The sequence below is a fragment of the Pipra filicauda genome, unplaced genomic scaffold, assembly GCF_003945595.2.
Source record: "Pipra filicauda isolate LSUMZ 115617 unplaced genomic scaffold, ASM394559v2 scaffold151_size3305965_pilon, whole genome shotgun sequence".
In the NCBI taxonomy this organism is placed as follows: Eukaryota; Metazoa; Chordata; class Aves; order Passeriformes; family Pipridae; genus Pipra; species Pipra filicauda.
This window is the reverse complement of record NW_024104007.1, coordinates 1864716-2153073: the sequence shown is the minus strand read 5'-3', so window position 1 is coordinate 2153073 and position 288358 is coordinate 1864716. Positions and strand designations below refer to the sequence as shown.

Below are 288358 nucleotides of genomic sequence, written 5' to 3'. Positions count from 1 at the left end.
TGTAAATCAACTGACGAAAAGTGCCAGAAAAGCTGTTACCAGTGAATACCTGCTTTTGTGAATAATTTCCATGTAGCATTTCAGACACAGGAACCTTGGCACTCATGTAGAAAAATATTATTACATTGAATCCACCGTGTTACATTGTTTCCTTACCGTGAAGAATTAAAATATGAGGTATAAACTGCCAGCACAGTCCTTGATAAAACAAAATTGATACTTTGCAGAAGCTGTTTTCACACTATTCCTTCTGTGGTTCTTCACCACACTCAAAACAATTGAGAATACTGGATTATAACAACATTTGTTTGTTGTCCTGGAAAATGGATGTCAAAGTCCTATGCATGTCTAAGTATAGCAAAACAGTAAAAGCAGCACAGCACAGCATCCAAGTGTCCCATGATTGGCACAGAGCTATTTCACAAAGGCATAAAACCAAAGAAGATGATCCCAAAGATAACAAGAGAAAAGCTTTCCAGAGGAATACCTAACAGAAATACCAACCCTATGGAAAGCATATCACATCTTCCCATGACCAAGAGTTTTTGTTGTGGGAATCTCCAAGGGCTGGGAGAAGGGCAGGGCCCTTGTGGGCAGGAGGTGGCCCTGGCCCTGGGGGCTAGGCAAGGCTGGGAGAGGTGTCCATCTGCCTCCCACAGCAGCCCCAGGCTGTCACTTTGATCACCATCTGGGTGATTCCTCATCTGCCAGGGCTTGTTTTCACTGAGAACCATCCTACCAAAATCCCTTTGAGCATCCAGACCTGTGGCAGGCCAGGGAACAGCCCTGGCACAGAGACTTCACCTCTGCCCTCGTGCCCCAGCTGTCTGCTTCAGCTTGTGGGCACAGTGAGATAGGAAGAGATGATAGAAATTCGTGGAGGGGAGTGCTTAAAAACCACTCAAGGCTGGGATCGGAACTTGCTTCCACAAGGACTTTTCAGGCACATGAATAATCTCCATGAGGTGAAGAGGGAGAAAGAGAGCATTTCACCTGAAAGAAGTTCTGCATAAAGAGAAGAGCTGACAGAGGAGTACAAAGTTTGATAAAAAAAATATAAAATCACAGGAAAAAATTTACAGACTGTTGGCATGAGGGACGGGGAGGCTGCAAAATGCTTAGCTGAAAGAAGCCAGGGAAAAGACATGGAACTGTTTTTTAATTACTCTGTCTGCGAGAAGATTATATAGAGATTAAGGGAAGTGCGTGTTTGCAGTGATAATACAGCTTGAGGGACAGCCAAGAGATCAGAGGTTGTTCTGAGCGTTACCAGTCCTCCAGTGCCTTTCAGTTGATGAAGCCACATAAGCAGCACTTACTGAGAGGGAAAAACTGCTGGCACTGCCTGGCAGAGCTTACCCTCATGGTGTCCTGGTGATTTAAACTGTGCCAGGCCAAAGCAGATGGACTTGAGCATGAAAAATGAAAACTTGGTTTTGGTTAGGATTGTTGTAATTTAAAGATCAGCCTAGACATGCACCTACATATTGTACTGCAGGTAGGTCTAGGATATCACTGAGGTACCACAGGCCTGTGCTCCATCCCATCAAAACCCACGTGCCTGCATCTCTGTACAGCCAAGCACCAGCAGAAAAGCCTCCTAGGAGCAGAGTATATTGACTTTGAATCAGCACCAGGTTAATGTGATAACACAGCTTTTAGTTGGATTATACCATGGACGCTTACGCCGTATAAAGGCAGCTTGAAAGGCACTTGTATAATAAAAAAAACCCATCATGTATTCCTAATTGCTTTATTTATTCAGCTGTATCACTACAGAATCACAGAATGACCTTCAAGATCATCGAGTCCAACCTATGGCCAAACATCACCTCGTTGATTGGACCATGGCACTGAGTGCCACATCCAGTCTTTCCTTAAAAACCTCCTGGGATGGCAACTCCACCACCTCCCTGGGCAGCCCATTCCAATGCTTAACAACCCTTTCCATGAACAAATTCTTCCTGATGTCCAACTTGAACCTCCCCTGCTGCAGCTTTTACTGAGTGCCAGTTTGCTCCAGTAGATTTAACTGTGATCCTCCTCTTCCCTCTAGAATCTTCTGTTGATCCAGGGCCTCTGGGAAAACCGCATATTGAAAACCAGTTGGGTGTAAAAAGCTGCTGCAGTCAGGGCAGAGATTCGGATCAAAGTGGTGCCACCTGGGACATGGCAACCAAGAGCAAGTACTGCTGCATCAACACAGAGCAGCTCCAAGTGTGTTTTTCACAGACTCTTGCCAGCCTGTGTCCGTCTTTGCTGAATATTTGGAGACAGAAAGCAGCTTTACACAGGTAATGCAGTCCAAACTCATCTCTCTGATGTTTTCTAAAGCAGGAGCCTTCTCCATCAGCTGTCTCTCCTCACTGAAATCTTACCTGATGTGTGCAAAATTAGTTTCAGCATTAACCCCCCTAAATTTGCCTGTGAATCCTGTGTGTGTGACTGTGCTCTACCTGAAAGAGCTGTTGATGCAACTTTTCAGGCCACTGAAGGGCACTTGTCAGGACACAGCTCCATGTGTTTCTCTCCAGTGAATATATGACCACTTCTGTAGTAGAAAACAATAGTTAAATATTAAAGGAAAGGGGAAAAAAATCTGAAATTAGTGAAAACCACAAATCTTGAGTTCATCTGCCAAACTTTTAATATGTCTTAGGTCTGTCTCTGCCCAGTTCAGCTGTGTTGTGCTTCCAATAATATACTTGCTACTCAACATGGCAAAACTTATTGAAAAACTAGGAGGGGGTGGTATTTATTTTTTTTAACACAACAGGATTTGTGACCCTTATCTTTCCCCTCACGCTGGTCCGTACTCCAGTCAATGACCCTCTTGGGGGTTTTCTGTTTGGAGGGAGTTTGAGACACTGAGTGCTACTTGAAAAAGATACTATAGTCAGATATTTGCAGTGTTTAGGTGTGGGTAAAGATCTGTAGATAAAAAGTTAAGTTAAAAAAAAAGAGTAAAATATCTGAGAAGGCAAACGTGGATTTATTCTTCCTGAGACAATGCATTACATTAACTAGTACACATCCTGTTTCTGTGTTATGCTAATGAATTACAAAAATGTCTGTTATAAAATTAGACATACACACTATTTTGCAAAGTTCCATAGCTGTACAGGAATATATCTGAGCAGACACCTTATGCTGTTCAAAATCCAGAAGTTAGCCAGCCAGCCAGCTGTAACTAACTCGAAACAAAGCATTAGAAGGACAGACAAGGGATTGGTAAAGATTTCAGTGTAAATGTATGGGAATTTAAGAATTCATCTGCTGAAGGATGTCTTAGCTTTATTCTCTACTTTCCACTGGTTTGATGGTTGCACTTAGGACCAGATTCATTGTACTTGTAGTATAAGTATTTGTACTTGTAGTGACTTTGAAGAAAGAGATACAAACTACTGGGTGGAAAAGCCACCTAGTGGTACAGGGAAATGGTGCCAGGCAGGAACGGTACCTCTAATTCCAAGGAAAGATTTGTTCTCATGCTGGGCCATTGTGCAGTGGCATGCTTTAAAGGCTATTTGTTATTACTCATGGGACTTTGGAATGTGTATTGTAGGTGCATGAAACCCACAAACAAATTAAATAAATTTTCCAAAAGACAGCACCACAAAACTTTGTTGGATCATTGCCTGTTTAATATATGCTGTGTAGATGATAAAATCTCATTTAGAGCTATTTCAGAGAATCAAAAGAATATGATTCAGTTTGCCCCATTTTTCTTTCCACCTGTCCAAATAAATGTAGGAATTGCTCCAAGTCCAGCTGTCCAGAGCCCAGAAAGAGAAGAAAGCCCATAAAGAAAATGCCCATCTGTACTATTTATTTTAATCTTCATTGTGTTATGGCTTTAAGGCATGAGAAGTCAGTGCCTTTGCAGAGCTAAGAAGGAGCACTGGTCAGCCTTATCTCTGTTCTGGGTCCCATTGGTTACTTTTTTGAGGATAATTTCTATGTCTGTTGAGAAGAATCGGGAAAGCCATCCAATTTGGGAAAACAAAAATTCGCCCTCCAGCAAAAAGCTGCTGGGTGAGGCTGCCCAGGGCAGTGCATGAACAACACAGGAAATTCTGCCCCTTCAGAAAGGCTGAGAGGAGCTGGCAAATGGTCACAACAGCTCTATTCCTTCAGGACTCTTCCTCTCAACACAAGCAGCACAGAGTTATTGCAAGAATGAAGGCATATCTCCCTTCAGCACATCAATGATTAAACCTGAGCCTGTGTAAAGAGTAGTAGAATAGGCAGCATGTTCTTATCTAAATAGACAAAATACAAAGCTACAACCTGCGGGCTGAAGGCTTGGTTTTTATAATGTCAAGGTCTTTGCAGCTTTGTGCTCAAAACAGAGTGTTCTCTCATTTGCAAATTCATCTGCGAACACAGGGATGAGGGAGCTCTGCAGACACGGAGGGATTAGCTCAGCATTGCATAGCCAGACCTCACAGGATTCTTCAGCCTGTGCTGGTTGTTGAATGGGGATGTAGAGAGGGAGAAGGGTATCCCATGCCAAGCCACATCTGGGTTAGATGTCTGCTGGAAATCATGGGGCTGTGCAAGCAAACACACCTGAGCATACCTGACTGCAGACCACCTGTAACATGTGCATCCAGCTCTGAGGATCCAGCAGCCCCTGTCACTGCCTACATCTAATGTAAGGAGTCACAGTGTGGGAAAGGGCATATGGCAAAGCCCTCAGCTGTGTAAGAGACAGTATGAATGAAGGGAAAGGGGATATGGCAAAGCCCTCAGCTGTGTAAGGGGCAGATATGAATGAAGGGAAAGGGGATATGGCAAAGCCCTCAGCTGTGTAAGGGGCAGATATGAATGAAAGGGACTATGAAGATGAAGCCTCTTTAGGTAAATGAATTTCATCCTCAGAATGGGAGGCTTAGCAAGTCAAGCTAGGCAATTAGAGTAATTACCCCTAAATGTTTAATTACATAAATGCATCTGCAAATACACACCAGGCCTGAGGTTTACTACATGTAATAAATGCATAAATGTGCCAATCTGTGCATCAAATAAATCGCAGCATTTAGAAATGTGAGCTGACAGAACTGCATCCACTAAGCTAAAGGAGGAGCAAAGACATGTAAGAAAATATCTGCCAGTACCAGCATTCCCCAGTGGACATGGAGTTTGGTAGCCAGGGAGGTCAGAATGCTGGAGTGGGGAGCAAGGACAAGTAATTCAACAATTGCCTTGTGAGACCTGCTCCATGGGGTATTGCTCTGAAGACACTAATTTCTTTCTTCTTTTTGCAGCACTTGGCCATCATAAGCCTTTCAGGCATCCTTGAGGCAGGTGGGGTGTAGGCAAAAAGGAACCTAAACCAGGGGGATACAGATCTGTGGCAAAAAGTAAAAGGGACCTGGGAAGGGAATTTCTGAAATGTTCCCCATTTGTAGGGTTGTGAGGAGCAGCATTCCCAGCTTGTGTGCACAAACATTACACACAGCTCAGAGTAAATTAGTCAGCTTTCCAGATGAAGGTGAAGAGAAACCTGTGGGAGTGTGAGGAGGCACATGGAAGCCTCCCAGGACACTCACATTTGGCTCTCCATGCTCATTAAAGCTAACTAGGAGGCTAATTTGGGTGATTGGGTGTGGTGGTTGTGCCAGAGTGCCTGAAAACGCTGGCATTTATGGGTGGACTCAAGGCTCCCACATGTCCACTGCTTTATTCAGGTTAAGTGCTTTCTGTTTGCTAAAGATTTCCAGATGTGTCGCAGCCAAAATCTCAGTGGACTGTCTCCGTGAGCACTTCCCATGGGTTGAGACATCCTACATGACTGTAGAACCTGCAAGCTGTCCTGTCACACGTGTGCTGAGGGTCCTCTGCTCTCCAGAAAGCCTCAGCCACTGGGGGCACGTTCAGTGCAACTGCTTGATGTGCTTCCCAAAACTGTGGGATTTGTAAGCAAGTCTCACCCACAGTCATGCAGGAAGTCTCACACGATGCTGGTACCCTTAAGAAAGACTGTTTACAGGCAGAACAGCCTCACCTGTCCTGCATTTCCAAGGTTTAATAAAGACTGGAATGACTTTGTGAAGTCCCTCTGCTTTGGGCTTCATTCACTTTGGTGACGGTAAAGAGAAACACAGAAATCTCAGGAGCAAATGGTCTCTGATAAAATTTCTGCAGTATCTTTTCCTGGTATGCCCAAATTCCCAAATCTCCCCCGGTGCAGATCTCTCCTTTAAATGCATTTCCTGCATCTATCACCAAAAAATGTAATCAGTAGAAATCTAGCAGCCTCCTATGTACTTCAAGGCAACCTGTGTATTTCAACCCAAAACCTCTTACATCAAGCTATTACAACCTCACTGTCTGGGTTTTCGGGGAAGTTTCTTTGCTGCCCTTCCACAATTCAAGTTCTCTGACCATTGTTTAATGAATCAGTTAGTTTTAATTTTTTTAAAAGTTTAAGTTCTGTGTGTCAGCAAATTTCACCTGGTACTTCTGCATCACATCCTTCATATTTGTGGGGAGTTTTAAAAGGTCACAAATGAGCCTGTTCAAATCAATTAAATCACAAGTGGTGGAGCCACCATCCCTGGAAGTGTTCAAAAAACATGTGGATATGGCACTCGAGGATGTGGTGGTGGTGCTGGGTTGACAGCTGAACTCACTGAGCTTACAGGTCTTTTCCAACCTTAACCATTCTATGATTCTAATCTTGTAGTAAAGTGCTGCTTGACCAGGATAACAAGAAAACAGGCATAACCTGTATTTCCCTGCTTGAGCAGAGAGACTGGACCTAGTGACCCACTGTAGTCCCTTCCAACCTCACCCATTCTGTGATTCTGTGAACCTGTAAGTTACTGATCTGTAAAAAACTACTGCAAACCTTGAGCAAGGGTAGATTAAAGGGGGCCTCGTATTTTGGGAGCTGTATGTCAGCCCTTCTCTGTACAGCCCTGAACACACATCTGGGAAATGAACTCTTCTGCTTCCATTGCCTTATGCTTCTTGAACACTGACTTTTGCTTTATAGGCACACAGTGGGGATGAAAATAAGTCACTGCTAGTAAATAAGTAAAAAAGGAGCACTGCTGCTTAGTCACCTTGAGTGGAGATCAGAGATTTCCTGAGTCTTGGCAGTGAGTTCAGATGTCTGTGTGGGTGGTAACGCTAATGGGAAAGAGTTAATGGGACTGGGAGATGTTTGATCAGTAACATTCAAGGTTGCCTTCCAGCTAGAGGGAGCTGTGACGTGAGCTGGCACACGTAAAGTGACAGCAGCTTTACCACCTCCGTATTCATGTTAGGCAGAGCACAGTGTTGTTGTCCATAAGTCCTAAGGTGGGTGCTGGTGTGCCTTGTCTGGGTGTCTGAAAAGAGAAAATAAATGTGTAAGCGTGTACGGCGAGTCTGTAATACTGGTACTGTTCTGGCCAAAGAGGCAATGCTGAGAATCGGTTTTCAGCCTCTAGATCTGGCGCTGGGGACTGGAAGGGAACACTACCAGGCAGCCAAATGCAGATGTGATTGCCTGTTCAATGCACATCGCTGTTTCCACATAGTCCACTTAACTGAGCAAACACAGCTCGGTGCTGGCAGGGATCGCTGTTTGTCCTCTTCCAGCAGCTGCAGCTTTGCTTTGTCTGTGAGTAGCTTTGCCAAGTTTCAATTTAGGGTCCCAATAAAGCTTTAACAAAGCTCCAAACTGCAAAGGCAAACAAAAGAGAGAAAAGAAAAGATAATGAAATGTAATGAGGAAAATACTGTTGTATGACTGCAATAACTTGGGATACTGGGAACTGCTCGTGAAGACAGTTTGCTTTAACAGAAGCTACCACAGTGGAAACCACAGTGGAAATCACTTCAGAAAAGCAGTCCTGCTTTCCATGGTTTCCATGGGCATCTACAGTGTGTTCATGAGAGGATTCAGCATCCCTCTTGCCATTCTTGCCAAGTCAGGCAGGTAGCCTTGCAGGGTCTGCAAGCTTTCTGCAGCAGCCGAAAGGGATACTGTGAGACACAGGACCTTTTATTTGGGGAGAAGCTTTGTTGTCTATTTAATACACTCCCAGAGCAGAAAACATGAGTCAAGTATTTACCTTGAGGTTTAGGCTGAGCACTGCAGCAATCCTGAACAATAGAGAGTTCTCTGTTGGAGCTAGGTTTTAATGAACAAGCCTAAACTGAGGAATGCTTTAGCTCTCTCTGTAACCAAGCTCATTGTTTAAGGTCTTGATTAAATTTTTTCTTTGTCAAAAGACAGAGTGTGTTTTGTAAATTTTGTTTGCAGCCATAGAAATCCCTTCATTTTAAGTCAAAGTCAGTGAAAAGTAAGCATTCTTTTCTACATATTCCCCGAGAATATGCCTTGTGTTATTACATGCTTTATAATTCAAGCCTGGAAAAGCAGATTTTTTATGTGTTTCTCATCCATGCTCAAAACTAGTTTGTGGGCCCAGGAAGGCCTGCCTTGCTGTCCTTCTCCTGGGGAAGCCCCTGCCTCCATGGTTCCTGTAGGAAAGTTAGCTCTTGAAGGAATTTAACATTTACAGTCTAAAGGCTTTGTCCTGACGTGCAATAGCATTTTCCAAACAGGATGCTTATGGGTAGACCTCATCCACTTTGAGTTGAGAAAGCAAAATAAACCTTAAATGCACAGCTCTCTCCTGGTTTTTCAGCCTCTCCTTGCTGGCTCTGGTGGTAGCAGGTTTTCCTGGTGGGCTCTCTCACCTTGGTCTCGCAGTCGTTTCTAAGCCATGGGAGGCTTATCATTCCCTTCCATATCTTTCTTCTTATCAATCAGAACTATAAAACTGGCTATTGCCTTTTCAGGTTTCTAGGGAAACATCTCCTCCTTTAACTTCTCTTCTAATCCAACTTCTTGGCAAATTGTCCTTTAAAAGCACAGAGAGGCATGGGCTACAGGCATAAAAATTCTAATTTCTCAGGCTTTCACAGCTGTTGTCAGACATGATTGCAGGGGAGCAATATCCAGCATGTGCCTCTGTTCAGTGTTTATGTAAGCATTGAACATTAATCTCTGTAGTACAAAATGGGTAAAACATACAGTTGAGCTCAACAGTGAGATAGATCCCTTCCTTCTGCTGTTTTAACCCTTTGGTTTTAAGGCTGGAATGGGAAGATTTGATTCCGTGATGCTTAAAACGGAGTGAAAAACAGCAGGGCTGGCCTCAGTGCCGGGCAGCAGCTCTCCCCCAGAAACTCGGGATCACACAAGTCATCGATACAGACTTTCAAAATGTTCATTATTGATGCCTTTCCAACCGTTACCAACAGCGGTGGTAATTCCTCCTTGGAAAAATCCCTTCCCAGTCTTCGCTCGTTGCCTGCTGCCCGAGTAACGCTCTTCCCCACTAGATGTCAGCGTTGCTTCTGCGAATCACCGGGCGTTGATGAAAAGCCTTTAATGAAGGTCCCTCATTTTTCCAGGCCTTTATCAGGCTGGTGGGAGACACTCTCCCCCCCCGCCAGCCGGGACTGGACCAAACGCTTTTTGGAGGAGATTTGCACCAAAATTTGCTTTTGGCTTCATTAGGAGGATCTGTCCTGCCGATGAGAACCCAGCTTCTAACCCAGCGCTGGGTGCCGCCCTCCAAACACCCACTGAGATGTTTGGAGATGTTTAATTGCGTTTACTCCGTTGGAAATAAGGCTATTTATAATGAAACATGACCCACAGCAGTTTAACGTGGTTTAACGTGGCTGTGAATTCACTGGAGGTTGTGATCCAATCTCCCCACACGGTGCTCTGTTGGGTCAGAGGGTCCAGCAGCCAGAACTGGCACGAGGCTTCAATAAGAGTATGATCTGCAGGGGCAGAAAGAGTATTTCTTATTTCCAGTTTATTCAGCTACCTGGCTAAGGACAGCTCAAGAAATTAATTGACAACAGAAAAAGCAGGAAAACTTGTTTTCTTCCTTTTACCTAAGAAAGGGAGACAGCTGAGGATGAGAGCTAGCACTTCTGACATCTTGAAATTCAGAAAAAATCCTTTTAATCCAGTTACAGAAAATACTTGTTTATTTAATGAATCAGTTAACTCTAATTTTTTTTTTTAAAAGAAACCTCCATCCAGTTTGACGTAAGTGAAAAATAATAAATTTAAAAAAGCATAATTCACCATTTCTAATAGTTTTATTAAGATATAATTAGAAATCTGCATATAAGATACAGACTCACCTGAATAAGTGAAAGCCACAGGTGCCCTCCTGGTTAGTCACATCTAATTCCAACAGTCACTAAACTTAATCTTTCTTTAAAAATTGAAATAACTGTGGAGAACCATAGTAAAATGGAATTTAAAATACCACGTGGGGTTTTTTAAATTAAGACTTCCTGATTGTTGAACTTTGTCATTGTTAAAATTTATCATTTCAATCCGTCCCTGGAACGTACAGTGAATCTAAATACAAAAGCACAGGAGGCGATTACCCTTCTGCAGCTGGATCTCTGGATTCAGCTTTTTCATTACATTATAATTAAAATGGATCTTTCAAGTTGTCATGAAAATAAAGGATTAGTGGCACTGAAAATGAAAGTGTAACAGAAGGAACTAAACATAAGCTATGAGCAACTTCAGCTCTGGCCTCTTACCCGATTCCCATTTCATTTTTGGACTTGTCTGAAGTGAATAAAGAGCACGGAGCCAAATTACACAGTGAACTTTGTTATTAAAACAGCATGGAGTAATACTTTGAACTTCAGAGAGATGTACATTTTGTTTTGGTCCATGGTGGCAGTGGAATAACAGCATCTCTGTGTCATGCACGGCCTTCTTGGGGGCCTATCTGGCACTTGGAGATGAGCCATTTCATTGCTGCAGCAAGCACGTGCTCTCCCACACCCAGCTTACCTTTCCTTGCACTAGCAAGAGTTGAGTTTTGTCCTAAACGTTGTGTTCTTTTATAGAAATGCAGTCTGCTCATGCACATCTGCCTGCAGTTTGTTTTGCATTGCCGGAGTGACCTTGACCTGGCTCTTTGTTGCAGGTTGGTGAAACATCTGGAGCCCTGTGCTGCATCTTGCTGCAGAAAGGTGTGCTGGGACAGTTCACTGAACATCTGCCCGGGAGCCGTTTCTGCCTTCTGCTGGCACTGCAGCTCTTGCTCTGCTCTGACTCTGCTGCAAGGTCACACTGGGGGGGTGGCTCTGGGGTACAGCTCTGCGCATCAAACCGACAGCACATCCACCTCCTCTGACCCCTGGCTTCGGCGCTACCTCGCACAGCGTGCCAGGTGCTCAACCAGCCCAGCCTGAAGCTATTTTTATTCCTTGCAATGAGTTTTTGGTTGCTTCAGGTCCCTGAGGGGTGAGGTGGCTGCGTGGTCAGTGAGTACCAGTGCTAGTGCCACAGTCCTGCCCAGCCACAAGTGCCATGGGGAGGGCACAGGGACAGACCATGCCCCTCAGGGGCTGGGGGCAGGTGCACAGGCTCAGCCACATCACGAAACCACACATTTAAGACTACTCCCCTTGCATTGCATCTAGTGGTGACATGTCTGTGGGACAAATTTGTTCAGTAAGCTGACCTGATCGGCCAGAAGCATCCCAGAAAGCACCTCTATAAGGGAGTAGAATAGAATAGAATCTTTCAGTTGGAAGGGACCCACAACAAACATCTCATCCAACTGCCTGGCCATTTCAGGGCTGACCAAAAGTTACAGCATATTATTAAAGACATTGTCCAAATGCCTCTTAAACACTGACAGGCTTGGGGCATCAACCACCCCTCTAGGAAGTCTATTCCAGTATTTGACCACACTTGCTGTTAAAGGCTTCCTAGTTTTCTGTTGGATCTGATAGTTGAGCTGACTCATTCTAGTAACCTTTCATCACTAAACCTGGTGCAGGACAGAAGGAGAGGGCACAGCTGGGGCAGCTCAGGATGGGATCACCCTACTGTGACTGCTCCACTTAGATCAGCTCAGACAAAATGCTGGTTCATGCTCACCCACATGGGCAGAGCTGCCAGAAGCTGCAGGCTGTGCCCTTCCTGCTCTCCCTTTCTCTGATCCATCAACCATGGCTACCTGCACTGGCTCCAGCCAGACAACTGAAAAACAACTGCATGCCTTTTTCCAGACCGTTCTGCAGCTGCACCAGCTCATTTAAGCTGGGATTTATGGCTCCCACAAGTGCCAGTCCGATAGGAAGGAGATGTGAAGGCCACCTGGCTAGAGGTGGCGGGGAAGGACAAAAATGCCTTCTGGACCAGCATCACCCTCCACCTAAGCCAGGACTTTGTCGCTCTTCATACCCATGTTTTCCCCCTTTTTGGCCTTGTCCTCTTCTGCATAAATATCTGCTCTGCTGGGGGCTCTTGCTCCAGTCTTCCTCCAGATGCTCACTGAGACAATTTTTCTCTCTGCCTGAAAAAAACTGAGGAGGCTCAAGCACCACTTTGGCCAACTTAGGCTTGAACAGGTCCAATCTCTGCCTGCCTTTGTCAGGAACAAGTTCTGCCAAGGTACCCATAATGACTCCATTACCTCTGACACCTCCAGGGCTCTGCACAGGCTCTCCTTATCCTTTTTTCTGCTGGTGGCAGCGATATGTCCCTTTGCCACAGGAGAGTCCTGGATTTTATGCACTGCAAACCTTAATAATAACAACTACTGGAAGAACTGCAACCACCACAAAATTCCTGCTGTGTCTGCAAGGTGTACTCATTTGACCTTGCTTTTTTCAAGACAAGCAGTGTATGATACATGATAATGTATTGCACTAGCCTATGTATCAGTGGATATTCTCCAGAAATTAAAATTTGGGAAAAGCTTTTAGTTTATTTCTGCAGAACAAGGGCCAGGGACTCACTGTAGGGCAACCAGGAGATGTCCAGCAGCTTCCTGTGGTGCTCAAAGCTGGAGGGAACAGCTCAACTCCACATTGCACCCAAAAACCCTTGTCTATGTGAGTAAGAGGTCTGGGACTTGCACAGGACAGGCCCGTGTCAGGAGCCATTTATAAGTGATAATGAGAGGAGTAGCCCTGATCAGCAGAGGGGACAAGGGGTTATCGTTGCCCTCCAAGGCTGAGGAAGCTCAAATCCAGCTTAGGAGCTGTGATTGGCTGCCTCTGAGCCAGGCTTGTCTCCAGGGCTGGGGTGGTGGGTGAACTCACCCTGACGGGTCGGCCATGGGGTGTGACATTCCCAGGGTGGGGATGGAAGGTTGCAAAGTTGTGGAGAAATGTGGGGAGACTGGGGGTCTTGGGGTCCCACCTGTGGGGCCCTGCAGGGGCTGGGGGGAGGTGACAGCAGCATTGCCTTGGTCCTCATGATTTAAACCCATCTTTGTGCTGGTACAGGCTCTTTCTGTTGTCATTTTCCTTCCCTTTCTTTGGACGTGAGGGTGACTGCTGATGTTTGGGCTAAACACAAAATAACATGTTTGGTTTTCCCACTGCAAATTGCAAACAAAGTATTGCTCTGTGGTCAGCCCCAGGCAGCAGATGAGCCAGCAAACCTGTGACTGGCACTAATGCTTGGCTGGTGGCTCCCTGCACGGAATGGGATTGTTGGTCCATGTGCTCCTGCAGAGAAGGTCCCCCAGCACCTGACACCAGGGCCTCGATGGCCAAAAATAGCTGGGCCTGTCACAGGAAGGATGATACCTCTGGAAGGCTGAGGCCACACTTCAAGGGACAGTCTGTCACACGGTCAGAAACACAGCAGTGTCTCATTTCGCATGCATTTCCCTTGGTTTCAGGAACACTGTTTACAAATAAATATCAAATTGTTTGCTCAGGAGAAGAGGACTTGGCTAAAAACCTGCACAAGCATTTGGGAGCTGAAGATCCTCATGGTGGGTTTAAAGGAGAGGATGTGTCCACTAACACTGCTTTTAAAATAGACCAGTGTGTAAATGACAGAGCAATTTAGGGACTCTGGGTAATGCAGGACAGCAAACGTCTCTCAAAATATGGGAGCTGTCCCCACACGAATTATAACAGATGACAGTTCACTAAATATATCCCCAATGCCAAACCAAACAGCACTACATACCAAAACAAGAGGTCACTGCAGTTTGCCTTCATGCCCCGCTTTTCTTTCTGATCTGCAAGAGACTCCCACCAGGAGGACTGAGAGCTGAAGCAGAGGCTGAGCGTGTGAATGTGAGTGTCTGCCAGGGAGGTGGATTCCCATTTTGGCAAACGCTATCAATTGTACCTTCAAGGGTCAGTGTAGTATCTCATTACAGTTCCTACCTATCCCCTGTGACCAAAAAAGTCTCAGTCACTCAGAAAATCTTACACTGAAGGCAACAGCAACTTTACACGGCTAAGGACTGAGTGAATGAGACTTTCAAGCTGGAGACTGGGATAAGTAATAAAGGTAATGAAAAATTAATTGTATCTCCTGCCCTGAAGTACATTTTAAATATCATCTGCTTTTCAGGCTTGTGCATAAATATGCATAATTCTGCATCTCTAATTGAAATATGTATTCAGCTTGGCTGTTTTTCTGCTGACAGCTCAATGGAGTTACACTCTTAATAATCATTACAATTATTTAGTGGTATTCAGATCCTGCTAAGAGGTCTGAACCATGCTATAAGATTATAGAAACCTGGAACGAAAATATATTCCCAGCCCAAGAGCTGAAATCCAATAATAAATTTTATAGTAAAAAATCCCTTTCTAAAAAAAACCCCTTTTGTATGAAATATCAACCTAAGGGGGTCAGGAATCCACACCAAACTGAAATTTTTAGAAACCATAAATATAAGTCCCTCAGTCCTCCTTGAAAATCTCAGCCAACTGAGTTATCAGTGAAGGAATAATCATTTTAGTGGGATTCCTACATAACCCCCTGCTTAGGTCTCACCCCAAGTAAGAGCTCTACATGGAGCAGGGCAGTATCCAGGCAGGCTCATGTTTGCCTCAGCTTTAATCCCCTTGCAGGCAAAATCCCGAACTTGAATGCATGGAAAATTGCTGTTGATAATCTTATTTTGAGGGAAAAAATTATGTACCCCGACCAGCATCTGGCAAGGTAAAGGCTTTTAGATTCCTCCCTGGAAGAAACCTCGTACGCATATGTGCTTCTCTGGCTGGTAAAGTTTCTGAAATTTTGGTTTTTTTCCTTTAAAATTCTGAAGACACAATAGCAGCCTGAATTCTCCTTTTCTGTGTTATGTATCACTGCACAGTGGCAGCAGGGCAGGAGACATTTCATAGGCCATAAAACCAGAATGGGCTTAATCCTCTTCTCACAGTAGATTTACATTTGTGTGACTGTTAGTAAAGTTGGCAGTAAAGATGTTGACAGAGCTGAGGGCTGGCTGGGGCCCAAGGGCACTGATTTTTAAAGGTGGCAATCGGGATTACTAAATCCTGCTTCCAAAGAAGCCTTAGCCCCACTTCCTACCCTCGAGAGCTTTTTTGTTCTCCACTGAATCATGGTTGAAAATGGGCTGTAGCCACCCAAGACATGTCAGGATTGCAGGGGAAGCAGAGGCAAAGCAAAGTGCTGCTGCCTGAGAGCTGCTCAAGGGAGCCCTACCCTGACAAAGGAGGGGTGAGAAGAGTGCCTGGTACGTGCTGACATGATTCCTGCTGTCCTCAGCCCAGGTGTGTCCTAGAACCATCAATACCTACAACACAGAGGTTGCTGGTTTTTCTCTTGGTTTCCTTTTCATTGTTGGAGATGGCAAGGAAGGGAAATGCTATCAAGAGATTAAAACAGTCACTGCTCAAAGTGAAACTATTGCAGGTCTCGTCTGAGGCTCAGTGAAAGGGCTTCAGGGGTGAGAGGAGGCCAGCAAAAGAAAAATGCATAAGCCCTTGGGTACCTTCTGCTGCCCAGTTTTGCTTTACAAGCACCTGGGCTTACAGGTGGCCTGTTGGAGCTATTTTACAAAGAAGCTGCTTGCCCAGCTGCTGCTATTCCCTTGTAAATCCTGCAGGTTCCTGAATCCAGACCCAGCATTTGACCTCTACGCTGTGTTTCTCCAGCTTCTGCTATGGCCAGCTGAATACAGTGTTTCTTGGCAGGTTCCTCTCACACAACTTCTGAGAAATAGAGCCAAAACTGAGATGCCAAACTGCTGGTGTGATACAGTGTGCTTGGGAGGCACCAGCCAGCCTTGGAGCATGAGGGTCAAGCTGACAGGACCAGTGGGGTCTTGATTGCAGGCTCGTGACCGTGCCCTTACAGCACAAGAGCTGCAGCAGTGACAGTCCAAGGATAAAAGAGGTAATATTTTTTATTAGACTGACTAATACAATTGAAAAAAGTGGATAAACATTTGGGTTTAAGATAAGGGGATTCTGAGCCCAAAACCTTGCCTGAGTTTACTGGTAAGATCAGGTCAAGGTCTTACGGGCCCCCAAAGATCTGTAAAATCTTGACCAGATCTTATCAGGAGCCTAACAAACTCCTAAACCACAGTCTGCTAAGCCCAGTAAGCCCATCAGTAATGCAAGGTTTCAAGTGGGATCCAAAAAGGCACTTTAGTACCTGAAGCAGGACTTGGACAGGTCAGAGGTACCTCAGTAAAAACCTGTGATCCAAGAGACTCTACTCAGCTGGTATTGAGGACTGGGGGTGCTCACCTTTGAATTTTAATTTTCACTGAGGAACTTGAAGTTACGTTTCCTTGTGTAGCAAACCTTCTGACCCTGCAACAGAGAAGCTGGTGCACTTTGGGAGGTGGGAAGATGTAGAGTGGAAACCTTTAGAGCCTGCATTATAAATGGAGCAAAATGAACCCTGCTTGGTTCAGATGGCAGGTGCCTCTCCTCAGGACACTAACCTGGGATGTGCCTCTGCTCTGAAAAAACAGGGAGTTTGCACCAACCTGTGTGTTCAGCGTTGGTTACCATGAGACAGCCACCTCCTTGAAACAATGCAATGGTGTACAGGAAGATGTAAGTGCCAGCTCCTGGATGCTGCTATAAGGTTCAGGTGCTACTTTCTAAGTGTGGAAGTCTTCAGTTTGTCCTGTTTTTAGCCAGGAACCACAATCCACAGGCAAAATCAGGGAGAAAAGAGAACTGAAAAAAAAGCTGAGTGTATCCTCTTTCAGAAGCATTTTACTAATTATGGACCTATTCCAGGAGATTTCCTACAGATTTGCTGCGACTTCAGTGTTATTAACCTATTTTTCTCCTTTGGAGCTGTGCTCCTCCATCCTTAAATTAGCTTGTGACCTAACAAAGTGTTTAAGCATGTGCAACTTTATCCATGGAAGGGTTTCCACTGACTTCAGCAGAACCACTCGGGTGTTGGAGGCAGCGTTGGTGCCTCAGTGATCTGCTGGAGCCGCCTTACACGCCGGGGACAGTGTCATACATAATACTTAGATTGAATGGGAGGGGAAGAGGGAGCATTTCTAACATGATTACAGTCAGATTTCCTTTTATGTTCTGCAGAGGAAAATAGTATGCAAATACTCCACGTGCCTACACGGATTCAAAATTCCTTTCCTCTTTTTTTTTGATCTCCCTAATTCTGACAAACAAGTTGCCCACGGTTTCTGAAGAGAAACTCTCCCCGAGGCATTGGTCCATGGGCATTTTTTGAGGGGCACAGTGGATCTAGGCAGACCCCTGTTTGCCTGCTTCTGGCTACACTTTCCCACTCCAGCACTCTTCCTCCAGTTGCACCTCAGTGGAGATGAGGTGAATTGTGTCTGGGAACTAAGCCAGGATAAAAATAACTGAGGTGGGGAGGGTGCTATTTTTTTAAGCAGTTTCCTGGTCTGTTTGTCAACACAACGGCACAAAGAGCTGCACCAGCACAGCAGAGGAAGAATAACCTCACTGGTCCATCAAAGTGCTGCCACCAAAAAGGGTGTCTGCAAAATGCAGCCGTATCTCCTCGGCGTTGCTGCACCAGCAGGGTGGAAAGTCCTTTGGGAAGTCCATAGGTGAGTTTCTACTCTCACTCCTTCCTCCCCTTTCCCAATTCTTCTCTCTCCTGCAAGGGATGGGGTGAGCAGAGAGCAGCTGGGCACAGAGACGTGTTTCTGGCACGGTGCTGATTCCTTGTTTTCTTGCTGTAGTGTCCTGTTCCCAGCTCCAGCTTGTGCTGTGCGTTCCTGTCTCTGTGCTGGATCCTGCTGCCCCCTCTGCCGTGCTGACATACCTCTTTGTGTGCCCACATCTCAATCAAAGCCTGGGAGCAATCCAGATTGAGCCAAAGTATTCTTCTTCTGGGCTAACTTTCATCTGGTTCCCAGCTCCAGCTCCAGCACACACACCGTGCCAGCCTGGCACAGGGGATTGCACACAAGGGAAAGAGGAGGGTCACCAGGCCAAACTTGTTTGATCAGATTACAGAGCAGACATAACTTGGAGTATCCAAACAAAATTAGTTTATACAGCCCTCACTACCCATCAGAGTTAACACTTTATCCAGCTTGGGTGTTACCAAACAAGTTATGTTTCTTTAAAAAGGAGCCTGTGCAGCAGTGGGGTAAAATGTTAGGACTTAATCCACAAGAGAGGAGATTTAATCCATGAAATAGATAGCAGCTAACAAGCAAGCTCTAAGCTCTAAGCTTTCTAACACATGTCCATGTGTTAGAAAAAAAACAAATTAAAGTTTAGGGCTCTCAGACCTGGGGGAGGAAGTATGGCTTGGGATGTACCATCGATAATGAACACAAAAGAATGCAGAATTTATGGCCAACCAGGACATTTGGCAGGACTCCCAAGACAAGGAAGAAACTAATAAAACCAACTCAGTAATTGTGCTGAAATCAGCTTCAAGTGGGTAAAAGGTAATTTTGGTAAGGGGATCCACGACTCAAGAAACCCCCCTGACCCAAAAGAAGAGAGAAACTGAGCATGTGGACTAATTAGCACGAGAAGCAAGAGAATCATTAACCAATAGAAGACTAATTAATAAGAGAGCTATGTAACTTGTAACCAATGAACACTAATTCCTTTGTTTACCAAAATGTATTAATAGTCAAAAGTTTTGATAACTGATGTACATATTTTGTGGAGTGATCCTCCTGTACCTCAGTGTTGAATAAAGTAATGCCAACTTTCTAATCTAACAAACTGGTTAGAGAGTTTATTTCCTGCTTTTTGCTGACAGGGGGGTAAGACTTGGGACATTTGATCTCCCTCCAATGCTGGAATCTAGACATGCAAACTCTGAATTATAGAAGGGATGCCCTACCATGAAGCTCATGCTGTTCATACATGTGGGACCTATGAGTGCCAGATCACAGAATCATAGAATCACTAAGGTTGGAAAAGAAGACCTCTGCGACCATGGAGTCCAACTGTTCAACCAGCATCACCACATTCACCACTAAACCATGTCCCCAAGTGCCACATCCACATGCCTTTTGATCACTTCCAGAGATGGTGATTCCACCACATCCCTAGGCAGTCTGTTCCAATGCCTGACAACCCTTTCAGTGAAGAAATTTTCCCCAATATCCAATCTAAATCTCCCCTGGTACAACTAAAGGCCATTTCCTCTTGTCCTGTCGCTGGTTGCCTGGGAGCAGAGACCGACCTCCCCTGGGCTACAACCTCCTTTCAGGGAGTTGTAGAGAGCAAGAAGGTTCCTCCAAGCCTTCTCTTCCCCAGGCTAAACACCCCCAGCTCCCTCAGCTGCTCCTCATCAGACTTATATTCCAGCCATTTCCCCAGCTCCGTTGCCCTTCTCTGGACATGATCCAGCATCTCAATGTCTTTCTTGTATTGAGGGGCCAAAACTGAACAGAGGATTCGAGGTGTGGCCTCACCAGTGCTCAGTACAGGGGGATGGTCACTGCTCTGGTCCTGCTGGCCACACTATTCCTGATACAAGCCAGGATGCCATCGACCTCCTTGGTAACCTGGGCACACTCTGGCTCATGTACAGCAGCTGTCAACCAGCACCCCCACGTCCTTTTCTGCCGGGCAGCTTCCCAGCCACTCTTCCCCAAGCCAGCATTGCATGAGATACCTGGATGCCTTGTACAAAAGACATCCAGCTCTCTGAGGGCTTCTCGTCCCCACTGCAGTTACCTACACCACTGCCAGCTGTAGCCTGCAGTGCTGCCCTGCAGGTCTTTTCCCCAGTGCCCCATGGATCTCTCCATCATTTTGGACACCCAAAGGCAGCAGGAGAGAGCTGTGCTCACATAGCTTCCATCTCTTCACCTTCCACAAAGGCTGATCCATGGCAGCCACTTGCCCACCTCACTGGCAGCACCCTTATACCTGTCAAAGCAGGTACAGTCTGAGCACAGGGCATTAGCAGTTCCTGGCTGGAAGGCTGTGTGGAAAAAGAGATGAAAGCTTATTTTCAGAGTAGCAGTCTGTACTAAGTAATCAACAGCCTGAAGATTTGTATACAAAGGAGGCATGTATGACTTCATTCTACCTTTGTGTCTTGGATTTTTTACGGTATTACTATTTAATTACTTGCAGTAAGCCTGTCCAACAATACCATTTAGTGTTAGTAACAGTGTCATGTCTTCAAAGTGCTTTACAAGCTAATTATGAAATGTGTAATTTAAGTGAAAAGAAGCACCTTGGGCTGGGACCTGTGCTGTGTTTGACACAGCCTGGCAGGTGCCTGCAGTGCTGTGCACACTGGGATGAGGAGCCATGTGATTCATGGCAGGGTAAAATCAGTGAGAAGAACATGGAGAGAATAATGTGGGATGGTGTTCTCTGAGGTACAAAAGATCAAGGCTTGATGACTTCTGCTGAATTTGCTGGGATGTGGAAGAGCCTCAAGTGATCAAGAGGGAGTTGAAATAATTCTTCAAGTAGCAGTGTGGTTTTGATATTGCATCTTCTTCTCTCCTTGCTTTAATGCAAGACTGAAAACTGACAGTCAAAAGTCATAAATCAGTCAGAAATGCTTGTTTCATTTTGAGGATATGCATTACAGTAGCCATAACACAGGAATTAGGAAACTACAGCACAGCCCCAAGGCAGCCCTTTGCCTTCAGCTGTGTCCGTGGAGTACCAAACAACTGTGTGACTATACAAACACTAATTAATCCTCAATAAAACAAGTAAAAAAAGTACACAAAGAGCATTCACGGGTTGATTTGTTGCCAGGATGGGATGAATTGGAGCAGGTGTTTGCCAAGGCAGGGCAGTCAAGTTGCAACCAGCTTTGACTGATGCTTCTGCAAGTCTCAGGCTGTGTTCTCAGGCTCCAGCTGAAATCACACTCTAAAAGATGTAGGGTTCACTTTTGCCTGGAAAAGAAAAAATTTCCTTACAGACAATCAGGGCTCCAAATCTGCAGGGTTTCTCGACACACCTGTTGGTATAAAGAAAAGCTTGAGTAAGTAGGTACATTTAGATTTTTTAGCCTTCAAATATAGGACTTCACTTCCTTCCCTGTTTTAAGTTGGTTGATGTTTTATCAGCACAGACTGAAGAGAAACCCAATGTATTGGCACTGGCAGGAAGTGGCTTTTGGAAAGTTACATTTCTCTTTGGATAGCTGACTGACCTCTGGGTGTGTAAAGCAAAGCTCAGTCTCAATATTTATATCTTCTCACTTTGTGAACTCTACAGCCAAAAGCTATCCAGTATCCAAGGGAAAAAAATCCAAGGAATTCCTTCCTCTCTCCCCTTCCAAAAACCCTATTCTGAACTTTTAAGAGACCCCCAACTTGCCCCGTGTTCACATAACTGACCCCCATCTGCGCTTCCAGAGTTCTGGCTGAGCAAGGACAGGTGATGCTGATTCTAAAGCTGAGGACGGTCTGCATCCGGAAGAGAGGGGGAAGATGGTTCAAGCCTGGGATCTGTGCCTGAGGTGAGGGGAGCTTAGCTGGAGGAGGGCTATGGAGGCTGTGCAGAAACTGGAGAGGTCTCCGATGATCTTCTAAATTTGATTTGGGGGTGGTGCAGATCTGCGACAACACTGAAGTATTTTATTTTTTTGTATCACGTGTGGCCCCAAATCCTCCCAGACCAGAAAACGCTTCTTACAACACACAGGTTCTCTTACTTCCAGCACAATTCCTTACTCAAAGCACATGGACACACAGCGCCTGGTGGCCCTGCCTGGCTGTCCGCGAGGGGCGGGACGAACAGCGCCGTCCCGGTAAGCGCTGGGAGGGAAAACACCGGGAAATCCCACGCGCGGCTGGTGAGGACGGGCGCGCGCGGGGAGCCGGGGACCGTCCCCTTCCTCTCTCCGGGGCATCCCACCAAGCGCGGTTGTGCCGGGGGGTGTCCCGGCGGGGCGGGAGCCGCACTGAAGACAGAGAAGGCAGCGAGCAGCTGCCGGCGCGGGGGGCGGAGGCTGCCCCTGGAGCGCTCCCGGCGCGGCGGGGGAGGCGGGGCCGGGCCGGGCCGGGCTGCGGGGGCCGCACCGCCCTCCGGCCCCGGGCGGGGAGCGCGCTCGCTCGCTGGCAGCGGCCGGGGCGGGGAGCGCCCGGTCCCTCCTCCTCATCCTCCTCCTCCTCCTTCTCCCGCCCTCGCCGTCGCCACCCGCGCCCGCCGCCGATGCCGGGACTGCGCCCGCGGTGAGTCTGCCCCGCCGGGACCCGCCCGCGGGAAGTTGCGGCGCGGCCCGGCTGCGCCTTTGTGCGGGGAGCGGCGGCGCTGCCGCCCCGGCCCGGCCCCATCCCATCCCCATCCCCGGCCCCTGCCCCGGCCCGCCGGTGCCGCCGCCCCGCCCGGCCCCGCTCCGGTACCTGCCGCTCTTTGTTCCCCGCCGCCGCCGCCTTTGTTCCCTCGGTGCCGGCGGCACCTTCAGCACCGCCCGCGCCCCCCGCGGGATGCCGGGGAGTGCGGGTGGGGACACCCCGCTCCCGGAGCGGGTCCCTACTCTCCCAGCCCGGCACAAGCCGGGAAAGGGGGGAAAACACCGCGGCGGGAGTTCGCCGGGCTGCGCGGGGGGGAACGTGGCGGGCTCGGCCGGCGGCGGGAGCGGGTTTGGAGCTCGCTTGGAGCTCTCTTGGAGCTCTCTTGGAGCTCGCTCCCGCCCCCGCGGTCCTGCCCTGCCCTCCCGAGGGGCCGCGCTGCCGGCGGAGCTCCGGCCGGGGCCGGCTCGTCCCGGGTCGGGGGAGCGCGCAGGGGGCGCGGGCAGGTGACCGACGCTTCCCGCGGGAGCCGTGGGTACCACTTGGAACGGCGTTATCGCTCTGGTTGTGTGTTTGGGAACTGATGGTGGATACTTAGGCAAAGTTCCCGGGTAAAGGAGCAACTACTTTTCTGGGAGGGACGCGGGAGGCACCGGCATGCTCCCGCCGCTGTGTTTTATTGCCCGGACGCTGCTGCTGCCCTGGATGAAGCGCTGCCCGCTGAGGGCTCCCGCTCTCTGTGCTTCCCGCTGCACATGGGCTGCTTTCTCTTCCCCGCCTTACTACCAGCCTCCCTCCTGCCTTCCCTCCCTCCCTCCCATCTTTCCAGGGCTCCTGGCAGCCGCCTGTTTCCTCTCGGAGCAGTTGTTACGGATTTGTGTTACTGCAGCCCAAGGGATGCCGCACGTGGAGCTCCCGGTCTGTAACTTGACTTTGTGTCAGGTGCTGCGTGTGCGTGGATTTAAGGGAAGGCTCCTTGTCCTCCTTTCACCTCCACAACTAAAGTTGGGCTCAGTCTTGTCCCTGTCCCCCCAAAACAGAATAGTGCTTATTCTCTATTTTTCCTCAGATTTGCTGGAGGCATCGGGAAGTAGAGCAGGTGCAGCCTTCTCAAGTTACTCGGAATCTACAGAAAGAAAACTATGAGCGAGTTTTTTTGAGTTTCTCACAGCCTTTGTCAGATCTGTGACTGTGTGTGCCTCATGCCTCTGCTTCCCCCTTTCAGGATGCCTCGTGTCCTGCCTGTCCTCTCCCCCTCTTTGCATCATTCCCGCGTTTTCCCCCCTCTCAGCTTGCAGGGCGATCTCCTGTCTCGGGACAGACAGACAAAGACGTAAGTGCCACGTGCAGGGTCTTGGCTCATTGCTGTCACTGTTGGCCAAGTGAACGCAGCCGTAGCTTGGCGGGCACGTCTGTTTATGTCTCTGTGTGAAATGCAATAGCTGCAGGAGGGACACACACGGCTGCTGGCGCCTGCTGAGCTGTGTCATGGGCTTCAGCCACTTCTGGGGTGGCTTTACAGCTCCGAGAAGGAGCACGGTGGTGGCTGTTGGCGCTGCCCACAATAACAGCATCCGCACACGCGCTGCCACCTCTCGCTGAAATCAGGGCAGCCTAAATAATTGATTTCCAAGGCAGAAGGCAGCGTGTCATAGCCAGAGAAGATGGGGTGGTGCGCAGTGAACAGGAGGTGGCTGGGGAGAGGAAGCCCTGGCATCTGCAAGCGGTGGCAGTGGGGATGAGTTGAGACAGAGAGGGATGGGTAGGGACAATGGAGTTTGGAGGGGTGGTGAAAAACTAGCAGTGACCACAATAATGTATTGCCCTGTACTGATGTGTACAGTGGCAATGTTTGAGCCTCCCTTGTGTGAGATGCTGTACAAACACATATTCAGACGTGTATAAGTTATGTTTGTTCTTTCCTTCTTTATAATGAATGGTAATGAATGATAATTGCTCTTTTACCCTACTTATCTATAGAAACATTTATTTAAGTTCCTTTATTTAAAAAATTCTTTACAAATAACCTCAGGAAACTATTTGGAAGTGCTGCTGCTATCATACAGTATTAAGATTTAAGCATGGTGGTTTAAAGAGGGGCAAAGGAGCTGGACTTTTGATGATGCTTGTGGGTTCCTTCCAACTCAGGATGTTCTATGATTCAGGATATTCTAAGAAAAGAACTGATTTTTCTTCTATTAAATATGACTAAAAGTTCTTTAAAGTAACTGAGAACTTTGTTGGTGTCAGTAGCACTCAGCCAGTCCTGTAGTGTACCAGTTATGTTTTATTTATTTGTCAGGCAAAAATTTTAAGCATAGACACAATGAAGTAATTCAAGGAGCGGCATGCACTGCTGGCTAATGATCTAATAGCTTGAAAATGCTTTATCTCCCTAGCTGTTAATTTTAAATTTTATGGTATAAGGGGAAGTAACAAAAGTAAAAAAAATGTTACTGTTTGTTCCTTTGAAGTTTTTGTTCATGGGTCTTATTTCTTCTGATATGTTTTTGGGAAAAGTTGTTTCATGTTTCAGGAAAATATTGCTTTGTTTCAGGGGAAAAATGGGCCACAGTTTAGCCCCTTTACTGGGTTCATTATACACACTGTAAAACCCCTTTACTGGTAATTATTCCATAAACAGTGAGCTCAGCTCCACTTGGTTTCCTCGACATCTGAATATAGAAAGGAAGTAAAGAAAAAGTCCCAAAGAGGGTATGAAGCAGCACAGCTTGGGAGATCAGGTATAAAGAGCCTCATTCATTTTGGTTTATCTGTAGTACAGGGATATGCCCTTACTCCATGAATCATCTCCTGACATCTGTTTGCAGCGCTGTTTTCTTAGCAACTGCAGCTCTGTTTTAGATCTGGACTCTCAATGGTCGGGTTTGTGCCGAAAGATGCAAAGAGACAATCCTAACTCTTCCTAGCAAAGCTGTGCCTTTCAGCCCATTTACCCAATTTATTTTCTTCCCTGAGGCACAATAAATACAGGTTTTAAAAGTCTACCAGCTGAGATGCTTTTTCTGTGTGTGCATGCAGAGATGCTTATCTGTTGCTTACCACAACTGAAGTGTTTCCCCAGCACGATCTGGCAGTGTGGGAGAGGATGGCAATGGGCTGTGTCCTTGCTCCTGTTGAAGGGATGAGCTGTGTGTGCACTATGTTTGCTCTGCCTTTCCCGCAGTTTATTTTGGAGTATCGTGGCACTTCTAGATGTGGGAGAGGACGTGGTCTTGGAGGAACGCTGAAAATGTAGCCAGTGATGGCAAGGACCCACTCCTAGCAACGTGCCTGTTTGAACAAGTAGTTGGATTAGACAGTGGGATTATACATGTGGAGTGTGGAGCACTGTATGAGTAACACTTCAGGACCGGATCCATAAGCTGTGATTAAAGGGAAGGTGACATTTCATACACCTCTCACCTAATCTTTCCTTGCCGGAACTTTGTCCCTGACCAGTGTGGGTGGGGGGCTCCTGTTGCTGAGACAGAGGTGGCCATGTAGCCACTGGGAGATCAGGTTGATCTGATTTTTGCCATCTGTGCTCCCTGGACTTGGGTCAGGGGAAGGTTTTTACTTCAGCTGATATGGATGAATTGGTTGGGAGTGTAAATATATGTCAGGGAGTGCAAGTGGTATGTCCATACTAAGGGACGGGTGATGTTCACCCCACTCCCTCCTATGCTGACATGCAGTTTCTGCAGAAGGAGCAGGAGATTATACCTGCAGTAGAACCTACAACTACTGGACTATGAATCAAAAAATATAGTCTATGTGAGTGCACAGGACATGGATCTGACTGCTTTACCCTTCCTGGGCTGACTTGCATTCTGTGGAGCATGAAGGGTGGCAGTAACAAATAGTCAATTGTGAAGGATGACTGTATTTTGGCTTGGGATAATGCTGAGAGGGAAGAGACCCCTGGTGTTTGGAGCATTTTGATTGCGAAAAGATTAGAGAGTGGAGATGGGAAGAATAAATAGTGTTGCTGAATACAGGCCAGCTTCCTGTGACCTTCATGGATTGCACAAATCCTGGTGTTAGTGAGGGTACAAAGAGACAACCTCTGTAGATCACTTAAATCACAGTGTTTGCAGCAGGAGGTGAAGCAGGCTGCTTCTGTGGAGATGCACAGGGGCCGTGACAGGGACAGAAGAAGGAGTGGGGATAACACTTCTGTTTAGCCAGCTACATGCACAGGAAGGGCTCAGAAAGCTGTGTGGGGGAAAGGACTGGAGCTGAACAGGCTGTTATCTCCCCACAGGAGGGGAAATGGGGCAGGGCTTTGACTCTGGGCACAACTTTGGTCTCTCATAGGGAGGCATGTTTGCTTTCTAACCTTCCTGCAGCCTGCTGATAACTCCCTACACAATGCAGCTGCACAGATTGGCTCGAGAGGTTTTTAAGGAGTTGCTGACCCTGATACAAGCAGTAACGTTTGTGTCCATGGATGAGGAAGAAGAGAAAAGAATAGTGCTTAATTATCTGAGCTTTAAGACTCAGGCTGCAAGTTCTATCAAAGGAAATGACAATTAAGATGCAAAACAAAACACATGTAATTACTTTCATGGAAGTGTAGGGAGGAGACAGAAATGTTGGGGTTTGCAGGAAAAAGTTTTGCTTTCTGGATTTTTTGGCCTTTTGGTTGCCAGGAGAAAGACCAGAAGTTGGTGAATGGTGGAGTGAAAGGGTGAGGCAGAGAGGGGATTGAATACATTGGATGTGCCTCGATCTGTGGGATATAGACTGTGTGTACAACTGACCATGAAGTGGTTGCAAAGGCACTTCAGAAATGAGTTCAATTCAGTCTGCATTAGAGACACCTCTTTTTTATGTTGGGTTGGTTTGTGCTGTTAATAACCACCTAAATGATGCAGGGAGAGAAATGAAAGCTGCCCCAAAAGCAGCATGCCCAGCTTTTTGGAGGCTCTTCTGTCGTGAGCAACGTGCAGCTTTGCTTGCAGGGAGTATTTGGTGAAATATTCAAGTTCAATGTCTGAATGAAACTCTTCTAGCGAAGCCAAGCCCAAGGGTGAAGGTGGTTGTGTATCATCTGGTTGAAAGGTGTTTCTGGGGGATGGAAGCACAGAGCCCTTGCACAGTGTGTCTCTGCTGGAGACGCTCTTTCTCACTTCAGTGTAACCTGAGGGGATGCTGCTTTGTTTACTTCCTTTCCCCCATCTTAAAAGCACGAGATTCATCTTGCCAGACCGTATAACATAGCTATCTGCATGAGAGACAGTTCTCCAGACTCCTTTCATAGTCACTAGAGAGGAGCACACACTTCTGAGCCATGATTCATCCACACTGAGCTGGACGTCTAAAAATACATCGGACAAACTGCCCTAAAAGTGCCTGTTTCTCTCCATTGTTTCTGCAGAGTTCAAACAATGAGCACACATGGAGGCATCGCTCCTGTAGCTGCTTAGTGTCAGGAGAGCTGAATCTCGGCCAAAGTGCCTCATATCCCGGCAGAGCACCTAGGAGGGCTCCCAGTGTCCTCATTTCCACCAGACTCAGTGTGGGTTGAGCAGTGTAAGGCGTTGTGGCTGTACCTGAGACTGGGGGGCAGACAGCAATGTCCAGTTTAAATCCATCTTCCTCCCCTGGTCGGTCACTGGACTCAGACAAGCCTCGGGCTGGACCCGCAGCCCCAGACAATCTGCTGTAAATAAGAGGCCGAAGGGGATTTGCAGAGTGGCTTTTTCAAGGTCGCACATCAGGTCAGTGGCAGAGGTGGAAGCAATGAGGGCACTGCGGGCTCCCAGGAGTGTGCTCCTTCCCCTGCCCGAGCTCCTTGCAGCTGCCTTGCAATCTGCTGCACTCCTGGGGGCGAGACTGGCTGCCTGGCTCTTGGTGGTGGACAGCACCTGGTAGGTACTCACTTCCTTTGGGTGAAAACCTTCTGCAAAATTAGGTAGGCTCATCCTCTTTTCCCTGTCCTCTCTCTTGCAAAAATCCATACAGCTGAATTATTGTGCATCCACGAGGCTGGCATGGGTGACTGTGTGTGTGCTCCCAGTCACATGCAGCTAAACTTTGGAGTGAATGGGTGACAGTTCAGGCTTGTGGTGACCCAGAACAGCACGTGTGGTTATTCCATGGTGGTCAAATGGTGTGTGGAAACTCTTTAAACAGACGTGTCCAAACCATGCCATGCTATCTGTCTATCTATCTATCAATCTATCACTAAATGCAAAGCTTAGGGAGTTAGAGTCACATAGGAAACTGTGCCCAGGTCTCCTCTGAAGTGTGGCTGCCACTGCTGTGTTATTTAGCAACCTGGAAAAGAAATTACCAGTTCTTCTGGAAGAAACCTAACTTTTATCTGTACATGTAACCCAGGTAGGCTAAGGATAAAATTCCTCCTCCTCTGCAGAGAACTAGTTTACAGCAGAAAGACTTCTTTTGCTAAATGTGCTGAGTGTCTAGGGAGAGACTTTCCTGAAGGAATTTGCTTGTGTAGCAGAGATATGAAGCACAGGCAGGTACCAAGTGTTAAACGGATCCTGTGCAAGTCTGATTTCAGACAAATACCAGAACGTTCTCCTATCTTTCTTGATACATGAGGAAGAATATGATAGCCATGAAATAGAAAGAACGTGTTGTCTGAGCCAGGATATGATTCCTAAAGTACTTCTTAGGGGGTCTGTGGGTGAACTCCAGGAGGTGAAACAGATTGCAATTTGATCCCAGAGAGAACAACTGGGGAGAGGAGGGAAAGAGCTAACTGTTAAACAAGAGCTGGGAGAAAAGCCAGTCTCCAAAAATAAACGTTAAAGATCAATTCCAGGTATTTCCTGGCATTGTCATTCTGCTTCATCCACCACTTGGACTGTAACAAACAGTTTCACAGTTAGCAGGCTGACAGGTTTAGAGTTGTTTGGTGGGTTTTTTAAAAGGAAAAAAGTGTCTGATAGACTGTTTGCAGCATTGTTTCTTACGCAGAACTGGGTGGGAAGTTGGTGATGAAATACTCCTGGGATGGAGAAAGCAGAGCTTGTTATTGTAAAAGGCAATCAAGAGCAGAGCTGGCTTCATTTTGGAAAAGTGAAAAATCTGGATTTTCTTCCCAGTTACATGACCAGGGCACCTTGGGAGTTCCTAAGTGGGAGGAAGTGGTTATCTGTGCAATGTAGTGTGAGCAAACACAGTTCCTGCAGAGTAGTTGTGCCTTAATAGTGCTGTAGGTAGCCTTGGAATGGCTCTACAGATAACGTTGGTGAGTGAAGGCATCACCTTTGCAAAGCTTAGAGGTGACTCTGAACATGTTTCTTCTTGCAAAAATTCTGCAAAAAGCCAGTCCAGGAGTTTACTGTAACGGGGTTGTGAGGAAGTTGAAGCATATCCTGTTCCAAGGGCTTGTGCTGGTGATCACACACCATCTCCCTGCTGGGGTTTTGTTCGGGACAGTGGCTCCAGGAGGTGCGTCCCTGCAAACTGTACAGGAACACCCCTCAGTGGGCTGGAGTTGGCTTGGGCAGGAGCTGTGGCTCGTGTCTTACCTCGCCTGCTTGGCCCTGGCCCGGGAGAGGATGGTAGGGCAGCTCTGCTTACGCAACTTGTGCTCAGTTGCTTGACTGAACTTGCCTATAAGTAGCTTTTGTGTTAGTAATGCTGGTGCCTTTCAGCGAGGGAGATGCACGGGGCTCACGGGCATTCGTCCTGGTTTGTCTCCGTTGTAAGAAATCCCGATTCTCAAAGAAAGCAGCCCGGACATTCCATGATTCAGACTCGGATGAGGAGACTCTATAATCCTGCCTCTGCAGAAGGGGAATGAATGCGTGATACGAGTAAGGCATCCTTTAGTTTGGGCTCTTTCTGATTTGGAGTACTTGGCTTTGCAATTGCAACTGATTTTACTTTTTTAGATTTTGTATAGCAAGAACAGTTTATTGTAGCAGGTTACTGCGTAGCACCAAGTTCTTTCTCTTGGGCTATGTGCTGTTTGGCTATTTGGTCCTTTCTGGCATCAGCACTGGTAAGAATAACAGTGTTTGGCCTGGTTGTCACCACACACAAAAAGTTACTCTACAGGCTTGAAACTATGCTATAAATCAGATTTCGTTTTGTGGCTTGTTTTTTTTTTTTCTTTCCCCTATAGCAACTAATTCTTTAAAAGCAAAGAGAAAGACATTTTATTTGTCTGAAGCAGTAAAGAAAGTGTTTTGCTTAGTGGGGAGGGTCCTGCTCTGTCAGCGTGGGAGATGCCACTATCAGGGGCCCCTTTCATGTGTGCGAAACCAGCACAGGCACACGAACGTGCAGGCTGTGCTTGTAGAAAGGCTGCTCTGCCCACAGACCTTGAACTACGTGGGACAGAAGGCATAAAACAAACAAACAAGACCCTGACTAGCACTTTGAGGGGAATTTTCAGCTGGAAGAATTATGGGGACTCACTCTTGGGAGAGGCGGCCCCTCCAAGTCAGAGCAGAGGTGTGCTGGGGGAAGAGCAGTAGTTTGCATTGCTCTAGCCTCGATTGGACATGCTTGAGAGAGAAGCTGATGAATTCACAGCTGCCAGGATAGGACCTATCATTTAAATTTTAATTTGCCCTTCAAATTTGGCAAGCTTCATTTGCCGTTTGCTTGACAAATCTCTCTTTTGTGTTCTCTTCTGCCCGCGCAGAACAGCAAGCGCTGCCGGAGAGAGCTACTTGCAGTGGATTCCTTTTCTCTGCTATATTTAGTGATCAAAACATGTTCGTGATCTTTGCAGGAATACTGCCAAAGCAGATAGGTTTAGCATGAGACATGCCCTTTCTCTTTTGGCTCCCAGATCCACATTGCATTTCACTTTCCTCCCCGACACCGTCAGTGGCTCTGTCTGCTGGTCTGTTGTGCAAACATTGCGCTGCTGCTTCCAGGGATTTTGCTCAATTAGAACAAGTCACTGCTTTAGTGAAAACTCCTGTGTTGAGATTGCCACTATCCCTAGCTTTTCCTTTTTCTAAATTTCCTGAAAGCAGATTACTGCTCTTTAGGAAGATCTTTCTGAGCAGCCTTATGATTTAATTGAGAAACTCCAGGCTTTTTATTGCTTAGGTGAGCTTCACTCAACAGGATAATGTTTGTTAACCATCTGACTATTTCATTTATTTGGGGAAAAAGGGAAATGGGAAGGCAATGGAAAGGAAACATTTGTATCCCTTCAAAGGGAGAATATTACTAGGAACCTGATTCTTACTAATATAATATCATTAATGCAAAGCAGGTGTAATTATTATATATTGCTGTTTTAAATACCTTTTAAATACCTTTACCATGTAAAGTGGCTCCAGTGTTAATGGGAATCTGGCTGTGAGTCTCTTTTAAAACACTAACCAAAGAATTTCAGTTGCAATCCAGGGGAAGGAAAGAAACACTTGCAAATAAAAAGAATTTCTTGCAGTGCCTTTTGCTTGGTTAAAGCAGGCAGTGTTGTGCAGTTCATTCTGATCAGGCACGAGAGCTAAACTTGCTCTGATTGCAGGCATTTCCCACCCCCTTCCCTTCCCTTCCCAACTGTAAAATCTGACTCAGGGCCAAGAAGGCTGAGGAAGGGCAGTGACGAGCTGTGTGTGGCTTTTGCAATGGGAACTGCCCGGCTAAAGGTCAGAGGTCTGTCTGCGGCGCCGGCACTGCCATGGCCACGCTGCTCCCTTTCCCCCTGCCGAAAGGAGACCAGGCAGAGCGTGGCTACTCGGAGCTGTGCATGGCTACAGGCCTTGCCTGAGCCCAGTAGCCAGGGCAGGGGGTCAGGTAGGGGCATCTGTCATGTGAACATGGAGAAAGGCTTCTAGGAGTGAAATGGCAGCAATGACCATCTTGTTGCCTGCGCTCCTGGTTAACTGAGTGTGTAGGAAGAGGTCATGTTTATGCACTGGATGTGCTTCCCAGGTAGGGCACGGATCTGGAGCCAGGCTGTGTTTCTCATGTTGTTTTTACGATAACCCTTCCCCACAGCCCCGTTATCTGCGGGAAGCGGCCTTGGGGCTGCGGTGGCCGGCGCGGGGCAGCAGGGAAGTGTGGGACTGACCCCTGCTCTGGAAAAGCTTTTCCATTCTGGCCTCACGGCAACACATGTGGCTTTTTGCACATAATTGGAGGCTTCTGGGCATTGCACAGGTGGATTTGGGCTGGGATGTGCTCATGGGCTTTGTGTTTTGGAGGTTGAATCGCTGCCCAAACCCTCGGTTTTGATGGAGTCATGAAGTCACCATGGTATTTTATCCTGCACACAGTGGACCCAGGGGTGATAGAGGGGCATGGCATCGGTTTCCCAAGCTCCAGGCATTCATCACTCGCCCCTTTTACATTCACTGTAATTTTGAGTCCTGAGCAGTTCTTGGTTTTATTAACAATGTGGAAAGTCTTGGAAGCCAGCTGAAAAGTGAATGTTTTCTGCAACTTTAGTAAGTATGCTTTGGCACTGCCTTTCCACTTGGGAACAGATAAATGTGAGATAGACTCTTATTCTGAGGGCAAATAATTGCATCGTGCACCTCCACGGGCCAACCTTTGTGGCTGTGTGAGCAAGGCTTAGCTCTGTTAATAAAAGCATTTCTGTGTGTGTGTTAACAGCAGCATGGAGTTAGTGCAGTTTTCAAACTGTGTAATTGTACTAGGATGACTGATATATTATCACCCCCCCCCCCAAAAAAAAAAAGAAAATGTCAAGAAAGACGCTTTCCTAACTGTGTTTTTAAATTGATTAATGCAATGAGAAGATCCATTGTGCTTCTGTAACAGGAAACATTACTGATGTGTAAATCAAAGACAAACCAGAAACTTCTGCTGGCCTTAAAAAGTGGCGTGGCTTTTGTATACTCATATGCTTGTCCTGGCAAGTTTTCAAAAACTATAAATAGATCACTGGGAAGTCCCTGCATAACAAAAATGTACTGCTTCGGATTGTAATAAATAAACTAATGAGAGATGTCTTGGTCTTGCAGCTCTTAGTCTTTGGAGGAGTCCTTACTTGTGCATATGGTTCAGGAGCATCAGTTCCCATGAGACAAGACTATTTCTGTGGCAGTGGGGTGCAGCTTTGTGTCCGACCCTGAATCTCCTGAAGATCTCATGCTCTCTGGGCTTGGTCTCTTGCAGGTCTGTCTGATGCTCTCTTGGCTTGGTTCTATCTCAGCAGAGTTGGTTCAGTCTTTTCCAAGCTTTTCTCTTTTCGATTCCTTCATCTCTACTTCATCAGCTACTGAGAGCATAGGAATACCCAAGGCCAGACCTGTTTCAACATCATCCCAGGCAGTGCAGAGGCTCTCTGATGCCACGTGCACTAATATGACTTACTAGAAGACTGGCTGATATCCATCTGACTGCTGTGGGGTATTATGTAGGATCAGAAGGCTATAGCCTCTTTTCTGTATCACCTTCAAAGGGATGGAAACCTAATGGAAGCACTTTTCTTCCTCCAGGGAAGCAAAGAGAGTATGTCATTATTGCTTACTGGATGATGGCAAATAATTTTTTTTTCTGCCAGGCAGAGAGAAGTTGTCAGTTCTTCCAGTGGGGAAGTCAAGGTGGATCTGTCAGTGAATCTGTCTGATTTTTACTTCCTGAGAATCTGGCTCTGAAGGGAAGGGGATCATTGTGTTTGCTGTGTGATCCTGTTCCAGCTGTGGACATGATACAGTCTGAGTTGGCCCATAAGAACAATGTTGGCAAGCATTTTAAATGTGGAAGGGATGAGCTTCAGTCTGGAGTAGGGCCTTAAGAAAAAAGAGTATTTAAATGCAAAGATCTTGGAAAATGCGTGCTTTAAGCAGACCTTTCTCCCCACCCCTGACACTGGGTGAAAAAATGGTGAAACTCTTGTAAATTAAGTGTTGAGGAGAAAGCAGGACCATCAAACTGAAGTGCTGTGTGAACTTGTCAGGCTTAACAGAGGTGTGAGTATGTTGGAAGTGAGAGGAAAAGAAAATGTTATAAAAAAACGAAACCCAAGCCAACTTGATGTAAGGGGTTTTCTGTGATATTTTTTTAGGTCATACTGTCATGATTTGGATGCCAGAAATTTGCCTTTAGGGAGGCTGTGACAGACTTACAGAAAGATAGTTTACCAAAAGAAGTGGCTCAGCAGCACTTTGCAAGGCTCAAGACTTGCACCTCTGAATGTTACTGCTTCCTTCTGAATGTAAAATAAATGGAGATCTTTGTTAATAGCCAAAAAGGAAAGGGTCTTCAGTCCATCAGCATTGTGGAGCTCCACTTCCTTTGGACTGGTTCACCAGAGATAAAAATCTGCCGTTTCTGTTCATGACATTGGCTTGGCTGAGCACATGAGTAATAATAATCTGTTGCTAGGAACAGACTTCAGTTTACATGGAGAGGCCTCTCTGGAGGGAAAGTCTTTGAGTCCCCTAGTGGGTCATAAATAATCAGTGGCACTTCAAAGGAGGAAAAGTAAAAACAAGCAGTTGGAGATGCCATGCAAAGATGTCTGCAATCCCTATTGCAACACCAGTGGAAAGCATGTAGCCAACATAATTGGGAAAATATGGGGCATGTGTCTGCAAAGACAAAACCAATGAAGCCAGGATTTACTAACAGTGAGTTATAATATTCACCTACCTCTAGCTGGGCTTGTTTGCAAGGTATCTGCTGCTTTCAGCTTTAAGGAGTTCATAACTGAGCTAATTTCATGCCGTATGATTTTTCAGGATTGGCTCACGGGGAGGGCCGTGAGGGTACATCTGTGCAGGGACATGCAAGAGTTACCTGTAAACTATAGGGCTAAAAATGCTCTTACAGTATGGGACAGTATGGAAATCACATCAGCTGGTTTACCTTGCTTCCTAAATACTGTGCACACCTGTTTTGTACAAGTAACTTTAAATAATTAATAAAATACATTTTTTCTATTTTAACTGTAGTTACGTACATTTTAACTGTAGTTACATTGTTTTGGAAATGGCAGTGGTCTCACTGTAAGGAGTGTACTGTGTAACTGCTGGTTTTTTCATAGGGAAATCTTACCATCTGCGGTACTTGGAACAGCTGAAAGCCAAGGCTTGCAAACCACCCTGATCTGAACTAATGTTAAGGCTATGAAATCCTTTCTAATGAATCCTCTAAATCCATCTGAAACTTTTTGCCCCCTTTCTTCTGAGACAAGAATATCCGTATAGAGACCATGCTTAAGAAGAGCATCTCTTAGGTCTCATTAGGGCTTAAGCCTCACTGGAGACAAGGTATTTAAATCAGTGTTGTTTCTTCTTATGATAATGGAATGTAAAGCCTGGTTATGATTATTCTCAGGTTAGTTCCTTGAGATTTCCAGTCCACTACCTGCTCTTAGGTTTCTCTCTTATCAATGTGCCTGTTTGTATGTTAATACTTGGGATTTTTGGCACTCTGCCAGCTAATTTCAGCTGAATTTGGGAAAGGAAGATAAATTCCACTTCAACTGATGTGATGCAACTGTGCTGATGTAATTTCCACCGATGTTTTTAGGTGCCCATTGTGGAAATAGCTGGGGAGGTAAGGGAAGAAGGGGTTGAGTCTTATGAGTGCCCATATCATAGGGAAAAGCTTTTGTTGATGGTTGAACCATTGGAACTGCAGGTCGAGCCCAGGCGGTCAAGAATTTGCTCCTTTGAATAACACAATGGAAAGCTTTCCTCTTGAGGAGGACATTACTAATGCACCTTTCTTGTGTGATTTCTCCTGTGTTGAGGAAAAAGATGAGTTTGCACAAGAGCTCTGGTGCAATTCATATAAGTTAATCCACAGGAAATGAATCCATTGGAAATAAGGTCCCAGTATTCCTGCAACTGTCTTTGACCCTGTGATACTTCACAGGTTATCCCAAGGTGTCAGTAGTTAATGCTTTCCTGTGTTAATGCTAGACTCTCCAGAGAGAGAAAGACAAGGTCATTCTCTTCACCTTCCCTTTTATCCCCACTGAAAAGATGTCATTTGAAAGCCCTTGGTTTATTTTCAACACCATGTGTATATGTTTCCTCGTTGTCCAGCATTTCATGGAAGTGAAGGATTTGGTTTAGCTCTGCAGCCCATTGAGTTGTTATGAAACAAAGCAATTGACTTAAATATGAAGTAAAGAAGATGATCATTCCTACTGCCTGTGAAAAGCATTGCTGAGTTGTCTTACCCACAGCTTGATGCTTTTAGACTCTTCAGAGGCTGCAGAGATATAGTTATACTTCATATGCTTTATTTGAATGAAATTTGGGGCAGGGAGGAGGACAAAGTGACTACCATATTGTCCCTGTATAATCCCTTCTCAGACAATCTGTACTTTTAAAGACTACTAATCCTTGCAGGTGTGTCCTCCAAGAGTGTGTGTGTGTCTCCCTTTGAAAGCAGCTGTGGAGTCTTCTGTTGGGGCAGAGCAAAGTGTATGTGCTGTGTTGGATGGTGAATTGAGGGTTTCAGGGACGTGAAAGCTTTAGCATAAAATTTACCTGGTATTTACCTGTGTGTTTTCATAACCTGCACTGTGGATTTGTTGAGGGGATGTCTGTGTTTAAAGAAAAAAGTTTTAAGATTCCCATCCTTTTGGGAAGGAGGCCATAAATTGACTTTAAAAGAAAATGGGAGCGTATGCATTTCTTCATTTATATGTGTTCCATGATCGTGTGCTGTAATTTAAGTTAATTAATTAATAAATTAAACAACTTAATTAAAGTTAATTCATGCTTTAGAGCTCAACATACTTTCTGCTTTGAAATGCTGGAAGTTTATTAGCTTCATCTACTTTAATGCTTAAAGATCTGAACTGAGATTGGGGTCCCATCACATGAAGTGCAGTACAAGCACATAAAAGGACACACTGTGCTCTGTGGTTGCTGTAGCTGGCACGGGATGGAGACAAAGGAAGAACAGTCACAGAAAGGTTAAAAATACATTTTGAGTTGTTCATGAAACATCCATCAATGTTGTTCATGGCTCTTGCATATTTTTTAAAAGTGGAATTTTAGTGCCAAATCCTGCTCCTTTTCTCTGAGCTGTGGTCCCAGTGACTTTAGCATCATGCAAGTTAGGTGAACGTGACTTGGCTCTGCCTGTGCCATCATCCCAAATTTGGACGCTTTGAAGTTGAACAGATATGTATTTTTCTACTGTTTGGGAGTTCTGTGCTGCATTTGTGCCTTTAAAAGAAAATCCTTAAAATAGTGCTTAGTTTAAAATAAAATGAAAAAAATTAGAATAAACACATTAAAGAGGAAAAGAGCAAGCATTGCCACTGGTATTGAGTGTATACACATGTACATAGTTTTGGAGATGTCTTGCTTGTGGATTTTGCCAGTGTGGGTGCTTCTAGTCCTGTCACTCTTCCTTTACATGGATACCCAATTTGAGTTATAACCTTGGGTCCAAATTCAGGCAGGCCCATTTATTTCACCAGCAGATTCACTGTTGCCCAGGATTTACTATTTCTTCAGTATCTCTGAGGGTCTACAGTTGACCACTGGAAAATTCAAGGTGGAGGGAATGCGGCTACTATCCCTGTGACCTGGGAGAAAAAAGCAACAGACCTAATGAGGTGGTTTCGAATTTGCTTACATACTTCCCATTTGGGTTATTTGTCATTGCCTTCAAGGTGGTGATCAAAAAATAAAATTCAAGACTTAGTGATACCCAAAAGATATTAAAGCCACCTGACATGTTGCATTTTCAGACTTTGGGTTTGTATTGCTTTATCTTGAGAAAAAAAAAAAGTTTCCCAGGAAAGATTGCATCACTTTGGGCATAGGCAGCACTGCTGGGTTCTTGCTCAGCCCTTGCCCTTGCTCAGTTCCTGTAAGAGCCCAGTGTTTATCATAGAATCACAGAAGGCCAGGTTGGAAGGGACCTCAAGGATCATCTGGTCCAATGTTTTGTGATAAAAGCACGGTCCAGACAAGATGGCACAGCACCTTGTCCACCCAAATCGTAACAGTGCCAGTGTTGGGGAACCCACCACTTCACTGGGGAGATTAATCCAGTGGCTGATTGTTCTCACTGTGGAAAATTTTCCTCTTGTGTCTAATCAAAATCTCTGCAGCAATAACTTGTACCCATTACCCCTCATCTTTTCATTATGACTCCTTCTAAAAAGGGAGTCTCCATCCTCTGTGGGCACCCTTTAAGTACTGGAACATGGTAATAAGGTCTCCTCTCAGCTTTCTTTCCTCAAGGCTGAACAAACCCAGTTTTCTCAGCCTTTTATTACACGAGGCCTCCCTGTCCTGGTCATCTTTGTGGCTCTTCTCTCTCCAGCCTGTCCACATAATTTTTTGTACATTGGGGTCCCAAACTGAACCCAGTCTTCCAGGTGTGGTTTGACAAGTGCTGAGCAGAGAGGGATAAGGACTTCTTTATCTCTGCTGGTGATGCCCTTGTTGATGCTGCCCAGCATCTTGTTGGCTTTCTTGGCTTTTTAGAAATCTTACTATTTCCATCCTAACCTCAGGGCTTGGCTTGTTTCTCCATCATGTTCTCGTGCCTGCCAAAGATCAAATTAGTCCTTTTCCTCCTATTTTTGCTAGGCTAAGCAAGGCAAACTCTTATAAAATATGTTTTTCTTTTTCTCTGATCATCTAGACAGGTCTCACCTTTACCTGTCTCAACTAGAACTCTCTTGAATCTGGTGCCTTGAGCTGTAGTTGGAAGTTGGTGGTGACTTACAGAAGCACTGCATACCCCAGCAGCTGGAATCAGTGCTTCAGTCATGTGAGCTAATATGTATTTCTCTGGAAAACCAGGAACTTTTTTCCCCCCCCTTTATTCTCTCTGTGCCTTTGCTTGTCATCAGTAAAGTGATGCCCCATGGTGGAGGGTTGGACTAGATGGGGCCTTCCATCCCAGACTGCTCTGTGATTCTAAATGTAGGCAATAACCCCTGGTCTCATGTAGGTGCTGCAAATGTGAATTGATTGATGTTTGTGAAGTGTTCAGATGCCAGGGTGGTGAGCACTATAGAAAAATCTTGTGAGGAACTCGTTAATCCTGTCATCACAGCAGCTCTTGGATAAAGCACAGGGACACACATTGTTCAGGGTGAGGAAAACAAAATATTATTTTACTCCTCAAGAAATGCATGTTGTCCTTTCTGTGCAGTGAAGGAGACAGGGAGTGAGGAAAAATAGTATAGAGTGGAGTAAACAAAGGCTGCCTCGTGATTCATGTGCACAAGGGAATGAATGTAAGAATTTCTCTGGCATTCTTTAATGTTGTATTTCCTGACTCATCTATTCACGCCCTTTATTTTGACATATACTTGGTGGATGAGTTATTAATATATGGTGTGGAAATCCCTGTACTTCTGGTGAAAAGGTAACAAAGCTTGTTTAAGGGTGAGCCCTTATTTAATTTTCAGCTTAATTTCTTTTCGAATTTGTTTGACTTTTAGATTCTTGATAAAATTGAGTCTGTATCTTAAACATCCAGTTTTTCCTACAGTGGCAAATTGAACAGTATAGCTACTACACTGCCAGGAACATTGTTAGGTTTTTAAGAAAGGTAAAGCATGTAATTTTCTAAAGTTACATTAGTGATTGGGGAGGTATCCATGGAGGGGAAGATGGAGGAGTTGGGAAAAGAAATTCCTTCATGGGTGTTGAGAAGTAGCAAAGGCATCAGACAGAGACAGCAGTCGTGTTGATTCTCATATAATTGCTGCTTTTTCATTTCACCTCAGTCTTTCCGGATTCTGCCTAAATTGTCTCCACTCTGCAACAATTATGCAGGCAGGAAGGGAGATCTGAAAAGTTCAGAGATTAAAAAGATGAGATTTGGCAGTTACAAATCTGCAGAAGGTACTGTGAGCCTTTGTCACCTTGGCTTTCTGAAAGAAAGCAACTGTGTTTGAATTTTCCTAATCCTAGTGCTTTTGTTTTCATGGCAAGACCCACTGGGATCCATGGTTTGTATTGGCTGCTATTAAAAGAGTCAAAGGAGCAATAGGAACTTTTCCTGCAGTAGGAAAAGTTGCTTTTCTGTATAAACTGAGGAGACAGCTGACCAAGGGAAGAAAACCCAAAACAAAACACGTGTTTTGGTGCCACATCATCATTGAGCATCATCAATTTTTACGTAACACTGTACTGATTTTCGTTTTTTTTTTTTTTAATATCATTTCAGCTTAGGAATCGATTAAAGAATCTGCATAGAATTCAATATGGCATCAACACAGTCATCTGCCTCAACAGAGGAGCCGGCTTCCTCTGAAATAGATGATCTCCATCTATCGCTGCAGGGTAAGTGACCGTAGTTTTCTGTGCCTTTTTAATTTAGATTTTTGTCAGAAATCTGTGACTGTGTATACAAGTTGAAGGAAATTCTGAGAGACCTGTATAAACTGGTGTTATGATGGGTATAGTTAGCTCGTGTCGGCGCTTCTTTGCAGACATTTCTGTGTTTCATGAGAGATGCTTCAGCAGTGAAATGAAAGATAACAGCTCTCACAGTATTCCTCGTGATATTTTCAGATCTGTTGCCTTTTTTTGATACAGATGTGCTCACTGGCTCTTATGTTTTGTTACTTGGAATACACGTTGCTGTAAACTTTTTTTCAAAGGAACCACCAGCATGGAAACAGTTAAGCCATTTCATTAGTTTCTTTGTTTTCAATTTGCTGACAATTGGCTGGTTGCATTAAACTGTTTTAATGAAGCCATTAACTACAGTACTATTTTATTTGTTTTTCTGTTTTTACTGCTATATCCCCTGCAAGTGAAGATAATTTTTGTGGCTTCTAAACAAATTTCTTATGGGTCAGAGTCTTTCATCCTTGTCTTGCCATGAGTTATAAATCATTAAGGAAGTTCTCACTGGCTGATTTTTCACTTGTTCCAGTTTAATGGCTTCTACCTGGACAGTTAAGTGATGATGAGTGTATCCAAGCTGGCCTCTCAGATAGGCTTTTTGGGTTTTCCTTAATCACATGTTGAATTTCCTTCTATAAGAGTTTTCTGGGAAGGTTGACTTTTCATCTGAACATATTTATGGAGACTGTCAAGAAGGCTAGTCCAGGCAGCAGAGACTATCCCTGCTGGAAAGGAGGTTTTTAATGTGCTTAGAGCCTGCTTATTCTACAGTGGACGGGCTAACTCATGTTTCCACAAGAGATATTTCCTCTTAACTCCCTTGCAGTGAAATTTCTATGGTGCTTAGTTGAGAGAAAATATGTTTAAAACAGATGGTGCAAAAGAATATTCTACCAAGTCACTTCTATGATCTGTATTTGCACTGATGTTGTCATTGGAGCCATGTGTTGTGATGAGTGGGTGTTAATAGTGGTCTAAAGCCAAAGCGTCTTTAATGGTGAATTTTCTTCCATTTTGCTTCAGTGTTACATTGTCAGGAGAACGAGCAAAAACTTGTAGCAGACAGGAGCCAGTCTGACTGTTGCACCAAGCACATCTTGTCAGACACACATTTGTTGTGCCAGTCAAACTCAGCCTTTGGTAGGAAGACTGAGGCGGCTGTTGTCGGGAAACAGATTTGAAAAACACTCCGTAGCTCTAAGGCAGAATTAAAGTTACCTGCAATTTTAGGATAGGGTTTTACTTTGAAATTATGTGTTTTTCTGAAAAGTCAAATTGGTGTTTGTGTTGAATAACAGTTGATTTTTTTTTTTTTTTTTGTCAATATCTCATTGAAGGAGCCCTGCTTAGTAAAACTGACATGACTATTTCTTTGCTGTGATAATTTGAGCTCCTAGATTACGCTGAAATGAACACACTGCAAATCTGGGGCCAAGATGTCTGTGCCTGGCTGTTGTAAAACATCCGGAGACATCCCTTAGAAGTGACATAAGCAGTTTTTGTGATGATTAAAGATACAGCAAATGGTACCGACACGTTTTGTCGGTGGAGCTGTGGCTCTGCAGCATCTGCTCAGGGTCAAACAAGCAAATGGCAATACAGCCGTGAGGAAGCACCAAATACACGCTCCCTGACATGACATGTAGGAAGCATTAGTAGCTCTACTCGCAGCTCTATGGTGGCAAAGGTCAACTAAGAATAATAGGGTCACTGAAGGAAACAGGTTTTTCCATTAATAGCAATCTTGGGATGAGATTTGCAAAGCAGCCAGAGACTTTGATTGATTTAAATCTTCAGGTTCACCTGGAGAAGTTGTAGAAATATCTCAGATTCAAGGAATAGCTGCTTATAATTGTCAGAAAAGCAGCTTATATTTTGTGTGACTGAAAATGGATGTAAAACTTATGCTTTTCACATTGCTAGGATATAGCTTCAAAGAATATGTCCAGCCTTGTATAGTAGTGTAATGGGAGACATACATAAATAGGGAAAAGCAGGAGTGAGATCTAGTCTGGATGTAGTCTAGATCTCACTCATATTTTGATCTACTTTTTAATTCTTTGTGATCCAATCTTCCATTATTCCTGAAAGGCATCTAGTGGGGATAGAGCGCTTGTCTAGTCTGGTTAATTAGGACAAGATCAACTTAATGTGTCAATTTGTTTGGTTATATAACTCTGTGAAGTTTATGCCTAAAAAATGTAATAAAATGCTTAGCTTTCTTTTGTTTTTCTTCTCAACCATGTGTAGGTCTGTTATTTTAAGTATGTTTGACTTTAATTTTAGTTACAGTCTTCTGTGAGGAGGACAGCACTTTTGGGAAGAAAAAGAAGGAAGGGAAAAACAACCTCCTTTACGTAATTAATGAAGAGGTTACTACTTAGTAGCTCTAATTATTATAGAATTCCTATTAAATTATTGGTAGTGGCTTAATAGTATAAAAACTTCATTTAGTGGAATTTATGTTAGTGTATTTTTAGGTAGAAGAGTATTCTAGGGTGAACATTCATTTTCCTTAGTAGTGTTTGTCCTAGAAGATACCATGAAGAAGTTCACTAGAAAATAGATAAAAATATAACTTTGTTCTCAGTGCATCTTTCTTGTCAGCTTATTATTTTAAGGAGATTTAATGAAGCTTGGAAAACATGAAGAAAATCGGTAAAATTGGTAAAGAAATGAAAGCAGTGGGTTTTCTAATGCTCCCATCACCAGACATTTTCTAACAATGAAGCTAGTCACAAAATCATCAGGCTGAAGTAGAAAGCTATAAGAATATAAACGCCTATATATGTATCTTTCCAAATTTTTGTATTGCTCTTTAACCTTTACCAGTTTTCAAGCTGATCTTCAGATCAAAGATTAATAGTTACCCCCTCCCTCCCTGCCAAGAAAATGGAAATCGCTATGAAAATGCATGATGTCAGGACTTGAGAGGTTTCTTTTATTTTCTTTTTTTGTTTCCTCTGTCCTAGATGTTATAATAAAATTAAATGAGATTAAGATCAGCATTATCTCTGCCCTTTCCTTCAGCACCTCTCTGCTTTCTCCTGTTTTTCTGACGCAGCACAACTTAGGAGCGGCCGCAAAGCTGCTTGTGTCCTTGCACAGCCATGTAAAAGTGCAGGTGAAAAGCCTGGAGCTGGACTGGTTACAGATATATCCAATGAGGGAATACTAAAGAGAAGGGTTTCTCTTGCCAGACAGGCTGCAAACATTTTGGTGAAGAGAGGATGCTTGCCAGGGAGATGTTCCATTGTGCCACAGACCGTCTCTGAAACCTAAAGTCACTTCTGCTGCTTGAAGGGGCAGGCAGGAGCTCAGGGCTTGGCTGGCATTGAGCATGGGAGGAATAAAGCAGGATCCCTGTCCTATGTCTCCTCCTCCTGTATTTCCCTCCCAGCACTGCATTATAGGCTGGCCCCAGAGAGGGATCCAGCCTGGTGCTCAGTCTTTTGAAAATTGAAGAGGCACAGTCGACATCCAAAGTTGGTTTTGGCTACTTGAGATTGAGAAGGCAGATCATCTCCTTGGTAAGAGAAGGGCTTCATGGCAGTGCTTTAAGAGCTGTTGGAGATAGAAGTACTCTTTGCTGATGAGCAGGAGTGCGGGAGAGGGGAATGTGCAGCTGCTCGTGGATGGATGGCTACAGCAGGAACTGAACAGGGTTTGTGGCACTGTGGAGCAGGATCATTTTTTCCTTCAGAATGTAAATCTCTTTACCTGTGGGAGGATCCAACTTTCATTTTCCCTTCCGTGCACAATTCTTTCCTCTGTCTTCCCTAGAATAGCAAACAGACCCTACGTGTGGCACTTCCCACCAAGCCTGTGCAGAACTCTGTTTTCGCTTTTCTTTTCATGCTTGCTGAGCTAATTCAAACAAAAGAGAGTGTGTTTTAGCTCTTGGAGTTTGGGGCATGTACTTACTCTTTCACTGTTTAATTAACTGCAGGGGTCCTAATTTTTGGCTCCACTTATTAATCCGTGTTTGTGTTACTGTTTATTATTTTAACCCAAAGGATGATCCTATAGGAATGTGGCTGCTAAAATGGAAGAGAGTTTTTGAAGAAAACTGTTTTTGAAGAGAGTTTAATGATATAAATGAGTGATGCTATTTTCATGCAGATATGTCTAATCCTTTATGAATGATTTCTCCTCAAGTGAAATTGAAAATATGGAGATATGTATGGATAGGTTTTGTTGTGCAGCTTGTAGTAGATTGTACTCATCTCTGAGCAAAGGGAGATTTATTTTTGAGACCCTCTTAATTCATTTGGAGATCAGGTAGACTACTAATTCTTACCCAGCTTTTTTTTTTTTGTTCTAACTGTGCATCTCATCTGTTGGGACCACTCGCTTATTACAACTACGCTTTTTTTTTCCTTTAACCAGAATGATCAAAAAAAGTCCATTAAATGTTTATGATGACTTTTCAAGGGTGACTTTTACAAATTGAAAAGCTCCCACAGCAGCTGCACAGAAATCTGTGCCTGGTTTATGCTGCCCAGGAGAGAGGCTGGTCTGCAGTTCCCGTAACTGCTCAGCTTCATGGCATGTGATGGGGCTGATGGCACTGGGGAGGCAACAGACACGTGCCACTGCCTTAAAAAAAAAAATCAGTCATCGTTATTTTTGTCTGTTTCACATGCCAAATGTAAAAAATAGATCGTAGAGTTGCATAAATGTGTTCCCTGCTAGATAACTTTCAATTTGTTAAAGGCATAATCGGGTGCATAACTGGCTAAAAACTGGCATTAAAATGCCTAAGGAGTGGACAACTTCTGAGGCACCTGTAAAGGGCACTGAAGGACCCTACATTCAGATCTCTGATCACTGTGGATTTTATTTAAAATGTTACAAAAGCCACTTAGCCCTTATCTTTAAAAGTATGTTGATACCTAAATGATGTGACTTAGTACCTTTAAGAATCTGACTTGCAATCTCTGTCTATGCCCCCAGTATTGCAGTGCTTCACTTCATGGGCTGCTGTGGAGTCAAGACAGAGGTGATTCACAGAGCAGAGCTTTTCCAGCATCCTGGCAATAAGAAAAGCAAAAGGGTTGAAGAAAACCAGGGGGTTGAAACTTGGTGTGAATATGCAGGACTTTTGGTAAATTGGACAATTTGCTTTCAAAAGGAAAAGGAGGTTGAAAGGAATAGTGTAGAAAGGGAAGTTCCCATTTGCTGCACAGATGTGGTAATAGTGATTTAGTTAATATTTATACAATATTTGGATTTGAAAAGACCTATTCCTGTAGAAATATTTTCATCACCTTCATTGAGCTTTGGATAAACTTCTCAATCTCTGCAAAAAATACTTTGTTTTTTAATTGCTTAACACGATGTTGCTGGACATAAATGCTGGAAATAACTCTTTTCCCTGCTTTCCTGTCTGCAGAAAATGAAACTCAGTGGCTGAGTGGAAGGGAAGGGACTACACAAAGGGCTCGGGGGTGAATTGCTCACTCTTCCCCTGGGTTGGCAAGTAGTTAAGGTTTCTTCTGATAGTTCTGATCATTTAGATAATGTACCTGCTTGGTGTGTTAGCTCATATCAACAGTTCTGTCTTGAAGGAGCTCTCTCAGTTATCCCTGCTGACCATGATTCAGTTCATTTTTCTGAGCTGTCAAGGAGTGTAGAAAAGGTTATTTTGGATGAAACTTAAATAAATGCCCCAAGAAGGTGCTGCAGCTGTCTGTGGGCATTGAAGCTAGAGTTAGTCCAACACAGCCTTTCTTCCCTGCACACATGGTGGATACACTGCATGGTGAGCACCAGCTCTTTTGATCTGTTGATCTGTTCCTGATGAGCTCCCCTGCTTGCTACTGAAGACATAGCCTCAGCTGACCCCAGTGGTGAAAGGAAGATATAAAAATATCGTACACAAGAGGTAATTCCTTCTGGTGAAACAAAGATGGGAAGATGACAGAAAGGATTGTGCTCATTAATTTCAAATAATTGGTTAAATTTTTCTTTATTTTTTTTTCTAAGAAAAAAAGCCATACAGTTGTAAATTGTTCACTGGCAATGATGCACCAGTCCTTGTGATAGAAGAAAACCTCTTTGCTCTTTGGTGACAGTGTTTGATGAGCGTGGACAGACGGCTACATCTGTTCTGTCATGATTTGCTTGCCTCAGCTTATTGCCAAGGGAGGAGGCGGTGCTTTCCTTGGAGCTGCCGTTCTCCTACCTCAGGAAGGGAGGCACAAAATGCAGCAGAGGAGAGGAGACTAATTTTAAGTCTGTTTTTTCTGTATCACCGCTGAAGGAAGGCTGAGAGTAAAACAGTGGCTGGCAGTGCTTCTGCTCTCCTCTTCCTTCTGGGAGAGTTCAGCACTGGTGTGGTCCCTGCCATTCCCTGTGCTCTTAATGATCAGTCTGGTTTGTAGCACTTGTTGATAGCTCATTACTGAATAAAACAGTCATTGTCCAGCAGTGTGTATTGATTTTTGAATAGCCTACGTGACAGTTTCTTGTATGTGTTATTCCTCCCTAAAGAGTTGTTAACACACAGTGAAATATGATAGATTTTGGTTGCTTTCAGATTAGCGGGTTCTTATTTTGTTCTTTCAGATCCACTTTTTTGGGTTGGCGAGTTTTGACCTGAAGTGAAGGAATGATCAGGGGTTTTTTTGATAGCTTTCCTATTCTGGATCAGTGACGTTTTGAAAACTAGGGCAAGAGAAAAACCAAGGTCACTTAGAGTCCTACGAAAAGGCCTAACAAAGAATCCATTCACCCTCATAAAAATAAAAATCCGTATTAATTAACCACGTGGTAGAGATAAGAATTGGAGAGCTTGATTAAATCATTAGCGCCTCTGAGCAGTAGCGTCGTCGGAGGGGAGCTGGGAGGGAAAACACACTCAGCCTGAAAATTGCAATGCGACTGCCTGCCACGGTGCCAGAAGCACATCTGTATCGAGCTGTGTGTGGTGTGGCCTGCCTGGAAACAGTGACTGCTGCACTACAATCTGGGGAAATATTGGCGGGCATGGAGTTTTGTTATTAATTCAGGGGGAAAGGCTATTATTGTTATTATTTATTTGAGTAGGAAAATAAGGCAGCTGAGGTGGCAGCTGCTTGGAAGGCAGCCTGGTGGATTGCATTAGGCAGTGGCTACAGTGGAGGGTTTAAAGTGTTCTTAGGTGTGTGCAGTGAACTAACCACCTTGTACTTTCACCTGGTGAGACATTTGCCTGAGAGCTGCTCATGTGAATCAACACTTGCAGTATCTGGCCCATATTGCATAATGAAGCATGTTAATATGGATGTCAACCAAAACAAGACCAAGTGTCTCCTAACCATCTTTCTGTGACTGATCCCAAATGCAAGTTCTCCAAAGCAATAGCAGTACTGTATGTTTGGCAAGAGCTGTAGCTGCAAAAGTCACTGGCGTCAGGCACAGTAGTCAATATTTGCTTTCTGTCCCTTTTTAAGTGCTAGAGCAATGCCAGCCTTGACTGTCTGATAAAATTGAGCGCAGCTACCCAATAATTGCTTGTTGAGTAATTGGAATGGCTCCCACATGGTGTTCAACCAAAGGGTGTGGTTGGGTGCTGTGCTAACATGAAGCCAGTATCTCCATGCTATTTTTGTCCTCCTCGTGAGCATGTTTGCACTTACTTTCTGTTTCCCGAACAAAACATGATTTTGTCATTGCATTTTTGTCTGCATCTTTAAGATTGCCCTTATCTTACTGTTCTGTATGATCTCTGATGATTATAAAGAATTGTAAAACAATGCAGTAAGCAGGGCAAATTGACTGCTTCATGCTCCTACAGGATCATAGTGTTGCACATTAGAGGAGGGCTGTTGAAAGGCGCCTTAGTTACAGGATGCAAAACAGTCCTCGCCGCACATGATGCATGAATGTTTTTGTTGCCACTCACCCTCCCAGTGAAGCAGGAGGAGGCCTGTGGTGTTGGGAGCAGGAAGCTGGGTTATCCTCAAGAGAATTGCTGTGCTTCATGAGCTGATGAAGCTCCTTCAGGCCGTCTTGGATGATGAAAAGACAGCTACGACTGCGGTTTGTGTTTGCAAATTCCCAGAGTGTAGTAAAGTGTGAGACGTTTTCCTCTGAGTGGCATTTTCATTTTCATGGGTAGAGGAGTCAACATTATTATTTTTTTTCCCCCAAGGACTTGATATTTTTAGTATCTTTCATCCTGCCCAGCCTACCAAAACATACATATCTATTGCTGAGTAGTCTTTCACTTGCCTTATGATGTCAAACTTGCATTTAATTAATCTTTGGTGCAAGAGCTTGCTTTCAGAGGCAGAAGGGTTGGTCTGTTCCCACCTAGATTTGTTTCTTCATGCAAGCCGATGGCCTGGTCAGTGTCCAGATGCCTCTCCCATGCAGTGGGAGGATTTATCCCAGCTGGGAAGTGGGCAGCGAGTACCCCCCAGCTGCCTTGCCCACTGTGTTCCTCCATGGGCCATTCACCCTGCTGGAGCACCCACAGCCCCTTAGGGAGCTGCTTTGAGGCTATGGAGCAGGACATGCACCGGCCTCTCCTGTGCTCCCACCAGGGCCCTGGATGGGCATTCCCTGGTCCATCTGCCTCTCATGAGAGCTCTGAGCCTCTCTGTCTCCATGACCCTCTGCTCCAGCTGCCTGACTCGGCCCCTCCGGCCGCCCAGCACAGCGGGGAGAGGAGCTTGTTCTTTCTCTCCACTTTGCACCTCTCCTGCCCCTCAGGCTTTGCTTCCCTGCTGCCTGCCATGAGCGTTGCAGGATACCCCTGGCACACTGCCCGTCGCCACGTGCCCACCTCAGCCCTCAGAGGGAAGGGTGGGAAGAGCCCTGCAGCTGGCACAGGCCAAAGGTGATGGTTTGGGCGACCAACATGTCAGCTCTCCCAACTGTGTAGTCTTACCCTCCTCAGCTAATAGTCCATTTGACCTGCTTTGTAATGTCTGGGCTATTCACAACCAGTGCAGTCTTTTGGGTGTTTATTCCAGTGGGGAAGAAGGCAGGGATGACCACCTTCCCACAGCTCCAGGCAGGCCCCTTTCGGGCATGCTGTTACTTTTTAATCTGTTTTTGGGAAGCTGGTCCAAGCACTCCAAGGCTGCTGTGGAAAGGGAGAGAAGAAGGAGTTTGTGTTCAGACTCGTTCCCACGAGCCTTTGGAATGGCTGCTGGTGGAATGGGAGTCTGTAATCTCAGGGGCCAGCACCTCCAGCCGTCACCTCAGACCTGTGTACAGACATCCAGCCCCTAGGGATGTGTGGTTGGGTTTCGTGGTGTTTCTTGGGAATGGGCTGTTTTTTTGGGAGGGAGCATGAGCTGGAGAGTGACATAATGCACTGGCCATGATCAGGGCCAGAGAGCTGGTTTGGTCTGACTCTGCTGCTCACTGTCTGCTTCACCTTTTGGGGGAACTTGTCTTTTTTTCGTCTCTACTGCCCACAGGCCATGGAGAAAGGCCTTCCCCTCTCTTGAGCTCTACTCTGGTACGAGAAACAGCTTAAATACTCTAATTTTTGAAACATGGGCTTAACTAACTCTCTGTCTCCCTTCACAGCTGGTGGTAGTTGCTCACCCTGTACCACCGTGAGGGACCTGGGGGCTGAGCTGGATCTCTGTGTGTCACTGGGTCACGCTTTGAGTTCTGCGTCACTGTTTTTTTGCAGTGATACAAGTTCAAACACTTCCTTCTTCCTTCCGCCTATTTTAAAACCCTATGAGCTCCTTTTTGGCTGGATTAATAATCTGTATACCCTAGGGAGGGCCCAGCACTGAAGAGGTTGCTGTTAGAGGTTGTATTCCCCCCATGACATCCAAATAACTCTCCAGGTCTTCAGTTGGCAGCCAAGACATCTCATCGTGTGGCTTCACCTGCAGATGTGCATTTATCACAGTCTGCATCCTGGTCCCATCACCCAATGTAATGCATGGCTTTTCCTGAATTTCAAGATGCATCTTGTACTGATGATGGCCTAGAGTCTTTCAAGGAACATTAGGAATGAACAGAGTTATTGTAGACATATTTCTTTATAGAGTTATGTGTTCGCACCACTGTTTGTATTTGCTGAGCTTCTGAGAAAACCTTCATTAGTTGCTTCTTGCTGCATCCTGTAGAGTATGCTTGATGGTTGTAGAGGTCTCTGCAGAATCAACCCTGCAAGCAAGAAAATACCATCTCTAAAATATGACTCAAGAAAAACTGATGTTAAATAATAGTTAATAGTAACATAATATCTGGAAGAATGGACCTTAGGTTTGAGATGAACGCCGTGTAAGTTTTTAAGAAAGAGAAATAAAACCAGATAACTTTTTCCATTAACAGTTTTTTTCCTTTTTTTTTTTTTTTATTTCCCAGTGCAGCGAGAGTTCACACAGAAGAAAACCTTCACTAGTTGGATAAATTCAATATTGGCAAAGGTAGGAACGGGATTCTTTAGCAAAGACGTGCCTTTTGCCTTTTCAGTTTGGATGTGCTGTATGGAGATTGATTTTTAGGAATAAACAAAATTAGTACGAGTTTTTTTTATCACTGGATGGAAAAAGTAGCCCCTGGAAAGCATTTGTTTAATAAGTGCAACAGCACTGTATTGGTGAATGTCCAAGAACATTTGTAAGAGACGGTTTTTAAGTAGATGACACTCTTCCTCGCTCATGTGGTAAAACCTGTGGTGAATTGTGGGACATGTCTCGGGGTTTTATGGGTTTCTGTGTTTACAATTAGTTTTACTGTGATTAGGTAAGTGTTATTCTATTATGCAATCCAAGAACATGAGTGTAATGAGCTGAACTGAGTGACTGGTAAGTATTAAGACAAACCTTATAGTAGTGTAGGCACTCTTTAAGCTTTCACAAAACAGCTCCTGCAGCTGTGCTGAGGAGCTCAGGTGAGAAAAAATAATCCTATTTTGGTCCCTCCTTGAGCAGAAGCTGATGAGCTCATGATAAATTTGTGTTATGTTCACCACAAGTGGGTAAAAAGAGGTTTAGTTATGCAACTTTATACTCAAATTTGTACTTGGGGTATATTGATTAAGGTCTCAAAATATGAATTAACTGCTTTGTTTAGCTTTCCCTTTCTCAAAATTTTGAGGTCTTTTGCAACATGCTTCCTTGAGAAATGTAAATACTTGAAAGTGAGGCCTAAAATAACCCTTATAAAACACAGAGGGTTTTATTATTTAACTCTTTATTATTTTATTATTTAACTCTTTATTATGTTTGTGTCTTATTCCCCTTTGCAAAGGGGAATAAGACACAAACATAATAAAGAGTTAGAAGAAGAAGGATATGGCTGATTAGATGCAGAATTTTTATTCCAGCTTAATGAAAAAATAAAGGATGCTAAACATTTTTTAACAGAGTAATCAGAGTGTGATGTTTTGTAGTGTGATGAATTCAAAATGACAAAAGATAAAAATTTATTTTGCAGCATACGCCTCCTTCTGTTATCTCAGACCTGTATACAGACATACAGCAAGGACATTTGCTTCTTGATCTGTTGGAAGTGCTTTCAGGTCAACATCTGGTAAGACAGAGTAATAAAAATATTACCTCAATCCTTTTTCAAATCCAGCAAAGATTTCTGGATATGCTTCATTATAACCATATGAATGATCCTTCTGGAGTCATAGAGCTAGTTGCAAGTTTACACCACTGACTCTGAAACACACTGAAACAAGTTGATCCAAAGCAGTTTATGAATCTTTACAGGACTTCCCTTATCAAAATGTAGAATAAAATTAATTTTTACAGTTGAGGATGTAACATGTTCTTTTTGCTTCGCAGCCACGGGAAAAAGGATTTAATACCTTCCAGTGTAGAAGTAATATAGAAAATGCTTTGACATTTTTAAAGAGCAGATCAGTGAGTATTAACTTCAAAATTCCCAACTAAAGCCAGTTTAGCTGGTGGAACATTTTCTTTGTTAACAATGATCCCTTTTTTTTCCTTCTTAGCTGAAGCTCATAAATATTCATGTTGCTGACATTATCGAAGGAAAACCTTCCATTGTGCTTGGACTAATCTGGACCATTATATTTCATTTTCATGTAAGTATTTCAGCGATGTAAGAGAGTTTTAGTAGGGGGAAAAAGCACAAAAATGTGTTATATGATTGCCAAATGAGATGAATTAGAACAAAGCAAAAGATTATCTTCTGACATCTGGAAGTGATGGCTCAAGGAGGAGATGCACCAGTGCTGCTTCACCAGTGCAGTGCTGGCAGTGATGGAACAGTATGTAGCTGCAAATGGTAGGAAGGATTGAGATTTTTCTTGAAGTAACAAATTAAAAAACAGGCTAAACTTTGCCTGTCTAAGACCTGTATCGATTGAGCTCCAAATGGAGCAAATAGTGTGAAGTGGCTCATCCATCTCCCTCAGAGGCAGCCCTGCTCTTCGCTGTTGACTGTGCTTACAATGTACCGTTCTTGCTGTTATTTTTTTCAGTACCAGGTGCCTGAAATAACACAAAGGCTGTCGTAGTAATGTTTCTTATACAATAAGAAGCTCAGAAGCAAAGTTTTTTAACAGTATTTGGCCCATATTTTTCATGGTAGAGGCACTTTGATGCTGAAGATTCTTGTGCTGCCTGTAGCCTATGCAGTACCTTCTTACCTAAACCAAGCTTCTCTAACCAAATGTAGATCTCTGAGGCCTGCACCCTGAGTGAGCAGGCTAACTCTGAGCATGTCTAATACATGTCACTGTTGACAGCAGAAAACACAGCTACTGCAGAAAACACAGACTGCTGTCACTGGTAGAAGTAGAAATTGAGTGAGAAGGACCCTTGACGTCATTGCTGGTACCCACAGGATAACATGGAAGTCTTTGGAGCAGTATATCCTGCCAAAAAATTGCCTAAAGATGGGAATTCAGCGTGAAATAGTTCAGATTGTACAGATTAAGAAGCCTGATCTGATTTTGGGTGGGAGGGAAACTGCTGTTACAGCTGTGATTTGAGTCCTGTCTAATTCTCTGTGGTGTTCTGCCACTGATGTCTTGGTAATTTTTCACTGAAACCTGATTAAGTCTCCCATCATCTCTGATAGATTGAAGAACTTGCCAGGACACTTGCTTGTACTTACAATCAGCCTTCACTTGATTGTTCAAGTGCTGTTGACTCCTCTCCAAAGGCAAGCAGATCAGCTAAAAAAAGTGCTAAAATTAAGGAACGATGGAAGATGTCTGCTACAAAGGCTCTATTGTTGTGGGCTAAAGAACAGTGTTCACTGTAAGTTCCATCCAAGCCTTATAAATAGTATGCTACATTTTGTATTACTGCTTTCCTCTAAATGTGGTGATATTTCTCCCTGTTTTTTAATATTGCTTAGTGACAGCTTAGCAGAAATCCCTTTAAGTTTCAGATGTGCTTACCTGTACTTTTAGCATCAATCAGGCCCTAAATGTTTTGAGATGAGTGAAGCTCATCTTATTAATAAAATACAACGATGTAATTTGAGTTGCTTTGCTGTTCTTTTTTGGGGCTTCTGTGTGAGAGGTCTAGTGGAATGTTTACATGATTTGCTAGTTTTAATCCTCATGTTTGGCACTGGTTCAAAAAATTTCAATAATTAATTTTTTTTAAAATGGAAAATGTAGGATTTCTACGATTCCCACATCTTGTTTCTTTCTGTCAAAACAGTGTATGATCCCCAAGAATAATCCTCATCCTGGAGGTCCCAGTCCCTAATTCTAAATAGATGTTTCCTTATGCTTGATGTACAGATAGCACTGTTGCTTTCAGTGGGAGTATTCACAGCACACAGTCTACAGCAGATACAGATATTTCTTGCAAGGAGCAGACTTTCTGCCACTTACACTTTTTTTTCAAGGGCTGCTGCTTTGCTCCAGGATCTTTCAAATATGTTTTACAGTGATGTCACTCCTTTCTCTCCAGCTCTTTGGTTGCTTTATGTTCTAATAACATCCTGCTAATATTCCATGTTATTAGTTGGAGATAAAGGCCTTCATCAGCACATCAGACACTTTCTTCTGGGAGAATAGCACTGAAGTTTGCCTTTTAGCTGTGTTTTGTCAGAACAAGATTAATTGGCATGTAAAAACCATTTCTTTGTCTATTTAATCTTCCTCTTTCTTTTGCCTGTTTTTCAGCGATACTACTGTCTGGTTTGTAGTATCTTTTCTGAACTGTCATTACGCTGAATGATTTTGTTATCAGTGAATCAGTAGTTTTTGATAAAGGAAAAAATCTTGTAAGTCTTGGCCAGTTGTTTTGTAACTAAGTTTGATCACCCGAAATCCCACATCTTTTCCATGCTGTAACATACTCATAATATACAGGCTGTTTTTGGAAAGTTGTCCCTGAATTCACTGTGGCCTGCAGTGCTGGGCATCTCACAGTCCTGTCCAGGCACTGCTTAATAGAAGATGTTTTGAAGACACTAAACTAAGAGAAAAAGAAATATTTTCCTGCAGTAGTACATCACTTTTAAGTTCTGGGTTGTGTAAAATGCCAGAGTTGATTCCAGTTCTCAGTGCCCTTACAGACAAATACTTCATGTTCTGCAGTGCTTTGCTTGTTGTTTTTCCATCCCATAGAAAGCAAAAATACTGAGCACAAAGGTGGTGTTCAGAAGGGATATTGGATCAGCAAGGCTTCATTTTCAGAATGCAACATAAGACAAAAAAAAAATAGTCATTTTTCAAGAATAATATAAAAATATGTACTTGTAGAAAAATTGGGTGGTATTGGCTGTACTGTTGTCTGACTTAGCTTCTGCAGAAGTTCAGTGGCAGGGTTCTCTTGGATTTGGTTCGTCCTCCATTTTATTAAACTTATATTCTATTTCTAAATTTGTACTTTTAGCCTGTTTACTCAGAAAGCCTAATATTTTGTCTCTAATAATTTTTGGGGTAGGCACGGCTCTATCAACGTGACTGATTTCAAGTCCAGCTGGCGGAGTGGACTGGCTTTTTTAGCCATCATCCAAACCTTACGACCAGGTCTAGTTGATTTGGAGAAGGCAAAAGCCAGAAGCAGTAAAGAAAACCTGAAAGAGGCTTTCAGAATTGCAGAACTGGAGCTGAATATCCCACGACTCCTTGAGCCTGAAGGTAAATGATCAGCTTTTTTTAAATCTTCGTTATCAGGAGTCAGATTAATATAATCCTGTGTGCCTTGAATTGTAACACAGGAAAAAGTAAGACTGTGCTGAAGTCTGAAATGGAACATTGATCTTTACTGTAATTCTCAAACCTCAAGTTCTTTATAGAGTCAGCTGTACTTAGGAATTATATGATTTTTGAATTGGCAACAACTGCAGGAACAATATGCATAAGAAATTATATGAAACATTCCTGTTCATGGGAGAAACTTCTTCATTAGTTAATCATGTTATATTAAAATATTCCCAAGGAAAAAAATGTTCATTACATATTAATTTCTGTCAATGGTATGTTAAGTGAGCTGTTGCAAAATAAACATGTTTATGGTAATGTGTTTTAATAACTGCAGTATAGTGTGTAATTATGTGATCAGGCCTAGAAGGCTGCATAATTATGTAAATGCTGTATTGGCTCTTGTAGATGTTGACATTATGAATCCAGATGAAAAATCAATCATGACTTATGTGGCTCAGTTTTTGCAATACTCCAAGAATTTGCCTGAGTCTGAAGAAGACATGCAGGTATGTCATGTGGTTTGTCACTGGGACATTTTTAGATGAACGTGCATCATGAATGCCAAGACTATCAGTGCTTTCTTTGCACAGTTTATAATCTCAGTCAGTAACAGTTAGATTGTAGAGCCTCTGATTCTGCTACTGACAGGACTCAATTGGTTTGAAGCTTATGATGCTCCTGTGTGGTAGAAAAGACTCCATGTTACAGATTTTTAGTGTAATTGCTGTGGAGGTTATCTTTTTTTTTTCATTTAAGTGTTACGGAGGGCATTTTCGAGCTTGGTTGTCTTCCTCTGTGCTCTGAAGTCTATGTAAATGTTGGGGTAGAGACAAACAGATTTGCAAATACACGGAACAACCAGCTTTAAATTTAATAGCTGACACGTAAAATGGACAGAAGTTGTCACTCACAGATGACACTGGCTGGAAAACCACATTTTCTATTCTCTGTATTCTTCTATGAAAGTTTATGTATTAATAGGTTATTCACATAGCTCCATACCAATAATCTCCTTTTAGGAGGACTGCAGTCAGGCACTTCTTTTGGTTCATTCACATATGCAGTGCCAGGTTTAAAACTTTGGCCTTGCTCTGTAATAGTGCCTAACCCAAAAGTCATCAGAGTCACCAGGAATTTGTTTTTCCGTAGCTTTGAACGGACTTTATCATATGCTCGATGAGTGTTGTTTTATGGCACAATGTAAATTGAAAACAAGGCTTGCAAAATGGAAAAATGAAATTTTCTGCTCTAATTACCAGGAAAAAGTAAGAGAGGCCATGGGCTGGTTGGCTGCACAGGAGGAGAAGTTAGCAAAGCTGCTGATTGACACAGAGAATGAAACATATTACCAGAAGTGCAAAGTAAGTTGCATTTCATGTCTAACTGCTTCTGTGAAACGAAGCTGTTTCTAGGAATATTTTTAATGTTTTTCATCCTCATTGCCTAAACTGAAGTGTTAAATAAACTTTTAAACAAAAGTTAGAAATCTGACGATGAATTTGGTGTGATTGAAGGAAAGGTAGGATAAAATCCCTTCTATTATGAAAAAGATATATATTGTTTGGTTTCTTAGCAGAGCACGTTTCTTTTGGAGAGAGTAAAGTAGTATCTTAGTTGATGTAGTTGAAGGCTTGGACGAGATTCAAGCACATAGGCCCTTTGCAGGGCCTTCACTATTCTGTTTTAATTACAACAGTAGGTTTTGCCCAACTAATGTTGTAGAGGAGTAGCTGAAATGTTGGCTATAGGTTGTGCTGAAGTAAAATTTCCTTTAGTTTATGTTGTTGCCAGAGTTTGTAATAAAATGGCCCGTGGGGAACTGTGAGGAGAGGAATTTTCCCTTTCTCTTGCTGGGAGGGGAGAACCGTGTTCTGACTGCACTGACATCGTATTAAATACAGACTTAGGGAATGGCACCTATAATTTCAGACCCAAACACTGCCTGGAGACAAGTATGCCTCTTGCTATCTTGCCTTTGCATGCATCACACCCTTTGAAGTTAATGGAAGTCATACCAGTGTGTTCAAAGGCAGTACTTGGCTTCATGAGCTTCCATCTGAAGATTTCTGTGAATTACTCTTCTATTTTATCCCTAGGAAATGATATCATTTATGGAAACATTTAACCAAGAAAAGAACGCCTTTCTGCCTGTGTTGTCATCAAAAAGAAGTGAAGCTGAGCTGAGTGAAGAGCAGAAGCAGATGAGGGAAGAGTGGGATAAAGTGATCTCTCAGGTCAGAGGCATTTCTTGCTCACCTCGTTACCAGTGTGATGGAGAAGCCTGAGTCTGCCCAAGAATTCACTCTGGGAAAAGTGGGGAGGTGATACTTTATTTGGAATGATAAAAGAGCTATTGACCATGAACCTGAAGTCCAGACAGTCTGAGTGGTGTTCAGTGCCCAAGAGGAGGCAGAAGGTGACTGTGTGTTACCCTTCTGCCTCCTGAGCCTCAGGACTGTGAGATGTCTGCAGAAAATGCCCTGCATTTGGTTATCTTTGAGCACTCTTCTGATGAAAGTTTTTGGCCTATTTATGCTTAAAAGGTTATTTTGGGACATAGTCACGGCTCAGACAGTGATACAGCTGGGAAAAGTGTGTTAATATATTCTTTCCCATGACACAGATCCTGATATAGTGAGACCTGGTTGGTCAGTGCTTTGCAGTGAGGTTGGCTGTGTTAGATCCCTCTGCCACAAATAGGGACGTGTTGGGCCATGCTGGTAATTGCTCTTTTTGGAAGAGCTTTTTTGTCAGCCTCATGACAGAAAGCTGTTCATTTCTGTTTCCCCTCTATTTTTGCAACTAGTTTACTATAAATTTTCCAGTTGTTGGGCCTTGAGATGGTCACCAGCGAAGGATGAGTTACACCAAATTCTCTGTGGTGTTACAGAGGTTACAGGCTGGGAGGAAACCTGAGCTTCAGATAAACATAACTTATTTGCAGCTGACTTCACTGGAAGCTCCTTTCCTGAAGGGTGACAGGTGTGGGGAGTGGGTTTCTGGGATGTCTGGAGTGTCAGTTTATGCAGCTTTTATGAGTATCTTGGGGATGGAGAAGAAAATAATAGTGAGAAATTTAATCACTTGTTTTCCTTTTAAAGATTAACGAGTGGAAAGCGAAGCTGGACCAGATGTTGCCCTCCCCTCTGGGTAGCATTGAGGCTTGGCTTCAGGAGGTAGAACATCTGCAGGCAGAAGATTTGCCTGATTTGCAGGACCCATTTAAAGCAATGTCTCTCTTCAGAGAAAAAATTGTAATACTTAAGGTATGCTGATCACAAAGGAACATTCTGCTTCAGTTTGACCCAGCAAAGCACTTGTTGTGGAATTGCTGTTTGACGTTTTGGGAAGTGGGGTGTGTATGTTTATCTTCTGAAGATGAAAAGCTCTTCTGAACATACCTTTGAAGAATGATGAGTTTAATTAAATAACTGCATGGGTCTATAAGGAAGGTTTCTGACTTCACTAGGGTGAGATTAAATTTGAATACTACCTGAATGAGTAAATTATGGTATTCTTTTTTATGTGGTTCCTGCAACTTATTTGTTAAGTAATAACACAGGGTAATTGCATCCTTATCTTTAAATCTGTGCTCAATGCATACCTATTCAGAAAAGCACTTGAGCTCAAGGTTACATTCCAGTGAGTTCAGCAAATTTGTTTAAAGTTAAATATTTGCTGAATCACTCAGTATTTCTGTTCAAGGCAGTAGGAGATACTTTGATACCTCGATACCGTGCAAGTTATTTATTCCGATCTTGAAATTTTTCACTGATAATAATTTAAACATCTTTTTGAGTTTGAAAACTCTGAAAGAGCAGATATGTTGATGCCTGTTGATCATCATAATGCCATACTTTGTTTTTTTATGAACAAGTCTGCTTTTTTTTTTTTTTTGGCAAGTCCTTAAAGAGAATTGAAATAATGGGCAGTGGAGGTTCTTGCAAGTGGCTTGATAACACCACTTTTTTGTGCTGTTGCTAGTCACTTCCTGATGAGAGAGGGCTTTTTAACTCCTTTGCCAGCCTTTAGCCATTTGATCCAAAATTTCTGTTGTGCAGCCTAAGTAGTTAAAGTGTTTTTAAGAATGAGACAAAGATGGAGATGTAATTTGTTAAGGAGTTTTGTTTTTGCCATTGAATATGTAGATAAAAATCATTACATTCCTTGAGAAGAAGAAACCTATAATACTTCATTTCTGTCAAATTCACTTTTCTTGATGGGAAGTCATTCTGCTGAGAATTTTTTTCTCCTTCCTTCCTCTAGTCAGTCCTCTAGTCAGGGATCATATTGCCAAGGTGGTGCCTTATAATGGAAATTTTACTTTTTCTTAAGGTCTAGAGAATTACCCACCAATGCTCCTGCGTGACTTGTATAGCGTTAAGGTTGCAAAATCAAATGTTTAAAATCTGTGCACTATTTTTGTGGTTGAGGGCTGTCCCTGGATTTAGCCATTTCCATTAACATGCTTCCTAGCAAGTTTTATTACATAAAAATGGACTTTCATCGTATTTCTTGATGTGCCTCTTACAAATATGCTTATATTCTGTGCAATGCATTTTATGTTTTATTTCTACATAGGGAATTTGGTGCTGAGACACATGCCTGTAGAATATTCCCCTGTCGTGTGATACTGGCCATCAGGTGGTTAATTTGATGTGCTGTCATCATGGTGTTAGACAGAAATTTATTGAGCAGTCAGATGAGCTATTAAGCAAGTGACATGACCGGTTTGTTCAACAGGTTTTGCTGTCAGTCTTTGCTGACACATAGCTAAGAACAACTTAATATCCTGAAACTGTTACAATGACACTTTTATGTCCTAAAGGTGATGGTGAAAGTGCAGAAAAAACTGATAGTAGGAGTAGTGTAGGCTCATGTTCCTTATATTTAACTAGATGCACAGTGATAAGAGAAATGTGGTAGTCCTGCACTAAATATGCCTTTTAGAAGGTGATGAGGTAAATACTTTTATTGCACTTTAATGAGTAAAGGCACTGGAAGATTGTCTTTTGCTGGCTAGTTCTTAATAGCTCTCACCCTAATGGCAGGTGACTTGCAGGTTCCCAGATGAAATGCTCTAGATGAAATGAATGCCTTACTATGTCTTTTTTTCCCCAGGGTTTGATGGATTGTTTTGATTCTCACTTGGACACCCTTCAGTCATTTAAGAACGAAGATGAGAATAATATGCCACTGGTCTTGCCTGAAAAATTAGAGGAAATGAAAAGAAGGTTGTGATGCTTATATTTCCTCTACTTTGACTATGTTGTATTCTAGCTCTGCTATTGACTTGTTCTGCTGTTCTGAAAAAAGCACATAATTTATCCATGCCTTCCAGAAAAAGAGCATTTTCCACTTAAGCACAGACTATCAAGTGGAGCAGGCAGGGATCTCTCATTGGTCCAATGAGTGGTAATTATGTGTACAGAGTGGAGCTCATTAACAGGACCTTTTTAGATGCCCTTTGGTAGTGGGGATAGGAAACACCTACTAGGGATAGGAAACCTGAATATTTTGAATGTAAACATTTCCCTGGTGGTGGGGATTTCCACCTTTTAAAATCACTGAGATCTACAGCTTGTACAGTCCCAAATATCTGTTGGGAGGATTTTCAAATATGGCCAGTAAATCTGTATCTATAACCTGAGATACTTTGACATAGAGATGGCAGATGCCCCTTTTCTGGGCATTTAAGGTTTTCCATACATTGAACAGACAATATTGACTAAAATTGTTGCTGCTTAAAAAAATGAGTTGTTCTTATCTTAAAATGTTATTCTTTCATAACAAAATAATATTTACATATGTGTAATTCTGAGTTTTTAGGGTAAAAACCTTGTATGTTAATGCCTTGTGTATCCGATGGTTATGAAAAAACTTTTGGAATGTTTTTCTGTTTGTAGATTCAGCAATATTCGTTTCACAAACTCCAGCACTTTTCTTGAGTACCACTATGGACTGTGCTCAGCTATTGCCAATGAGGTGACGTTAAAGCTAAATATCTGGGACATGAAATATGGATCAAAAGAGTCTGTGGAATCACTGCTGAAAAATTGGAATGTAAGTTTAAGATACATGTATCACACCCTGACAGTAATTCTTCTTTCCCAGCTCTCTTTGATTCAGGCTTATCTCTTTCTCATCAGAAGATACTATGGTAGTTGTTAGAAGCATGGTGGACTGGTGAGATCTGGGATTTATGCAAAGAAGGGCAGGTAGACTTCCACAGAAACTTACTTCACCCCTTACATCTTCCCATTTTGCTCTGAACGGGAGTTCTTTCTTCAGTTTGGAGAAGTAATGCAAGCCACAACTGTAATTTTTCTCTCTGCCTTTTTTTTATTTTTATTGTGAAGATTTATTTTTTTCTAGACAATTTTTAACCCAGCAGTAGCAGCTCTTCCCTGTCTCCAATCCACAGAAACCTCTCCTGGGTAGTTTCAGGAGTTGCTGTCTTCAAAACCAACCGTTATTCACTTTGCTGCCTAACACTGCCTTTTGCTGTTGCCTCTTCCTTTTCCCTGCTTCTTTACCTCCTTATGCTTAATGGTGAATATGAATTGTCCTGTTTTGTTAAATTTTGTGCTTAGTTCAGCTTCAGGAGTCAAATTACTAAAATGATGCCACATGTAGTCTTGTGACAAATACTGACAAACAGTATTGCATCAGGAATAAAGGCAGAGATAAAAACTGAAGGCATCAGTTTTGTCCCATCTCCAGTTAATGGGAATATGAATTCCATCTTAGTGGAGTTTCTAAAGAGTTTCTCAGAAGCTTTTCAGTGGCAAATCCCTTGTTAAATTAGTGGGAATTTCACCAGCCTGAGAACTGTAAAAGAAGGCAACAAGTTGTATAAAACAGTAGTTTTCCTGAGCAGTATCAACCTTACCCTGTGGTGACATGGGAGTACAGAGTTAATCTGAGCAGAGGTTGTTGATTCAGTTGGTTTCATAAATACTCATTATCTTGTTATTTCTACAGTTGTGGTTCATGGTCTTGCTCAAGCTGATAGAATATAGAGCTTTCCCGGGGAGTTTAAGGCTTGTTGCTGGTTTCTCTTGCTGCTCCCATGATATGAAGTCCTGACTGAGTGGTGATGTGGTGGAGGGAGGCCGCAGGGGAGGCTGTTGTGTAGCCTGCTGGGTAGGACTTTTGTACGAGTGGGGAACTCTGGGGGTGAGATGCAGCTCAGACAGAGAGAGGCTGAGGATCAACCCTCGTTCCCCGGGTGGATGTGCGAAGCAGAAGTCTCCTCCTCTGTTCCCATTTTTCTTCTCTCCCCCTTTTCTTGCCCAGTTTGGATCTTACTTCATCTGTGGCAGGAACTAGGCACATTGATATTTCTGTGCAGAGAAACCCACTTTTCACTTTTAGCACTTCTTGGACTTACATGACTAAGTTCTGCCTGACTTGATCATCTGACTGATGTTATTTCTCAGTATTGCCCTCGGGCTGTAACTTTTTGAAACAAGCAGTCCTGACTCATGCAGGGCTGTGGCTCAGGCAATGGCATTCAGGAATTAACATTCCCATTAACCTTACTCTCTGCACAAGGAAAACAGAAGAACAGGTCTGTTTCAGACTGAAGGGTGCAGCTGAGTTGCTGGATGGGCTTTGCTCGGTTTGTTTTTAACTTGCAGGTTGTAGGCTCATATTTGAAAAGTGTCCCAAGCTATATTTCTTACCCAGTTTTATGTGCTTCAGTGTTAGTTATATCAATTGCTTTTCACTTTGGGCAGAATTTCATTGAAGAAAAGAATCTTGAAGCACAACTAGAAACTGCTACTCGAATCTGTGAAGATCTGAAAAACAAAAACATATGTGGTCCTGATTTAGGTAAGTTTGTGCACATAAGTTGATATGAAGACCTCTGTTTTGAACTGATGTGCTGTCACCAGTTTTAATTCCATCTACTGTTCTATGTAAATAGTGTTTCTATTTAATTAACCTCTCTGTTTCCAAATGTATAACGATGATCCCTGTTTGATGTCCTAGGCGGAGACCCTCAAGAAATCAGCAAACTTTTTAAGACAGTGGAGTCAAAGATTTCCACGTGCAAAGACTATATTTCCAATGTAAATACCACCTTACAGAAAGTCCTGTCCTCCTGGAGTAATTATACAGAAAACAATCACTTGTTAAAGACGTGGCTGGAAGAAAACAGAAATGAGCATCCGAAAGAGGTATGTGGTTGGATTTCTCTCTGTGATGGCAGACAGAGGTACTTGGAAGCCTCCAGGAAGGAAAGCATTATATGGGACAGTGGCTGTTTTTGTTGCTTTTCTGTTACTCATTTTGGAAATAAACTTTTGACAGGATTCTGTTTTAAATTATTTCACTGCCTCTGTCTAGATCCCTGCCGAGGTCCTGGCAAAGAGGAATTCAATTCATGGTTCCTTAAATGAAGCTGGAAATTATCTCATCGAAGTCAGCAAAGAGCAAGTTGGATCAAATATTTCCAAAGAGCTGAAGAAACTGAACAGGAGATGGGCAAAGTTCATCAAGAGGACACGCTTTGTGAGTTACTAGTTTCATATGACTCTTTTGCCATGCAGCCTTCAAAGTAATTTTCTAGACTTATCAGCTTGCTAATCAGAGATTCATCAGTCTTTCAGTCAACTGAATATTCCTAGTTTTAAAACAGGAGGAACAGAGAATACACAGAGGCATCCCAAGTCTTTGTGACTCATTTATTAAGTGCTCTTTATAATATGATGGAAAATGTTCATTTTTAAACTGAAATTTTAAAACCACTTACGAAAGGAAATCCTATTGCAGAATTTGATTCTCCTGTGAGCCTTTGCTAAATTTTATAATCTCTGTCTCAGATAGTAGACAGTAATTATTGCTGCATAGATATTTCTGAGGTTGTACAACTTTTCACCAGCTCGCTTGATAGGTTTTTAGGCTGCTGTAAATTCCTATACTACCTGCCTAATGTTACATATATTACATTTCCTAGAATGCTTTCACAAGAATGACATTTTCACTCTGCCTAGGAATACTAGAGCTCTTAATTTACTAAGTTGAACCTTTCATTGACATTTATTTAGATACCGCTGTGACAGTAAACTACATTTTTATATGAGATGAGCTTAGTGAGAATGCAATAAAATAAGAGGAAGCATATTCCCAAGGGTGAGGGAAATCCAGAGTTTGCTAAAGAAACCCTTAATAAGAGATGCTTTTAGGAAATACATTGAGGAATGAGTGAGAGAGAGCCTTCTTGCACCTTAGAAGGTCTTAAGGACTTGAGAAGTTAATTTTCTGGCATTGCTTTGGACATTATGCCTATCATATATATTACTTTTTTTTTTTTTTTTTGAATATCAAAAGGCAAGGCCAAATGCTTGCGCTCTGGCTTGTGACTGCCAGTACCATAAAACTGTTAGCACAGTTCCTGATCTTTATTTGGCCAACATCAGGTATTGTTCTCTTGGACAATGCCCTGGCATGATCTGGTTGATGCTGCAGCCCAGGAGTTTATTCTCCTTAGTAATGTGGTTGTGGCTGCTTATAGGGGAGGAGAAATATGGGGTCAAGTTGTACTGTCCCACCTGCCCTCAAGTTTGAGGAACTGAGCCTCACATTGTTAATTTACCAATAAGTTTGGCATTTATTTCTCCTTTGATCCCTGTCGGGTGCTGAAGCTGGAAAATAACCGAAGTGGTGACTGTGTTGGAGGAGGGTAGTGGAGGGACCCATGAATTGATGATGGGAATGAACATCTTATCCTGCTCTTTGTTTATAGCTTGGAGAAGGCAGTACAAACGCTGCTGAGATAAACAAGGAACTTCCAGGGAGCCTGGAGAAAATTGAAGAGCTCCTTGGAGAGGTGGAGAGGTGGGCAGCAGAGACTGGATGTCTGCTTGGCAAGATCAGTCACGAGGGGCCTGTGGAACCTGAGACAGAGGAACGTTTGCAGGTGCAAATACTGCTTAAAATACTCATTAATCAGATTCTCATATTTCAGCACAGATTTGTGGCTGGGATAGAATGGGCCATCATCAGTGAAGCAGAAATTTATGTGGATTTTGTGCTGTAACGCCGGTAAAAAGTTGAGATAGTGCCAGTGCTTTGATATTATTTCTCAGGACTGCTCCTAGATGAGCTGTAAATGAATCTTCCAACATCAGTGTGTCCAGATGACAAGCAGGTGCCAATGAAGTGCTGTTGGTGCCACTGATCAGCAGCTTGTTCTTGAGTGATATTAATTACTCCTGTCCAGCACAGCACTTGGAGCAGTTGACAATTTGAGAATTTCTCCTGGTCATACAGTGCTTTTATCATCTACCCTCCAGTGCAGGGAGAAGGTCTGGGACAACTTGGCTTTATTCAAGGCTTACTTGTCAAAAACTGGGATACTTGAAGTATTTTCAGCAGCATGTGCGGTAATTTGGGAATATCAGCTTATAGGCAGTTACTCTAAATATCCACAGCAAGCACAAATTAATTTCTAACAAGAAATTCCACTAGTCTCTATTTCCCATATCTCTCTGCCAGGGATTACTGTCCCCAGCAGATGGCAGGTGAAAATACGTGTACAGAACTCAGCAACTTCAATACAAAGTCTGATTTATTTTCTTCACCTGCCAACGAAGATGACACTGAACAAAGATGCCAAGCTTTGCACTGGAGAAACTGAAGCACTATCTTATGTTGCTTTTACTATTTCTGCCACAAGGCCTGTATAACCTAATAGTGTGAAGGTGACCACCAGAAGGATGCTTCATTGAAGCTCCTTTGTCTAACTGCTGTAATTAAACAGAAATACTCTTCAGTTCATTAAATCTACCTACAATAACTGTGAAGCAGAATCAGTGTTAGTTTACTGTTGGTTTGTGCCTTCTCGCATTGTGTTTATTTTACAGATTTAGGAGTGTTAGATGGTGAAAAGAATCTACTCATCTTTGTGTAATCATGGGCATATGTTTATAAAATAAGCCTCGTTTTGCACTGTGACACTAGTTTGTTAAAAACCATGAAGCAACAAAAGACACCATGAAATACAGCCTCCAAAAATGTGACTGGCATTGTATCTCCACGTCTGGGAGCAAGAGAGATCAGGTTGCTTGTTACCTGCAGTGCCAATAGGTCAGGAACCAGAATAAAGCACTGATTATCATTAGAAGAATGCTAATTGACAACTTCAAACAGGAAAATGTGTTGAATATTCATAGATCAGAACAGCTCTAATAAGGACATTTCATGATAAATATTCAAACATGACACACTGCTCCTGCATGCAAAATACCCAGCTGCTTCCTGCCTTTTAGTACTGAATAGCACAAGAAAATCCGAGCCTTGGTATGTACTTACTTTTGGATGACTTCATGGCCAGACAATGCATATCCAAATGTGTGATTTGTACATTCATTTGGAAAGCTGTTTGGATGGGAGAATGTTGGCTCTGAGGCAAAGACATGGGAGGTATCACATTGACAGAAAGAAATTGTTTCAGCAAACAGAATCCCCTGTGGATGGCAGCAAATTTCTTTCTCTCCTCACAGAGATTTTGCAGTGCAATACACTGACCATAATTGGAATATAAGGTTTTTCCTTGACCAAATATTTACCATCCATGATCAAGACTGGCTTTGTCATTCAGTGCATTTAAACAAAAAGACATAAACACTGTAAAGGCTTCTGATGGTTTCTTTTCAACCAGAGTTTGGCTGCAAGAGGAACCTTATGCCAAGAACAAGTTGTGGCAGCAGAAGAGAGATTGCAATCCCTGATGCAAAATGTTCCAAGTCAGGTGTTTCAACAGCATTCTCACACCACTGGGCTGGAGGCACGAATTAAAGAAGCCAGAGACAAAATCGAGGTACTCCTTTTTTGTTGTTACTGCACCTTGTACACACAGAGATATCTCTAATTTTAGCATTATGTGATAGGGAAGACTCCTTATCAGTCATGTAAAATAGAAAAGGTTTTATACTGTTGGAATGAGTCTCCCAGACTTTTGCCAGGGCAAAATCTAGAACATTTCAAAGATCATATCTCAACTTGAAAAACTTGAGTGATGTGATGAAGCAATAACTTTATGTAATTACTGACACTCAAGCATGCTCTGAAAAGAGTCTCTTTCTTCCAAGGCTGTCATGGGTGACATGAACAACGTGCTGTCCAAATCTGAGAAGAGACCATCAGAAAAGGAGGCTTTGCTTAATTTTGAAGAATCCCAGAAAGAGCTCGAGGTCTCTATTTCAAAGGCTGTGCAACTTGTTAGTCAAAAATTAAGCCCAGAAGAATGTATTTCAAGATACGAGGTGGGTTTGTATTCTGAACCAGCTGAATTTAAGTATTTCTTAGTGCTGTGTGGGTTCTAGAAGTCTTAAGGTTCCACAGTGAGAAAAAGATCAGATTTTTTTTTTGGTAGCTATTAATGCTTTTCTCAGCTTAATTTAGCTGAGAAAATGTAGTGATTTAGCACTGTCAGCGTATATTAACTTGGCAGACAACTTGAATGAAGAAACATAAATCTGTGTGGCAGTTTATTCAGTGCCTTGTCTTAAATTACTCCATTATTCTATCAGAACTCATCGTGTTCTGAACTACAACCAATTTTTTTTCTTGATCAATAATTAAGATTCCCATCAAGAATCACATGCCTGAATTCTTGGACAGGTCTTTAAAGCATGATAATAAATACTGAATCTCCTCTTTTTTTTCCAGAGGGTAGCTGGTAAATGAAGTGTTCAGTCTCAAAATGTGTATCTCTAAAAGGGATATAAAAAACGGAAGTGCCCAAAATCTGTGTTGCCTCATCTTGCAGAGCAAGACCTGGGTGTCCATGTGCCAGGAGGGGCTCAGAGCTTCACTCCAGGCCATCTTGCAGGGTCCCATCATGCTGATGGAGACCTTTCACCCTCTTGCTGATGTGGGACATGGCCACGTAGATTCCCTAGAAAAGAGTCTCAGTTCAGGGACTTTAATCTTTCTTCTTTTATGTCAAATTTGCCCCTAAAAGAGAAGTTGCAAGATCAACACCTGCTTTTCTCCATAAAGCACACACTTGAAAGTGTCTGCAACCTTTTGCAGATGTGCAGGGGTGGAAAATGCTCTTGCAGTCACCCACACAAGGGCCACCACAGCCCATACATGCAATGTATACATTCATTATGCACAACTTTTGTATGCTACTGATGTAATTTTATTAGGTAAATAAGTTACATTCAGTTCTGTTTATTTTTCATTATGATGCCTTTTTTGCAGGAAGCTTTTAATGCTCTGGACAACAAAGTTCTTGAGAAATTTTTGAAAGCAGCTGAACAGCTGAAAAATATTTCATCTGATCATGAAAAGCTGGTTGTGGAAGAAGATGTTCGCAGGAGATGGGAGGTGAGATAATACAGGAAGAAGAATCCACTGTCTGTTCTCATTAGGCCTGGTATCTTAGAAAAACACTTTTTTTGTCACATTATGTTCTGAGGTTTTTATTTGCTGTGTAACACTGTCTCACCATCTCACAGGAACAATGTGTTTTGAATTTTGCAGGCTGTTCGTCAGGAAATTATATCCTATGTCCAGCTCATGGTAGAAAGGGAAAAAAAGAAATTTAATGCAACTTTAAAAAAAATCAATAAGCAATTAGGCAAAGAGAAGAAACTCCTAAGTATGGATAAAACCAAAGGGCTCATCAAGGAACATGAGGTACCTGAGACATTCTTTTTCTGCTCACTTACCTCTCTTTGTGGATGCTTTGCTGTCCTTCTTCCTCCTTTTTAGGTACATTATGGCAGCCTGTTCTTGTGAAACAGGGCTCTTGTGCTCTATGTTATATAAACACAGAACAAAGAGATCACTCAAATTATATCTTTACCTTTTTTGACTGCAGATATTAGAGTTCTTGCATAGTTTTAGAATTAACTCCTCGTTAAGTAGATGGTATCTTTTTCCCTTTTTTTTTTCAGATTTTGATATATCCGGATTTTACCCTAATAAGTATAATAATTGATGAGAAATATTTTTTAAAAATTCTATTTTTTTTTCTGCAGTCAATGGGACATGCCTGTCTGATGTCAGGGTGAAGAAGGCTTTGGGACCAAAGTAGTGAAAATTGTAGTAACATAATGAATTTCAAAATCAAGCAAGACTCAGTGTAGTCTTGTGAATACAGCTGGGGAACATGTTGCCAGAAACCCTGATTTCTGTCCTGACTCTGTTTGAGAAAGAATTGAGAGAAAATAGGTGTTTCTTTCTTGGTTTGACAGCTTACACTTTTAAGTGCGCTCATCCGAGAAGATAGTGGAAGTAGAAAAAAATGTATGTGAATAATTGCATATCCTCATGAATTAACATGAGTTTATTATATCATTTTTCTTTGTTTAGGCCTCTTTTTCACATGAAGGCAGCCTGAGGGAACTTCAGAAGTCATTAGAAGACCTTAAAATACTGGGAAGACTGTCAGAAGAAACTGTCCCAGGAATACAGGCACTCACTGCAGACTGTGAACAAAAGCTAGAAAAGGTTCAGCAAATGGTGGCAGATACTTCCACGGCGCTGCTGGCTCGTGCTGGGATAGGACAGGCACCTCAGAAAGGGTGGGTGACTGAGGGCACGATGTGTTGTAGCTTCATGGAAATCATTTATACAGCTAGATTTTGTGGTAGTGTAAATGTGCTACCGAGGACATTACTGTGGACAAACTGTACATTTAAACACTTAGTATTAAGTTTCATGAACTAGCAAGTACGGTGTTTGATTACCCTTCATCACAGCTGCAATGTTTTTAATCTTTGGCTAGGGTTTCTTTTTTCCCTTTGTATTTCATAATTCGTTCTTTTAAACTGTAGGAGCTCCATTATTGCTTCTGAGAATGGAGAAGAGCCTGGTTCTTCTCAAGAAATCGATAACCTTTCGGTACAGGAGGTAAGAAATCCAGACTTACTGTTAAAGAACAGTGCTCTGTCAAAGGGAGATCATTGCCAAAAGGAAAAAGTGATTATTTCTCTTACTATTTTCATTGTGGTTGGACCTCAAGCCTATCACAGAAATCAAAACCCCCCTATACTTGTGAATGTAGATTAAGTAAATATTAAAAGTTAACATGCAAGGAACAGGACTTGGCATCCCAAGGAGATGTGAGTCTCCAGCCTTGCATGATATTTTGCTAAAAATGGTTTTCAGATGAGAGTCATGTGAGAAGGTGGGTTCATATTGAAATCCCCTATAGTGTCCCAGTAATTTGAACAAGTTTCAGAGGACAGAGGGAGGGAAAAATAATGAAGACTTGGAGGTGTTTGTCTGTATCTGTGGAAAGAATGAATGAGCTGGCTGCAAGTATTCAGAAATTTGCTCTTTAGGGTCATGATTGAGTTTAAACACATCTTGTATTCATGAATGGTATCTCTCATCTCCTTTGGGACACATCAAGCAATTCCTTCCTTCAGAAGTTCACAGATGTCTGTTAGGCTTCACTGTGTTATTACACAGCATAATGTGGAGGTCACTGTTAACCTTTTTATTTTTACTTAGACCTCAAGACCCGCTGCAGATATAGTTTTGGAACCGGATGTGAAACATCACAATGGAGAAAGCTGTGCAGAGAAATTTGAGGAAGACAGTGATTTGGCCATACCAGCTTTGTTAGAGAGGTAATTTTTAGAAAATAAAATACATGTGTATCAGGAGATGATACTATGCTAGACATTCACAGATTAATTGAATATATCAAACATAGGGTGCACTTTTGCTGTGCAGAATTCTGTTCTCTTTCTACTACAGTTTACTTAATATTTCTCTGTAATTGATAAGGAAGCACTGCAGCTGCTAAATGCTTCAAACATTAGGATTTTATAACAAGAACACTTATTGCTGTAGAAGTTTTACTTCTGCTCTTTACTTGGGCCAGAAAGGTCTGTACCCCCCTTACTAATAACTTCAAATATTGTAAGGTAAAAAAATTGTGACAAGTTTTTAGAGAACCAACATTTTTACATTCATAAAATTGAATTTAGAGAATGCAGGCAGACATTCATACTTTAAAATTAGCCAGGTGAGCAATATCTCATCTCTTTAATATGTCCTCATTTGTGCCCATTCATTTGAGACTTCATCAAAATATGTATTTGCAATAGACTGTGCTTATTTTGCATGGTAATCTATTGGTCAGCAAATCCTATAGCCTGCCACGTTCCATTAAATTAGAAGTAATATTCTCTCTGAAAGTGATTGCCTCTTTCTTTAGCTATAACATACAAAGAAGTAACCTGGAGGAACTGTTACAAATCAGCAGAGATAAAGTAGCATCTGGCTTTACTGATGAAATAAAGGGCACTTCATGCCTTCAGAATAAGCTGCTTGAACTACAGGTAAGTATTTGTCTTCTAAAAACGTAGTTGGTGCCTAAATTGTTACTTTCTCATGTAGAGCCCTCACCTCTCTGTGTTTACATATATTGCCAAGGGAAAAAGAGCATCCTTGTCACCAGGTTTATTAGAAGTGTAAGGGAGATCAAGGGTTTGGGTTTCAGCAGAACTGCATTCCTGCTTAGCCAGTGGAGTTTTTCAAGTGTTGCTGAAAGAAGAAATTGGTGGCTCTTGGTTTGTTACCTGCAGGCTAAAATAGGGAAAAAAACCTATGGGGAGAGCAGCTTTTTCTGTTGGCAGGAGTGGTAAGTGATAGAGATGGTCAGGGCCGGAGGAGTCAGCAGAGTTGAACCACCAAGTGGCAGTGGTGTATGTACGGAATGGAACTTTTCCCGGACTTGATTAGATTTGTGAGATCCTTAAGGGGATGACAAAGGGCACAGTATTGATGCTGGAGGGTTTATTACTGCAATTTTTCAAGGCCTTGCTTGAAAGGAGTACAAAGCTTAACTAGCATCTCAGAACTTTGTTTAGTTCTGTATTTGGTTGTTTTGTTTTTTTTTCTTTTGAACATAACTAAGTGGAGATATTTTCATTCTTGAAGTAAGAATAGCTGACTCATATTTATTGAATCCTTTATAAAATGTAGCCAAGGCATACATCTGACATGGAAATTTTCATCATGAAAAGTTGCTAGAGATTTGCATGCAGCTGAAAATGGAATCTTAAAGGGAAAAAAAGACAATAGAAACTCCTACTTTCAGACGATATTTTCACTGTTTTTGTAAGAGCCTCTTGTGACTGTAGTTTTATGAACTGTCCAGTCCTCTGAGAAAAACAAGATCATGTTAATGCAATTAGCGCTGCTTATCTCTTAGGTGATAGAGAGTGAAATCAGTTCTGGTTGGACACAGTTGGAAAACATCTCATCTACCTTAGAAAATCTTGGGGTTGAAGTGCAGCAGGCTGTGCTCTCTGAGACAAGAAACAAGCTACAAGGAGAGTGGAAGGAGCTTCAGAATATTATTAGTACCAGGTATAAAATAACACTTTATGATATTAGCTAAGGAATAGTTCATTGTAACTAATGTGTGTGTTTTGAAGGGAATAGTGCGTGTTACAGAAAATACTTGCAAACTTTTAACCTTTTTTAATGGCGTAAAATTAAGTTTTTCTTAATTTTTCTTGGTTCCTATGCACATGGCAGATAGTGTGAATCTCCCCAAGAAGCAGAGAGCCAGATCTTTCTAACATCACTGTGCAATATTCCCATATATTGCTGTTATTTCCTTTCATCTTCTGGTTAAATTCACAGCGATTCACACTGCTTTTCTCATTAATGAAAGAAAAACTCCTTTGACCTCAGGAGGAGGAGGAGGATTAGATCTGTTAGACAGTCAATTACATTATTTTTGTGGCTTTTTGTGCTGTAAAATGGAGAGTGACTTTTCTTGCTTGCCTTCCCAGTTCATGCTTTGTTACCTTTCTTGCAGAATGAACTCTTTAAGGACTGCTTTGGAAATTGTTTTGCCAATAGAAAATGAATCCATTCTTCTCTGTGAATTGGATCAGCAGCTAAAGAAAAGGGACATCCAGCAGTTTAATCTGATGAATAGTGATCTTGCTTATAGGGAACTGAAGGTAAGCGAGGATGCAGAGACCACACCCTAGCCAGAACAGGTTTTAATGTCTAGGAAGTAGAGAGTTTCATGGAATTTTCATTCAGGAGGTTGGGACTGCTGACAAGACTTCCTAAACCTTCAAAAATCTGTAACAGCATTTTACTACCCTTGCTTTAAATGTCATTGCTCCTGTAGAGGCAGCCAGGGACCCTCAGTAGGTTCTACTGTAAAAAACATTATCATGAACATTTTGTCTTGTGTTAGGACTTTCCTTTGATGCAGATTTACAGTGTTCCCACCTGCCTTATATAATTTTGTGGAGCCATTTGCATAGTATGGTGTTAATTTGTGAGCTGATCTGAACTGCCTGTGTCACATCTGCTGAAGTATCTGAGCACACCTTTGGATTGATTTGAAAGTTCTGCATGGATGCAGTAATTGTTCATTTGCTATCAGTGTCTAAAGCCTAGGCCCTGGTCCATTAGGCAGGGTGAATATTGTTTTGTTCTTGGCTGAGCACACTGACAGCTACACAGGACTGAAAGTTTGTGTTTGTCTACCGTTGGCTCTCCAGTGAAGTAGGGTTTAGGTCTCTCAAGCTGTAGGGCAGAGAGCATGTGCACTCTCTGCCTGACCATTTTAGGCTGGAAGGACTCAGACTTCTTGCCCAGCTCACTGCACAGCTGGAGTTTCACAACACTGACACACTGCTCTTTGAGGGCTGTAACCAGAGAGCATACAGACTGCACCAAGAGATTTTCAAATACATGTAAGTCTCCTGCAAAAGTATAACATGAAGAACTTAAAAGATGGCAGAGTAATAAATATCACCGTGCTTGCCTGTGCTCTGACTGATGTCCTGCTGTGAGAGCCTGCTGCTTTCAGTGCCAGGACTCTCATCATCTTTCTCTCCTTCTTGTCTGATTGCTGCAAAAATTGCTGGGCTTTCAGTAGTGCTGATCAAATTCCCTGTGTGTGGAATACCATTTTATTTGATTTTTTTTTTTGTTCTTTTATCTTCCCTCCCCTGAAGTCCAGAATAGGTTTTCTTTCTTAACTACCCTGTTTGTCATACTTGTTTTGCTGCTAGTATAATTTGGATTTCAGTCATAGGTTCACTTGAGTGCCAGATATAAGTTTTCTTTCACTTGCTAACGCTGTTGGTCATTCTCTCAATTTCAGGAGCTACAGAGATCCATATTAAATCAGATTGAAGTGTGCAAACAGTTGGAACACCTAGATAGTTCAGCAAGGGATGAATTTAATCCAATAGACCTGCAAGCTGCAAGTAAAATTATGATTTACTATCAAAACCAGCTTGAAGAAATGAGCAATAAAATGCAGATCCGCGAGACAGTACTTAAAGATCTGGAAGCTTTTATGGCCTCATTGAGAAAGATTCAGTCTTCCATCAAATGTCTCACAGATCCCCCAGGTCAACCTGAAATACAGGGAAAAGCTTTGAGAGAGGCTGCACAAGAAGTTTCTCACATGTCAGAAGAGGCCAAACATTTGGATGAACGCCTGAAAACTGTTGATATCTGTTTGGAAGATGCTGAATGTGGGAGAAAGACTTGCTGTGAAAACCTTGTTTTGACTTTATCTGAAAAGCTAAATACGATTTATGATCCCCCAAGTGAACAGGTGCTTACAGAAGAAAGAGACTTGTATGAGATTTTTTCCAGAAAAAATGCTGAACTCCTTAAAAACATTCAGGATCTACGTGACAGAATTAACAAAATAGGCTTGAAGGATCCAACAATTCCAGCTATTCAGAAAAGGTGATTTCTTTTTTAAAGCTCTTTTAATTTCATAATTTCAGTCAAGTCAGCCTGTGGCCCCTTCGAGGGCCCCTTCAGAGCACTGAAGTTTGAAGTGTCTGTGGAGCATTGACAGAAGCTGTGGATGTAGTTTTATTTGTTCCATCGCAGCCTAAGTAAGGAAGCCTTCTTCATTTTTTCTTTTCTTTTGAGTTGCTCTCTATGTGTATGTTTGAAGCACTGAGGAAGAAAAAATAGGAGGAGGTTGATTGTTGTGATCTTAGTTTTCAGCAAGAAAACTGTCAAAGAGGGAAATGGGTCCCCTTGCTGTGCACTGATGCACCTGATCTGAAACTCTGCAGTGTAAGATAGACAGCATGCACTTAGCTTTTAATACAAACTGATTCACTATGTTCATACAGACCCAGTTGCCTTTTAAGATTTTTGGATTACCTTCTCAAAGAACTAAGGTCAGCATAACTCATCTGAAGGCCTGTGTCAAATTATGTGAACCAAAGATCAAATTAGACTTTTTATGATTTCATTTAATATCGCACGTGGAGCTCACGATGAATTTCTAGGGAACTTAATAATTACATTGTGAACCATATCAAAGAATTACTCTAATATAAGGCTGTATTTCATTTTTTTCTAATAAAGGATAAAATCATTAACAGAATTGGAAAAGGAATTGGACTGTGCTGCTGTTGAAATGAAACCTATGCAAGAAATTGCTAATAAGCTCCCACAGATCAATGAAAAAAAGGCAGAGGAAGCAAATGAGCAGTGCAGAGCTACAGAGAGGTTATGGGAGGATACAAAGCTCTTGCTTGCTGAATGGTAAGGAGAAAAACTACATTTTAAAGTAGTATTGTACAAGTAAGAAGTTTGCTTTTAAAATCAACCAACAAAAAAACCTTAGACCTTTCTTTAAAGTAAATGAAATATTGATACAGTAGAAACTGTTACCATTATGATGGTGTAAACTATCACTAAACCAAGAATTGCACGTCAAAGTTTGTAGGCAAAGCTCTTGAATTTTGTATATTTTTAAGACATCTCAGTCTCATAATTTAGCAGTGAAGTGTTGGACTTAATTGGTATCCCAAAGAAAAACCTGGCTGCTGCTGAGAATGATGTGTCTTCTGTATTTGCTATGAGTTTCATGCTAGCACATTCAAAAAGAAAAGTCAAACTGAAACAAATGGAAGAGGACAGCTGGGAAAACAGTCTCTTATGCAGGAAAAGACTAATGGAATTTGGTTTGATAACTCTGTGCAAGTGGGGACTGGGGAAAGCTATGATTGATCAGCCAGGGCATCTGCCCTTCCATTATGTTGTTTGAAGATGCCTAGAGGCTTTGCATGGACTGACACAGTTCTGGTTAATTCTCATGGCATGCACAGTGTCAGTGGGAATAATCTGTTTTCATATCCCACTGAAGGCTCTTCTGAAGTGGCATCTCCCACTGTCCACCACCCAAGCTTTTGTGATATCTCCTCCAAACTGTATTTCAGTGTACTGGTGTCTGAGCTCACCTTTCAGGTGGAGAGTATCATATTAACAGAACTGCTCAGATCTCATCACAGTTAGATGTTGAATCAGAAGCATGTGATGTTGAATGGCATTTCTGATTCCAAAAACTGCCTGAATACCAGGTCTCACACAGTATTGCAGACTTTATGACTGGTACAGTTCATCACCCCTTTTCTCACATGTTTGAATATAGGAGAAGGAAGCAGACAAGAGGTTCAGGCTGCAGTTTTATGCTTAGGACATAAATAATAAGTCTCTTTTTAATAGCCAGGAGCAGTGTGCAAGGGTTCTGGAGCTCCTGAAGCAATACCAGAGCTGCAAAACGAATCTGACCAGCATCATCCAGAAACAGGAGATTGTGCTTTCACAGCAGACTTCTTACATGGGGAAGGAGAATTTGAACAGACTAATAACAAAGGTGAGTAACAAGAACTTAGTGAAAAGAAAAGCATTTCTTGGGAGCATTCACAGGTAGGGTTGTCCTTGTACCCTCAGTCTTTAGGGCAGATGTTAAGACCTTGCTTTCACTTTGGCTCCAAAATACATTTAGAGACCCTATACCCTTATTTTGTTTTAAGTTGATTTAAGTCTGGTTTTGCTTAATGAATCAAGGTTTTGTTAAATGAGAGGGATTTAAAAAAGTCTAAACCCCATGGAAGAACTATGATCTAGTATGAAAATGGGATGAAGTCCTGTTGGTTTTGCTCCAAGCTGTCTTTGATAGCAGTTAAACATTTACAGTAACTTTTACATTACTTGATGAGGTATTCATACTGAATGAGCAGGTATTGCTGGACAGCCCCTCGTTTAGTTTAAAGTTTTCCACCTTTTCAGCCAAAAAATTTGACAGCCAGCTTCTTGGCTAAATGAATACAACCACTGGATATAGTTGGATTAGAGGAAGAGCAGCATGTCCATCGTGACCATTTTACTGTACAGGTTTCACATTTCCTGGCTGGGTTATATAACTGCTTGTTCAGACCCTATTTTTAGGCTTTCTGATGAGGCATCACCTATATCATTCAGGAACGTTTGCTCTTAGGCAGTGCCTGGGGTGGTTAAATTTAAGAAGGACTGTAAGTGGTTTCTTCCCCCAGGCAATGGGATGGTGTCTGTGTGTTCCACCTCCCCTTAGCTGAAGCAGGGTTTCTTCTTGGTTCCACCAGTGAGACTTCTGGCACCTCATACCTCATGGGCTCCTGCTGCAGGGGAGATTGCCTGCATATCCCAGCCCCTGCTTGTATGGAGACCCTCTCTGGTAACAGCCCTTCCTCCTCACCCTGCATTTTGCAATTCCTACTCTCAGAATCTCTGAATGCTCTGAAATTGCTGTGGCAGTCATGTCCTTGAGTGCTGATGATTTGTTATTTAGGATTATATAAAATAATAGCAGAGAAGGTCCTCTGCCTTGTTCTGGTTTGTGAGAGCTGCTCTGCCGTCCCTCCCCTGAGCTCAGCAGCTGGCAGTGTCAGTGTGGGAAGATGTAATTTCCCAGAATGTCTCTGGGAAATAAAGAGAGCTGCTAATTTCAAAGTACCTAGCACTAGAGGTCAGTGTTTCCTTTCCAGGAAGCTTCCATGTTGTTTGTAAACACTGACATTCCAAGTAAACACAAAGGAGCAGTTGAGTGTTTAAGCAGAAAAAAGGAAAAAACGATGTTTCAGTTTCTGGCAGTGACATATTTGATGATGTCTGTGTTTAAGTAGGATTTAAGCTTTTTTTTTTAAAAATAGTTCGAAACCTGAGGATCAGAATGCCAGGTGGTATTTTTTAGACTTGTAATAGTGTCTCAGATGATTATGTTGTGCATTGTTTATCTCTGTAACCGAGGTTCTGTGTATGGATGTATAGTCCCCTTGGATCCTGCACTTATGACTTTTAAAGCAAACCGTGATTTTGACTGTCTTAGAAATAAATTATCCATAGTTCCCACTCAGCTGTTTTGCAGCCAGTAACAGAATGATATGGATTTCTAGCAGGGTTATAACAACACAAGATGCATTCCTAGTCTCACCATAGTGTACAAAATAGATTATTTTGTGTAATGCTGTTGTTTCTCTAAGCTGAAAAGAACTACACATCAGTTAAAATTGTTTTGCTGAATAAACAGTGATAAGCAAACATGCTCGTAAATATCCATGTGGTCTGTTTCACAGATTGAAGAGGCAAAAGAAGAATTTAATGATCACTCTGAAGATGTAGACAAAATAAATCAGATCTGCAAAAACCTGCAATTCCAGCTGAATAAAATGAGAAGCTTTGAGGAGCCTCCGTTCGAGAATGAGGCTAACGTTATTGTGGACAGATGGCTGGATGTATGTAAAAAGTAAATTATCAGGGTGGTCTTATCTGTTATGCATTATAGTAATTGATTCTGACACGGGTGTAATATTTGGAATAAATTAAGTCCAATATGGCAGAGATTCTTAAGAGATAAATCCAAGTGTTTACCAGAGCAAAGCTTGCAGAGTGTCTACTGGTGTAATGTTTTTGAGCTCTCAGGTGCTTTATGTCGTGGGTACTCCTTGGCAGTAAATAATTCTAGGAAATGCAGAAAGGCAATATTTGTGCTTTCTGCATGAATCTGTAAGCTTCCATTACAACTTCTGTGGATTTAGACTTCGGAGACAATCTGGAAAATTACAATGCTGGTGCTTTTGGTGAGAAATGTTTGCCACTGTCGATCTAAGCAGTGCATCAATACTGAGATTAGATGGTATTTACTGGGGGTAGATAAACATTAATGAGCAAGGCTCCTTCCTAAACCTGCCTTAAAACTGGCAAGCTGCTGTTGTGATTGGTATGTTTGATGACATGTGTGGCAGGGATTTAAATATCTTCTCCATGACCAGTTTACTGTGAAGACACGAGATATTTTTTTCCCCCTTTGCTGCACTTGTTTTTGTGGGTGTTTTCATCTCGTTCCAATTTTTATTGTTCTGGCTTTTGCTTTTAGAACATAACTCAGCGTTTTTGACATCTGTGTGTGTTTTCTATCAATCTCCTGGCAGATCAATGAAAAGACTGAAAACTACTGTGATAATTTGGGAAGAGCTCAGGCTTTGTGGGACAAACTTCTAAGTTTATCTGGCACAATTGAGGCTTGGGCAAATGCAGAGCTCAAGAATGCAGAAGACCGTTGCCTGACCGAAGAGGACCTCACGCAGCTGAAGGTAATTTGAATAGATATTTTCTACCCTTCATTTATACAGTAATGATATGGACTTTGGACCATAAACATGAACATTGCCTAGGAATATCAGCACTGGAAAAGCAGAGGAAGTTGTAACATTTGCAGTTGTATCTGCATGGGTAGTTTCACTGAGGATATTGCCTGTCATTGGGGATACAGGTCTTGGAAACTGATGCATAGATAGTGTATATGTGTACTAAATTGTTTTCAGTCAGTGCAGCACTGCAAATACTCCTTTAGATTAGAAAACCCCCCTCATTCATTTGTGCTGTATAAATATAAGCAAAGAGAAGGCCTGGAAAGCTTGAGCCTGGAGTGCAGTGGTGCACATATTTCCATGTGCATAGAGAAGAAAGGGAAGAGTGTGTCTAGGATAATGATTAGTTTTCTAGGTAGAACTTACCAATTAGTGAAGATACTGGAGCATCAGAAACAGCTGAGCAACACATAATTCAGGAAGAGATTGCAGAAGTGGTTTATTTTCTCCTTGTCCCACCGTGCTCCCCAGTGTAACTTAATGCAGCCTTAGCAATGTCTGGCTACTGGGGGTCTCCAAGGGCTGCACACAGGCAGACATCAGCAGAGCCTGGGCTACCCATGCCCTTTTTGCACAGATTATAGCATTAATTCTTGATATCAGAATGCAGTTGGGTGTAAAAACACATGCGCTGGGCCTGTGGCATTGAAGAGCTTCACAAACAGGGGAAAATATTTTAATTTCTGACTTTAGGACCATAATGGACCAGTTGTGCTGCTTCATTGTGGTTATAACCGGTGTCTACTAAATAATTTCCTGCTTGAGTGGGGTTGAGACATATATCTAACCTGTATCCACTTGTTTGAAAATGTGCAGGCAGTTTTTTCTCAGTGTTTACAAGTTACAGATGCCCTGGTTTTTATTGTGCTTATTTGCAGCTTTCCTCGTACTGTTAGCACTGCTCATTTGTTTTAATTTGCAGAGCAGGAAAATGCCAAGGTGTTCTTTGTGTGTGGATGTTCACAGGGAACAGTGGTATATCCACTCTGCCGCGGTGGACATTTTGTCACATTATTAATGTGTTTACCAGTGTATTGTTAGAATTTACCTGGGGTAATTTAGGTCCCTGAAGGCTCCAGCAAAAAGGCACCAGCTGGAAACTGCATTTAAGAGCCATTTTGTAACGTGGAAGCTGCTCAAGTCCGGCATGATGTGACTGTGCCCCCGGTGTGACTCTGCTCGTGCTTAGGAAGGGCTGTGCTGGAGGTGGTTACACTGAGGTTCCTCTGCTGCCTCTGTCTGAGAGGGTAATTCTCAGAGGAGGCAGGAGAAGAGGGCAAGAGAGAGACAAACCACATTCCCATGAGCTACTATAAAAGCAAAGTATGAGAGAAAATAAACCCAGTGCGTTGGTATTTTTGTAAAATGATTTCAAGTGCAGAGGGCATCAGGTTCGTTTATCACTTAATTATTATTTTGTTGTTGTTGTTGATCCTGAAACATCTGTTAATTACAAAAAAGCCCCCCAACTGTTACAATGTGTATCATGTTACATAGGGTTGAAACCCAGGGTCCTTTGTGACCGCCCAGCAGAGCACTGGTGCATGTGTTTTCAAGAAGCCTGTCACAGAAGAAGAGTAATTAATTATTTGACTGTGTATTTAAAGATAATTTCAGTATAAACAGTGTGAGAAAAGTGCTGCTTTCTCCTGTGGCCTGCATGCCAATGCAAACTCTTTTAAGGAGTGCATCACGTTTTGATGGTTGCTTGTACAGAGGCTGTAAAGGAATGCTTTGGCCTGAGGGAGTTTGGAATATTGATCTGGGGTTATGAGATAATGTGATTATCCTATTCATAAGTTGAAGCTGGCATTTTACCTTCATATTACTGACTTGTTCCAGAATCCATTCAAATGTCTTTTAATATACAGAGGACTTATATTTAAAAAGTGCTTACAGCGTGTGTTATATTTTATCCCATCCATACCAAAGTGTGATCCATACCATCATTGGGATGCCAGTTCTTGACTTTGTAGCATCTGAGAATATCCCTTTAACAGAAGCAACAAGAAATGAATGCAAAATTAAGATTATTTTCCTGCAAATTTACTTGAAGCAAAATAATGGAATTGTTAAATTTATGCTAGATTTGCATTAACAACTGTTTTGCCTGAGAAATATAGAATTTTTCTGACTCTAATACAAAAGAATGTTTGTGTTCCTAAAATGAAAATCAGGAAATGGATGAGTTGTGACAGCTCTGCGTGCCAAAATGCAGAATCAGAATATTTTAATGTAATTTTTCTAACAGAAACATGGAAATGTAGTTTTTGGGGAGGGAAGCCATAGTTACCAATGTGTTTTTTCCACCTTTAGGCATGCTTACGAGTCCAAGAGCAGAAACTCCAGAAATTTGACAGCACGGTGGCTGAGATAGAAGAACTTCTGAATAGTAATGAGCCTCCACTGGAGCTGCAGGTATGAAGAAGCTTTTACAGCTGGCATGTCATTACTCATTCCTGCAACCCTGCTTCAGTATTGTCTTTGCCACACTAATTCCTTGGCTTGATTTAAATCTACCCAAAGAGTTTTGGAGGCATTTTGTTGGCTATGAGCAGTGACATTTCATTTGTTGTCTGTCTCAAGCTGTTAGAACCAAACCTGTCATTTTACACACAAAGACCTCTGTCACTTCTGTGCCTTGTTGGGCCTTAGGCCTGACCCAGTCGTTTTGCAGGCCTGCTGAAACAGGCCAATATCAGTGATATCTGGCTTTGAGCTACTGGCCAGCAACAAGGCCCAATGGACCTCATCATCCTTTGTGTTAACTTTACACAGCAAAGAATAAATCCTCCTCCACTGTTCAAGACCATGGTAGCCCTGCCTTGATCCTGTAGCAGTTCCCTAAGCGTCTGCTTGCAGTATCTCTCAGATACACCTTGAGCTTGACCCCGTTGGGCTATTTCTGTGTTTATCCTCAGCAGGCAGTGAACTCAGAGGAGTTTCACTGGGTAAAGTGATCTAAGGAGCTTAGGAAAGGACTCAGCAACCTTGTGCTGTGCACACTGTGCTCCTTGGGAACACCAGATGCCCTGAGTCCCTGAGGTGGTGTTTCAGCATGTGGCCGTGATCCCACTGAGTTCCTGCCTCGTGCAAAACAGTGAGAGCCTTAAGGATGAGGTTAAGGACCTGTTGCTCCTCAGTGAATAGTCTCCAGCCACAGCTCCCCACCTCTCTGTTACCCTTGCCCGTTTTTTGGGTCACTGTGGGGAATTTGCCCTGATGGAATCACTGCAGGGAGGTGTGCTACAGAGAAAGCTGCCACCTTCTTTTTCATGGCAGCTGAAGAGAATATAAGGCCTTAATCCAGCTCAGAGTAGACACTGGAGTAGACCAACAAATAAATTTGTTAATAAAGCAGCACCAGTACATATGCTAATAAAGACAGACTGAGATTATTTGTCCTCAGAAAAGCAGGGCTTAAATACTATTATTTTTCAGTCTGTGGAGTGGGAGCAGAAACAAATTGGAACAAACTGTGATTGAAATGTCTGGACTTTGGATAATTTAATTTCTTTTTATGTCTATCATGGATTTTTGTAATATTCTAGGAATTTAATCCAGTATAATTTATGTATGTTTGTTTCCAATTTTAAGGTCATCAGATCATCTGTTGTGCAAAAAATGGAGCTAATAAAAGAGCTCTTGTCAACGAAGCGAGGGACCAGTGAACTCACCGTGAACACAGCAGAACTGAAAGGAGACCTTGATCTGGCCAAGACACAGATTGGAATGACTGAATCACTTTTAAAAGCTTTATCTCCTTCAGACACCTTAGAGATCTTTACTAAATTAGAGGTAGCGTGCCAAGATTATGTATATTTAATTAATTTGTTCATTATTTCTCTCTTGGCCAAGTGTTCATAAGTGCTTGTCCTGTGTGAGTTGTAAACTGCTAGAATAGCTCAAGTGAAGAGCCTTGCTTGAATATTCCCTTAAGATGCCAGAAACATGAAAGAAAAGCCTGTTTTCACTGGCAGCTATTGGAAATGGTTAATCCTAGGCACAACAACATATGCCACCCAGGATATGTTCAAGCAGTAGTAGGGATACTGGACTGTATATTTTCTGAGACTGGGTAATATACAGAGGATGTCTTTGTGCACCTGAGCCTGCCTGCAAGGGGACCTCCCAGTAAACAACTTCAGCCAGATATTTGCTCAAACTCAAGCTCCCTGCTTGGAGGTTTAGGCTGGCAAGATTTAAACCTCCTGTGGAGCAGTGAGTGGATATGTACACCCTGGATGTCAGACCACTAGTGTTTGGGGGCAGTGAGATCACAGACATTGGAAGAAAGAGCTTTTAATTAATTCTCCTAGCTCACTCTAAGTTATCTTTCAGCTCACAGGGACTTGACATACAGGATAAGGCATTTAGGGATGGAATAATGCCTATGGCAGCTAAGGCATTGTCACTTCTGGGTATTATATGCTCTGGAACACACTATATCACTGTTCACATATGTATTCTGTGTGATGCCAAACTATGCATGAGTGAATGTGTGATTATGTATGCATGCAGGGTAGTGGACACTGCTCAAGGAGAGTTTAGTGCTTATATCTACCAACTGATTGCTTCATTAATGCCAGTGTAATTTAAGAAATTATTTGGACACATTGGCAGGGCTAAACCCTTTTGCAAAACTCTGGCTTGTACTGAAGCATCTCTGTACAGTGAACTTCTGCTCGCATTTCAAAATTTTCTTTTTAAAAATTGTCCTATTTTTTTAACTTTAGGAGATACATCAGAAAATTCTGCAACAAGAACACCATGTGGCTTTACTCCAAGAAGAGACGGATTGTCCTGATGTGGATGAATTAAATAAGCAGCTTAGATGTGTCACTGACTTATTTAATAACAAGAAACATGTGCTTCAAGATCACTTTATCGATGTTTTGAACCGTAAGCAAACACATTTCACGTTTGTGTGCCTTTATAGATTTGCACTGACCACCATAATGACTTAAAGGTTATGCAGTTAATTGGTTTGGTGTCTGAAACTGCTTCAATAGCTCAAACTGCTTCAGCTTCTGAATAAGATAAAGATTTGCAGAAAAATGGCTTTTTATCCCAACAAATCACTCAGTCTGGATCAAAGTATTTTGTTTCTTATTTTCACATTTCAAAAAATAGATAAAAGAAGTGTAAAGCATAATTCAGGAACAAATGTCAGAGTATTTAATTTAAAAAATACAGAAATCCAATGTTTTCATTTTTTCCAGTCATTTTTTACTTAAACTTAGTTATAAGAATGAATAGTGTTATTGCTTTTTGTCTTAAGCAGACACAGAATTGTGCAGTTGGGGTTTTCTGCCCAAAGGTAGTCTCCTATCTTTACGTATTTTTAAAGTGATATTAATTTGTGTGGAAATGAGAAAAGTTGCCAGTAGGCTATTCCGGGTCTTGTTTACCCAAACTGCTGTGTGTAACAGACTGTCCCTTCCAAGTGAACAGGTAGGTTTATTGTCAATTAATGTTGGGTAAGAAAAATATGAGCTGCAGGATTCTCAGTCACACGCTCTGTAGTGAAAAGCAACCTTTGACAGTAGCACTGATAAATACAGTTGTAAACTGTCTGAAATCTTCATGTTAAATAGGATTTTCTTTTACAGGATACAATTAATGAAGAAAATTGGAATGTATCTTTTTTTCAGGTCAGTGTAAGAATTTTAATGACTGGTTCAGCAGCACTCAGCTGTCTTTGAAGGACTGCTTTGACCCCTCAGAAACAAAACCAATACTGGAAGAAAGACTACAGAGGCTAAAGGTAAAGTATTAAATGTTCTAATTGCTAAAGCTGATTGTTCTTGAAGTTTTACTCTTTACACAGGAGACTATTCTTGGGAGTGAACTTGGGAGTGGCTTTGTAACTTGAGGCTGAAAGAACATTTCATGTAACTTAAAGCATTAGGGCAATAAGTGGAATGAAAATAAAGCTTGGTTCAGATGAAGTATTGGTGTTCAAGTTCTGACATAGTTGGGCAAGTGGGAGACAGAACAGTAGCTAGTCAAAAGTCAATGAACCTTGACCAAGTCCTTCAGTGTGCAAAGATGCAGAAAGACAAATATGTACAGAGTAACATGAAATTCTGTCCCTCCCAATGGACTCGAATGTAAAAAATTTGCATTCATTTTATTGTAGCCAGATTTTCTCTCTGAGTCAGACAGAATCAAGAGAAAACAGATGGAAAAGCCACAACATCTGCAAGAAGCAATCACAGTTAAGCAGCAGAAGGAGACGTAGTGATGTCAGTGCTAGATTTGAATACTGCATGCCTGTTTCTTCTGTGTATGTTTGTGCTGTAGAGAAGAAAAAACAAGTCATCTACTTCACTTTCTCCTTATTTTACAAACAGCAACTTTTCCATTTGCAAATGGCATTGTCAGCAAACTGTGAATTAACATATATTCCTTTTCATGGAAAAAAAATATTGGTGAAAATAACAGGAGCTGAAAAACTCTTGTAACATAAATATCTATTATACTACAGCAAACACACCTTGTGGGTTTTTTTCAGCACTTCCTAACATCTGAAGGCAAAGATAGAGATATCCAAGAGGTTAAAACTTTACTGAATAAAGTGAAGCCTTACTTGCCCAAAGCAAGCATTAACCACCTTAACAGCCATGTGAGAGATCAAGAAGCAGAACTACAAAGATTGATCTCCAAATGTCAGAAACGGGAAAAGGAACTTGGTGCTTCTCTCCAGCAGCTCAGTAGGTAGGAAGCTACTGTAGTTTCTGACATTTTAATCACAAGTGGTATAAAATGATTCATTATTAAACAACCATAGTGAATGGCAAACAACCCTGCTTTTATAAAAAAATGGTATTTATTTAAAGGATAATGAGTGTTTTGTTATGTGCTTCATGTGGTTTTTTTTTCATTTCATAGCAAACCTGTATGGAAACTATGGATAGTGTCAGTGACATGAACTGAGATACTTAAAATAAAGCTTGTGCTCTAAGTGTTGCTCGATCTGACACGTGATATTTATGTTACTCGTTCAGCAAAACACTGTTGTCAGCAGGTTTTAGCCATGTAATGCCTCTCATTTTGACCTGACTCTGTATTGATACACACTTTAGCCTTGAAGAAAGCATCTCAACCTTGGAAGAATGGCTCACTGCTCAGGAGGAAGAACTAAAAGATATCCATAAAGATGAGACTAAACTTGAAAACTTCTATAAAGCACTATTAATGCAGAGGTATTGTTTTTTTTTGTCTCTGTCTAGGAACTGTCTTCTAAACAAGATTGTTCCATGTTGTTACAACAAGTAGATGTTTATTAATTTTTATTTTATTTTTCAGAAAACCATTTGACTCCATGGCTCAGCTAGCAAATTCCTTGAGGGAGGCTGGGCTGACAGAATATGAAACCATTTCAGAAGCCAGTAATCTTATTAGTAGGTACCACACATTGGTAACACATGTAAGTGGAATGGCAGGGAATACTGAGAGACTTCCAGTGGAGGAACAAAATTTTGAAGAGCTTGCCCAGGATGTTTCTTGCTGGATCAAAAAGCTTGAAGAGGCTGTTGATAAACTGAGTTCCCAGGAAAATGAGTTGCCATCAGAGGAAAGGATTAATCATATAAAGGTATTGTCTAAAATGTATTCCTTTTTCACCTCACAGCTCAAGCTAATACCAGGGGAATGCTTGATGAGTCAATACCTCCTGAAAGACACCGTCACTGCTCATGGCCTGTAGTTTCATGGCTTATTTGAGGAGGGGCGGGGGATGTTTGGTATTTTTTGTTTGGGTTTTGCATAGGTTATTTCCCACCTAAGATGAGATTGATTGCTGCATCTCTGGGTGAAGCAGCACTGAACTCATGAGGTGCTGGTGGCCATGTGCCTTCCCATCATAACCTGTTCCAGGAGTGGAGAGGAAGGTCAGTAACGTAGCTGGGGCATCTGGAGAGCCTCTGCAAAGTGTGTGGCTTCTCAGGTGTCTTGCATGGCTATTGTGCTGGGCTGTTCCACTGCCTGGATGGGTCTCTCAGGCCCCAGTGTCCTCTTTAGTGTCTCCTTCCTCTGACTACATAGGATGAGAATGCTGGGATTTACAAGTTTCATTCTGTGGAAATGAATAGTATTGTGACATAGGATTTGGATCAGTTTTTTTATTTGTGACTACAGTCTCTTGTTATGTAGAGAATAATTAATAAATCAGCTTCATTATTCCAGACTTTCAAGATTAGATCATCTGTTTATGTATCAGTTATGTAATATATTGGAAGAAGAATTCTGTTGTCTTGAACAGCAGTGTGCAAAGTATGAAAGAACAATGGTAATACTTTTTATTTTTTAACCAAAAAATAATTGTACATGTACTGCTTCTGTATCTCTTTAATACAGGAAATCACAGCTCTCAGAGAAGAAGGAGAGGCCAAAATACAGAATATGGTAGCTGTAGGAGAAACTTTATTGAATAATGAGGAAAATAAGCAGACAGAGGTTCAGCAGACCATTTCTGAGCTCCAGAAAAAGTGGGAAAGCATTTGTCAGGTGGCCACTGAATATAGCAGGTAATGTGGACTTTGCCAAGAGGCAGTACAGATCATTTACTCCTATATTGACTTTTTTCTCTTCCTCCTGCACCAGTTCCATTGAATTTCTGTTCTTCGGGAGCAGAACGAGGTACCTACAAAAATACTTGTATTTCTGCAATATTGTGGAGGGGCAGGTCACAGTTTGGACTGAATAGTCAGGTGGGGAATAGCCAGAGATATTTTCTGGTGTAGCCGTAAATAGCCAGAGAATATTCTGTTGCCTTCTGTTACTACTGAGCACTCAGTAAAAACAGTCCAAGTAGCGCTCAGGAAGAGGGAGCGTTGGCTGTGTTGGATCCAACACAGCAGAATGCAGAGCATCCTCTTCACAGTGTGGTGAAGACAGGAGAGGAGGTGCTCAGCAGGTCTGAAAAGATGCTCAGGACCTGCAGGATCACGCTTGTGCATAACAGATGCACCATGGTAACAACAGCAGGGAGAAGCTGGAACAGGAAATGTGGTGCAAGAGTACTTAATGTATGCGTGGCTGTGCTTCATTTGTCATTTGCTAAAAAATATGAATCTTGAGGGGCAAAATCAAAACACTTAAGCTTTGCTTTTGTCCTCACTTATCCTGCTGTACTTTACAGAATTATAACCAGAATTCATTTATTTGGGTTTGTTTGTGTGGGATCATATTTTCAAATGTTGGCATTTAAGTTCCATCTGGAAAATATCTGGGCTTCATCACTAAATGTGAACATACAAATGTTACTTATGTCTCATTGCATATTTGCTGTGGACAAATGCAACCTGTTGACCTGCAGCAGATCAGCATTCATGCTTATAAAGCACACAAATCAAAATCCTGTCTAAAGGTCAGGAAAGTAATCACTGGATTGTACTAACATAACCCATATTGCATATGCTGGTTTTGTTGTCTGTATCTCAAGAACACTCCCCCATCCCAACCAATGTGATATGTATCTTCTACAGAACATTCCCTTTCAGGAGACTATCATAAGAAGTCAAAGAAAACAGATTCATAACCATATTGTAGTTCTTAAACAGAACTTCTGCTTCAATGAAAAGCAGAAAAATACAGAGCATGAGCATCACATCTCAGATGCTTGAAACTGTGGGCTTATATGTTAAGAGGCTTAGTCATTTGTCTTGCACTTAAGTCCAGTTCATCTGCAATAACTTCAGTGCTTTTCATCACCTTGAAAATTCCAGTCTGATTAGTTATTTAAAACCTGAACAAAAGTGTTCAGTACACTCAAGTTCATTCTGATGGTCGACTTGTTCACAATTTGACATTTTCTAGGTAATCAATAAATTTGGTTGTTTTATACTATTAAACACAGTATTTTTTTTCTTAGCCCTCGAGAGCAACTTCAGTGCAACAGGGAGCAATATGAGCAAATCAAAGAAGATCTGAAACGGGCTCTAACAGAACTGGAGAAACAGCAACAGGAGACGGGATTTGCCCTTCAGCCTGGTTTGCAGGAGAAGCAAGCTCAGCTGGCAAACTATGCTGACCTCCTGCAGAAAGTAGAAGGCTTAACTTCCCAATTTAGTGAATTGAAAAACCAGAACGATCATCTACAGGGCCACACTGGGAATCCCTGCTTCACAGAGGTGGAATGGTCAGAATTAAAGCACCAACATGAAAATCTGCTCAGCCAACTCCAGGTTGGACCCTCAGTCTCTTTCCTTACGAGATTCTTGGTATTCCTATTGCTGGCAATTCTCACTGATTACCTGTAGTGTCATTCAGATGGGAAGTTTACGGGTAAAGCTGGGAGTGGAGGAAGTTCCTCTGAAAAAGGACAGGGAATTCCTCTCTCTCTTTCTTACTATGAGGAGAAGAGCACCAGGAGCACATACTCACTGCCTTGTGCTCTGCAGAGGGATAAATGTTTATACAAATGAGACCGAAGTAAGTGTGAAGAACGTTTTGTACCTGTGTAAACAGATTTGGATAGTTAGAATATGAAGCATTTGTTCTTATATTCTCCAAGCCATGGTAGGTTTCCTTCCTTTGGGAAGAATGAATTTGGAAGATATCTCAAAGATGCTTTTCCAGCATCTTGTTTTTACTGGTTTCACCCAATGTGGTTGCACTTGCAACCTGTGTTGCATTTTGCCTGTATCATCCATTTTGAATAGAAAACATCCTTTTTAGAAGTACATTCTTATGGAATGCCAACCCTTCTACTTCCTGCTACTAATAAAAATTTTGTTTGTGATGGACTCCCTGATGTGCTGGGAAGAGAGAAAGATGTTTATGTGGTTAGCTGTGGTTATTTTATGGAAAGCAAGCAAGTTTGTTGTGCTAGTGAGGTCCTGAAAAAGCTGTGACAGTCTGTGGATGAATTATGTTTGTTTAAGATAATGGTTGACTAGTCCTAGAATCTCCTTGGTTTCTAGACCATCGTGCAGACATTAGAAAGTCGTGTTCATGAGCACCAGCAGTTTCAGGATATGGTAACAGGCCTGAGCACTGAGCTAAAAACTGTCTCTGAGAAGCTTTCTGGTGTTGAAGGTCCAGCAATGGAACAACCATCAGCTGAGCAAAACCAGTTGGAGTCACAGGTATGTTGCAGGTTCTGCATCATGGAGAAAGGATCCATGCCCTAGAGACCATCCCATTTATAAAAGAGGACTGCTAATGGTGTGACACTGAGAAACTAAGAAACCTTTCTAAAAGAAAAAGTATATATGGTGTTCCTTTTATCAAGATAACTGTAGGCCTAAAACCACTCTGAATGAACTGAGGGGACCTTTACTGTTGGCTGAACTGAAGGTAGAATTGTCCCAGCTCAAGCACACAGGCTTCTTCAGTTTGTTTGGTTGGGATTTTATTTTTCCTCTCTGGGCATAATGAGGAAAGAGATCATTAAATTTGTTGTTAGTAAGTGTCTTTAAATTAGCCAGTGTGGAAAGCTTAGGAAAATGTCAGTGAGCCAAGTTCAGTTTTAAGAGGTGTCCTTCATGCATAAGTAGACATCCTTTTGCTCTTTGGCAGAATGGATAACAGTCCTGTAGCTGTGTGCATAGGGAGCTACTGGAAGCTGAAACCATAGCTCAGATATGAGTCACTGCAATTCTGCTTCCTCCAGAATTTACTGTGCCTCTAACAAGTAAAATGGAATAGGAGAGATGTGGGGGGGATTATCTGTTAAGAACTTGGAAGGATCATCATGTACCACACAGTGTGCTATCGGATTATTTTATCGTTGTATTGCTTATAGCTCCAGGTGATCTCTGTACGTAGAAATGGCTGACAAAATTACTGGTTTAGTATTTGACTTTCTGCAGCAAATAGGTCTGCATGTACTTTTCAACACAGTTTGTTGTTGACAGCAAATATTTATGATTTTAGAGATTGACTTTAGATCGTAGCATTAAGTATATTGAGTGAAAACACTTCTCAAATGAAATGTTTTTTTTGTGTCTAAAGGAACAACAAGGACCTCTTAGTCGATATGAAGACACTTTAAAGAAGATTTTGGTTTTAGCAGAAACTGTTAAACAAAACACCTCTTCAGCAGGACAGAAGTTTATTAAGGATGAGATTGAAACACTTCAGAGCGAACACAGGAGTCTGGAAGAAAGACTTGAAAATGTCAAGCAAAAGAAGGAAAATATTTTCAGTGAAGCCCTTGAGTTAAAAGATGAGTTTGGTAATGAAGTGCAAATGGAAGATAAGGCAGATACAATGTTGAAGAGAGAGATACAGATCACTTCTGACAATGGTGTGGTTGCAGAAGAGACCCCCACAGAAGTGGTGCTGAAGGAGCCTTTGGAAATGTGTGATGTGAGTTTATTTGCTGACAGTATAAAGAGGCACCTGCCTCGCAAATATGTTCTGTATATCACATCCTTAATTTCATGGAAATTAAGCCTTCTGTAAATACATGTGTATAATTCAAAGATGTGGAGAAGAACTCCCTTAACTTGTCATAACAAGCCAGTAACGTGTATTCAAAATGGCAGTTCTCCATTTAAATATGATATACATGTAACTTCCTCTTGCCAGGAATTAGAGCAGGTATCCTTGGTCAGAACACAGGGGCAAGGGTGTATAGGTGAGAAAACTGCAGATAAACCTCTGCCAAAGAGCTTTGAGAGCTTCTCTTAAACCAGTAAGACTTGTTTAAAACTGCAACACAGTATTTGTCCTGTTCATTTTCAATGGTAATAATTTTTACCATTCAGAGATTTAATGTCACAACATTTATGGTCACACAAGCATATTTTCTTTTCTATCATTTCTCTTAGGGTCAAGATGTAAATGGAAATGTGTCAGAGAAAGAGAAGCAGAATGATCCAGTTTTGGAGGAAAGCAGTCTATTGTCAGACAGCCCATTAAAGGATATCAATCTCAGCAAGGACATATTGGGGCAGGCTGTTCAGGTACCTGACAAATACATTCTAATACATGTCAGTGTATATAACTGTATGTGTGACTGTGTGTTCATTAGAAATGTATATGCAATTCCTTAAAATTTCTAGTCTTACAGAGACATATTTTGCTTATCTGATGAAAGGAATGATAAATTATAATCTCCAGATCACCCCCTCAGCCTTGCTCACGTGAAGTGTGCAAGAGATCAATGTGATTGTCTCTAAAAGACCCCAGGGCTTGGACCCACTTTTTCCGTGATGCAAAACCTGCCACATACTTGTGATTTCATAAAATCATAGCATCACACAATGGTTTGGGTTGGAAGGGACCTTAAAGATCTCATTCCCACCCCCCTGCCATGGGCAGGGACACTTTCCACTAGAGCAGGTTGCTCAAAGCCCCATCCAACCTTGTCTTGAACACTTCCAGGGATGGGGATTCAGCAGGTTTTTTCACTGTAGGTAGTCAGAGGTCACTAACCTGGAACTGCTGATCTTTAGGGGACCTTGGGACATTCATACTGTAAATGACTTCATGTGTGCAAAGCTGAGGGAATGATTTGGAGTACTCCTTCATTGACCTGACCATTGAATAATAACAGTACGTGGGAGAGATGACCATCAAAATATCAGAGTGGAAACTATATCCGTACTGGGATTTCTGGAGAAGGTGCAAGATCAATAGTTATCAAATGTGTCTAAGCAGAAACTTCTATAACAATATTAAAAATCATGTGAGCACTTACTCCTGTTTGTTTTGCCTTGTAACTGTTTGAGTGGTTAAGGTCCTGATATGTTAAACTGATCTGAGCAGGAGTTTCCAAGATACTCTGGATTTGAGTTACCCCAGCCTTTTCCTTTATTCATTAAGCTAAACTGAAGGTAGAGTAGACAGATTGTGGAGTGGGAAGTTTCTTAGCAAACTTAAATTTTGTACTGACTTTTACTGATTGTAAGCATCTTGTATTTTGCAAATCAGGGGGAGGCTGATAAGGAGAGCCCAGGTATGGACAAACGGAACAGGGTCCAAGAGGATGTTCTGGACAGTGCAGTTCTGAGTGGTGAAGCAGAACTGGAAAGACATCAGGATGATGTTCGTTCTGAAGGTGAAACAAGAAAGGAAACTCATCCAGCAGAGGTAACTGGACATGAGATTATACAAGAGTGATGGAATTTGAGGGTACATGTATACAGTTTAGTTGCAGTGGGGATGATACCACTAATAAATAAGTAATAAAAATCTCAAGTTACAGTGAGCTAATTTTATCTGATGTGTTGTATACTTAGTATGTGTTAATTCACTTAATCCTTTCCTGTACATTTAAAATTAGGATATAGGGAATTTTTTTTAATGGTTTGCTGAGGATACTGCATTCCAAGGGATATTGCATTCCAAGAGATATTGCATTCCAAGTCACCTGAATGTATTGTGAAGTCTTTTGACCATTTCATTTGAATACTGTTCTATACTTACGCCTGAGTCTCTTTCAGTTATGTAGATTTGTTATTTACATATTTACTTTGCATGTGTGAGGCTGTACTTGACATGCTGTGTCCTGTTTGGTGCACCCCAGTACAAGGGGAATTTTGATACTAGAGCAGTGCTTAGGAGCTGGAGCCATAATGAATGGGAAGAGGCCAAGTTCCCATTGGAGATGAAAAGGCTGACAGGGGTCTCATTGCTGTCATCCCCTCCCTGAAGGGGTGTTGCAGAGCCAGACTCTTCTCAGAACTTCAGTTTTAGCAACTGTATGAGATGCTGAAAGCTGCATCCAGCAAATCCCCAAGTTGCCCACAGGACTATTCTGCCTGGTAATTGCCTGGGTGTCTAACCACAGACTCTCTGTCTACAGCACAAGTGCAAGGAGCCTCAGAAAAAAGCTAAACCTTTTAAGAAATACATTCAAGACTGAGCCCAGGAGTACACAGGTCCCTGCTTAGAATAACAGGAACAGTGTAGGTCAGAGTACGAACACTTGCAATCTGCAAGTTTTCTAAAAATTTATAGCAGAATTACAGCACTGCTTCTTCTAAGTGCTTTCCTTTGCCATAACCTTGCCCACAGTAAATTATGAGATGTAATTGTGGTTTTCCTCATCTACCTATAATTATGGGCTTCATAACTTTGTCATCTCAAGCACTGTAATTATTACACAGCGAGTTTGATTAGCGCTTTTTGATTACTTGTTTCTTTTATTTTTCTTACACCAAAAGGAGAAACCTAGTGATGACAAGAATGAGTCATATAGAGAAGACGTGGGAGAGGTTCAAAATAAGGTGGGCCAGAAGAGTCAAGTCCTGGAATCTGCAGCAGCTGAGAAAGGTGGTCTGGGATCTAATCCCCCAGTTTCTGCACACGAGGTATTTATTTATGGTTTATTATTTCAAGCAAAGTTTGCCAGTCATTGAAGTTTTGTTTCCATATGGGCTTCAGCTGAAGCTGTTTTAAAAGAAGAGACAATTACTGTCACATCAAAATCAAGACTATTGTGTATAGTTCTTATTTATGTCTGTGATAGTTCTGAACTTTATCCAAAGTGCTAGCCACGTTGTATTTTTCAGTTGATCTGTTCAAAAGAGAGTTCAAACTGGTTTTCAGAGCCGTCATAATCAGTCTTTATTTTATGATATTTACAGTTTCTCTTTTAATTGTTAATCAATACAACTTCTTTCCATGTTATTATAGTTAGTTGTGCCATCGTAAGGAAGGCAGATCAGAAAACTGAAATCCAAGGATGATCCAGTATGAGAAAATAAATGAAATAAAAAAGGGAAAGGAGAATGGATTCAGGCTGAATTAGTGATAAGGTTATTACTAAATGACTTTACTAAGTTTATTCTTCTTTAAGAGTAAGGGCACTTACATCACAAGTGCCTTGTGACTGCTGATCTTGGGCACCACATTTTTAAACTGAAGGTAGGGCCAGATCTAATCTTCAAGTTAAACCTACAGGCAGGTTGACAGCTGGCCATCTGTTGCCAGGTCTTACATGGGACTTGCACATCTACTCTAACTGGAAACCCTAACAAAATTTTCCAGAGATTTTAGGAGTCTGGAGAGGTTCATACTGCCTGGAAACTAGCCAGTGATATTCCAATTTAGAAGTGTGTGAAGGAAGAAGCAGAAAACTACAGACCTGTTAGACTAACCTCAGTTCCTGGAAAAATTATGGAAATAATCCTGGGTACTATTGGAAAACATTTAAAGAACAAAGCAATCATCATAGAATCGTTTAGGTAGGAAAAGACTTCTTAGACCATCAGGTCCAACCGTTTACCCAGCACTGCCAAGTCCACCACTAAACAATGTCCCCAAGTGCCACATCTGCAAATCTGTTAGATATGTCCAGGGATGGTGACCCACCACTTGGCTGGGCAGCCTGTTCCAATGCTTTCCATGAAGAAATCTTACCTAATATCCAATCTAAACCTCCCATGACACGCCTTGAGGCCATTCCCTCTTGTCCTGTCACTTGTTACCTGGGAGAAGAGACTGACCCCCACCTCGCTTTCAGGGAGTTGTAGAGAGTGATAAGATCACCCCTGAGCCTCTTTTTCTCCAGACTGAGCCCCCCCTCCCAGCTCCCTCAGCTACTCCTTATAGGACTTGTGCTCCAGACCCTTCCCCAGCTCCATTGTCCTTCTGTGGACACGCTCCAGCATCTCAATGTCTTTTTTGTAGTGAGGGGTCCAAAAAACGGACACAGGATTTGAGGTGTGGCCCCACCAGTCTGTATCCAGGGAGGCAGTGCCACGGTGTGCAATGAGAACATCATACAAACAAGCAAAACATGTACACTGCAATCCTGAGTTTTTTCTTAAAGTCAGGACACTTACTTTTCTGTGTGGTTTGATGCGTTGATATTTCAATCTTGAAAAGTGGATTTCTTCCTCACTCTTTGATAGCTTAGCTGAGTTTGTCTGGTTACTTCAGCTCTATGGCACTCCAGAGTCTCTTGAGATAAAATGTTATGTCTGAATTGATACAACTGGTACGGATGTGTACACAGAGAAATTGAAAAGCTCTCTGATTGACTATTTCAGCATTGGTCCCCTTCAGTTTTGACTGAAAACAACCAAAAGAGTTCAAACAAATGGAACTTTTCTTTTCTGATAATGTGTACTATGTTCTGTTTGTTTCCCATACTTGGAAGCAGGTATGTTGTGTATAGCTCCTGATCCACAAAGGTGGATCAGGACAGCGACAGCTTACAAATTATATATAGCTGCTGAGATAGCTGGTTGCTTCCTAGTAAAATAGTATCTAAAGTAGCAATACAGTAAGTTTATCAAACAAGAATTTTTTTACTGTTATTCATTTTAGATGTTAGTACCATGGAGAAGCTCGACACTCGTGGTGTAGTTATATCTGTGTATTTGTATGCATTCACTCACATAAAGTATATGTGGAACAGATCTGCAGACACAGACAGGTACTGGGGGAAGGGAAATGCAGAAAGATTTTTAAGGTATTTCCATGTGACCCAATTAGCCTGTGACGTTTCACTTATATTCTTGTCTGCAATAGCTGAAGGTGATGTTAAACATGGCCCCACCCCAAGTGACTTGTACCTCTTTTGTGGGAATCAGAGACAGTGCCAGGGACTGGCTCTGGAGTCGCCTAATCCCTTCCTCCCCACCCTGATTGAGACATGGCTCCCTAATGCTCTCATTTTACCCCAGATTTTGGATAGCACTTATGCCAGTGGCAGTCATGGCTTTGTGTCACAGCCAAGCTGCTTCATGCATGAGTTGCCCTGTGAAGAACAGTTGAAATAATGCCCTGGTGAAGGACATAGCAGGAAGTCAAGGCAGGTGCTGAGCAGAAGGAATGTGGATGTGAAGAGAGGAAGAAGTTCCATGGATATGTAAGGAAGAGAGGGAGAAGACACGACAAACATGGGAATTCATGTAGCAGATGTTGGTGCAGGGAGGATGTTATTTGAAGTGGGGATATCAGAGTTTCAGACTTAAAATGATGGACAGAGGTTTCACAGCTCTCTGAGAAGTGCTGGCAAGCCAGGGTGACTGCAGAGGCGGCAGGTAGTGATGGAGGTTCCAGTTTCTGGGTCCAGGTTGACCCACAGAGGTTGTGGGAGAAACAAGAGGAGGATTTAGGCATGGCTTAAACATGTGAAGCCAAGTGCTGCAGGCAGAAAACTTATTGGTTTAGGACCTTCAGAAATAAGAATCCTGTTTTGCATTGTAGGACACAGAGGCAGAAGTGGTTGTCCAGAAGGAACTATTTCCTGGAGTGCAAGTAAACACTGAATATTTTGAAGAGGAACAGAAGGTCAATGAGCTGAAAAAGGAAGTGGCTGAACTGGATATGGTGCTTATAAATGAACAACTGAAAGAGCTGGAGGTATGGAAACTGCAATGTCATTCTCATTGTTAATGCAGTGATACACTTACAGAATTCTGATTCTCTTGGGCAAACCGAAATTGTTGCATATAGTCTTATCTGAGGTTTGACTGCACGATTAGTCAGTTTGTCTACAAACACTGTGCCTTGCTGCAAGTATGTCCATGTAAATCCCACAGTTTGTACTGCTCTTCTGAGTGCAGCAGTAGATAGACCTGGGATTGCACATGTGCTTCCATGATGTGCAGAGGCATCCATGCTCCTTTGCATGTGGATGAGCAGGCATATGTTTGTAGGTGAATCAGTATTTAGCTGTATTTTGTGTTGAAAACTGAAAGTGTTTTAAGATCATCCTTTAATCCCCTCTCTGTGGTGGGCTTGATTGTAGGATTTACAAAATGAGCTGGAAACGTGGAAAGCAAAATCTTTGTGCCATAGTGAAGAAGTGATTCCCAATGCAGCAGGATCAAACAGAGCAGAGCTGGAAACCACGGAGCCTGTGGTGCCCTGCTGGGACAGGCTGCTCCAAGAAATAGATGCTGTTAAGGCAGTGAAGGAACAACAGTACTGTTTAATTAATGAATACCAGAAAAATCTTTCTGCTGTACAGTCCTCCATGAAAAATTTGTCAACAGAAAAAGATAACATAAAAATGTAAGTATAGTTGAAGGTTTTGGTTAGGAGGTTGCACAACAAATATGGCCCTAGGCTGAATTTTGTGCCATGCTCAGAGAAGAATATGATGTTTTATCCACTTCATTAATATTGGGTAGCAAGAGAAAGCTTACAGGTCTGTATGTTTGTAAACAACCTTAAACAGAAGCATTTCTGGTAGTTCTCTGCTATCCTTAAGCAACATCTGCTCTCTTTATTCTTTAGGCAAAACAACGAAATGGTTGCTGGGCTAAAAACCCATAAAAAAATCCATCCTAAAATATTCTTGCAAAAGTATGGCAGATGTGAAATATTCATTTGTCTTTAAGGACTCACTAGTTCTAATTTCTTTTCTGAGGGATATATGTCTTCACTCTGAAAACTAACCTTATTTGATAGGAAGAATTCTGTGGTGGTAAATAAAGTCTTTCAGACACGATGCACATAAAATATACTGTTTTGTGAATTAGTCTTCAAAACACAGAACTAGTTTGTACCAATAATGTATCAAAATATTTTGAAAATATTTAAAATTTATGAAATTGTTAATTTGCAGCAAAGAGATTGGAAAAAATGGAATAAAAATCTAATCTGCTAAATGTATTTTTAGATGGGCATTTCAAAATACTCCTGGAAATAAAAGATGAGTATATAAACTACTCCAAATTAATCTTGGACAAATGGAAATTTCTAAATATTTTTATAACTAAGTTTTATCTTCATTGTCAACCAGAAATTACCATAAAATATTGTTAATTCACAAAGAGATGACTTAACACTATTGTTGATTTTAAAAACTTTATTTGTTGTAACTTTAAATGGGGACTACATTCTATATTAGTATATACTGAAATTTTAGAGAATATACAGTAGGATATGTCTTTTCTGCAGAGATATGTGGGAATAACAAATGCTGTAAAGATAAGCAAGAAATAACGATATTGCAAGGGTGATTAGGAAATTTGTGAGAGAACATAGGGATATGGGTGATTAAGTGAATAAAGTGAGTGAATTATATTTTAAAAAGTGAAAATAGTTTTTAAAAGCGTCTAGTCTATGTTTTAGGAGAATTTATTTTTTTTAAACACTGCTCATGTTTTTGACAGGGGTCCTACAAACAACACAGTTCTTCTGGAGAAAATTAAGGCATGCATAGAGTCCTTAAGGAAAGAAAGAGATGTCTTAAACCAGCTACAAAGTCAGCAGGAAATTTTATCTCAGCATTTGACATGCATGGATAAAGTGCTGACGGAAAGCCAAATGAGGCAACTGGAGCACTGGTGGCAACACGTGGAACAAACAGTGCAAAAGAAACACGATCAGGTTGTGGCAGAAATTGATGAATTTAACCTGCTTATGAATAAAGCACAGGATATTCAGAGGCTGATACAAGAACAGTATTTACAAGCAGAGTTACATTCCTCAGCTGCAGGAAAAACCAAAGACCCTCTAATTTGGACCACAGGGCTACAGGACATTAAACATGGACTTTCTCAATTAAAAAGAAGGATTGAACTGCAGATGAAAAGAATTTGGAGCGATCAAGAGAAGGTGGCTTTGGAGAACTCTATACATGATTTGCAGAGCAAATTGGAAGCTTTATCAGCACAACAAGCTCAAGGGGATACTCAGATCACTGGTCCTGCTCTCATGAAACATGAAATGATGAAGAGGCTGAAAGAAAATATTTCATGGGTCAAAGATTCACTGTCCCACCTTGATCAGAAAGCAGCACTTTTCCCCAGTGATGTCAAATCACAGATCAGAACTTGTCAGCTCATGAGCACAGAAGTTGTAAACAGAGAGCCTGTGATTCTGTCACTGGATTATGGGCTCCAACACATCCTTCCCAGCTTGGAGCCAGAGGAGGTCTCTGATATGACCTTCCTTTTACAGACATTGCAGAATTCATACAAGGCTCTTGTTTTAAAATCTGCTCAAAGATTGCAGCACCTAGAGCTCCAGCTGGAGGAGAGGCAAAGACTTATTGCAGAGATAGACAAAGTTCACTGTCAGCTTCGAAATGCTGAGCTGCTTGCCAGGCCTGACACGAACCAAACCAGCACGTGCTTAGAGTTAGTCAGCCAACAAAACATCTTAAAGGAGATGTTAAAGGACATACAGGAAATAGAAGGGCTTATCTCATCTCATTGCAAAGAGAGTCAGGTCACAGCTGGGGAGCTGAGCCTGTCTGAACAACTATTTTTGATTGATCAGTTAAGAAGTCTGAAGAACAGAGCAAGAAAGACACAGAGGCAAATTCAGAGTAAAATTCATGAAGTGGAAAAAAAGATAGCTGTCTACAGAGAGTTTGCTGAAGGAATAGCTTCACTACATCAGGGTCTTAATGATCTACAGAATGGTGAAATGAACCTGAAAGAAGATGAATTAGTAGATGCCAAGCAGGGAGTGAAGGAGAAATGCAAAGCACTTAAAGAAAAAGTATTAGCTCTTCAGGCAGATTTGTCACAAATAATGAAGTACAAAGAAATCTTTGAATGTGTAGGTCTGAAATGGGACTCACTGCAGCTGGATGAATTGCAAGCTGAATTTTCTAAAATAAAAAGTCAAATTAAAGGAAAGATAATGCACTTTGAGAATGTTGTTAGGGAATGGGATAAGATTCAAGTATTGCTAAATGAAATCCAGACTGTAACATCCACTGTAAGAAAAGAAGCTAACATCCTAAATGATAGCTCTAGCTCTTCTCCTGCTGAGAATGTCGTATCTGCAAAGATTCTGCTGCAGACAGTTCAACAAATTTTGTGCTTAACTCAGGAGGCAGCAAATCAAATAAACAAAAATGAGGTCTTTGATACACTATTCAAAGAATCTAAGACAGAAGAAATTAAGAGCCTGGAGAAAGATGTTGAAGAATTGAATAAGTTTCTTCAAAACTTGGTCTCTGGGCTCCAGAGTGTAAACAAGGAAGATACCCAGAATGAAGTAGAAAATATATCCCACATCATAAAGCATATTCAGTCAGAGCTCCAGCAGCCAGTTGTGATAGATGTGAAAACAATGCAGGATGAAAAGCTGCGATGGGAAGCAATTCAGAATATGGTGCAAGCAAATTTTTCTGCTATTAAACACCTAATGGAAAAGGAGAGGGAAAATCAAGAAGAAAAATCTCTTGCTGCTGGCATAGAAACAAAGTTAGAGATGCTGCAAGGTCATGAAGCACAACTGAAGACAGACATTGCTACCCGTGTTGTAAGTATATTTAATGAAAGTGAGGTATTGACATATATCTTTCCTCAATAATTAGAACAGGTGTCTGTGACTGTAGCATTTATATTTTCATGACTTAAATCCTCGTTTATTGTAATAGCTGAATTGGCCTGTGATCATCTCTGCATTGGTGGGTATGATGGAAATCATGATAGAAACTAAGGATACAAAGAAATCAATTGTATTCACTTGATTATAACCAATCAGTGGAGATTAGCACAACAAAACAATGATAAAGAGGAGGAAGGAAAAGGTTGTGTTGACATATTCAGCTGAAGAGAGACTGAGTGCAGTTGTCCTGCAATTATTCTTGGGATTGATTTTAGTTAATGTTTTCAATAGTAACAATGATGAAAAAAACCCAAGTTCCTTGTTTCTACTATAAAGAAAATTTTACCAGTTGGGAATGATCAAGAAGAGTAAAGCACAGGTCAAACCAATGTGATCAGGCCTCAGGAAGATTGAACAAAGGAAAGGCAACCGAGATCCAAGGCTTTAACACAAGTATATAAGGCATTGATAAGGTATTGCTGGAGGATTGACTCGATTCTCTGTGCTTTTGTCAGGAAAGGTTCACTCAAATTGGAACAGACTCTGTCTGGATGAGGAATGTCGAGGACAGTTAATAAAACTGAATTTGCTCAACCTGTTAGGTGAGGGAAAGTGAGAAATCTATCTGAGAGGTGTAATTAGGATGGAGGCAAACTTCATGAGTGGAAAAGGGCTGCTTAAGGTAAAGTGCAGTGTTAATATAAGGAACAAGAGTCAGTGAATAAGTTTATGTTGGAAACCAGAAGACTGATAGCAAAGAGGTTCTGAAACTGTGTTCTGGTCAAGAAGACCTGTGCCCTGCCTGCCCAAGAGATCAACGGATACAAATGAGGAAATATGAGATGGTAGTTAATAACAGGAAGAGGCACTCAGCATCCCTTGGTTGATTTATGGTCCTGCTGCCAGATTTCCCAGTTTGCTGTACTTCACAGCTTGGGTATTGTGTAGAGAGCACAGTGCCAAAGTTTCTCTGCCCTGCAGGAATCCAAGAGCTGACAAAGTCACACGTTCGGTGTAGAAATACATACACGTAGAGGGTTTAGCAAGAAGCAGTTTGGCAAGTTATAGTGGAGATATCCCCTGGAGCAGAATACAGTGTCAACATGTGGGCTTTCCTTGTCTGAACATACTGCCATGTCTATGATGGAATCTTGGGCCTCTTCTGCCCTGCCATCCTTCTCTCTGGACTTTTCCAATATTAGCAGTTCCCTCATAACCCCTGTCCTATGGTTGAGGGCACTGCTCTGCGACTACCTTAGGTAGGAGAGTGCATTTGCCACGTCCTCCCTTACTTCCTCAGGCCAATTCTGGGAGTATTGGTCTCAAAGACAGCCAGGTGTGAAATTCTAAGATCAGCTGGTGATCCAGAGGAGTACAGCAGCCTTTCTTGATTGTTCCTTTGTCTTTATAATTCTTTCAGAGTGCTCTGGAGGAGGCATGTGAGATTGGTGATCTTTATACCAAGGCCCTTCAGAGGGCTGCCAGATTGCTGGAGGACTTTGAAGCTCAAATCCAGTCTGGTGCAGCAGAGCTCTGTAGCTCAGAGGAGATCTGTCAGACCCCACAATGGAAACAGGAAGAGTTCAACTCTGCAAAGGCTGATGTAGAAAACTTTCACTCCAAGCTGAAAAGCCTAGTAAAACCAGAAGATAAAGTATATCTGGAAAATACTTTAACAGAAATGGTCAATAAGAGTTTGGCATTAAGGAAGAAGGCTCAGAGAAAGGAAGCTGATGAACATAGGTAAGTTTAAGAGATCTTCCTAGATTATGTACCTTATTATGAGAAACATGGCTGAAAATAAATGTGGTGGTGTTTCTGTTCTGATAGAACCAGGTAATACAGTAGAAAGAAGTGTAAGCATTCCTGGTGTTCCCAGATGTGATTGTAATGTAAGGAAAATTACCACACAGTAAGCATATTGCTAGGAATTTACAATGCAGTCATTTGTTGCATAGTCCAAAAAGTACATATCGGGCCTTCACTGAGGGTCATGGGGTACCAGAATCAGAAGAAAACACATTTCCACAGTCTCTAGTTCAGTGCTGGTGGAGGTTAGAATAGTTTTCAGTGGAGTCCTAATTCATGTCTTTGGATGGCTTGAGAAAGTAAAGATCAAACAAGACACAGGCTTTATTTTCCTTCCTTGAGGTACAAAAGAAATCTGAAGGGTCTTCAGATACATGTACAGAAAAGGTTTGGGAGATAAAGGAATGAATGAATAAATGCTTTGGTAATAGAAATGAGATTGTAAGATACAGAAAAAAAGTTGGAATTGTACAGACCACGTGTCGTAGGAACAACAGAATGTGTGTTACAAACTGGGAAGTAGTTTTTGGGTATCCCTGAGGAGGATGGAATCTTAGATCAAGACATACAATTCATTCGAGCAGCTCCATGGCTGAAAATATGAATATACATACCTATATTTACCTCTGGGACATTTGTACCTTCACCTCTAAGATATCTTACGTATAACAAATGCTAATTGATGAAAACTTGCAGAACAGTAAGGACTACTAGTTCAGAAGACATTTTTATGTTAATTTTTATTCTAGTGGGCATTATGTTTGTAGAGAGGAGCAACAGCAACAAATTTTAATTGGTCAATTAATTGTATCTTACAGGTATTTTGAAAAATACAAAAGCTACACAAAAACCAAAGATAAAGTGTGTGATACTCTTAAGAAACTGGAAAAGATGCTTAGACAGTCTTTGTCTAAAATTCCAATGTCTTATAAAGAAGCGTTGGAGCACTTAGAAGAAAGCAAGGTAAGAGAGGCTCTGAAGAACTTGAAAAGCTTGTGCAAAACTAATGCAGCTATGCACACCAAATGATACCATAGGAGAAAGAAGTTAAATTCTTTATCCTGTATTTATATATGTATATATATAAAACCACAGAATATATTTATGTAAGGATTATAATAGGCCATGTGAAATGAGTGCATCTTACTGCTGTAGAAATCAAACATTATCTGTGCTTAAGCTCATGTTGCATTTCTGTCAGATCCCTTACTGCTTCTTTGCAGGACCAGGACTGATCAGATTTCTAACATTGCTGTTGTTTTCCCTCAGAATTGAAAATCAGAATTTCCAGTTTCCCCACTCACGACTGTCTTGCTGCCTCCCCACCAGACCTGTGTTATAATCAACTTCTTTGCTGTCTTCTCCTTTAGTACTCATACTTGTAATTTTATATGTCTCTAAATCCTTCACATTTCTCTTCCCTTCCAAATAACCAGAAAGAAGTAACAAGAACCTAATTACCCAGGCACACTATTCTTCTGTTTGTTTTATTTTATTTACCCCATCTTTCTCTGTAGTCTTAGCCAACAGAATTCTCTCATCATGACTGTCTTTAACCAGCTTAGTGGAGTGATTGCCCTTTAATTAGAGGATCCTAATCATGTTACTGAATACTTCATTAATACCTCTGACTGTAGCCTTTTATTTATTTACGTGTTTGTTTCTCCTATAAGATTTTAGTCTCCAACATTGACTCGGCTGAAGAGGATCTTGTGAAGCTGAGGCAGATCTCTGGAGAGCTGATGAGATTATGCAGAGGAAGTGACAGGGCCCTGGGCAGGATTGTAACAGTGCTGTGGGAAAACTGGTTGGGTTTGCTTGAGGCAGCGAAAGGGCTGGAAATCAACTGTGAAGAACTAAAGCAGGAATGGAAATTCATCAATGAAGAGGTGAGTTACTCAACGTCTGAAAGTTTGGGGAAATGTGGTAGGGATGTGGCTGTCAGTAAAATGGCCTGTAAAGGGCTGAGATAAGTGCAGAACATCATTTTACTACCCAGTGGTCAGCCAGTTACCTCCACCCTTTCTTGAACCCAGAGTCAAAATTGGTGAGGAAATTTATAGTGCATATTCCCTGAACCCAGAACAACTCTGCATGGGGTTATTTGCTTTGTCAAAGCAAACCCAAATGTTTTGGCACCCTTCAGAGGTTCAAGCTCTGGCTATGTAATTCCCACTACTTAGTCACCCGTATGAGTAAATGAATAATGTAACTTAAGATGATGGAAAAGAAAAACACTTTATCTAATGCTTTGACATGGTTGTTTACTTAGCTGGAACGAGAAACAATAATTCTCGATAAGCTCCAGGAAGAACAGCCAGAAAGCCTTAAAGAGAAAGAAAAGGCCACCAGAGAGGAACTGGTAGAGTTACTAGATTTTGTGAACTCCTTTGAAGAAAACATCAACCAACAACAGCTCCTCTTGCTCTTACTTCTTCACCGGATAAGAAACATCCTGAATACATCTGAAAACACTGAGGCAGAAGCTGCCCTTCCTGCCTTATGTGAGATAAAGGCAATGCAGGATCGCTGCAAAAAGTAAGTGGTGTGAAATTTCTGTCGAAGATATGACATAGGACTATTTATAAGCATAGCATTTTATTGGATATTAAAGAATATATAAAAACTGTAATGCGGTTAAAAAGACGAGTGCTCTGCAGGGTCAGACCAATGCTCCATCTAGCACATCTGCTGTCTGCAGCATGGGCGTTGGGGGATGTTATTTAGGGAGAAGACCTGAGCCTGGCCATATCACTTGTGGGCTGCAATTTGTGTTCAAGTGCAGTAGGAATCAGAAGAAATGATAGTCAGTTTTGGAGGTTCCAAGCTCTTGTGAACTTGAATGAGACATGTGGGTCTGCCACTCCTAGGAAAATCAAACCTTGGGCTTTTTGCAGCAATGCATCTTTCTTCTGAGTGCCACTGTCTAAAATTCGCCCTAAGTGTTTTTTGCAAATTTGTGATTGTACTCGCCCTTCTCTATGCCTGCTTTTGGACACGGGAATCTTTGTGAACAACATCTGCTCTTGCCAGCATCTTCAGACTCTGAGAAGCTGACCTCTGTTTGCTGTTTAAATATGCCTGATTGATCTACCAATATATCTGATTTGGTCTACCAAAAATACTTTGTTTACCAATATCTGAAGACTCAGTTTGAAGAAACTGAGACAACAAATGACATAAACTCAAAGATTTTACAGAAAATATTACTAAAGTCCAGACAAATGTGGTTCTGGATATAAATCTATAAAATATCTGTATTAAACATGCTCTTTGCTCCTACTTAGTGTAGAATCTAAAACTTAATGTGTTCTTTCTGGCAATCTTTCATAGGTTGTATGAAAAGGCTCAAGACCATAAGGATTCTGTGAAAGCTGAGATTCAAGAGAGGAACAAGGTCACTGAAGAAATAAGTGCTGTGACAAATGCATTACAGAATGCTGCATCTGTGTTATTGCAAGATGCTGATGGAAAGGCAGAACAACTGGAGGTTGGTATCGGCTCTGTTACTGTGTGTGGACATTTGGAATATCTTCTGGCTTGTGCTGGTGCTTGAACTTGCTCCAGATAAAATTAGTGGCAAGGTGCATGCACATTGAGTTAAAGAGAATGAACCTGGCAGAACATGCCTGGCCCTGCCATGTCCTTGGTTGGTGTTCCTTTCCCTCTGTGTGGGTCAGTAAGCAGGCACAGAAGTATTTCCGAATTGCATGAAATTCAAGCCAGTTGCAATCCTTTTAGGAAAGATTACTTAGGGTACATCCTTCACCCTTTCCCCCTCTCCATATCTAGCCAGGGCAACTTCAGGTGCTCTGGCTTTGATGTCCCATATTGGAGGTTAACCTGGTAAATGATTTTTAGAAATCAAAATGTGATCAAGACCATGCCCTTCAGCTGCCACCAGCACTCTGTGACAGTCTATGCATTTCTGTCATTTCTTGACTTCACAAAATGCTATTATTCCTAACACCCCCAAATGTGTGTTTATTTATTTTTTTAATTATATTTGTTTCAGTTTGGCTGTATTGTGTTTATATTGCTATCATAATTTTTTAAATCTTGATCAAAATTTTATTTTTAATTGTATTTAATCAAATTATCTCTTAACTACAGAACCTTATCATTTATTTATTCTAGCCAACAAGGCCTATTACAAATTTGGGCTATCTTTGCTGAGTCTTATGCAAAAACTAATGGGGTGCCCCACAGTTTCTTCTCTTTAGAAGGTGGATACTTAAAGCTGGCAAAGGGCTAGGAAAAGTGCAGAAGCCGAAGACCATGGTGACAGATGGGAGTATTTTCCTAAGGGTCAGCATAAGAGAGAAATGATAGCTACATCTTTAAGAGAAAGTTCAGAAAACCCATGAGACAGCATTACTACGGTGAAAACTGTGGAATTGTCTGAAAGGGCTGGGTTTCTATTTAAAATTATTTAGAATTAGAATATAGAGTTGTGTCTGCTTTTCCACTGAGTTCTTTCTATCCAGAGTAAATGTTTCTACTGCAGGTGTTTGCCTGCTCTTGTCCCTCACATTCAACCTGTGACACTCTGAGCACCTAAAACTCATCCAAAAGTGAGTCTAGGCCTTGTCTTTGTTCCTGACAGCAATGGCAGAAGGAAATGTTAGCAGCAATCCCATCATATGATTTCTTTGCAACAGTGTGTCACAGCAGGCCTGTTCCTTTTGAGAAGATTCAGCTGAAAGGGTTGAAAAATTCATTAGTTTTACGTAATGCGAATACCATTAAGCGAAAATCTGCAGAGCAATTTCATCCCTTACTTCCAAAGAAAACCTTGTTTCTCTAAAATCTGTAGCATCTGCTTTCCAGCTAAATAATCCGTGAAATGTGAACATGCATTAATATACAGACACCAGTTTGCAGAGACATGCTTTGTTTTGTATCAGTGTTGTAACTGATTCTTTCAGATTCAGGTCAGGGAATCTATAAGCTCCCGTAAACGTTGGCACAATCTTACTTGGGCCATTTGACAACAGCAGCCTTCTCTGTGAGAAAATGAGACACACAGCTGTTTCATGGGTTTGAGGGGTTTTTTTAATATCACACTCAGTTGTTGTGGGATGACAGGAAATAAATCAGTCTCAGTCTCTTACATGTTTCTTCTGTGTGTTGTATTCATGTGAGGGAAAAGCTTACCGAGTGAAGACTAGGAGCTAATGGATTACCATTACTCCCGATTGAAGAAGAAAAGGCAGTTAATTTTAATGTCTTTCATTGCCTGGTAGGAGCTTTAGATAATTTTTCCCAATAACTTGGGTTAACATTTGAGTTTCTCAAACAGGTGAGCATTGGGGGAAAGGAACCATAAAGCAAGCAAACAGAACCTTCCAACTTGAAATTCTAGAAAACCTCCAAAACAAATGAATTTCTTCATTCTTTCTGCAAGAGGACTTAGATCGGATTTTCTTTCTAGGCCACAGGCTGTAGACAGTTGTTCAGGTTTCTTTTATCTCATAAAACCTACATTCTTCATGCAGAACTGGAAACGGCTGTTCTGAAAGGAGCCCACTGTGCTGCTCTACGTAATTGCCTGAAAGCAGACACTTCAGCCTGAAACCTGTTGCTTTTTGTGGCCTTTGTGTTGTTTATAATAATGAAGGAGTGGACGTTGGCTATTAAACGTCTTTCAAAGAGAAAATGCACTTTTGGCAAAAGGGGGAGCACAAAGGTTAACATTTAATCACAGGGGCACTTCAAATGGTTCCTTTGCCGTACCTGTCAATGAGCATCAGTGCGTCAGTTGCCCAATGTGGAGTAGTATCAAGTTTATTTAATTCTTACAGATTGAAAAGCATCATTTGATCAAATGAGTGAGTATTTCTTAAAGTTCATCTGCTTGCAGAGGTAGTCAAATTAGGTTTGCTATCCCAAAAACAACTTTTCCAAACCATAGTCATTGTAGGAATTATAAAACGCACCATGTATATGTGTTTACCTGAGTAAAAACTGGGTAAAACTGCTGAAGTTACTTATTCTTAATTTTGTAGGAGCTTCAGAGTGTGATCAGTAAAGAAAGTCAAGCTCTACAGGATATCATGGAGAAACTCCGGATCAAGTATTCTGAAATGTATACAATAGTTCCTGCAGAGATCGAGACACAGCTGGAGGACTGCAAGAAAGTACTGCATGACCTAGAAGAGAAGGTAACTGTTGATGTAATTTTCAGACTTACCTTTTAGCAATGTATAAATAAGTACAGCAGTATTTGATGAATGTTGTAACTATAAATTTCAACTTGAAACATTGATTGGTTTTGTTTGCATTTTCCCCTCAGTGAAAATTTATGCATGAGGAAAGATTCCTCATGCTAACTGTCTCCTTTTAGAATATCCTTACAGTAGGCTGTCTGAATATAATATTTTTGTTCTCTATTAAAATTGGACATGGCAGAACCTCTAGCAATAAAGTTTTAATACGATATGGATTCTGTCTTCTATCCAGTCTGATTTTTCAACTGTGAACTATTAGTCAAAGTTGATTGGGAAGTTTGCATAGCTTAACTGAGAATGTATTTTCAAAACTGGGTTAAAAAAGGACTTTGAAACAGGATTTTTTAATGTAATTTGCACACACAGTAGGGTATCATGGCACAGTTCTTGTTACCATCCCTTGGGATGTGGTTGCCTTCCTTTAAAAACAGGCAGGGAATTTAAATAACTAAATAACATTGCACTGGTGTTTTTTGGTGGTTTCTTTGCATTTTTTTCTATCTGTAGAGGATATAAACAGTTAAATGTGAGCAAAATTAAGGAAAATGGAGTAATACTTTAAGTTTGGGATCAAATTTTAAACTGGTATTATTATTATTACCATTTTTAAAGATTCATTTATATTACCTTTTAAAAGAAAATAAAATATTTCGGTTCTTATATTTCAGAAATAATTATGTTTAATGCTAATTTTAAAGGCTAAATTTCAGTTAATTTGATAAAAATTGAAGGTTTAATAAAACAGTTTTGAAATCCAGTTACTTGTTAGTGTCTGTCAGATTATTCATTCATTTTATGTGGCATTATATTAGCAGCATATTAACTACAGCTTATTAGTTCTAATTTGGTTAACTTTATGTTTTCCGTTTCAAAATGGAACCGTCTTTTCAGAAGTAACAACTGGATAGGAGAGAGGAGAAGTAACACAGTATTTATGTTTGGGGGGTGGGGTTGTTGTTTACGGTTTCATTTACCGAGCTACAAGATTATCCCAATGTACACACGTTACACACATTACATGTTGGAGTGAAAGAACTGGTCCTGGAAGCTAGATAACATTTGCTTTTCACATTTAGGTATTGGAAAACAATATAAACTGTCTTGGAATTTTTCAAAATGCATTTAGGAAACAAAAGAAATCGTAGTGCAACTGGAGGTCAGTTTAGTTATGTATTAGAACATACCATCATGTGTTAAATTGAGTTAACTCATCATATTTTAATGGCATTCTGCTTTCTTCTAACTCTGCTAACCAAACAGTGTAAATAAATTGTACTTTTGATGCCATAAATAATTAATTTATCCCAGTAAGAAGTTTTGAAATTAAAATCCTGCCCTGCTGATGACCAGAGCACTGACAGGTGCAGCATTTTTTCCTGAGGAAATATATAAGTCGGTGCTTGATCTGCTTTCTCATTTCCAGCTGTGTCACATCACTTATACATGATTCTCTTCTATTTTGGAAACTGGCACTACAACGATTAATAATTTTTCATGTTTGGTCAGGATAATGGTCAAGTGTTTAGTGATTACAATCTGAATTCCTTTTTCCAAGGAATCTTAGGCACTAAGTACAGACTGGACTTCATAACTCCTTTTGTATAAGTATGAGCATTTGAGAGGAGCACTGTAGTTCTTTTTGCTATATATTTAATTTGATTAATGCAATTTTGTCAATACAACGTTTTACTGTGGCTACTCGTATAGTGGTCTTATGTTGGCATCTATAAATAATGTTAATAACATTGATAAATAAAAATGGATGATAAATTTATTAACTAAAAGTTATATCAAGTCCTCTTCCCACAACATGGATAAAGTATTTCGGTATTAGGAACTTTAAACTAGAATAACTACTAAACTAAAAATCTTTTTCATCAAGGCAGCATTAAACTGTCCAGTTTGCACATGCCCCCTAAATCCTAGGGCTGCAGCACACAAAGAATTTACCCCAATTTAACAGTTTCCTGGTGCTTGGCTGACCCTAGCAGCTAGCAGGGTTTAGTAAGGAAAAATGTTGCTCTGGGCTAAAAGCAAGGACTTTCTCACTCCCTGCACCTCATCTGGTCCATAGTAACCTGGTATCTTACTGAAGAGAGTTTTTTTCTTTACATAGAAAATCAGGCCCTCCAGTGTACCAATTTTTCATTTCTATGGAGTGAAATTAAGTTCCATCATATACTTCATGGTGCTCAGAGCTTTTTATTTCAGTGATAAATCTCTAAGTTTATACTTAGAAATTCGCTGTACGTTGATGCACTTTCATATTCCCTTACTTGTTACATGGAAGTCATAGCAGTCAGCTGAGACATGAAGGTGTCATTCTGGGGTTCTTACAGCATAAATCTAAATGTGACCCTTTCCACAATGCAGCATCATCAGCCTCTGTTAGGGATGAGAACAGGGGCAGCTGAAGCAAAGCACCCAGGGAGCTGCAGTGTCTCATTGCTTGTTTCCTCAGGGATTGCCTTTCTGAGGCAGTAATTTTTTAATGGAAGGAATTATTGAACACCATGTAGACATTGAACCTGCTCATGTCGATGCTTCTCCCTGCAAATGTGATTCCACTCCTGTGTTTTTAAGTGACTTGTCAAGAGAAACGTAAAAAGAATTTGAATATTTTTGGTGAGGTGGTGCACAGAAACAAGCAGATCTTTGTAATCTCCCCTATCATTTTCTCTTTGCTCTGACAGGTTAGCTCTGAAATCTTGCAGAACTCTCCTCAGTACGTGCTGAAAAGCAAAGCAGAAACTATTAACAATGGCCTGCAAGCTATTGAAAAGATGTTGCAACAGAAGAGTGAAAACATTGCCAAAGCCAAAGAAGTTCAGAAGGTAATCTTGTGAATAGAAAAAAATCTGTGTTGAAAGATTATTGGTTGTTTCTACAGAGCCTGGTTTAGCAAAAAGTGGTCTTCCATTCATTTTATGTCTGTAGAAAGAGAAGTACAAACAAACATTTAGCTGGTGAATATTTACCAATTCTTTCTCACAGGAAAAGACATCGTTTTTTCAACTGTGAATCAGTCCAGTAGATGCAGAGTGTTCTGTTCTCAGCATATCAGTTCTGAAATCTTTGCAATTCCACATGCCCCACGTGAAGAATAAATAACACTGCTGTTATCTTTGAGTCTGACCTTATATTTCACTTCCTTTTTCGCCATGTGCAGCAAATCTGGGATATGCTGGACCTTTGGCATTACAAACTCAATGAACTGGATGCAGAAGTGCAAGATATAGTGGAGCAGAATTCCTGCCATGCACAGGAGTTGATGGATATCTTGGTGACCCCCCTTCAGCATTACCAGCAGGTCTCACAGCTTGCAGAGCGCAGAACTGCCATTTTAAACAAGGTAGATGCAAGTGTAAAAGTTCTTTAAAAATCACATCTCATAAAAAAAAAAAAAAGAGAGTGAAGGCTTTGCATAAAACATCAGAGGCTGACAAATAAGTAAAGAGTCACAAGCCTGCTGTAAGTGCATTGGCATATTATAGCTGGAGTTTTTGGAGTGGCAAACTTGCGTCCAGCTGCTACCCCAAAGGACTGGTGGGTCTGCACCGTGGTTGGTGGGGGTTAGTGTGGGGAATTCACACCCCTCAGTGGGTGCAAAGATGGTTCTTTGTTTCTCTGCTAATGGGCTGTCTATTAAAGCAACGTTGCCATATAAATTGCAGCAATGCCTCCATGAAATGTAAGCATGTAAGCACCAAAATTACCTTTGATTAGAGGAGATAGCCTGAAATCACGAAACTGTTTCAGAAAAATAGTGATTTTTATTTCACCATACTAATTTAATTGGCCACAATGAAAACACATCCTGTTTTCTTTTAGTCTTGTCCACAGATGCATTTATCCTACACAGTGAACAGCAATTCATTTGTGCCTTTCTGTTAAATCCTGTCATTTCCTAGGCTGCCAACAAGATGGAAGAATATGATGAACTCTTGAAGAATGTGAAAGATTGGATAGAAAGCACCAACTGTTTGCTAAGAACAGATGTTCAAAGTGACTCTGCAAAAAGCTTACGCAAGCATACTGATGACCTGCAGGTAAGTGTTGATGCAGATATGTGGCCCTGTCAGAACTAGTTGCTCTGTAGAGATGCAATTTTCCATTCTTAAGTCTTGCTGACATAAATAATTTACCACTTTCAGTAAATCCTTTGAGTGAAAAATAGTTACCGTTGACACTCATGAAATATGAATCCTTTCAGATGTTGAACGTATCTATATTGTCAAAGTGCTAATGCTCACCACTGATGGATCAAACTAAACTCTTATTTTGTCCCCAGATGGCTTTGGAAGACTCGGAGCAAAAGCAAAATGTTCTGCACGGTGTTTACGTGGAGCTGGAGGAGCTGACACCAGTCTTTGAAACCAGTAGTGTAATGCAACAGCTGCATGAAATAGATGACCAAGTAGCAACTTTACAGCATGAGATAGCAGACATTCTTCCACAGATCCTGCATGTGGCTGATGTAAGTCTGGGTGACCCATCAGTGTCTTTTATCAGAGCTTCATGATAAGTTATGAAATATGAATTATGTTACCTGCATAGGGAAAAGGGTTTAGTGGTTGTGCCAAGCAAGGAAATTAATTGTCTGGAAACAAACCATCAGAAGGCATTTGGTAACTAATTAAGCTGTAAAGTTCAGGATTAGCACAAGGTGTAGGAGGAAAGGCTGGGAACCTGGGTTGGTTCAGCCCAGAGAAGAGGCAGCTTGGGGGTGGGGGGGTGGATATTACTGGTGTCTGCTGCTATGTAAATGAAGACTATAGACAGGACAGGGCCAGACTCTTCTTGCGGTGTGCAGAGAAAAGATGAGCAGACCTAAAGTATAACAAAGGAAACTACATCTAGGAAGGATTTTTTCTGCAGTGAGATTGGTCAGACATTTAATCGGGGCCCATAGGTGGGGTAACATGTCCATCCCAGGAGATACTCAAATCTCAGCAGGATCAGGCCCCAAGTGACCTGCTTTGACAGGCACCAGAGACCTCCTGAGGTCCCTTCCAACCTGATCTATTCTGTGACTCTGTAAGAATTCACAAGTAGCTCTACTGTATGTGATTCATTTGCTGTAAGACTCTGCACAGGAAACTGCAATAGTGTAATTAGAGTAGTTTCCTATGCTGCTATCTGTCACCACTGGAAAACTGTCTTCTCACTACTGGTAATTTATAATGTGACTTTTCCAGGATCTATCAGTTCTGTATTCAGGATTTAAAACAGACCAGGTGATCTCGAATACTTAATTCCTTCAGAAGTTATGATGATGAGTAATTTATAGTAACTAACCTTTTGATTGCAAGCATCCATTAACATATCCTGCAAATGCTGAACTTGTTTTTCAGTGTTTCTTTTTAAATGTAAGTTAAAGGCAGAAATGCAAGTTGGTTGTGGTATTTGTACAGTCTACAAATACTCTCTCTGTTCCCAAAATCTAGGAATTGGATGCCATTGAATCTCATGTGAAAGTGTTTGAGAAGGATGTTGCAGAAATGAAGACAATCCTGTCATCAGACGATCTGTTAGAATTTTCTCCTAAAGACCAACTTAAACATGGACAGGTCTGTAAAAACTTCTATATGGGCTTTTTTCCCCTGTATATGTATGCAGAAGTTAGTGTAAGTATGGTTTCAGAAGCATAAGGATGTTAGTGACTGCAAACCACCATGAACAAGTTTTTAGTATGTGATCTTGAAATGCTAGCATGACACAAATTTTAACTCTGGGATTAAAGATTGAAAGTATTATTTCAGACATGGTTTCTGCTGCATGTTTCTACAGTAGCAAGTACTCTAAAATCCAAAAGGAGCACATTGGTAGGGCAAAACAGTTGGTGCAGAGGACTTGGTATCTGTGTTGTATGTGTCTTGGGGCTTACTTCGGACTGATCCTGTAGAATGGGCATCCATTAGTAGCTGGGTGTCTTCAAAAGCTCTTCTGGAGAGTATCACCTGCTTTAGTTTCATTAGAAAGGAATTCAGTTTGCATCCAAGACATCTGATCAATGTAAACCCTAAGGAGAGACTGTTGAGAGACCCTTTCAAGGAGCACAGTCATGTTTTGAACAAAGCATTTAAAATTAAAGCACACTTGAGAACACGCCCACGGAGAACTTGAATGTGTAACTTAAGCACATGTTGTCAGACATAGCTGCCATATTTGAGGATCTCCACTTTTTGGGAAGTTTACGGCCTAATTTTCAGATACCCTTGCTGCGCACCACTCTACTTGGCATGAAACAGTAATCTGAAATTTGGAAAATGAGGCCCTATTTTTTCAAAAATGGACAAACTTTAGCAGATGTTTCTGGAAATGTAGGCTGAAGTGACTTACCATAAAACTGTGCAGGGACTTCACTGCAAAGATACATTGGCCAGATGTTTTTTCACGTCTCTGCATAAAGCAAAGTATTATAGTATCTTTTATTTCATAACACATGCAGTCCACAGTGTTACCTGACTGATAGGCAAAAGGCATTTGCAGATGAGGAATAAAAGTGTCCTCATACCTCTCGTAGCTTTGTAACTCTCATAACAAAGCTTTGCGGCTTCGTTATCCAGAGAACAATTTTGTAATGACTGCATTGTGTGGAAAAACTAAGGTAATATTTCTTCTGAAAAATAATGTTCACTTCCTTATTTAAAATCAAAGCCAGGATAATACGCTAATAACAAAAAATTCCTGATGCAGACTGCTTGTGAAAGAGAGAATAAGCATCTTTATTCCAACTGAGGCATTTCAAAATGAAATCTTCTCGAGAGGGAATTTAACAAAAATGTTAGTAATTAAAAAGCCCATAGGTGGTTTGTTTGTTTTTTTTTTTCCTCTGAAGTTCCCAGCTGAATGAGGTCTCTGTAAGATTTCATACCTCTTTAGGAGAACCGAGATGTTATGTGTTGGTTATTACCATTCTGTCTTTCTGAAGCAGATCACTGAGTCTTCCATAAAATAAGTTTTGTGGTATGAAACTGCATATTTCTGTTCATCCAAAACTGATAAAGGTGGTTGTAAACTGTGCATTCACTTGAGGTGTTGTGGTATGAAATGCTGTCTTCAGAAAAGCCACCTTCACAGGTTTTCCCTGACTTCCATCCCGATTCATCATCTCAGCTATGTTGATACACTGTTTATAGGACCATCATAAAACCACTGGTGTGCAGGACAAACAACAAAACCCAGAATTTGCTAGAGTGACATCAAAGGGTTTGCACCAGATTTTTAACTGTTTTCACTGCCAATAATACTCTACTTTGAAATGACCTGCTTAATAAATAGCACCTAATCTGAATGTGACTTTTTTTTGTCACTGTGCAAACTTTATGTATGTATACACTGAAAAAAGAAGAATTGTAAATGAAAGATGTATCTTTGTCTTGCTTTAGACAACCTCACTGTGGATTTTCACTTCTTTGTTCCAAGCTTCGTAGAATCACAAAATATTGAGAACTGGAAGGAACCCCCAGGGATCACTGAGTCCAATTCTTAAGTGAATGGCCCATAGGGGGATAAAAATATTCCTCCTGAATGGGAAACTGACCAAAGAGAACTTTTGCACCTCATGACAGTAGTATAAGTTTTCGATGTTCATTTTTTCTAACTCACTATCACATCCATCATCTGTCTTGTGTCCTGCTAGGTTATACTTGAGCACGTTGGTCCCATGCAGAAGACTATTGTTCATATACAGTCCTATGAAGAAGCACTTCAGCTACCAGCAATGAAAATGCAACCTTTCTCAGTCTTCAAAAGAGCAAGAAAACTCTTGAGAGAATTGAAGAAATTAGAAAAAATTACTAAGGAACAAAATGACCTACTTGAGGTAATTGATTTTTTTTTTTCTTGTCACCTAAACCACCTTCACTTTATAGTAATTTTGATCTTTAAACAATATTGCTATTACAGACATATAATTATGCCTACTATGTCTTCTATGTAATGTTTTGGGGTTTTTTTTTTTGTTCTTCTTTTCTTTCCTGTTTCATTTGATACTGCAATAAAGCACACTCAGTAGACTCGAAATACATTTCAGTTTTCAGATTTAGTCACAGCTGACATCATGTGCTTTTAATATACTGTAGAAGAAATGAAGGCTCAGGTGTCTTATGACAGAGGTTTGCACTGATGAGTGAAGTCCAGTATTAGATGTAGGTGTCCACACCAAGTCTTTAAAGTTATCTTTACCATGGAAATTCTTGTTGGCAGCCATTATATAGAAACAGCTGACAGCAGAAGGCCTTTTACTAGTCCAGATCAGTGAGCCAGGAAAGTGACCATTTCCTACAGCTGTGTCGTGGTTAATTCATTGTTTTGAGGTAGGCCAACATGTGACAGGGAGCCTGGAGATGCTGTTGGCCAAACCAGATTTGGGAACAGAAATGATATAACAGCATCGATGTGATGCACGGCCCTAGAAGAAGGCAGTGCTGGCAGGTTAGTGAGTGTTAACTCGGAGCAGTGAGGGTTATGAACAGCTCCAGACCTGAAGGAATCTCTCTGCAGCACTTCACTGAGCGATGTGGTTGTACCAGCTCAGGAAGGTTTTAATTCAGGGCCTGTCACGCTCCATTGCCCAGGTTGGAGGCAACCTGGAGTTGGGTTACGCACGTTCCCACGTCAGCAGAGGTATGAAAATTCTCAGGTGGCCCATCCATTTCTTGGCAGGATGACGGCAGCACCTAGAAAAAGGTTACATTATCTTTGCTGATACAGTTTTCCTAACCTATTACAGTAAAGCAGAATGCTTTAGAACATCTAACTGGGCATTTCAAAGGCCAGGCAGACACAAGTGTCAGCTAAAATGTGAATGTCCATCTTTGATTTGCAGTTTGTGAAATTAAGAGCACCACACAAAGAAAAAAACTGAAAACATGCCACACGATTATGGAGTTCAGAAAAAAAGCAATGACTATATGAGATCTATGATCCCTATGATCCCTTTTTTTTTTTTTAATCCGTACAGCTTATTAGGTCTGAAAAAATGGATGTGGTAAAATGTACCTTTTTCAGAGTTACCACATCAAATACTTGAAAATTTTCAAAACACTTTAAAACCATCAGAAACAGAGTACTTTGCAATTAAATTGTTATCATGACACTTGTAACTGGTTTGTGTGGAGCATTAGGTCAAGGTTTAGATTTTTGTCCTCTTTGTAAAGCTGTAACCTTTCTTTGCTCAGCATTTACCTTTACCTTGTAGGCATCCATCAATCTGTAGCTGAGTGAAATTTCTTTGTGAGAATACAGATTGGAAAAATTGCAATTCTTGGCAGCTAGTTTATCAAACTGTGCAAAAGAGATTTTCCAGTGCAGTTAAATGGTTTGAAAGCAGCAGTATTACAATACAAGTCTAGTACCAGCTAGGATGTAACAAAGGATAAAGCTATTAAAATATGTCATTTTGAGTGTTGCATCAAAAAGGTAGTAAGCTTCCTGTAGAAATATATACATGGGGTTTCTTTCACTGGGGATCAGTGTGTGGATGAGTTTGCCCATCTTTTGCTGTGGATGACGCAGTGGGATGTTGCATTGGTAACTTCTGTATAATTAAATTGCATTGTAACACTTGAAAAAATATAACAGAAACAAAACCTGTAATAGGTATAGCAAGTGCTTTGGGGCAGGATTTTCGGTGACTTAGATCTGTGTTGAACATTGCCCTCTGTTTTTTATTATGGCTTGTTAAGTACCACACCTAAATAACGTCATCAGGAAGAGGAGTTGGAAGCCACATCTGCCTCTACTGGTTTTCTGTGTGAGAGAGTGGCAGTATTTGCATATCTGTTGGCTTACTGAGCTCATTTTCACTAAGCTCTTCCAAGACAAATACACTAAAGGCAGGTGGGCCTTTTCCATGGGTCGGTCTTCTAGTGTTACCACGATATGAAAAGTCAAGGGCAAATGTTAAGCAGGAAATAACTCAAAAGACAGGCAACACTTGTAGGAAGAGATTAAGTCCAACAGATATGGTACCATTTGGTGTATTGGATAAAGGATAAAATCAGATTTTCTTGTCCCTGAGTGGAAGGCAGGGAACAGATGAGTTATCTTCAGGCAAATGACTTTATCACATATTGACCTGTGACGGAAGACATTGGAGTCTGTATACAAAATATTCATATTCTTTAGTTAGCCAAGGAAAGTTGAGGTAGTACTCAACCTATTACTAAACACTCCTATTCATATGGAAGTGAAGGTGTGAGTAAGAGAATCTCCCTTTTAGAAGGTCTTAAAAACTGAGCAGGAGAAGACCTATTCTGTTTTTTTTCCTCCTCTGATTCTTTAGCTATGGCTCTAAGATTATAGGCCATAATTAAATATCTTTCTCTTCAATTTGGCTTTCTTTTATTAACTGAAGAAAGTAGGTTTTTCTTTCTTTTAAAACATGTAAGTAAGATAATAATGATTACTTAGAATCTTATCTGTCTGCATTTTCTTGAGAGGGAGTGTTCTTTTGAAGAAGTGACTGTAGAAATGGCTCTGTTATGTTCGAAGCAGGAGAGACTCTTTGCTCTGAAAGTCAGAGTCTGTGCATACTTTGCAGTGAGATTTTTGACCTGTCAGGTCGTTCAGGTGCTGCTGTCAGCAGAGCAAGTTCAAGCCTGTTGATTTCATTGTTTCTTCATTACCTTTTGCAGACACCTGAGGAACAGTCCTTAGATAGTCTTTGGTTCTCAGCCTGTGGGTCAGAAAACACAGAGCCACCAAGTGCTGTGCATGTTTTCACAAAATATTCTGATTTGTAAATGTGACAATTTCTTAATTACCAGACACATCATGACAGGCTGTGACTGACAAATATGAGTGTGTGGGGAGATTGCCCTAAACAGTCAAGCTGGGAGTTGATGAGATTTTGCTGTTACTGTCAAATGAGTAAAAGTGAATTTAGCTATTTATAACATATGATATGTTTTCCTATAAGCCATGTAAGAAGAGGAAGTTCACATGGTGGGACTACTTATCATTTTTATGGGAAGTATTCAAATTGTCAGATACTGTAGTTGGCTTATTCTCTGAGCTGCAGTGTTTGCCTGGTGTACAGCACACTTCATTTTTGGTCAGTGCAGAACTAGCTGCAGTAAGGACTTCAGCACCAGTAAAAAACAGGTAGGCTTTCTAACTTGATATGAAATACTGTAATTTCTCTCTTTTTTTTCCCCCTCCAACCTTTTATAAATTGTAATGAATGTAATGAAATATACTCTATTTCCATTTTATAGCCAAATTCGTAGTTCTGCTCTGGAGTAAGCAAAGATGTGCTTCTAGGCAGAATAATCCACCGTACTTCAACTTGGGGATAGAGCGGTTTGTTTGTCCTTAGCAAGTGAATAATAAACTCGGTGAGTTTGTGCAAAGTTAGCAGAGCAAACACAGTTTCTGTTACACGTAACTAGAGGTGCAAAGGAGGCTTCACTACTCTTCAGTTCATCTTTGCTGTGTTACTGACTAGTTTGTTTCTGTACTCCTTAATTCAAAATTATTTATGAAGATTACTGTTTCACAGGAAACTGTAAAGAAAACAGAAGAATGTGAGCAAGAAATTGAAAAGTTGAAACAACTCCTAAAGAACCACTTGGTTGAAGTATCACATGAAGATCAACCACAGGCTCAGAAGACTCACTGTCCAGAGGTGGGTTTCACTGTTTTCTCTCTCATGTGTGTTACTTGTCCTGACTAACACTAATCATGATGATGCAGAGCATTGAGAAATAGCACTGTACTTGCCTTCCCCACCAGAGTCAAGCAGACAATTGAATGCCATAGTGTGACCATGCAATTAATTACAGTTAATATTAGTTTGCAAATTGGGTATATCTTTCATAATATACTCCTTATTGATTTTGATGTCATTTGTACCTATATCAAAGAAAAGCTGAGTGCTGTTTTCATGACAGCTGACAGCTGTTTTGGTGAAACAATATGCGGTACTGATAACTCACCTGTGCTCGGCATCCCGCCAATTTTCCTGAGGTAGCAGCTTGGGATAGTGCATAAGGAGAGAACTGAGTCCCTTTCTGATTGCTGATTATGCAATGGTACTTCTGGGGATTCTGATTAGGGTTAAATTCATTAGACTCCTTTCCTTCCTCACTGCTGCAGTGTGTTTTCATCAACTGATAAACACGTGTTGCTTTTCTCCCTGCAGTCAGCATCTTTCTATAATGGATGAATTAATTTGTTAATGCAAAAATAAGATGTGTTTTAAGGACAGCACTGCAGAAGCCAGGAAATTACTAATTAAATGTAATAACTATTTATAAAGTGCCTCTGAAATGCTCAGTTTTTTCCAGTCAGTCACAATAAAGCTAATACACTTACATTGTACTTGCCTAATAACTATAATCACTCAGGAGGCTCCTAAGTACATGGTAGCTCTGCTGTCAGCTGGTTGGGTGCTGGAGGCTTGATGTAGTACTAAGCATGACTCATTTCCTGGGTCTTACTTGTTTTTGTCTTTGAGTGTGGGATTTTCTGTTTAATAGCTCTTTTTTTAGCAGACAACCCATTTCAGAATTGTAGCATTGCATGTATAGAAGTGGGCGATAGAACTGCCCATCTTGTTGAGAGGTTTCAGATAAAGAAGTGATGTTAATAAAGATTTGGTTTCTGAGGAAGTTATGGCTGACTAAGTTTGAAAAATAGTAGATGGTAAATGTATGCTGGAGAGTCTCCTGCTGCAATGAAACAAACAGATATATTGTTCTTAGTGGGCATTTATAAAAATATGCCAAATTGTCATGGAGGGCCTTTTCTTCATTCCAGTGACATTTTCTTGCCTCTACCTTTGTGAGATTTTATCTTGTAGTTTTGAGTGTACGAAAGGAGAAAAACATCCTTGTCTAAGCAGAGTTCCCATGTCATTTGTAAATTTGCTGGAGTTTCTGCCTCCACCTTCCCTGTCATGCCACCACATTTGAGTTATTAACAGAATAAGCTGTAGTCAAGGCGGAACCAGCAGTCTTACTGCTTTCATCTGTTACAGATTATTACTGGCATAACATCATTAATGATAGGGCATGATGTGGAGTCATTGCTGTTCTGATTTCAAGCCCAGCATCAAAACTTGCTCTGATCAGCTGAGCCCAGTGTGTAATGGGATATTTAGCCAGGTTTTGGTTTTCCAAGCAAGCAACAATGCTTCAAAGAGCTTTAGCACTTTTAGTAATTAAGAGAGTAGAGCAATTTATTCCTTGCCCTGTCTTACTCTGTTATTTGCTGTGCTTTCTTTGCTCACCTGGAGGCTGGGTGGTAAGGAAAACTCTAAGGGCAGAACACTGGCTAGAGCAATTGTCATGGCCAGGACTGAGACCAAGACAGATTTATTTCCCCCTTTGTTAGTGCAGAGTTACTTGGATTATTGTTTAGTCCCTGCAGAACATTAAATATTTTCCTTGCACTTTATTGGGGACCATTTCTCCCAGTATGACATTCAAAGATATGGGATAGTTTTGTCCCTAGACATGTCCCTGAAACCCATCAAATGATTTGTTTCCTTTCTTTAACTTCAGCAAAGACTCAACCCTGAGCTACCCTTGTTGCTGACTTTGCCCTCATCAAGGCTATCCTAAGTGCTTAGTGTCAGGTTTTTCCAGGGAAGGTAGTTGGAAGTTAACATCACCTGCTGTGACACACAGAGCAATGTAACCCATCTGCATTCCCGTTGTCCTGAAGGAAACTAGTGTTCCCTTGGGTATGCAGGACCTAGTTAAAATTAGTTCCAGCCTGCCACAGTTTCCTTCCAGACTACCAGCTTGTGCACTACAAGTGGCAAGTGCTGTCCTGAGCTGAATCTGTTGCTGCTGTTTTGCATGTATCTGGACATCTGCTGCAGTGACAATGGGGAACTGTCCCAATGCCCTGAAAAAGGAAAAGGGGGAAATAGCCCCAGTCCCAGTAAGATGCATCACTGGTGTCATCTGTTACATTACTGTTTGGTTAAGTAAGAGCAATGGATGCTTATGGATGTTGTTACTCCTTAGGGAGAAATGGAAGCTGTAAAAGAAGAGATCATAAAGCTGTGCCAAAGAAAGGAAGATATCCTTACCGGGATGAAGAGTTCCATGTCTGAGCTTCACCAGCGCTTACAGCAAGACATGCCTGAATCAGCAGATGAATCTATAGCCTCTGTGTTAGCACAGAGTAACTCAGTTGGGACTGATGTTTCTGGTCAGCAGGTAAGTGATCATTTACCTGAGAGCTGGAGAGGGAAGGTAAATAACCCTTCTTCCTCCTGGAGGAGTGGCGTGTGAGAGAGGAGCACCCCTGCAGCTGTGAATCAATACTGTTTCTCCTCCCCTTTGTGCTTCTGAGTGGCCCCAAAATGATTGAGTGTGATGCATTTCTAAGAGAAGCTAGGAGAAGGGTACCTGTGGTTATTTTTCATCAGGAGCAGATTCAACATGAAGTTTGTATCAAACAATCAGTAGCAAAATGCTCGATGTGTAGTTTTGTTGATAATCAGTTGTTCTGGGATTTTCAATAAATTTTTTTCATGGAGCAAAAATAAATTTGTCCCTATTATATCTGGTATGTTGAAACTTAACAGCATCAAGTCCCAGTTTTCAGGGGTGCTGAGTACCTGCAACTTTCAGTTACTTTAATGTAGGGTGCCAGATTTTCAGTGCTTCCCCAAAAGTGGACCCCTGTTTACAGGCAGAAAGGAAGAGGCTTTTACTGTTCTTGTCATGATTAATTGGGTTGTCTCTCTGTGTGTATTTTTGTAGTTGAAAAAAAGAGGAGTGGTATCTCTTCTGCCTTCTTTAGATGAAGAATCAGAAGACTGTTCTTTCCACAGCAAGGTGAGTTCAGTATATATCTTTATATATACAGCTGTGTATGTGAGATAGAAGATTTTGGTAGAGGATGAACTATGAAAAATGTGTAAATATGAAATATTTCAGAACAAATTGAGATACCTTTTATCACTGCAGGATACGAAGATATTGCACTCAAGCCAACCTACCAATATTCCAATGCCATTATTACACAGCACTTTGTTCTGTGGTGTGTGATTCTGCTTTTGGTGGGATTGCTTATACAGTAAAAATCCCTTTATGGAAGTGTTAGTGGCAAAATATGGGCCTAAATACCAATGTTCATATGTGGGGGTGGGCTTCAGACAGGATTAGGCAGCCTCTGAATTGCTAAAACATAAAAGAAACAACAAAAATTATTTGTGTGTTTGAGCTTAAGAAAAAAGGGTATGACCAGGCTATTGGGAATGAGGTTAAAATAGGATAGATTTCTGGGAAAATGGGAGAAACTGGGAGACACTGTCCAACACCTTGCTCTGAATCTGGGGAGTCTGAATGCCCAGGTGAACTGCAGAGGAGCAAAGCTAGGAATAAAGATTCATGATGAAGTTAACTGCTTTCAGAAAAAAAAAATCCATGGCTAGACAGTGCAAAGAAGTCCAAACAGCTTGAGTAGAAGTGGTGCCTCACTACTCTGATCCAAGCACTTCAATTTTAAGGTTTCTGATTCTACACCTCCACTGATGCAGGTTTTTTTTACATGCAAGGCTTTTTAGGGGATAGGATAGGAGAAAGATTATTTCTTGCTTGGGTATTTTTATTTATTTTTTAAATAGTATAAAAAATGGGAATATTCTGAGGTCTCTAGAGAAAACTATCAGCGTCATCCAGCTGCCATTCATCTTGCAGCAGAGCTATAGAGCAAGGGAAGAGGAGAGCTTTGGGAAACAAAATAAAGATAGATAACCAAGGCAGAAATTGAGCAAAGTGTTACTAGAAGTTTGCATACTTTACATTGCCTGAAGGAATATCTGAGCTTCCTGTTCAAAAGCTAAAGCTGAGCTGTTACTGCTTTCAAAGGGAAGTCCAGCCACAGAGAAAGATGCAAGCTTTTGGCCTTCAGAAAGAGATGATGAAAGGCACAAGGAAGACAGTGCAACCTCTTGGTCTTCTGGTACCTTGTCGGATGGCATTGTTCAGGTAATGCACTCAGGTTTATCTCCATGGGGATGGGAACTCATCTTTGTGGAAAAGATCTGCACAAATCCTAGGTATTGCTGAAGTCTGCAAAGCAAGAGAACTGTAGAAATGCAGGACAAGATTGCCTTATTCATATCCTCCATATCCCACTAAATTTTGCCATTTAAAATCTCTTTCTGTTGCACGTATTGGTTGGACCAGTGACCCCTGAAAGGGTCTTTTCCAATCTAAATGACTCTATGATTCTAATTCCTTTTAGCCATACAAACCCCACAAAGATAAAAATACATATTTAGTAGCAGTAATTTGTTTCCCTAATTCCTGCAAAGTCTCTAAAATGTGGGGGATGATTTGTGGAAGAGGTTCTCTTGGTACGTGAGAAAATCAGTGTCTAAGACAACCAGTCAGCTACAATTTTGATTCCATTCTGCTCTGTTCTTCTTGGTGTCTCAATAATGTTGTGATAGGTGCAACTGTTTTTCTCCACACCAGTGTTATAGGCATAAAAAAACTGTCTGTGAATACTTTTGGGCCAAGACCAGGATAGGTTCAGTGGCTGCTGCACTTTGAGGCTTCTCTAGCACAACAAAGCAATGGATCACGGAATCATAGAATCATGTAGGTTGGAAAAGACCTTCAGGATCAGTGAGTCCCAGCTGCAAACCTAATGCTAACAGGTCCACCACTAAACCACCTTCTGAAGTGCCACATCTCCACTAAGAATGAGACAAATATTTCCACTGTTTCCTCTGTCTCTACAGGATGAGGATGTAATAATTGAATCGCACAGTAAACATGGAGAAGAAACATCTCTGCAAACTTTGGAGAGCACTGAAGACCCTGGCACAGGTGATGGCAGTCTGGCTATGGTGAGTTTGAAGGCCTGAAACAGCTGAACAAGGTCGTCATCTTAGTGTGTTGTATGACCTACCTAGTGGGTAGAGGCTCTGTTCTGTTATGGTTATGCTGCTGGAGTTTGTTGCAATATGATATGGTAGGATACCTGCAACCTTTTCAGGGCTTTTTCATATTTTGATGCTTTAGGTGATGATAAATTTTGATTTTTCTCCTTGAAAATGCAATTTGCTAGGGAGCAAAAGGAAATATTTTCAGGAGGTAAGCTGCTGGCATGAATGGAGGGGTTTGAGTGGTGTAAACATACATCAACTATGGGATTTTTATATGGCAGTTAAAGGAGAAATTAAGGACATTGACACGCATATTTCTGCTTTGTGGAAGTCACGCAAAGGCTAAGGCAGGAGTGTGCAGTAGCTATAGGTTATATACAAGAGTGTATGGAAACATGGATGCTCCAGGAAGGCCAGGAAAAAAAGACTGGTGGCAGAACGTCCTCAGCTCTTGGAATCATAGAATCCTAGAATTGTTAAAGTTGGAAGAGACCTCTAAGATTATCGAGTCCAACTGTTAACCCAGCACCACCATGTTCACCACTAAACCATATCCCTAAGTGCCACATCTACACGTTTTTTGAACACTTGCAGTAATGGTGATTCCACCACTTCCCTGGGCAGCCTGTTCCAATGCCTGACCACCCTTTCAGTGAAGAAATTTTTTCCAATATCCAGTCTAAACTTTCCCTGGGGCAACTTTGAGGCCATTTCCTCTGGTTCTATCCCTTGTCTGGGAGAAGAGACCAACTCCCACCTCACTACAACCTCCTTTCATGTAGCTTAGAGAACAATAAGGTCTCTCTTGAGCCACTCTGGTTATCCAGGACTCCTAGTAAATGATTGAATGTGGCTTGATAGCTCTTCCACCAGCTTCCTCAGTACCCCTGTGTGGATCCCAACTGACCCCGTAGACTCGTGCATGTCTGAGCAGCATAGCAGGTCAATGACCATTCTCCCTTGGATTATGAGGGTTTTGTTCTTCTCCTTGTCTCTGTCTTCCAGCTCAGAGGGGTGGGTACCCAGAGAACAACACTGGTCTTCCTATTAAAGACTGAGACAAAGAAGGCATTAAGTACCTCTGCCTTTTCCTTGTCTTCTGTTGCTGGGTTTCCCCTGCATCCAGTAAAAGCATGGAGGTTCTCCTTAGCCCTCCTTTTGTTGCTGATGTATTTGTAACGTTTTCTGTTGTCTTTTACAGCAGCAATCAGATCAAGTTCTAGTTGGGCTTTGGCCCTTCTAATTTTGTCCTTGCATAACCTCACAGCATCCTTGTGGTCTTCATGAGTTGCCTGTCCCTTCTTCCAAATGTGTTATACTCTATTTCTCTGTGAGTTCCAGGAAGAGCTCTCTGTTCAGCCAGGACAGTCTTCTTCCAGTTTGGCCCCACTAGTGAATCTCCTCCTCAGAGTCCCTAATGCTTCTTAACCTTTCGACTTCCTCTCACAGCTCCCTCACCAGGCTGAGCAGATGGTCTAGCTGGTCACACCTTACACTGCTGTTGTCCCTACTGCCTTCCAGTACCAGTGCCAGGCTCTGGCATTCCCTGCAGCCCCAGACCTGGATGGCTGCAATTTTTTGTGGGAGCCCTGCCTGGGTCACCACATCCTTTCTGGCACATGCAGAGGATGTGGCTTTTGGCCAAGTGAACAAATTACCAGGGAGTGTAGTGATAGGACAAGGAGTAATAGTTCTAAGTGAACTTAGATTGGTTATTAGGAAGAATTACTTTACTGTGAGAGTGGTGAGGCACTGGAACAGGTTTCTCAGAGAAGTTGTGGATGCCCCATCCCTGGAAACATTCAAGGTCAGATTGGACAGGGCTCTGAGCAGCCTGATCCTAATGGAAGGTGTCCCTGCTCATTGCAAAGTGGTTGAATTAGTTGGCTGTTAAAGGCCCCTTCCCACCCAAACTGTTCTATGATGACACTGATAGCTGAAACAATGCATTTTTGCTCCCTTTTTTTTGGCCAAATCTCATTTTAACATGGAGCTTGTACACTACCTCTGACCATGTCAGTTGCCTGAATGTGTGCTCTAGAGCCACGGGAGCATACAAGTAGTTTTGTTCTTGTGGTGTTGTGCTTTATTTACTTACTAAGTTCCAGTGTTTGTATGTGTGGGGGCATATACAGACCTATGCAGCCTCCCAAGCAACTGCTGATTATCTCCAAGCACTTTGGACTTCTCCTTATTACAGAAGTGTACAATGCAATATTGCTTCTTAAAGGAGGGCAAATAAGAATTACCCAACATTTAATACTTAAAATACACCTTTTTTTTCTAGGGTGACCTAGAGCCTGAATAAAGTATATTTGACTGTTGGAACACACACAGGTAGCTTGTAAGCATTGCCCAACAGCTTGCTCTGCAGCTCCAAACTGCATTGCTTTTACATATAACTCCCACAGAAAAACATCTCTCCTCGGGGGAGAGCTGGTTAATGGTGAGTCATCCTCTTCCTGTGCGCTCAGGAACTACCTGCGTGCTCAGGTATAGCTGTGCAAATGCAAATTGCTGCCTGGAAACCTGTTACACCAGATCTTGGATCTCCAGGCTGCTGCGTTCCCCTTTCTTTTTCTTTTTCCCCCCTCTTTTTTTTTTTTTTTTCCTTTTTTCCCCAAGTCTGGGAACACTGTGACAGAGTTGTTTCGGAGCTCTTGTGAGTGTGAAAGTTAATCATTTCTCACCGGTAAGGGGAGGGGAAAGAAATGACAAACCAGAGAGTTAACCATGTTCCTTTCATGTGCTTTGCTTCAGAGCGACCAGCCGCCTCCAGTCCCCAACGTCGCCCTGGGCTCTCGAGGGGAAGCACTGGATGGCGGGAAGCCCGAGCCAGAATCCATCCTCCTGGTGTGCCAGGCCCAGGTTGCCGAGCTGGAACAATGGCTAGACAAAACTAAAATGTCCCTGAGGTCAGACCCTCAGACCCCCCACGCGCAGCAGGTGGTGGAGCCGCAGCTTGCGGATTGCCAGGTAAGACGGAGCAGGAGCAGTCAGTTTGCTGCTGCCATCCAAACCAGGCACCCTTCCCTGGGGGGGTGTGTCTGCAGAAAAGCTGTGCTTGCTCTTCTCTCCCTGCTTCATCAGCTTCATCACACCGTGCAGAGAACAGGTGACTGCTTGGCTTCAGTTTCAGGTGCAGCTTTGTAAGGGCTTAGTTAAGATACCTATTTTTAGAGTTGGGATCTGTATGCATCCAGGGGATTTAGGTAGAATTCTGGAGTGTTTGTAAAGCTTTGTTTTTCTTTGGATTGTTTTCAAAAACATGGTTCATTATAGTTTAAATCCTCTATTGAAAGGCAATTTTTCATTAGTCTCAATCATGATAAATCAGCTAGAAACAAAAGAGTATTTTTTTTCTTTTGACAGTTTCACTCTGTTTCTGTCAGACTAATTTAAAAGACTGGTATAAAAGAGCTTCCAAGCTGGTTAATTCTACTTTTGCACTTTTTGCGTAGGTAGAAAGATGGCACTTTTCCCCTGCCCTCAGATATTTGGACCTACTGCATTTACTCCTAGGGCAGCCTCTTGCCCCATGGCAGTGGAACAAAAGGAGTGGGTGGTACCTGTTGGTGAAAATGGGAGGAGGAAAACAGGACTGGCATGAGGGGCTGGGTGGGAGACAGTCCTGGCATGCAGCAAGTGCAGATTAAAACAAAGAATGCAGGCAAGCCACTCTGAAGCTCCCTGTGGTGCCAGTCTGGTGTGCCAGTTTACTTCAAACACTGAGTCTACCTAGAGCAACAAATTTCACTCACCATAAAGGAACCAATACCAAAATGTCCCCATTTTAAATTACCAGGAGACATTTCCACCTGTTTTGTTGCTGGTTTGGGTGTTGTTTTTATTTTTTAATAGGAACTGAGTCCCTGCCAAGAAGTGCCTCTGGGTTTAGGCTGTGATTCAGCCAAGTGCTCAGGTGCTGAACTCTGTGGGAATTAGGATCCTGAATGCACCTAGGTGTCTGGATGCATCTGGATCCCGTTCAGCATTTGTGTCAGCACAGGCCTCAACAGGGCAGTTCCAGCTGGTGAAAACAAGCAGGCTTTGGGCAGCTGTAAGAACTGCTCAGTTCCTGTTGGCTTGAACTGCCTGGCTCAATGTACAGATGAGAACTCAGGGGCGGAAGAGAATTTTCTAACCTAATCAAGACCTACACAAAAAGATACACATAGAACAAAGACAAATATTCTCCAGATCCAGGCGTATGATGTAAAGCAGTTAATTTATTACAGTTAATTACTTTGAAGTTGAGCCATGATACCTGTCTCCACACTCACCTTAAAAACATGAGTTTAAAGTATGCAGAGATGCACTTTGATTCAAAGCAGCTTGAATCAAAAACCAGATCCCAGCAGCTTGCAGTGGCCTGGCTGACACATGGGAACATTGCTGTGCATTGGTAATTCAGCATCGTTTGTCCCAAAGGGTGATGTGAGCAGTCTGTGCACTGCCTTTCTCCCCCACTGAGGTGTGTTGTCTTCTTGGTCACACTCAAATGGAGTCTGTAATTTCTGCTCTTCTCTTTTATTGCTTCATATCTGGGTTAATATAACTTCCTACAGATGCTATTGTTTGAAACAGTGTTAAGACTAACTCTGTAAAAAATTTATTTAATTGTTCAGAATAAAAAGAGTCTATATTGGAGGAAATCTTAGGGGGGCACAGCTATTTCTCTTGCCTGTATGTTTCTATTCTTTTCAAACAGGAGTGGTGTGAGCATTGACTTCAGAATGTTGTCAGGAGAGGAGTGTTGTACTTCTAAGAATGAATAATTATCTGCTGTCCCTTCTAGGTGAGGTTATCAGAGATTGAACAAAAGGTCCTCTCTTTACTGGAAGATTGTGGAGATAGTGCAGATTACCAACAAAAAACAGAGGCTCTTTCCATGAAGCTGAAGGAAGTGAAGCGCAATTTGGAGAATGTCCAGATGATGCTTCAAGACAAGTACAATGAAGAGCAGGTAAAGCATATGAATGCTGTGCAGACCAAGAGTGAGAGTCATGGTACTTTAATGGTCTGTAGTTGCAGAAGAACAGTTAGAGCTCACCATGTGAAGCAAGGAAGGGAGAGAAGTCAATCACAAATGTCAGAGTTACTATTATTCTAGTTTACAGTCCTGTATAATTACTTGGATTTGTAGCAAGTAGTGGATTTTTAATGAGTTTCTGAACAGCATCGTTTCTGCTTTAAGTGCTCAGTGACAGAAGTCAACATTTTGCAAGGAATATAGGAAAAGGACTGGGGTTTTGGTTTGGTTTTAAATGCCTTTAAAATACTGTGATGTTTGTCTGGGATAGTATCACAGCAGAGAGGCTTTTCAGTAACTTTCTCTTTGAAGACTGCATAAATGGCAAGGACAGTGACTGACACAGCTGCACAGTCTTTGCTAAGTTTCCCAGTGGGTGAGACAGTAACTCCTGGTTTCAGAGCTCATTCCCTTTTGTTGTACAAGGGATCAGAGAAGCCCACCTGATGTGTTTGTGTAAGAGCAGCTACAGTTTCTCCAGGGCTGGAGGAGCACAGTCTAGAAGGGAGCCTGCATGGCCCGGGAGAGAATTATTACTGATAAAGGCTCCTGTTGAAATACCTCTGTGAGCGCAGACAGATAGAGAATCCAGGCACATGACCAAATTTATAAGTAAAAATTGCACATCCCTATAATTTGGTCAAACAATAAGAATGGAGGGTTCGTATCACCTAATTTGCTAACAGGTAAAACAAAGCAACTGTAACTGTTGGGGGAGAACTGTGAGGACCTTGGCAGCAGGTTAGAATGGATTAAACTTTCAGTAAACGGAACTGGACAAAAATCTTTGCAAAAGTAGTAATTGTGTTTCATGTGCTGCTGATTCTGTGTATGGTAAGTCTGAGACAGCTCCGCTTTTGCCCTTTCCTCAAACTGCACCTGAGGGGTTCTGCTCTCTTGTCAAGTCTGGAAGCTTTCCCCCACTGGGTCTCTCTTTACAGGTTAACAACAGGGAGAGGGTCGACCCAGAGCCCCTTGAGATCCTGCACTCAGATGGCTTCAGTGTGCCCCAGCCTGCCCTTGCCGAACAGCCACCCAGTTGGTACAACGGTCTCCAGCACCCACAGGTAATTCTCCTCCCATCCAGGAGCCAGGCTGCTCCACATCCCCTGTGGGTGGGGGAAACAGCTGCATTTTCAGCTTCTGCAGAAGTTTGTCAGGATGCAGAAAGGTCTCACTCCTAAAATCCCTTGTCCAAAAGGTTTAGTAATACTGCAAAGCGGGGTGGGACCCTGACATTTACCTTGTTTCGTAATGATTCAGATGGCATCACCTATCCCTCCAGTCTCCTATCCTTGAGGCACTGATGTGTTGTGAAATCTGAATCCATGTATTGACATTAGTTTTGAAGATGCATTTGAAGCTAAAGCTTTGTGTATGTTTTCCCATGGGCTAACTCACAAGGACTTTAAGGTGGTTGTTAGTACAATAAAAAAACCCTGTGATGTTCTGTGCTCTGCAAACTGCTTCTGTTTTACTATCTGAAAAATTAACTTTTGCCATTTTGATGCTATTAGAAAAGAGTTGGAGAAAATTATCCAGGTTGAGCTGCTAGAATTGCTCACTTTTTGCTCGACACTCTCCTTTTGACTAATGGAAATCATATTTGAGCAAATCCCCATTTTCCCTTGCCGGTCTCTCTGTCTAAGGATTGCAGTAGGTGGCCCTTAAATTTCCATGTCTACATAATTTGTTTCTGATTGATGGGTTTTGCTTTTAAATCTTCAGCTCAGGCAGAAATTCATTCCATAAAAATACATGTTTGCAGAAAACTGTTTGTTTTGTAAAGTCATGTTTACACATAAATTGCACTTTATTCTGACAGATGTATTCTTATTTTCATTGCTGAATGATTTCACTTAAAATGTGATTGGAAAAGCGCAATCATCATTTCAGATTATTACAGTTCAAATAACTGTTCATGCTTTCCTCTGTGCACAGGATCTGAAAGTAAAAGCAGCTGAGCAGAAAAGCCTCATTGACTTTATTGAGTCGTGCGTGGAAAAAATGCAGCCACAGCTTGAGGACAGTGTGACTCAGAAATCAGAATCAAGGTACGAAAAAACTCGGTTACCGGATTCAGTGATGTGAAACTGCCTAAACCTGCTGAAGGTTTGCAGTCATACCATTGGTGCCTGTAGAAGAAAAATGGCAGAAAGTGGGGATATCTGCCATCAACAGTCTAGAGAAAATTCATGTGACACACTCCTTGATACTGAGCTGACTCCAGTGCTCAGAGTCAGCCTGGCTGTCAGGCAGGACTGACACCTGCTGTGAACTAAAACAGGCCCCTCTGGAGGCCAGTTGGGTGTGTCTGTTCACAGCCATTGCTGTACAAATGCACAGACACACCCAGCCAGGTTCAAAGGCAGCAGCCTTGAAAAGGGGACATGGGGGTGATGTACCTTCCAGTATGGAACTGAGACTTGCTACAGGACTGTGCTCCCCATGTTGTCATTACAGACATGGAGGCTGCCAGCAGGCCTCTAGGATGTTTCATGGGAAGGGAAAAGTCCAAAGAAATGTATCAATGCTTGGATTAAAGATCATCCATACACTTGGTTTCAGGCTGGTTTGAGACAGGAGCAAGAGGAATTAATTTTACACAAGAAGCCTTACAAACCTGGTTTTACTTATTCTGTTTCAGTGTTTGCCATTCTGACAATGTTTTCTCAATACAGCAGTGGAGAATCTGATTCAAAGAGCAAGCAAGCTGATCCCACCTTGGCTCCAAAGGATCAAATGGGAAATAAATGGCAATATTTACAACAAGAGCTGTCATCAAAGGTGAAATCTCCTCTCTGCCAGCTTGTGGAACCTCAGGTTTGTTTAAGTTCAGTAAAACACTCTCTGTGGGCATTCCCTTGTGGTAAAGATAGCAATTAGTGTATCTTCCTGTGTCACTTTAGCATGGCTCTTCATCAGATAACCGAAACCTGTGCAAGCATTCTCCAGAGGAGATTGTTACTGCATAGTGTTTTCATAATTGTCTTTTAATTTTACGTTGAGGTAATTCGTGTCTCTGAAGTAGTAACTACTAAGCACAGTGTGGGAGCACCTGGTAAGTCTTTGTAGTTAACATTCAGACTAGATGTTATCTGCTTCATTCTTTCAAGAGAACTAAGAGAGTTAGCCTGCAAGCTCCCAGCTGATTTTTTTGGATGTAGGTTAAGTCAGTTAAGTGGGTTAAGTTCCCCCAAGTGAGAACATTTTGGTCAGAGCAAATCTCTGGCTAAAATTTTGTTCTGCCGTTCACCATTGTGTTCTCTCATTCTCATATGTCAAAAGCAGAGTTTGGACTGCAACAAGAGCGTGTTGTGTTTATGTTCTGAACTGACTGCAGAATTTTATTCCTTGGACAAAACTGTAATTCCTGTTATTAACAGTTTTGTTCACATTAAATTAGGATAATTAGATTTATTATTCTCTGAAATTGCTGCTATACAGGAAAGAATATCAGACATAAAAGAATGAATGTCAGCTCTTTTGCAGGCAAGACTTAACCCTGCAGTGGGCAGTGGGGTTGCAACTACAGCTGTAGCCCTTAAAACTGGGAATCAGAGGCTCCTTTTTCAGTCAGTCTCCCATCAGGGCACAGCCTGCCCAACTTTTGCCAGTATAAAGGGATCCCTGCTATCCAGGTGCTTTATATTAGTGCCTTAAAAGTTTCATTTTAATGCTTTTTGAGAGGAGTGATATTTCATTGCCCATAGCCCTGTCTTCATTTGAGCTTTTCACCTAATTTCAGTGTTCTTTTTTCAAATGTTAGATTACAACAAAGATGAACATGCTGCCCCGAGGAACATTCACAGGTGCAGGAACCCCAACCGTGGAAGAACTGAAAACTTACACTGTCCAGCTGGGAGACCTGAGCCAGGAAGCAAATGTGGTGCATGCACAGGTAAAAATGGCATGTCCTGGTATTGCAAAAAATACCAGGGATTCCAGAAACAAGACACTGCTTGGACACTGGGAAACAGTCAATAATCATATTATTGCAAGTGGCATTCACTGTAGTGAGCTTTTGCATTGGGTGTGGACTAGAATGTAGAAATCAGCTTTGGATTTTGAGAGGAAACATTTCAAATTTCAGCTATGATACTTCTGCTAACTGAATCCAAAGATTTGCTAGTGTGGGTAAAAATCCTCAAACTATATAAAGCAAGGAAAATGATTTCAGTAAATCTGCAGGATTGGAGCTGACAAGACAAATTTGTTATGCTCATTCTTGAGATTAGAGACCTGAAAGACCACAGCCAGTCTCTAATAAATAAAGGGTTATTGTCTCAGCTTTGTCCTTGACAGCTCTGAATGTTACATGCATATAATTGTCTCATGAGTCTGTCTCTCAGTATTTAATTAATTCCATTTTATTATTAGCTGACCAAACCTCTAACCTTATATGAGTGAATAAATCTTAGCCATGCCTTGGGTGAAAGTACTGAAAACTTCTGGCTTGCATTTACTCAGGATAACGTGGCAGAGGAAGTCTCTTCCAGTTTGGACAGAAAGTTGTTTGAGTTGCTTCTGGCGATCAGCCGATGTTTGAATAACATGGAGGAGATGTTAAACACCTCAGTCCTCTCCACGGAAGAGGCAGCCGTGCAACAGGCTCTTTATGAGGTAACTGTCCATTCTGGGAAGGAGAAATCCCAGTGGATTTCTGTTACAACAGAATATATATGGCCTTATATTTCCCCTCTGTTTTGCTGGCATTATTCAGGAATAACAGCACCAAACTATTTGGTATTGCACAAATTTGGGCCTATTGCTTTTAACAATTACCAACTTGAGTCCTGCTGCCTTTTACAGGTGAGAGTCCTCGGAAAGACCATTTTCACTCATATTACTTTTCTTTCAACCCTTTAGACTCTGTCTGTCGAGCTGCAAAAACTTCACGCTGATCTGAGTGATAAAAAGGATGATCTCCTGAAGTCTATTAGCTGTGCTGGTGGGAGCACAGATGTGTTCTGCGAGTGCTTTAACAACTTGCAGGCACGGCTGGAACAAACTCAAGCTGCCACTGCTTCAAGGAGCAACTCAATGAAAGCTGGGCTGGATCATAATAGCAATTATCTGGTACTCCACTGCCAAATGCACATCTTGTTTCACAGCATCTGTTAGACTTGTCAGTGTTAATGCATTTGGGTTACAGATGAGCAACCTCTAATGGACTTCTTTTTTTTTTTTTTTTTTTTTTTGCTACTAAACAAACTTGTCTTGGCCTCTCAAGAAGCAAATTAATTTTGCTGGTTACAGTGCTGTTTGCAGTGCTGACTGCTATAGAGGCCCGGAGCACGGTAGAAAATTTGCATGCAGAAAGTATGGAAGTAACCTGGTATCCCATGCAGGCTGAGCTACAGGCTAAAGCAAGTTTCTGTGTGTAGGGATTAGGCCAAGGAGAGTTTCATGTATTGTTTCTGCTGCTGTGTCCTCAGGAGAGGCAGCCTTCTTCCCTTTTGGTGCCATGTCTGACACTGGGCTACTTTTAGCAATGTATTGGAGGTTGATTTGGCCCCACTGTATTTACTGTTCCTTTAGACTGTGCCGCGGTAGCAGAAGCCATAGTTTTGCAAATTTGCCCTTTTTTTGTTCTTTCTCAGAAAAGCAGATAATGAGAAGCTTTTCTTTAGATTCTCATGATGTGCTGAATCAACTAACTATTGCTGGAAAACACTCAGATCAGGTATTTAGTCTGAAGTAAGAAAAGAGCCTGGTCTTTGAAATACAGTTTGCAGTGTCCAGTGTACTCATCATCTGCAAGATGGCCTGGCTCTTTACTGCTGAATAATAAAGCAGTTCCGTTGAAGAACACTGGGATATTGTCTCCAAACAGCAGCAGAACTAGTCTAGCAATGTTTATTTATGCAGAATCCATGGAGCTCCATCAGTCAGCCAGTAATGGGCTCATTTTCTTATTTTCAGAAGAGAAGAATTTGATAAGTTTCACAGATTTTTACAGTCATAGAGGATCATTGGGACAGACTAATCTACTTTCTTACACTACACAGACTCCAGAATTTCCCTCTCTAAATTACTGCTTTAAGCCCATAATGCACATGCTTTATTTTTTCTGGTTTTTTTAAAGGAGGAAAACATGCTTTTGCTGTTGTTTGCTGTGTAATTTTGTCTGGTCATTACTCTATTCTTGATACATGATATATTTCTGATGTTTGTTTCTTTTGCAGAATCAAACCAGGCTGCTCTATGATCAGTTAACTGAGAAAAAAGCTGCTCTGCAACAATGCTTGAATGAACTACATGGACATAATGTTTCTGAACAGCTTCAGGTAATTTTATTCAAAGGAAAGGAGAGTTTTTACAGCATTAGCTATTATTTCCAGTTTTCTGCAATCTATTAAGTTTCATATTTTCCAAAGTTTGAGTCTCACCTAGGTTTTAAAATTGAGAAAGGCGAGAGTTCAGTATTTGCCATATTTGCCACCCCCTTTTTTTTTTTTTCCACTACACCCCAATCTGTAGACAGACCTTTTGTAGCTCTTTTAGTTGTTGGAGTGGAGAAACCAGTCTCTCCACAACCTCTCAGAGCAAATACACCTCATACTATTAAAGGGAAAAAAAAGAGCTACGCAGAGTACAGCACTTCACACATTTGGCCTTTTTATATGCAAAACTAGCTTTTTTTATGTGGGAATAGGACTCTAGTATTTATAGCTACTCATGTAGCATTTATGAGCACTTTGTCATATGGAATTTGACCAGTTAAGCTATTTTCTTTGACCTTTATAGGGATTAGAAGAGAATTAAAAATTAACAGACTGCATATCCTTCCTAGAATGGTCATTGGCCATCTACCTACTTGTTGCTGAAGGAAAGAGGGTATCTGGAAACTTCTTTATTACAGGCTCATAGCCTTGTTTACAGGCATAATTTTCTGCCAGACTGAGAGCTGTGTTCCCTGCTGAATCCTCTAGCAGGGATTGCTGCCTTGGGTATATTCTGTCAGGTAACCACTCTTGGAAAAGAAATGCCAGACATATATAGCTTTCCTTTCTTCAGAGAGGACTTGTCTCAATTCATTCCTAACTGAGTATTTATGGTTCATAAAAAAAATGGTGTTTTCTGAGTCCATGATTCCTTTTAATGGCTGCTCTTGAATTAGTAAACTGAAATGCATGTTGAATGCTGTACTATGTCATGAACAGTCTTGTCCATTTAGTTTTATAAGATCATTGGATCTTCCAAAGTACTGGCACAGATCCAGCCTCTGGATCCACTGCTCTACCAGTGATAATGGAAAGTTTAATGGAATGGAACTCTTCCTAGTAGCTTATTTTGTCCTTCTTTCAGAAAGTTGATGCCTATGCTTTGGAGCTGCAAAACTTTGAAAACCAAGTGGCAAAATTGAGAGGCCATGGAGAAAGATTGCAGTTACCTATCACCTTAATCCAGGAAGCTTATAAATTAGAGGTAAGGGGACAGTACAGTTTCCACTTACTCAGCAAGGTTTGATTTTTCAAAGCACGTTTTTTTTCAGCATCAAAAGGCTGATGGTTGTTTTGTTTTCTGGGAATGTATGTGTGGGGTTGTGGGATTTACTTCTGTCCTTCATGAATTGCTTAACTGTGTTTACATTATAGGATGTTTTGGATGACATGTGGGGGATTCTGAAGGCCAAGTATGTGGAGCTGAACTCCCCTTCCATCAGTGAAAGCCAGTATGAGGACTTACTTCGTGGGTTTGCAGAGCTGGTAGCTATTGGAAGAGAGAAGATGGCACAAGATCCAAAGCACCTAGCAAAAAGCAGAGCAGCTCTACAGTCTCACCTGGAAAATCATAAGGTATAAGATGCTTATCACAGCAATGCTTAGATCAGCATAGCAGGATCACTGTTTGTTGTGAGTGGTTTCTCTCCAGTGAAATGGAGAAGAATAACTGGCTCATGGATGGGGGAGGGACTGGAATATGTGCAGAAAACAAAGCAAACAAAGGTTTTCAGTAGACCAAAACAGGACCCACTAAAATATGAAAGGGTGGCTGTTATTACAAATGCAGTTTTGGTGATAAATTACTACTTTTGCTTACTCAGAACACATTGATGTGTAAGGAAAACACATGTCCTTCGAAGTACTGACAGTAAATCAGGAGTGAGGTTCTTGAAATTGTATAGCAACTGGGAGTTGAGCCTTTGTTTTAGCATTCTGTGCCATCATGATCTGGTGGAGGAAACTTACCCATAGCAGCCACTTTTCCAATGGGAGGGTAGTTGAGACCCTCCCCTTTGCAGCCCAGTGTCCCTTGTATTCAGCTGCTACATGCTTGGTGGGAGATGCTGAGAAGGCACCTGCATCCTCACTGTCCTGCACTTGGCAAGCAGCCCTGGCCAGCACCAGTCACTGGAAGGTGTCTCTGTCATGTCAATACCTTGATGTAACTGCTCCACGTAACTTAAACTCCTTAAAAATTCCTTCAAGTGCTGAGCACTGCAAACCACTACTCCAAAGTCATAGGAGTCAACCATAGGTGGTTGTCACTCACAACTTACCCTTAGCAAAGCCAAATATTAGGAATTTGTTTACAAAGCAAAAGAAAACTGCAAAAGCCATTTTCTCTACCCTGGTAGGAATACTCAGGATGCTCACACAGCCTATGCCTGGAGTATGGTCTTTAAGTGAAATTCTTGTACTAGTTATTAGTTCTTAATGAAGAATGTCTTGATTGAAGACCCTGAAACCTTTTTTTTTTTGTGGGGGAAAGTGCTGTGTTGAGATTCAGACATTTACCAAGAGCCATAACTAAATCAAACTGTTGCCTTATAGTTATACAAAACTATTGTTCCCTGCCTACTACTTATTGCTTGAAGTCACCTGGAATCCAGATGAAACAAACTGGATAATGGCTGTGTGTGGTGATAACTACCTCATGCTAAACTACACATTTATTTACAGCTAAACTCTTCCTTCCATCATCTTCCTGCAGCATCTATGAATTTCATACAAACTGAAGGTATAAATGTAGATCTTTCTCTTTAGAAATGTATAAATGAGAACAGTGTATTCAGCTCATCACTTATTTCTGACTAACTGTGAAATGATCAGTGACTGCCCATCTTGGAGTGATGCAGAATTTGGGTAGTAGTCTCCTGACTCCAGCTATGCCCTGAAACTGGCTTCTCAATGACTCTTTTCTCTTAAAGACCAAGCTTTAACTTGTTTTTTTCAGGACTTTTTCCGCAACCTCATGACCCGCATGGCTTACATGCAAGCATTTTCTAAGAGAGTGAGTCCTTCCGTCCTGCAAAAGAGAGAGGAATTCTGGAAAGAGCTGGTGAATGAAGTCAGGTTGCTGGAGCAGAAGGCCTGCCAGTATGGTATCCACTTAGAAAGCCTGTTAAAGGTAATAACTCAAAAGAAACCCAAAATAAAAGCTGGAGGGAAGAAGAAAAATTTTCATCTACTTTTCACACCAGTGATTCTTTAGCTAGTAGTTGTCCTTTCCTGACTCCGCTGGACAGCAACAGTCTATTAGTTATTCTGTCAGTAAACCAGCTTTATCTTTGCAGGTCTCTGAAAGTGGACATTTCAACTTATTATTCTGACATGGGTGGGACATTATGACTTCTTGCAGTAACTTTTGAGTGCCTGGACTGACAGAAGAGCCTTTTAAGGCACAAAAATACCATCAGCACTCTAAAATAAGACTTAATCTTAAAACATACCTAGGGAATAAAAAATTATGTACACCACTTTAAAATAAGAACCCTTGAAGATATTGGAGAATGAATAATTAATTAATCTATGGTGAAATCATGTCTCACTTTATTTTAATTTCCATATTATTCACCTATTTTCATGTTATGTTTCATTAAAGCAAGAGCTGCTGATGCTAGAATAAACAGTAAGGCCTGAGTCTGGTGTAGCAAAAACGCAGATTGATGTGTGCTGTGTTAATGATTCAATGTATTTTTTAGGAATGGATGGTGTTTGATGAGGAACGCCTAGTTTTCAATAAGGAGTTAGAGGCACTTACCTCTACGTTGCCTTCTGTCAATTTAGTTGAAGAAACTGAAGAAAGATTGATGGAAAGGATTGCACTTCTAGAGGTATTTATGTGTTTCTCCAGCTGGCTTTCTTTGTGGATCTGTAGAGTTGGCCAAAAGATTAGTTAGAATGTGAGAAGATGATGATTTTTAGGACCCTGTTTCCTTTGTCTCCTTGCCTGTGTGTGGATGCAAGCCGACAACTTACTTTTAAAAGTATCAGGGGACCAGGCTGCTAATTTCAGCCACAGGCTACAAGTTCATCTAAGTGGGAATAATGACTATAGCTACTTTAGAAGTTGGTCTACAAATGCAAATATTTGGGATAAGATGGTGTGCAGGCTCCATGGATCCCAAATACAGCAAGGAGCTTTGGAGTGCACACAGAGCCACTTCTCTGGAATTCAGGAAAGATTTTCATGCCATGGTGTAAAACCTGTGGAAGAGGAGAATCAACCTAGTGCCTTCAAATACCTGAAAATAGAAGTATTTGAACCCCTATTGCAACCCTGGTTGCAGCTGCATCTCTGATGGCAGAGCTGCATCTTTTATTTGGAACCTCAGCTGCAGTTGGAAATATTTTATCCATGTTTTAAACACATTTAAATATAAGGATATGAAAGCAGCTTCTATGATTGTTTTATAAAATTAAGAAGAAATAGTATTCAGTAACCTTAGTGAAGTATTTTCAGAGAGTGCTCTGCATTCCTCAGAGGTGTGACCTTTCTCAGTCTTCAGAGGACCCACTCCATTAGAAATTTTTGAATTAATAAATGTTTGGGTCTATACTGAGTCCAATTTGATATTTAGATTCATAGACTATAAAGGGCAGAAAGGATTATAGTGATTTAATCTGTCTGACTGCATGAAAGAGGTCACTGGATATTCCAAGAAAATTCTGAGCTATATTAAAGCTTTTGTAATTGATCAACAGTAGATATTTACAATCATAGTGGCCCTCTGGTGCTTTTGATACCTTTTGCACTGAGACAGGAGACATGCAATGCTTAATCAGTAAGTGTGAAGTTGCCTAGTTTTCCTTGGCTTTTTAAGTTTTTAACTAGCTCTTCACTCTTTATTTGTCTTTAAAGAAATCAGAAACAAAGTAGTAAAGCTTTAGAAGATGTTTTTGGGTGGAGTCCCAGCACTGGACCTTCACAATTTCAAGGACAGGGCAGAATAAAATTCTCTGGGGCTTAATTCCTGTGAGACAAATATCTCTAGTAACAATATTGTACATGTCTGGATAGAAGTTAGATGCACATCACACAATTGCTACTTTGTTTTCTCCCTGGGACTGATCTGCTTCCTGCTTTTTTTTTTTCTTTTTTACCCTTTCCTCATTTTGACCTTCCAGTGAAGTGTAGTAATGGTAAAATGCCGACTAAGGAAACCAGACCACTCCTATTTTTTTTCCTTAATGAGCTTCACTGTTCACTCTTTGTTCCTCTCTGCCACCATTATTCAATAATTATCCCAACAGTTTCCTTCAAAACTCTGGTAACATTTCTTTTTAAATAGGATAGAACCTGAAGGAAGCACAATAACTTTGAGGGGAACAGGAGGACAATAACAATAACTTTCTGGTGGGAACAGCCATATGTTTGGACAGTGCAGCCAGATCTGACAGTCTTTGTCCATTGCCTGAGGTTTGCATGGGTCAGAAACGCCCATCAAATCATAACACATTCTGATTATGTATGAAAGTATGTTGAGATCTGTCTTGATCTCTCTAGGGGAAACAAAAAAACCCACCCACTCTTATTTGGAAAATAAAATACATGACAGAGTAAGTGTGAGATTAAGAAGTCAGAACAAATTATATGTGTTTTCCTAGCTGTGTTTTCTGTTTTTAAAATATTATTGTTCTGCAAACTTCCCATATTCTGACAGCAAATCAAAATCAGTGTTGATGAAAAGCATGCCAGGCTATACCAGATGGTGAAAGAAGGGAAGAAATTGCTGACTGTTGTGAGCTGTCCAGAAATAAGAAGCCAGATTGGGAAGCTGGAAGAGCAGTGGTTGTCTTTAACCAAAAAAGTTGGCCATGAACTACACCGACTTCAAACGTTACTGAAGCTCTTGGTCAGGTGGGTGTAACTCAAAAAGCAATTAGAGATATCAGTTAGACATCAGTTTCTGATCTTCTACAGGTGATAGCTGTAGTCAAGCTTCTGCAAGGTCCTGTAGCAGCAGAGGTGCTACAGAGAGGACAATTTGGAGGGTGAGAAATGTATCCTAGCCTCAGCTAGATGTAATTTTCTGTGTTTTGTTTCCTCCTTGTAGCTACAACAGAGACTCTGAGGAATTAATGAAATGGCTGGACTCTGCTCAGCAGAGAATGAATTTTTGGAAGGAACAGTCTCTCAATGTGTCACAAGATCTTCCCACCATCAGGGACAACATCAGCAGCTTGTTTGTAAGTCATTTCTGCTGCCAGGTTTAGATAAGGCATTGTGACTTTTGGTGAAAATGACCATTTTGAGAGGTTTTTGTATTTGCCATGAGGTGTAAACTGCCCATGTAATACAGCACTGAATGGGTGTGTCCCCTAAAGCCACCAAAGACCTTCCTTCAGATCCTGACACTGGCCAGAGATCGGAAATCAGAATGGAATCCTCTGTAATGAGCTCACAGCCCAGCCAGGATCTCTTTCTTATGCAAGTACAGCATACTGGCACTGTTTCTGTCTTGCTCCTGATGCCAAACACCAGATCCAGCAGTTCTGCCAAGCTGCCACTTACCAGCAGAACTTGGAGCATGGGCTCAGGGTACAGGAGGGATGAAGATGCTCAGCCAAAGTCAGGAAAGGGAAATATGCTGAATTGCATTTCATGTCTTTGCCTGCCCCCCTGTGCTGTGCTCCCCTTGGATGACCAGCCAGGAGGTTCAGCCCCAGTATAAGGCCAGACAGAAGGAACAGTGCACAGTGGGAAAGCAGAGCATCGTGAAGGTTGGACTGGTAGGTGTGAGCTGGCTGGAGACCTGAGGACTGGGGTTCCTCCCTGAACCTCTGTTCCCATCCACATGGATGGGGCAAAAAGTGGCATTCAGCATTGTATCAAGCTGGGCAGAAAAATGCTTTACCTGCTGCCAGAACATGTGGAGCTCACTGTTAAACTTGCTAAAATCTGCTTGAAGCATTTCATCCTGTGACTGAAAACGTGGTTTGTCTTATTCATTTAAATAGATATTTAAATATTTACCATCTCTTAAATTTCTCCTGTGCACCTCAGACGTTCTCTAAGGAAGTTGATGAAAAATCTTCCCTGAAGTCATCAGTGGTGAGCACTGCCAACCAGCTCTTTCACGTGAAGCAAGCTGATACTGCAGCACTTAGGTCATCTTTGGCAAAGTTTGAGCAAAAATGGGGAGAGCTGATTACACAACTCCCAGCCATCCAAGAAAAGCTTCACCAGGTGAGGAGACACTCTGCTGCCATCTCTCAGTTCAAGCTAAATAATTACATTAAAATGTTGCTGCTGGGATTCAGTTGGCTGCTCCCCAAACTACCTTTTTCCGAGTTGACTGTGTCTTGCTTTCAGAATAACCCCAATATTGTACTGCAGTTTAAATATTTCAGTGTTCTTCCTGGGCTGTTTTGCGTATATTTATTATCTTTACAGTTTTACATGAAAGTCTGTTAAAAAAAGAAATATTTTTATTTGAGATTTATGAATTCTTGAACCTTTCTTAAGTCACTTGCCCTTCTGGAGCACAGGGCTCACTATCAAGTTCATGCCCCTGTAATGCGATTATAGTGCCTGAGCCTTTCTAAAAATAGAAATGTCATTTTCCTTGATATTTCTAACAAGCAGAGTGTAGAGGATTCATTATATGCTTTATCCCAGCTTCAAATGGAAAAACTTTCATCGCGGGAAGCTATTGCTGAACTAATGACCTGGCTGGACCATGTGGAACAGCAGCAGGAACATGAGGAGCCAGTAAATTCACAACGCAGTGCTGCCCAAGTCAAGAGCCTCCTTCACAAGCACAAGGTAAATGGGAAGCTGGAAGTCCAGACCTTCTGCAAGGTGTTTGGCCGTAAAAAGGATGGAAACAGCCTACAGGCATTGTCATATCCTTCCCCTTGCTCTCAAGAGGGTTCCTCAGTCGCAAAGGTGTCTTAAAATCTTCCTTTATAAAACCTTATGCTTCTATGACACAGAAAACACTGCCTGTCCTGCAATACAGCTACTGCCTGCTGTGCTGTAATCTCCTTTTCCCCATGCTGTCCCATCTGTCTTGCTTGTTCTCTCTCTCGCATTTAGATTATAAAGTGGGATGAGCAGGAAAGCCTTGCTTCCCTAGGAAGATAGACTGTGTTTGTGCTGTGTTCTAGCCTGTCTTTTTAACAGGGAATATATCTCCATAACCAGGATCTATTTAACTAGAGAACAGGGGTTTTGAATATCACGTGTCATCACAAGAAATAACCTGCAGAGAGAGAGGCTGCAGCAGAGTCCTGGCGCTGTTCAGATGCCAAAGCACCAGTGGCAGAGGCTGATTGCTCCAGCCACAGGAAAGATTCAAGCTGTGTACTTCCATAGATGCCAGAGAGCCCAACCTCAGGCCATATTTTAGCTCCCTGCAGAGCCATATTTTGCTCTGCCCTCACAGAGCTGCTGAGCTCTGCTCTAGGCTCAGGCAGTCTGACAGTTCTCAATCTACAGCTGCAGTTCACAGGCACTTTGGCACTGCACATAAGGGAAGTGCCAACATAAGCAGTTCTTTCCAAGTGCCTTGGTATATAACACATATATAACATTTTGGTCTGTATCAGCTGGATTTAGCAGTTGGGATATGTAGGTGAGGTGCTGTTTTAAATCCTTTGAATATTTGGAGGTCAGTTTGTAGGTGTTTCTTCTATGCTTGTCAGCAATATGGGGATGCATATGCTGAAGACAAAGCTGGGATGAAGGACACAAATTCCTGCAGGAAAACAGCTGTGACTTTAGTACCTCTATATTCCCTGGTGACTTTTTTCTGGGTACTGCTAGATATATGAGAAACCCTTTCCTTCTCTTTTCTCCTAAGACCTTCTGAAATAAAAAGACATTCCCTTATTTTTTCACTTTGCATGTAGTTTCTCACTCATCTCAGTGGGCAAGGACACTCATGCTGGAGGACACTTTCTCCTCCCAGGTACTCTGATATTCTGTTCTGATAGCAGATACTTTGGTAAAGGAGCAGAAGCTCTTGCTGCATTTGCCTGAGAGTTGCAGAAGTGTGGGAAAGCCTTGGTTTTAGCCTAATCTGGGACCATGGTAGTGTGATGGTATTGTCCTGTGGATTAAGTATAGAGTCTGGTACCCCTGGATTTCCTTCCCTGTTCCAGCACTAGCCTGTTCCTACTTTGAACTACCCATGTAATGATATTGAGGATTATTCCTACAGCCAAGTCTCCTTCAGAAAAATATTTTAGGTCATGGTTCAGACTCAGCTGCGAGTGTCCCACAGCTACACCTTGAAGCATCATTGGAATTGATCAGATTAAAACTACCAAACTAATTGGTTTACATTTCTGTTGGTTTTTTTTTTCTTTTTTTCCCCTGCAGGAATGCATGATGGAAATGAACTTTAAACAGTGGATGGTAGATTTTGTTAACCAGTCACTGCTGCAGATGAGCACTTGCGACGTGGAGAGCAAGCGGTATGAAAGGACGGAATTTGCTGAGTGTCTTGGAGAGATGAACCTGCGGTGGCACAGGCTGCAGGCAGCCTTAAACAGAAAGGTGGGATTGAGTTCTCATGGCTTTCTCTCTCATAACTGATCTTGCCTGTTGACTGTATTAGGTGGAAATATAAGATTCCTCCTATGAAGAAAATACAGTCAGCGACATGTCAACAAAGAAGTCCTATATTGAGAAAACTACGGAAAAGAAAGAATTCAGGGCAGTGTCTGCAGGGGAACCTGTTAGTGAAATCCGTTGAATCTTTGGGGTGCTGTGAAAGTTGGAGCATTTAAAACTTTATGGGAGAAAACACTGGGTGGTTTGTGGAAAGGAGAGGTGCTGCACTGCTTGGACAGACAGGCCTTGCTCAGCAAACAGCATCAAAAAAAACCAAGCAACCCCTCCACTTGCCATGTGATGAGAATGAGGAATAGGGATATATTAAGCTACCCCCAGTTTTCCTGTTGTAGCAGTTGGATTTGCCAAAAAAAGTAATTATTAGGTTAGTAGTGTTGATAGCCTTGGGGGAACATATGACCCTGCTGGAAAAGGCGTAGCAGAGATTAGTTCCCAGGCCTGCTCCAGCCCTCCTGGGTCCCTGGAAATGAGTTATTCTGGATCTGTGTCCTCCTCCTGAAGTAATTAAATGCTTTCCCAGTGGAGTGCTTTGAAGACCAGCAGCTGATAGGAAAATTCTTTATCTAGACTGACTGTACCAGCATATCTTCTGTTTCTCTGGAGAAAATCTGTTTCAAGCAGTGCCTCAGAATTGCTCTATTCTAGTGAGGCTAGAAATAACCCATGCATCCAGAATTAGGTGCTGCTGTTTGTGTGCCCCAGTGCCCAGAAAAGCTAGTGTGACTCATGATATGGAAAAGACATGGGGAAGGTTAGAATCCCAAATTCAACCATGAGGCTGCTGGAATGACTCCCTCTACTAACATATTCCTCTTTCACCTCTATTTCTCAATTTGCACAGCTTTGGGAGAAGCTACCCTCTCTGAATCCAGATACAAAGATCACTGATCAAACAGAAAATTCACAATTTTTTTATAGCTCAGGTGGTCTTCCAAAATAATTTTCAAGTGGAAAATTCAGTTCCACGATGGAATCCCACTTCTGTAGGAGAAAAAGTTATCTTCTCTAACCATTTTCAAGAAGCTCCATTCTAGGATTTAATGGATCCTCAGGGCCAAGATTGAAGATAGGAGATCTTCAAATAAGAAAGGTCCCTTTCATATTAGTAACTCTGGTGGGCTTTAGTGAGAATGAAGCTTTCAGACTCCATATGAATGTGTCCATGTAGCCCAAGGTCCCACAACTTGTTAGGTCTGCATGCTCCCAGCTCCAGAACACACACTGCCTTGTTTCTTCCCAAGGAAAAGGTCAGATCCTAAAGAGCCTGCAAAACCTTTTAGCTTTTCCTTTCAAGATATTTTCTCTAAATGTTATTTTCAATGTAGATTTTGTAATCTCAGAGTTTGTCATGGAAAGCGAAGCCCTGTTTCTGCCCACCCGTAGGTTTAAGGAAGTTAAAATAGTTCTGTAACTTACAGATACAAGACCTGGAACACATTTTGGAGGATATTTCTGAAAATGAGAACAAAGCACAGACTCTTCGCAACTGGCTGGAAGCTCAGAGTGATCGATTGAGATCCTTACAAACCCCAGCAAGTCTGATTTCTGCACAGAACACATTAGATGATTGCAAGGTAAAGCATTACATGAATGATGTTTTTGTAAAAACCCTATTTAGCACTTCAATGAATCCAGAGTAAAGAACTGCACAGATTTTAACAGAAAAAAACACAAAAGAAGGTGCTATTTCCTAGCAGAATACTACAGTGTAATTTTAATTAAAGCATGTTACATTCAGGTGATAGAACTAGATGCACTTTTAATGTGAATTGCTATTCTGTGGGGTTTTCCTCCAACTGAAGATGCCATCTGCTGTTGCTCCATGGTATTTGGAGTGTTGCACAGCAATATCGTAGATCGCATTCTGAGATTCAAAATTGTTCTCAGTTCAGCACAGCCATGGCAAAAGCCATCAATTCCATTAGTTTGAAGAGCTCTGTGGTTGAAGTGTCATGGAAACTACACAGTCCTAATTGGAAAAATAGCAACTCTCTCTACTTCTGCCCTAGAATGTAGTCTCTCTGCACCAGCCTCAAGAATCTTGGTGTCCTTTGGTTTTGTTGTGTTTTTGTAGGCATCGGATCCCTCAAAATTAATACAGGTGTTCAGCTGCATTGATAGAAAAACTTTTTGTGTCTGGAGAGGTACAAAGAGTCCTGCTTGGTAACTGAGGAATTAGCTCCTGATGATTTCCTTCCCAAGCATGATGTCCAGTGCTCAGACTGACAGTAAGGGGACTGATTATAGTTCAACCTGCAAGAGACCATCTGAGGCAGCCACTGTCACTTGGAATTCCTGTAAAACAGTTGTGTATCAGAGTTGAAATGATGGTGGCATGGCTGAAGAATTATGCAAAATTGGTTTTAAAGAAGGAATGTTTATCTAAGCTCCTCACACAGCAGGTTTTTTCCTATGATCTCATAAAAAAATCTTATTTTTCTTCCTTTTTTTTATCAATTAGGAGCTAGAAAATCAACTCACAGCTAAATCCAAAACTCTTGACGATCTCAAACAGAGTTTGGCTTCGAATGGTAGTGCAGAACAAACCCCAGAAGCTCAGTCTCTCAGGCTTGCTGAGCTGTGTGAAATGAAGGACAGCATTGTAAAACAGGTAAAAGCTTTGCCTGTGTTCAGGTTTCCTCCACTACCTGTTCTGACCACCAATGTTATTAATCTTCTTCATGGGATGGCAGGAGCTGGTACAAAAGAGATGCAAAGTATTCCTCACTCTTAACCTTCCAAAGAACCATAATGTAAATTAATGTATTTCCAAAGTTGAGAGACAAAAATTAGTCTGATCTTGAAACAGTTTGAATACAGAGGGGGAAGGAACAGACCCCCATCTGCAGTTTAAGAAATTAAAGAAATAGCTATTTTTCTGTAAAGTTGAAAACTTGACTCTCTTGCTTAATCTTCTCTTTCATACCCTGTGTTTGTCCCCTGTTATGTGCTGGTGGAAGCTGTCTGTTCCTACCTCATTCTAACTGCAGTTTTTCCATCTCCCAGTGACTCTTCCATCCAGTCACTGGGATGGCTGCTGCCATCTTCAAATCCTATGCAGTTTGCAGTTTGTTCAAGGATAGTCTGGCAGATTGGTTTCCCATGCAAATTTACTCCCCAGCAGTTTGTATTTATAGTTATATTATATCTGTATACTTGGAAATGATCTTTTTTTATGTGGATGTAATTGATAGGTTCAGGAAATATAATAATGAGTACATTTATAGATTTAAGTGTGTGATAATAAATAACCATATACTGTAGAGAATTATACATGATGTAGTGTTTATGTTTAAGATTCCTTTACACTTTCTATTATAAATGCCTTGTCTTTATTCCTCAAAACTTTGTGAAACCTGAACCCTTTTGCTTGAACTCTTCCACATAAGGTGTCAATACAGGATGGATCTGCTGCTTCTTAGTTTAGTTTTCAACAAAAATGACGTGGCTGTTTCTTACCAAGAAAGCAGGGAAATTTATATCTGTGTACATGAAGAAAGATTGTCCTTCTGCTTTATAGCTGGGGATAGAAATTGGCAGGATTGCAGCCTGGTGCTTTTTTCTTCTTGCAGTCACCATGGGTCATGTTAATTTTAGGAACTTTATGACTTAACTATCAAACTTCTAAACTGCAGAATGTTCTTACAGCCGAGTTGTCTGTGTGTGCAAAGAAACACTTTGTGCAGGTTCCTTCCCAGGGTGACTGCTCTCAGCAGAGCCAGGCTGTGATTTCAAATATAGGACTAAGGAGATGTGATCCCTTGATTACAATGTCCGTAGGCTGAGCTTGAGACTGTGAGTCTGTGGCCCCAGAGACACTTCCCAAGAACGATGTCTTTCCATCTTCCTTGTGTGGGCAGTAATTAGCTACAGGCTACAAAAAGCAATTACAGATTCCTCCCACCTATACCATGATTCAAAAGAGAATAGGGATGATTAATCCATCAGCCTGTGCGTGCCTGAAACTGGGATACTAGGATAAAATGATCTATGCAGTCTATTTAGGGTGAACTATAATGGAGAAAATTTTTCATCTCCCACTGTGTGGATGCAGAGTCAGAACTGAAATCCGGCATCTGGCTTTGCCAGGTCTCATGGAGACATAGTTGGTTTTTTGCCCTGTTTTCAAGCTTTTCTCAAAACATCTGGTCCTGGCATGTCTGGAAGTGGGTATTGAACTAGATGGTGCTTTGTCTAGCCAGGACCATGCCTTATGTAGTTCCCTGATACCGAAGGATAAAAATGACAGATCACACTGCAGGAGGACTGTGGTTTTGTGTTTGCAAAGTGTAGGAGTATGTGGCAAATGGAAGCTGTGCTTGCCCCATATAGATTAGACAACTGTAATAGTAAAAGTGACATAGAAAACAGAGGATATCCATCATTTAATTGTATATGAGAACCCTGAAGTTGCTAGACTGGGATTCAGGTGGGCCTGCATTATTAGAGCACAATGGCATAAGAGGGATGACAGCTCTCCAGAGTATTGTAGCAGCGTCTTCTTCCATACAAACCAATTTCTGATCAAATTATCTTTGAAAGGAAACTTGATCTCTGGATCAAACTATTTGCTTCCTAAGAAGATTAAGGCTCTCAGCTTCTTCCCACTTCAGGTTGATTTTGGCAGAAAGGAATAAGCAGTTCATTATTTCAGTACTTGTTACTTTTTGGCTCGTTCTGAAGTTGTGGCTGAAAGAATAGTGCTTCCTTGAACTCCAGTTAAATTTTAATTGCCCGCAAATTCTTATACTTCACTCTAAATACAGTTTACTGCTTTGTTTGAAGCCTGCACAATTCCTTGTCAAGAAGGAAAATACTCCAACTAGTGAAATTCTTGTGAGCAGTAAGCTTAGATTTTTAAGTAAAATTACAGGTGATTTATTGTCAAGATCCCAAAAAATAGCAACAAAAGTGTTTTGTTTGCAGGTTGCACAGTTAAAGGCCTCAATGCAGTCAATACTGGAGCAGTGGAGAGCATATGATGAAGCTTATGCAGAAGTCAGCCTGATGACAACAAGATATTTGTACTGCATAGATCAGTGCAAACCTTCTGGGGAAGAAGCTTCATTGGAAGCTTTGAAAAAACAGGTCAAAACTCTCCAGGTAAATCTGTTGAAGTTGTCTTATTTCTGTACTTCCTTCTATGGCTTTAGGCAGACAAACAAACACTGAAAAACAAGACAGAAAAATTTATCTGAGCAACTTTATTATCATGACGTTAAAGGCAGTGGAATATTATTACGTTTTTTTTACCTCTAGAGACACTGAGGACTATTTTTAGGCTTCTTACTTTGTTTAGTGCCTAAGTTCAACTTTGGTGCAATTTAGGTACCAAGGTTCAAGAAAGAAGTACAGGTCAGTCTGCCTTATTGTGGGCTAGCACTGCCTCCATTTTGGGTTGCAGAGATCCCTTGTTCAGTCTCCTGCACGTGCTGGAAGGCATTCCTGTACAAAGCACCAGGTCCTCATACTCCCTTGCACCACAGAGTCCAGATGGACCTGTGCTCTGCACCACCATCCCTCATGCTAATGTCTACTCAGTCCAAATCTAATTCACACAGACAGCAGGAAGTCTGGCTGAAAATACAGCTGGCAAGGGAAAACTGTGGACATTGTTGTATGTGTTTACATAAATGTTATTCACCATTCCTGTAAAAGGTGTTGGTTCTCGGTTCGTTCATTGAAAGCAAATTTTTCCCTTCGCTTGTGCTTCGCAGGGAAATGCTCTGCCATAAGGCTGTGGCATAACCTGGAAGGAGATGCCTGGGCATCGATGCAGGGACTAAGTGCAGAAACAAAGGGAACCCAAGGTCTCCTGAATGATTTTTTTTTTTTTTTTTTTTTTTTTTTTTTAGCTCAGACAATTTTACCTCTTATAGCTTCCTAATTTTTAGAAACAGGCGTTACATTTTTTGCAAACATTTTAATCTGTGCTGCAAAAGCATGGTATTAGTGCTTCCCTATCCCTACCAATCTATAGGGGAAGTTATACTTAGGTTTGTTTATCTCCACAATTAATTGCAATCATCCATTCTGCAGTCTCTTCAAGATGAATCGGAGAACAGTGAAGAAAGCTGGGCCAAGCTCCAGGCTGCTGCCAGTAACCTGAAGAAGAGCTGCTCCCCATCCTTCTCAGAGATTATTGACCAGAAGTGCACAGAGGCACACACTAGGTAAGCCTGCAAAGTAAGACCCCAGTTATTAGTATTTCTAAAAAAAAAAGAGAAGCTGCTGAGGCAGGACTTGAAGGTCTGTCAGATTTTTAAATCTATATTAATCCAACTCACCTGTCTAAGGGTTCCTGTGTGAGGAATAGAATCACAGAATGGTTTGGGTTGGAAGGGACCTTAAAGATCATCCCATTCTAACCCACCTGCTGTGGCCAGGGACACCTTCCACTAGTCCAGGTTGCTCTGAGCCCCATCCAGGCTGGCCTTGAACACCTCCAGGGATGGGGAACTGATACCTTTTAACTGTATACCTTTTTCTTGATGGGGTCCCATAGCACAAACTCCTCCGTATCAGCAAGGCTTCCAGTAACATGGGTGTGAATGCAAAGAAACTCCCATGGGAATTCTATGCCAAATCATATTCTGGAGGAGAACCTACTAGGAAAACACTCTTGTCCTTGGATATGTTGGCAGGTGGAACTCAGTAAACGAAGACATCACAGATCAGCTGCGGGCAGCGCAGGCGACCCTGCAGCTGTGGGAGCCCTTCAATACTTTATGCACTGAGACAGCAGCCAAGTTACAGCAGTACAACGAGCAGTGCACTCAGCTCTTGGATGCCCATGTGCCCGAGGAGAACATGATAGAAACCCTGGAGCAGAGGATACAGGATATGAAGGTACATTAAATGCGTTTCTGCTGCCTGGCACAAACCAAGATTTATTGTTGAGAAACAGATCAAAAGATCACCACCTGTTCAGTCAGTGGAAGAGATAAAATCTGTGGGTTTCGTCCATTAACAGGCACCTTTGTGTTTCTTTTAAACACTTTGCCCAAATCCTTGGACCAAAGCACAGTTAGCACATGATGAGAAGAGAGCAGAAGGGAGTAATCATATTCCAGTTCTGCCCATTTCTGCTCTATACAAAGAATCAGATCCGTGTTGAAAGGAATCATTAAAAGAAAAATAATTTATTTTATGGGGCATTGCTTGGGAGAAGAGATAATAGCTACTAGAACAACAGCTAGGGAAAAAATATTTTCAGAGGACAGGACCATCCTTAGGTTTTCTACAGTCTTCAAGTTGGTTTTAATTGTATTTGGTATTGTGTTTTAGCCTGGTCTCGTGAGTTCACAAATTTCTGAGCTCATTAGATTATTCTAATTGCTTTTTACTTTAGGTAAATGAGATCTCATGCTGAGACCACAGAGTACATTGGACTCTCTCAGACAGCAAAGCTGTCATTAGGTTCTGACATTTTTGGTTTTTTCAAACTGCAATAAAGAAATGTAATAATCCTTATTTCAGGACAGAGCAATGATTCATCATGCTTTATGAATCTCTAGCTGTGTATTGGAAGAAGTCCAGAGTACTCCACTTTGCATATGGTCAAATAAGAGACTTTACATTATAGGAAAAAGAACTCATGTATTTCTTTCTGTGTCATAAACAACTGACAGCAGCAAAGCTTAGACCAAAACATTTTCACTTTCTTCTGATCTATTAATGGCTGTGACATAAATTCATCATTGTGCTGGCAAAAAAGCATTGTGTTTTCTGAAAATTTTTGGGAAGAGTGTTGAACCTACTAAGCAAATCATGACCACCTGAATGCCATTAGCACTGGTGTGTGTGGGTAGAACACATGGAATTTATCGTGGTTTTTTGGAAGTGGTGAGTTAGAAGAATGGGGATCAGTGATATGGCATACAAGTTACATGTATTTGAAAATACATGTGCATTAAAAAATTGTATTTTAATCCCTCTAATCTTCTCCTCTAGTGTATACTAGGAAAGGTTCTGTGGAATTTTGTCACCACAATAAATACAGTCCTATATAAAGAGTAAGAAATCAAAATGGGTTATTTATTCAGTGGCTAAAGTGGTACTTAACAGTATGATCCTTTCCAAACATAGGGGTCAGGAGCAGAAACCATTTTGCTTTTTAGGGAAATGTGCCTGCTCTTTGCTATCAATCAGAAATCTTTGTTTGTTACTCTCAGAAAAGGCACTAAAAAGACAGTGGCAAATTTCAGGGGGTTTCATGTTAAAAGTAAATTTCAGTTCTTGGTCCAAAAAAAAATCAAGTACATTCAATGAGTCTAAAATTACACCCTTTGTTCTTGTATTGCCTTTAGAGTTTAATTTCATAGGATCATTTCTGTAGTAAAGGGAAACAATGAAAACCAAACCTCTGGTCCTCAGTCACTAAGGGATCCACAATACTGGTATGTTTGTAACAAAATAGTGTTTCTCATCTGCAGCATGGGCCGGTTCTTCCATCTGCTAGTGTACACATGCTTTGGAGAGAGGGATATTCTAATTTCTCTCCCTAATTTCCTCTGGAAAATAGTAGTATCCTGCTGCCTGAAGTCACTGGTGTTCCACTGAACTTTGAACTGTGCCTTTCCCAGCACTAGACTCAAAGGATGCAATTCCCATTATCCTCCGGGTAAAAGACTGAGGCTTCCACTATAGCTGAATTTGGCTCCCAGATGAGTTCAACAAAAAGAGTTTAGTTACAGCAACAAAAGACACTAAATGAAAGTGGCACATGAATGACGATCTGATTCATTTACTGACTTGTTTTTCTTTCCCCTTCTCTCATCAGAATTTACAGCATGGCCTTCAAAACATAGCAGGATGCCGTACCCAGATTTATTTGCAGGCTGATAGGATAAAACAGCAGGCTGGGACAGCTGCTGAAGCCATTCTGGTGGAGAAGCTGCAGCCTTTCCAGAGAGCCACCTATTTGGAAAAGATGCTGCAGAGGAAGTTGGATGAACTTCAGGTGCTTTGTTTTTAATATTAAATTAGCTGTCAGTGTGGGGTAACTTCTTACCTAGAGCCCTGTGTGAGCTACATTGGAGCCCTGTAGTTCTTGAATTGCATTTTCAATAAAATAAAAAAAACTTGACAGCGCAATCAACTATGTTAAGAAGTAATACATGAAGCCAGAGGGACAGGTGAAGGAAGGATTTCAGCCTTGCCAGCTTGTGTTGCTCTAACAAGCCTTTGCAAGTGGGCCAAGCAGTGCAGGATCCTCAGATGATTAAAGATTAGGAAATGTATTTTTATTCTATGAACATTGGAGTAAGTTGTGAACTTCCTCAGCTCTGCCTTGGAAGAAAACTAAGGGCTTCAGTTTGCTTTGATAACAGTGCATGTAATGAACAAAAAACCAAACAGAAAACTGTGGCCACTTGATGTAATTTGGAAGACCAGATTCACATGCCTGTTCAGGAAGAGTGGGGAGGGAACTGAACCCAAGTTTCCCCACATGATGTCTGTTCTGAGAAGTGCAGGACTGACTTCTCCTCTGTGCAGATATTCCTGAGAAAACTTCCAAGCAAATGTACTGCTGGACATCTGCTGATGTAAAACTACTCTGTTCCTGTGAAAAAGTCTGATTTCAATAATTGTTCTGTTCTAAAGTAAACCCAAATTCATCAAGAAATTTTAAGCCAGCTCTATTTATGATTCCATCTACCAGCACAGTTCAGTGGCTGGAAGCCAGATATCTTTGTGAAGATAACAGATTTCTCATATTCCCTGTGAACTTCTCGCTGCATGAAAAATTTCATTTTTGGGTAGACATTTTCTTTGATGTAACCCTGTAGTATTACCACAGAAATCTCTCCCTGCACCAGTTTTTGCCATTCATTCCTTATAAAAGTGTTGCTGTCTAAGTATTCTCAGAGATGTGAAGTTTAATTCTTGCCAAGAAAGAAAAAAATTTACCAGTGGTGTTCTCTCTGATGCATAGAAACCAAACTAGAGAGTAAAATTGAATTCCAGCCCTAGTTATTTCACCACAGAGCTCATGGAACCTGCACAGTCTTGGCTGCAGGGACATGGGAGCAGCCCCTGTGTGTGGCTCATTTTCACAAGTTTCTCCTCTTTGATAAGCTGAGTTTTTACTTTCCAATTTCCCAATAAATCAAACAGCCCAAAGCTACAAAAGATATCTCAGAATCCCTATTCCTTCCAGGTAGTTATGAATCTCTCAGGACTGAGATTCAGTTTCTCGTTCTCTGCTTTGGCTTGCATTTTCCCCTTATCCAGTGGAAAAATTGAATAAATTTCAATAAGAGAGCTATAAATACATTAGAATTTGGATTTAACATCTGTTTGTTTTCCTGATAATACTGCTTATTGCTCCTTTTTGTATTCTGAATAAGTGCATTAAATAGTAATTAAGATAAATTTGCAATATTCACCCTAGTTCAATCTTCTACAACTGGAGGATTTCAACAACTGCCTTGATACCCTGGAGGGTCGTGTCAAGAATTGCACAGATGCCTTTGATAGCCTCTGTCTAGAGGAAGGAACAGACAACTCAGAATTGCTCATGGTATGTTGCATTCCCAAGTACAAAAAGGTGTTACTCAGCTCTTGCCTACTTCAGGATGCTCTCTGTGACCTGAATATCACATTACAGCACTTCCATCAGAGTATCTGTAATTTACCCAAAACACAAAAAGCAGTGATTTAAGTTCAAAAACTCCAGATCTGCAGTGTAGGCCAAATGCCTGCATGGAAGGGCGGAAAATCACGTAGATTTGGGGTGGACAGAAGATCTTTTTCCCCAGCTTTGTTCTGGACCTGACCTGTTGCCCTCGATGGAGGATACAAAGTAAATCTGCAAGCACCAGATCTTGAGTATCTGTTCAGTGCTGTTGGAAAAGCGAGCCCTGTGTAAAAGAATTATGACTTTTTTTGTTTGCTATATTCTTTGAAGTTGACACAGAAATTCTGGGGTTTTTTGGGTTAGTGGTTTGGATGTATAACACTCAGATCTTTCCTACAGTAGAGGTTAGGCTTCTGTATTTCTTTGAAATGAAAGAAAGGCAGTATTTTTTTGCAATTAATTAATTTTTTTACTTCCAGAATCACACACTGGAGCTTGCTGCACTTTCTCCAAGCATAGAGAGTTTGAATGAAGCAAGCATTAAGCTGCCACTCAGTGACTTCACCCTGAAGAAAATGCAAAGCCTAACTCGGCTGTGGAGTCAGAAAACAGCAGCTGCTCTGGAATGTTGCAGGTCTGAAATGCAAACAAAAAATCACTACTAACAATTTCCTTTTCTGTGAGGAAAATCAAAACTTGAGGTAGAGCATGGGAAATCTGTTCTCATCTTTCTCTGGGGCTTTCCAAGCTGAATTCTGCACTTGCCATTTACTCAATTAATCAGTGACTATTTATATGGTATTCCAAGTCACTTAAAGCAAAAATCTGAATGATCATAGCGAAAGAAGGTAGCAAAGTGCCAAGTGAACCCCCCACTATTTTAGTATTATTAGCCAGTACATTAGACCATATGCAAACATATCCAGAAAAACAGCCACCAACACAACAGTTTCTGATTATTCATTTTGTTTTACAGTATGCTTGAGGGAACCCAAAACGATGAAAAGAAATTCTTTCAGAAATGTGAAAAATGGATGAAATTCCTGGAAAAAATGAAAGAGGCCTTAAAAACAGATATTCCAGGACAGTTTGAAGAACTGCAAGAGCAACAGAGAGTATATGAGGTAAAGCTAACTCTAAAAATGGAAGCAGCATCTTGCGTGGTGAAGGTGGGGGGAAATCACTAGAAAATGCTATGCCTTTTGAAATTAGATCTGGGCAGAGTTGTACAGAGCATTTCATTCTTGAAATGCTTATTCAGAGGTAACCTCTGAGATGTGAAAATCCTTTTCCAAAATGGATGGATCCCTTTTTGCAGAGATCAGATTTCTAGGACAGCATCTTCAAGTGTTGCGTCATGGAAGTCCTAGATTTCTCCAGCTCTGAGGTGTAATTGTCTGTCTGCCTGTCCAGAGCACTGAAGCCTGTGGCAACTAGCTAGGCAGAATGCTGGAGATCTGGCAGGAGTCTTACCAGTTTCTGGAAGAGCTGAATTTTAAACAAAATGTTTTCACAGCATATTTCCATTTTGACCAGTTGTTAGATTTTGGTGGAAATCTGTTTCACTGGCATTTTCCCAAACACTTGATATTTGTTACAAAGAGACAGTGCTTCACATGTGTATGACAGTATCTGTTCAGAGGAGAAGGCACATTGCATTACTCTAGCAATGGAAAAATAACCAAAATAGAGAAAAGAAAATTATTTGTTAAATGCTAAACATCATAAGCCATTAGGGTGAGCCTTGTTCTGCCACAGTGGGCCACAGCCTCATCCTACCCTGAGTGCTGGGGCTATTTCCACAGGATGTTAAGTGTCTGCATGTTCATTGGGGTCCAGAGAAAGTTATTTTCTCTTTTACTTAGACCTCTCCAAACCAATTCATTCATTGCAATGAAATAATTTATAGAAAAAACTTCTGCTCATTGTTTTAAAGAGTAAATTCACCCTTAAGTGTAGCCTTTTTATACCTTTTCTATGGACTTCTGTCTAGATTGCATTTCTCATTAATGAGTCCAACAAACTTTAGGTTTCAGATTGTCCGTATCATACAGCTTGTAGTGGGTTCTGCTATCACATATAGGCAAATTCCTCCTGCTATCCAAAGAGTGTGAAATCTTTTAGGGTGCATTTGACACTAGCACTTGAAAATAACAGTTTTCAGCATTTGCAATGAAATAAATCCCGTCACTCTAGAGGAGCCAGAAGCAGCTTTCATTGCAAAGGTTGTTAAGTGAATAGTTAAAACTGCTGTTCTCATGGTATTTTCAGATGCTGCAAACTGAGATTTCCATAAATCAGCAGACATTTAATTCCATCATAGAAAAAGTTCTACTCTCCTTGGAGTCTGGAGAAGCAGAGAAAAGGTAATCCATTTGTTTTGCTCCCTAAAATCTTGGTAACTCAGTGAATACGCTGTCTTCCTTGGGGTTGGTATTGAATCTTTGCTCTTGTGAGGACATAAACCCAAATTCTTGGCTGGGTTCACTCTTTAAATAACCTCCTGACATATTTTGCAAAAGTGTGAGGAGGTGCAATAAGAAGGAAACACGAGTGCCCTGGCCAGACTGGAATACTGGTATTTGGGATACTAACTGGCTGTTCTGCCTAACAAACATAATTGCTCCTGAACAGGAGGCTTTTGTTGTGTAATTGTGGTTGAGAAGCTGCCTTCTTACAGAAGGTAATGAGGGTGCTGCATATGAAGGATCCTTTCCTTCTTCCTAGACCTCTGTACTTTTCAAAGTGCAGAGGTGTGAACTATCCACTCTGCCCCTGGCACACATGACAAGTCATTGGCCATGAAATCCAAAACATATGGTAGCTAAACCTGTTTTTTATCAATATGATCTTATACTTTCCTCTGAATCAGTGTGGCATGAGAAACAGTAAGTAATACTTGTGAGCAGAGGTTCAGCTGCCTCAGGTGTTTGCTGTGAACACATTTCCCTCTCTGCCAGAGCTTGCTGCTCCCAGAGAATTGGCAGGACAGTGTATGTGCTCCCCTCAGCCCCTCGTGAAGTCCATAGCTTGGCTCAAAGCTGCCAGGGAAGGTAGGGCTCAGCTAAGCCAAGCCAGTCTGCTGGATTTTTGTGTTGGAGCTACCCCCACAAACACAGGGGTTTGTATAAGAGGCAGTCAGGGGCTATGGCCTCTTGCAGAGGAGCAGAATTGATAGATGGGGTTGTCTTAATCAACCAGCTAGATCTGCTGGATTATTTAGCCATGTTGTATAAGAGGACCAAAAACCTGTTTAAGTAGGTTCCATAACACCACAATCTGCAATTGTGCAGATCAATTTTGCAGCATAATCAGTGACCTTGTCTCACTTGCATTGACCTTCTTCTTCTTCAGAGAAGCATTTAGTGCATAATGTGTCTGATTCCTGTGTATGTTGCTATAACACAATTGCAAGATTGACTTGCCTTATCCATTCTTGTATCATGTAAAAGGTTTTTTTGGATTGCTTAAAATATGTAATACGGAGAGCAGGGCTGAGCTTAGGCCTGCATAGAGCTTTTTGCATTGTTGGGTATTATAACTGGAAAACAACTTTGCAAATGGAAATCATCACAATTATTGTAATATGCAGCCTTGAGATCAAAATAAATTAAGACTCAACACTTGTTATTTTCAGGACAGAGTTTATTTCCAAGCTCACCTTGCTGAAAGAGCAGTGGCAGAATGTTATCCGGATGGTTCAGCAGAGGAAGAAAGATATTGATGGACTCGTGAGCCAGTGGCAGCTCTTCAGGAGTTCCCTTCAGAGTCTCAACAGATTCCTTGATGATACCAACAGCTTCCTCACAGCTGTGAAGAGCCAGGACTGTTATAGCCTTTACCAGCTTAGAAATGTAATTCATGATTTCAAGGTACTGTATTTATTTCTCATAAATCTAAAATACATGGGTTTTTTCCTCAGCCTGAAACAACTTCAGTCCAGTAAGGTAAAAAGCTTTAAAATCACATGCCTTTTTTGGGGAAAAATGGTTGCTGACACTTTTTCTCTAAGCTGAGCACAGTTGAGAAAATATTGACATTGTCATTATACTAGGAAACTTCTTGGTCAACATTAACATTTAGTAGCCTTGTTTGCTAAAAATCTTACTGGTATGAAGAGGGAAATGCAGGGTGCCAGAAGATTAGACAAACCCTGGTCAGTGGGTAACCTCTAGGACTATGTATATCTTACTGACATGACTGCTGAATTCAGGCCCTTTAGTTTGCCTGAAGGAAGAAGGCACATATGTGTCAGGAGAGGCCCTATAGGTCCTGTGTGTGCAGGGATGGGCAGGAGATGCCAGGAGCAGAGGATAAAGCACTTGCAAGGGGGTCTGTCCTTGGAACCATCAGTCCAGGATGCACAGACCTGGGCAGCAGTCCTTCAGGGTGGTGAGTTCTGCATTTCACATGTGGTGGAAAAAAATACTTTCCTTTGTTAATTTTGGATATTTTGGTTTTCCATTTAACTGTGCACCTCCTTGTGCTATAGGAAAGTAAAAACAAGCAGCAGTTGTTCAAAATTGCTTAAGGCAATCCAAAACCTTTCAAAAACATATTACTGAACGCCATTTGCACAATCCAAGATTTATATTGTGTACCCACACACCTAATGTTGATGAATTAACACATTACCAGTATTCCATTTGGTGCTTGCCTTGTTTATTTCATCGTTATTTTTACCTGCTGTGTACAGATGATTTCCAGTAGATTTTACAAGTTAATGCTCATGCTTTTCCTTAGCGAGAAAAGCCAGAAAGTCTTTTCCCTCCTACTCCAAATTGCCCTTTCCCTCCTGCTGCTGTTCTACAGAAAGAAACAATGATCATATCTCCTTGTGTTACCAATTGTTTATAGGCAAATTTGTTATAGGCAAATTATTATTATTGCTGGCTTACTTCACTTGGATATGTCATGATTAACAGAGCTGTTATCTCTGAAAAAGTTTGTCTAAGTTGTTGATGGTAGAGGTGCTAACAGAACTTACACTGGCTTTTTGTTCTGAGTAACTCATACAACTGCATTTCCATCTTTTTGTAACTGCTGTACTTTTACCCTATAGATTCAGTCTGTGAAAAGCTATTGTAGAGTTTTATAAATCAAAATATCAGAGAGAATATGATTTTTCTGAAATTAAGGAAGCCGATAGGAGAAGATCTATTCACTACTCTCTCATGAATATGAACAAAGTAGTGCCTTGAAACTCCTTTTGTGTGAGGCATCTTCCCAAGTGAAATATCAGGAACACGTTTCTGTCACTTCCTAAGAACAGCTTAGAAACTAATTTTGTTTTTCTTTCAAAGAGTAAGACAGTGATTCTTCAGAGGTGGCAGGCTGTGTACACCTTAGTCATCGACGTCGGGGAGAAGTTGCGCGCTGTCTCCAGTCCCGAGACCAGCGCTGCTCTCCAGGAGGAGCTCAGCCAGTTGCAGCAGAGTTGGGGGAAAACCCAGGCCCTGCTGGAGAAGAAGAAGATGCAGTTCAGCGGCACCCTGCAGGTACATGGTGCCCTCCCCACCTGCTCCTCTGGTGTTGGGTCTCGAGAGCTTCCCTGTCCAACCACCTCCAGGGCTGAGCGCTGCAGCAACAAGGCACACGCTCAGCTGCTGCTCACCCAGAGGGGCTCTGAGGGAAGTGCCTGTCTGTGTCATCAGAGCTTGTGGGAAGCCAAAACTGTGGTCCCCTGATTCTCCAAAGAAAATTGAGTCGGCATCCATTTGTTGATACAATGGATGTTCCTGCTCTGATTGTTCTCATGATCCCCATGGCCCGGAGCTTGCTCCTGGTTTGGGCTGTGAAGCCTGAGCTAATATTTAGCTTAGAGAGAGTTAGTGTGACTTGTTGCTCCTCATATTGCACCTCTAAAGAGAAGGGTCAGTCATGTTTATCTCCTTAGAGCAATGAATTTGCTTTCCTGGTTAGGTAGCAGATAGATATGTCTGAAAATTGAATACTGTCATTGATACAATCCCCAGTCCAGAAACTATGCTTGGGTTGAACAATCCAAGCCTCTTGGGTTGAACAAAACAAAATGAGCAGAAATGCCCTGTGAGGCAAGCCTTAAATATCAGAGGCTTCAAGTTCAGTAAATCCAAGCACCAAATCTTTGTGGGTGGTACTATGTATCAAGAAAGAAAATTAAAAAAAACCAGAGCACATGCTTCATTACTTCAGTGTTGGAGATGCTATTTTGTAACATATCCATGTGGTTCAACATGTCATGATAAAGTATCCTCACTCTTTATACTTCCTTGGGTGTCCTTGAGCAGACTTGTGACCGCTTTGAAAAGCAAACCAAGGAACTGGAAAGCAGACTGCGAGAGCTAAAGGAGAAGGTGAAAGATCCACTCCCTGTTGAACACGAAGAGCTCCACAAAGCCAAGGAACACATTAAGGTATGAACAGCCATATTGTATTTAAATAGATACAGTCTTTGCACACCACCTGCTCCCTGTAAAATCAGTTTTCCCTCTTACCTGATCTTCAGTGACACTGAATTTCTCTCTTTTACACCATCCTGATTGCTGACAATCTGCAAAGTCCAGCTGACCAAGAAGACTGCAAGGGATAGTAGTAGTAGTGTTTGGATTTTTTTTTTCCTGCTTCTGCTCCCTTTACAGTCTGAATTTATAAAATTAGTAGTTTCTTTAAAAAACGGGGAAAAACTTCCTTGTCTTAGCTCAAATGGCTGCTATCCCTATGACTGAATCTCCCTTTTTGTTTTCCAATCCATTTTGGACAGGGAGCTCCTCAGGCAAGAGGCCTTGTAAGTCTGCAAAGCACCACACACACCTGCAGGATCTGGGAATAATTACAGAGAAGGAAAATTAAGAGTAAGGGAGTGGCAAAATCCCTTGCAGCCCATAGTGCCCCATGAAAGTTAAATGGAGTGAAAAGCTTTTCCAAGGGATAGGAGACATTTGTCTGGACTGGTCAGTCTTTCATCATCCTTTTATGAAGTGAATTGTTGACCTATGTAGTGGGAACAAATAAGCTTATTAATGAGCCAAGGCTTTGAACTCATTATCAGCTGTCTGAAATCTTCTTTGTGAGTGCTGGCTGCCTTTCCCACGGCAGCAGTCTTGCTGTAGCCCTGAATTATCTGTGAGAGGGCAGCACACAGCTCCTGCCTCTTGTTCCAGTAAGAGAAATTCAGCCGCAGAGGCATCAGGGTCAGACAGTGCCAGTGCAGATGCTGCTCTCAGGTGTCACAGTTGAGTAAAATAAAGTACCAAAATGGCATGGGGGAGAAGGGACCTTCTTTCCTCTCCCTGCTTTTCACTTTTATATGGAATAAAGCTATTTTTCTGTCAGGCCTGGACCTGATATGAGGCTAGTGAAGTCACATGAAATTCCACAGCTCCATTAATACAGGGATTTGCCCCTTGTTAGGATATATAAATACACGTGTGCACATTTGTAGGGAGTAATTTATTGTGAGCCTAAGTAAATTGTAGTCTCAGGTGTGTTTGTTTGTCTTTTTCTCTAGTGTTGAAGCTGGGTCCAAGACCTGTGAAAATCCCCACAGGGCTCAGAGCCAGCACACTTCTGATACAAACACTCACAGGTTTTTTTTTTCCCTTTAAAATGAGACAAATTGGATCCTCTGTAAGAGGTTTTTTTGTTAGATGAGCAAGTGACACTTCCAGCAGCCTCTTTGCAAATTGGGACCTAGGACCTTGCGTGTTGAGTCTCATTTCCCAGCTGCACGCAGTGGTGCCTCTGCTTTTTAGGTGACAATTTTAACACTTAAGGAAAATGTGTAACTTCATTACAAAGAGCAAGGGAAGTTAGGGGAGCAAAGCAGAAGAGACAGCACGTCTGTGTGAATGAGCAATTTAAAAGCTCCACATTCCTGACAAATCTGAGGAAGTGCCTGTGAAATCATTCATTAGAGAAGGGAACTGATTTTATTTTTTTAGCATTTGAATAAATAACCTGAAATTGGAGCAAATTCAGGTGGAAAGCGACTTGCCCAAAATAATTATAATAGAAACAAAAAAAAAGGAAACTCCAAAGAAGTGGGCATGTTTCAGCCTGGGTGTGAAATGCCAAAGGCTGCCCTGGAGCGTGGGGAGTTGCAGGTTGCACTCCGGCACTTTTGGATGCAGCGGTGGTACCAGTGGAGCACATCCCGGGGCTCCAGTGGAGCTCCAGTGGGCTCAGGGAGACCCAGACCAGCCCAGCCCTGCTGGAGAGCACAGCACAGGCAGCTGCACATTCCCTGCTCTCCTCCCCCACAGGCCAGGCAAGGGATTAGCGAGCAGGTTTGGAAAGCCGAGGAGCTTAGTGCCAAGGCTTGTGCTGGTGCATTTCCATGCAGGAGCTGGAGCAGTCGCTGGCAGACTGGGCCCACGACATGAAGGAGCTGCAGGCCATGAAGGCGGAGCTGGCACACCTCATCCTCACCGAGGACATGATGGTGCTCAAGGAGCAAGTGGAACACTTGCACAGGCAGTGGGAAGAGCTCTGCTTGCGGGTAAGTCTTCTCTGGGGGTTTATAGAGGGATGTGTATCTGTGTGGCCCAGCAGGAAAGGGGGGAGCAGGTCAGCAGATGGGGTTTCCCTTGGGTTTGGCTCACTTCTGCAGTTTTGGGTGGGAATGGGGCTTCTCCTGGTGCAGCTGACCCGGGCTGGAGTTTGGCCTTTGTGTCCTGGACACAGACTGCTGAGATTTTTGTTGCAAACCCTTTGTAACTAGTGAGTGCCGAACTGCACAGAGCCCAGATGCAGCTGTTTACTGGAATAGGTGCCTTTGTTCTGGGCTGCCAAAGGGAGGGAGGGAGGGAGGGCTGGGGGGAGGGATGAGCACAAGAATTGCCTGAGGGCATGGAGCAGGGAAAGGAAGGGGGGAAGTGAAAACAAAATGCCAGGAGACTTGATAAAGAAAATTTAAATGTGTTGAAATGGGTTTAAACCCATTAAGAACAGAATTGTCTTTTCTGTAGCAGTAAAATACTGTGAAATATTTGCATTTTTTGTGGCTTGTTACTGTATTACACTTAATTTAGTGTTGCATGTGAAATTGCTGGGGAGCATTTACAGCAAAGTCACATGAACTTGATTCATTAGGTTATTATGCAGTTTGAATGTGTTTACTTTGCCCTCTTAACAGGATTGGAAGAAGTAAAATAATTTGGGATCTTACATTACTCTGAGTGGCTCTACACACCAGCAAGCAAAACTCTTGCCTCTCTTTACTCACAACTCTCTAGCTTTTATTTTACAGTTTGTAAAGAAGTATCAAAGCAAGTTAGTATTTTGTTTCTACCTCTTACTCAGGCAAAGGTAAAGCAATCTTGGTGGGGATATTGCCAGAGTAATGAACAGCTATGCTTATTTCACAAACTGTGCTGTGATGAAATAGTTATTTGGGTTAATTTTTTGCATTGCAATGAGAAAGAAGAATTAAGTATCTTTACCTGAAATGGGATGGTTACTCTACAAGCAGTGTTTTCTCTGTTATTGCTTCTGAACTCTGAAAATAATTCCAGAGACATCCTCCCCCTTCCTGAGAAATAAGGGCCATTATTTTTAAATCAAAATGCCTGAACCATTTTCCTAATGGGAATCTGTAGTTAAGCTTATAAATGCAAGAACTTTTATGTTTTTCGTTTTTTGGTGAGCTGCTGAAGCCTGCTGTCCCCACTGTGGTGAATAACCCTGAAAATTAAGCTTTTTTTTTTTATGTACCCTACTTCAGTCTATCCAAGTGGTAATTTCCTGCAGTAATTTAAGTTCAGATTTTATTTGAAATTTCCATTTTAATTTCCTGAGGGAACAATGTTTAGCTCAGTCCATCTTGGAGAGAGGAGAGAGGTGACATTAATGTGACTGTGTTAAGCACACAGAATCCGTAGTGGGAGGAATCTGTTCGGGGCTGTAGTGGAGGGAGGAACTGAAATGTTTGCACAGCCCTAATGAGCCTCCGGAGAGCTGGCACTGATGCTCAGCGCCTGACACCAGGGCAGGAAAGCAGACTTTGCCGGCTCCGCTGTTAGCACAACTGCTTTGTTTTGGCTTACAAATGAGAGTCAAGATGTATTGTGTGAAGAAAAGTCTGCAGAATAAATGCAGAGAGGTGAAAGAGCGACGCCGCCGCAGCTGTCACCGCCACGGCAGCGGGACAGTCAGATGCCTGTGCTCGGCTGGGCAGGGACACAACACACGGAGGGAGCAGATGCACTCGAGGGATTAGCGTTTGCAGAGCTGCCCTTGCAAGGTGCATGTAGGTCACAGATTTAACTATTCACACTGGCGAGCAGAGCATCCCATCCTGATGAATGCCGGAGTACGGGTGGGGCCTGGGCCTTGATATTCCTTTAGGCTCCCTTGGGAATGCACATCAAGCTGTGGATGCAAAATGGAGATGGTACCAGGGCAGCTGGTCCAAGGAGAAAGTACTCAAAGCAGTGGATTGAAGGGCTCATGTTCCTAGAAGCTTGTCTGGGATTTTTTGGGTCATTCCTGTTATACCCACAGTCTGTATTGCTTAGCCAGATAAAAGCTGCTTCTTGTTCTCAAAATCCTGCCTTGCCCCTGTGCTTAGCAGGCAAAAATGGAGTTGGGATCATGTCAGGATTTAATGATGTCTTTACACACATGCATAACCTGTTCTTACGCTGACCAAGTTAACTCTTCACACATGAGATGTTGCAAGTCATAGAGGAAGGATGAGGGGTTTACCCTTCATACCTCTGAGGCTGACAGTACAAGGGAGCATCCCAGAGCAGAGACCCCCTTAGAGAGTTTCTGAGGTCCCTGGCATCTCCAGACTTCTTCCGATGGAGAACTTTGGAGACAGTTTCCCTGTGTCTCAAGACAGTGCTTTCAGCCTCATCTCTTTGCTTAAATCATCATGAAGGATTCAGAAATCACTTCCACCTCTCCATCCCCTCGTTAAAAAAGTCAGAATTTAAAGGACAAAAGCAATATGTTGGGTGAGGGCTTGCTGCATTCTCTTTTGATCCTGGTGTTACGTGGAGCTGGTCTTGCTTCCACACTGAACACTTAAACTTCCCTCTGGGGTACAAAATAGTGTTAGAGGTTAGTCTGTAAGAATCAATAATGGAATTTTGAGGAGTCATGCTGTATAAGGTGCATGTGAGATGTGAAGAGGGAGTGTTTCCTGCCATGGGGTGATATTTAGAGTGGCCATTCGCAGCCAAGACAAGCAAAATGTGATGTTCAGTCTTTAGACAAAGTTTACTGGTGAGGGGTTGTTTCTCCTGTTTCGGTAGAACCTGTACTTTTTTTCCCCTTCCTTTGCTCCATATATCTTAGTACGGGAATCCACAGAAGTAGATAAATGAATACAAATACATATTTAAGATCCCTAGGCTAGAAACAGGTACTATTAGCTAGAATAAGAGTGACCCTGCTTCTTTCTGAGATATTGGAGCAGTGGTAATAGCTCTGCTGGTTTAGGCAGTATCAGACCTTAATTTCTCTGTCTAGACAATTTGTTTATCAGTCCTGACAAATGTAATTTTGATGGGGGAAAAAATCCATAGTTTTCAATGAAAAGGATAGATTCTTGATGCTAATTCTTTTGGAAGTTCTCCAAGAACTGGTGAGCGAATGGAAAGAAAAGAGGGAGACTTTTATAGAGATAAAATTATTCCAGTCAGGAGTTGCACAGTTTCTCTTACAGTGGCAGAAAAACAAGAACTTACCAAGGTGTTATTTCTCTTGTGTTATGTATAAGGCCATACTAAACAGTATGTAGTAATTAAATATTTTATATTCCTTCTTTGTTTGGCATTTTCAGGTTTTCACCAAGTAACATTTTAAATTATTATATAAGCACATTATTTATAAAGCTGTCACTCAGTTTCATTCTTCTGAGGGAGAGAATCTGATATTTACTTGTCAACTTTTTGCCCTGCTATCCAAAATAAGATGTAATAACAACCTGCTTGCTGGCTTTGAAAAGTAGAGATACTTGATAACTGCTCCTGCAAAATGGAATATGATCAAATGCAGTCTAGAAATTAGAAGGCTCATAATTGCTGGTTTCCTTCCTGAGAAAGCTGTTGCTGGAAGTTAATATTATTTTATGCTTTTCCATAGGTGTCTCTGCGGAAGCAGGAGATCGAGGACAGGCTCAATGCCTGGATCTTGTTCAATGAAAAGAACAAGGAGCTGTGCTCCTGGCTGGTGCAAATGGAAAGCAAAGTGTTGCAGACTGCAGATGTTAGCATTGAGGACATGATAGACAAATTGCAGAAGGTAAGTAGCAGCACTGCTTTTCTTCAATTGCAGTCTGGTAGCTCGTTATAGAGACACCATTCCTCATGTACTTCTTGCTTCTTAGAAGTGATACGTGATATAAACCAACAGGTAAGGGCTTTTGTGAGTAGGTGAGCTTTTCTAGCATCATCTCATATCTTCTTGATGTTCAGACTTGGAGCATAATGCAAACAGAAATGCCTCCTGAATGCATTTAGGCATGGAGTGTGAGCTGTGTGAGCTGCAGTAGTGGGGGGTCTGTGTTGTTGGGATTTTGGGGCATATGTGCACACACAGCACTGCTCAGAGCTTTCCCTGCTGGGGATCAGTGGTGTCCTGGGAGCAGCTCACTGCTCTCACCACCTCTATCATCTACACAACTGGTAGTCAGAGGGCAAAGAAGATCGAAGGACAGGGTAGGTGAACAAAAAGTTTCCACAGCCAAAAATAAAACTTAATTTTGCCCCTTCCCCATGGTAGTTAGTGCTTTTTAATACTTTTGTATTAACTTGGTTTTAAAAAGGACTATTATTTTTCTGCCGTGTTCCTCCCCATGGCTAAAAGGTCTCAATATCTAATCCTAGATCTCCTCTGCATAAGAATACCAGCAAAATAAAGCCATCCTAGACTTGAATTTGGGTTCCTTTGAGGTAACTTCATTGAAAAACTACTTTAAATCAGGAAAACAGATAAAATTAGAACATTCAGTTTCTATTTTTAGGAGTACTTACTCCTGGCACTTGCAAGTCTTTAAGCTGCTTATTTTTTCATAGTGGCATCAGTGTGAGAGGGCTTCTTCATTGAGATTTTCTTCTTCTTTTAAGTGAAAGAGTTGTACATGCTAATGTAGAAACTCCAGACAAACCTGACTTCACATCACACGTGTGGGAAAAGAAAGAGATAGTTTTGTTTTGGTTTTACTGTTTTGTTTTGCCCTCTAGTTAAGCAATGTTTGTGTATATTTATCAGGACTGCATGGAAGAAATAAACCTGTTCAGTGAAAATAAGCTTCACTTGAAACAAATGGGTGATCAGCTAATCAAGGCTAGCAACAAGAGCAGAGTTGCAGAAATAGATGACAAGCTCAACAAAATCAATGATCGCTGGCAGCACCTCTTTGATGTCATTGGGTCACGGTAAGAAAATGATTTTCAATGTTTTATGTGAGATAAAAGTCAGAGGCTTATGTCCTTGACCATCAAAAACAGACTGACACGACTTTTCAGTTCTGTTGAAATGTATTTTTGAGAGTCAAGCTGAAGTGAATGCTTTTTTTGTAATGACTTGTTGCTGTATTAGGACACCAGATGTCTTAATTTACTTAATGGTAGAGGGCAGGGTTTAAAAATTCATATAAAATATAATTTTTATTATGGGAGCTTTGCAAAAGGAAGAGTTAAAATGATCTCTCTGTTGCATGTGTTGAATTGCAACTTGATTTTAAGGCAGTCTGGTAGGAGTTCATGTGGCCTTTTTAGGAGAGCCTCCTGTTTTAACAAAAGCCTTTGTTTCACCCTATGCCTGAAAGCACAGAATTTAAGAATAGATTCTGTTCTGTCTCTGTAGACAGTCAGATTTATAAAATGATAACGTTCCTTCTTTACATTCAAAAGCGTATGAAATTCCATTTAATATCAGTGCTGTTTCTTTACTCAGTCTCTCATAAAAAACCTGAAAGACCATATGAGTTTCTTTTAAATTTAGGATCTTTTGTATGATGGTGAAATGTAAAATACTACCAGTTGAAATTAAAACAAAAACCTGCATAGTCTAGGCAACGACCTCTTCTTAAAGGATTAAACATCTTTATTATACTTGACAGAGTTAAGAACATCATGATCATTTTAGTATTAGCCTTACTGAGACGATCCCATTTCATCATTATCTCTGAGTTTCTACCACAGCTTGGCAGGAGGAGGATGCTGGGCTGGTCTCACCCCCTGCTGAGTTTATTAGTAATCCAGAAATAATAAGGCTAACACGAAATTAGTATTGGTCTAAACTTCTCTCCCAAGGTTTTGTTCTGCCAGTAATCCCCCTCTGTGGGCCCTCAGAAGCTCTGTTGCTGAGTTTGGGACAGATAAGGCGGGTGGTTTGTGCTGTGACAATGTAGTGCTAAGTGTGCTGGGCCTTAATCAGGAATGAGATCTGAATTAATGGTGACACATGAGCCGTGAATGATTAAGCAGAAGGTGCCTTCTTAAGGTCCTACACTTTGCAGGTAGTCTTGCAATGGTTGTCTCAAGGTGTCTCTGTGTTTGATCCGGTGCAGGAGAGAAAGCTCCACTTTTATAACAGCACTTTTCCTGTTCTCCTCTGATGGTAATGTGTCACTTCTAAAGCACTTTTATGATCATTTGTGTTCTGCTGTGTGTTAGTTTTGAATTGTAGCAATTTTCAAATGCAGGTTAAAACTGAGGTTAAAATGGCACATTCCTACTATTCTTTAGGAAAATATTCTAAAGAACTGATGGGATATTTAGAGAGATTTGGATGTCTTATTCCAGCACTCTGTGACAACAGAGCACTTGTTTGTCTACCTGGGATGTCTTAAATCTTTACCTTCAGACAAGTGTACAGTGGTGCTTTGAGGTACATTAGTGTGGATTTGCCTAGAGCATCAACAAGGCTGCCAGTATTTGATGTCTAAGTGGATATTGCAGCTACTGGAGAATTGGTGTGATGCTTTATGATTGTTCCTGTGTTCTTAATCCCAAAATGTCTGTCATATGCCAGCTTCTACTTGCGATTTCCACCAATTTCCTGCTTAGCACCAGGGTAATGAACTGAAAGGACCTGGCAAAATGTGATTTTAAGCAGCTCCCTCGGTGGTCCAAGGTTATCAGGCAGCCCCATGGGCTCTGCTGGTCCTCTTGGACTTAGTATTGGCAGAGGTTCAGTGTATGGCAGCGTTTTGCAGCCTGGGTGCACATCTCCTCCCTCGCCTAATCCCCCTTGCTTGGGCTTGGCTCCCAGCTCAGCAGTTCTCAGCTGCTCAGTCATAAATTACCACCAGACCTGTGAGCGTGGGTTGGGATGCCCCGTGCTGATAGACTGTCTCCTTCCTTTTCAGTAAAAAAAACTGGTATTTATGCTGTGTTGAAAGAGCTCATGAAAAGAGTGTGGTGGCAGAATATTCTGGCCCTGCTGGATGGAGCCATCACAATCCAGACATCCTCTCAGGATCCCGAACATCTGCTGTCACCAGTTTCATTCAATGGATAGTAGGATGGGTTGGCTGAAGGGAGCCCTTAGGGAATGGTACAGGGGCTGTACACCCACTGTGGCCCTTTGGAAAAGATACCGTGGCACTGCAGGACTGCTGCCATGTCAGCACACCTGTGCAAAGCCCTTTTCTTTGGGCACTGATTCATGTCTTGGGCAAGATAAGAGGAATGGAGGAGATGCCTCAGGGAAGGAGTGCCAGAGGACCTTGGAGGGTTTGAGGATAGGGGAATTCTGCCTGGAGAGATGTGATAAATCTGACTGTGGTGGGGAGAAAAATCTTATCTTTCTCCTGAAATAATGAAATTAGAAAGTAGTTTTGCTCCTATCTTTTCAGATCAGGAACTGTGGCAAGTGAATTGAAGTGTAAATTTTCTGAGTTTTTGAGTGAATCTGTGACCATTTGAAGCTTTTTTTTGACAAGTATTACAACTTCAGCAGTTTCTGTTGAACTCACAGTGATCTGCTGCCTTTATTTGCACCACAGCCCACTGCACCTTGGCTCTCTGTGGCTCACCCACCATCACAGGGGCAAGGACCAAATCATGCTATGTCTTCATAGCAGGCCAAGATTTGGGCAGAAAGTGAACTACAGAGCCACTGAGTAGGGGGAGAAAATGTATATTGAATAGCTGTGTGTTCCAAGCCAGTTCTTCATTTTGGGCACTGAATCTTTCTTGTAGAAAGGCACTTTTTGATCCTGTGGTTCAAGAGTATGAAATAACCCGTATCCACAAAGGAATCTAATTGAGATTAGATTCAGTTCTGTGGCTGCTAATATCCTGCAACCTGAGCAGCATTTTACCTTTTCTGTAGTGCAGTGTTATGGCTGTGTGATACCAACATGAAACCAAAGCAGCCTGGAGGCAGCGTATCAATGCAGAGTGTTCCTCCTGATAGCTTGTTTCACCTTTTAAAACCAATAAACGTCCTGGGACAGATGGACAAATTAGGTGAGCTCCCTATTTAGTCCTTGAAGTGATTCTCTTAGTTCATGGTGACAAGCTCAGATTTGCCATATGGCTGCACTTGCAGGACTTAACACTTTCATTATGTGCCTGTGCTTGGCTTGTGCAGTGACAAAAGCTTTGCCGCGTGTGTTGCGCCAAGCCACGCTCTGGCTGCAAACTTGGAAAAGTCTCAAAATGTTAATTTTCATGGGATAAAGTAACCATCAGGGCATTAGCATTCCTGGAAAGGAGAACAAATGAATTCCTGTTCAGCTCAGAAGATACTCTTACTAGGGGAGTTTCTCCTGCTGGAGTCGTAGTTGATGGATGGGAAATGCAAACACACTAACAGGCAGAAAGGGAGCCTTATGCTGACTGTAGAAATGGACACAGAAAGGATCTTGCTTCTGTTGCTGAAGCAGTAGAAGGACTGCCCAGGCTGCACACGGGTGGTAGACAAGCAAAAACCTGCAGATTGGTCTCTAATGTAGCTGATGTTGCATTTCTGTACCTCTGGACATCCTGCCACTGCTGCTAAGCTGTGGAAGGGGGATGCCATTTCTCAGCTGCTCTGGCTGTGGGCACACTGTGATGTGTTTTCTTACTTGGTGGGTCTGGTCCCTGTTTTCAGCCTTGTGGAGAAAGGCAAAGTTTTTGTGTATGTAGCAGGAATGGGTTCAAATGACTGCAACCATTTATGCAAGCATGAAAATGCACGGAAGCTAGGAAGGTCAAATGTGTCTTCTCGTTCTTTTAAATAGGAACCCTTGGCAACTGGGTGTTTTCCCCGTGTTTGCAAGCTGCCAGCTGTCATTGCAGGGTCCAGGAATCTTAAACCGCCACAACCAAAGTTAGCCCTTCCTTCCCACATCGAACTTGGGAAAATCAAGGTGTTTTCAGATGGTTTCTTGCGTACCCTGGGGGACTGAAATTCCCAAACATCCTGAAGATGCTCAGGTTGCAGAAAAACTGGGAAGAGGTTTAAGCTCTTCAGTGACATCACTTTGTGCTGTGCTAGATGTCCACAGAGGCTTCATTGGGGAGCTCCAGTGAACCACTGCTCTGTGATTCCCTCTCCTCCCTGCACCCCCACTGTGGCTGGGTTGTCCCAAAAGCTGCTCGGGCAGCAGTGGGCCTGGTAGGTTTGGGGACTGAGTTCATACCACCACTCAGGTGGTCTCTATTTATTTTCCGCTACCTTGCTTACCCTTTGGCAGGACAGACTATTAGGCACCACGTGTTGCTGTGCTGTCACAGCCCACAGTCAGTGTAGGTGCACTCCAGGTTCAAAGGTCTCTTTGAATTGCTGCAGATCAATATTGCAATAATGCAAGGGAAGCAGAATATGCTGCAGAGAGGCCCCCAGGTAAATGATAACAGCAATGTCCAGCAGAATCGTACTGGTTTGTGTCAGTACCACTGTAAAATCTCATTCTTGTATTTATTTTGGTAAAAAAAACCCCTGGATAATTGAAATCTCAGTCACAAAGTGCCTGCTTTCTTTCCATGTTCCCTCTGTCCTTTGAGGATTACGCTTTGCTTTGGTGCAGAGGCTGTGACAGAATTCATTATTGTATCAGCCATGATGGTTGGGCTTATTTTGGTTATGCAATGTGTGCCGGGAGCAGGGGGAGCTGGCAGTGCAACGGGAGTCCTTGTTTCCTGCAGGCTGTCGCCATTCCCAGTGTCTGCCTGTAAAGCTGGGGGAATTATTTCCCCATTTTCTCAGACCTACCCTTTCAAATATGGTTTTGAACCACCCTGGACCATGATGTTAAACCGTGGAGGTGACTGAGCATGATTTACCTGTGCAAATGTCCAAAGCCGCCTCCCACTGTGCTGTGTCTTCCCAGGCACTGTGTGTCCTACCGTGTGAGCGATCAGCAAGCCAGTACAGGTCTTCAGGAGATTATCTGAATACTGAAAAACCTTTGATTTCAAAACCATTCTTTGCATTTTTTGTGGGATTATCCTAACTTCTTTCTTTTTTTCCTGATATTGGCTGGATGGGGAGTGACTTGTAATCCAAGGTTCTCCAACTTCCGCCTTTTTTTCCCACCCCGTGATCTCTGGCAGTCATAACACAGAGAAAACATGACAGTGTGTTTTTCCACAAACGAATGATATCATAAATGAAGATTAGGGCTTATTTTGTCCTCCAGCATAACAGGCTATTTGCACTGGAGGCCTTCTGCCTGGTCTGGAAGGTTAAAGAGAGGACAGGTTAGTGTGTGGGAGATTTAATTCGTCCTTAAATACCTGGGATATAATGGTAAAGGCGAGAGAGCAGAATGCAGGGGGAAGTAAGGATACCTCTCTGTGCGTGGTGCCTGTGCGTGGATGTACGTGCTCTCGGTTTTTTGGGTTTGCTTCAAATTGACTCCGCTGTAAATCATCCGGGGCTGAGACTCCAGTCCCTCTTTTGCACAAGAAATGAGCACTGCATCCACCTTTCTCGGTGCCGAAGGCTTCAGCTTCCAACCTTTTTGTCGGCAGCCGCAGGCAGCCGCCCCGGCGTGCGCTTCCTCATGGGCTAATTCTCTTGTGTCAGAATAAAGCTCTCGTGGTTTTGTTCTGAGGAGGGATGCGGCCGTTCGCCAGGTAAAAAAAATACCAACGCAAAACGTCGGGGTTAAAGTGAGGGGGGAGAGCTACGGTGTCTCCCCAGCTCAGGGTCGGGGAGGAGGAGGAGGAGGGCGAGTCTCTCTCCCCCCGCCACGCGGGATGCTAAAGCGGCGGATAAATAGGGCATCTGTGGAGGAGGGGTTTCCTCTTCCATGCCTGCCTGGTCGCACAGACGGTCCCCCTTGCAGCTTGGGATTTGCAAGCTGAGGAATGGTTTTCTCGTGCGAACAGTAAGTGCGGTGTTGGTGAGCGGTGCGGGTGTGGTGGGTTCTGTGGGAGCAGCGGGACCCGCCGGCCCTGGGCGGCGGCGGCGGCGGGGGGAGGCGATGCGGTGCGCCAGCGGCTCCCTGCAGTTCTCCCTGGACAAGTGGATAAGTGGGAGAAGCGGCGTGTTAGCAGCAGGAATAGCGCTCAGGGGCCTCTCGCTTGAAATCAGCCGTGTTTGGGGGTTGGCACCCAAGGCGGTGGAGATCTGTGACAACAACCTTTGGACTCGCCGGCGGGTGACGCGAGAAAAGCCTCCTCCGGCTTCACCCGCTGCTCGCTCCCTGTGCGCACACAGCCCACGGACACGGGGCTTCTGGCATTGTACCAGGACCGAGAAATGTCCTTGCATTTTATAATAAGGCCTAAAATTTGCCTTCGGCGTCACCTCTCCACATCGGTTCTTTTGTCCCTCACACGATTAGGCTCCCCCTCACTGAACAAAGGTTTCCTGGGTTGTGCATCTCATTTGTTTTACCGGCTGGTAAACAATCCTGTCAGCTGGCAGGGCAGTTTCGGCTCCTCCTCCGAAAGAAACGTACTGAGTCTCTTTTTCTGATGACATTTGTGCTCGTGAAGGAGGGTCTGGAACAAATGTCAGAATGTTGTTCATTCCTTCAGACACTAGAATTTGAATGTTACTGTTTACCTTATTTGAGGTTGCCCCTACCTTTCCTTGCAGCATTTTGACATCTAAGCCAATGCAGTTGGCAGGCATTTTGTAGTTCTTTTTGCTTGTGTGAATACATTTCAGTCAACCTGGAAGCTCCTTCTACTGATATATACTTCCTGAGTAGTTACTACAAATATTCTGTTTATTTCTGTGGCTGTACAATGATTCAGCCTGAGACAGCTTAATGGGTTTCTCTTGTAACCCAGTGCGGGCAACTTCAGTGAGGGTTTTAAGACCCAAATCCAATCTCTGGTCAGGTCAGTTAGTCCTTCTGTTCACTTTTGCAGCCAGCTTTTAGTTATAATCTTCCAGTTTTGTTCTTTTTTCTGCCAATTCTATTTTGGTGTGAAGATTAAGACATTTAGAAACTGGCTTTGTTTGGCTTATCCCAGGCATCTTATGCATGTGTCTAAGTGCTTTTATGAATCAGGGTGTTATTTTAGCTAGGCCTGTTGTAAAGGACAAGACAAGTCTGAGTTTGTTGGGGTTTTTTTTTAGACTAGTGGTGATATTTATTGGATTTTTTAAATTACTACTAATTCTTTTGGTTCTGAAGGCATGGTGAATGGTGGCAGGTGAGCTCTCATTGGGAAGTGAACAATGGATAAGTAGGCCTTTTTTCAGTAAACAGTAAGTTTTTCGTGTTTGACCAAATAACCTGAGAATCAAACTTGGTAGAGGAAAAATTCAATCAACAGTGGTGGCACCTTCCACCCTGTGGCTAACTGGGAGAAACTGGTTTCCTCTACTGCACTTGAACTTTTATTGCTGTTAATTCACTATGTGTTGGGTGATTGGTCCCGTGGACGGGGGAGGGAAGCTTTTGTCCCTAAGCTTGGAGGCTTGCACTGTGCACCTCCACCCAGCTCCCAGCAGGACTGTCTTTCCCTAAAAATGGTCCCTTCAGGATGCATCTCAAAACAGTTCATGTGTTTTCTGTTAGGCAAAGAGCAGGTGATTTGCAAGAATACTTGCAGTGTGCAGATATGCATCTGAGAATGGTGGTTGCAAATGTAAGACTTTTATAGATGTAATTAGTCTGTTTTACTCTGAGCTGTAGCCAGAGAAATGGCAGTTCCCTGTGACTTCAGTGGAATCTGAGGGTGCTCAAGGAGGATGCTCAAGTTTTTCATCATTTTACTCATTGCTTCAGTTTAGAACCCTTGCCCTTTACCTTGGACTCTGTGTGTGCTGACAAGAGCAGATCAGCCATTGTGAACATCTGGACAAGGCTGTCCTCCCATTTACCCACTGCACTGGTGTGAACTTCTGTTAGGTTTTTATTCCTCTTTGTCTGCTTAGCTCGAGTTTGAGATTAATGCCTTAGAGCATTAAGGGTGGTCAAATGACTGACAAATGCCATATTCTATACAGAATATGTAACAGATTAAATTACTTAATTACAGTGGTGTATCTAATGGCAATTGCTAAAAATTAAGTACAAGCTCCCAATACCACAGTGATGCTGTTTGAGACTGTTGCTTCTAGTAACACTAGAAGGTAAAGACCCACATATTTATGGTGATATTCACAACTTGAAATTTAGAGTGGTTTCTAAACCAAAATAGTATTGGAATGGTGGTGCAAAACACCACACTTAGATTCTAAAACTGTTGCTTCTAAAATTTATTGAGTGTACTTTCAGTCATTATGACATTTATTTATGATCTCCTATCCCTTGGTTTTGTTTTGGACTTCCTTGGCTGTGTTTACCTGCCTATTTTCCTAAGATGCAGACTGAAAAAAGATGTTTTGTGGCCTGTGAATTTTTCTGTAATGAAGCTTAGGAATGGGCAGCAGGTGGATACAGGCAGAGAAGGGGGTACAGGGAAACAGAGATGATCCTGAGCAGCACAGCAAGCTGCAGGTCAGCTGTGACATCAGGTGCTCCCAGTGTGTGCATCTCTTGCAAGTCGCCAGAGGGACATTTCCAAAGCACTAGTGGGAAACATCATAGATTATGCAGAGAATAAATTCCCACAGGATACAGTCAGGGATAGTGCAACAATTAAGCCTTGTTTTCCTCCCAAGTGGCCTGAAATCATGCAAAGTTAACAATGCAACAGTGTAGATGTTTGGCTCAGACTCTTTCTCTGGCCTGGCTTTTCTTGTGCCTCTTCCCTTTGGTGTTTTGGTGGTCAACACAGCGCTTATATTGCCCCATTTCTCCAGGGAGAAGCGTTCCTGAGTCACTTGTCTTTGGTGGGCCACACTCCCTGAGGAGCCAGAGGCCCTGCTGAGCATCATAACCATCAGATCCAAATTGACTGGTGGGAGTAGGGTGAAGGAAGAATTAGTTCTCCTGTGTAAATTACTGCCAGCCCATGATAGCACAAGAAAATTCTGCAGTGACATGTTTATTGAGTACCGCTTAATAGAAGCAGAACCAGGAGCAGGAGCAGGAAGATTTATATAGCAGCTGTTTGCTTGGGAGCCAGATGCTGTCTGCATACAGGGTTGAACTTGGGAGCAGAGTTCTGAAAAGAGCTTGTTAAGGAAAGTGAGAGCAGCTTTTGTCATCTGCTGGCTTCCTCTCTATCAGCTGCAGCAATGGGAAGCACAGGCAGTGCAAAGGGACAGAGGCAGCTGCTTTGTACTTTATATCAGTATCAGTGGCTTTGTGAGTGCAAGGCAGGAACAAGGTGGACCATGGACTTGGACCAAGTCCTTCAGGCTGGCTTGCAGGGTTACTTCAGTCAGACAATACTAATTTACTTTTTGGAGAGTGCAGAGTTGCTAAATCCCTTCCAGGAGTCCTGGTGGAGGACTATGTTCTTCTCGCCCTCCTTGTAAAACAACTGAAAGTACTGCCTGGTCCTTGTGGGACAAGAGGTTAAGGGAAGGTGCCTTCCACGCTGCTAATCAATATGAGACCCCAGATTTGCCAGCTGTACTCTGTACCTTCACAGTAACCAACAGGAGTGAACAAATCCAGCAGGATCACTCCCACATCTCCTCCACAAGTGCTTTACCTTAAATCAAGTGTCTAGCTGACGTATGTATCCTCTTTGATTAGGTTGCTAATAAGATCAGTTGTTGCTTACAGAGTGGCATATTCTTTATGGATTAGCTGTCCTGCGTATCTCGTGTCATTGTATCAACAGGCAGCTGCAAAAGCTGCTCGATTACAGGCAGTTTGGACCCCTCTCCTCCAAAACTTGCTAGGATAGTTTGGCAGCAGGCAAGACAGTGGGCCAGGAAACTTCCCATTTTCCTCACAAGGAAGGGGCAGGTCCTTTGCATGAAGCCACCATGCAGGTACCCTGTCAGGGCACTCCTGTCTTGGGTAATCTCTCTCTTCCTGCACTACATGAGATCACATCCCTGTGCCCTGCCCCAGACTCAGCTTGCACAGCACTGGTGTTGCCAAGTACATCAGGATTCATCTCAGACTCCTCAGCACTCCCCTGCATTTTGGGACATGCAGTGATCCCCTTGTACAAGCTGCGCTTGCAGTCCCACTGCTGGTTTTGTTTAGCTGGTGACAGTTCCCAGCCACAGTGGCCAATGAATGGGAAATGTCTCACTTAGCCTTTTTACAATACATACTTTAACTTTTTGCACTGCACTTGACTTAAATAAAGAGGCTCATCTGGGTAGTTGCTAGAGCAGGCAGTAGCTAAAGGCTTAATTTGTAAGTTTGCATTATAAAATTCACATGCAAGGTCCAAAAATCCCTCCCGAGGCAGAGGGACATAACTAGAGATCAGAGGGCAAACAGCCAGGAGAACAGCACAGGGAGGCAGTGCTGGCTAGGAAGTGGGTTTTCCCTGGGACATGGGTGGAATGATTTCACCTCACTTTAGCATCTGCAGTGTTGATGTACGGCAGGGTAGAGCATTGGAGTTATGGGGAGAAACATGTGCTTTTTGGTACAGTTCATCTCTTCTGATGATCTGAATGTTTAAGACAAGTCTGATAGAGATCATTATCTTTTTTTTTTCTCCATTAACTACCAAGGTCTAGATGGCAAGCTCTGAAATAAGTCTGAAGTCAGAAGAATTAAGTGTCACCCTGGTGTTGCCTTTTTAGTAATTTTTTGGGAGAAATTCCAGTAAATGAGAATTTCAAGGAAAGATTTGAGAGCAGTGAGGTAGTTTAGCATATATTCCTCCAACACATGGGGACAAATTTTCCAAAATGTACAAGTGTGCTACTTGCATAATTCAAGGAGCTGATAAGGAGGGTTGACATGGTAATATGCTGTCAAGGCTGGAAATAAAGAAAAGTTTATCTGCACTTTGAGCACTGTGCTCCAAACAGTGTAAGAAAAGTAAATAATCTCAATGGTTCATTGCTTGTCCACTTCACAAGTCTCTCTACCCATTGCATATTCTCCTCCTTCAGGATTGTTTTTTAAATTCTTCACCCATCAGGAGAGTCTGGCATATCTCTGCATGTCCCAGTGTGGTGTTTAGGAGACCTTTTAATGTTGTGGCACTACGAGCTCTATAGTGGTCGTTGTTCAGGCCTTCTCCTCTCCTGCCATCATCCAGAGGGTAGTGAGGCACTGGTGCAGGTTGTCTGGAGAAGTTGTGGATGCCTAATCCCTGGAAATGTTCGAGGCCAGGTTGGATGGGGCTCTGAGCAACCTGGTCTGGTGGAAGGTGTCCCTGCCCATGGCAGGGGGGTTGGAACAAGGTGATCTTTCAGGTCCCTTCCAACCCAAACCAGTCTATGATTCTATAATTTGCCAGGGTGTTGGACTGGTGGTTGGAACAGATCCTGCCTCTGTTGGCAGAGTGGTACCTTTTGCTGATTAGTGTGGGCCTGTTGATTGCTGAAGAAGACACTGAACATAATTCACAGCAGGAAAATCAGACCATAGATACCCATTTTAGTTTAACTGTGGCGTGTTATGGTACAAATTCCCACTTAGACAAATGTCCACTAGCAGATGAAAATTCACCCTGCTCATGGAGTTTCATTAAAGCATTCACACAAGACCATCTTGCAGCTGTAGAGCAGGGACCTGCTGAGCCAATTTAGGTAGGTTTTGACTAAAACATGGCTCTGATTTCCAGGCAGCAGCTTGGTCCGACAATTAAGTGCTTCATAAAGCCATGCCTGTCATCACCTTTTGCAAACGTCCTTTCCACTGATTGCGACCTTTGTAACAAAATATTCTTCCTGATTTGCTTAGGGTGAAGAAACTGAAGGAAACATTTGCTTTTATACAACTTTTGGACAAAAACATGAGTAACCTTCGCACGTGGTTGGCCCGGATTGAGTCTGAGCTTTCCAAGCCTGTTGTTTATGACATCTGTGATGACCAAGAAATCCAGAAGAGACTGGCAGAACAGCAGGTGGGAAATACCAGCAGCCAGAGTAAATGAGCTAAAATGCTGCTGACTAGTCCTGGTTTAAAATCATCTGTTTCTTTTCTTTAGCTAGCCCTTCTAACTCTTTGCTTTTCATGGGGTGTTCCTGCCAAGATGCGTTATGTGGAAAATTTTTTTTTGCTTGCAGTAATTTCAGTATTGTGTTGAACTATCCTCACTTCACCTTCACCCCTTCACCCAAGGAAAACATGCAAAATACAAACAAAAGCATTTTAAATTTCCTCAGTTGAGTACAGCAGACTTCCTAAGGGCTAGGCAGGGCACAGACAGTGGGCAGAATACATGAGGATGACTTAGACTGACAAGGCGTGGATGCTGCTCTCCTGCAAAGTGGCTGTGACTGATTCGAGTGCTGTGATTTGATGCACTGCCTCCCTAGCTCAGTTCTCGTCCCCTCCTTGCAGACAGCAGAGCAAGCTTGGCAGAGAAGGATGCTTGAGCTTTGGAGGGTGGACTTGTGCAAACACACCTTTGGCTGAGGCCTGATCCAGTCAGCAGGCCCTGAAGATCCCTCAGGGTTGGATGAGATGGTGTGTGAATCCTGCTCAGGCAATAAGTCTGAACCAACCTCTGCACCGAGTGTTGGATGAGTGCGGGTGGGCATTTATCCAAGGCAGTGGCTCACCAGGGGGTCTTAAGAGATAAGCTGGATAGTCCTGGACTAAATTTCTCTCACCAGCAGCCAAGGAACAAAAAGGAACTTCTCCAAAGCAGAGACTTGCTCGTGGAGTCAGCCTTTGCTCAGGGCTGTGCTGTAAGTCTGCCCAGGTTCAAAGTGCTTGACTGTCATCTGGCCTTTGTGTTGAACAAGAATATTTGCCCTAAAACTAAGGATGACAAATAAATCTGTCAAGCTTGGAAGCTTTATAGCATCTGCCTTTAAGAACACCTATTGGTATCCTTCTCATCCTCCCCATCTTTTCTCTCTGGCTTCTGCTTTTGTGTCTGAGGAGCAATCCCTGAGTGACTCAGACCTGCGGGCTGTGTTCTCTCCTGCTTCATAGCACTCTCCTTGCACTCATGTCCCACACACCACAGGAAGGCTCAACTCCTCTGTGACAGGAGTGGAAGTGGCTCCCACTAACTCCACTGCAGGAGCTGGCCAAACACCAGAAGCCTTGGCCCTGTGCCTCTGATGGTTTCATCTGCATTGTGCATGATCATGTAAACAGCAAGGAAATGTTTTCTACCCGTCCAAACTTTTTGCATTCTCAAAAGCAGTGATAAATTGCCAGGCAGAGCAGAGCATTGGGCACAAAGGAGTTGTGTCCAAACTAATTTATTTTTATTATGAGCATTCAAGTTTCAGCTGGCTGTAAGAACCATCATTTGCTGCTCAGAGCTACTTATTGCTTTGTTGTTTGGATTCTGTTTCAAACACAGACCCCTGGGCACCTCCAGGCTCCTTCTACTGTAACTTTTTAACAGGCTGAGTATGAGAAGATTGTGCTGACTAAAAAGGACCACAGGAAAAAAAAAAACCTCTTTTGCTCTGCATTAGAGAAACATTTATCTGAATGCGACAAGTAAAAAGATCTTTCCTGGTTTTATCTGAACAATTATTTCAGCAGGAGCAGAGTGATGGTGAGAAATATGCCCTACAGGCTTCTTCTATTTGACATCCATGACTGGAAAAGCGTTACCTGTTCAGTCTTGAATAAGGACATTTAAAAGTGTTGTGCATCCACAGAGATGTTGTATGGCATGTTTGTTCAATTAAAGGATAAAGATTACAACATGAGTAATAATAATTTTAAGATTGCAAAGGTGTTTCGCTAATGCAGAGATCTAGCAGTGTGTAGTCTGTTTAAGATCTCTGGGCAATGCTGTGCAGAGTTGAAGGAAAAGTACCTTTTGGGGCTCACTGTATGTTCCTGGCCCCCTTACTTAGGTTGTGTTTATCTCACTTAATACAATCGGGGCATTTGGAAAACAGCAAGGATTCTGCCTAGGGTTATTCCATGAACCCAGGCATAACCTAAAGTAATGAACAACATTATCATAGTGCAAGTTAGAATTAATTTATGATCTGTGGTCAAAATTCTCGTTTTCATTAATGCATCTGTAAATCCGTTGGAATTTAATGAATTCAGAAGAGACTCTCCAGGTACCAGTAGTGGGGTAGAGCCTGCTCCCAGCTGTAGAGCTCGTGTCGAAAAGACCCTGATGCATCTTGCTCAGAAAACATCTGTGAATCCTTAATAACCTGTAAAAAAGTCTGTTTAGCTCCTTCTGGCAGTCTCTCATCCATGTAGAGATTTTTGCTTCTACATTCCTTAAAGCTGTTCATTACTACGAATTCCACAAACCATATTACCCATGTAACCACTGAAGATTGCCACTGGGTGATACACAACTCCTTGCAGCTTGTTGACTTCTGGGAATATCTTTCTTCAACTCCTTCTGTATTTACTATAAGCTGGATCTGGTTTTGTTTGTTTTATTCTGGGTTTTTTGGTGGGTTTTTTTTTTTTAGGTCTAGAGCAAAACCAATTCCGCTTCATATGTTCACTGAAATCAGTAATACCATTTAGTGATAGTTCCAGTTCACTGTTGTCAGAAAAATATTCGTCTGTGTTTGTTTTTCTAGTGTTATTCAAGCAAAAGTCTCTGTATCCTTCCTTAGAAAGGCCAGAAATGGATTCAGAAAATGGAAATGTAGTGGACATTGTCATTTTATTAATATTTATAGTTGGTAGCATTGTACAGAGCTGCCTTTTCGATAAGAAATGTTTAGATAAGGATTTTTTTCCTCTCCCTGTCATTCAGTTACATTGACTTTAGTAGTACTGATGGGTGCAGAATGAGAGGACAGACTTCCATGCCTCTGGAGAAGAAACCTGTAGTGCAGATTAGACAAAAGGTCTTTGCCAGACCCTTTAACAGTCTGTCAAAATAGGAGCTCTACAAGAGGGAATAGGAAAAGTAGTGTAACACCAGGTACTTGTGTGCTGTGTTTCTGTGTTTCATGCTAACAGTCTGTGATCATACAGTCACTAAAATACACATACTGTACTAGGAGTTCTCTGACAAGTCTTACAGTGCAGTAAGCTGATATGAGACAGTCACCTTGTGCTGTCAATAAGAATTTATTTATGGCATATGTACGGTTTGGATTTTGAATGCACATTGAAATTGTCCAGACTGTTAATGAGAAGATTGAGTTTAGACTGAGAAACCAAAGCTGGACAATCCCTTTTTGCGTGACAGTTTTGTCCTGTCGGCCTGTCATCTTCACAGCTCATCCTGCAAGTCTGGTTTCTGATGCTAAATAGGCTCTTCCTGACACACAAACTGCTCTTTCCCCATCCTCTACAGCATTTCAAGAGGGTATGTCTGAAACGTAGCCGCCCATGTTTCCTTCCACTCAAGCTGTTCTTTTGCCCGTGGCAGGATCTGCAGCGAGATATAGAGCAGCACACGGCAGGTGTGGAGTCCGTGTTCAATATTTGTGAAGTCCTGCTACACGACTCAGATGCTTGTGCTAATGAGACAGAGTGTGACTCCATCCAGCAGACTACCAGGAGTTTGGACAGACGGTGGAGAAACATCTGTGCCATGTCTATGGAAAGGCGAATGAAGTAAGTCTCTTTTCCTTACCCCTCCTGAAGAAGTCTGTTGGCAGCGTTTTGAAGAAACGCTGTAGCTTTTGCCACAAGCCGAATTTTGAAAAGGAAGAAAGTAATTCAGAATTAATAGTTGGCTTGTGATAAAACCTTTCCATTTTTGCTCTCTCAGAATCGAAGAAACCTGGCGTCTGTGGCAGAGGTTTTTGGACGACTATTCTCGCTTTGAAGATTGGCTAAAATCGTCTGAAATGATAGCAGCAAGGCCTAATTCTTCAGAGGTTTTGTACACGCATGCAAAGGAGGAGCTGAAGAAATTTGAGGTGAATTTTCTAACTTCCTTTTTTATGCTCAGCAGCTGGCTGAATGATCAGGCTGTTGAGTACTTATTGTCTGTGCTGAATGCCTGGGTCACTGAAGAACACTAGTTTGGCATTGGTGATATAGAGAACATAAACAATGTGCCCAGTGTGCTGCTGCTGGATGGATGTCTGGCTGATGTATTTGTCTCCAGATTTTTTTTTTTAATGTGGAGAATCCAATGCTCTGAACTGACAAGGTCCTGCTTATAAGTTAAAGATTTGCTTTTTATAGGCAAGAGACTTTGGTGGGTTGGTACTTATGTTTTTTCTTTCTTTTCCTAATGAGCTCAGCCTGAGCAGATGATTTAAAGTACGGGTCCTCCTCTGGACATAAATTTGCAGTTGGAAGGTCTATTTTTAAGGGGAGGGCATCATCTCTCTTGATGGATAGTATCATCTGCATCCTTTCTCTTGTCAGCAAGGGAGTGAGTTCACTGCTTTGCCTTGCAGGCATTCCAGCGGCAGATCCATGAGCGCCTCACGCAGCTGGAGCTGATCAATAAGCAGTACCGGCGCCTGGCCCGCGAGAACCGCACCGACTCCGCCAGCAAGCTGAAGCAGATGGTGCACGAAGGAAACCAGCGCTGGGATAATCTCCAGAAACGAGTCGCTTCCATTCTGAGGAGACTCAAGGTAATTGCACAGTGAGGTGAGAGAGTGAGGAGCACTTGCTGTAGGAATTTCTCAAGAGCAAAACATGTGCTGGAGCAACTGTCTTGTGTTGGTTTGTGTCTTGAGCTACCAGTGTAGGAGAGCAGCTCTGGAAAGGTCACCAAGGACATGGCATAAACCTGTCCTTGGTAGATGGGCTCTTGGTAGCTGAATAAGAGCATAAGGATGCAAATTTGGATGATCAGTTGCCAGTCTCACTGCTCCTATTACACTTATCCTCTTATCCTTGTAATGTGTTCATGTGGTGGCTTCTTTCCATAGAAAAGAGGCAAAGAGACAAAAGGGCCCCAGTGCAGATATGGTTTGGAGTTTGCAACTCAGCTCTACTTCATGCCAAGTTGTGATTCACCTACAAGGCTTTAAACATGGAGATGTGATGGAGAGGCACAGCTCCTGCTGTACTGCCTGCCTGATGAGGAATGTTGTATTTCTGAAGGGTGTATTTGTGACACTTCAAAGAAGTATCTTGCTTGTCAGTTAAACTGATCTCTGGGCAGATATTCTGTGCTGTGCCCTGGGGGAAACTTGCCTGATTTTTAAATACAGCTTTCCCTGTCAGTTGTTTGCAGCACTGCTATAAGGTCCCAAAAGTCAGTGGATGAGATTGTGGGAGCAATGATGGCGTTTCATCTGTGCAGTTATAGGTTGTTGTGTTTGGGATGTTATATGATCCCTTTCCTGAACAGTAAAAATCCACCCAGGAGAACAGACAAGCTCCATGTCTGTTGGCAGCTTCTTGTGGGGGATGGCAGCAGAGAAGGTTCCTCCTAGTTACCACACCAAATGGTACATTAATTACACTGGCATGATCCAGCTTCTCCATTGTAAAATCAGTAAAACCTGATTTTAATCTCGTAGTTTTAATGACTTTAATTAGAGATGGGGTTTGCTTCCTTTATCTATGTCTATTTTAAATTTAGAACAAATTAAATGTCAAACCCGAGTCGAAATAACTGCTACACTGGTCTGATGATGTGGGAGAAGGCCTACAGTGTGAAATCAAGACTATAACTTCATAGAAGCATCTCACACTGCTGAAGTTTTATTCCCTCTTTCATACAAATAGTGTACTAACAGAGGACACCGTTCTGGCATCACTACAGAAAGGGAACAAGTTTTATCCATGGTTTGCTGCCATTTGTGCCCTGAAGGCCTTTAAAGTAAACAGAGGTTTTGGAAAAAAACCCCACTGTTTTCAGAAGGGTCCTGTGACCACCTTTTTTAGTAGCTGCAGTCTTATAACACTGGCTCTTTTCTTCCCATCCAGCACTTCACCAATCGGAGAGATGAGTTTGAGGGGACAAGGGAAAGCATCCTTGTTTGGCTCACAGAGATGGACCTCCAGCTGACAAATGTAGAGCACTTCTCCAAAAGTAACTTTGATGACAAAATGCGACAGTTAAATGTATGTATCCTTACAGAACAGTTGTTTAATGTAGCCGGGCTGATCCTGTTGGGCTGCCCTCTCTTGACAGAATCATCTTTCCTGGAACTTCGCAATAACCACCAGATCTGTGTAGGGCTGTATTTGTTTTAAGACACCAGTAAATTGTTAAGGCCTATTGTCTGAATCAAGATTAATCTGTACAGTATTTAATTCAGATTCAGTGTTCAAGCTCAGTTCTGTCCTGCCATTTTCTCCTGACACTGCATGTCAGTGGCAGTGATACCTGGGCTGGAAAGTAGCAGATACCGGTTAACAGTAAAAACTACGTTCCTAAATTCAGTTGTTTGTTTTTTTTTCTGGTGAGAATTTTTTTTTAATTACCATCCTCTGAGCACATTGTTTGTAGCTGGGACTTTCAACAGAAATAACACAGCAGGAATGTGCAATGATTCTAAAGAATATACTAGGTCTTTGTTACCTGCTCATATGCTCATTTTCTCCATTCTCCCTGCACTGCTAATTGGTTTGGGATGTAGATTTATTTTCGTGTAGGCTGGAGGCCCAGGCAGCCAAACAGACTTCTTTGCTGCTGAGACAAAGACTGTGTGTACCCAACAGAAAAATAAACTCTGATTAACTGAACTCTTGAGCCATGATCCTCTGCAGGCTCAGGACACTGCAGTCAAATTCACGTACACATGGGTGGAAAATGCCACTTCATTTGGAACTGTAATTCTGCTAATAAAACAAACCTTTGGACCTTTTGAGTAAAAAGATATTTGCCAAATTAAGTTAGACAACAATGTCAATCTTATCTTTCACTGCAGTGAGCCAGAAAAGAGGGATAAACCTTAGGCTAGAAAGGGCTGATGCAGAAGTAATTATTTTTCTTGTATATTCCAAACAGGGTTTCCAGCAGGAAATAACACTGAACACCAATAAGATTGATCAGCTAATCGTTTTTGGGGAGCAGTTGATTCAGAAGAGCGAGCCTTTGGATGCTATTCTGATTGAAGATGAATTGGAAGAACTTCATCGATACTGTCAGGAGGTGTTTGGGCGAGTTGCCCGGTTCCACCAAAGACTGACCTCAAGGGATCCTGTAAGAATCAACACTTGTTTTGATTGTTGGGACAAGATTTTGGTGTTTGAATTGCAATGCTCATTGCTTATCCCTTGCAACTTCACTAAATGGTTTGAGCTGAAAGGGCTCAGGAGCTCCACAGTAGATGTGCCAGCTTTGTTAAATCTTCATTGCCAGTCTTGTCTCTTCACACCTCTCCTGGTGGGACTCCATCTGCAGAATCTGGATAATAGCATGGAAGGAGTTCATATGGTTCATATTTATATAGTAGTGGCTTGAGGGCTTCAAAAGCTTTTTTGGTGTTTCTTAGTTTTCTGTAATTTCAGTAATGTGCTTAGAATATCTCTGTATATATTTGTGAGGCTCCATCTGTCTGCTTTGTTGTGAGAACCCTGAATGGGGAGAGCAACATGCACTTTGCTTTTCCCTGGGAACATTCAGATGATTCTCAGTTTGCTTTGGCTCAAAAAGAAAGAATATCTGTTAGAAAGGCAGGTGAAGGAAGTAACATGAACAACTACAAGTAGCTGTTCACCCCTGCCTGAGTTTTGTTTCCTTGATGACCTTTGAAGTCCATTTGTCGCTGGGTACCCCTCCTTGCAAACAGAAGAGAGAGATTATGGTGGTGGTTGAGTGTCTTGAAAGAGCGGAGGTAGCTGCTGCTGATGATTGTTTTGGGAAAAGAGGAGGAGGCAGAAATGATGTCTCCTTTTAATTTTAGGCACGTGATCTTTGATTTCTGCAGCTGACCACAGACTGTCCTGTGTGGTTCAACCGTTAGCTCATTAAGCAGCGTAGATCTCTTGTAAATTTTACTAATATGCGATAATTGTTACTTATTTGTAGGGATTGGACGATGAAAAAGATAACTCTGAAAATGAGACAGATCAAGAAGACTCCAGAGAAATCCAGAACGATCCCTGGCATAAGAAGGCCATCAGCGAGGGGCCCTCATCAGCACAGTCCCTTTGCCACCTTGTGCCCCCTACTCAAGGTCACGAGAGATCAGGCTGTGAAACCCCTGTCAGTGTTGACTCCATCCCACTCGAGTGGGATCACACAGGTGATGTGGGAGGTTCTTCCTCTCATGAAGATGATGAAGAAGCAACATACTACAGTGCTCTGTCAGGTGAGAACCAATGTCCAGCGGTTTGGTTTGACATGGACAACTGCAGGATGTCCCTGTGTGGGAAGGGAGGGGGATTGAAGTCTTGCTCCCACATGGTTGGTTGGTTTTCAAGTACCATTGATAGATGTGAGCAGTCTCATCTCTTAGGTCTCTTGATGAAGGGAATGGTATTGTCTAAACCAAGCTTTTGTCTTCAGGAACATTAGGTTTTTAGAAACGTTACTTTTTCAGAATGTTTGAAAATAGTACCAACCACTTATTTTATTCTTTGTCTTTGCTGTCCCTCATTGTTTCGGTTGTTTTTAATAGTTGGAAAATATTGAATAGTGAGGAAAATGACATTATTCTTTTTTCAGATGTAGAAATCACTGAAAACCCTGAGGCATATCTTAAAATGACCACAAAAACTTTGAAAGCATCTTCTGGTAGGCACCTGCTAATGCATGTGTCTGAACATGGCGATCTCCCTGTGCTGCACGCTATATTCCTCAACCTCTCTCATATGTAATGTCTGACTTCCTGCCTTGTGTGGACACCATGTCTCATCCTGTCATGGTGTTCTTACGCTGCAGTATCCACATGTACATTACAAAGCAGTCCAGAACATACCATTTAGATTTTGCCTGGTAAATGCCAAGGTGGTTAGTGTGCATTTCGTTGAAATGATCTTTTGGTACTTTCTCGGTGGTTTGCTCTGGGTAGTATCACTTTTTTGGTTGTTTCTAATTTTGGTTGCATAAGGCAGTAGCTCCAACTCTGCAAGTACTCTTTGTGGTGCATGACAGAACCGTGTGTGTCCTGTCTGTTAAATCCAGAACAAACGTTCTCCAATTCAGGACATGTCTGTACTTGTCCCTACTGACATGCATTGCAGATGTGTGATGGTATTGTTGGGATGCAAACTTTCCAAAACCACGGTGCAGCCTTTTTCTTTTGTTTTTTGACTACTCATACCTGTATTCAAGCATTTTCCAGAAGAAAACAGAATGTCCCATAACTGCATGGCTCTCATCTCATTACCTTTGAAACACTGTTGATGTTTTGCAAATGTGCATGCTTTGCAAGGAAAGCTGCAAAACTGTCATTTTTATGCCATAACTTGATGCCATTTTATTCAAAGCGCTTTCTAACTTTAAACAAAGCAGCAACTTCTTTGTGGAAATGGGATTTTGCACTCATGGTATATGGTTTTGTTTTTATTTGTTTCAGGAAAGTCTGTCTCAGAAGCTCATCCTTGGCATTCTCCAGGTAGCCCAGTCTGCAGGAAACACAGATATAACCAGGCAGAGATGGTTGGAAATGTATTGTCTGGTCCAGAGACAAGTACTCCCTATAAACCAGACTATGTGAGTTTGAGGCTCTGTCAGCACTGAACCTGTTCTACACAGTCTGTTTGTTCTGTGTAACTCCATCTTCTTCCCTTCTCCAGCATCAAGGAAAAGAATGTTTTGGGGGGAACGTGGGGGGAATGTTCACTTCATGCAAACTCAGACATTATTTCTGGTGGCTCAGGTAACCAGTGAGAGTCTCTATCCACGTGCTAGAAAAACTTCTTTAAAGCATTTCAGAACAATTGTGTTGGGCTCCTGGTCAGAGTCAGTGTCTAGAGGAACTTCCATCATCAATTGTCATAGGACAAGTCGAGGAGAATTTAACCCCCACAAAGGAGAGAGTGTGAATACCCTCTCTTGCTACTTACTGACGTATCTCTCTTTCCTAAGCAGACAGGCTTGAAGGGTCCTTTTCTAGCATGCAACACACCATTTAATCTGCTTCTAGGCACTAAAAAATGTGCCCAAATGGCTTATTGTTCATAGGTACCTCCACCTTGGTCGCTGTTTGCCAGCCATGGCTTTGCCAGCAGCTGCCAGGCTCAGTGGATCTGGACGGATTGTCAACACTCTTCCAGACAGGATGGTACTGATATCTGGCTGCTTTTGTCATCATTAATCCAATCTTGGAGCCTTAGAGTCAATATTGCCAAGATCCAGAATCCAACAGAGAGCGTCAGCAAATGTACATTGTCTGGTACATGCAGTGCAAAAGCAATTAATTTACCATGTCCAGTCTTGCAATAATTAGCACCACTATGGAGTGTTCTTGTTTACTGGAGAGGCACAGAGAGCCAGTATGAACCGCTAGTAGAGACACAGAAGCCTAGTGCTAAATCTGACATGCAAGAGCTCAGCAGCAGCCCAGCCACCTTAAAGTAATACAAAATAAGTTTAACCTTTGACAACTTGTTAACCTGCAGGGCTCACCCACCAAAATGTCCTTCCAGGTGAAGCAGCTCAGCTCAGCAAGCAGCAGCAGCAAAGAGAAAACTCCATCTGCTAATATGAGTGATGAAGAACCCCAAGATGACCAAGAGCTCATGAATATAGCAGCAGCAGAGAAGCAGCAAGGTATGGGAATGGCTTTGGGGCTGTGGTGTTTGTCCTCTGACTCTGGGGGCACAAATGCAGCACATTTGCCTTGAGAACAAAATTGAAATAAACTGCTATAATCTCAGTTAATGTATTTTGCCAAGTTTTACTGAGCTGCCTTCTCACCCAGTTCTGTCCAACCCACGTGTGCTGTTCTAAGCTGTTACATTTTATGCCAGAATTAAGACTTTTCTCCCTCATACTTCTATCTCTTTGCTAGTTGTAGTGAATCAGAACAATTTCACTTTTGTGTGATACTGAATACTTCAGAGAATTTTAATTAGATTTAATAACAAAGAAGTGTGTCTCTGTCTAAAATATAGATTGCTATGTTGAGCTATTGGTACTCCATATAACAAGATGCTACAGCACCCATTTGCAGAAGTGTTTTGTCAAAGCTGGTAATATATTTTGTTCTTCCCTGTGGTCCTTTTATCCAAATAGACCAACAAGCTGGTTCTTAACCTTTTAGGACCTCATTCCTGGTTTCAGGTGCTTGAGATTGTAATAATACATTGTACTGGAATCACAAAAGAGAATTGTGGTAAGAATGCTGCAGCTAGATGCACCAGCTTGCTTTGTTTATGTCTCTGGTCTCACAGATGGCCCAGGGTTGTGTCCCATACATGGGATGAATAGGAAAAGCTCTGAGAAGGGCTTAGATGTGCTTCCAGAAATACTGTTAGTGATTTGCACGGGTGACAACTCCATGTCCTTTACCACTGAATTGATGAAACATAGAATCATGGAATGGTTTGGGTTGGAAGAGACCTTAAAGGTCATCTAGATCCACACCCTCTGCCATGGCAGGGACACCTTCCACTAGACGAGGTTGGTCAGAGCCCCATCCAACCTGGCCTTTGACATTTCCAGGGATGGGGCATCCACAACTTCTCTTTTCAAGTGCCTCACCACCTTCAGAGTAAAGAATTCCTTCCTAATTTCTATTCTAAATGTGCCCTCTGTCAGTTTAAAGCCACTTTGTCCTATCATTCCATGCCTTTGTCAGAAGTCCCTCTCCAGCTCACTTGTAGCCCCTTCAGGCACTGGAAGGGGCTCTAAGGTCTCCCCAGAGCTTTCTTTTCTCCAGGATGAACAGCTCCAGCTCTCTCAGCCTGTCCTTAGAGGAGAGGTGCTCCAGCCCTTTGATCATCTTCATGACTCACTGCAGCAGCTCCATGTAGACATAAAACACAAACCCAAGTCCTAACTGCTGGATCACGTTTGTCCTGTGGATTTTGGTGTCCACCAAATCACAGCTGCACTCATTGAATTCCATCTCCTCAGACTTGCTCTGTTCTTCTAAGTGCATTAATGTGATTAAAATCCTTTGTAGCATTGCTGTGTGGATAACTTGACCAGTAACATGGAATTTACAGGCTGCAGAATCTCAAGAAAAAAATGTGTCTGGATAACAGTAATACATGACAGCAATTATTTGGCCTTGAGTAGATTTGAGAATAATTTACTTTTTGCATCAGTTTTACACACTCTGCACATTGCTGAAGTTTTACATGTATCTTATTCTATGATTTGTAGGCATTATTGATAGGTGGGAGCTCATCCAAGCTCAAGACCTCAGAAATAAACTTAGGATGAAACAGAAATTGCAGCAGTGGCAGCAGCTGGACTCAGATCTCAGCGACATCTCTGCTTGGCTTGATAAAACCGAGGAAGAGCTGGAAGAGCTGCAAAAAGGGAAAATTCCAACGAGCATGCAGGCATTGGAACAAAGGGTCAAGAAGTTGAAAGTAAGTTATGGTGTACTGAGAAGCAGGATTTCAAGATGCTGATGCTCTTTATCACTGTGTTTGTGCCCCTGGGATCTGTTGGGCAGCACAGATGCCAGTAGGAATGTGCACAGGGGAACTAAACTGCTCTCAGCTGAGAAGCACCTTGTTAGGCAAGGTGCTTCTGTCTTCATCTGCAGAGATTTGCAGACAGTAGGCCTGGATACAGCAGGCAGTCAGTCAGGCTGAAATAAAACCCTTTGTCTTCTTGCAGAGTGATATCACCATCTTTTCCTTGTGCCGTGTCCCTCTATGCAAACCAGAAACAGATTGAAAATTAGCCAGGTCAACAGGCTGCAAAGTCTAGGCTGATTTTTTTTTTTAAATTGAATGAAAGGTGTAGTTGCAATAGGGAGGCTGAGAAAGATCTGCTCTAAAGCTGTGGGTTTTAGCAATATGGTGTTTGCAAAAAATGTTAGCTCTAAATAGCACCTTTGCCCAATAGTTGAAAGATTGATCCTTTTAAAATGTGCAGTTTTTTGTTAGGCAAATGCAGATTTCTCCTTGGATAGAATATATCAGTTATAAACAAGAAACAAAATAAATTCAGTCTCTGCTGATCTTCAGCCAAGTAATATAACAATTAGAGAAACAATAACGTGAACATTTGCCAGCATGTGGGGTCATACTATGTTGCCTCCTATGACTCAGCTTCCATAAAACAAGACTATATCAGGTCTGCAAGTTGAACCAGCAGGTCACCAGGGTACATGTAAGTGCTGGTCCCTGGGACTCGGTAACAAAATGCCTGAGGTTGAACTCTGAGAGAGCTGAGTGTTCCTGGCAGCTGTGGAAGTGCAAAATCCTTGTGTGCTCACCCTTCGGCCAGTAGCCTCCTATGGAGTCACCCAAATCCTGAGGTTACTGGTCAGTTTGGCATCACTCTTGGAATGATGCTCACACACAAGACACTCTGCAGGAGAGAGGAGGGATTTCTTAGGCATACTGAGAGTATGCTTAAGCCTATGTGTCCTGGAGTAGTCCTTAGGCCAGGGAGAATAACTGCACTCCAGTAAGATTGATTCCATCAGCTAATCTGGCTTAGGCACCAAGTGCTAGGAAAGGTTTGGTGGTGCCTCTTGGGTGGAGGGACATGCTTGTCTTTAGCCTGGGGTTGGGTGTCTGACCTCTTCAAGGAGCAGAGCTTCACTTCTCTCTCCTGCATCTGCTTAAGAGGAGTCCAGCTGGCTGTAAATCCCCTTTTCAGACGGCTTGGCTTTATAGGGGTGTCTAAAAGAGCAAGCACACTCTAAGAGGTGAATTTCATGAGATGTTAGGACATCCCAATTGCCCTGGATAAGGATAAGGCCAGTCTGCCTGCAGATTGGTTTACTGGTATTCAGAAGTCTGTGATGGACCATTTGCTTTGTCTGATATTAAAAAAAAAATAATTGTTGATTGGAGGAGGGAGGCAAGATTCTTTGTTGGGTAAAATGTGATTTAGACCAGCAGTTTTCAGCAAGTGGGATGCAGATCTTGAGAATATCTAGATTGAGACTCTTGTTAGAAAGGCTGCTAAGGAAAGCAGTCTGAGCTGTGTGCTTTACAGGATTCATCCTGCAGCTCTTATTTTTCTACTGCAAGAGCAACTTGAAAAAGACTGAGTACCCTTGATTCAAATTGTAAAGCTGAGGGTGCAGGGTATTGTTCAGCATTCATTTTTTTTAAAAACCTTCATAAATACAGGCTCTACCTTAACATAAAGGTGATTAGCTGATACAGCCAGGACTTCACAAATTCCATATTGTTTCCCCCTGCAATTCTAAGGGAGAGGAGGGAAGCAGGCAAGACTGCTTTTGGGGGGACCTGCACAAGTCAGAGAAATGGGCTGACAGAAACTCTGACTAGAGAGAAGAAAGAATTTCTAACAATGTGCTGGCCTGGTGTGGGACCAGGGGCCCAGATGGGACTGGCAGTCTCCATCCTGCAAGATACTCAAAATTTGACCAGATGAGACCCTGAGCAGCCTGCTCAGAGTTGAAGTTGGCCCTACTTGGAGCAGGAGGATGGAGTACAGACCTCCAGATGTCCCTTTCAGCATTATTCTAGGATTCTGAGGTGGCAAAACCTTTATAAATTAAGAGGGAATACCCTGTGATGACGTATGGGAATATTTGTCCAAGTGTCAGGGAAAGAGGCAGCTCAGAGTAATGAAGGACAGATGTGGATTAAGCCATAATGCCTGTGACTTAGGAAGAAGCCCAAGCCCAGACAGATTAATTTTTTCAAAGTGAAGGTTTTGACTTTAAAAAAAAAAAACAAACAAAAACATAAAGCAGGCCACCTACCTTAATATGTTTCTTAGCAGTATTGAAAAGCCACCAGATTCAAACAACTTTCCCCAATACCTGTGATTCTTTTGAGTGCACAGTTTTATTGTAAATAAACGTGTTTTTCAACATTCATGAAAGTTCCTAATCCTCTTTTTCTACCAGGACATGCTTAAAGCATTTGATAACTACAAAGCAGTGTTGCTTTCTGCTAACCTGAGCAGCAAAGAATTCCAGAAAGCGGATAGCACAGAGTTCAAGGAGCTTCAGAACAGGCTTCGGAAGGTGAACTTGCACTGGGAGAAGGCAACTCGTGCACTGGACAGCTGGAGGAAAGGTTTACAACAAGCCTTACTGAGTTGCCAGGTGCATACCACGTGCCAGCTTATAAGGGAAAACTCTCTTTGGGATGCTACTGTGAGGGGTAGATAAGGGGAGAGGGCAGGTGGGTAATTCCTGCACATCAGTGGAACAGTTACTCACAATCCAAGACACTTTCTCTTATAAAGTTGACTTTGTTGGGTTTAAAGGGTTTGGTAGAAATATCTTTCAACTGGATAATAAATATCCTTTTGTTACATAGGTGGAATAGATTAGAAGCCTATTCTGTACCCTCCCTAACTGTGAATTTTATGTTGACTTTCTAATCTGGGCTGGGCATTTTGTTTGTAGGCAAAGCCTACAAAGATGTTTTTTCTCTTATCTGCAAATCTTCTGTTTCTCTAGGACTTCCATGACCAGAGCCAGAAACTAATCCTGTGGTTAGCAAGTGCTGAAAGCCGAAGGAATGAAGCACAAGTCACAGATCCAAATGCTGACCTCAATACAACACTGGAATGCCAAAAGGAGCTAATGGTAAGTGTAGTCTTAACTGCAGCACCTCAGCTCTTCCAGTGAGTCAGTAGCTCTCACCACAAAATAAGAGCAGGATGTTTATGTTTCAGGATCTCTGCAATCTGTCCTTGAACCTGCTGTAGTCAGGCATGTGGATGGTTTCTGAAATGGACCAAGATATTGCTTATATGAGGCAATTTTTCCATTACACATCATAATTAAATTGCTTTTGAACAGTCTTTATGCTGGAGTAAGACTTCCAAAATTCAATGTCTTCTCTATATGACTTACCCACTGCTAGAACTATTTTTAAATGTTTTCAAGCAGGTACAACCAGTCTCTTCTAGAGAACTTCTTTTCCTATGTAGCTGTAATAGCCATTCCTATGTAGTGTGGATTGTCAGGCAGGTTGAGTTGTTCTTTAAAGCCTTCAGAATTCCTCCTTTTGCGACAACATCCTTAAAGTTGAGAGTAACAGTCTGTTGCACTGGTTTTTGTTTGTTTGTTCTAAGCAACTGGAGAAAGAGCTGCTGGAGCAACAGCTTAATGTAAACTCCCTTCAAGAACTCACTGCTTACCTGCTGCTTAAATCAGATGGTGACTACATTGAAGAGGAAGAGAAGGTCCATGTAATTGGAACAAAACTGAAACAGCTTATTGAACAAGTCTCTCATGACTTAAAAACAATACAAGGAAATTTGGTGAGTCAGAATTATAAAACTCGTTCCTGCACCTTCCTTAATGAAAAGTAATAACATACTAAGAGTAAAGGTATTTGTAAAAGGCTGACTTAAAACTTAAGTTCTTCCACCTTTAAAAGCTGAAAAAAGAACAGTCTGGCTGTAGGAAAAACTTCAGCACCACAGGGCTGACAACAGGCAGGTTGTGCTGCCTCCATCCTTGAGGGGTTTGAAGAGCAGAGATAAAGCTTTCAATAAGGCTTTTGGTCAGGTCTCATAACTGGCCTGACTTTGAACAAGAGATTGGACTAGCTGGGCTTCCTTGGAGTCCCTTCCAACCTGAATTTCTATGATCCAGACCAAGTATCGGGCTGGAAGTGTGTAATGAACACATAAGCAGTTGTAGTTCATAGCAATGGGTTGCTTACCCTGAGAGCTGTCAGAGATATTTTCAAGTTAATACCTGTATACACCTGTTCCTTTGTAATTCCTTCAGGCTGGGCATAGTAAAGCATCAGTTCACCACTGGTTGTGCATCCAGGAAGAGGCAGTGGGCTGTGCACCTACAGAGGCAGTGAAAGGTGGCTCTTAGCACTTCGTTTGTTGTGAGTTTTGAATGTGCATTTTAAAGAGGAAAGTGTTGTTATCTTTTAGGATACAAAAACATTCTTGCTAGTTCCAGATGACTTGGACTCAGGAGAGTATAATCCAGAAGCAGAGAAATCCAGCCCTGCTGTAAAGAAGGCAAGTATATTTTTCTAATATTTTGCTATCAGCATATAGCATATTTTGACAGATTTAATGTAAAAGTTCCTCAAATATAATCATTCTACCTTTTAGATCCGTGTACCTTATTACAGAATTTACAGCCAGGCTTTAAAGTCTACAACTGTCTTTTCTGAGAAAGAGAAATTCCTTGTAGTTTCTGAAAGCTGGATACTAAAAGCTGTTTCTCTCGACAGATTGTGGCAAGGAGAACTGCTGATGGCAGAAACAGCAGCGGCACAAGGTATTATTTTTCTACTCATCTGTCTCTTGAAGGATAGTGAATATGGCAGAGATGAGCTGAGTGGCAGCAGAAACCTGGGCAGCTGTTCCTCACAGGATGACATGTGGGTGGAGGTGATTTCTGCCTCCCTGTAGTGTCTCCTCTGCCTCCCATCTCTGGGCTGCACCTTGGTGAATGGATTCCTTTAGCACTCCTGCTCCAGGACCTCTGCAGTGATGTGCAGCCTTGGCTTGTCTTTACTTTTGAGAAAATATTATTTTGTGCCAAATGGGGGATATTTTAGGTTTTAATCCTCCTTTTGTTCCACCAGCATACCTGGAAAAAGAAACTTGCCACTGAGAGCTACTTACTACAAACAGACCATGAAGGACAAAGGGAGAGGCCCCCAGTGCATTTAGGACCTATTCAAAGATCTCAGTAATGCTAAGGCAGACAAGAGCCTTATCAGTGTGAATGGTTCTTTCCTTTATAGTTCACCACGTATTTGGAGTGGTTTGTTTGCCTCCTGGGAAAAGTTAAGTTTGCATTTGAAAACAGGGTAAAAACACACTGTTTTAAGCTATTGCAAGTAAACGTTTCTTCTTCAGTAGTAAGGACAGTAAACCCAAACCAGCAGCTGGCTTCCCACTGAGCAGTCCTGCACACTTCCAAATTATGGTTAAGGTGTTTCATGTGTTTTGTTCTCCTGTAGATACACAGCCCTGCATCTCAGAAGGGTCGTGTGAACCCTGGAAAGGGCTGAAACAACTTCTTTAATTCAAACCTAAAGTGCCTGTTTTTCCTTATTTCTCCCTTTCAGAAGTGAAAGCCATCCACAACCCGTGCAAACAAACCCTCGGTCCCCCTCCTTCTTTTACCGGGTGTTACGAGCAGCTTTACCTCTCCAGTTGTTCTTTCTACTGCTTTTGCTCCTGGCTTGCATGATTCCATCTTCTGAGGAGGACTACAGCTGCACCCAGGCAAACAACTTCGCCCGCTCCTTCTACCCCATGCTGCGATACACCAACGGGCCTCCACCGACCTAAAATCGCCCTCGCTGACACCAAAACACTCTGGGAGGTGCTTTTTTTCGTGCTGCCAGCATCATCAATCAATCAAGCAGCAAATTTCACATCTCAAAATGTATATCTTGACGGAATTTCAGCATTTTTGTACGGAAAACAGACTCTTTTTTTTTTTTCTATAGATTTTTAAACTGTAAGCAACACACTTTATACTTTGATGCAATAGATGTGCTATTTTGTTAGGGGCAGTGCTCTTAAGCTTGCAAGGTGTTTGAATACCGAGTTATTAGATGCAGAAATGACATCACAGTAATCTTAAAACATAGCAGTCTGTCTTGGGTTAGCATGACAGACAAGCAGTTGAAGAGGGACTTTCCTTAACATGATTACTGCACACACTTCACGTTACCTGTATCTTTTGGTACTGTAGTCACTTTGTGGAAACAAAAGAAATTACATATTTTTGAATCTTTGTTACTGTATTTTGTTCACCTAACACATTCAATAACATGATGCACATGTGTTTTGTTTGACATAAAGTGTTCTAGTGGTTAGGACTGCTGTGTTGTCTTTTTATACCACTTTTGAAATAAGAAATTGCTGCATTGCATGGAAATGATTTATAATGCACATATTTTCTAGATGAACATGATTATGTAGACTATCCTTGATGTATACAAATAGTGTAATGACTTTTTTAATGAAAGAATTTTTTTCAGTTTTTAACCTGCTGAATAGTGTACAGTATTTGGGAGAGAATTGTGCATTTTTATAAGCTTTGTTTTTCAAATGAGACTGACACTTGGGCAATGGCTGGAAAAACACTGTGTACAGTCAGCATTGCCACTGCTCCTCAGTTGTACAGTTTGAGTACTGTCATTAAAATTTTGCCAATGTCTGCAGGACTATCAGTGTGTCTGGTGGGGGGAAGCAGCTTTATGTTCCAACAGTGCTGACCCTTCCACTCCTGTGTGAGTCAGCTTTGCTTGCTAGCGGAGCAGTGTTGGAAGAAGCACCACCACTCTTTTGCTTATCAGGGCAAGGAATTACAAATCCAGAAGTGGAGCCTGTGTTTGGTGGCACAAATCCTTTCCTGTGCAATTGTTGGTGATTTCCTGGAAGAATATGAAGCTGAACCAACTAACGCTTATTACTAGTTTGAAATGCTGAACTATTTCCCACCCTGGAACTGACTTTTTATACTGGGAGTTATGGCAGTGCTGGAGAAGGGGAAGTGCAGGTTGAGGAGAGCTCAATGCAGTAGTAAGGGCTTTGGATGAAGGCTTTTTGTATTTGTTTGCAGTGAAAATCACCCAGGAATTAGCTAATTTATGTAATGCTTACCCGTAGAAAATGAGATCTGTGATTAGCCCGTGGGAATTGTCCCACCCTTTCTAGTCTCCACTGGTGTTTGCTGATTCCCCATCTTCTGGCAGGGGCATTTATGAACCTGCTCTGTTGTTCTGATGTTCAGAGAAAGACCAAACCAACAGCTTTTTCCCAGCCATGGTGGCAAACCCACCATGGTTTATCTTCAGGATATTAAACTAAAGTAATACAGCTGTGTTGAGGCACCAGACTTGTGCTCTAAGACACCGATTTCAAGCTACAGCTCTCACACCAGTGCTGTATCCAGAGGTAAATGATGGATCCTCCCCACCCCTCATGCAGGCACACACACTCTCCTCTCTCCCTCTGCCATCATTATTTGATCTTTTCAACACAAGTACTTTCAGATGGAGCTCATTTAAGTTTCTGTCTCTGTAGAAGTCATCCAACTCTAAACCATTATTACATTGCCAGATTGTCACAAATGCCCATGCAAACCTTTCTGCCAAGAGCTAATAGTCAGTTGCTGACATGATCTTCAGTTCCTCTGCCATTAAAGGTCCTATGCAGGGGGGGAAAAATTGAACAATGTTAAAAGGTCTAAAGAAAATTTCATAGCCTACAATTTCCTTTCATTATGTACAGTTGTATCAAATTGTTGAGCTGATGTAATATATAAAAAGAGGAGCTTTCAAGAAATTATCTCAAAATGTCACAAAAAAAAAGTCTGGGGAATAACTTCAATCTTTTTTTTCCCTGAACTTATTTTAAATAATTTTATTTCCAGTTGATTGCAATCACTGCACTGAAGGCTGACACTGAAGTCTGCTTTAAACAAGTGATTCTGTATACCTACCAATTTCTTTTTGTCATCATTTTGCTCAGGAGTGGGTTGCTAGTGGTCAGGGAAGGGAAGAAAGATTAAGAAGAGAGGACAGATGCAATAGTTAGAGCAAGCAGGACCTGTGCATATGCCTTGTAGGAGTGCAACCAGCCCCAAACTCGTTTTAAGTCTTATTTCTTTGGCAGGAAGATGAGGCCTCAATCTGTTTTCAGCTCTAGGTACCCCCCCCCCCCCAAAATAGTCAACACCAATGAGAAGGCTCCAGGGAGACTTAAGAGCAACTTGTAGCACCTAAAGGGGACCTATGAGAGAGCTGGAGATGGGCTTTTTACAAGGGCATGAAGTGATAGGACAAAGGGTAATGGCTTTAAACTGACAGAGGGCAGGGTTAGGTGAGATGTTAGGAAGAGATTCACAACTGTGAGGTTGCCCAGAGAAGCTGTGGACACCCCATCCCTGGCAGTGTTCAAGGCCAGGCTGGATGGGGCTTGGAGCAACCTGGGATAGTGGAAGGTGTCCCTGCCCATGGCAGGGGCGTTGGAACGGGATGATCTTTAAGGTCCCTTCCAACCCAAACCACGCTGTGATTCTGTGCTAAAATCCAAGCAAGACAAAAATTCTTACCTCAGAACAGGTTGCTCACTGGTGACAGCTCGAATAGGATCAACAGGCAACTCTCCAGGGGCTCTCTGCATTTTGAGGGTCTGTTAAACCACTGTATTGAAGCAAATACAGCAAATATCTTTCATATTCCCCAAGCCATCTGGAGTAAAAGTTCCAGCGATTAAAGGGATGCTCTCCTTTCACCACAATGATCCCTGTATCAATCTGTCATTCAGTCAGTGAGGAAGTAACATATGATGACGGAAATATGCATATTTATTGAAAAAAAAAAGATCTTCAAGTGCTACCTTGTCTTAGTTTGCTACCCCTTTTGGAAGGACCCACCCTGTTGGGCACTATCTCAAGGGAGATAGTTTCAACACATCTACACATCTTTCCACCACACTCTCCTCTCTGACTGGCAAAGTAACAGCATTAAAAATGGGTAATAGGTAATTTGCAGGAAGACAGAAGTGTGGAAAAGGTCTCACATTCTTGGAGACAAAGCAATTCACCTGTCTGAAATGCTCCACATTTCTTTAGACAAATCAGTAAAAAAACAAGGTTGTTTTACCATTTGGCTCTAGTTCCAGATTTGAGAGGAACCTTGGCATGTTTTTAACAGCATGCACAAGGAAAAGTTTGGACTTTCCTTTCTTTCCTTCTTTCTTTCTCTCTCTTCCTCCCTTTTTTTCTCCCTTCCTTTCTCCCTTTCTCTCTTCCTTTCTTTTCTTCCTCTCATTTTTTTTAAACCCATGGCAAACAGCCATCCCGCATGAAGCAGATTTTCTTCTCACCTCTACCAACATCCTAGAAACAGTTTCTCCAAGCAGAAGCAGCAGCTCTGCCAGGCCCCAGCCCGGCACAAAGGTTGATGTGCAGCCAAACAGTGAAGGAAAGCAATAACCCAGCCCCGTTCTCCTCCCCTCCTCACAGCCCCCGCTGGTCCTCAGCGCTCCATTCATTCACAGGGAAACTGGAAAAGCCCCCCAGTATCCAAATGGATCCAGTGTGGCTGCTCTGCTCAGGCCTGGCAGGGACACAGAGATGTTCCACACCAGGAATGCAGTGCCTGAGAGGGTCTGGGGGATACAGACCTGTGATAAACCCAACATCTCTCTCAAGAGACACAGGCACCCCTGTTCAGCCATTCTGTCACACCCCCCCCTGTGCTGTTTGAGACCTTTGGGCACCTTCCCTTACCTGAATTTGAACACAACTACATGAATCCAGACTCGACAGCTATTGACTTTGGACCGTTTTAAAACACTAGTAGTAACTTTTAATAAAATTGTGTTCAACATGACAAAAAGCAGGTTAAAATCACGTCATTTTCCCATTTGCACTGTGTTAAGAGCAGCATATATGAATAACGACACGGGGCACAAATCTGCAGCATTGCCCTTTTACAGAGTCAATCCACAGCAAATTTCCACTTAGAAGCCAATTTCATGATTTATACCCAGCCTTTCCCATTTTCTTTTTAAGAGGTTTGTTCCAAGACTGTACATTAATTCAGCACTTTTAAAGCAAAACAAACAAATCACAAACATTTCTGTGAAAAACTGTATTAAACAAAAAAATTATACAGGATAAGGAAAATCACAGAAAGAACAATACAACAGACACTGAGGCCAGAATGCAATCAAGCCCAAGAAACACTAAGACAGGTTTGTTTCACAGCAAAATGTCCCTCAAAATGAAAGTACCAATGAATTCCAGACTCTACTCACTTTTTTTTCCTCTTTTTTTTTTTTTTTGGTAGTAGATATTACACCTCATTAGAAGGGCACTGCTATATTACAATTCCTTAAAAACAATAAAAAGGTAGCAAGTAAAAATTTGGATCAGCAGCAGTATCTGGTATAGTACAAGATCAAAACAAGACAGTTGATCTGTGTAACTGACTGAAAAGTCCTTATGCTCCTCCTATAAAAAATACTGTCCTTGGCTTTAAAAAACCACCAAGATTAGGTTCGACCAGTATTCCAAATATGCAAATGGCATATTTTACTAGTATAATACTAATACATACTAATCAATACTAATAATACTATTACATACTAATCAAAGTCCTAATCCAAAAGACTTATTGGCTCAAAATAGACATTTGGTGTGATCCTAATTTAATTTCACCATACCTGAAATGCCCAGAACATGCATGTGTTATATTTAAAGCTATCCATTTAGAGTGACAGTTGCCAGAATGAATGATGCCACCCTGCTGATCACTGGGGCCGTCAGCCAGGCTATTTCACCTGGATGTTTTTGCTCAGTGCAGCTTAAACACATGCAGAAATCAGCACAATGAGGGAGTTTAAACCCACTACATCTTCAGTGAAATTCAATCAAGTCATCACACTTGCAAAGCAAAGTAGTGCTAGGACCATTATCCCCATCCTCACTCTTTGAGGGCTCCTATACCAGTTATGAAACCACAGCATAAGGTGCCATGCGAGTTGAAAACAAGCAAGCAGCAAACCTCAGGGCAGCAGGCAAAAAGAGGTCCCAGTTTATATTCCCATCCACTTCCTCATACCCTGCAAAAAGTTTTGGGTGGGCAGGGCAGAATTCCACAAAAGGGAAGGGAAGATGGTTTGTTTCTAACCAATTTCACAAGGCCTGATTAGCAGATCATATGCAAATGCAAACAGTTAATATTCACAGAGCAACCTCTTGAACCTAATTATTAGAACAGATTTAACATCATTAATAAATATATAAAACAACATGTTAATCTCACAGACAAAACACATTTCAAAGGTAGGCATTGACTGAAATATCCAGGTGGTTTGGTCATTGTTTAAAGCACTGAAGAATTATACACGGATAATACTGTGAGTGTAAAAGAACAGGCTCACAAAATACAAACTTAAGCTCAGTTTAAACTTTCTGAAGAGGCTCTGAACTGGCCCTAGAATCTATTTCAAATAACCTACAAACAAAGGCCATTACAGCCATTGCATATTTAGGAATAGAATAAACTCCTTTACACTGTTCATATCTCGGCACTTTAGATCAGCTGCAGAGCAGGCATTCCCCAGGGACCAGCACACACAGGTAAACAGATCTGTCCCAAATAATAATGCTCTACATTTCATACCATCCCATGCCAAAAGAGGAGATTGTCCCATCAGTGCTTAAAAAGCCTTGCTGTGGGAGGCAGAGACCTTGGTGCTCACTCCAAGCTCTGGCACAGGCTTCTTCTGCCACCTCAGAACAGTCCCTTACCACTCTGTCTCAGTCCACCTGCCTCTGAGAAGGAGAGGCAGTAATCCCCTGTCCCACAGTGCTGTTCTGAGGCTTGATTTCATAAGGTGCTTTTGAAGAGTCTCAGAAAAGGCACTGTAAAAGTGCAGCTGTTACAATGTCAGAAGCACGGACAGAGGTGTGCATCCCACAGCTGTTCCCAAGACACCCATGTGCAAATCCAGAAGACATGAGAACTCACACCAGGTCACACTTCAGCAGCCCCGTCACAGCAGTTCTGTTTTCTCCCACAGTTTTGAAAAGGTTTCACATTGCCAGGTCTGGACACAGTTACTGGGCTGCCCCGTTTCGCAGGCTGTCTCCAGGCTCCATTTGTTCTAAGGAGCCAAACTCGGGGGGTGTGGCTGGGGACTTCCTTTGCCCTCGGAAAGTGTGTGCATTCAACATCTCCAGCAGCAAGTCATACACTGGGACCACGTTTTTACACTTCATGCTCAGGAGATGCTCCATTCCCTTGTTACTGTGCAGGAGAGCAGAAAGTAAGTCAGAGATCTGGTTCCGACAGAGAAGAAAAACATGCTCACGGCTTCAAGAGAGTCCTTTCTTTGTTTGGAGCTAGGAGGATTTAGCTGCTGTGATCCCCAAGATCACTTAACCACTATCAACAGTAACAACAACCCAATACTTTAAGGGTGAATGTTTTACTATTTAGAGAAACAAGATTTGTTTTACACCACACAAACTGACTTCAGGAAATAATTCAGATGTACCACCCTACTGAAAGATAAAACCTCTTGGATGCTGTAAATGTGGGAGGCCACACACTGAATCTTTGTATAAAAGGGGAATTTACTACATGCATTTACTGACTACCTACCTCTCCTACCTGAAGAATTACCCTGGCTAATTTCAAGCACTTTGTTTACTCTCTGCATGTCCAATGTCAGATTTTGCAGATGGCTACAGAGCTTAAAAGTAATCTTTTTGTTATTCATCAAGACACAACGATACCTTGTTAACTTGAACACCTAGTGCTGTATCATGGTTTGGAATAACAGTATCATTGCAGTCACACATATTTATACAACAGATGCACTCAAGGGGTTGAAATCTAAGGATATTTGCTCATCACCAAATTTATCCCCATGGAAGTAGCAGCAGACAGCTGGCACATAGCTGACCTAGTGGGTTGGACTGGGAGGGGGGCAATGCTTCCAGATAAACAAGGTTCTGCTACAATTCAAGACTTAAGAATATGTTAATGGTAAAGGAGAAACTGCAGCCCCTCTCCTACACCCAGCTCTCAAGATTCCTACATCATTTGGTTATCAAGACTGAGTGCATCAATTATTTCCAGAATAAAGTCCAACTGACTGACCAGCACTAAGGAACATAAAGGAGACAGGACAAAACAAGTAGCCTCCAGATTTTGGCTGAGGAAGACACAGCATAAAAAGTCTTGGTTTAACGAGAAAACATAAAAAATTTTGCAAAGATTCACAATATTTATTCACAGAATGCCAGAACACCTCCTGCAAAGCTGTGACAATAAGTCACACCACAGAAGGCAATCCAGGTGATGGCACTGCATCACAGACATGAGATAGGTTCAGCTCTGCCTGGTGCTGGAGTTTCTGCAAGGCCAGCTCTCAGACTCCCCCTCAGTTCACAAACTGACTGTTAAAAGCTACCTTCAGCACAGTCAGGTCCCCGCTGCTGCCACCTGCTCTATCAGGAAGAGAGGTGGCCGTCCCTTTTCCAGTGTCCCTACAGATATGCCCAGCTCTCCTTTGCATGCTCCAGCCTGGTCTCAGGACCATCTTCCCTGGACACACAGTCCAAAATCAAGCTATAAGACCTAGTGAATAGCTGGCCTCTGGGTAATATTTTAAATTACAAACAGCCTGAAAATTAAAGCATCTGTTTGTAGGACCCTGCGTTTCAGGTCTGTTGTACCACAAAGATAAACAGCTCAAGGAGGTCCAGGATGAGGCAGGGAGAAGAGGAGCTACTTCCCATGGGAAAAGCAAGAGCCTGGCATTGCTGTAGCATAAGTCACTTGGCAAAAATGCTGTAGTTCCAAACAAAAGACAGCAAATTGGTCTGGGGAAAACATGGCACCCAAAGTCCACTTTGCTCCACCAAAGCCCACACTGCAGACCAGTTTTGGAGGAGATTTTTATTTTAGACAGAAGAGTTTTGATGGCTGGGTGGGGTTGTTGGTTATTTTTTTTTTTTTGAAAGGCTGAATTTGTGTTATTATTGTTATGTATTGTTATGTATTGTTATATCAGGCAGATACATAATGAACAACTGAATGTGATAACCTTAAGACAGCATTTTAATATCACACCATTTTTGAGTGCCAGCAAGCACTTGAGCATAGTGCCTGTTTTGTTGGGCTAGGGAGGAAAGCCTCCCAGTGACAGAGGTGAAGAGGATTCCCTCAGGAGTGCTCTGGAGTTCTGCCCTTCCTTTTTTCCTGTAATAAACAAACACTAATGCCCTACGTGTTACACGCACTCTGTAAAACGTACCTTGCGTGTCTGACATGAGAGAGGAGCATCAACAGATTGGCCAGACGAGTTGTCTGCTGCTGTGAGGGGATCCCACTCTTCGCAATAACCCACACCAAAGCATCTGTGACCACGTTAAGCAGGTGATGCAGCTTCCTGTTGCTTTCAGGTTCTTCTGCTGACAAGGGAAACATGCCTAACCAGAGAAGAGAAAGAAAATATTTGCTGGCCATGAGGAAGGAAAAAAGCCAATGACTGTGGATTTTTTTCTGATGTGTCTGCAGTGAAAAATCTTAAAAGTCGGCAAAAACAAACAAACAAAAAAAAGAGATTGGGGTTATGGAGAAGGAAGAGAAGAAATCAGCACTAGGAAGATCTGGAAACACACAATAACATTATTGATAAAAGCAGAACTGATCTGGGACAAAAAAAAAAAAAAAAAAAAAAAAACAAACCAAACAACAACAAAAAATCCTTCCAGAGACATTTATGGAACGACAGTTCCAGAACACCTTGAAAATTAGGAATAAAAGATTTTGACAAGAAAGAAGAGTAGGGAGAGGTAAAAGGAGAGATTTTTTGAAAAGTGAGCCTCTCAAGAAAATATGGCTGATTACATGTGGGTTTTTTGTTGGGTTTTTTGGCTGCTTGATTGTGTATTTGAGGAAAAAAAGAACAGCTTTTGTTGTCTATTGAAATAATGGTATCCATAGAATCACAGAATCATTGAGGTTGGAAAAGACCTCTAAGATCACTGAGTCAAACCTTTAACCCAGCACTGCCAAGCCCACCACTAAACCATGTCCCCAAGTGCCACATCTACACCTCTTCTAAATCACTCCATAGATGGTGACTTCACCACTTCCCTGTGCAGCCTCTTCCAACGCCAGACCACCCTTTTGGTGAAGAAATTGTTCCTAACATCCAATCTAAACCTCCCCTGCTGCAGCTTGAGGTCATTTCCTCTCATCCTTATCATCACTGAAATCTCTCATCCTCATGAAATCCCATTTCCTCTCATCATCATCATGGCTTTCCAACCACTCTGCCCCCAGCCTGTAGCACTGAATGAGCTTATTGTGGCAAAAGTGTAGGACCCAGCACTTGGTCTTGTTGAACCTCCCACCATTGGTCTCTGACCACAAATCCAGCCTGTCTGGACCCCTCTGCAGAGCTTTCCTGCCCTCCAGTAGATCAACACTCCCACCCAAACAAGTAGGCAGAAAAGTGGGATAAGTGGGCAGCTGGACTATTCACCTTCAGTATTGGACTAAGAATTATGCAGCAGCTTCTTGCTGAAAGCAGTAGATGTAAATAGTTTAGCTGTTATTTTGTTGTTACATTATTTTGACAACATTACCTACAAAATGTTCTGGGGCCAAAAATCATTTTTACTGCAGACTACCCTAAACTAGCAAACACACACTACTCCTTGCCCTGTGTAAAAGCTTGCAAAACAAAGCTACTGTCCTGAAATTCATCTTGCAGAACTGTTGAGTACTTTCAATCATTTCTACCAACTAACTACCATTAAATAGGAATATTTAAGCCCAATTAATCATGACTCAGTTGAGTAACTAGCTTTACTATAAATAGGAATTAAGGACACGTTTGTAGAGCTGTACAACAACTTCACACATGAGCAGGATCCAGAGAGATGGGAGCAAAAGTTCCCATTGGAAAGGACAGACCCACAGCCTGGGCCATGGGCCCCACCTTGTGAGAAGCTTTCACACTTTGGGTCTTTTGTGCAGTTCTTACAACAGAACATAGATCCTAAATCCAGCAAATGATACAGCCTGGGAAGTTTCTTGAGCAATCAAACAATGTTTACAATCTATCAGAGAGAAGTCCTTTTCTCTTATCCTCTTTCAACAGTTTTATCTCACTTGATATTTCTGCGTTTTTGAGGCTGATTTCCCAGACACCCTGAAAATAAAAAGTACAATTTGGGGAATATTAGATCCGACCCCATACTCACTGGAATTGAGGAGGATCATTGCCTTGACACACAAATACTCCTTGTGCTGCAGTTTCAGCTCTCGGAACCTTGAGGTCATGGCCAGGAGCATATCAAAGATCTCCAAAATTCCTTCTACACATTTCCCCTCATCCCTATGGAAACACATACAAAATGTTACTGAGAAAGCAGAATTAAGGTACTCTGACTCAGACAGATAAAATTCGAAGCACAAAAGAGGCTGCAAAAGGCCCATCTATCTCATCTTTGGGAGAATTTAAAACGTTCTATCATGAAATCTAAATTGAAAATTAGACTGATATAAAAGGTCAGCAGTTATAAGAAACTGATTTTCTCTCTAAAGTGCAAGCAGGATTGACCATAAGTATGATCATATTTCTGTAAGAGGCTTTATCCTCTCAGCCGGTATAAGTCTGGATAATCAGTTTGAAACCCTGCAGTGAAGGGCACAGTACCACCTTGAATCATGTTACAGATTTGTTTCACAAGGAGTTACCACAAACAATAACATCATGGTTTTACCTGATGGAGGCCTCAGGACTTGATGAAAAAAAAAAGACCCCCTTAAATAACCGTCTTGGAATAATAATACATTTTGAAAGAATAAAACAACCCATTGTCCCTATTCCCTAGTACCTTTTTCTTTGAAGTTATTGAAATATAAACAGGTTTTTTGGGGTTTTGGTGGTTTTGTAGTTTGGGGTTTTTTTTACTTTTGCAAGTGTTTACGAAAACAACTTTCTCCATTTTGGATACTGGGATTGGTCCTATTTTTTGATCTGAAAAAAAAACTCCATACAAACCTAAGCCATTCTAATGGGTTTAAAATTAAGCAGTAGCACATTTCAAACCACCGAAGCTACTATTCCAGTTTTTAGTTATTTTTCTTTTTACTTAAAAAGCAATTAAGCTCTACAATGCAATATCCAGAAGGAAGCTTCTTATACTATTTGTAACAGGAGATCTTTTAGTCTGTAATACTTTTAACATGAGACATTTAAGCACAGCAGTGCAGGAGTATTAAAGAAATTTACTGTTTCTGCCTGAATACCACCCAATTTCCTGTGTTTCTCACTGCAAAGGAGAATTTTAAGCTTTGGAGAAGTACAGACAGCTACCAGATTCCAAACAAGGACACAAGTATCAGAGAAGTACTTGTCTGCAAAGAGATTACGTAGGATATGTATCTGAAGGCTCTGGGGAGATCTTGGGGCCTCTTCCAGTGCCTAAAGGGCTCCAAGGGAGCCGAAGAGGGACTTTGGACAAGGGCATGTAGTGCAAGGACAAGGGGGAATGGGTTCACACTGACAGAGAGTGGGTTTAGACTGATATTAAGAAGAAATTCTTTACTCTGAGGGTGGTGAGGCACCGGCACAGGTTGCCCAGGGAAGCTGTGGATGCCCCATCCCTGGAAGTGTTCAAGGGCAAGGGGTTGGATGGGGCTTGGAGCAACCTGGTCTAGTGGAAGGTGTCCCTGCCCATGGCAGAGGGGTTGGAGTGGGATGATCTTTAAGGTCCCTTCCAACCCAAATCATTCTGGGATTCTAAGTTCAGCTAAGGTAAAAAAATCAAGTTACAGACCAGTTTTGTGTAAGAATGTCTTAAATAAAATTACAGCACATCCAGATGCTTGTAAGCTCCCACCCTGCCATGTCTTGAGGAAATGAAGGAATGCATCAAATAAGATCACCCTGTTCAGCACATATTAGCTTCTGAGAAATTACATGTATCGTATATTTTCATCAATTTCTTATCATTGCACTGAACAATGCAGCTTACCCTTGCACTGAATTTTATACAAGTAAATTATAATTTATTTCCTATATTTTATAAATTAAATTTATTTCTCTTATTAGCCTATTTTCCCTTCTGTGTCTGTGATGATAATTACTAATTGCAAGCCACAGAACTGGTGCAAACCTGAATTTCCCCAGATTGAAAGGGCTAAGAGACATTTTAACACAATCCAAGAGAGTAGATTGTTTCCCTGACTTTCTGCTGGTGTGAAGCTCAGGTCAAATTCTTCTAAAGTTCTGTAGAAAAACATCCTTACTAATCCATAATCAACACTCTTGGTACATGATGCTGTGGAGAAATAATCTTTAAATTTGAAAACACCTTTCTCTACCTTGAAAAAATATTCTCAGTATTCAACAGCAATCTAGGAGTTTTAAATCCCTTTGGGCTAGTGCTGCAATGTTCATTATTACAGACAGCTATGAAGTCTGCAGTAATGGGAGGAAGGAAAACAGGCAGGAAACCTAACTAAAATAATTCAAATATTGCCTGACACTATATCTACTTTTTAATGAGGGATGTAGGGACAAATGGACAAAGATGTATCTATAGTTTCAGCATCTAGAGACACAGAACAAAAGAAACAAAATCAGCAATAGATGTGAAAAATGCAGAGAAACTTCACACTGTCACACCACATGAATTCAGGAACTTACAGGTTCAACAATACTGTTTATGCTTAGCATTCCTTAAACCCCCATACGGACGTGGAACCTCAGGATATTATTATTGCGGATACCAGTAAATTATAGTGTTAGATAAAATGTTAATAGCATCTCCCATACTTAATCCTCTTCCTCTTACCATTCACCCCACCTCCAAACATCTTAATATGAAGCGTTCTCAAGAAATTTACTTCTTTTACCTGTCTAATACAAGGTCTGGTGCAAAAATCAGTTTTCCGGGATGGTCAATTGATCTCCACATCAAACCAATCATTAGAACTTCCATCCAGCAGCTCTCCAAGAGTCTCACTTGGTCATAGAGGCTGAGATCAATGAAGCCTAAAGTGATGAAAGTAGCATAAAATAAATCAACTTGTTTCTTTCTCTGTTTTGATAAAGAAGAATGAGCACAAGAGAAACAAAAAGAACCATGGGTTTTGAAGAAAGGCAAACAAGGGAGCACTGACACCTGAAGTGCCATCCTGCACTTTCAAATAGGAGTAAAAATATTTGTTATTGTCAAATCTTCCACAAAACGTTTGGAACAAAGTAGAGTGGTTTTCTAGTGCATTTACTCCCATAGAGCTGGTGAAACTCAAGTGACCAAGCATAAAGCAGAGGACCTGCTTTATGCTTGGCCACCTTGGCCTTCTGAGAGGCACCAGGGAATCACTCGGGAAACTCACATTTGTCAGAGATTGCTGCATTGTGCTGCAGAAGACTCCTAGGAAAATAATCTGTTCTTTCACCAGAACACATAAGGTGCTTGCAGGGTGTTTTGTATCTCATGGCAGGCATGTTCCTGGGTTTGTTGGGTAACTGTGAAAGAACCCACATCTTGGTGGCTCTGTGTTTTCATCCCCATTGTAAATGAAATGTGTTGATACCATCCATTTTCTGCTCTGTCCTTCCCCAAATTTTCAATAAACCAGAAAAAAAAAAAAAAAGCAAGGATAGTCAATGGAGGCAGTAGTGTCCTCATTGCCTCCATCCATGGAATTCCAGAAGCAAGAACAGAATAAATGCCACTGTGCATAAACCTGAGCTGCATCCTGGGCTGCACCAAAATCAGCGTGGTCAGCAATTCAGGGGGGTTGATTGTGCCCCTCTACTCTGCTGTGGTGAGCCTCCACCTGGAGTGCTGTGTCCAGCTCTGGGGTCCCCAGCACGACAAGGATGTGGATCTCTTAAAGCAGATCCAGAGAAAGGCACAAAGATGATCCGAGGGTTGGAGCACCTCTGCTATGGAGACAGGCTGAGAGAGCTGAGGTTGCTCTCTCCTTGGAGAAAGAGAAGGCTCTGGGAAGACCTCATTGTGGCCTTTTAAAACTTACAAGGGGGTTATAAAGAAGAGGGAGAGTGATTTTTTTAAACAGGTAGATAAGTGATAGGACAAGAGGGAAACGGTTTTTAAACTAAAAGAGGAGAGATGCTAGAAAGAAATTCTTGACTGTGAGGGTGGTGAGGCCCTGGCACAGGTTGCCCAGAGAAGTTGTGGATGCCCCATCCCTGGAGGTGTTCAAGGCCAGGTTGGATGGGTCTTTAAGCAACTTGCTCTAGTGGAAGGTGTCCTTGCCTATGGGGATGAGACACTCTTTAAGGTCCCTTCCAACTCAAACCATTCTATGATTCTGATCCTATGATTTATTTCTCTCCAGAACTTATAGCAGGGCCCTAGATAGCACTGCAGCACAGTCAGAAGGGAGGGACAGTTATTGCCTTCCCTGTCCTTGCAAAAAATAACTGGGGAAAAAATGTTACCTAGAAGCAGGAAAAAAAAAAAAAAAAGAGGAATAAAATTTACACACTGCAAACCAAAAGAGCAGAAGTGTAGATTATCAAAACACAAGTGGGAAAGCAGACTGCTCAGTCAAGGAGTAAAACACAGATATGATGTATGATGAAGTGCCACTCAGAGGCCAAAACCAAGATCAGGCCACAGTTTTCAAAGCTGAGCTCCTTTATCTCAGTCCCTTAGCAAAGGTGCTCCATTTTCGGACGAGCTGGCATCTGCAGTTCTGCATGGTGAGAAATCCTTACAGCCTGGCCATGGGAGACAGGTTTCCTGTAATTCTTCCCAGTCATCTGAGGTCTTAAAATACACACAGGACTTTTGCGCTGCCAAAGAATCTGCTGTCAGTAATTTATACAAGTGCTCCTTGTATTTTGATCTTATTAAACTACTAGGCTAGAAGACAGTCAGTGAGAGCATCAGGCTGATATTAACTGGGTAATGCTCACTCTCTCTTATCATCACTAAACTTCTGCCTTTTGACATTGGTACAGCCTTGCTTCTGATTTTATGAGAAGTGTAAGTGGGAGCCTATGAGCGGTACCTTCCCGTCCTGTCCTCCCCGTCACTGAATTTACTACAGAATGCACAGACAACAACAGATTAGCTGCCACACACACTCATCATTTAAAAGTGCTTTTGGAAAAATAACCACGGAAGTGTGAATAGTATAAACTGACAGTGGCAGTTTCCTGGGAAACAACAGCGGAAAGACATTTCAGAGTTTATTTAAATAAACATTTACACCAGCATGTACTGATTTGTCTGGCATAAACAACGAGTTATCAGGGTTAAAAACTCTCTCAGTGGAGTGAGGTGTAAGATCAAGTCCCAGTGTTCAATCTACAGGTACTTAAAAATCCAGATTTATCATGGATGTCATCTGCTAAACTCACATTATCAGCAGCAGCAGTAGGATTTATGACCATTAAGCACAGCTCTTAGAAGGACTATACTTTTCCTTTTCCTAACAACTTCATGCTCTAAAGATTGAGGACAGCACAACTTCCACTGCAGTGTCAGAAGTCTCATTTCCTGCAGACTACCTTAAACTACTAATTTTTCTACAGCTGCAGGCCTTATCATTTAATTATAAATTGCTAAGACAGTTGAGAAAAAAACTTGTGCTGGATGTGTAATGACTAGAAAAAGGCACACTGCTCTGGTCAGCAACACACTAGGTTGCATAATGAATCCAAATTTCAATGTTGTGACAACATCTTATTGATTTACAATACAGGTTCAGCGATGAACCATGTTGAACTCTTTTAGACCAGGTCAACAAAGTAAAAGGCAATTACAGAAGCTATGTTCTGCTGCCTGACAACTGGGAATTAAAATACTTGGAATTCAGAAGGAAAAAAATCCAAAAGTCAGCTTCTATTTTACTGAGCAACAACAAAAATACAATCTATTGGGCTGAAAGTACAGACAAAAATACAGCCGCAGAGTAAAATTCTTAACAAAAGACTGCCATTAAATGTTAAAGACGAAAAAACCACAAAATATAAACACGTATTTCTCCTATTTAGGCAAAATGTTACCATTAATATAAGCATCTATAAGGAAAAATAAAAATATTTTCTTTCACTTTCACTAAGTGTCAAAATAATATCCAGTAATAACTTAGAGATGAAAATGGGCTTCTGACCCAGGTACACATAAGAAAATATTCTGCTTTTCAGAAAGTAAAATTACTGCTCACTGGGCCTTTACTCAAGAAGTCTGTCGTCTTTTCTAAGATTTTATCTCCAGGAACCAGGCATGGATTGGCATCAGGCAAGAGTTTTTGACAAATGAAATTCCATTTTCTAAAATTTAGTCATCACAGCTTTTTAATAAAAAAAATAAACCCATGTTGAAATAAATGCTTCGACTGCCACGTAACATGGCAGTATTACTTATAATTAGGTGTATATTAAACGTCACATCTACTTTTGGCATTATTCTAAAATGCTGTTTATTTCTGTTCTGTGTAACATGCGTGATCAGAAAAAACAAACACACGTGATAAAGTGTCAGCATTCCCAGGAACTGTTTTGAAGGGGTTTGATTGTTTCAGTGGATTTTCTTCACGCAGTTCTCTTACTGCCAAGAAAAAGTTATTATTTCTGACATATGTTGAAAATAAACTGAAAGTGATTGATGTCAAAATTGGGGTTGGTTTGGAAACTGATTTTTAAAAAAATAATAAAGCAATCTCAACTGTCTGAGGTTTTGGGCTTGTGGGTTTTTTGGGGTTTTTTTGAAGAGGTAACAGAGGTAAAAGATAGAAGTTATTAACAATCAAAAAATGGAAAAGGTTGGGGTTTTTCTCATTGAAATATTGCTTAAAATGAGGTCATTTTCTAAGACTGGTTTTCCTTCACAACTCACTTCCTACCAGATAAACATGACTATGTTGAGTCCATTGAAATGGTACCTTTTAATCAAGTTTTTGTGATCGGACAAGAAACTATAACAATAGAAACCATTTAACCCCTTATGATTACTTACTTCACAGTTATTTTCAGAGTTTCTTAAATCAGTAAAAATAAAGACAAAGGATTTGAGTTTAAAACATCCCACACTAACAGCAAAAACACTTTCACCTTGCAAATGTCCAGCCTGGCTTGAGATGCTCGTGTGGTGCAAACATCTCCTCCCCAGCAGCTCAGCAGCCGACCTGGGATTTGCACACCCTAAAACCATCACACCTGGGCCCTCCAACACAGTGGTTGAGCCTGGACACTAATCTGCTCCAGTAGCTGGGTCTGGTTGCACCACCAGCCACTCCACCTAGACCTGAAATAGGATACGCTTCCCTTACTCTAAATTCTTAATTTATATGAAATATTCTCCTCCAAGTGTGTTTCTTGTACTGTGCACGCACTCTGCTTCTAAAGGCAAGGATTACTGTCATGTTTTCCCAAGTGTGTACTCAAGCAGCAGCAGCTCTTTGCAGTGCACACAATGACCAGAGCAGAGCTCACACAAGCACACTCTGAGCACCTCCAGCATAAAACCCAAGAGAGGAGCCATGGTGTGCTGGCTCCTCAGTCCTGATGGTCATGAGGTCAGGAATATCAGTCATGCTGTGGAATATATTAGCCATGCAATGTAAACAGAGCTGTAGGGATCACTCCCAGCAGAGCACTCTGTCTGAAGCTCAGGATCAAGCCCCATACTGCTACATGTCCACCAATTATTCGATGTTTTCAGCTCACTGTTATTATCTGGTCACCTTAAGGTCTCGTTAAAGGGCCACAGGCTGTGGTTTAGTCTATGCCAGCCACCAAGTTTTTCTGCACAGCTTAACCAACAATCATCTCTGCGTGGTGGTTGCTTTTATTCTGGCTTTTATTTCTGACTCTTTTAATCATGGGTACTTCAGGGAGAAGGAACTGAAAATGCTCACCACTTCTGGTTTGGAAGATAAATGGTGCACTGCCAACGTGTACACATTCAAGACGTTCCAGGCACTAACACATATTGTTGTACTTCAGTTCATGTTCTTTGTGTTGCCAACAACCAAAAGCATCTTACTTATTTTTGTTTTGAAGGAGTGCACACGATAATTCTGAGATCAACACTGTGCTCCACTGATGCTTTTGTGCAGCAGCTCTGTCAAATGAAGTGATTGCAAACACCCAGAACTCGGACACATTTCAGTTTTCATCAGCTGTATTAGGAACTTTCTATCAGGATTCAAGGAAAGAATTTGGTGTTAAATGAACCCTCTAAATCAGCTTTGTCAGGTATTTTATAGCTAATGAGGTAGAAATTACATACAACACCAGCTATGCTTTTTAGCAAAATGAGCTATTATGTGACTAACAACAGATGATAGAAAATTATGGGCTAGGTTGTTGTCTAAATCAAAAGACATCTGGGTCAATTACTGAGAGCCATAAATTGTGCATTAGTTTAAAGGATAAAAAGATTGACTTTCATACCACACACTTACTGTGCTGTTATTTCAGAGCAGAGAATGACATACTGATGGTAAAAGCACTGACTAAAACAAATAAGACTGAAACTCTTACCAGGAATTTTTTTGGCCCAACCAATCATGTGAACCAGCTCTTTGTCTGCCAGTTTTGTCAGGGACATCATCATGGAGGCCTCCGTGAAGGGTTTGCTGGGCCGGCTCACCAGCACGTTGGGAGGCTCCGCTTCCAGCAGCGTCAAAACGAACTGCTCCGGGCTGACCGTGCTGAGCAGGATCTCCTTCACCCGCGTCGCCGCCTCGTTGTACTTCTTCGCTTTGCCCATGCAATGCACCCGATCTTCGGAATTCCGATGGCTGCGCAGGATCCGGTATCCACAACGTTCCCTCCTGGAGCCTGACATGAGAGAGAGGCACGCGGTTGCACTGGAGGACTTTTCTAGCAGGTTGTGTTATGTAAATCCAAATATTTGCGGAGAAGGGGGAGAACCCTTTTATACTGGATGTTCTAATATTGAACATCAAGTTTTTAGGATATTCAGCATTGACTTAACTTTGTTCCCACCAACTTCAGCTGAGGGTTTTCGTTTATTCTGCTTAACAGAAATAAAGTTTAAAAAGATTTATTTTTGAACTTCAGTTAACTCACTTTAAAAGTCCAATGGAAAACATCAACAAGATATAAATCAGGTCTTTAAAGGCAAATAAAGCTGATCATAAATTCTATTTTAGATGTAAAATGGGGGAATAAAAAACTTCTGGAAGTCTGGGCCATGTTACAGATTAAATACCCCAGGAAGAAGCACAGCTGGGCCTCCACATTAGCTGGATGTTCAGCCAGGGACTTACAAGTTGCAACCCACTTTCTCCCGATGTCCCATTAAGGCAGCAGGAGTTTCTCCAAAGGGAATTCAGATATCTACAACTAGGAGCAAACACCCTATTTGGAGTTCTGCCCGCAGAACGCTATTTCTGTTGCAAAGAGCTGTCCTTTAAATTCCTGTATTTATTTATGGTTCATTCTGACAGCACCAAACATTCTCCAATTCCCTGTCAGTGTTATTGGTGGCATAACTGTTACCTGTTCTTGCATAGCTGCCAAGGAAAGAGTCTAAAAGCTTCTCCAAACACATCATATGGGGATTTGCTAAAATATTCAGCTATCTGAAGTCATTCATCCCTTCAGCTATTCTTTAACAAGGATCATGTTCACTCATTTACAACTAAACATTGGCAGTAACTGATGTGCAAGATTGTACCATATTAAAAATCAGGATATTTAAAAATATGTTATTACTGAAGGGATCCTTATACTGGAATCCTCCAACACTTAACGATTCTAATATCACAGCTAAATTGTTCTCTAAATCTTTTATAAGTTAAATTTTTATGCTGGTCATCAACAGTTTTACTGACACATGATTCTCACGACTTCAGTTTTCATAGGTATGAAAATGCCTGTGCTAACATAAATCTGTACCAGACCAACATTTATTATTACATACATAGAGACCATGGAATCTTAAAGCATAATAAGTTGTATCATATGGATTCAGTCCCACAACAAATTTGACAGAAGCATCCTTTCTGCTACTGCTACTATCTTGACATTACTATTATTATTTATGTCTTTCTGGTGTGTAGCCTAAAGACTTCTTGCCCTGGCCACGGACTCCGGTTCTTCTTCATTAGGGTATGTGATTAAAGTTTTCTTAAAATGCATGAAGAAAAAGAAGCAAAGGAACAATGAAAATGGAAGAACCCCCAGAACCTAAACGGAGACAACAAGCACACTGACCAGGTTACTCAGGTCTATCAAAGGAGAATGATCAGCCTGTGGTCCAGCCATGACACACGGCATGTAAGCCAAAACAAAAGGTTTTTCAGTTCACCTGGAGGGACCAGGCATTCCAAGAAAACCTACTAGAAAGTCAAGAGGATCTGAGTGGCAGCTACTGGTAGGGTGATACTCAGAGACCTCTGTGTGTGTATGTATGCACAAAAGACACATTGTGCATGAGATATCTGGAAGAACAGAGGATACACAGACCAGCTACTGGATAACACTGAATGACTGTCTAAAGCCATACCCTTGTGTTTCTGTGACTGCTCTTGGGGAAGAAGGGCTGAGTATCAGCAACTGGGGTGAGGCTGCAGACCCACAGGCATCAGCTGGGGAGAGATGGGGATCCATAGGCCAGCTGTTTGACAGACTGACTGTCTAAACCCAGCTACTGGAAGGATCCATAATGTTTAAATACACATATTTTTCACTGCTTGTGTTCACATGACCACTGTGTTTTCTCTCTGTTGTGGTCTGCATGGTTGGCTGTGGATGCAGGTATCGTGTGTGCATTTGCATAATAACAATTCTCACTCAGACTTTATACTGGACCTGGGGACACGGCAGTGTGGCAGCTTCCCTTGTCAAGCTACTGGTTTCAGCAATTCCTATAACTCTTCATCCCTATCCACCAGAGTTATATAGACCATGACTTGTCCAACCAGGCAATGCAGTTCTGGTCCTGGGTTTCAGTTAGCAAAGAGGTCCAAACATAAGCCAAATTAAAAAAAGGGCAATGGGGACACAAAAAATTTAATTTCAGATATTGTTGACAAGGCTTTGTCTTGCTAATTAAATGTTGGATGAATACAGACCCTCAGTGGTGGAGGTTCCTCAGATGAGATGGTTTTTCAGATCATAGTCCTGTCACGCTTTCAGCAGCTGTCAGCATTTGAGTCAATCTGTGAGAGAGGTGAGATGCTAAGGCCACTCAGGTACAACCTGAAGGCACTGAAAATACTGGACAAAGACCAACAGAGTGTGCCAGAACTTTTGGGATGTGGACCTTTCAACTTCACGTGGTTAGCACCCTCACTTGCTGCTTGTTCAGTAAACCATGTCAGATGTAAAAGAAAACTGGATGACCATTAAAGAAGTTCTCAGTATTGGAGAACACACTTTATCCAGAAATCCAAGACAGGAGAAGACAAGTAGGGGAAGCTGGTTCAATGAACAGACCCTCAGGTATGGAGGTATGCAAGTGGAACAAGAAATTTGGAAGTATTTTTCAGCTGGAAGTCCAACATAAAGTCTGCACCGTTTGGAGCAAGGATTGATTTTGCATCCTTGAAAGGGATATGGGTACAATGAAATGGGGTGAATGCAGACAGGATATTGGAAAAAATAATGGTAGAACAAAGTGCTTAGCCTAATAACAACTACCTAGAAGTTGCCAGAGCAGCTGAACAGCAGTTAAGGAAAGATAATATACCAGCAGAGACAATTGGAGCTTGAGACATTATCTTATGGTAGATTCATGAAATGATACTTGATGATGATACCCAAAAAGAGGTTATCTGTAGAACTACAGAAGTCACAGAGCAATTTCTTCAACCATCTGTCTGTGCAAATCCTTTTCTTCCTGAAAGAGTCAAAGGTCAGTGAGCCATAGACTAATTTCTACAAAGACACCTGGATGATGTAGTGAACTCTGTGCTAAACCTCATTTTTGGACTAATGCACCAAGGTCAAGAGCAAAATCTCGAAGTGATTTGTCAGCTTCCAAAAAACATTAGAATGGCACAGTGTGCTGCAGACTGTTCTCAAGTAATGTAATGCACAGAAATTATGTATTTTCCATCACGGAAGACAAAGAGGAAAGGTCAACAGGAATGAAAGTACAGCTGGAGACAGATGAGGAAATGCCCAGGTATCAGGTGCTCTGTCTAGGGAGAGCCATGGCTCTGATTTCCATAGCAGTCTGCATGGGAGAGGCTGCAACCAAGAAGAAATACAGCATGTTGTTTGCACTACTTAGAAAGCTGAAACACATTGAACGTGGCCATCTTGAAAGACAGAACAAGAAAAATAACAGAGGGACTAAAAGCCATAGACAGGGCAGAGAAGAAATTTTCTTGGGCTATGAAAAAATACAAACTGCTGTGTGATGTGTAGTTTTTGTTCTCCAGTACCTGGGGGAGCTGTGAAAGCCCCCCAAAGAATTTGCAAGAATATCAGTCTACTAATTAAACACAGGGAAAGTTGTTCAGTGAGGGACTGTATCTAAAGTGATAACCAGCTGAAGAGGGAACTGGAGAGAAGAGCAGATGCCTGATGACACAATAAGGAAGAAATTCCAGCAATTTGGACACACTCGCCAGAAGCAACATGTGGTCAAGAAAGCACTTCCAAGCAGCTCATTGACCCTAGATCAGTTCCTGGCACTGAAGTGAACCAAGTGGGCTCTTCTGGGACTCCACGATCTCTGATCGGCTCTGTTATGCTGTCACTCACATTCCTCTGTAGCACTGAAAATATCAGGCCTTTGGTGCCACAATATGAGTTATCCTTTCCAATTCAGTGTTGTGAAGGTCTTCAAATAACATTTTGCAGCCTATCCAAAATATAAACACACAGGTAAATGACCAGGTACTTTAATGAAGATGAAAGAAAACAATTAAATTTTAAAAAAATAAATTAAAAAGTAGTCCAGTATCCTGTGATGTTATTAAAGGTCTCAGTACTTGTGGAGGGTTCTTAGCGGGAACTAGCAATCCCCTTTAAGTTACTTTAAGTTATTCAACTAAATCAGGTTTCATATACTACCAGTACTTATTATAAAAAAATAGTGCTCCATTTAAAACATAAAACCATCTTCTATTATCACATTACCGGCGCAGAAAGCCAAACTAGGAGTGTTATGACATTTTTGCATAAAAAAACTTGTTACTAAAGAAAATATAGTTACTGATAAAAAAGGGGAAAATCCAACCAAAGCAGATTCTGATTTATTGCTCGTCCTTTTTAATCAACACATATTTCCAAAGCAGGTGAAGGCTCATTCACTGAACACCATGCATGAAACACAGCTCACTTATTTCCACTTTAATTTTTTTCTGCTTGTATTTAAAGAAAAAGAAAACAAGATTTAAGCTTGCTAGTCAGCCTACACAGCAGAAAACGGCAGTCTTTCTAATTAATACAATGCATTTCAACAATGTAAAGGAACTTCTTTGCTTTCTATTCAAATCCAAAGTTTAGGCAGGACTTAGAAATTTTATCTATACATCTACTAGCATCCAATAGACATAAGTGATTAGAAAACTATATATTATAAATAATTATCAACCAGGTTAATATTTGGCTTAACTAGACACAGAGATGTGGATCAGTGTGTAAAGGCAAAGCAATAAAATTCAGCTTCCCAGACTAGGGACTATCTCTGACTTTACCACCAATTCCCTAACAGTACTTAATAGCTAATATTCGTTCCAACCAAGGTAATTCAGGCAATTGCAGAAGTGCAAAATGATCAAATCCCTCATTCTTCCTACCACACTCTCCTTATTTAGAGCTATTTTGTGCAAGAAAATAGCTGTATTCAGCTGAGAATGCTGGACCAAGGGCAAGACCTTGAGCTACAGCACCACAGACCGCACTAGTAAATGATCAAAAGAATATAAGAAATAAGGCACATTGAAAAAAAGTCATTAAAATGAACAAGCCACAACACGTATTACTGGCAATGAGACACACTATTTTTCAAGCAACTCCTGCTTTACAAATTCTCTGAAAATCACAAAAGCTGTCTGATATGGTGGGTAGCCACATGGCAAGTTGCTCTTCATACTGATTTTTGTCCCTGGCAATTGCTTATGTAACTAACCAGTTCAGTAGCAACTGCAGATTCTACCACTGAATATGTTATAATCAGTTTTTGTAAGTGTTTGAGCTCAAAACTGGCTCCAGTACACATTAGTAAATCATTATCTCTCCAGTCACCTTTGAAAGCAAATGCAAATGTTCTGCTGAGTGGTTATGCCAGAGCAGAGCTGCTGACAAAGAAGCTGCTGGCTGCTGTGTGCATGTGAGAACATGAGCTGAAATTACAGTAATTTCTATAATAGCTAAAATGCAATTAATACATCTGATGTCCAGAGAATGCCATGAAACATTTTTCCCCATTTATTTTCTGTGTGGAAAGTACCTTACAATATTTCAACTGCACATGGCAGCCACGAGCAGGAGAAAGAGCCAAATCCTGAACTGAACCAGCCCACAGGGAAATCTGTTTTTCTTTCTGCAAACTTGTCAAATGATGCCAGTATTCAAGGGCAGCATCTCTCCATCACTTCTGAGTGTGGCCCCTCAGCCTCCCCACTTGGGGCAGGGTGGGGTCTGAAAGGAGCTTTGTCTTTGGAACACTTTAAACAGGTGAGAGCGGACACATGGGGGAAAAGATACAGGAGTGAGGGAGAGGAGGGAAATAAAAGGTAGGTCTAGTTGAACAGGGAAACTGAAAACTCCTTATGGAAGAAGGTCTATTTGAGCCTCAGGAAGCAAAAAAGCAAAGTAGAGCATAGCTCCTCTAAGAGTGGCTATAGCAAAGTGATGATCAAATCCCCTCTCCTTCACTGCCTTTGTCCATTTCAGCTCCCCAGGTAAACGTCAGAAAGTTCCAGGAGAAGATCAGTTTTATCCTGATCTGTTTTATTTAAAGTTTGCTGGGCAGAGTTTACTGCAGTATTTCTGTTTTGTTTGTTCCTGGTAACAGTGCAATTTTTCATAATTATTTTTTCCTACCATTGTTAGTAGTCCTAGTGCCAAAATTTAGCAGTAGCTTTCTTGTTTGGAACAGCAGGGAACATGGACTTCCTGCAGAGAGATTTGCAGGTGTAATGTCTAAGACCCTCATTGTGTTTTTGGCAATGATGGTATACTTTGTAAGAAAATCCATTATCACCTTAATAAAGGCACTCCCAAGCTGGCCTCCGCCAAAATACCTGCAGCTTGTCGGGTTGAATTCTCAACATTTATGAAGGTGACAACATTCAAGAGAATTTCAGACCAGGAAACTCCAAAGCAACACTTTTCTACTGCCTCCTACTGTATTAAAGATGGCATGTACTGCCTAATTACATTTAGACACAGAAACTTATGTTATATACACACACATACCTGTGTGTGTATTTTTTCTCAAGGTGTCTATCGATAATATGCAAAATGAGGATCTAAAGATTTATTTAAGTGGTGCAGAGTTTTTATGAAGAGCTTTCCTAAACTGCAAAGTGGTAATTGAACTTCTTTTTATCACTTCTGCTGGACAACAAGTCTCCACCGAGCAAAAATGCACTTACAAACCATTCTATCCTATCCAGGGTTTTAGCAGATGTGAACCAAGGCATTCACTAAGTGACCTGGGAAAGGAACAGAGATGGGGAAAAGCCTTCATTAAAAAAGAAAGTGTATTCTATTATGGTTTTCTACAGTTAAAAAGTGGTATTAAAGCATGGCCCTAACAAGAAAACCTTTGAAAGATAATCGCTCTGGTCTGCAGGAAATGGCATTTATATTTCAGGCAGCCTTAAAATCTGTCTGGTTTAAATGTCTGTCACCATGTGTCCATATATCAGCATTACTCACAGATGCCCCTTAACTCATCAGGTAACCCAGACAGTTCTGAGTAATTTCTATGTGCTTTTTTCTGAAATTAAATTGTTTGGACTCTCAAATTGAACTTGTAAGAGTCTCAAATTCCAGTGCCACTATTTAAACAAGTATTTTTTAAAAAAAATACAATTCCTTTTATTTTCCTGTTATAGTTTCAATCTGCCATTCTTTATCTGGCACACTCATTAATGTCCTTTAAATATTCATTATTGTAGGAAAATGTTTATGAATATGTGGCAAGATTAAAAGGAACACAGGTAACATGAGTGCAATCTATAATTTATACTTGTAGTACCATAGTGCCTATGAAGTCTAATCACAAACCAGGACTTTCTGGACAACTAGAATAAAAGGATTAATTTAAGGGAAGTATTGTGGAGGTCCACCTTATGACATCATTGTGGGATCAATCTTTACAAAACCTCCACTGGAAAACTTTGAGTAAAATTCTCAGTCATGAAGATGAACAAAAGACAGTGGCACCATTCAGAAAGTAAGGTTTTGAAGGGAGTCTTATTTGTAAGCTTTCCTTTCTGGAGGTAAGACCATTTTAATGAAAAACACCAATGAAGTTGAGATGCATCATCACTGCAGGAGAAGACAGGAGCTTCACACAGAAAGAACCATCTGACTTGAGCAAGAGAAACTAAATGTACTTCAGGAGTACAAAAAGAATACAAGGAGCAATTGAAATTGCAGTTCTACACTGGGAGTTATCAGCTAGAAATGAGCAGGGAGGCTGCAATCTTAACAGATCATAGTGTGATTAAGAACTGCCAGCATGATGTTACCATGAAAAAGGCAAAGAGGATCCTGGGCTGTGCACAGAGAAAAGCTCCTGCAGAAACAGAAATGTATTGATGCTACTGCAGTGAGGAGAGTTCACAGGAATACTGCCCATGATTCTGGTCATCCAAGTGCAAATTGGGTTATCTCCACCTGGAGCCGACTGAGGGACAAGCTACTCTGAAGACTTCCAGATTCTGTCTACTTTCCTATTTTGCAAGAAGGTTGTGTGGGGATATGATGTAGTCCCTAAATACAACCAGGTCATTAACAATAAAGAGAAGAGGAGCCAGGAGCCTCTAAGCTAAAAGACAATATTGCCACAAGAACAAAAAGGCAATCACTGTCCAGCAATAAATGCAGGTTGGAATTCTGAAGAATGTTCCTAATGAAAGGAATTATATTCTTCAAGCAGCCTTCAGATCAAAGCAGTGGGAGGAGGAAAACAGTGCCTAGCCTTGAAATAGAAGTAGATATCTACATTAAATGGGATTAAATGAGATGCATTAATGAAGGGCCAAGCACAGTGACCTTCTCCTTTCCACTCCATTGTTCCTACGTGATGTTTTCCCAGCCTGTTTCTATCACGTACATTGGGGAATCTATAAGAAACAGCAAACCTTCACCAAGAACATATGCTAGATATTGAAACATCTTTCAAATTATTTTCTTCTTAAAAGTAACCTTTAAAATATCATCCATAAATGTATAAATACATTGAGGTCACATCACTCTAAATAGAAGATAGGAGTAACAGAAAAGACTGGATAATTCTGAGTGGTGCAGTGATAAGAAGTGGTTGTTGACTATTTCTGCCCCAGAGAGCTGGTTCTTCACATGATGGGTGGTCAAGCTGCTGAGAGATGTTGTAGATGCTAAGAATTCATGGGGTTAAATAGAGGGACAGTGGAAAAGTTGCCATGTTCCCAGCTGAGAGCTGTCAGCAGTAGTTTCACATAGGTGTCCTCTCATTCTTACACTCCTCCCAAGGCACGCACTCTTGCCACTGTTGGAGGCAGAATACTGAGTTAATTAACTACTGCTTTGATGTGACACTGCTGTTCCTTTAGTACATTCAACAGCAGAGCACAGCACAGGGTGTTTTACCTCATATTAAGCAGGGATTTCAGTTTGACTTGAGGCTCAGGAAGCAGCAGGTCTTGGGTTCCCATTCTGCAGAACACAGCAGGAAAGTAACCTGCCTTCGCGAGGTTATATGATTTTCACATGCTTAACCTACACTTTGCCCCTTCCCACAGGTTTTCTTCTGAAAAGTCTTCTCCTGCTTTAAGAATCAGCACATTCCTTCCTATAAAACCAGCCTAAGCCTTGCCTTGATTGCCTGTTGTGCCTTGTCAGGATTTCAAGAAAAAAAGCGGGAAAAACTATATACAGAACTGGCTGAAGGGAAGGAAAAAAAAGAGCCAGCAAACCCCAAGGAAATAACACAGAGATGCAAAACTCACCACATTTCATCATTCCCACTTCATAGCATTTCCGTAGCCGGCATGCCTGGCAGCTTTTGCGCCTGTTTTTATCTATTGTGCATTGATTGGTGGCTGGGCAGATGTAATCGTTGTGTCCTGCAGCAGAACAAGAAGGGAAAGTTTAACATTTCCAACCATCTCTCTTCCTCATCTCCCAAATCAGGAATGTTCTTGGTTTCAAGCATCTCAGCTTTTACACATGCATATATCTAAGCTCCATTAATTTAACTGATGAAAAAAAGCGTATTTATCCTATATTAAAACATCAATTTGTGGTCTCAAAATTAGCCAGACAACATAGCCCAGCTTTATAGTGATGACTGTTAGATAACCAAGCACCTTCTAACACTAACTCATTTTTGAAAATGGAACATACACTCTTGTGGAAATGTGCTCCCAACCTCCAACTTCATACTGTATATTGGGACTCTACAGATGGCAGATACTAGATTTTAATTTTTTCTTCCTCAGCAGAGTTGAAAAGAGCGGTGCAGACAGCTTCAGTCCTGCAAAGATTTAAGTAAACTACAGCTCTATTTACTGCATTCTGAAGTGGTGAGTTCCAGGAATGAAGAAGCCTTGGGAGGATTGACCCTGGACCAAAGTTAATTGAAAAAAAAGAAAAAAAAAAAAGCCCAAGAGAGAAAGACTGGTATGAAATACTGCATACTGTAAGTACAAAGAAAAGCACAAGTAGAAGGTATAACTTTTAGATATTCTGGAAAAGTGTTTCTCTTATTTTATTCTCTTCTCCTTCTCTCCCATCTCATCTCATTCCTATCCAAATCTCTTTACGTCATTATATTTCATTAATCAATAATCTGGTCCAAAGGTTTATTACTGTAAACTGGACTTGAGTATGATCCTGCTGTAAATGCAGTCTAATCATTTGCTGTCAAATACTGGAACTATCTCTTGCAGCAATTACCAAAGGATTCAAAAATTATTCAGTCGTTTACATTTCTTAATGTCTTTTCTCCCAGGTTGTTTTCTAAGTTGTTTTTTTTTCCAAACTATAAGAATAGGTCAGGCAAAAATACAACTACTACAGTGGGTTTTTTTCATTTGATGTGAGTCCAGGAGTTCAGGTCCCCAAGAGTAATTATTTAACTGAACCATTGTGACTATTTCCTTGCAAAATTAAAATTATTTTAACCTTGAATTTTTGAACTGACAATTTTAGAAAGAAGCGATCAGGTTACAGTTTGTCCCATTTCCTACTGGCAGATATGACTGAAAAACAAATTACTGTTTATCTCTCTTCACACAACATGGGGGGAAAGGAGGAGGAAGCTCTCTGTTGCACTATAACCCAAGCATAGAGGAATATAAAGTGATTTAAAACTCTCGTGGCCTTGGGATAATTTAGCTTGCAGGCAGATGTTCAGCAATGGAGGACAAACAGACTACACCACAGGCCTGGACAAGCCGAGGAGACCACACACAGTTGCTCAGTCATCCCATCTAATTTTAGTTAGACATTAGCCTGACATTTTGGTCTATGGTAGGCCCAGCAGTTCTTCATTTTGATGTGGAATATCCTGCATAACAGCAGTTTCAGCTGAGGGCTTGGTAGTGTTTTATGCCAAGAACTGAGTTTCTTTTATTTGAATTACAAACACCATTTCCTGACAGGATATATTGAGGTGTACAAAGGACCACAGTGGGTAACTCGTTGATGGCCCAAGCACATGTGAGCAACACAGAGCAGGCAAATCATTTACCTGACAGAAAACACTTTGAGATCAAATTCAGTTCTCCATTTGTGACAAACTGGAGACAAAGTTCTCTTCAGTTATTTTAAAAGTCTAAAGCACTTTCACCAGCTTACAGAAGTTACACAATAAATTGAAAAGGCAAAACAAGTTTTGAATTAAATTTGATTCTCGTGGTGACATCAGTTGTGTCGTATTGAGCCAAAAGAAAATATCTGAAGATTGCTGAAGGCTTTGCAGGCAGAAGAGGAAGGGGAACATTAGAGACCAAAAAAATGACAGGATTTTCTGTACTGGTATCCACATATAGTATCCAATGTCAGTAGTATTTTTCCACCCAGTGGCCCCAGATGAGGCCAAAGAACATGTTAAATAGACCAAGATTAAAGAAATGCAGTGCTCCAAAGCTGCAATACAGTGCCTAAGTGACTTCCATTGGCTGTGATAGCAAACATGAAGCCCTACATTCACACTGCAGCCACTCAGTAAAGTTGAACTAAATAAGAAATATTTAAGAACTTAAACATGGAAGTGGAAGTCTTAGACTGAGAGATCTGGTGGAGTAAGAGATATGGCAATCTAGGCCCTGGGTGGTGGAGGCCTGAGTATTAACAATAATCAGGTTAGTGCCTAACATGTGCTACACATATTTTTATATCCTACATAGTGTGTAGATATTATACGCTATGACTCAACAGCTCTGGGCAATATAGTCTTGTTAAGAGTAGTTCCTGGCAAGCAAAGTCTCCAGATAATTGCCTACTTTGAGTCTGTGACAACAAATTCACAATTACTACATCTATGTTGGGACACAAACTGTCATTACACTCACGGGTCTGTTGTGCCACCCACCCAGGACTTTGCTGTGGGGCCGTCCCGTGCTATGTGTTCCACCTCCTCTCTAAAGAAATCAATTGCTCCCTCTGTAATGTTTCCAGATCTTGATAACATCAGAGCCAAAAGACAGAGCAGTCAAATCACATGTGGTTCTCTTTTCAGAGTACAGCATCATGCCCCAGAATTTCAGATCAGTTCATTACTAGTAGACCCACTGCTGCAGCTCCTGGTCATACGGAACAACCTATTTGAGCAACATTATCAAAAGCCGATTGTCCTACCTTGAATGCTTCTTTTAAAGAATGCTTTGCAGCCTTCACAAGACCAGACCCCATAGTGGTATCCCGAAGCATAGTCACTGCAGACTGCACAGAAGTGGGCATCCTTTTTTGAGCCGGGATTGTTTGCAATTGGGCTCATACAGTCATCGCCATTAGTTTTCCTTTTTAACGTTTCTCTGATAGAAAAGAAAAACATCTGTTATAAAAGAGGAGAAATTAAATCTGCACTACAAAGAGTTTCATGGTTTTCCATTGTCTTCTATTCTCTCTCTATAGAGTCTCATTTCTGAACACAGGATAGTGTGAAACACTGTAAAGACTTTTCTGACAAGGTAATTTAAAGCATGTAGTCTGGTCCCTGAGCTTTCAGTGATGAGAGACTATAAAGTTCTAAAATACTGAAAGGCATAAAACTGGACTGCTGATATGTCAATCACATGAACCCTGGGAAAATCATACGGAATGCTGACGGATCTTGAAGAATTCTTGAAAATGTACAAGTCCAGGAATTTGTGAAGCCAGTGGACTTTGCCTTTCGGAAGCTTCACAGGGAAAATGAGAACTCAGACAGCTCAGACTGACACGACAAATGCTACAACGAACAGAGCTGCAGTTTGTACTGTTAGTAAGGCAAAATTACGTTGCACATATGTTCTCAAGTATTTAATCCTTTACATGAGGTTTTATTCATTCAGTGACATTCTGGAGACAAATAACTTGAGATGTGAATCTCAGCCCACAAGACTGACTCATGATGTTAGTCAAAGTTTTCTCTTCGAGGGGATGACCACATTGGTCACCCAAATGCTAAATAAATGGAAGTCTGAATACAAGAATAATGGAGAAACACAATTAATAAAATACTTTCATTCATAAAAAAATTAAAAATTGCTCTGTATAAATTAGTAAGAGATACAAAGTCCTGAAGCGTTGCAAATAATTCCAACAAACAGTAACTATTCTTAGTGACTGAATTAAAATGAAAACAGGATAAAAACATGAAATAACAGCCAATTCCTGACACCAGGGTCCTGTAAACAAACAGCAAGAGGAAAGGAACTTAGATTATCAGTAATGTGGGGTTTAGGTATAGGAAGTACATCCATTGTATCCTTTTTATCTGGATGTCATTTTCTTGGTGGTTTTAGCACATTATGCCTTCAAATACTGTCATGGACAAACTCTCAGCAGCAGTTTGACAGAAGGAAAGGTGTATAGTCAATTTATAGGTATAAATTTAATCACAGAGGCAGAATTTAGAAACTCTAGAATTTTCCTCGTCCCACTTTCCAGCAGGGTTAGGGAGGAGAAATAAAATCAGTTGGGATAAGACAGCAGGTAGCACAGTTTATGACTTCTATAGAACAAGGGCAAGTTTAAACAGAACATTGGAAGCATGTTGCAAGTGCTGTCAGAGGCTTTAACTAATATATTACAAGTAGACTTTGTGCTGGTTTCATGACAGGAGGTAAGGACAAACACACCCACATGCCAACTACAAATCATCAAGTTCATAAGTATATGAGGAGAACGTGCTCCAATTTCCTAGTAGAAAATTTGAAAAGGAAAAAATGGTGTTTCTTGGACAAATTTCAAACCAGAAAAATTAAGGTATTTGTTGTACAATTGAGTTACTGAAAGATTTTTTTACAACATTAATTCATTCAGATATTGCAGGGCAGAAGAGTGTTTAGATGTTTTAACAAGCTTAGTCTCCGATGACACACGCTCCCCCATTAATGGATTGGTGAATCACTGAGTTGTTTCCCATTCTGCCATGCTGGGAAGACTGAGGGGGATCTCTCCTTTAGAGTAAAGGGATTGTATCACATATGCTTAATATGCTGCTAATGAAAGGAAGAAAAAACGTTGCTATTCCTTCCCATTTCCCTGTATCTGGAAGCAAAAGTAATTTTGCATTTCACATTAGTAAAAGAGGTATATTTTTAAGCTTTACTTGGGAACCGTGATCCAATTGTGAGGGTCAGAAAAGACTCAAAATCAGCTGGAGAGTCTCTCTGTGACTGATTGATACGCTGAGGAGAGTGATGTTTATTGCCCTCGTTAAAGGACCAAGATGTTATGGATGAAAATAAAGAAAAAGCACAGATTGTAACACTCGGTGAGGAGCGTTGCTTTTTTACCTTCCAGCCATGACAACTGTTTTTAAAAAACACTTTTTCTTTCCGTACTTAAAAGTGGAATGACAGCCACCCTGCACACATGCAAGCTGGAAGACTTCCACAGACTGTGGCAAACAGTTTGCACACAGAGGAACCATCTGGAACAAATTCCTCCTGCGTGCCAAACAGGCACCAGAGCCGCCTGTCTGCGACAGCTGCAGCGGCACAGCAGGAGGCTAAAACCCCATCAATTTGTTACCAATGTCTTTAAGGACAACAGAACCAGCAAACAGTCAAGAGCTTTAAGGGACGCGGTCCCGAGACTGGAAGGATCAGGCAGAGTGTCCACACCAACAGCAATCCCCACGCGTGGTTAGAGACCACATCCCAGCACCCTTGGGACTGGAGCACCTCGGAATTCTCAGCAGATAAACAAGCTGCCAGGTCCTCCAGATGAGCTGGCAGGAGTTGGTTGGATGCCCACAATGCTCCTGCACCAAAGGATGCAGGAAAATTGGGGATTTACCCTGGCTGCCACTGAGGAACCACGTGGAAAAAGATTTATCGCTTTATGCCTCTTTGTATTCCTCTCTATGGTTTCTATATAGAGATGTTAAGTTTCCATAAAAAGAATTAAGACTTTTTAAAAATTAACTAGTAATTAATTTGCTACTAGTCATCCTACTACTCTGAGCAACCTGGTCTAGTGAGAGGTGCCCCTGCCCATGGCAGGGGGCTTGGAACTAGATGGTCCTTAAGGCTCCTTTTAACTCAAACCATTCTGTGAGAAAAAAATTATACTCCAGGTTTTCTTGGTTTCTCTTTGTTAGGTCATCATGAGCTACATGAGCAATAGTCCTTATACATCTATACAAATAGCAGAATTATTTATTTAAACTCCAGTGTGGCAGGTTTGGCTTCCCTTCTGTCTATGTAGAGAGGTCACTGCAGAGCATCAGACAGGAGCTCTTGGATTATTCCAACTGTTGTCCCATCATCCGGACAGCTTCAAACACTAACCTACAGCAGCCTTCCCAGGGTTGTCAAAGTTTTGGAACCCTAACCAAAGTGGGAAGAGTTTGCATGTTATCCCTATTCACATCAAAGCTGCTCAGGGAATTCTTCTGTGTGTAAGTGCTACCCAAACAGTGTCTCCCAATCCACACACCTACACTGAAAGTACATTCACACTCCAGAACTGCCTGCTACTCTCTGCCAACTCCAAGTAGTGACTAGTCAGGTGGCTGGGATGAAGGTCTGTGCAGCCTACAAGTCAGAAGTAGATGTGGATCCCATACCTTAGTCCTGTGCAGACAGCTTAAAGTTCACCCACTGCGGTACAAATGTGGGTAGTCTCCAAATAGCACAAATCCTTTAACAATTGAGTTAAAACTGTTGCCAGGACACGCTATTTTTCATACTCAAAATGACTGCTGAAGTTAAATAAGGAGCCCTACGAATAAAAATACAGCTGCTAAAGCAGGAACAGCACCTGCAACATCCTGAGCTTTTATCCATCCAACAAATGTGCCCATGAATGGAGTAATTTCATCAGCTGATGATTTACACACTGCTTAAGGTTTGCAGTATGAGTAAATGTGTGGAAAGAGAACATATTTTTGCAGAGTTTCTTGTCAGCTGAAAATTTAGTCTGACTGCTGTTCACAACAATTTTACAAAGTCAGTTGAGAACAGCAACAAGAAACAAAGTCAGACTTTTTCAGTAGCAGCCCCCTTTTAACATGATGCATGCTGCTATGTGACTGTTCATACTAAAACCAAAGAGCAAAGAAAACATTTCCCTTGAATTTCAAGTTATTGAAAAGCCTTCACAACTATTACATGCAGTAAAAAAAAAAAAAAAAAAAAAAAAAAAAAAAAAAAAAAAAAAAAAAAAAAAAAAAAAAAAAAAAAAAAAAAAAAAAAAAAAAAAAAAGAAAAATCAAATCTGGATAAAAAGAAATTCAAACAACATTGTATGAAAAGGAAAAAAGAATGAACTTTTACTTCTTTCACTCAAAATTTGCAAGAGCAAAATTAATTTTTGCTATACAAAGTAGCACCTAGCAGTCTTGAACTTATGTTTACACAGAGTAAACTGTTTCCACATTGAAGGTGTTTGTACTGCTTTCTGTTGGTGTTTAGTTCTCTAAGGAGATATTGAAAAAAAAAAATCTCATTTCAGAGGTTACATAAAAAAAGAACAGACACAAAACTCAGGACTGATTTGGCGTCTGGTGGAGGTTTCTTGGCTTTGTTTCATTTTTCAGAGGGACCAAGAGAAAAGCTAAATGTAAAAGGAAAAAAGACTTAAAACTAAAGAAGCTATAAATAATTCTCAGCAAAGTTTTAAAGCACCAAATAGCACTGACTTGCTCACGGGCAGCACTGGCTCCATCGGTCTTGCTTCGCACCACAGGCTCTTGGGCTGCTCTGCGTAGAGCAGTGATGACTGACAGTGCAGCGTCAGAGGGGAGAGGTGGCCAGGAGCAGACCACAGCGCACTGGGGCTCGAGGTTTGCCTCACAGCCACACTCTCTGAATCCCCAAAGTTGCTGGCAATGTTGTAATTCATCATAGCAGGGCTGCAGAAGGCCATTGCAGAATACTCGTGTCGGTTTTCCATGTAAGATGAGGGAATATAGAGTGGACTGTGCTCTGCTGTCAACGAGGTCTGGTTGCAGCTGTAGGGAACTGGAGAGATGACACCAGCAGGTGAGTTTTTTATTTCTGTTTTATTGCATCCAATATCCTGAAGAGGCAGCAACTGAGAAAAGTCCTTGTGAGAAGATGCACACAGGGACATTTTGAAGCAAGGTTGAAGGATGCTGTTTAAATATTCATCCTAAAAAGATAAGGTATGGAAAAAAAAAAAAGAATTCAAAAAGTAAGAAGCTCTGTATTAAGTATTTTATCTAAAAGAAAAAAGGAACCACTAAACCATAAAATATAAAAATGTCTTGTTAAAACAGATTAAACTGCTCTTAATCAATGTACAAATTTACTACCTTTAAGAAAAAGAAAGCTTTCTAGAATATCCTTAAAAATAAAGGTTAAGACACATGTTGAGTTCAGAGTCCCTTAAAAAATAATAACAATAATTTTAAAAAATAAATTATTTAAAGCTCAAAACAAATATGAAGGTGACAACTTCAATCTTAACAGGAGTAACTTGTTACAACCAGGGTAAAACTATGCTGCATCAAAAGGAAAATTACCCTGTGGTCCACAGTTATGGAGGAGAAATCAACTCTTTATAACTCATCATCTCCTGCTGTAACTGTACTACAGTCTTCAGCCTTGTACTACAGGGTACTTCCCTTTTCCATCACAAACATGTAACAGCAGATATTTTGAAAACGAGCACGCACACATGTATCCCCTATACTTTCCAAACCCAGAACTCCACTGCACATCCCTCTCCACAGAGGAGGAAGACATGTAATGGATGTCAGCAAGCAATGCAACTTCATCACTGAGAGGTCCCTCGATACGGCACCTCTGAACAGAGCCATTAGAAAAGCAGAAGTCACACAATGCAGATATTTGCAAAGCTGACAACACAACTCCAGTGATTTCATAAGGTCCAGAAGTTTTTTAATTCTCTGCCACTCCCCATGGTTCTCATCTGGCTCAGCTATCAAAACAGAGACCTTAAAACACCCACAGTAAATACTCTTTGCCAGATTTAGGTATACCCAAATTATTTAAGAGAGAAAAAAATTTTGAAAAGAAAAAAAAAGCCCACCAAAAGCATCCTCCAAAACATAAGTCCTGTCCTGGAAGCATTACTTCACAGTGGCATTTAAAAATATTTTTTTCTTTATTCTTCATTAAAAGTTTCATCTGCAATTCATTCCAGCTCTGAAGACAGACATAGTTTGCAATCCAAAACAATTTCGTATCCAAAATATCAAGTTCCAGCCCCCTCAATCTGATACTGCAGTGTACTTTTACAGAAAAGACCTTAACACAAAAAATCACTGGATAATTAAACAGTCACCCACAGCTTTGCTGTTTCTCAGGTTGCCAAGGTATAGATGCTAAATCTTCTTACCTTTTTTCATCTCACATGACCAAAAAGCAAGATGAGGAAGATTCAAACACAAGTTTGCTGAAGTACAACAACCTCCCTGTCCCCAAAGTTCTCAGCCAGATGACATTTCTAGTATGCAGTCTTGGGCAACTAACACGGTTTTCTCCTCTAGGGTGAGGACTGAGAGTAGAATCATTAACAAAAAATGTAAGAAATAGTCTTATATTTCTTAGTTGAGAGTCCTGTCTCACTCTGCACTGTCTATGAAACTGAAGATATATGTAGAAATATCCAGGAACTCATTTAGATCAGTTCAGGCACTTCACTCCCAGCTGCTGTTTTTTCCTTTGTGGGAAACAGGAAAGTGAGATATTTCAGCAGCTGTTTGTGTCCAGCAGTTCTTGGACTGGAACTCCAGTGCAGTCAAAGCAGGAGAATCTGACCTCACCCCTCACACAACCTACAGCCTTCATCTGCCCCCACCAGATGCTTCACAGCCTCCTCTAAGAGAAACCAAGCATCCTGCAAATTTCACTGCAAAAAGCACTGACAATCCCAAAGGTGCTTTCGCTCCCAGGTTATAGGGTGGGTAACCCTGGGCAATTTTTCAGCAGCAAGTGATGGAACTAAGAAATTATCTAGGGAGTATTTGCAGTGGTTACTGCAAGTGGGTCCAGTGAGCACACTGGATTCAACATGCATTGGAAGCTTCTGTGTAGGCAAAGCTGTATATTCCTTGTAATCTTAGAGGCTGCATGTATTGAGGATGTGCATGGAAACTCTGCCAGAGCACCCAGAATATCCAGCAAAAGCTGTCTGTGCTAACTGGGTCCCTCTGTCCCCTTTGGAGGGGCACCCACTGCAGGGGAACCCCAAACCCTTTGCAAAGAAGAACCTGAGCAACATTACAGCAACATCTCTCTTAGGATCAGCTAGACACATTCTGCTGTGGTACTCCAATAGATTTTGCAGCAGGCAACTGTTTGTGTAGTTTTCCCCAGTATTTGGAAAATACATGCTGTAGAAGCAGAGAGAACACAGAGCTGCTACTACACAATTCTATGAACTGAAATCAGCTGAGATTTAAGTCATGTTTTTCTGCAGAGGGAATCCACTAGTGTGTGTATGCAGAATAACTGCCTGTTTAACAGAAGGACATATTGTCTCCAAAGGGCAACACACAGTATTTAGCAACATACAGAGAAGTTACCAGAAGCAAGAGTGAGGTTTGTTTTAGGGATGGGAGTTCACACAAGCATGAGATGTCAGTACAGCCTTCCTGAAAAACATACTGCTTATGACTTATTTACAAGAGAAGGGACTCTGGGGTCCAGGAGGTTAAAGAAAACTGTACTCATGATCTTCAGCAGGCTGTAATATAGTGAAAAAATAACAGCATTGGCCTCAGATAATTAACTTGGGTAGCAGAAATAGTTTAGCCGCAGTAGACTATGGATCTACATGCAATCCCGTAGTTCACGTTTCTTTATATCTAGAGAGTTTAAAATGGGAAGCCCAGAGCCTCACAAATAAAATGAAAGTGATAAAATTGTCCATTATTGCTCAAAAGGTCCTAAAAAATTACTGCTGGACTGTGAAGTTGTGTGTCTTAAAGAAGGACTGAAGATTGAGGAAGCCAGATCTCAAGATCTGAGGCCGGAGAAAACAAACTCCACTAACACCAGTAACTCAGAAGGAAGCACAACCACATTTAAGACAAGGATTACAATAAACAGTGCAACAGGCTAATAAATTTGTTCCATCCTGGTATAATGTCCTCATATCTTAGGTACTATTCATTAAACAGAAAATAACTACTTCTTAAAGTGAAGTCCTGTCCCAACACTATCTCTTACTCTGAAGAAGGATTATAAAAGCAAGATTCAACTATAAAGCACATTATTTAGACTCAGTCTATCAGCACTGCACTAGATCTGTACCAAACACAGAAACAAACCAGGTGTCCATTATTTTTATACTCCAGTCTTCTGGGAGTCTGAGAATGTTTCAAACCACTTAAGTCAGTTTAACTTAGCAAGATATTCAACAAGCGAAATGCCACTATGAAATAAATAGCCACTCTGGCCAGTTCCTTGAGTCACACTTACCATTCACAGAGCCAAGACACTACGGGCAGGATTCACATCTGACAGAAGAGAAAACAACTCCATCGTCTCCAATACTCAGAAGATGACACTGCTATGTGGGATGATGTGGGGGAAAAAAAGGATGTTATCAATGTTCTCCAAAAAAAAAATAAAAAAAAAAAATTAGGTTTCTTGTCTTTAAAAAACTCTACAACAATTGAATGTGCAAGACACAGCAGACGAGGGACACGAACTGGTTTAGATGTCATAGTCAAACAGACACATGGGTAAATAATTAAGCCATCTGACCTATTTGAACAAACTCAAAAGCCACTTATTGCACATTACCTATACCAAGTATCCCTTTAAAAGCCTTGTGTGAAAAAACTAATTTAATTTTTTTGGTTGGTTGGTTTTTAGAGCTGTTTTTTTTTTTTTAGTTTTTGAAGGGGGAAAAATAGGTAGAGAGGGCAGGGTGCCACGTTTTATAGCCTGCTTGGGTACATAATACAATAGCTTTTCCTAGAAAAATGCAACATTGCAAAAAACGAGGGAGTGATGGATGTTCTCAGGCACCCTTCCATCAACATACACTACAACATACTTGGAATTTTATATATATTTTGAGTAAAGGCTTCTTGCAATAGAGAATCAAGATGACCTTTTTCTCCACTAGGCTTAAATTAAAGTGCAATCATTCTCCTAAATAGAGGTGATTCAGCAAGGGTTCGTTCCACTACCCCACAGCTGAAGCCCCTCAGTCATCTTGTGGAGCATTCTATTAATATTCTGTTAAGTTACATTTTACACAACTCACCGCAACAATAAACTGAATCATTTTCTGAAAAAGTGATCACTAAAGGAAAGTCGTTCTACAAAATGACACTTATGCTTCAGGTTTTGTGAAAAACTTATTACTCATTAAACACAGCGGTGCCAGATATTGCCAACAGAAAGCAGGCAAGTAAACAAGTTTATTATTACCTGAGAAGGACTAGATGCAACAAGTAGGAGGGAGACAGGGAAGTAAAATGAAAACACAGCTATCTGTCCAGACCTCAGATGTTGTACTCATTCCTGCAAAATTAATAATCTGTTCTCAGTGACCTCAAGACCTTCTCTGAAGAAAGTGTTGCAGATTAAAAGCAGACAGGAAAGAATACTTTGAAACACTTAAGCAAAACAAGCACCCTTTGGCCTATGTTAGCCTTTGAGATACCGAGGACACTGACAACTTCTAGACTATTCTAAGTATTTTTAAATATGTTTCAGGGCTCAATGCACATGACATGGAGGCACCAAGGAAACTGGGCTTGTTCCTCTAGAGGAATACAAGACTGTAATCTTCTACCCTCCGAAACGGAGCTACAAAGAGAAGAAATCCAGACTCTTTTCAGAAAAAGTGCACAAGTCAGAACAAGAGATCACAGTGACAAGGCAGCACAAGGGAAATTTCAGCAGAATATATGAAAAATTCTCCACAGTGAAAATTAAGCACAGGAACAGGATCTCCAGAAAAGCTGTGAAATCCCTATCTTCAAATACCAGAAGGTGCTATAAGGTCTACCCAGAGCCTTCTCTTCACCAGGCTGAACAACCCCAGCTCTCTCAGCCTGTGTTCGTAGTAGAGGTGCTCCAGCCCTCTGATCATCTTTGTGACCTCCTCTGGACTCGCTCCTTCTTATGTTCCACGTCCTTATGTACTCAGTATTCCAGGTGGGGTCTCACAAGGGCAGAGCAGAGGGGCGGAATCACCTCCCCTGTCCTGCTGCCACACTCTGCCTTTGATGCAGCCCAGGCCACAGTTGGCTTTCTGGGCTGCAAACACACATTGCTGGATCACACTGAGCTTCTTGTCAACCAACAACCAAGTCCCTCCTCCTCAGGGCTGCTCTCCATTCCTTCTTCAGTTGCCCTGACCCAAGCAAGCACCTTGCACTGTGCCTTGTAGAAGTTCATGACGTTCACACAGGCCCATACCTCCAACCTGTCCAGGTCCCTCTGGATGGCATCCCTCCCCTCCAGCATGTGACAGCACCCCACAGCTTGATGTCATTGGCCAACCTGCTGAGGTGCACTTGATCCCATTGTCCGTGTCATCAACAAAGGTGTTAAATAATATTGGTCCTAATACGGACTCCTGAGGGACCCCACTTGTTGCTGGGAAATCTTTAGTTTGTATGACTGCTGAGAAGCATCTGCCATCAAAAAGGGCAAAAGCTTGTGGATAAAATTCCTCATTTTCCCCAGTAGGAATTTTACACAGCTTGGAGGATTACTGAATAACTGTCTCTAAGTTATTGGCACGATGTAGACATGAGCTGGCACAGGGGCTGAGAGTCTTTGACTCAAGTCAAGTTCTTTCGGTTTAGTCTTTCAGCAATTCAACATCTCTTGTCTTATAAATAAATTGGGGACTGAAAATTCTCCGGAATTTATTCCCTTTTCCCACAGCAGTTCCCACACACAGGTCTGTGAGGATATACGGCAGCACACAGTGAGCAGAGCCGGCAGCAATGCACTCATGCCAGCCAGAAATTTGAGAGGAAAGGGAGCGTGTCTAAAAAAGTCAATATGTGAAGAAAAACAAGTAAATCAGGCAATAGGGACAGAAAAGGAATTGAAACTTCCTACTTTCTCAGGGCAGATAATATCTATCTTTCCTTCTGATGAAAGCAAAGGTGAGAGATCTTCCCTGGCAGCAACTGTCCATCACTAGGCATAAAGACCTGTGATAGGATTAAGAGCCCTTTGGCCAATGGACAAAAGAGTAAAGTCATAATTGCCCCTAAAACCTGAGCCCCTGGCAATCTATTGGTAACAACATTAGATAGATGGATAGACAAGTGGAACATATACCCAAATTATGTGAACTAATTTATTTCTGCAGCTCAGGCTATACCACCCTGGCAGATCTGGTCTGCCATAACTCTAAAAGACAGAGTGGGAGTTTCTATTTGTCATGTACGTCAGCAAATGTGGGATTTAATTTCTCCTGGCTAAGTAGACATGATGCATTGGCTGTTCCCCATACCATGCCATGCCTCAGGCTCCTCAAATGACGTCTTGCTTTATGAGGCTGAGAAGCAATGGTCATAACCATAGCTGTCTTTGGCAAAAGAAAACCTTCCTTGCAGAAATGCTGTCAGGGATTTTTTTTTTTTCAGATCTAGATGACCTGAAGAAAAAGAAGTATTGTTTGTTTTTTATTTCCTGCCAGACCCATGTGCAATATCCCTTATTCCACCTTCTCCTCCCCCAAATGGTGTTATTTACTGTGTTATTCCGGACAACCCCTTTACTATGCAAACGATTTATGCCATAGGATTAATTTAGGTAGTCAAATAGTCTGTTTCACTAGTCGTCTTAGTAAGCAATGATCCCAAAGCCTCTTCAGCAAACAGCACTTGACAGCATTGATTCAAAGACAATCAGTAGTGTCTGTCCAAGAAAAACATGCCAGATGTAGTTTTCCACCACTGCCACTCAGGCAGCCACTAATGCTGTGGGGTTGCACTGCACTTTAGGAGACACTGAGAGACCTGCTTCACTGTGGGACTCTGACAGCAAAGAGAGTCCCATTTAATCATAGAATGGTTGGGGTTGGAAGGGACCTCCATCGTCCAGTTCCAGCCCCTCTGCCATAGGCAGGGGCACCTTCCACTAGACCAGGTTGCTCAAAGCCCCACCCAGCCTGGCCTTGAACACTTCCAGAGGTGGGGTTTACAACTTGCTTGGCTCCATATCCAAACAATATGGTTTGGAAATCCATGCCTGCCTTACATAATATGTGGTTGCCTTACCTTTACACAGTAAAGGTATAAAACTTTTGTCCTTTTAGTCATATTTTCTATCATGGTGTAGAAATGAAATCTATGTATGAATATGTATGAAATGCAGAACACCTTTAGCTGCTTTTCTGGTTTTAACTACAGTAAATTACTTTTCTTATTGGAATTTCTGTAAAATACTATGCCAATTTTATTCATTTTGTTGTGCATCTTCACATTTACAACAAATTCAGGACTAAATATTTTCCCCTGAAATTTTATTCTAACTTCTCGAAAAAAAGTTTTTTCAACAGTTTTTTGATACCTGATTTTTGATGACTTAAAAGACTTACAACCACCTAACAAATTAGTAATTACACTGTAACTTTTCCCCCATCATCACTAAAATCACTGAAATAACACAGAAACGAAGGCATTGCTTACTCTTGCCTTTCAAACTATGAAACACTGTTACAACACTTTATGAAATCCCAGGTCAGATATGTTTAACATCATCTACAGGTAACAAAAGTTTGTGTATATGTCCTTTAAACAAAAAGTTGTTCTAGATTTGCCTCATCTAGAGACAAAAACCTGCCTTTTACTGTGAGTAAAACCCTGTCTCAGCTCAGTCAGTCAGAATTTTGTTGATGTTTCCCACCAATGGACATTAGTCTAACATATTAATTAAGGCAAAACTGTAATGTCTCCTCCTAGTCTTATTGAATGATTTCTGAGGAATTATTCTGGCATTTCTGTTTTCTGAGCTTCTTATGTTCTGTCTCTCAAGGAATGGTCTGGCAAACTCTTCTATGTGCATATTTCTTGCTGCTGGCAAAAGCATGTTGCAGATAACTGAAGAAGAGGACAGTAAAGTAAAGGGTATAAAATTTGTTCAGCCCCCTGGGTCACCATCCCTTCTCCCTGTAAGCTCTTTGCTACTTGCACCTTTAAGCCTATATTCAAGAATCTGAACTAAAACTATGAGTATTTAAAGAGATCACACACTAACATGGATTTATAGTGGTTTTAATTAAAATAATTTAATCCATTCTTTATCAGAACATCATTAAAGACACTCTGCCTGACTTATTGAAGACAATTCTGCAACTGCAACATTTTAACAACACCTCTAGAACTATGGGTATTTTCTTCCTGTGATATTTTAAGTTTTTCAGGTTATCAGCAAACAAATTCACTAGGATATGAAACAGTTTTTGTGTTTCCACTTTCTCCAGCAATACTTGAAGCTCCGTTAACTGATTCTCATTTACAGCACTAAAGAAATCAACTGCAAAGAAACATCAGATTTGTCCCTCCTTTCAGGTCTCAGATTTTTATTGTTATTTCTCTTTTGAAAGCCTGAGGAAGCTGAGCTGTTCACTTACACACATACACAGAGTGACCAGCCTGAGAATGGAGACACTACAGCCATCTTCTTCTAACACTGTGTTACAGTCTCTGTGTCTGCAAAATTTAAGTTACATCTTATTTAAAAATCTATAGGGAAGTTGAGAAAGGAAAGTAAAAACGAGGGGTAGCCACAGAGGGGTGATTCTACGCTTGAACTTTGTTCACAAACAAAAAGAGGAATCTTAACAGACTTCTCAAATACCAAATAAAAGTTCTAAAGCTTTAAATTAGAAATACAAAATGTACTTGTTGCTTCAGTAAAGGCACTGGTCTTAAAATTCTCCCTCTCTTAAGGGGACAACAGATGAGTAAAGAATTTCAAGGGTACAGATGAGGAAACAGATTGCTGGTAACACTGAGTACATCAGAATCAAATAGTAAATGACTTTATGTTCAAAAGTGGTTTCTCGTGCAACCCATAACCATATCAAAACTTCCTCTGCACATAAATGGTAATTGTGCATCATTCTCCCTATGACAAGGCTGGACCCTTTCCCAAAAAGAAATAGCACATTCATCAGCCATTTCAAGGTCTAAACTGCACAATTTTCTGTTTATCTCATTCTCTCTCCAGACTGAAATTTATTTTCCCTAATAAAACCTTGGTTATAAAACATCCAAGACTAAAGAGCAGACCATTCTTGCCCTTGCTAGCCAAAAGTCTTTATGAGCATTCAGGCAGAGGTTCTGACAGGTTTGATGAAGATTTACACACGTGCTGTACAATCTTTAGTTACTGTTAAATAAACCTTTTAGCAGTGCCAAAAGCCAACTTAGGAAACAGGCTTAAGAAACACTGCCTAATTAGGAAGATCCTTCTCAAAACTGAAGATCTTATTAAAAGAGTGTAAATCTATATCATCGACTTCAATGGGAAAACTACACTGTAAGAACAAAACCTGAGATATTTATCAGTCTGAGACCTGGAAACTGAAAAGTCAAGTCAATGAGGAGACTTCCAGTAACTCCGATTTGCTTTGGATCAGGTCCTGCCAAATACTACGATGCTAAGAAGAGGTATTTATGCTTTGCTAGCATATTCATCTGTGGAGTTTTCCAAAAACCTTAAAAAACTAATCCCCTAATGTATGTTCCAAAATACTCCTTCTGCTCTCAGTGCAGCAATCCTATTCTAATTGGATCCTTAAGTCAAAGTCCTAAAATACAACAAACTTCCATAATTTTCTCTGTATCCACAAATATTTTAAAAAAACAAACCTACTGAAAGACCATTTAATCTGCGTAAACTGTTAGACTTTAAGAACAAATTTACACTGGAACTGAAACAAAAACTCTAATAATTTAACTATCTCATTTAGCTTACAGAGGCTATTGTTCAAAAATCCAGAGACTATCAATTGCAGATCTTTGGCAACATTTACAATAATAAATATTTCATTCAATATAGCACGTACCTGATTCACACTGAATAGGATTTCTGCTCTTTATAAATGCTGTGACAGCATTACATGTCAGCAAGATTTTCACATGGCAATTCTGGATTTGTTTTCCTTCTTTCCTTTATCTGTGATTCTAAAGCAGCTGTGCCCACCACCACTTAGTCATCAGATCTCAAATATGAATCTTTCCAAAGCAATGTGATGTCTGCTCATCAGTGCAAGGTTACACGAATACTATCAGTGTATCCTTTCCCGGTGAAGGCAAGACCTAAACAGAAGTTCCTCCTCCTCCTTTCTGACATAACAAGCTTCTGAATTTGTCGTTCACTGCAGTTAAAGCTCTTACACGATGGAATCGTTTCACAAGCCAAGCATTCTCAAGTGTAGCACAGAAATCTGAAGATTAACTAACCTGCAATTCTGGCAGCAAATACTGAGATTTTAAAAAGCTAAATCAAACTTTTTATATCTTTGTCACAGGAAAACCTGAAACATAATTAACATTTGCTCTGAAGCAAAAATGTTCTCATCTTAGACATTCTGGGCAGCATAATTAATAAACTCCTTTGGCATTGTTTTTAAACACCAGATGCATAAAACACAGACAATGTAACTACATTCATTTTCAAAACAAGCAAGTTAATTAGAAGCCATTTAGGGTGATATCTTTGTTTTACTGAGTGTCATGGTTTAAACCCAGCTGTCAGTTAAGCACCACACAGCCACTGACATGCTTCCCATTGGTGAGATGGGGGAGAGAATTAGAGGAGTAAAAGTGAGAAAACTCGTGGCTTGAGATAAAGACAGTTTAATAGGTGAAGCAAAAGTCACCCACACAAACAAAACAACACAAGGAATTCATTCACTGCTTCCCATGGGCAGGCAGGAAAGGAGGGATACATCATGTTTACCAATGACTGGTGAAGACAAACACCATCACTCTGAATGTCCCCCCTTCTTCTTCCCTCAGGTTTATATGCTGAGCATGATGCTATATGATATAGGATATCTCATGGGTGAGTTGGGGTCAGCTATCCTGGCTCTGTCCCCTCCCAATTTATTGGGCACCTCCAGTCTCTTTGCTGGTGGAGTGTTGAGAAACTTGGACTCTGTGTGTTTTTCAGCAATAATAACATCCCTGAGTTATCAACACTGTTTCCAGCACAAATCCAAAACACAGCCCCATACCAGCTACTATGAAGAAAATTAACTCCCCTGCAGCCCAAACCAGCACATTCTTCACTTCTTATCCCATACAATTTATGTCATGCTCAGGTCCCACACTACCCAACACATCCCCATTACCCATCGACCCCTTCTCATCCTTTGATACAATGCAGAGATAGCATTCCCTTAGTCTATGGGCCACCCCTGCCAAATGGCCGTATATGTTCACAAATATCCACAAAATGCCCAGTGAGTTCATTTAGTCCATGATTTTGTGCTCCATCTGATACGGTGGCCACTCAGGACAGTGCTGTGTTGTGTGGAGTTACTGGGCACCAAAGCCAGCTCAGGTCAGGTCACTGCTTCTGGTAGTTCCTGCTATACTAATTCCTTAACATGCAACCCAAGTCCCAGGTTAAACAATTTAAAGATATTTCCATTACAGTCTCCACCCCTGGTCCCTTTGAGACAGATTATACGGTTTAACATTGCAATGAATTCCTCCCCTTGCCCCTGTTCCAACTTGGATTTATCCACAGGGTTGTATCTGCTCCAAAGGAGGCCTTATCCATGAGCCACAGTCTCTCCAGGGCTGTACCTGCTCCAGCATGGCCTTACCCACAGCCACAATGCCTTCAGAAATGAACCTGCTCCCGCATGGCCTTGCCCTGCCTGCAGTCCCTCCAGGGATGGACCTGCTCTGTCTGGTGTTTATCCATGGACACACATTTTGAGGTGCTCCAGCACAGCCACTGATGCCTCAAGGTGTACCTTCTCCACGGTGGATGCATCCTTGGCCCACAGTCCCTTCACAGCTTCAGCTGCTGCAGTGCAGACATAACAACGGCCACAGGTGCTTGGACACGTTCCTGCTCTGGCAAGGGCTCATCCATGGCCGTGAACATTTTGGGGTGTCCTGCTCCCATGGGCACTCATCCCCAGCTCACCATCCCTTTGACTTGAATGCACACTGGAATTCCAGCCTGCCCGGTGCAGCACAGGAACAGCAGTGTTGCCCCTGCCAGCCCAGTGCACTGCCATGGCCGTTCCCAGAACGTTCCCAGGCACGGCAGGGTGAGGCTGTTGGCAGCACAGCACTACAGCAGCACCAAAAAGCAGCCACTAACAAGCACCAGACTCTCATATATGGTCAGGCAAGCGAGACCCATGGCAAGCACAGGAGCTGCCAATTAATAGCTAAACAGCCCTGACAGCTATAAATTCAATTTAGCACATTCCAATCAAATCTGTCATTATCTTAAACTCTTCAGTCCCCATGCTGGGCATCAAAAACCACTGTCGTGGTTTAACCCCACCCAGCAACTAACACCACTCAGGTGCTGTTACGACCCGCCCCAGGAAAAGAGGGGGGGTAACCCAGGTTTTATCAATAATTCCTTTGGGGTGGATTAAAGCGAAACGACACTAAATAATCGGTGTCTGAAAACATGTATTGACAAGATTTGTTTTAACAATTTTGTATCAACAGGCATGCTAGCAGTTTGGGTGCTGTCATACCACAGTGTGACACAGAGATAACCTTTGGGGGGGGAAGAAAATGCATAGGGGAGAGAAAGGCAGGATAAGAGCAAGGGAGAGTAAGGGAAAGAAAAGCTGAGAATGGACAGCTGTCTATAGTCACCGCCCACCGGGTCCAGCGATGAAACTTGGTAGTTGCAGCTTCCGTGTCTGTCACTTGAAGTGGTGGCCTTGATCCGCCGGAGGTGAAGGAGGGAAGCCCCCACGCTCCAAGAAGTTATGAATTATTATATCCATGGTCAGTGTCACGGGCCATGCCTCGAGCCTCCGATCTCTCCCTGGGCCCTGCGCAAGAGCTGCTGAGTTTACCCTGGTTCCCGCCCTTTTCCCGACTGCCAGAGGGGGGGATGAGCTCCTATGGGCCATCAGAGGTCCTGCCCCTTCAATTGCTCATCAAAGGTCAAGAGCCTGCAAGCTCAGCTCTCGCCTTTTCAGGGTTTCACACCTTCAGCACTGGACGGAGGGAGGGGCCGGATTGCTCATCAGAGGTATAATGCAAGTCAAAAGCCTGCAAAAGTCTCCTAGAATGCACAAATCATCAAACATTTCAGTCTCTGACAGGTGCTCACTCACTGCTTCCAGGTGGGATGGGGGAAGAGAATCAGAAGGGTAAAAGTGATAAAACTCGTGGGTTGAGTTAAAGGCAGTTTAATAGGGAAAGCAAAACCCACACACACAAGCAAAGCAAAACAAAGAATTCATTCACCACTTCCCATGGGCAAGCAGCTGTTTATCATGTGTAATGGTGACTGGGGAAGACAAATGCATCACTCCAAACATCCCCTCTTTCCTTCTTCCCCAGCTTTATTTGCTGAGCATGACCCCATATGGTATGGAATATCCCCTCGGTCACTTGAGGTCAGCTGTCCCTGCTATGTCTCCCTCCCAGCTTCTGCACCTCCAGGGCACTCACTGGTGGACCGAGAAGCAGGAAAGGCCTTGATGCTGTGCAACAAAAAACCCTCTTCTGAACAACAACTAAAACATCCCTGAATTATCAACCCTGTTTCCAGCACAAATCCAAAACATAGTCCATGCTAGCTACTATGAAGAAAAGTAACTCTACCTCAGCCAAAACCAGCATAGTGTGTTAACGTTTATCAAAAAACCCACACAAAACCAAAACCAAAAAAACCCCCAAAAAACCTAAAAATTGAAGACAGGCAAGGTCCAGTTCTCAATTATACATTGGGATTGCTTTGAAAAGGCTTGATTAGTTGCAGAGCATAAATCTAATTTACTCTAGGGAAGCTGACATGCTTAATAATTTGCTTGGAAAAAGCCTCATGGTATTCATCATTGGAATTTTGACCCCAAAATACCTCAAAGTCTACACAAGTTTCTGAAACCACTTGTTGGAATTAGCAGCTGAAATAGCTCTGCCCCCTTTGCTATCAACAGCTTCTGTGCAAGCATAGCCAGGACCAGACCAAGGTAATATTACTGCCCACTCAGACAGCCCTCCCTATAATTATTTTATGCTAATGTAACTTTTCTCAGTATCAGATATGCCTTTCTACCTTGTTTCTCTGTGCTTTTCCTTGAGCCCTCTCGCCTCCTCTCATTACTATTTTGCAGGTACAAACACAGCTGCTTTTAATTTGAATTTCTTTTGTTTTAACAGATAAAGCCTTTTCCAAGCTACGGGAAATGGTTTTTGATGATTAGTTGTTATATGGAGTGTGATCTGTGTCTATCCAATCCTATTTACATCTGTGACAATCCTTTAACACTGTGCAAGGGTGAGATCATGTTCCCTACTATCCTCAGTGCTAAAGGGGTAGATAGCATTTTTTGCTAAATACCATAGAAGTGCACCTTAGTTTTTTGCACATATAAGGGCTGCTTTCCCCTCACATCCTGGCATAGCCCCTAAACAACCTGTACCAGGCCCTGGTCCTGTAAATCCCTTACTCTAAATACCTGGATACCAAATGAGCATTGGGAGCAGCATGAATTAGTTACCTGTGTATTGTATCTTTCCTCTCCATTTGGATCTTCTCTCACTTAGGAGCCACAGCTACTTTGGGTAATATAAACAAAAAACCCTTCAGTCAAGGCTAATTAAGGTTATATTAAGGATTTTATGTGTTAGATAATCAGATGGAATAAAGAGAAACCAGATAAATGATCAGGGACAGGTTGGCAGTAGACAAAGAAAAATAAGTCAGGTTCTCTTCTCTCTCTTTTATATATATAATGTAAATTAATATTTCTTAAAACAGTATAAAATTAAAGCTTTTAATGTATTTTCCTCAGAGGTTTTTTTGGGGGGGGTGAGTGTCAAGACAGGAGTTTCCACACATAGAAAGGGATTTTTAGACTCTGAGCTACAGCAGTTTGTAAGTGGAGCAGCACCTGCCTAGCAGGCATGGGGAGCAGCTACAAGGAGCCTTGAGACAATGCACAAGAACAAAAACGATCCAAATCAAATGTATCTCAGCTGTTACACTCCCTTGTGTGAGAATACATTAGTGCCAATAGACTGAAAAAGCAGTTCCTTTAGGCAAAGGCGGTGTAGTGAATGAAATGTGTAGATTTACCTACTTGATAATGCAGGCCCATCCCTGATAACTGTCTTGTTCCAGACTCAAAGAGTTATTTACATCATTATCACCTAAAATTACTCATGGCTGAGCAGCTCCCGAGGCCACAGGATTCACAATGGTGTGTACTGTCCATAAACTTCCCAAGTAAAGCCCCAACTTCTCAGCACTCCCACTATATTTAGCACCTTGTCTCACAGTCATGATTTGGCTTTCTAGCACATTCAGCTATAAAAGCAATTTGAAGAATGGCTTGACTTGAGGATTCACCTAACAAAGAACATTTTGTCCACCACCCACAAGCTTTAGAGGTGTTACAGTAAAAGGATCACACTGAAGGAGGAGTGAAGAAAAAAGTCAAGACAGAACTGCAGAAGGAATCCTTCTGGACAATGTTCATCAGTGGTTACATGTTTTTACATACTTATTATTGAACTGCTGTAGCATTCTCCTTAAGGACACTCACAGATAGCTGTAAAAAACCCTACATATTTATCTCACATATCCATAAAAAGATGTAGATTTTAAGGGAAAGAAGGATTCAATATTAAATTTGTAGAAATAAATAACACAATTATGCCTAAAAGAATTTGAAGGAAACTACTCACCCCTGTGTTATCTTAGTCAAAGGTATATTCTCATCATCTGTGAGTATCCGGTGGGTGAATACCTTGCTTTGCTACCACAGATCTTCCACCCCAGCACCACACAGAAGAAAACAACTATCTAAAGTTTTAAATTCTTTAATATCAAACTATTGCAACATACAATTGGATTCAAGATTGCTGTCATATTTTATTCTCTTTTCAATTAGTTGCAATCTTGGCAGCAGACAACTGAAGTCAAAGGCTGAAAGTCAATGGCTGAGAATACGGAACTTGTGTTTCTCGATTCTGTGCAAGAAAGAATTCTCTCTTCCTCCAATTTACCTCATCCAGTACAGGTTCAACACAGGTCATTTTGAATTTAAGTTTTTAAATGTAGAAGACCTGTTTTTTCAGAGACTCAACAGGGATCTGAAACTTCTATATAAATCATACATGAGAAAAACAGCAGTCTCCATATCACACATGCAGTATAGGATATTACTAAACAGGAGATTTGGTCTGTCCGGTTCAAAGGATTTCTCCTACTGCCACAGTTCAAACTCCCTTCTGTCCTCATTTAGCTCTTTCCATATACAGCTCCCAGCCATGGCTCATGGTTTTACAGCAGACTCCTCTATCTTCCCTTGGACCTCTTGGCCTTGAATAAGCTACTGGAGTAGAACCTGTTAGGACATATATGTCCTGAAGTAGCAATTAAGCTATTATAAATAAATATAATTTTTCTTCTGAGGTCCTAGCTTACTGGCTGCTGTTATGAAGGAGGCCACCCCATTCCTTCCAAACCAAAACCAGACTCTGTTTCTCCAGCCTTTCTGCTTCCAGGGAAGTTGGCCTCTGGAGATGATAGAAACAAAGCCCTTTCCATAGCATGAGCTCTTTCTTGCTGGTACACGTCTGTGGAGAGATCATTCAGAAGCAGTTTGTTTCTTGCTCTCCAGGAAATAAATATATATTCTTTGATCAATGCAGACACTTAACAATAACTTGCCACCTCAAAGAGCATGGTAGTGAAACTCCTGTATCTTTTTTCAACGTCACCACAAAGAGGTAGATAAAGAAACCGGTGACTCTACCCACATATTTTTTTAATTTACAGTTTTCTAAATCAGATCTCATTTTGCAACAAGTTTAGTTCAACTTTCCCTCAAAAACAATCAGTCTTCAGTGGGAGCAGCTACTGGCTGAGGTCGGATTGGGCATCTCCTCTTGTCTGACAGCTCACTGCCATCACCAGCAGCATTGTCCCTCTCTGTCCTGCCTTCTCAGGACCATGCACTCCCTCCCTTCCCCTTATGCTGGCTCTGGAGCTCACCTGGCCCAGGAGAAGTCACTGCAGCTTGGGAACTTCACAGGAAGCTATCCCAGCAAAGAAGAAGGAGGGAAAGAGGCGTGGGGGTTTTTTTCTTTCTTTCTTTTTCATCTCCGTGCTCGGCTAAGAAGAGGAATCTGCTCATTGAGAGGTCAGACAAATGACAAACCAAGAGAAACGCAGGGCTGCACAAGCAGGAATAGGTGAGGAAAGACTGCTCCTTTGACTGCAGACTGTTAGATCAGTTCCTTTATTCTTGCAAGGAAAATTTCTAGCTGCAGCTGAGGCACAGACTGGATAAAATTATAGGCCACCGGTTCTGCAGACACCCCTCTTCCTCCATCATCCCAAACTGTGGAGGAGTCAATACCCTGCCCAAACTCATTAAGAACCACTGGGAACCCCTCTTTCCCTTGCCCTCCAAGAAAATCCTCCTTTGCACCCATGGAAGTAAAGCTACAAATAAGAGAATAGGATGATGGGCGGCAGGAGCCAGCACCAGGTGTCACAAAAACAACATTAGGGTATTCATTGCAGGAGAGGTGGACTAGATATCCTTTAAATGTTCTTTCTAACCCAAACTATTCCATCATTCTATTCTCTGGATCTTGAAAGGCCCTGTTGCCACACTGTGCTGGTGACTTGTTCTCCCACAGCACAAATTCCTGTATTCGCTTCACTTCAGTTTCACTCTATACCAGCCTTCTCCCTCTTCTCAAACCATATCCCTTTCCTCTTTTTCTATCCAGCTGATCCATGACCGGCATACACCCTCCCCAAAGAAGTGCCTTCCTCCTTCTGTTCTCATTGACTCATAGCACAGAGAAGGGATCCAGATTAAAATTTACCAAAAACCAAAAAAACCTATCACTTTCTCAAGGAAACCAACAAATAGAAGGATTCTAACCTAAAACAGTTCTCCATAATAAATGCAATAATGAAATGTAAGCCTCATATTCAAAGGAGCCTCTGGTGTACATGGCTGGTCTACTGAGATGTTTTAGAGCTGAGGTTCTCTGATACAAAGACAGAATGTTTTGGAAGCGGTTGAATTCCTACAGTAGGGACACGACTTCTGCATCCTCCTAGGAGAGCAGCTCCAGATTTTCAACCAGGATAACTCTTGAGAGACAGTATATTCCTTGACTAAACAGGTTTGCCCTTCATCCAGAATCACTAGGAATTTAGGCAAAGTCTTAAATGCAAATAGGCTTTAAATGTAATAGAAGTTTAGAGGAAATATGCTGCCACTGTATTAGCATAGAACACGTTCTTCTCACCTATTACCTTGCTAAAGCAAACGTAATGGGGCAAGGGGAGTAGCAGAGTCTGACTTGCTTGAACTGTTGAAAAAATAAATCTTCAAGAAAAAAACCCAAAGAAGCTATAATCTCAAAGAGTCTGGCTATCCAGTTGAGGAGATCAACAAGAATAATCACCTGGGTGACTGGCTGTGGCTGCACACTTGCTGTGTTGAAATCTTTGCTGCCTGTTGCCTGGTTTCTCAAAACTGGAAGAGCCAGACCTAGATTCCCAATGGGGAAAGAGTAGCACCAGATAAGCACCTGAAACACTCAATTTTAAAGCATCACCTAGTGCTATATAATTGGTGTAATAAAAAACAGTGTTCAGAGTCATTTGTCTTGACTGATTTATCCTTTTTGTTTTTTTTCCAGAAGGAGCTTGGTTTTTATGCTTTAGCATGTTAACTCAATAAATTATGAGGCCAGGCACTCAAGGGCACTGCATCTTTCAGCACTCCACCTGTATTCATTCCTGGAGCACAGTTCAGGGAGGGGACTACGTGGCCCACTACAGCATTAGGAAGTTAAATACAGAAGATATACAGCACGTAAGTGAAGACTGTCCTGGTGAGCTCAGTTGTAGGACTTCCAAACTACCATGCACCTAATGTTTTTAATCCAAGTGCTCATTAAACCATTTTGTTTTGAGTGTTTATGGTCGAGCTCTCTTCTAAGCCCATGTTTTTATACCATGTAAGGCCTGCAATCATCTCTCTCTCAGAGATTATTGTATTATTTGCAAAATACAGGTAAATCACTTCTTTTCTGGTCAGGGTAGTAGCAATCATTCAGAAGTTTATTTTTTTCTTCCAGAAATATTTTGCACAAAAAGCTCCAAGCAATTTTTTTTCCTCTCAAGTTCATACTAGAAGCACTCCTCTTTTTAATTCCCTCTTTCCTTGCTTATTTTAATCACACACCCACCTACAAGGAGATCAACACTTCCAGCTTGTGCTTGCATTCAGAGTGGTCTCTGAAGTAGCTTCCCATGTTCCAATTATTGTTAAACAAAGAGGCACATCATTGTTCCCACTTTCTGCTAGAATGGAAAGCAACTAGAACACCCTTCAGTTTATAGAGATTTTTAACAAGAAGGATGTGGAAAGCAAGAAGCAACAATGGTTAGTTTTCAAAGGGCAGCTTCCATCTGAAAGTCCAATAATGCAGAGTGCACTTGAAAGGATCAGGACCTGGACACATGAAATCAACGCCTAAAATTGAGAGAAACCTGACATTTTAACCTTAATCTCTCTCTGTCACTTTCCTCATCTACGAGATGAAGGGCAAAACTCCGAGGGATCCTCACATGAAACCAGGAGGCAGGAAGAAAGTCAGAAAAGGACATTCACAGAATCCACAGGATTGTGAATATTGAACACAGCAGAGACTGCAGTCATTTACTTTTGCTGCATCAGTCACGAATGTAATAAAAAAAGGTGTCAGAGACTAAAAACAATGGCTGTAGTTGAGTGCAAACATAATTCTTATTTATCTCTCAAAGCTATTTTATCTTGAACAGTCAAAAAAATAATGAACATGAGAGACTTTTCACTAATTAATTTCCTATTTTGTCAAACTCTGCCTGGGCAGCATTGTGAAGAGATGTAGTAATAATGATGGTAGGAATTAGGAAGGAATAGAACAGGCCTCTCAATAGAATTCCATTCCTGAACAAATTTTACACATAAAATAACGACTCTATTCAATTATTCCATATAGATGAAATCTTTGTAACATGCAAACTAAAATCATCTGGCTAATATATCTCTTTTGAAAGATTCAGAGAAAAAAAAAGCACAAAAGAGCAAACAAAAAGCAAAACCAGAAGTGTACATATAGGTAGACAAAGTCTAGAGAAACAAGATATAAAACCACATCCAGTCTAGGGCTAATTGGGAAATTGCCAAGAAGACAATACCTGAGTCCAATGCCTGAAGAAGAAAGTAAAATATCAGAAATGGATCAGGGAGAAATATAAGAATGAAAGGCAACTAGAAAATAAAACTGCCTTTACTTATCCTGTCTCTCCCACCCCTACCTGTAGCATCCTCAAATTTATTCCAAAGGTAGTTATGTACATATATATATATATACATATATGTGTGTGTGTGTGTGTGTGTGTGGATTTTAAATTGTTTCTGGTAACATTTCAATCTAGTGGGCACTAAGCACACTTAAAAGAGCCCCACAGCCATTTGCTCTTCAAACATACTTAGAATTTACCATACAGTGCCAGCTTGTTTAATTTTAGAGAAGGCCTTTGGGCTACTGCACAGCCCACCCCTCTACCTTACCTCACTGACAAACAATGATCTCATGCAATTGCAGAGTCCACCACCAAGTAGAAGAAAGTTTCAACAGTTTCAACCAATTCCCACAAGGGTGGTCCATGTAAGATGAGACCAAAGAAGAAGTTTTATCTTCCTGGCAAGAAGGAAAAGGCATGCCAAAATCTGCATTCCGTGACCTTCCACATAGTTTCTCATCACATCTCTCATAGGATGACACTAGAGGGGCAGCACGTAACTGAACTGAGCTAGGAGCAGTGTTTACAAGCACTCAGTAGTTTTTTTGAGAAGTTAAACTTGGACACACTAGGTCCTTTAACTATTGGAAATATATAGTCACAGCATTTAGCACAACTGAAGTAGATTTATAGGGAAGAAGGAGGCTTCAGGAAACTATTCTCTCTTATACTCTGCAGCATGTTTCAGGTTATAGAATTGAAGAGAAACTGCAGCTGCCTCTACATCTCTGACTAAGTGAAAGTCACTCATCCCCCAGGACCACAAATAAAATCTAGAAATAACAGTAGTCTGTGAGCTGTTGCATATTTACCATGCTGACTTCTCCTTTAGCAAACAATGTATCTGTTGGAAGATCATGGCACTTAGCCAGTTGCTGAGAGGCGAACATGAGAAGTGCTTTATTCCATTTTAGTTTTGCCTCTGTGCTCAATATTTAGCTTTGCTAGCATGCCTGGCTTTTGCTTTCCCTATTAAACTGTCTTTATCTCAACCCACGAGTTTTATCACTTTTACCCTTCTGATTCTCTCCCCCATCCCACAGGGGGAGAGTGAGCAACAGGGTGAGTTGTGATTGGTTTCCATCTGGGGTTAAACCATGTCAGACCTTTTTGGCACCCAATGGGAGCCTCGAAGGGTTCAAAATAATTATAGATTTGATTGGAATGTGCTAAATTGAATTTATAGCTGTCAGGGCTGTTTAGCTATTAATTGGCAGCTCCTGTGCTTGCCATGGGTCTCGCTTGCCTGACCATATATGAGAGTCTGGTGCTTGTTAGTGGCTGCTTTTTGCTGCTGCTGTAGTGCTGTGCTGCCAACAGCCTCACCCTGCCGTGCCTGGGAACGTTCTGGGAACGGCCATGGCAGTGCACTGGGCTGGCAGGGGCAACACTGCTGTTCCTGTGCTGCACCGGGCAGGCTGGAATTCCAGTGTGCATTCAAGTCAAAGGGATGGTGAGCTGGGGATGAGTGCCCATGGGAGCAGGACACCCCAAAATGTTCATGGCCATGGATGAGCCCTTGCCAGAGCAGGAACGTGTCCAAGCACCTGTGGCCGTTGTTATGTCTGCACTGCAGCAGCTGAAGCTGTGAAGGGACTGTGGGCCAAGGATGCATCCACCGTGGAGAAGGTACACCTTGAGGCATCAGTGGCTGTGCTGGAGCACCTCAAAATGTGTGTCCATGGATAAACACCAGACAGAGCAGGTCCATCCCTGGAGGGACTGCAGGCAGGGCAAGGCCATGCTGGAGCAGGTGCTCCTCAAAGTGACTGTGGCTGTGGGTAAGTCTATGCTGCAGTAGGTACAGCCCTGGAGAGACTGTGGCTCATGGATAAGGCTCCACTTGGAGCAGGTACAACCCTAAGCAACTGCAGTTTGTGGAAAAGGCAAGTTGAATCAGGAACAAATGGAGGAGTTCATCGCAATGTTAAACCGTACAACCTGTCTCAAAGGGACCAGGGGTGGAGACTGTAATGGAAATATCCTTAAATTGTTTAACCTGGGACTTGGGTTGCATGTTAAGGAATTTGTATAGTGGGAGGAAGCAGTTGAGGACAAGCTTTGCAAGTGCAGCAGTGACCTGACCTGAGCTGGCTTTGGTGCCCAGTAACTCCACACAACACAGCACTGTCCTGAGTGGCCACCATATCAGATGGAGCACAAAACCATGGACTAATGATTGAACTGATTGGGCATTTTGTGGACATTTATGGACATTTGACAGACATTTGGCAGGGGTGGTCCATAGACTAAGGGAATGTTTTTTCTGTATTGTATCAAGGAATGGCAAGGGGGATGGTGGGTAATGAGGATGTGTTCCGATTCTCTCCCCATCCCACTGAGGGGGAAAGAGCGATCAAGCGGCTGTGTGGCGATGTGCTGGCTGGAGTTAAACCACAACTCTACTGAAACTTCAGCAGGTGCAAGAACTGGGGGATCTTTGTCACCTGCCGAATTGCTGCTGTTGCTGTGCACTAGTCACAAATCCAAACAAGGACCCACACCAGAGCTGATGTGCCTCAGGGACGCTTTTGCAAGCCAAGTTGGCAGAACTTCCCTGCGAACGTTTTGGAAGATATCAGCCTGTCTTTGGTAGATGCCCCTCAAGGCTGATGACTACTTTATAAGAACCAGAGAGAATTGAGTGAATACTGCTGGTTAATCCACTCTCCTTCAAATCTTAAACTCTATTTTTTTTTAAGTGTGCTCAGCACTGAAAGGAGAGCCTGTAATTCTGGAGCAGACAGATTTCTATATAATTTATTTGCAATGTTCAAATTATTTCTGCCAGTGTCTTCTGCATTCTTGGAAGAAAGAGAAAGCCAGCACAATGCAGGATTCTTTTGTGTAATTTACATAAGTAGCTTCTAGTTGATATTTAAACTATTTTTTGCACATGCATTGTATATTCGGCATTGCTGACCAGAAAATTGTATTCAGCATCTAATTTGTTAAATGATCTCCTCTGTCAAGAGAATGTTCCCACTGTAATAGTGATATTTTAACCTGTCAAAAAAATGATTAGACTAAAACATCTTAGTAAATACCATAAACTACCCAATAACATCAAAAATTGAAGATGTACAAAGGCTATCCAATTACTCAGGAAACTCCAAAATTTTCAGGTAAAAGGACTCATTTTCTGCTTGAATGAGTAATCAAGGAAACATCATTTTCTTTTATATTGATCATGGTATAAGGCACAGCCTAAGGACAGGAGCATAAAATGGTCTATTACATTTTCTTTATTAGTGTTGGAAAAATCATTTTCAAAACTATTTCAGTTATTTTTTCTGGGAAAGTAACCTCCTTTCTAGCTATGTCTCCAAATTCCTAGCTTCATGATGCTGTTACTGGTGGAAGGGCATGGTCTCTCTGAGAAGTTCTGTCCTTGTTGAAGTCAGTGGAAGTCTTGCTGTTAAATTCACCAGGGACAGGATCACTACTTCCATATGGGATTAAATGTCAAGAAAACTAGCATCCAAAATCCAGAATCATCCCAAGACTCCATTGACTAGGCTTTACTTGTATTCTGTGCCAAGATTAACCAAAGAAGAGCAAAGACAAACAGCATATTCAGGTTCCCAGCACCTAAATGTCCTGAAGCCCGTTTTCTGAGCCCACCAAAACAACAGAGGTTTTGTATTACCATAAGAGGTTTTGATTTGAAGGCTGCTTGTAGACTACTTCTGTGTTTCAGGGAAACTAAACCCATCCCTGGAATGCTCGAGGGCCACCAAGAGCAGCCCCAGCAGTGCCAACCATCTTTTCCCTTGACTGCACCTACTTGCCAAGACCCATTTGTGTCACAGGGTGAGTGCCTCAAGAGCACTGTTATGCACAACTCTACTTTCCATTAGTGAAACAACCTTGATTAAACGTATTTTCCAGAGCTGGAATACACTTCTAAGATATAATAACCTGAAATATGTCAATTTGAAGGTGGTCCAAAGGTAGCAAAAAGTAGTTTTCCCTAGAGGTCACAATACATAGCTGTGGGAAAACAGACTGTTTTACCATGATGTAGCATGAAGTAGGACTGGAGTATTATTTTTTCAGTTACATTTTTGGGAAGAAAAAATACATGTATTAGATCTACATGTCATAGACCTCATTATCTCCTGACTACAACTTTCACTCCTTTTGATTTTTAATTCATTTTAGTGCCTTCCAATTTCCCATCCAGTGAAAAGTGGAGTAGACAATTTACAAGACTGTAATTGGAAAAGCATGTGGTAAATACTTTCCATGTACTGGGACATGAGATATTAATCTGTATACAGGTTTGTTTAAATGACTTTCTAAACTGTGAGTCTTTGCTTGCCGCCCTAAAAATGATCCTAAAATATTCCATATACTTTGTAATCCCTAGGTTTCTCTCATGAAAAGCAACTTTGCATCTCTTACAATCATCATTATCCGCCTGCACCTGAAGATGCAACCAATTTAACAAACAGCCTGCTTGAAACATAAAGTTAAGCATAATATGCATACACACATATGTATGTATTTTTTACTTGCTTCCAGATATATTTTAATATCTAATTCTAAGTATAGTTCTGCAAGAACAAAACAAAAGACACTCACCTAGGTGTTTCTCCGTTTTTGGACCAGCAACTGGTTACTTGTGATAATTTCTTCTTCTTCTACCACTTGTTCAGTCATGATAATATGCCAGTAAATAGGCAAGAGGAGGAGAGCTTCTTTTGGAATACTGCTTGTTTTTTTTAACATTCAGGTTCCTAAAGGAAGGATGGCAGTGTAAGAACTCAATGAGGGGGCCAAGCAAGTAAAAGGAGTGTACTTCAAAATAAATCTGTGAATCCACATCTGGGTGAGATTAGCATTGCAATTCTGGAAGTGCTATCAAGCAACCAACCATCCCTCTCACATTATGTACTTTAAATGGCTAAGGAAAATAAATATTCTCATTTTGTAATATGCTTTGAATAAGATTTTTTTTTGTTTTCCACACATGGAAAGAATGCAGCTAATAATAAATGCAGTACATTAAGCTGGGCTACTGTCTACCACGAACTGCTAGAAGTTCAAAGGCTATTCATTCATTAAATTTTAGCATGAGAAAAATATGTCTTTCTTCACAAGTTATATGCTGTAAAGTTTACCAAGCATATGTTATGTTCTCTCATGAAGTATGACATTCACTTGCTTGTACTACCCTGCATCAAAATAATTGTCACAAAAATACACAAGAACAGTTAACAAATAGTTCCTTTACTATGATTTATGTTAACCACCACTGCAGATACTGAAGGCATATATTCTTGAGGCCCCAGAAATACCTAATTTGGTCCAAATATTTGAGACAGAGACCACAGAACTGAAAGCAGCATGAAGTCTACCTAAAATAAGTGTCTAAAATAGAAGTGCAGCAGAATTGTAGGATTTCTGCAAGACAACTGGTCAGTGAAGGATAACGCAGAAAGTCGGTTTTAGAATGTAGGTAGAATTCAGAGTTCCTGGTGTTAATTCCTCTGTTTAGGGCTTATGCATATTCTTTGCCAGCTTTAAACAATAAGAGCATCTGGGATGAAATCAAGAATTTCAAGAATTTTTTAAGACTTTTTTTTTCCAGCTTGGCAACTGTTCTTCTGGAATACCTTCTCCTTCTTCTTCTGTAAGTTATTCAGATTCAACAGCAACAGGCATGAACTTCACTGACTCTCTGGCAATTTTAAATTAAGCTGTTGGACTTTGAGAAGACAATGATGTGTAACATTATATCTCTGGTTGTGGTACCTACAGATTGATGTCTCTCTCAAAATTAGACTTGGGCAGTCATTCAGAAGGAAAAGTTTAGGAAAAAAAAGGTGGCATAATTATTTAATTTCCTTGGGTTTGAGTTTCTTCCTTCTCTATGTTTTATCCCATAGAACATTTCCTCTGACCAGATCTACAACTACATCTATTTATTTTATTATATATTTTATTTAGGTTTACTTCTTTGACCACGCTCACAGGATATTTTTAACCCCTCTGTATGTTGTGAGAAGAATGAATGTTAGAAAGTTATCATAGCAATGGTGGTTTGTATAGAAAAATTATAAGATAGAACTGTGGCAGAACAGTGAGAAGAAGATTTAAGATAAACATAATTATAGAGATATTCCAATAATTCTACTCCTAAGGTGTACCTATTCACTGAACCTTGGTTCTGTGTTCATCTCTCTGCCTTCCATAGGAAAAGAACCTGTTTTGTCTTTAGCTTAAAATGTCCAAAATATTTTGAACACCTGCAGTCTTGATATAAATAAATACAAAAGCAAAGGGAAAGAGTGCTATTCAGTGTATTGCAAATAAGAGCAGAGCCAGACATAAATATGGTCTCACATTTTGATCACTTGAAACTAGTGTCCATATCGTCCCAATTCTAAATTTACTGAATGTATTTCCTGACATCCTAGTTGCTCTGATGCTAAAGAACCCAACAGCTGAAAGTTCTGATTAGTTCTTTAGGTGACTGCAGCAATCACTCTAAGCATCTAATGTTTAAATCTGACACAATCAATGCATTTCTATTAAAGCACATAATCTTCATACCATATTCTGAGAAGCCAGCATGCTGTAATGAACCACTGAATGTGGTTACTTTCACAGCAATGTGCTAATAATAGTTTTCCCAGAAAAAAATGAAAGCAATGAGACTGTTACTAGAATGATTTTTAATAAAAGATCAAGATTGTTTTTAATTAAAACTCTAAAACTGTTCTTTGTTCTTTTTTTTTTTTAAACTCTGAATAAACCAACTCCTGATTGCCTTTTAAAGGAACAATACAGTTCTTGAGACTCCTCTATTACCAACAGTACTTCTGCAATGTATTCTATCTCTCTTTGTGACAAAACTCATTCTTTCAGGTTGCTGAAGAAGTCTCTTAAAAAATCCTTAAGCTACCATCATTTGAACAGAGAGCCAACTTGCATTAGCTAGAGCATCCAAAAACTATTTAATAAAGTTTTAGAGAGTGTCTTAAGAGACCTTAATGATTCACTGTAATAGCAATACAGGGAAAAAAAGTACCTGGCTCTTTTTTTCCCCATCTTGCTACTTCTTCAAGTGCTCTTTTGGCCGAGTGCAGCTCACCAGTGACTGCTTCCAATATGCTGTCTTCATCTTTTTCTATTTCATAGCCTGTGGAAATTTGATCTGTTTTCAAACTGATCACCTTTCCAGATACTTCTTTTTCCTCTAGTCCTCTAAAGTCATTTCAAAATACTTAGGGTTCTGCTGTGGGTCTTTTTCCTGAAAAATATATTTCATAAATACAGGAAATAAATCAGAAATTACATTCAAACATTCAAATTGTGAACAAGAAACTAAGTTCCCCAAACTGGTGGCTTTGTCAGAGACATCTGGGGTGTAATTCATCCAAAAAGCAGTTTAACGTGGAAAGAATAAGATGGGGTAAATTTTCAAACTATTATCTAAATTTTGTGAAGTATGCAGGTGCAGAGTATGTAAATTTTGTGGAGTATGTGAAGAAACAGATGTACCTACTGATTTGCTTGAAGCACCTATAGTCAGAGGGAGACATCTTGTTCCAGTTGATACAGATTTGGGTTAAAATGTTAGAACTTCATCAGCTGATACCTTTTGCTCACTGCTGTAAGTTGGGTAACATTGTGCTCAATCATCTGACTTGAGAAGAACTGTCAAAAACTGCCTTGGTGCTGCTGTGTAAGCAATCTGCAGCAATGCCCTCTACCTGGTCAGTAAAATAGGATTGCTGTACTTACTGTTCAGAGTGTGAATTGAGGCTGTAGCTGTTGATTTGACATTGTCCTTTCACTGAGCTACTCCTGAAGTTTCTCAGCACTGTTGTGAGTTTTGAGGTTCTGAGAAACTTCCAGCATTGAAACAACCTTGTTGGCCTTCGCCTCTCTCAGGCTGATTAAATCTCTGGTGTTTATGTACTATTCTGCAAATTTATTTCCCCTCCCTGAAAGGAAACCTCACCCATACTGCAAGAATTAATTTTATAGAGCATGTACCATGAAAAACTTGAATTCCTCCATTTGACATCTCTTCCCTGAAACAAAGATAACCATCAGGTTTGAATGAAAAGGCAAGATGACACAATTTCTTCTCAACATAGATATGTTATTATTACAAAGTGCTTTCATGAATTTATGAATTTACTGTTTCAGTAACAGTTAATGGCTTATATGATGCTTGGAAAGTAAACTATAATTGTTTCTAAGCACTGAAAATGTCCTAGTGCTCCAGCAACCTCTGAGGGAGAAAAGCAGTGTGTTCCTCTAAACAGTAGGAAGACCAAATTTCTTCCGTGATGAGGCTTCACCGGGAAAATATTGCCAAAGACCTGGATGAGCTTCACATGTTATATGCTCCCTTTCTACTTTCAGGTAAGATTAGCAAAACAGGATTTTTTTTTTCAACTCTACTGATCAGATTTTTCATCTGAAGTTTGCTTCGAGAAAATTTGCCTTAACATATGGAATGTATTATTGCTTTTAGAAGTACTTTGCAACCAACATTGTATCTGTAGTACTTGCAGATTAAAGTTACAGATTTTTGTATATTGTAGGAAGAGTTTTTGTAGAAAGGGGAGTATGTTTGCATTTTTAATGTTGACTAATGAGTATTCATTAGATCAATAATCCATCTCTCAATATATTACATTTCTGCTCATCCAGTTATTACATAGTTTCCCATGGAATTGCAAAAATGGACACAAGACTACAACCTCCTGGTAACATTGATTCACCATCCTAAAACAGGAGGAATCAATCACACTTGATTTTGCATGTGAAATTGAAAACTTACACTGACTTTCCCTGTAGGTTAGACGTGCAACAATTCGTAGGAGCACAGATAGTCGGGTCTCATTCTTCGAGCTGCTCCATTTTTAACAAGAATAGCCAAGGTTATTAAGAAATCAGCTACTAGTCTCTGTCTTTTAGAAATCTGTTTAGAATTCCCTTCTTTAAGGCACATTATCTCAGATTCCATGTACAAAGATATGAATGGTGTCTACTGTATCTATAAGAAATGTCATCAAAGCTCTAATCCCGAAGCATCTCATGAGAAACAGAAATACCTCAATTCTATTTGATTATTCCATTAAACTGAGTTAAGAGATGTATCTGGGCATAAAGAATATAATCAGATGTTCCTTCATACTTTGTGCAGCAGCAAAGGGGATGGAGAAGATGGATGCTGCCAGAAGGACCCCAAAATCAACACTCATACTCATTGTCTTCTCATTGACCCATGTATAACCTCCTAGAAGAAATGGATGTGTGTGATTGGATGAAGCATCAGATAAATTGATGGGAAAGAGAAATGAGAAGAGCCATGAATGATAATGAAAAAAAAACCACCAAGGGAAAAAACATAATGAAAGAAAGAGTAACAGATTTCCCAGTTCATTTGCTCCCCAGGCTCTTCTTCTGCCTTGTTAAAATCTACCCCTTCCTCCTGGAGGAGTTTCACTCCCTGGAAGTGTTGAGTGTTTTTTAACCCCTAGGAAATCTGAGAGTTTCCAGTGCCTTAAGAGATGGTTCCTTCCTGCTTTATACCCAGTGTCACTGCCTCATCAAGGCTAAATAGTCTGAATTAGTCAGTGGGGTATCAGAACTGCTATTGCCAGAGTCAGACTGGGCCTTTAACAGGGTCCACTATTCCTTCTTTTTAATCTTGTTCTTTCGTTTTTAGCTTGTTCTCTCTGTATGCCAACTTTCTTCCTCAAGCTTTCTTTTTCCCAGTGGTTCAAATTTTTTAAGTACTTCTCTGGATTTACAAGTTGTCCTCAGTGCCTTGTGGTAGGGATTTCAGTGCTATTCTACATATCAGGTTAGTAATGGAGTTTTTTTTTTAAGTCATCTGGTCCAACTCCACTGTTAAAAGGAGGGTCCTCTGTAGTCACATTAGGTTGCCCAGCACAGTCAAATTCTGAGTATCTCCAAAGGCTGAGGTTTCAGAACCCCTCTGGGCTGTATGTAACAGTGCTGGTTCAGTCCCATGGTGAAGAATTTTTTTTCTTTATATCTGATTGGAATTTTTCTTGCTGAAATTTGTTTGTGTTGCTTCTTGTCCTTTCAGTGTTCACATGAATGGAAAGTCTGGGTGTGTCTTCTAGTGAGTGTTCATAGATATATTTGAATTAGATTAATTAGATCACTCCTTTCTCCAGGCTGAAAAAAAAACCTGTTCAGTTGGCTTCTCCTTGTGCATCAAGGCTGGTCTGGATGGGGCTTGGAGCAACCTGGTCTAGGGGAAGATGTCCATGCCCACAGCAGGGGGGTTGTAACTAGATGATCTTTAAGGTCCCTTGCAACCCAACCCATTATCTGATTCTGTGATTATTTGCTCCATCCCTCTAACAGTCTTGGTGACCATTTACTGGGGTCAACATAAGGTGGTTGCAGAGCTGCTGCAATTCATCAGTTCTCTCTGGTACTGGACACTGCTTCCCTCATGTCTTCTCTCTTTCAGGTCTTTCACCTCTAAGAGCGTTTACAGACTATGTTCCTTGTAAACAAATCCATGCAGGAAGAGCTATCATGGAAGGCTTTTGGTGCCACTGATAATGTTTCAACAGGGTAGTGCAGAGGGTGCTCTGCAGAAGGGCAAGCCCATCTTCCTGCTTACCAGCAACTTGCATTGTGAATTCTGAAGACTGCATAATTATCTTTAATTAAGTGACAGCAGACGTTATGTCAATTTGTGTAGGAGTGCGTTTTACTCTAAAATTTCACAGGGAACTGGCCATGAGTTTGTTTTTAATTTGAAATCTTTGAGAACAAAAGCAAATCCAACAGATTAAATGGCAAAAATATTGCTAAATGTCTTATTATCTTTAGTATGATTTCATCAAAATTATATTACACAATTACTCATCTGTTTCTTTTATAATACAACAGGGAAGAGGAGGAAAAGAATTAAAAAAAAATCATTGAGAAAAATGTTATGTAAGTACTTTCCGGAACAATATAATTAGTGAAGGGATCTTTCCACAAGCTGATAGAACTAAAATTTAATCAATGACATTTCACCAACTGTGATTGTTATTATTCTAGAGTCACAAGATGTTTTTTAAAAAGATATTTGCAATTTAAAGCAAAGTGAATCCATTACATGCTTATTACTATCACTTTCCTTATGTAAAGAATATGTTATTTGACAGCAAACAGTATCTGAACTGATATTACAATTACATTCCATCAACTGTCTTTAATCCAAAAACTACAAAGAAAGGGAATAAGGTATTTTTTTGAGGGCACTACAGGAAAGCAACAGAATGGGGTAAACTGAGCGTGGGAATGTAAAGAAAGGACATTTCCTGACTTCTGGGAAAAAAAAGAAGACAAAATGGTTTCCTATGAAAAGATCTAGTTCACTGTAATAATTTCAGCAAGGGTTTTCAGGAAGAATTCATCCATCTTACCTTTTCTTCCTAATCTGTGAAATTTCACTGTAGATGAAATTAGTGCACTGTCACTCAGGGTTATTCCAAAAACTAATAGGGTAGACATTTGGAGACTAAGCAGTTTTCAACACAGTCATATATCATGCAGGATATATTGCTTTCAGATTTATCAGAAAGGCTGAAAAGCAGCAGGGGTGTCTGCCACATCTATGAAAAGTGATTATGTTCAATCCAAATCTCATATATGGAGAAAAAGCAAATAACAGAACTGCTGTAGCAGGTATAAAAGAAGCCTGAAAAGGAAGAACGCTTCACTGAAGTAAACCTCACATATTCTACTCAAATCCTGCCTTTAGTCTTTCTCAGAAGCACAGGGCTACAAAGCAGACTACACCTGCCCACTGCTCATACACTGATTCTTTAAACAGCTGGAAGTTTTTCCTCCAAGGTTCAGGGTCCTGACTCTACCCTTCACTAGGCCCATTCCTTGAGATCACAAACTCCTCCCAGGGCACGGTCGCTACAACCCAGGCTGCTCCAGTCTCAACTTCTCTGATGAGTTTATTTGTGTATGTGAGCACCAGGTCCAGTAACGCTTCTCCTCTGGCTCTTTGTCCAATACCTGGACCAGGACGTTGTCGTTGACACTCTCCAGGAGTCTCCCAGATTGCTCACAGCCAGCTGTGCTGCTCTCCCAGCAGAAAATTCAGGGGATTGAAGCCCTCATCAGGATAAGAGCTTGGGAACATGATGCTTTTGTAGCTGAAGCAAGAGGCCTCACCAATGGCCTCCCCTGGTCAGGCCCCTGTAGCAGACTCCAAACACAAAGTGCCCTTTGTTGGTCTGGTCCACGATTTTTGTCCACAGGCTTTCAAGCTGTTTGTGGCTGTTCCTCAGACACAGCTCTTCATAATGAATCCATTCCTTAACACAGACATGCAGATGTGGCACTTGGGGACATGGTTTAGTGGTGGTTCTTTTACACTTGCACCAGGGAGACGATTGGCATTTTGTTTCAGTCCCAGCTTTGGGGAGGGAGACCCTGGGGTGGGTTTGCACTCGGTGTGATAATGCCCAGGACTGGGCTTCCAGCTGGGGGATGAATCTCCGGTGGCTGTGACATCACGGAGGATGGGTCACAATGGGAGCTGTCACAGGGGCCATCACCAGCTTGTTGCACAAGCAGCTGTGCAAGCTGTCACTAGGGGCATCCCCAGAGAGCCCCAGCCCCACCGCAGTCAGACTCGGACAAATGGCAAGTAACACTTGCAGGCGGAAGGCTGGGCTGGATGGGGGATGGCAGATGCCCACAGGGGTTTCTAACCCACAGAGAGAGCTGAGCCCCTCCGGGCAGGGCACGGTACTGCCCTCAGGGCTGGGGGCAGAGAGACTTGTAACTTCCAGTGGTGGCAGGTGCCCAGTGAGACTTTGGGGACGTGCTGGGTGCCCTCAGCTCCCTATTCCCTCCCACCCAGACCTGATGAACCCCCTTTCTCACACCTTCTCAGGACCATGTCTGCAGCAACCATGCTCTTCCTTTTCCTGCTGGCCCTCCAGCCTGGCCTGAAGCAGGATCACCAGATGGATGTGGCTACAGCCAAGGACATGCTGGAGCGTGAAGTGCATCTGCGTCAGGAGATGATCCGTCTGCTGCAGGAGATGGAGGAGAGGAAGAAGGAAGACACGTTCCTTTCTATATTGCAGCAGCAGTGGCCGTGTTGGATCACTGCAGTGACCCTGGCCCTGCTCACTGTGGTCTGGTGTCACACCAGGCAAAGGAAGCCTCAGGAGTCTCCTCAGACATTCAGAGCCTGCTGCTCTGATCTCCCACCAGACGTCTCTGAGATTGAAATCAGGCTGATACTTAGCGATCACGATGATTCCGGAAGCTGAAGCAAGAAGGCCTCATCAACAGTCCCTAGTCTATGAATGTTTGAATCATTTGTGCACCTTTACAAGATCAAATAGATCTATGCAGATCCAGAAGGCACTGATGATCTGCCAATAGACTCCTCTCTTTGGAATAATATAATATATTCAAATATAATATAATATCAGGTTGGTGTCCGGTCATAAGTGGGGTTCCGAAGGGCTCCATCCTCGGCCCAGTTCTCTGCAATGCCTTCATTAATGACTTAGACACAGGACTTGATGGAATACTAGGTAAGTTTGCCAACAACACTAAATTGGGAGGAGTTGTCAACTCAGGGCAGAGAGGCCCTGCAGAGAGACCTCGACAAATCAGAGAGATGGGCAACCCCAAACCATAGGAAATTTAACAAGGGCAAGTGCTGGATTCTGCACCCGGGATGGGGCAACCCTGGCTGTGTGTACAGACTAGGGAATGAGAGGCTGGAGAGAAACCCTGAGGAAAGGGACGTGGGGGGTCCTGGTCAATGACAACCTGATTATGAGTCAGCAGTGCCCTAGCAGCCAGGAGGGCCAACTGTGTCCTGGGGGCATCAGGAAAAGCATCACCAGCTGGTCAGGGGAAGGGATTGTCCCGCTCTGCTCTGCTCTGCACTGGTGCAGCCTCACCTTGAATATTGTGTGCAGGTTTGGGCACCACAATATAAAAAAGATACAAAGCTATTAAAGAGTGTCCAAAGGAGGGCAACGAAGATGGTGAAGGGTCTGGAGGGGAAGCCGTGTGAGGAGCAGCTGAGGTCACTTGGTTTGTTTGGTCTGGAGGTGAGGACACTGAGGGGAGACCTCATTGTGGTCTTCAACATCCTGATGAGGGGAAGCAGAGGGGCAGACACTGATCTCTTCACTCTTATGACCAGTGGCAGGATTCGAGAAAAGGGTATGAAGCTGTGTCAGAGGAGATTTAGGATGGATATCAGGAAAAGATTTTTTACCCAGGTTGAGCACTGGAACAGGCTCCCCAGGGCAGTGGTCACAGCACCAAGTGTGACAGAGCTTAAGAAGTGTTTGGACAACACTCTCAAGCACATGGTGTGATTCTTAGGATATCCTGTGCAGGGCCAGGAGCTGGACTTGATGATCCTGATGGGTCCCTTCCAACTCAGCATACTCTATGATTCTATGATGCCTATGGATTGCTCTCAGTTTTACAAGTGTCATCATAGTTTCATCTCTTTTTCAGCCAGTCTGGTCTCCCCATCTTCAGTGTCATAATGGATGTGTTGAATCAAGAGATTCGCACTTTTCCAGGAGTATCATTATATTAGAAACAACACTTGGTGTGAAACCCAGGGGTGGGCACTTGGGCACACAGAAATATCAGCACTGCAGACCATGAACAATGCAGATCTGAGGCTCCTGTGTGGCCTTTTTTCTGGATTTTTGGAACACATGGCTCTGCAGGCATAGCATTGCCTCTTCCAGCAAAGCCAGAATGACTCCACAGGGATCAGTGTGGAGACTTGTGGAGCTGCAGCTCCTGATTACAGCAATGCTTTTGGGTAAAGCAAAGCAGGAGATGAACTGCAGGAGGTGCACAGCAAGGATGGAGCCAGGCCTCACGCAAGGCTGCTCCCTTGCTGGCTCAGGTCAGGATGCACCCATGGTTTCCACCCATCATCTCAGGGTGATGCCTTGAGGCAGCTGCCCCCAGTTCCTCTCTCAGGGCTAAGAAGGTGCTGTCAGGATCAAAGGAGCGTGGGGGTTTGCTCTTCTCTTACATCTTCTCTTTCCTCAGGCCCTCAGGTGGATGACTCCTCAAGGCAATGAAAGGAAAGGGGTTGGGCTGCTCATGTGAATAAAGAAGAGCAACATATTGGAAACCTTAAGTAAAGGCTTTCATTAAGAAGTCTTCATTAAGATATTTTCACTAAGGGAGGGTGAAGAGAGTGAGAATACATCTTAAAGGACAACCCAACTAGTGCAGGGTATAACAAATGTCTGCAATAACAAGCAACAGCAAGAAGCCTAGGAGCAAAATCCCAGGCTGCATGATTCCATCCCTTTAATGCCTTTAACCTTGCTGCTGGAGAAGGATCAGATTCCTTTTTCACCCCAGAATATACATCTCACTGGAGAGGTAATTTTTTTGAGACAAACAAAATGTGCACTGTGGTACAGGGCTGTTTGTGACAGCAGAAAACACAAATGTTGATAACAACCCTTCCAAAGAAAACAGACCCATTCTTCTGCTATGATTTAACGTGGAGTCTCATCCAGCATCTCCACACCCCTGGTGTGGATGTGGGAGCAGCCCACAAAGGGATGCTGTGGCTCAGAAGAGGATGCTGTAGCCCATGAAGGGATGCTGCCTGCTCCTGGCAGCATGTTGCCATGGCTACAAGATGAGGTGTTTTGGGGGGAAAAAGGAAAAGATGAACTCTGACAGGGCTGCCAGTCTGCAGCCTGCCCTGGGAGCCACAGCAATGCCTTGTTCAGGTCTCTAAAAGCCACTGCCTGCTCCAGAGTTCACAGCTTTGCTGTCAAATGTGAATCTCAGAAAGGAAAAATTATTAATTCAAATCTGACTAGTTCATTTTCCCATTCCTCACGTGCACTCCTTAGCCTTTCAAGCTTAGTTAAGAGGGAGCATAAAGATTATGCTGGCAAAGGGAGCCCACAGCATCCTCCTCACAGCAAACACCAGATTTTGTGCTACAAACAGGGGAAAACAGCCTGTGTGTCATGAGGCAGCAAAATGCCTGGTCCTTCCTTATGCTGGGTGTCCAAACCTTGTGCTGCTGATCTTCAGTAATGCATATGTTCAAGATTGTCACGCTTTGGTTTTTGGTTTTTTTGGTTTTGGGGGTTTTTTTTAAATATTGCATTTTAAAATATTTTGAGTATCGTGAAAACCACTCCAGTGGAGTTGGATATTAAAAAAAATTTATTCACTGTAAGAGTGGTTAAGCATTGAAAAAGACTCCTCAGGGAAGTGGTGCAGTCACCATCCTTGTAAGCGTTCAAAAAATAAGTACACGTGGCACTTCACAATATGGTTTAGTGGCCATAGTAGTATTTAGCTGAAGGCTGGACTTGATGATCTTGGGGATCTTTTTCAACCCTAATGATTCTGTGATTGTGTGATTGGCTGGAGCTTGCACTAGCTGACAGTTCGTCTGGCCATCTCTTGGCTTGTTTGCTCCTGAAAATCCTTTGGCCCTGCCTTCACTGCAGGACAAGCTATAGCTACTCTTCCTCTCCAGAAGTCCTTCCTGGGGGCAGGTCCTGGGGATGTCCAGCATTCCCCCAAACTATGATAAAGAATGATGGAGAAAATCTGATTATTGCACCACAAATTGCCCAGGGAAATGTAACCCTAGAAGTCTCCAGGCACATGAAAGGAAGGACAAGGTGATCTAGGGTTTCCAGGGCTGCTGGTCACCTTGGGAAGATGCTCAAAATAGGCTGCAAATAACATCAAAAGGCACTGAAAAAATATTCCCTATTGCCAGGCTGGGTAAGAATTCACACATCTAAAGCAGTCTATGATGGTATGCATTGTTAAATAAATTGAAAATAATTTTTTTTCAGGTTTAGGCTTTTAATAACATTTTTACCTTTAAGGATATGGTGCAAACACAGCCTCTTCAGAAAAGACCACACTCCACATCAATGCTCACCCTGAATGTTAACTGGTAATGCTCATGTCCAGCTTTTCATCCACCAAAACCCCCAAGTCCTTTTCTGCAGGGCTGCTTACAATGCCTGTGGATTTTCATGATGCTCAAGTGAAGCAAAAAACAGAAATAAAGACTCTTTTAGAAAAAGGCATATGGTTCTGTATGCCATAATTTTCAAGCTGATGTAACTGCAGCACTTCAAATCCTATTGGAAATAATTTACACTGTAAAACTGCAGAAAAGTGATGTACCCAAAGATAAAATGGAAGAGACAAAATTCTACGCTTGAGGTCTTACTATAAAACCTAAAGGAAATGGCAATTTAAATTAGAGAGATCCATCTTGCAAATTTCTGGAATACTTGTTGCCACAGAGTTATTTTATCTTTTTTCTTCACTGTTTCTGTCTCAGTTTGTCAGGAATCTGTTGCTCAGGAGCTTAGTCAACAAAGGTAAGCTCTAGGTAATTGTGGTCTTGTCCTTGAAGTCAAACAGAGTTTTAACTTAGGGTTTTTTCTTTCTCTTCTTTATGTGGAATTTTGTGGAATTACACCTTGGGAAATATTTTACCTGTCTCTAGGAAAAATTTATTGTTCCATTCAGTATTTTGCATGGTCAGTACCATCTCATCTCTGTCAACAATACCAAACCACATCAAGGCATTTCTTCTCAGGCTATGAAAATGGTCACCAGCTACCAACTTCACTCAGAAAAACAGCAACCATTTTCTCCTGCCTGTTAAATAGTGCATGTTACTGCTGTTTTATAAGACAAAGATTGTAACTTTGTAGTTTTTTTTCTTCTTAAATCTTTTTATGACTCCTAAATACAACAGTATTCTCACAATACAATTTTCATAGAAGGTATTCTGTTTCCCTTCAAGTTGTGCATCTCCAAAAAGGATAAAACCCCTTTTATATTTCAGAATATTTTGATTTTATTTTTGTTTTATTTTATGGGAGAAAAACAATGTTTTGCTCATGCCTGTGGCAAGGCTGGCACTTGTTCTTTGTGCTCCTTGCTGAAGGATTAGTTTCAGGACCTGCATCATCCAGTACTCCCATAAGTTTTTAACCAGGAAGTATTTGGACACTAAAGCCCAACAACAGGGGAAAGTGACCCATTGTTGAACTTGAGAACAACCAATACTTTGCCCTTGGTAAGTACTCCCTTGAACATCAACAGGTAGCATAAATGGTTCAAGGTACCATAAATTAGTGCTGTTTTTCTCACAAGGAAAAAAGGGCATCATGCTTTCCTTCTTTGCTAAATAACACAGCTCTCCACAATGATGCAGCCAACTGATAGCAATCAGTAGGAGAGATAAATAAGAAGAATTTCCTACCTTTACATTGTATTACTTGTTGTTCAACAAAGCCAGCTGCTGCTGCTTGTTCCTTTGCTCTGTTTCTCAAGGTGAAGTCACTTTAGCTTCCCTAGTAATTTTAAGTTTAATTTCCTGAGCAGCCAATCCCTTTTCAAGAGTGCAGTGCTGGCCTTCCCCAGTCAATGTTCTTTCTAGGTATTGTGAATCATAGAGTTAGAAGAGGCAGATACCCAAAGAAAGTGACACATTTTGGTGTCCTACTTATGGTTCAAGTCAGGGAATGAAAGTAATGAACATTATATAATGTAATATGGGAACACCAGTGTCACTCAACAGCAAACACCTTTTATTATTTACACAAAACTTTCATGTACTTGTGGGTATAACAAGTGAATGGCAAGTCAACAAAGTTATTTTGTACCTCTGAGATGCCTTTGATTACTCAGACCTGAAGCAGCAGGTGAGGATGTTTCTTCTAGGGACATTTCACCAGCTGGAAATTACTTTACAGAAACGTATTGGCTGCAGGGAGGAATCCATGTACATAAAGCTTCAAAGAGAGCACCAGGTTTTCCTAGAAATTTAATTTCAGCACAAAAAAATATGTACCATGGATGCTCTGCCAGCATTGCTCTATCACTGTGGTATTTTACCTAGAGTTCACCTCAGGTAGGAGCGGAGAGAGACAAATTGCTTTAAATTTATAGAGGGGATACTACTGGTTTCTTAGAGGAGCTGTTGACTCTCATCACACTCACAGAGGTCTTGGTCCCAGGCACAGCATGACTGTTGATGCACTGCATGTACAGAAAGATTTGGGATGCTAACGCACAACTAAATCCACTTGTGCATTCTTAGAAAGTACTGGTCTCAGGTGGGAGCTGGTACTAACACTTGAGAGAGGATTAGGAGCATGTTTTACATGTTACTGACTGTGGATGTGTTTATTGAGTGTCAGCACAAAGCAGGAGCATGAGAATTTAAATTCATCTGTGACTTTACCTGAATGTCACTCACAGCTGGATATCACAACTTACCTCCTTAATAGCTAAGACTTCAAAACCGCACAGCGGGGAGTGTGTGCTCAGTCTTTGTCACCCTGAAGGATTATTATTTCAGCTGAAAGGCAATTGCACCCAATGACACAGAAATAAGCTCTACATTTGCTGGAGTTTCTGAGCTGGGCACAAAAGCTCTTTCACCTTCTCCTACTAAATGAATCGTGGATCTGACCAGAGCCAACAACAAAAGTATGTCCCCTCTGCGAAGAGTTTTATAACAGACAAAAGTTTCTTTCCTTTGGCAGCACAGAGGAGCACAGCCATGAAAACTACCCAGGCAAGTCATTGCAATGATTCCCATCATAATCTCTGCAAATAAAGAGGGACTTGAATACCCTCACCTTTATTAGTAGAAATCCCAGCAGATCCTCTTGCCATTAACGTCATATAAGAGGATAACCTGCCTCTGGCTTCTCAGATTCTTCTTAGGTTGTTGCTGCTCTTCTTTTTCTCTCACTATAGGGACATCCAGAATAAAATATGAATGAGCACTCTTTAGAACAAAATTGGCTGAAAATGGTATCTAGGGATAAGCAAATATCAACAAAGTGAAAATTGCACACCTCTTTCATATTTCTTGGCTTCTCAGGGATAACATGATTTAAGTTAGGAAAACATTTCAAAGAATAATCACTTTTGTTTACAACAAGCTGCAGCATAGCCTATGTCAGGGCTAGAATATCTTTGCAGCTAGATCTTCCCAAAGACAATGAATGCTCTTATGGATTGGACATAGGACTATACATGACAGTGCGTAACAGTTACTTTTTAATTAAAATATTTGAAAATGCATGTTAAGATATAGCTTCAGTGAGTGTTGAGAGTTTAATATTGTTGTCCAAATTGCCTCCCCCTAGAGGAAACTGTAAATTAAATTGTTCACATACTGTTCTCACAGTCATTTCTATTAGTGAGAGGCAATCCATTGATATTTTGGTAGCATAATACTTCTTAAATGCACATGATACCACTCAAATCCATAAATTACAAACTATCCATACTCTGATGGTATTTGAAAGAGTATTCTTGTATACTACCCTTGATGCTTTCCATGGTTTAGGTGGAATTTAATCAGTACCAACCTGTTATATTGTCTCTTCATATATCCTGCTGCTAGAGGGTGCCAGCATTATTTTTGTTGATTCCCATTCCAGGGGTAGGGAAGGGGGCAAGAGAGGTTGTGATCAGGTAAAGAATTCTGTACCACAAGGAGAATGGGAGAGTTCCAGTGCTCCCAGTCCTGCCCCATGGTGCAGCCTCTGCCGCAGAATGAAGTCCCCAGGAAGAGTCCCAGACTTCTACTGAAAGAGATTCTCCAACTCATCTGCTCTGAAACACCACTGAAACTTGCTCAGTGGCCCTGTCACACTGTCTGTCAGGGAAAGAACAAAAAAAGTCACTCATTATAGTTATTACTCGTGCCATTCAAGCCAGTAATCTCAGGAAAAGCTTGGATGATCCACATCTTGTCACTCCAGGGTAACAACAGTCTAAATCCCATCACAGTTCACATCCCTTAGCCACTCCATGCAGTCCCACCACAGCTACAGCTGAGTGACGCCTGAACTCTGTCCTGACTCCTGGCAGAGACACATCATGGGTGGGTTCCCTGTTATTTAGAGCACCACGTGTCACCACTGGTGCAACCAAACTGTTAAAAGCTGTAATAGCTGCAAAACTGATCAACAGACGGTCAGGAACATTTTGTTACTGCAAAAAATTGCATCAATTACAAACTGTTCAACCTCTCCCTGCAAAAGCAGCACACATGAGGTACCTGTGGTCTCCAGGCTTTGTTCCTTGTGGGCTTTTCCCTTCTGGAAAAAATAGTTTCCTCCATATAGGCACAGCACAATTAACTCAATACTGTTAAATGTGGCGTGCAACAACTTATTGAAGAATGAGCTTAGAAAAAAAGATTGCACAATTAAGCACCTGTAAGCAGATACAGGACAAAGGGGTTTATACCTTCACACAAAAACTAAACTTAGTTTACTGATTGCCAGAAGGAGTCATATGAGCCTTCCTTACCCTTTTTCTTGGACATCAATTATTGACTAGCCAGAGAAACAAGATATTTTTCTAAGTAGAACTTTGTTCTAAACCTTGTATTAATTCATAGGTGTTATGACTCATAAATTATGGTTTTAATACACTTTATGGGTGAAGGAATGCTCTGCATTTCTTAGGAGAGGGAACTTGTGGAAGAAGCAGGAAGCTGTCATACTTAGTCCAGGCCTGCTCAGATCTGATACTTTGCAAACATTCAGAAATTTTGCAGTTCATAATCAAAGTTGAAAAGGTGAGATTTGATGGTTTGATGCAGTACTTGTACCTATAGTTACAGTCACTGAGGTTCTGCCTGAGCTGAAGTTTTGTGTTTTCCTCTGCCCATGACTGAAAGAAGATTTTTTAAATGACTGCACAAACAGCCACACCTCCGTTATACATGAAAGACATCTGAACAACTTCCTCAGGGGTATAACACTCCATCATGCTGGTTATGTTACTTTCCAGATTTTACATTATTGCCCAACTAAGGAGGAATTCATGCCTCAATTTTGCATTGCAAAACACTTCTGGTCCAAGAAAATATTTAGGCAAATCACATAGAAAACTGAGACTGTTCATTGTAACTCACTCAAAGTAAATATGTGATTCAGCAACACATAATAAGATGTTTTGCCAGCACATATTAAAATTAGATGTAATGGGATGCTATTAAGGAAAGGACGTGATAAAAGGCAAATAAGTTCTTATCAGGCAGTTTTACAGGCTCAGAATAATACAATAATACAATCATGTTGTCTCTTTTTCAAGCCTAATGTTATTTTCTGCTTGAGAGGTGCAGTCTTCCAAAGCAAAATTTACTTCTTACTAATAATGTCAGCTTTAAATTGAAAATTATCCTAATTTTTTGTTGGTGTTAAAAAATAACAATAATATTAGCTGCAAGGAGTTCCTATAATTATGTTAAGGGATTTTAACACACCATGAAACCTTCCTCTTCTCCTAACTACACTCTACTGACTGGTCCCAGTGCTTGTATACATCTGCAGTTTCCTGCGCCTGTGCAACCAATAAGAACTCAAAACATGTAATTTCTAGTTGCTGCTCTTGTTGTCATGGAAACAAGTGCCAGAAGTAGGTACTTTTAAACTAATCACAGTTTCGTATTAAAAAAGTCCTTTGAAAAAAAAAAACATGATTAGGTATAGGTATGACTGTGCCCCTTATTTTTTTTTAAATGTGATATTTGATAGATGTTTTCCCTACATCAATTATTTGCTATTCTTTTGGTGCACTCATTGGAGTGAGAGAAAATAAGTTTCAACCTGTGCATGTATGAGGTGGTTGGTACAGTCTCCAGGTAACAAATTACCAATCTTTATCATATCTTTTTATAATTGATGTAGTATGAATCTGCGAGTGCTAACTGCAACTATTTTGAAATTCTAATCTATTTGAACACATTACAAAATCCAGTCACTGATAGCTATTTCCTGGCTGTTTTTTTGATGAAGTTGACCAGTCATACCATAATAGAGTGGCTTTCATCATTTACTAAGTATCCCAAAGTCACTTCTATCTGGATCAGGCCCGGCTGAGTCACGCCACATTTAGTAAGTCTGGTAACATCCACTGGCCAGTGCAAACGAGAGCAGCTGGAGACGACCCATGATCTTTTTGCCCTGAAAAGCAACAGTAGTCTCTCAACTTACAAAAGCTCTCAGTTTCAAAACCAACTCTGCCACTCTGTGGGATCTTTTTCAATAAGCTGATCAAACAGAGGAGCCAACCATCTAGTCAGAAAAAAACCCAGTGAAATTCTGATTTAGGCAATGATATACAAATTTAATTGGGGAGATTGTGGGTTTGAAATTATCCATATGATCTTAATGGGTCTACATATGTATAAAGAGCATGACTAGATTGCAGAAAAGCCAAAATCATGAAGTGAAGCATCTGAATGACTAAGTAGGCAGGTGCAATATGTATAACAGGAGCAAGCAATCATGGATGGCTTTGTATCAGAAACAAGAGGTGTGTGACTGGACATGCAGGGCATCTAAAACAGGGAGGACACAAGCAACCTTATACATGGGTAAAATTCTTATTTGCCATAAGAACTAACCAGGTTTTTGTGCAGACACCTACCTGCTACCACAGCACCTGTCCAATCACACAGTTCCACCTGATAAAATGTGAGGATTGTAAGACCCACAGGAAAATGTCAGAGACCTCCTAGATGTGATGAAGACAGCAATAACTAAACAAGGAACCATCACATCTTGTGCTCTAGACACAAGATCTGTGTCTTTCACAAATAAAAGTGTTTGGTGAGACCCTTACACCGAGCAGCATCTTCCTTAAACAATCTGGACAGTCAGAGGAGAGAAGTGCTACTGGGCTAACTGGGGTACAATTATATAAAAGATAACAGAAACTACAGATTTTGCAGCTCTGGGACAAGTGTTAGGACCCAAGGCAACAGCATGAAGGTGTGTCAGAGGAGGTTTAGGTTGGATATTAAAGAAAGGTTCTTCACCCAGGGGGTGTTTGGGCAAAGGATTAGAGAGAGAATTAGATGTTAGGAAGAAATTCTTTACTGTGAGGGTGGTAAGGCACTGGTGCAAGCTGTCCAGAAAAGTTGTGGATGCCCCATCCCTGAAGGTGTTCAAGGGCAGGTTGGATGGGGCCCTGAGGAACCTGATCTAGTGGCTGGCATCCCTGCCCATAGCAGGTGGTTTGGAACGAGACGGTCTTTCAGGTCCTTTCCAACCCAAATCATTCTGTGATTCTATGACCAGCCATCAGTGAAGACACCGACCAGGCTGGAATCATCCTCTGCTCCCAGCTCACCTTCCCTTAGGGAGCAACCAGCCCTTCCTGTTCCCTGACAATTATTTTACAATTCCCCAAAATGTAAGCTATTCTTAACTTTCCTTCTGCCTTTATTCTGCCCATCAGAAAACAGAAAAGAAGTAATTAAATGCGAGTATTTTATTTCCTTTGTTAAGATAAATATATGGTCTTGATACATATGAGGTCATCTTACAACAGAGGATCTCACCTTCAGATAAAGTATGTACCCTGTTTTTTAAACTTGGCATGAACTAAGTCATATGAACTGAACTAATTTGTAGCCAATAAAACTGTGCCTGAAACCTATAAGATGAGAAAGACAAAAAGATATCTTTTGTCTTCATCCAGACAAGCAGGAGCTCCATAGCACAGACACAGGAGATTATCTCACCAGCTGTACGAGCTTTAGCTGCCTGCATAAAAAGAGCTCTTTATTAACAAATGAGATAAATACACTTAGCTTTTGCAAATAAAGCCGTAGGACAAGGCTAATGCTAGAAACAGCCTTACACCATCCTTTCCCGTTCAGTGATGTAGGGCAAGTTTCTCTTCTCTGTTACCAGAGCTCCCCTTCGTGTCACACGTCTGAATAACAGCTTCAGCTGCACAATTTATTTGCATCTACCTGTCGTCCAGGTTCTGGCGTGCAAGGGCCATCTGGTCACTAAACTCAGTGTACAGTGGAGCATATTTTTTACATGTTGAAGTGCAAATGCAGTACCAAAATACTCTGATGGAAATGTGTGTAACCTGTTTCATTTTTATAACTGTAGGAGGGGTTCTGGGGAGAAAACCAAAGGCAGGTCACTTCACAAGAAAACCACTCTGTTGACTATTCTCAGTCTACTGATCTTACATCAGACATTGGGAAACTGATTTGCCTTTTAACATTTTCTATTTTACCAGATTTATTCCATGAATAAATAGGACAAATGGTAGAATACAGTCAGATCCACAAAGTTCTTGTTAATGAAAACTGTAAATATTCATAAAACAGGCTTGAGTGGTGGGTTGTGCTTAATTTACAGGCTGTTGAATTCAGCCTGTAATTTTCCTTTTTCCTTTTTTTTTTTTTCTGGAATGGTGCAAAGGACTCTCCAACTAAGCTGCAGGATATCTAGACTATATTACCACTTGGACATAGCATTGCCAAAAAATTCCTTGAAATGCCAACGTACCAACGGTTTGCAGGGAAGAGACCGATACAGGAGAACTCACATTGCTTTCTATAAATAACTGACTCTCTCCAAGTAGAATTGGGAGCATGGAAAGGCCTTGGGCAAAATGCTGTCTGGTCTAGCCAGCTCCACTCCTGAAGCTCAGGGGAGCATGTGCTTCACTGGGAATACTGCCACTGTCTGAATGGGTTCAGCATGTGCTGTCACTGCCACTTGTCATGAGAGGGTGGGGGAAAGGCTCAGCTCATATCCATCGCTCACTCACAACGGGAAGGGACAGCACTGCCTTTTACCAGCAGAGTCCTTCAGGATTGTTTAAATGCAGCTGTTGGGGGTTTGTAGAAAAGCACCAAGTGAGCTTGTGACATTCATTACACGCAGCTTAAAATGCCCCTTCTCCTCTGTGCTTATTTTCATTTTGTGCTCACCTCCACCATTACTGGATGCAGTACCTGCCATACCTGTGCAGAGTCAGGGCTATATTAAGAAAGTGTAAAACCACATCCGAAGTGATTGCTTTTGGCTGGCCCCTTGGCTTCCAGAGGTCTCAGCCCACAGGGAATAGCATGCCAATGGACACAGAAGACAAATAACCCGATCTAGACCTCACAGAGTAAATTAAAATTAAAGAAGTTCTTTGTGACATTCATATTTCTCCAGCACTGGTTCCCGCCCTGGCTGTGTGAGGAGCATTTACTCTGGATTTCTGCTATAGCCAAAATGTTTCTCAATACTTAAAAAATGTTGACAAATTCTTCTTCAGAGTTAATTAACAACAAGAACAGAAGCCCTGTGTGTATCCAGAACACTTTGTAAAAGTTAAAAAAAAACAATCCCGAGCAATTTGCCTGCCTCCAATACTTTATTTGCCTTGGCTGGTGGCTGCTGCTACTGTTCGGTTGGTTTTTTGCCACGGGGTCAAGCACCAACACTGTGATGTTTGTATCACTGTAGCACAGACGTTGCATCACCTGTGATAACAGAAGTCATTGACAGTCACAGAACAAATTGCGAGATTCCCACCAACGTCACTGGGATGGGATGTCCCACGTATTCCATCACAGCACCACAGTAGGAACAGCACTACCTCAGGACCATGTGTGGGGTCCCATAGCACAGTGGCATCCAAAACCCAATGAGGGACTTTTAGCCTGGTATCTTGGGCAAACTCAAGTTTGAATGGTTGGCCCAAGTATAGGTTTCAGTAGGGGTACTCTTCACATCACTCAACTCTATTTGTTCATTTCTTAACCTGCTGTAAAGAAGTATTTGAGATCAGCTAATTCTGGGCATGGGACATAATTTTGTGACTTCGTTGTAAGGAGTAGTGTTTCCTGCCTGTCTCTTCAGGAGAATCCCTCTTCCTCCCATCAGAAATGTTAGCTTTCACTGGGCACTTAATGTGAGCGTACAAAGTGTTCAGCAAACTCCAGACTAAAAAGTAATCAGGCTGGGTTGAATTTTAGCCTTTTTCCTTGCTGATAGCAACCTTGCTATAAAAAAATCCCACAAAAGAAAACAATGCTCTGAACTTCTTAAAATACAGTGATGAAAAAGTATGAAGCAACTGATAGGAGGTTATCTTGTCCTTTTTATGTACTAATTAATTGCTCATTCTGCTCTGTAAAGCTTTCCCCTGTCTAAGAACTTGCAAGATTCAGGTGTCTTTTTGCCTTGATAACATTCAGGGTACCTACTGAATTCAAGTATTCAAGAATTTAAGGAGATTGCTCATGGCTGAAAAAGCACAGAAGTTACTCTCAGTGGATAGGCAACGCTCTGGGTTTATAAAACAAATTATGATTTCTTGACTGGTCCAAGCCTACACATTCAAGCTGTGCCAAGAAGAAAAGCTTTCTAGGAATATTGTCCTGTGGTGGGATACCAACTGTTCTGGTTTGGATCAGAGCTTCCTAACATGAGGTGGGGCTCAGGAAGAAGAAGTACAAGTGTTAAAGTTGGTCAGAGCACAGAGTGCACAGTCCAGCATAAGGAGTGGTTCAAGGAGGCAACAGCTGAGACAAAAGGGGAAAAACAACAATAATAAGGGAGATGTGAACACTGGGATAGGTTGGCCAGGGAGGTTATGGGCTCTGCATCCTTGTAGATCTTCAAAACTGAACTGGACACAGTTCTGGGCAGACTGATCTAGCTGACACTGCTTGAATAGAGCAGTTTGACCAGAGGTTCTCAAAAGGTCCCTTCCAGCCTCAAGTATTGGCACAACAGCAGAGAGAACAACTGGACCCAGATGCTAGGACTGAGAAGAAGACATTAGCAAAACTTGCTAAAATAAGGTCAGGAAACATTGTTACAAAGAGATTATGACATAAATGTCTCAAATGTTCCTAACTGATGATTCTGGGAATAAATAATTTCTGAAGGGACCAGTGATGCAATCAAATTCCTAATGTGTAACAGCAAGCTCCACATCAGAAGTGCTAAGGGCTCCAGAGTTCACTCTGTGTTCCTTAGAAAGCATCAGGGAGGCATGGACACTTGAACTATGCCCACATTTTCTAATTTCTTCACACATCAAGACACTCTCCTTCAGACTTTACCAATTGTAAAACTACAGGGAGCATTGTAGAAACAGGACACTGGTTCACATGTTTGTCCTTCCATCCTGGAGAACTCTGGCTAATTAAAGAAGGGACATGCAGTACTTACCTGAGAGATCTGTTCCCATGAAAATCTAGAAAAAACTCCTGCTAAAAAGGCTTTGAACACCTAAAATTTTAGATTAGAGAAAGCCCAATGCCAAAGGTGGCAGCTATTAGAGCAAATCGTCCTCACATCTTCCATAAACCCAGAGTACGCTCATCACTTAGTCAACAGAAGAGCATGTCCTCATTAGTGTCACCTTTTGCAAAAAACAGCATAATGCAACCCAAAAACTGAAGAAAAATACCACTCTGAAATGTCACTGCAGAAAGTGCTTTTCCTAAATGTCTCCCACCTTATATGAATTTTCTTCATTCTTCTCCCATCACAACTTGCTTGGCTTCAAAGATGCAACAAAGCCTGGACATCAAGAGTGGCCACTTGTCCCCAGCCTTTTTGTTCTTCCAATATGAAAATGACTATAAAGAAATTTTAAATGTGGTTGTTTTTTTTTTTGCCATTTTGCACTGGTTTAGTCTTGGGTAGAGTTAAGTTTCTTCACAGTGGATAGATACATAATTAACTGGAGCTCAAGCTGTGGAGGGCTAAAATAATCCAGAATGAAATGCAAGTGATTATATAGGTGGATAGGAAGGAGGGGCCCCCATGTTAATACCTTGAACCCATGGGTCTAACACTGGCTCTGCCCATTGGGAATATTGATCCTCGCATGAGGTTGTCAACAGTTGGAGACTGCATACATATATTTGACTGCATCCCCTTGCACAAACAGAGACATTTGGTGTCTCCTTGCAGAAAATCTTGGTGCCATGAGTACAATAATGGCTGGAGTCACACGAGGTACCTTTTCCCTGACTGGGCACAGTAGGCCCACAGTGACCAGCACAAGAGAGTATGAGCTGGGAGGTTTGGTATGGATCTGTGTACCATTGTTGGCTCACTCTAAGGCAGTCTGCTCAGCTTTAAGCCCAAATTCATCTTGCAGTCAAGCTGCCTAGTTTCAAGTCCAAGCTCGGAAGCAAATGTTTATGTCATGGTGAGATTTGGGACAGTTAGAAGGAAAGCCTGAGCTCATCCAGATGCTCAGCACAGGCTCTGCCACATCTACCCCGCAGTGCTGTTTGGCTGCTCACCAGACTCCTCCATTCCCTACTCCCCAGGGCCTTCAAGGGATGTCGTATGGCCAATGTCAAGCAGACAGACTGGCCAATTCTCCTTCATAGAATCCCTCTGTCATAACATGAAATAAATCTTCCAAGTCTAAGCCTGCATCATCTATAATATGGGCATAGGTGGGAATCAGCTAGGACAAAAGCCAAGGTCCATATCCCAGCTACTTTTCCTGCCCACTGAGAAGCACTTGGGCAACTGAAAATAGTAA

General features: G+C 41.6%; 2 protein-coding genes across 8 annotated transcripts; one reads left to right on the top strand and one right to left on the bottom strand.

The window, feature by feature from the left end:
* Positions 1 to 53844: 53844 nt before the first annotated feature.
* SYNE2 (spectrin repeat containing nuclear envelope protein 2) lies at positions 53845 to 203307 on the top strand. The gene is made up of 111 exons (XM_027716626.2): positions 53845 to 53970; positions 55618 to 55814; positions 56286 to 56386; positions 57140 to 57241; positions 57977 to 58114; positions 58982 to 59146; positions 61002 to 61114; positions 61787 to 61943; positions 63623 to 63719; positions 63879 to 64066; positions 64236 to 64400; positions 65635 to 65808; positions 67552 to 67710; positions 67982 to 68155; positions 69102 to 69227; positions 69384 to 69539; positions 70218 to 70429; positions 70682 to 70757; positions 71364 to 71482; positions 72076 to 72199; positions 73075 to 73232; positions 73690 to 73837; positions 75001 to 75599; positions 76239 to 76418; positions 77382 to 77532; positions 79271 to 79429; positions 80126 to 80287; positions 82661 to 82762; positions 83942 to 84142; positions 85081 to 85246; positions 85999 to 86111; positions 86862 to 87064; positions 87433 to 87552; positions 87656 to 87944; positions 88706 to 88875; positions 90222 to 90534; positions 91273 to 91437; positions 92306 to 92662; positions 93127 to 93261; positions 94232 to 94390; positions 95467 to 95613; positions 98462 to 98617; positions 99006 to 99271; positions 100378 to 102484; positions 103974 to 104296; positions 105181 to 105325; positions 106036 to 106251; positions 106635 to 106900; positions 107696 to 107852; positions 110371 to 110526; positions 113286 to 113426; positions 113762 to 113944; positions 114504 to 114641; positions 114884 to 115069; positions 116040 to 116162; positions 118238 to 118420; positions 122102 to 122227; positions 124578 to 124772; positions 125322 to 125396; positions 126432 to 126551; positions 127313 to 127420; positions 130220 to 130435; positions 132258 to 132425; positions 133433 to 133558; positions 134433 to 134545; positions 135173 to 135314; positions 136261 to 136392; positions 136962 to 137114; positions 137361 to 137570; positions 138680 to 138781; positions 139803 to 139922; positions 140093 to 140293; positions 141675 to 141848; positions 142423 to 142554; positions 144385 to 144581; positions 144778 to 144910; positions 145728 to 145910; positions 146343 to 146489; positions 148050 to 148226; positions 149723 to 149878; positions 150766 to 150915; positions 153231 to 153407; positions 154344 to 154477; positions 154949 to 155153; positions 157087 to 157266; positions 158701 to 158829; positions 159366 to 159520; positions 159863 to 160010; positions 161158 to 161252; positions 162524 to 162758; positions 164190 to 164384; positions 165156 to 165281; positions 167210 to 167365; positions 170959 to 171117; positions 172087 to 172253; positions 183998 to 184160; positions 187590 to 187777; positions 187935 to 188085; positions 188575 to 188757; positions 190064 to 190201; positions 191091 to 191285; positions 192114 to 192396; positions 193606 to 193742; positions 194678 to 194801; positions 196362 to 196573; positions 199048 to 199248; positions 199609 to 199737; positions 200229 to 200417; positions 201051 to 201140; positions 201359 to 201405; positions 202205 to 203307. Exons 1-111 carry the CDS (start codon positions 53921 to 53923, stop codon positions 202428 to 202430), a joined length of 20409 nt encoding a protein of 6802 aa, XP_027572427.2. The 5' UTR covers positions 53845 to 53920; the 3' UTR covers positions 202431 to 203307.
* Positions 203308 to 206430: 3123 nt separating this feature from the next.
* Positions 206431 to 248719, bottom strand: ESR2 (estrogen receptor 2). 7 transcript variants are annotated; one of them, XM_027716627.2, is made up of 11 exons: positions 248478 to 248719; positions 242864 to 242956; positions 241901 to 241991; positions 238129 to 238601; positions 233634 to 233809; positions 230780 to 230896; positions 221172 to 221471; positions 215555 to 215693; positions 212893 to 213026; positions 210933 to 211107; positions 206431 to 208915 (listed from the first exon to the last, which is right to left on the bottom strand). In XM_027716627.2, exons 3-11 carry the CDS (start codon positions 241901 to 241903, stop codon positions 208726 to 208728), a joined length of 1707 nt encoding a protein of 568 aa, XP_027572428.1. In that variant the 5' UTR covers positions 241904 to 241991; positions 242864 to 242956; positions 248478 to 248719; the 3' UTR covers positions 206431 to 208725. The 7 variants fall into 7 exon arrangements, with proteins under 7 accessions (XP_027572428.1, XP_039234921.1, XP_039234922.1 ...); XM_039378987.1 differs by having other exon boundaries at positions 230783 to 230896; XM_039378988.1 differs by having other exon boundaries at positions 238129 to 238450.
* Between the last annotated feature and the right edge of the window lie 39639 nt (positions 248720 to 288358).

Bases quoted from the DNA above. Each gene is read 5' to 3' on its own strand.
- ESR2 (XM_027716627.2), bottom strand. The intron at 233,810-238,128 runs GTCAGTGCTATT...CTTTTCTATCAG, and splicing joins CCAGTGCTGCCCGTGAGCAA to AGAAACGTTAAAAAGGAAAA. The intron at 221,472-230,779 runs GTGAGTTTTGCA...CTCTCATGTCAG, and splicing joins AGTGGGAATGATGAAATGTG to GCTCCAGGAGGGAACGTTGT.
- SYNE2 (XM_027716626.2), top strand. From the start codon at position 53,921: ATGTCTGCTACAAAGGCTCTATTGTTGTGGGCTAAAGAACAGTGTTCA. The intron at 161,253-162,523 runs GTAATCCATTTG...TGTTATTTTCAG, and splicing joins TCTGGAGAAGCAGAGAAAAG to GACAGAGTTTATTTCCAAGC. The intron at 201,141-201,358 runs GCAAGTATATTT...TTCTCTCGACAG, and splicing joins CCAGCCCTGCTGTAAAGAAG to ATTGTGGCAAGGAGAACTGC.